At 39.1% G+C, this 288,358-nt stretch overlaps 1 protein-coding gene and 2 long non-coding RNA genes across 3 annotated transcripts; 2 read left to right on the top strand and 1 right to left on the bottom strand.

Annotated features, from left to right (window-relative positions):
* The first annotated feature begins 82,360 nt into the window (after positions 1 to 82,360).
* LOC135322157 (uncharacterized) lies at positions 82,361 to 153,619 on the top strand. The gene is made up of 3 exons (XR_010382523.1): positions 82,361 to 82,540; positions 93,733 to 93,920; positions 153,438 to 153,619. It is a non-coding gene; the product is annotated as an uncharacterized LOC135322157 (long non-coding RNA).
* Positions 153,620 to 156,811: 3,192 nt separating this feature from the next.
* Positions 156,812 to 189,075, top strand: LOC135322156 (uncharacterized). Its single transcript, XR_010382522.1, has 5 exons — positions 156,812 to 156,880; positions 165,624 to 165,755; positions 186,026 to 186,135; positions 188,133 to 188,367; positions 188,860 to 189,075. It is a non-coding gene; the product is annotated as an uncharacterized LOC135322156 (long non-coding RNA).
* Positions 189,076 to 225,156: 36,081 nt separating this feature from the next.
* On the bottom strand, positions 225,157 to 258,010 carry PLPPR4 (phospholipid phosphatase related 4). The gene is made up of 7 exons (XM_010975291.3): positions 257,519 to 258,010; positions 239,919 to 240,104; positions 234,152 to 234,281; positions 231,774 to 231,969; positions 230,110 to 230,167; positions 229,182 to 229,355; positions 225,157 to 227,214 (listed from the first exon to the last, which is right to left on the bottom strand). The coding sequence occupies exons 1-7, from the start codon at positions 257,594 to 257,596 to the stop codon at positions 225,889 to 225,891; spliced, it is 2,148 nt and encodes a 715-aa protein (XP_010973593.1). The 5' UTR covers positions 257,597 to 258,010; the 3' UTR covers positions 225,157 to 225,888.
* Between the last annotated feature and the right edge of the window lie 30,348 nt (positions 258,011 to 288,358).

Here is a 288,358-nt window from a genome sequence, read left to right as displayed (position 1 = left end):
GAATCAGATGATTACTGAAAGTCTTTTGAGATTTAAAACTCTGTTCACAGTGTGAACCTTTTCAATGCTGCACACCTTAGAGAGATGATCATTGTGGCATGGTTGAGTTCATGCACGCAGCCAGTATTTGCTGTACATTTACTACGACTTAGGTACTGTGCGCGAGGCTGTGCAGGATGGACACTGGCTCTGCTCTCCTGAGCCTTAGTTTTCAGTGGTGAGAACAGACGTGAGAAAAGGAAACACCACTGACAGTTAGACAGTATTAAGTGCTGCAGAGAAGACAAAGCAGGGCTCTCAGCAGAGTGACTGGCTGCGGCAGTGAGGGGGCGATGGTGTTTAGCCTGCTCAGGCTGAGTAGTCAAGGAAGGCCTCTCTTAGGAGATAATGTTTGAATTATCCCAAGTTGAAAACTCAGGGATCTTTTTGGCTTGGAATCTTCTTTTCATGGTTCTAGATTTGTGAAATTTAGCTAAATACTTATTTGAGTTTTACTTTCTCTTTCTGAATCAGTCAAACCTTTTTGCTGTTGTCATAGAAACATTTAATAAGCTTTCAAGTTGAGCACATGGAGAGTTTGTTTCCTTTTAAGAATTACAGTAAATATCTCACAACTAGGGAAAAACTGCCTGCAGGTAACAGGTGATACCTGTTAAAAAAAAAAAAAAAACAGCCTCATGACTTTAATAGCCAGACTGTAGCTATGAGCATAATTTCTTTGAGAGATAATAGATTTTCTTTTTTACACAATGAAAAGCCACTTTGCTTTTAGTAATTCTATATGTTTAAACCCATCTCAACATTGTTGGCATGAGAGGTGTGTCTTTTTTGATGCCTTCCCAATCAAAGAAGTTACCAAAGACATTATCTCAGTCCTTTCAGAATTTAGTTATGTGATAAGAGAAGTAATTTAGATAATTCCCAAACTATGGTAGACCCACCAGCCTCCTCAGAAAATATAACCTACCCAAATGTCCTTATTGTTAAGTCAACTTGTTTGACCTTCATTCTTAATGCATTTTAACCAGGTACATGGGTAATTGGATTCTGCGGTGAATGTTTCAAGAAGGGTAGTTCCCAGGAGATACTGAGATATTGATATACAGGTCAATGATGACCTCAGTGGAGGGTATCAGTCGATGGAGGGTACCAGTCAATTGCTGTCCTCAGGGCCCCTCCTGTGATGCTTCAGGAGACATCCATTAAGGAGAGGAGCTATGAGCTGATTTCCACTAGAGGCTTGCCCTGGAGGTCACCCAATCCTGGTCTTTCTCCCTTAAGGAATTAAATAAAAATATAGGTCCAAAACAGAAAAAAATGTAGAGACCTTTAAAAATGCTGACTGAAAGATAGTGTTTGAATGAGGCACTGAGGTGGTTAACTGTTTGGTTCATTTATGACACATTCATTCACAGATATTTATAGAGAGGGGGCGTGAGAAGGCAGAGAGCGACTTCAGACCGTGAGTCAGGTCTGCCACTTGTGAAAGGAGAGGGCAAGGGGGGGACTGTGTAGGAGGAGCTTCAGACCTCAGTGCGATTCTGAAAAAGCCTCAGATAGGCTGATGGGGAGTTCCTGGGTCAAGGCTGTTCATTAGAGGAGCCCCACATTGCAACAGCCTGGCTCCAGGTCTCCTGTGCGTTTAGTCATTCTGGAAACAGTCAGGAGGGAGCACTGCCTCAGAGCGCACAAGGAGGTGGAGCTGAAGAAGTGCCCTCTGAGGCAGCTTTTCTTTTTCCTTTCACATAGAGGCACCGGGGATTGAACCCAGGACCTCGTGCATGCTAAGCCTGCACTCTACCACCGAGCTATTACGCTCCCTTGAGATAGGTTTTCTTAAAGTGAGGTCTGAATGGTGTACCAGTGGCCACCACAGATGACACCCAGAATTTTGTCTTGAGGGACTCTTAGTGCAGGAGCATGAATGAGAGGGAAACAGGTGTGTTTTTGTTTGTATATAAATTAAGAGTGTGGTTTTGTAAGTTTTTTCTTCTTTTAAGTGGAGGTACTGGGGATTGAACCCAGCACCTGCATGCTACCACTGAGCTATATCCATCCCTCAAGAATGTGGTTTGAGACTTGGTAAATTTGAAACACCTACGACATCCACATAGAGGTAGATACACTAGGATATACTAGACAGGAGCCCAGAGAAGAGGTTTGGGCTGGAAAATCAGTTTTGAAGTCACCATCTTTTATAGACGGTGTTTAAAGCCATGGGAATAGATGACATCATTGTGGGTAGAGACTGCAGAGAAAGAAGAAGATGTCCAAGACTGAGATCCGTGGAAACCCAATACAGAGATGTCGGGAACCGGAGGAGAAACAAGCAGAGGAGACTGAGTAGGAACAGCCAGAGGAAAGGCAGGGAAGTGTGCAAGATGCGTGTTAAAAAGGGACGCCTTGAGACAACTACATCAAATGCTGCTTTTTGGATCAAATTATAAGAACAGAATTGGCTATCGGGACGTCTCTGGTGACTTTTTTTAGTGCTATAATAAGTTCAGAAGACGGTTTGGAAGAGGCTAAAGAGAGAATGGAAAATGAGTAAATATGTATTTAAAACTCAAGAAATTTGGTGATTTATGGAAGCAGGGAAGTAGGGCAGTGGCTGGAAGTGGGCGTGGAGAGAAGAAAAGTTCTTGTTTGTCGTGATGTAGATATTGGAAGGTGTCTGTAAGCCGATGGGAATGATCCTATGGAGGGTGAGCAGTTAATTTTGTAAGAGAAAGAGAGAATAGCTGAAGAAGAAGGTGGTTGGAGAGATGAGTCTGGGATCCCAAGTGCAGACAGAAGGACTGGCCTTTGCTGGGGAGGGAGGTGGACGGTCACTGGCGCTGGTGCCACGTTCCAGATATTGTTCTTCCCTTGGGGTCTGCAGTGTGTCTTCTGTCAAATTTCCATTCATCCGGAGCGGGCTGGAAGGTGGTGTTCGTTCTGTGTGGCCATGTGCTCAGCTACAGATTCTGTTACCAGGGAAGAAAGAAAAGTGGATATTGGAGGACAACTAGGAACAATCTTTATTAGATTTATTCCTAGGTACCATATATTTTTGTGACTATTGTAAATGATGTCTCTCTTCTTTAAAAGTTACATTCCACAGTTCTCCTTTAAAGCACAGATCTTATCATATCACTCCCCTGCCTCCCTTAACTACATAGTGAAGTCCAGACCTCTTAGCCTTACAGTCAAAGCCCTTTGCAACCTGTCCTCTCCTACCTGCTCTCCACATTTACCATTTTACTTACTATTGCCTGCATATGAAATCCACCATGAAGTTACTCAGTCCCTCTCCTCCCCAGCTCTAGAACTTCTTTGCACCCTTCCTAGGCCTGCTGAAAAGACACCTCCTCTCTGAAGACTTCCTGGACTGGTAGAACTAATTATTCACTCATGTGCCTCCACAGCCCCTCATACCTACTTTTTATTACACCACTCAATAAATTGTAATTTCAAATGTATTCAGAAATCTGTCTGCCTGCTAGAACATGAGATTTGCAAGTTCAGAAAGTGTTTTAGTCATCTGGCAGTAAATTCCTCTTTAATTCTTAATGCCAAACTCGTAAGATATATTTTTGGAGAATTTTTCTTACAGGCTCATGAAAGCCATATGATGACATTGGGCCTGTTTTTGTTTGTTTGTTCATTTTTTAATTTGTATTATTTTTAAAAACGTATTTAATTTTTTGAGGGGGGTGGTAGTTAGCTCTACTTATTTATTTTTAGAGGAGATACTGGGGACTGAACCCAGGACCTTGTGCCTGCTAATCGTGCGCTCTACCACTTGAGCTGTACCCTCCTCCCTGTCTGTTTGTTTGTTTGTTTGTTTTATACAAAAGGTGATGATAAAGTGACTCTTTTGCACTGGGCCTGAGTATTTGAGTGGAAATGTAGCTGCTCCTGCAACATTATCTTTCTTCTTGACAGCAAGGACAGAGTTCACCCAAAGACAAGACTATATGCCGAAGAAGAGGTACTGGTAGGCGGAAAACATACTTCTCTTGAACACACGTCTCTCTTTCCCAGTCTGCCTGGCCCGGACATGTGCGAATGGAACCCACGCCTTCACATCTGCGGGAATCTCTAGCCACCTCTCTTCACACTCCTTAGGTTTTATAATTATTAGGATTAAGCAGTCACCGTGTGCCAGCTACTTCAGTAAGTGCTATGCCTTCCCTATCTCACTGACTTCTTACGACACTACTAGAAGGAAGGTGCTTTTATTATTTGCATTGGAAATTGAGACCAAGAGCAACGAGGAGGCTTGCCCCAAGTCACATGCACACAACCTGCAGCACAGAGAGGAGTTCAGTCCTCTTCTGCTTGAGTTTAGAGACTGATCTCTAAACACTGTGCTCTGCAAACCCTCCCAGATTAGTCTGGTCAGTGCGTGTCTCTGCTGGGAAGTCCCAGGATGCTGGCAGAGCTGATTTAAGAGACCCTCGTGGCATCTGACAGGGCTCGAGGTCAAATCCAAAGAAGGATGGTGCTTCTTTGAATGTTTTCCAAATTCTTCTTCTCTGCAGTCTACTTTAATGCCATCCCCCAGATGTCTAAAAACCCACCCAAACACACAGAAACTTTCTGTTTTTCAAAAACAGCTTTATGGAGATATAATTCACAAACCAAGTAATTTACCCATTAAATCAGGTTTTTAGTATATTCTGAGTTTTGCATCCATTGCCACAATCAATTTTAGGATGTTTTTGTTACTTCAAAAAGAAGCCCATACCCCTTAGCCATCACCCCAATCTCCCTGTGCCGGAAAGCCCTAGGCAACCACTAATATACTTTCCATCTCTACAGACTTGCCTATTCTGGCCATTTCCTATAAAAAGGAAGCATGTAATATATGACCTTTTGCTTCTGACTTCTTTTATTTAGCATAGTGTTTTCGAGGTTCATCCATGTTGTAGCATGTATTGGGACTTCATCGCTTTTTATGGCCAAATATTATTCCATTGTTTGGGTATATCACATTTTATTTATCTCTTCATCAGTTGGTGGCTATTTCGGCTGTTTCCACTTTTTGGCTATTAAAAATAATGTTGATGTGAACATCGCTCAAAGTTTCTCATCCCATCTCTTTATTCTTCTACGCAGAACTTCTGCTTCTTCATCTCCAAGTCCAGAGGTAGGAGAGCATTAGCACCGTCTAGTTATCACAGTTCATACTGAGGGGTAGATGACGGAGGTACCAAGTGCATTTAAAGAAGAGCGTTGTGACTCAGGTGAACTTCGAATGGGTGAATAGTTGCAGGTAGTTCTTTCTGAGAAGTGAGGTCTTCCCAGGGTCCTTTTCTGACACTGGCTCCACCTGTCACTGTTTTCTCCACACCCACAAAATTCCCAAAGAAGCAGGTTAGCTGTCATTTCCTTTCAACAGTTTTGGGTTTAATTCTTTCTTGTTTTCTTCTGGTCACATTCTATTTTTATTCTTTATAGTAATTTTTTTTTCTGGGTCAATAAAAAGATTATTATTCTGAATTTTGTCCTTATCCATAATTGCAATATCTTCATAATCTCTTCCCGCTCAATGATCATTACTTCTTACCTCCTGGCTCCCTCCTTCCAGAACCCTGATTTCAATAATTTGATTCCACTTAGATCTCCAATCCATTGACCTCACTACCTTTTCACTGTCACCCTCCTGATGGCCTCTGTTCACTCTTGACCAAGCTTGAATTCCATTCACACACTATAGTCACTCCTGTGCGTGGAGCCTCAGTTCCCTTGCCTGTTTTGGCTTCAGTGTTCTTCCTCGCAAAAGCCTCATAAATCCATCTGTCTGTCTCCCACACACCTACACCAGTAAATCAGACCATGGCAAGCGAAAATAGAAACCTTGCCTCACTGTGTAATTTGCACAGGTTTGTCCCCCTGTAAACTGATGACCACCTACTTCAGGCGGGCCTCTGATGCTTTATACTTGATTCTTAATGCTGCCTAGAAATTGTTATCCTACACTATTGACTTTCCCACTTTTCTAGTTCATATTTTTCACCTCTCTCCTCAAACCTCAAATACCTCCTCCATCATCCTCAGTCACAGCTGAAAGAAAATTCTCCAGCCTCCAACCCCAACTTATACTCAGCGTCTGCCTCCACTAGCTCTGCCATCTGCAGTAGTCTCTACTGCTTCTCCTTGGAGAGAAAGCTCATCTTTCCATTTGCGTGCTGGATCCCATCCTTCTTCACCTACTAAAGAGCATCGCCCCAGCAAGTCTCCCTTTTTCTCCTGCTTTCTCAATTTTTCATTTTCTTGGAACATTAGTATCAATATGCAAATATACTGTTTATTGTATTTTCTATCTTAAAACAAATAATGAAAACCAAAGCTTTCCACTGACTCCACTGTCCTTGCCAGGTACCATCCCATGTCTCTGCTTTCCTTTGCAGCTAAACTTTTTTGAAGCGGTTGCCTCTATCTGCTGCCATCTTGAAATCTCCACTGAAAGAGCTGACCGACACCACAAAAATACATCCAGAGCGCAACGTCCGATCTTCGCCCCTGTGATACTTCGTCTCCCTTTGTCCCCATCTCAGGTGGTGGCAACACCACCCTTTTCCTGGCTCAGCACCAGGTTCCTAGAGGCACCCCGATCATCTCTTTCTCTCTCATCTCACATCCAACCAGTCAGAAAACCTCACCGCCCTCCTTTTGGACGGTCTGCTTCACGTGGCCAGTTCTTATCACCTCTACCATTAGCACCCGTAGAGCCCGCTGTTGTCCCTCACCCCCTAGTTGGTCTCCCAGCTCCCCTCCTTGCTCTTTACCATTTGTTCCAACGAGGATTGATCCTTGTAAAGCCTGAGTCAGATCATGCCACTCCTCTGCACGTGACCCCAGTGTAAAAGCCAAGATACGAGCAACGGCCCACACAGTCCTGCAGGAACTGGGGCCCTGTGCATCTCTGACCTCGTTTCCTACCACTCTTGCCCTCCTCCTCATACAAGCTGATAATGCTCTACCTTGGGGCCTTTGCACAGGCCTCTGCCTGGAATTGTCCTCCCTGGAAACCCACCTGACCAGCTCTTTCACTTGCTGGAAGCCCCTCAAGCATCCTCTTCTCAGTGAGGTGCACCTAGGCCACCCTGCCTAAACCCGTATAGCATCTGCGCCCGGATTGTCTCGCCCTCTCCCATTTCTGCAGCGTTTGCCATCCTCTAATATACCATATGATATCTCTATTTTTTAATGTTTATTTTTTATTTTCTGTCTCTTTCCATTAGAATGTAAGCTCCATGAAGTCTAGGACTTTTGTCTGTTTTAGTCACAAGCATTTAGTGCTGGCCCACGGTAGGTGCTCAGTTAATATTTGATCAATGCATTAATCTGAGAAATTGAGAAATGCATTCAGTACAGCCTATTCAACGTATTGATCAAATTGCTCTACTATGTGAAATATCAATTTTCTTTGAAGGTTTGGTACTGATGTAATGTATTAAATTTGAAGCTTATTTTAAAAAAAATATTTATGTAGATATATATACACACACATGTATTTGTCCCCTCATTGCCATCCTGGTCATAGGTTGTTATTTTAAGGGTTTGCTATAGGAAAATCTTTGTTTTAGACTACATTATATTTAAAAGCAGCATTCTTTTGACAACTAAAACCAGAAATCATGCATTTGTTTTAAAAAGAGAAGTTTGAAGCAGCAGGATTAGCTCTGCGTCCTGGAATTTGGCATTGAGGACTCCCTAGAATTCTCCAACTGCTGGAGACCTAGCTGAGAGCTAAGAATAGTGTGGAACGTAAACGTCTATAGAGGCAACTGTGAAAGAAATTTTTAGAAGCAGTGTGAGACTATAGCATTTTCAAAGAGTTTGGGAAATGGCACCTTTTGTCAAATAGTGCAGATTTTTAGGCATATATTTTACTATACTAAATTTGTAAGGAAGTTTGGGGGAAAGCTTGTAGATCTGTGCCTCCCAGTTTCATTAATTCTCTCCATTCATGTCTTGTTTAACATTATTATGAAGAAACATAGGGCAAAGGCCTGTATTTGGCAAAAGGCATGTACTTATTGCCACGTTTCACAGAGTGTCTTCAAGGTTCGCCAGAAATGCATGTGGCAGTTTTATTTGACATTTGGATTATGACTGGTTGAATGCATTTTAGACCTGGAATTCTCATTTTTGTTTGTAACCTTCCAGGACTCATGGAAAGTTAGTGGGATCTTGGAAGTGAAGTGACATTAGCTTTGGTCTCCTTGTATCTTTCCTTGCAGCATTCTGATCTCCCCTTTCAGCATCCTGTTCCTTAAGGCCGGTCCGGTCATGGGGAAGCCCACAGAGCTCTGCCCTCCTTGGGCAGTGCTATGTCCTGGCTCTACCTGGCTCCTTCCCCTTCAGTGGAACCCTGTTCTTAACTGGATGATTGTTGGGAAAAATGCTTAGTCTACATCTTTTTTTAAATAAAATAAGGAAATTTGTCTAGATAATATCCAAGATCCCTTTCTGCCTTAAATCTTGAACTTATTTTCTCTCTTTTCTGGGCAAAATGAAAACTACTGATTATAAACTTTCCTGAGGAAATTGCCGTTTTTACCATGTTTGTGGAATTGCCCTTTTTGTTTTGTTGATCTCTGTCTCTCTCAGGAATATTATTTGGACCTAAAATAATATCCTGATAACAGCACACTTCATAGAAGATAGGTCAGTCTCAGGCCAGGTTTCTAGGGGTTTGGATTTCAAGCACCTAACTGGGACTGGCAGGCAGTTTGGTGGAAGATGCTGGTGCATTTCCCACTCTTGGTAAAGGCATTGCTTTACAGCCTCTCTGCATGTGCTTCTCCGCTTTTGGACTCAGCATTGGACCACAGAGTCCTCAATAGAATTGTTCATCAAAAGGTGTAATTTTGCTGGCACTATTATGGTTTGCTAGGTGTGGTCCTGGCAGGCAGTCCACGTGAGAGCACACCTTGGACTAGAAAGAAGTAAATGAGAGTTATTGTCCATCCTGAAACGCACAGGCCTCTGCTGAGATTAATTGTTGGCAAACGTTCCCTAAGATCCTTGACTATAAGGCACTCTGGGGAATGCAAAAGATTACAGTCATTACCCCGATGAAAAGCCGAGCTAATTTTGCCTGGATCTGACCCTCTGGTTCCAGAGAGTCTAGCCATTCCAATCCCGTCGCTTAGATGACACACCATAATGACGACATGGAGAGTGTGATCAGCTGTGCTTCAGATGCTGGCCCCTGAGCATTTCCTTTCCAGCTCACAGATACTCCCCTGGAATTTAAAACGTCTCCGGAAACAGGGGGCCTTCCATCTCTTGTCAGTCATCCCTACTCTGTAGCTGGCCAGTCGCTGTCCGCAGAGGGTGGGAGGACAGCCAGCCTCAGACACATGAACCCACAGTGAGCCCCATGGAGCCGGGGCGGGGGAGGGAGGAACGACAGGTGCTGGCACCCAGGGCACAGGCGGGACCGTGCTCTCACAGCCAGGGATTAGGGAACGCGGGCGAACTACCTGCAGAGCGAACTCATTAAGTTTCATGTTCTTTTCCAGAGCTTTCTTCTTTGTTTCTGTATGACTGGTGGACACCCACGGTCACGCCTGATTATAGTATTGCCTACTTCGTTACCAAGGCAGCTTTATTACTGAAACTTGGTGAAATATTATAAAGAAGCTAGTCATGATGTATCATGAAACAGCCCCAATGAGGGAAAATAAATTCTTAATAAAAGACAAGTGAGGATTTAGACCAAGTTTTCTCGCCACTAAATACTGCTGCCTTTGTGATGCAGAACGAAGTTGGAAGGCAGAGGGGAAGGAATTTGGAATACAATTTTTAGTTCAACTACGGTTTCAGCACAAGGGTAAATGCAGGGTGTTGAAGTTAATTAGCGCTGAAATGACTTTGGCTGTAGCCACTTGAGTAATAGCTGTTATAGGGCCTGGCGCTTCCTGAGGAGGAGGAGAGGAGCTGCCAGTTCCTAAAATCCTCCCCGCCTCTGGGTGGTTAATCCTCAGGAAGCACCTTTGTTGAGTCATCACTGCTACGACTGAGATGGTAGGACTCAGTGCTGACTTAAAAGCCAGTGTGTACAGCACAGCACTGTGCCCTGCGTGCTCGCCCTCCGGGGTTTCTTTGGGGAAACCTGCCCCATCCTAGTCCCGTTCTTGATGGCAGATGCTTGGCATGATGTGATGCTCTATTTTAGGAGTTTAGGGTGTCACTGATGTACACTAACGTGCAGAACTTGAGTGAAGTTTGGAAGACAGGACAAGAAAAGGAATTTCTGTCTTGAAGTATCAGCACAGAAGATGCATATATTATATTCATTGTGCTTTATCGTTTATGAAGTGATCCCATCCCTCACTCTACAACACTAGAACTTCTTTTCTTTACACAATTATTTCTCTTTTTCATTTTCTAAAGTTGCCTTGTCCTGACTTGCTCACTTCATTAGAAAAGGCCTATTTATAACACATATAGCTTAGTGTGGATTGGAAACCCTGACTCATCCAGCCTCACTTTTAATAACTACCCAGACTGAATATTCGCCCCCTGACAGTGCTCAGTCTTTGCTATGGGAAAGGGACAGTGACCACATTTTAGTTCCAAGGCACTAGTAAGAGCTAGAAGTCATTTTGAAAATAATAAAACAATAAAATGTTTAGCCTGTATCTTGGAGACATTTTCCACCCCTTAAGATACATTCTCGAATGTCACATAATAGTGATGATAACATTTAGTGAGAACTTGCTTTACACCCAATGGTGTAAAGTCTTTTTGGGGGGGGGGGAGGTAATTAGAGTTATTCATTCATTCATTCATTCATTCATTTATTCATTTATAGCGGAGGTACCAGGGATTGAACCCAGGGCCACATGCATGCTGACCATGCACTCTACCACTGAGCGACACCCTTCTCCTGGTGTAAATCCTTGACGTATATTGACACACAATTTTCAGAACAACCTGGTGCGCTAAGTCCTATTAGCGATATCTCAAGGGAAGGGCTGAATGGCTAGTGATCTGGCCATTCATTTAATACACAGACCAAGAGTTAAAGGAGGGAGTTTGATTCTGAACATCATGTGGTGGCTGCCTTCTGGGATCTAGCTGCCCTGGCACAAGATTCTTTTCTGGGGACAATGGCTAAGCCTGTGAGAATTAAAGAAGTAAAAATCTGAGATGCAAGTCTGGGGAAGCACCATGGCCATGACTGTAATCTGGTCCAGTATGGGTGTCACCTTCGCAGTGGCTGGTTGTCTTTTAGACAGTGCAGGGACTCTGTGACAGTGAACCACGTTATGGAGCTAGCGGACTGATGGGCCGTGCCATTCTCTCCTTCTGTTGGTATTTGGAAGAACAAACGAATGCTGAACTGAATTGTGAAAGCTCTTAGAATTCTTGGACAAGTCAGGGTTAGGATGGGATGCCCTTTTTATGAGAGAGATGCCAGACTTTCTGCTCGGGCAGATACCGTTTCCAGCAATAAGTTGAAAGGTAAAGGAGATATGACCATATTTATGCCCGAAGCTGGAAGAGGGTCTTACCTCTATGAATTTACATTTCTGTGAGTCAGTGCCTTGTCCAGAATTCTCCAAAGACTGCCCATTACATATGGTATCAAGCCTAAATTCCTCACGCCAGCCTCCGATGTACCTCACTTCTAGCTGTTCTTTTGGGATCCGACGGGGATCTTCTGCTGAATCTAAGTAAAGATCTTCCCCGAGGTATGATGGGGTTATGTGCTGGTAAACCCATTGCAAACTGAAAGCACTGTAAGTTGAAAATGCATTCAATGCACCTAACCTACCAAACATCACAGCTTAACATAGCCTACCTTAAACGTACTCAAAACATTTGCATTAGTCTACCATTAGATAAAATCATCTAACTCAAAGCCTATTTTATAGTAAAGTCTTGAATATCTCATGCAATGTATTGAGTACTGTAGCAAAAGCGAAAAACAGAATGGTTGTATGGGTACAGAATGGTGGTGTGTGTATCTGCCCTTTACTCTCGTGATCACGGGGCTGACTGGGAGCCGCGGTTCAATGCCCCTGCCCAGTATCAGGAGAGAGTGTCTGTTGCATAAAGCTAGCCTGGGAAAAGATCAAAATTCACAGCTCGAAATATGGTTTCTACTGAATGCATATCGTTTTTGCACCACCATGAAGTTGAAAAATTGTTAAGTAGAACCATTGTAAGTCAGAGGCCGCCTGTAGACTCATTTCTGTTTCCAAAATATTCTGTACTTCCCGACTTGGAGTTTTGCTCATGATTTCCTCTGTAGCCTCCAAAAGGAATAATTCTTTCCCTCCCACTGTCTGAATTGTACTCCGCCTCCACTAAACCCCCTGCTCTTCATGAAGGTGTTCTTTACTGCATGCTAATCTCTTCCCTCGCTAAATTCCTGTTGCCTTTGCTTTTCACGCTGTTCCTTTGTTTCCATGACAATCAAGTGCTAGTTATCATTAATTACCTACTTTGTATATTTATATCTTTTCTTTTTAACAAAGCTTTAAATTCTGAGAGGACTGAACTACAGAACTTCTTTTGTGTTCTCCACACGGCAACTTTGATACAAAGGAAGGAAAGCTGTGCATTGAATCGAAAGACCTGAATTTCAGTCCTGGCTCTGCCGTTTCCTAGTTGTGACCTTAGGTGACCTTTTCAAGCCTCAGCTTCTTCATCTGTAAAATGGAACTAATGAGAACGATCTCACAGGTTTACTATGAAAATGAAACATGACAGGGTATGTGAAATAAGTGTGCACAGGCCAGACACATGTAAAGCATTAGGAATATTTGCTCATACAATCCTTTTTAAATGAATGACTGTTACACAACCATACTCTTCTAATCACAGGAATTCATGCCATTTCAGTACCTTTACTGGGAATGGCAGAATATCTCAGGTTACTTAGACTTCATTTTAAACTGTGTGAAAATCATGACCTTCCTTCTAAGCATCCTTTGTTTTCCTGTGCAGACTGGACCCTGCTGTTAGTCACAGCAGGGATGTGCTGTCTGTCATCTTCAAGTCCTTTTCCCTGCTGATCTCCTACGTTTCCAGTTTTGCTATATTTCTTACCTTTTGCTGCAAACGAATCACTTCAAAATTTAGTGGCTTGAAATAGTAATCATTGTTTATTATCTCTCATTGTTTCATGGGTCAGGAACTTAGGAGCATCTCCTGACATTGTCATCAGATGTCGGGCTTGTCTCCCATCACCTAAGGGTTTATCAGGGGCTGGAAGATCTACTTCCAAGAGGGTTTTCTCACAGAGCTGTTGCTCAGGGACCTCAGTTCCCCTCCACAGGGGGAGGAAAAATCTTCTTTCCTTCTAAGTTCTCAGCCATATCAGAAATGTGCTATCTACTGTCTTCTAGGTTCTAGGCTGGGGCCCCCATCACAACAGACAGATTAACAAGAGAAAAACAAAGAGACGTTTACTAACATGTATATTGTTGGGGAGAAAAATTTTCTTCCTTTACCTGCCCAGGTTCTGTGGCTGTTCTAATAATCAGATTGACATAAGACAGACTAATCAGAGAAAAACAAATTTAATGACATATATACAGGGGCCCCACAAAGACAATGAGACCTAAGGGCAAGTCTGGCAGTTGAGTCTTATCCATCCTCTTGAGCCAAGGAATGGGACAGGGGCCTGGGGCTTCAAAGGGGAGGAGGGTTATTACAGGACAATAAAAAGAGCAAATGTTTGGTAATTAGATGTTGTCCTGCCATCCAGATGGGTCATTCAGATAAAAAGTTGTCTCTGGTAATGGCTCTCTTTCTGGGCTAGGCCCCCTGTCTAAATTCTTTTAGGTTGTTAAGGGAGAGGTAAAAGTTTTCTTGAGTCGGCTGGATCTTGATTGCTTTCAGCTCAAAATAGTCCACATGCCACAGTGGCACATTTTGGGGAGGCTCATTCTGAACCCCTTCAAGATCTTATATATACGTGGGAGAAATTTAGGGGTGGGCAATTCAAGGAAGTGGCTAGAAATGGGGCATAAATACTACCTTCAGCTAAAGCAAAGAAAAAACCACGTGGGGGAGGCATGTTATGGGATGGTAACCAGGAAAAGCACACTAGTAAACAAGGGTACGTTTTGTTATGCAGATGTACCTTCTCCATTGGTAAGAGTGTTTCCTTTCACAGTTTAGAGTATCCTTCTCTTCCTGGTACAAATAGGGAGATAACTTGACAAATTGCTATATATTTTTTTTTAATAAATTTAAACATCCCTTACAAAAGGGTAACTTCTATTCTATTTTCAGAGCTCCTCCTGTGTCTGGTATTTCTCAAAATAATTCTTATGCAAAAGAGGCATATTTTGAGGAGGCATATTCTGGTCTCCTACGTTATGACAGCTGGCTTCCCCCAGAGCAAATGAACCAAGAGACCACCAGGGAAGCGGAAATGCTTCTTATGACCTAGTCTTAGGTGTCACACACTGTGACTTCTGACATATTGTACCGATCACACAAGGGCAGACCTTATTCATTATAAGTGGGGGGAGATGTTACGGCATGAATACGTGGAGACGAGCATCACTGGAGGCCATCTATGAGACTGGATACCACAGTCCCCCTTCTGGTCCCCAGTGGTTCATGTCCCTCCCACTTAAGAAATATACTGTTCCCCTTCCACAAGACCCCTAAATCTCATGCCATTACAATATCAGCTCAAAGACCAAAATTGCAACAACTAAGTCAGATCTGGGCACAGGTCCTTGAACATTGTTCTTGTAGACCTGAAAACTGGTGAGCAAGTTTCTGTCCTCCTAGATGCCCAGTATCCAGTAGTCATTAGAAAGGCATAGGGTAATAGCAATCACAACTCTTCAAAATGGGAGAAAAGGGGAATCACACAGAATCACTGGTCTATGGCAGCTTTGCACCCAGCCAGGAGCACAGTGCCAGTTCCTGGATGAGGGTTCGATGAGGGCTCACCTCTGCTGCCTGGGGAGGATTCTCCAAGACTCCAGTCTGTGCTCTCTGGGCTTGATTCTTCCTTCTGAGTCTTCCTTTTTTTTTTTTTTCTTCATAAAAAATGGCCAGTATTTGTACCTGAGTGGTTTTCTCAACCTGCTTCTTACCTATAGTGGTTTGGGGATCCAAAGTCCTCTCATTTTGTACTGCCTCAGTCCCTTAATTCATGAAGACATTTTTTTTTTTAACATTCTGTGGGTTCTTAATGAATAAATTTATAGTCCACTTTAGTAGACAAAAGCTACATGTACATATCTTTTCAAGATAAGACCCTCTTCACCTTGATCTTCCTATGAGGTCACTGAGAGACATGACTTTAAGGGTTTCAGAGAGATTTTTGTTTCAAGGAGTGAATTTGCGAGACGTTGTCTTAGACCTCAGAGGACCTTTTGTCTGACTGAACAGTTTTTCCTGTGAGAGCCTTAGATCTTTCTAAGGCCTTAAGAAAGGATCTCACAATTGTTCACTGTATTTGATCTCTGTTCTGAAGCCATTTCTTAGTTTGAGAAGCTTGGAAGGGCTGAGGGCGAGAGGGTTTCATTTTTGAACTCAGCAAGTCTTGGCTTCTTTATCCTTAAATGGTGATCTTCGGTGCATCTTTCCTTTCACATTTTACCGTGAGGAGCAAAGGCAGCCAGGTGGCACTTTCAGCACCGCGCCTGGAAGCCTCCTTCGCGAGATCATCCAGTTCATCAGGTACATTGTCTACTTTGCCCATCACTGCCGGCAGCAGACTGCTAAATTTCCTGCCACTACATAACAAGGACACTCTTTCCTGCAGCTTTCAGGGACATTTTCCACATTTTCTTTTTAAACGAGGCTTTGTTTTTTAAACAATTTTACCGTCACAGCAAAATCGTACAGAAAGTACAAAGAGTCCTCGTGTGCCCACTGTCCCCACGCAGGCACAGCTTCCGCATTATCGACACCCCCGCCACAGGGGTGCATTTGCTACAGCTGATGAACTGACACTGACGTGCCATCACCCAAAGCTCGCAGTGTACATGAGGATTCACTCTCAGTGTCATCAGTCTGTGGGTTTGGAGACATGTATAATAACATGTACCACCACTATAGCATCAGGAAGCGTGGTTGCACGGCCCCAAAGTCCTCTGTGCTCCATCTGTTCACTCCTCCCTTCCCCCAGCCCCTGGCAACCACTGAGCTTTTTACTGTCTCCATAGTTTTGCCTTTTCCAGAAGGTCATACACTTGCAGTCATACCATATGTAGGTTTTCCAGATTGGCTGCTTTCACTGGGTAATATGCATTTAAAGTTCCTCCACGTCTTTTCATGGCTTGATAGTTCATTTTTTTTTAAAGTGTAATAATATTCCATTGTCTGGATGTACCACAGTTTATCTATCCATTCACTCACTTTCTTTTAAACCCTCATTGAAAGCCTCCATGAAGCAAATGGGGTTTTCATTAGCAGTCTCTTCGAAGTCCTTTAGGCTCTCACTGGCATTCTTCTCAAGATCCTTCCAGTTTCTGCCTGTCACCCATCTCAAGTCACTCTCCCATATCGTACATTTTTGTTGTAGTAGTATGCCATTTCCAGGTACTTAAACCTGGGTCAGTTAGGGTTTGATCAGAGAACCATTATCTCCCCCTCTCTATCATCCATACAATCGATATTTGTCTCTATATCCTTTAGTATATAAAAATCAGTACACACATACTATAAAAGGATTTACTTCAGGGACTTGGTCTTGTGCATTTGTAGGAGCTGACTGCACAATTTATATGAAGCTTTTGTTTCTTTGTCTGGTAGTGGAACCCGAAGTTTGCAGGACAGGCAGCTGAGAAGGGACGATACCATGCAATGGTCCTAAAGTCAAACGGCACTGACATCCTGACTCTAAGCCTTTAACTCGGGTGATGGGCTTATCCTGCAAGAGAAGCTGGCACCTTTCGTCACAGGGATAAACATGCACCTGGCCCAGGATTTGGAAAAGCTGAAGCAGGAGATCTGGCAGGAGCTGGAGAAGTTGTGCTCTTGGCTGCTGCCAGGGGCCAACCAGGGGGCAGCACACAAGGACAGTGTCCAGGAGCCTCAGCAGTGCCTTGAGCCTGGCTCTGACCTTTGCAGCACAAATGGAAGATGGCTCCTCTTTCTCTTTCACCTTTCAAATGTTATACAAATGTCTTTTGTGCTCCAGACTCACCCGGTCCTGCTTAGGGAAGGAAATTGTTGGAAATTTACTTCAATTGACATAATACAAATTCACTACACTTGCCTACACTCTACCTTGTCTTCCCCCCACCCCATCTGTTCTTTATATCTTAACTCAGGGACCATAACATGAGATGCAAAATTTTTCACACTGGATTAACTAAATTCAATTGAATCTTTGTTATTACAGGACATTTTTTTTTCACTTGTTGAACTTTTATTTAATTCTCATTTAATTCCTTACAGCAGCTGTTTTAGACTTTTTCTAAACCCTTATTATTTTTCAAACCCTGACTATTGCCTCATGCTTCTCCTATTACCAATGACAACTAAGGTGAAGGGATATAGGATAGACTGGCAGTTCTCAAACCTTGATATGACTGAGACTCAGCTGAAGGCCTTATTATGACAGAAATTGCTGGGCCCCACCCCCCGTGTTTCTGAATCAGTAGGTCTAGGTAGAGCCTGAGAATGTACATCTAACAAGTTCCTATGTGATGCTAGACTCCAAAAGTCTTTAGTGATGAACGAGGGATGCGGGAGTGCTGAGCTAGGTGCTATGGTGAGAATGAGATTTGGGAGAAAGACCAATGTGTTTTAAACATTTGAACGGCTCCCTTGGCCCTCGTGTCACACACCCTGCTACAGCCAGGGTTACCTCTGTGAGTTTCTAAGAAGATCTCAAGACTCTTTCATGTGTATTTTGGTTTTGGCAAAACAAAACAAAACAAAACAAGACGTACTTGAACAATTGCGTATCCAGACCCTCGACAAAATGGTGAAGACACGAGGCAAAGAAGTTCAAATCTTGCCAACTTGGTGTAGCCGTCTGGAAATTACTTTGCTGTGCAATATTTTATATTTGTGGCAGCTGACATCAGCCCCCTGGTCCTGCAATCTGTTGACGTTTAGACATGTGATGTCTTACAAATGCTGCAAATCCCTGGGGGAAATTTTTATACTTTAAAAGTATTATTTTCCTAATCTTTACCCAAATGTGGGGAGAATGTTTATTCTCACTGTATCTGAGATTGTCATCTACATTGGAGCCTCTTGCTTCTCTGATGTATTGAGTGGATTCTGAGGCAAGCGAGCCAGAGGCAGTTTCAGCAAAGGGCACAGACAGGTGGAATAAGCTTTAGAGCGGCCTCGGTTCCTAACGAAGGGAACGCGAGTCCTGGGAGCCAGGAGACAAACTCTAGCTCCAAGCCTGCAATTAACATGCTGCAAGATTTGATCGAATCACTTGAATCATCAGGTCTCGGTTTTCTGAACTGTAAAATAAAGGGTATGGATGAGATAGTTAAAAAGGTTCTAAGTCTAAAACTCAATGATAATTTTAATGGAAAACAGGTTCATTAAGTAACAGGATTGATGTCTTTACTCTGGGAAGTAATATTGGTAATACTAGTCATAGTCATATCATATGAACAAATTTACAAAATAGATTGAAATAACCTATTGTAGCTTGAGAACTTTGATCAGAGTCTTACAGGACAAGCTAATCTTCTAACTGGTTTTAAGCGAATTGAACTTTTTAAGGTAGGTTGAGAGAGCCGGCTCTAAGGCTGTGCACCCTGGCACACCAGTCTCTTATTTAATACAGTTTCCTCTCAAGGGCCAATGTCAACAATCAAGTGCACACAATGAAAGCCATTGAGTCAAAGTTTCAATGCACCAGTGACTGTGGCAGGGTAAATTTTGATGGTGGAATTTGATAAATCATCAAGATTGTTTACTTATGACCTTCATCAACTGAAACTTAATTATAAATAGCTCTGAACAAATCTGAATGTCCTCTGTGAAGGCATCCTTTTGGAATTTAATTACATCATTTGGTGATAATAATAGCATGAAACAATTTTTAATCTAATTTCTTCAGTATAAAGACATTAAAAATTTAGATTTTTTTCAGTTTATTATATTTTTATATATATTTTTATTTTTATACCATTTTAAAGGTTACTTTCCATTTACAGTTATTACTATAAATATTACCTATATTCCCAGTGTTGAACAACATCTTTGAGCTTATCTTACACCCAATAGTTTGTGCCTCCCACTCCCCCACTCCTCTGTTGCCCCTCCCCTGTGATGGTAATCCCTAGTTTGTTCTTTATAGAAAATTTAGATTTTTTTAAATGGAGTAAACCATGTTATTTAGTAGTCCCAGGAATGATGATTAATTCAAATACAATTTTTTTCCCAAGGAGAAGTAAAGATTTATAAGCAAAATTTAGATTAAAAAAACTGTCTTCTTATTTCTACCGTCTTAAATAGTGAGCAGAAGGAGAAACCCGCGGCAGTCCACCCAGGAGGGAGAGGCGCAGATTTCCAGGCTGCGGCGAGGCAGCGAGAGCGGTTCTGGAAAAAACTGTGAGTAAAGGTTGTTTCTGATGCACTTCCACTATCTCTTTTTATTCATTTTTCAAACAATTTAGTAAGGATCTGCCAAGTGTAAAGAACCTGCATGCTGGAACCTAGTCTCAATCCCTTTGTGTTTTTCAGCTAGGCTAGAAATACATGTGATGAATCTTGATGGCAACATGACAAAGCAGAAGAGAGCCCTGAAGTGAAAATGGTCCAAGAAGAGAGGACTTAAGGAGTCTTTAAAGTCTTAGTCACCCCAGGGTGTGTGTATTTATACACAGAACAGTTCCACAATAATACTGAGTATGTATCATGTTCTAGGTTTTTTTTTTTTCTGACTTTAAAAAAACTCGCAGGGAGGTATTATTATCGCCACTATTTGAATTAAAAAAATAACTAACCTTTAGTGTTTAAATTATCCTGGTGAGTAGTGAATATGAGACTCACACCCAAATCTCCTATTGCCAAATCTCATCCATAACACCTTGTTCTCTCTGATTTCACGTCTGGGAACAGATTACTAGATGTAGCGCCTTAAATCAGAAGCCTCTTCATTAATCTGGACCATTAGAAAGGTCCAATCTAAATATAAACACTGCAAAGAAGCTTTTAGGCTATAACACCCCTCCCCACTCTTCCCCTCTCCTCCCCACTCTGCCCCTCCCCTCCCCTCCCTTCATCCCTGACAAATAAGGAGAGAGGAATTTACAGAACTGTAGTCTTTGCAGAACCAAGCTGGCTGATTCAGGAGGCTATAACCCTAAAAATAGATTCTGTTAGGAGAAAAAAATATGTACAGTTGTACAGTGTCCTTGCAGGGTCTCGATTAGTTATTAAAATTTGATTTTGACAGGACTGGCTACATAATTTTCAGGGTTCAGTGCAAAATGAAAATGAGAGGGCTCTCAATTCAAAAGTTACTAAGAATTCGAAGACAGAGACAGCAGAGCACTGAATGAAACGTGAGGGCTCTTTAAGTGTGGAGACTGTGACCACACACAGTTTGCACACCTGTGAAACTGGTCCTGGGTCCAAACTCAAGGAAGCAATTATCTCTCCCAGTTCTTTTTGTTGATCTACATTGACGCTAACTTGATATAAAGATCGAAAGGTTACTCACAGTAATAAGGTTGTAGAGTGACAAGCAGGGTTCTCATTAAAATTGAAAAAACTTTAATCTGCGTAAAATTTATTGGCACAGACAAGTTCTAGAATGGTTAAGTCTACAATTTTGTCATTTTCTTGGTGGGGGAAGACAAGAGTGGGAGAAATGTATTTTAATAAATACATTTAGAATTACAGTCCATACTTAACTGTTTGGAAACTGTATGACTTCGTGGACAGAGGAGGTAATAGGAACATGAAAATACATTTTATTTGTATTGATAATCTACTATTTTTTTTCATCTTCTCTCTTTGAGGGAGAGGACAAAAGGTCATCTGCACATAAGTTACACAGCTAAGTAGTTGAAAATCCCTGCTTAATTGTCTTCAGACTTTCTGGAGCTGTAGGAGAGAGTAAATAAGTGAAAGAAATAGCCTTGCCTTTCAAAGAAATGACAACTTAGCTGAAATTTCAGCAAACAGATTTAGAAAAATACTTAAAGTGTGTGTGGATGAACTTGAAGAAGATTGAGGATGATTTAAGAATAACTTCCAAATATTTTAGGAATCATTTACCTCAATCAGAAGGTCAATGGAAAAGTGCCATGTAAGATGTATGATCTACAAAAGAAGGGCTTACTGATAATTCTGAAAGACTATCATTCAGTTTTTCTTAAAATTAACAGTCTAGTGAGCTTATATTTGAGAGGCATGATGCTTCGAAGTAGGACAAACAAGCTGCTCATTAATATTTATAGAATTTCAATATCCTTTCTAGAGAATTGCTACATTCTTCATCTGAAATTAGTTTGTCTTTATGAATTAGCTACATTGGCTACAAATAGCCTCAAGGCAAAGGCTATTTAACCTGGTAATTTTGTATATAGGAAATACAACACTATTTACAGATGGTGTTAGCTGTACATAATTGGCCTGAGATCCTCCAGTCACCAATAGTTATAGTTGTAGACATTTTTTTAAACTAGAATGGTTTTTAAAATTATGATAATAAACTCTTTTTTCTTCCAGTTTTATTGAGCTATAATGGTGTATAGCACTGTATAAGTTTAAGGTGTACAGCATAATAATTTGATTTATATACATCATGAAATGATTATCACAGTAAGTTTAGTGAACATCTATCATCTCATATAGATATGAAATAAAAGAAAAAATATTTTTCCTTCTGATGAGAACCGTTAGGATTTACTCTCTTAACAACTTTCATACATAACATACAGCAGTGGTAATTATATTTATCACATTGTACCTTATATCCCTAGTACTTATTTATGTCATAACTAGAAGGTTGTACCTTTTGACCACCTTTATCCAATTCCCCCTTCCTCACCCTCTACCTCTGATAACCACAAATCTGATCTTTTTTTTGAAGAGTTTGTTTATTTGTTTTTGAAATATAATTGACCTTTAATACTGTATTAGTTCCTGGTGCACAACTTAGTGATTCAGTGTTTCTATGTATTACAAAATGATCACCATGATAAGTCTGGTTACCATCTGTCACCACACAGAGATATTACATAGTTATTGACTATATTCCCCACATTGCACATTTTATACCCATGACTCGTTTATTTTCTAACTGAGGGTTTTTGCCTCTTAATCTCCTTCACCTGTTTCTTTCTTCACCCTATTTCCCTCCCCTCTGGCAACCACTTGTTTGTTTTTTATATCTATTACTCTGTTTCTGTTTTCTTATATTTGTTCATTTGTTTATTTTTTAGATCTCACATATTAGTGAAATCATACCGTTTTCATCTTTTGCAGTCTGACTTATTTCATTTAGCCTAATACCCTCCACATGTTGTCACAAATGGCAAGATTTCATTCTTTTTGACGGCTGTGTAATATTCCACAGTATATATACACCATCTCTCTCTGTTGTGTGAGGCTGGGGCCAGGGGGGCCCTAGGGCTGCTTCCTCCCACTGGTGGTGAGGCCAGATTCAGGGTTAGGGCTGGCTCTCTGCTGGGCAGGGCTGAGTCCTGGGGTGCCTGGGATTAAATGGGCGCCTACAGCTACTGCTGGCCTGCTGGTGGGCGGGGCTTTTTCCCCAGGTGGCTGGCTGTTTGGCTTTGTTGCAGGGGTGGAGGTCCCAGGACTATTGCTGATTGGCTGGTGGGTGGGGCCCGGTCCCAGTGCTAGTCAGTGAGAGGGAGGACTCCAAAATGGTGTCTGCCAACACCAGTGTCCTCACGGTAGCATGAGCTCCCCCAAATGGTGACCACTGTCATCTGTATCTTCAGGGGGAATCCCAGTTGCTTCCTGCCTCTCTGGGAGGCTCTTTAAGATTAGCAAGTGGATCTGAGCCAGACTGTTTTCAAACTGCTGTTTCTGTCCTGGGTCTTGGAGGGTGTGAGATTTTGTGTGCACTGTGTAAGAGTGGAGTTTCTGTTTCCTATGGCCCTCTGGGTCTCCTGAAAGCAAGCCCAGCTGGCCTTCAAAGCCAGATGACATTCTGGGCCTCATCTCCCGGTGCAAGACTCCTGGGCTGAGCAGCCTGATGTGGGGCTTGGACTCCTCGCTCCATGGGGAGGACCTCTGTGATGGTGCTATTTCTCCCCTTTGTGGGTCACCTACCTGGGGGTGTGGGTCTTGATTATACCGTGTCTATGTCCTTCCTACCCATCTCATTGTGGTTTCTTCTTTATATTTTCAGTTTTAAAAGACCTTTCCTGTTAGTCTTCAGGTTGTTCTCATTGATTGTTGCTCTGTAAATAGCTGTAATTTTGGTGCGCCCATGGGAGGAAGTGAGCCCAGGGTTGTCCTACTCTGCCATCTTGGTCACTATCCCAATAATAAACTATTAATGCTACAATCTAATTTTATAGCTGAACTAGTTTAAAAATTATTTTTATTCTGCAGTCTGTATTATAATATTTTAAAAGGTCCCTGTAAGACAGTTTGGCAGTTTCTCATAAGGTTAAACATAGATTTACAGTATGATCCCATAATCATACTCCTAGGTCTTTCCAAACTGAATTGAAACCTCTAGTCAAATACAAATCTGTAAATAAATGTTTATAGAAGCTTCATCCATATTCACTAAAAATTGGATTTAACCAAGATGTCTTTTCTTTTGTGGATTTGTGATTTCTCACTGCAGAGAAATCCATCTCAGTTTGAAAGATCTTGTGGAGTAAAAAGTCAAGCCTTACTTGGGAATGCTGGATGACAGATATTCCGTGTCTCTTTTGCTGAGAGATAACCTCACAAAGGATTTATAGTCTGAGGCTGTACACGAAGGCATCTTCTCTAGGGGGCCCAGATTTGTGTGGACTTCAAGTGGAAAGGCTGGAGGGGTGAATATGAAACCTTATGCCCAATCCTGACATCTGCTCCTATAGCTACAGACAGAGAAGTTTCAGAACCAGAGGCTGGAATCTAAAGTGAGAATAAGATGTCACAAGGCAGGGGTTTCCAAGAGTGCACCGGGGAGGAAGAGGGCGGGCCAGGGGCCAGGTTTCCTCTAAAGAAGAAAAGACAATAGAAAAGGAATTTCTAATGGGGTAGGGGTGACAAAAAACAACCACAAAAAGACCGAAACCAAAACAAACGAAACTGCTTTTAGTGGAAGCAAATCTGTCATATAACACTCTCTAAAATTACCCCTTTGCTAAATTATTTCATTAGTCTTCTGTTTTACCTTCCTATCACTAATTTCTCCCTCCTTGAGTTTATTCTGCACACACTTTTCTGAATGATTTTCCTAAGACATCTTAGAGACGGTGTAACCTTCATGGTCAAAAACTTTCAACGACTCATCATTGTCCCAGGAAGAAAAGCTAAACATTTGAATTTTGGTTTTCAAGGCTTTAGATCATTAGCCAAATCACAAAACTTTTCTGAGTTTGTTTTCTTCATTTGTAAAGTGACACTGACTGATAGGAGTTTATAGATTATCTCGGTAGCCTAGGGCAATATATATCTAAATACTATTTTTAAAAAATGGTTCAAAGGTAGTTTTTGCTATCTGTCTAATCATCAATCTTCTAATAGCAGTAGTAGTTTGTACTTAGGGTGAATATAAATATGGCATATGAATTATTCCAGTTTCCAATGGTACATCGATTTACCTCTATAAGTGGTTTTGATTTTGGTTACTTTGATTGACACATGCTAACTAAATATAACATACCAAAGAAAAAATAATCACATTTTTATTAGGACTTAGACCGATCCCGGCAATATTAAAAAATGAGAACTTTTTTGGTGCCTGTTATATATTTTCAGGAGGTTTAGTAAATAATTGGTTTGATTTAATCTCTTAATCTTCAAAAATCTCTTGAGCAAACCCCTGACCACATCTGCGTTCAGTAAGGTTAATTATAAAACAGTTAAGTTCTAATGAGGTTTTAGCTTCCTTATGCTGTTTACCAGCACAATTTCAACATCCTTCTATTGATATGAAATGTGTGGAAACGCAATTTTTTTTTTTTCTTTTCTGTTTAATCTTGATGCTGGAGGTCCTGGTAGAACAGTTAAGGAGATTTCTGAATAGTGAACAGGGGAAGTCTTTTTTTCTCTTTTGGTTTTGATGGTACACAAATGAACTCGTTTCCTCTACTGAGCTGGAAATTTAGAATAAAGGAACGTATTAGAAATATGAATATTCCTCTTCCTGATTCTTAAGTTTCACTAGAAACTTCTTATGTTACATAACTTTTACTGAAAGGAGAATGGACGCAGGGTTAACCAAGAATATTTGTTAATGTAGAACTGAGAAACAACATAGAATCACTAATCACTTATCCAACAAATAACATAAACACCATTGCTTACAGAGACAGTGTGATTCGGAGGTAGAGGTTTAAGTTTATCTCAGGTTGCCATTGAGAAGGGTATAGTACTTACCAGGCACCTACTGGGTGTCAGCCACCATGTAAGGCATTTTCCCCCATATTTCATCTCGTTTAATTCCTACTGCAGTCCTGTGGCTGGGTAGTTTTCCCATTCAGATTAGTAGAGATAAGGAAATTGAGACTTAGGGAGTTTTAACTGCATGTTCAGGGTCACACATCTACTAAATTGCAGGCTTAGATTTGAAACCACTTTTGTTTGATGCAAAACTGATACAATTTCCACTCTACAGCACACTTCTTCATTGAGGTTTTTATACCCTTCAGAGTCCAGTTTCCTGCCGTGTGAGACTCGCCTTGTAATCTTGATCTGTTTTGCAAGAATGAATGGGCTAGTGAATTAGTACTTGTAAAGAACTCTGGTACTTGTGGAGAACTTGTGTTATTGAAAAAACCCAAGACATTTTATAGTTACTTTCTCAGATTTGTTTTGGTTCAAACAAACCCTATATAAAGCTCTCCCTACTCCCTGTTTAATGGCATGAATTAATGGAAAGCAAACAGGAATTTCCTAACAGTTAACTCATCCTTTCCTGCTGCTAACTTCTCTCAGGTGTTTAGATTCATGGGGACACAAAGGCCAGACTGCTGTCTTATTAAATTCTTCTTTAGGTAAGAGTATGTGAGATGCAAGCGAGAAAAGTGCTAAAGACCATCTCTGGGTTTTATAGCTCTGCTTTAGAAGGATGTATCTATAGGCTATAAAGTGGAGACAAAAGAGCATGCCCAGCTGTATACGTAATAGAGCTACAATGTTTTAATGCATAAAACAAAAAACATATCTGAAATAAATGGGCCCAAATGTGTGGGCCACTGGTCACCTGTCAGTGAAGAGCTCATAGGGACATTTCATTTCATTTAAAAAATATTTTTCTGCATTTCTTTGTGTTTTCAAAAAAGAAAAATAGATTCTATAATTAGAAGAATGCAATGAATTTTCATCCACACTTTTAAAAGACACGTTCTTTTGAAAGCAGCTCTGTTGGAGTGTGAGGGTGAGAATATTCTCAAATGGAAACAATTTTGTTTGTCAGGGAATTCAGCTTTAAAATGGAAGCAAGGCATTTGTCTCTCTGATGCCATGGCAACCAGAAGAAAACTGCAAAGTCCAACAATGGTATAAAAATGTGCCTCAAGGGTGGGTAAGAAGGAGGCAACCTTGGACCTCCTTTTTTTTCCATTTCCCCTCGAACAGAAGGCCGCATTGTGTTTTTCTAGCTGACTCTATCGCTTCCCAGCTAGGCTGCTGCGATAGGAGAGAGCAAACAATAATAACAACCTTTTCCTCATGAAGTTTTGGGCCTCTCCAAAAAATGTGTGCTTTCTCTGTGGAGAAAAGCTTTGTTTCTTTTGAATAAGTTTCTCTGCTTCCCCTCCCTTCAACATCCTCAAATTCAGCCATTTTTATGGTAAAGTTTCTCAATCCCCCATACAACTCCGTCTCAGAACTCCCCTTGATTTGCTGCCCTCTTTGAAGTTGCAGGGCTGGACTGATCTTTTCTCTGTGGTCACTGCTTTCTTCACACCCAAGAGTGCTTTCTATGAATACTTCTGTATGAAGTATAGTTGTTTTACAGTGTCGTGTTAATTTCTGGTGTACAGCATAGTGATTCAGTTTTATATGTGTGTGTGTGTGTGTATACACATGCATACACATATTTTTTTCTTATTCTTCTTCAATTATAGGCTATCACAAGATATTGAGCATAGTTCCCTGTGCTGTACAGTAGCACCTTGTTGTTTATCTAGTTTATATATAGTAGGTAGTATCTGCAAATCCCGAACTCCCAAATTATCCCTCCACTCCCTTTTCCCTGGTAACCATGTTTGTTTTCTATGTCTGCAGGTATGTCTTTGTTTTGTAAGTAAGCTCATTTGTGTCATTTTTCTTAGGTTCCACATTAAGTGATAACATATGGTATTTTTCTTTCTTTTTGGCTTACTTCACTTAGTATGACACTCTCTAGGTCCATCCATGTTACTGCAAATGGCATTCCTTTATTCTATTTTATGGCTGAGTAGTATCCCATTGTGTATAAATACATCCCATCTGCTTTATTTATTCATCTGTTGATGGACATTTAGGTTGCTTCCATGTCTTGGCTGTTGCAAATAGTGATGTTATGAACATTGGGGTGCATCCATCCTTTCAAATTAGATATTTCTCTGGATATATATTCAGGAGTAGGATTGCTGGATCATAGAGTAAGTCTATTTTTGGTTTTTTAAGGACTCTCCAAACTGTTAAAAACTTTTTTTTTTAAACCTAGTCTTCAGGTAAATTGAATTTCTCCAAGCCACTAAAGATTGCTAAAGGTCCTCATTTTGGTAATACTAATTCAAATACTGCACTACAGAGATTTCCAAGGGGTATTATTCCCATTACACAGGTGGGCAGTGATATTACAGTTTTCTCTTGTGGTCTGTGTCCTATTGCCTGCTACAGTGATAGTAGGACCAGTATGTTGAGAATTGTTGACTTCTGTGCTGGAATTTGCTTTAAGATTCTACATTTTTGGGTTCAGAACTTTAGTCAGCTTAGAAGCTCCCAGGAGCCTGAGCAAGTGACCATCCAATTTTATCCCTCATATCAGTGCTTCTCAACCAATCCAAAGAAAAGGTATTGAGAAGAGAACTTCAGAAAAGTAACTTTAGAGAATTGCTGGTCCTCGAGGTGGCAGCTAGAGATACAGTCTTGGGAGTGAAGGAACCTTAGTAGCAAAGCCAGTCCTTGCCCCAGTGTCACCCTCTGGCATTAGAAACCACAGGAGAGCTATGCAGCTCCTGGGCCTCCAGTGGGCCCAGCCAGCTGGTCATTCCCGAAAACTGAAAGTGATGGTGTCACTCCTAGGAGCGTCGTCCAGCCAGAACTATTTTGTAGCTCTGAGAAAGCTAACTGTGGCACATGGAGGGTTCGTGCTATGCATCTTTTGAATCTGATGGCAGTGCTAGTGGACTTTCCCAGGTCAGATAAATTTAGATTAACCCAAGGTTTTATCAGAATACTACCAGACAATACACAGTGAAGGGAACAATTTAACACGCCATGTTCTTTTGCTTTGATAAGAGAGAAACAATAGAGTGTGAAGCTATGAGAAAGAATACTAGGAGTGGTCAGAAGCTGAAATAACTTCATTTGATAAAATGATCTGGGGATGGGCATGCCTTTCTGTAATATGTGTATTGCTTAAGACCATGCTGGTACTTACTAGGTTCTCAGTAAATGTTAGTAAGATGTAATAATAATAAAAAATAACAAATTATGCATGGCCCTGTTTTGTTTTTGTTTTCTCTTTTCTTTTATTAAGCTTGAGTTCTATATTGCTTTCGGCTGCCAGGTTATTCTGTCTACTTACTTGGTTCTTGATATACTAGGTACTCAATACAATTTTTTGAGTGGGTAAATGAAGGAAAGAAGTCTTGCAGTGGCTCTGTGTATTTCTTTCTGAGGAAGGAGCTCAAAAAATTCACATTTATTACAACTTATCACAATTTTATTAGCATCAGAATTTCCATTATAAACTTAGTGGTGTTAGTCATTTTAATATTAGAATAACCAGTATGGCTTTTCTTTTTCTTCTCCTTTTCTTTTTTTACCCTTCTTCATAGATTTTTCTTTCAAAGTCCTTTAAAAAAGGGGGATAATTTTACCTCTTAAGTTAGCAGTTTTGAAAGTCATTGTATTTTAATATTTAAGTATAGTCAAAGACAAAGCTGGATGCTAATTAAAGTGGTAAAGACAGATTTTAATCAATGATAGAAGATTGCAGTAGGGAAAATAATCCAGCAGAACTGAACTCAACTCAACTTTGATTTTATAAAGAGGTCACTGGGCATTTTAAAGAGAGGATGAGGGACTAAGTAGAGGGATGGGAGGCTGCCCAGCAGAGTCAGGGAGAACAGTTATAGGAAAGGGAGGGTTAATCCGTGTGAATCCCATCTGGGTTTGCTAATTGGCACTTATCAGATCATGCTCTGTGATGGTTAACTTCATGTGTCAAATTGGGCCACAGGATGGCCAGTATCTGATTAAATATTATTTCTGGAAGTGTCTGTGAGGGTGTTTCCAGAAGAGATTAGCATTTGAATTGGTGAACTCTGTAAAGCTGATGGCCTTCCCCAATGTGGGTGGGCCTCATCCAATCTGTTGAGGTTTTGAATAGAACAAAAAGGCAGAGGAAGGTTCAGTTCACTCTCTGTTTGCTTGTTTAACCTGGGCTGTTGATCTCCTGTCCTCTGTGCTTCTGGTTCTCAGGCCTTTAGACTCAAACTGGAATCTCCAGCATTGGTTCTCTACTTCTTAGGCTCTCAGGCCTTCAAACTACACTGTGGGCTTTCCTGCATCCCCAGCTTGCAGATGGCAGACCGTGGGACTTCTCGGCCTCCATTTTCATGTGAGCCTTACGCCTTATAATAAATTAGAATAATAGATGTAAAATATTAAGCACATAGCACATAGAAAAGATTCAATAAATGTTGGTTACTGTAACAGATGTCATATGTTGGCTAGCTCAACATCTCTTCCAATCTCTATTATGCCTCTCCATAAAGCTAAAAGAACTGCATTTCCTAGACTCCCTTGCAGCTTGGGGGCCATAAATGATTTAGAGTCTTTCTATCCAATGCATCTGTTTGAGTCTTGACTTGGAACTGAAGAAGCAAGGCATCCATTTCATGGCAGAGTGTAGTGGATTTGTACTCTGTTAACGTAGCAAAAATTGAACTACATTTCTCAGAATTCCCTTCCCTGCATAATTATGGGTTGGTGACTGTGTGATCTTGCATGAACTTTGGAAGGTGGAAGTAAAGCAGTAGCCATGTTCTGGTCATCTTCAGGACCAGGCACGGCTGCAGTTTGTGCATGTTGTGGTTATCTGCCGGTTCACCTTGTTGGTGAGGGGCAGTAACTGAGCCCACATCAACTCTAGATTCCCCTCCTCTAGCTTCTCCAATTCCTAGGTCAAGTTTGTGTATAAAAGGATGCCAGCTTCTCCTGCAAGACACCCCATTATTGAAGTTGGAGGCTTATAGAAGCGATGAGACCAATGTGGGTTTCAGGTTTTGTTTGTGGGCTCCAGCGCGCATTCTTACTGGTTCCAGATTATCTTTGTTCTCTTCTGCTTCACATCTGTATTGCCTTCCTAATTGTCTGCCCTGCTGACCTGGAGCAGTCAGGCTCCAACACCAGGTACAGGAGCAACAGTCAAACAGAAATCATTGAACAATTCACACCATTGTGTAAGGTCAGATCCCTGCAAGAACTCCTGTCGTCTAGATTTATCATCTCTCGTAGCTCTGTTTCTCTGAGACATGGAGGCAGTGTGGTCCTGTGGTCAGTGGCCTCCTGCATTAGTAGCTTCTTGCAGAGGAAAAATGATTCTGAGGTTCTAGATGTTTCCTAAAAGCCTAGAATCTATTGACTTTCAATAATTTTATGAGTTCCTGATACCTCTTTGCTCTTTTACCAGCCAGAGCGCTTTCTGCTGTCTGTTATAGAACTTTACTGCCTAAGGCATTATTATTATTGCGAGTTTAGCAATGGATTTTGTCTTCATGGGGCTTATGGTCTAGCAAGAGAGAAGATATTACAAGTGTGATGTGTTCCCTTTCCTTCCATTGAAAATATTTCCTTTGATTTTTATTGACCCTTTTCCCAGTTCCTAAGAGGGAAGTCATCTTTTTCCCCTTGCTACATCAAAAGGAAGCAGAGGACATCTTGCTAAATTTTTCACGTAGGTTTGGTGTGAGAGCCAGTGGCTCATTACATGCTAGCTCCAAGATTTGGGGAAGTGTTGATTCAGAGTGGCAACTGCTTAGACACTGGGTTGGGAGAAGGGCTGGAAAGTATTTTCGTGCTAAACATGATAGTGAAAGAAAATATCTGATTTGGAATCTTTCAAAAGATAAGAAAGAAAAAACAAAGCAACAAACAAATAAAAAAAGCGATCAGAAGGCCTGGCACCCCTTATATCTAAGCAGACATAGTTTTCATATCATTTAAAGTTAAAACCAAACTTACATTTGTTGTTAAAGTTTGCCTTTCCAAATGTCACTGAATGCTATTGTCATAGGACTACTATGCTGAAGATTATAAATTGAAATACTCAGACTAAAGTATAAGGCAATGTTTTGAATTTAAAGTATTGCCATTTGAAAGTTCTAAAAGCTATAATAACATTTACATTTTATATCTCTTCATCCAGCAGGATTTTAGGGTTTTAGTGCATTCTGTAAATCACAGTAGGGTCAGACTTCTTTTTTTTGAAGATATTCTTTCAGTCATGAAAGTTATTTCTCCCAGTGTACTCATCTACTGGTAATAGTCAACACTGATGAAAACGGAGTGTAAGGAAAACACACGTCTTTCCCTCCAGAATCCCAGGGCTCTGGAGCTCTGATTTTAGTCTCTATGTTTCCCTAGTGCACCTGTGAAATTCCCTGAATCCCTTGCCTCAGCAGGCATTCACACCTAATGCAGACACTTTATTCCTGAATCTAAGCTGCCGATTTCCCAGTATGGAAATAGTGAAGTGGTCTGGAAGCTGATGTCACCAACTCAGGAAAGGGTGGTGCCGGCTTCCTGGATAAGGCGTCTGCCTATAAGGGGAGGAACAGTCTTTAGCTGGTGTGGAGGTTCCCAGCATACTGTTTCAGGAAGAGAGATTTAAATCCAACAGGGATTGAGTATTTATTACGTATCAGGCCTGTGCTACACACATATCATCTTCACAACAATCTTGGGAGACTAGCATTACGGTGCATCATTATCGCTGCTTTACAGAGAAGGAAATTGACAGTCATGTTTGAAACATGGGCTTTCTTTGGATTAATATCTTCATGGTATTTCTTTTCTAGTCCTTTATTTCCAAACTTTCAGTTTGCTTTTATTTTAATGTGTTTCTTGTAAACTGTGTAGTTTTTCTTGATCGTCACTTAACAGGTGGTTTACTCTTTTTATGTTTATTATGGTTATTGGTACCTTTGGACCTGCTTCTACTATTTCGTTTGCGGTTTTGGCTGTCATCCCTTTCCCCTGCCCCTCCCTTTCTTCCTCCCTCCTTCCTTCTCTTTATCCCTCCTCTTTCTTTCTTTTGTCAGAGTTTTATGCATAATCCCTCCTTTTGTTCCTCTCCTGATTTAGAAGCTAAAATTATATAAATATATACACACACATACATGCAATATACATGTGTTGTATACAACTAGAGGTGATTATACACCATTTTATATTTATATTACACACATAAACACCTTTGCCTCTCTAAATACAGAGATCTTTGTTTATGTAGAGTTTATAGGTATTCTTATTATGTCTGAAATTATTTTTATTTTTCTCCTACTCTTGAAAGATAGTTTGGCTGAGTATAGAATTTTAGGTGAAGCATTATTCTCCCTAAGCTTTTAGAAGATATCACTCCATTATTTTCTATATATCAATTATGGTTGGAACACGAGCTTAAGGAGGATGAAGGAGGCTCGAAGTGTGAATTTAGAAGTGTTACACTATATTTAAAATTCATGGTTGCTGAAAAGAATGTAAGTTGATTTTTGGTAGTTCTGGTCCAGGATTGTCCCATCTAAGACCTATTAACATTTTGGGCCAGATGATTATTTGTTATTTGGGGAGGGGAAAGTCTTGTGTATTGTGCAATGTTTACCAGCATCCTTGGCCTCTGTCGACTAGATGCTAGTGGCAGTAGCCCCCCTCCCTCCCAGTTGTGATGACCAAAAATGTCTTCAGATCTTGTCAAAATACCCTGGGGGTCAAAATTACCCCCAGTTGAGAACTACTGCTCTCATTTATGAATTTCTCTTCCTCTTCTGTCTGTCTCATCCCTGGTCATGTAAAATCAGTACTTGATGCTTTACATACATAAAGAAAATTTAAACTAATAATTAACTTATCTTTTTGAGTAAGTATTGCCTCAGCACTGGACTTCTAAGGAACTCAGTTCATAAGGTTTCAAGATAACATTGTCCAATTTTGATGTTAGTTGCATTAGATCACATGCGATTTGCAAGAATGTTCTGGAGGGCGGCAGAAAGGCATAAACAGTAGTGGGCTTGAACGATTGTGATTTGTCCTTGACCTTCTCTCGTTCTAATTCCTCTTGCAGGACTGCCTCTATGATACACTATTATTTTCATGAATAGTTTCATTTAGTAAATGCCACCTGTACTCAGCCCGTTGTTGGCAGGATGATGCTGTCAAGCTTTGGCTTTGAGGGAAAGACATGGAGGCTGAGGTTGTCGTGTGTAAGGGTTTTCACTTCTCCTGAAAGCTCTGGCTGGGCTAGAAGAACGACTTGATTATCTGCACTAAGGGTTCACTAATCTAGCCCCTTCCTGAGTGCTCTGCTCATTCTTTCAGGAGGTCTAAGACTGAGACTTGGTTTTGACATGACATTTTGTAACGAAGAAGAGCAGTTCTACTCCTACAGGTGAAGGGCTAAGATGCAAACTTCTCTGGTCCTGGACTGAGGTCTGAATGAGTGGTAGACACTTGCTATGTTACCATAAGGAGGGGCGATGATACAGAGTGCTCAGGTGGGTGTCTGGAAGGTGGTAGCTTGGCTGACGCATGCTGGCAGGGATCAGAGAGGTGCAGCCTGAGGAAGAGGAGCCAAACTGGGAAGGTGGGAAAACTAAGGGAACACTGACCTTGGAACAGAAGCCCTTCTGTTTCTGTCCTCTCGATGTTACAGAGGAAGCTCTTTCTAACAGACGCTCACTGTTGTCCTTGTTTTGTTAGGCAGGTTGCTCCCCCGAGGTCTGGAGTGTGTTGTTATACTCAGGTATTAGATGACCGTGTGAACTAAGGTGTGGCTTTTGTGACCTTCAGGACTCACAGCTGATGAGTAGCAATGTTGTTGTAGATTAGTCCGTTGCCAAGACATACTTCCTGCCTTTATGATTGTATGTATTTCCTAGCTTTATGGGGCCTCAAGTCCCGGAATGCAGGCATGATTAACAGGAAAAAAACCAAACCAAACCAAACCAAAAGAGGACTACTTCTCTTTACCTGTGGCCGTCTCACAGCTCGAAGTGAAGCACCTTAGCGGCATTCTCCAGAGGGCTGTGTACTAGGTTTAATGTCACCTCAACTACTTGGCTTGGGCCCTTCTATGATAGGAAAAAGCCCATTCTGTGCCCCAGTGTTCACATCCTCTGAACAGAAAGGATGTGGATTTGCCATTGTCACCGACTCGATGCTCCCATGAATTCTCCATATGAACTCTTGTTAGTCAGAGTCCAGCTAGAGAAGCAGAGCCACTGTGGGTGTTATCAAAGTAGGGATTTAGTATAGGAATTAGACTTTTAAAAGCCATAGGAGGAGCTGAGGGAGTGAACTTCAAAAAGGGGAAGTTGGAGAATAAGACAAGTGACTAACTTTTCCTCTCAAAGCGCTTGTCCAGGTGGAAAAGCTGGAGTTGTAGGGAAAATCTGAGAATCAAGCATGTCCAGCCATTGAAGTGGGAGTGAGGACAGGAACTTGTGTAATGCCTATAGAAAGCTGCTGATCTATACAGCTGCTGCCTCTGTGGGTCCACAGCCAAGCGTCTGGTGGTGGGCACGAGGCAGAGGAAGAAGGGCTGGGTGCGTGGTGGAGGAGAGCCAAGGCAAGGGGACCTGCCCGGTGACTCTGTCCCTCGCTACATCTCACATCAATGGCTTTCAGAGAGTAGTGCCCACTGCTTCACTTCTGCCTACCAGATCTCACACAAGCTTCTCTTTCGGCCAACTCCAGTCTGGAACCATATGGGGAAGAGGATTTTGAGAGCCTTTCCTTCTGGCTTAATGATGTTGATAATAAGATTGTCCAGAAAATAACACTATTCTGCAGCACGTGGAAAGGCGTGTTAATATAGTCTGCTACGGGAAAACACCCAACATCCTTAGAGTTTAGGGAGAGTGCAAAAACATCTTAGTTACCATATGCATTGTATCCTCTAGTTGTCCATTCAGATTTACCTCTAGGTGGTATGGTAGATTGTGTTTTATAAAGATGGCCATATAAATAGGTTTATTCAATTCCATGTGCTGTTTTTATGGTGTGACTTACACCACCTAGAGATGGGTCTGCCAACTGGTGGATCCTAGGTCCTCATCCTGTGAATTGAGGTTCTGGTCAAGAATGGTAGGAGTGATGCTCTGACTTCAGAAGCTAGGTCATAACAAGGACACAGCTTCTGCCTTTCTTTTTCCTCTCTCCTCTGTCTCTCTCTCAGGATACTTGCCTATGGAACTCAGCCACCATGTTGTAAGGAAGTCAAGGCCACGTGGAAAAGCCGCACAATGGTGTTCTATCCCCCTGGCCTTCGAGTCTCCCAGATGAGGCTCAGACACCATGAGCAGAGACAGGTCATTTCCCCACTGTGCCCTGTGCATTACTTGTCCACAAAAACCCTGAGAAACAATACATAATTATTATTAAGTCCCAAAGTTTTGGGGATAACTTTTTATGTAGCAATACATAACTAAAACAAGTGGACCTTGGAAATCGCCTCCTCCGTCTGTTTCCCTGATCCCCCACCTTTGTTTTACATCCCTCAGCCAGTATCCTGCCTCCATTCTGCTCCCATCAAGATATATTCAAAGCCAGTGGGATCCATTTTTGGTTCTGTCCTGGAGAAACTAAGATACTTAAGATTGGCTCCGAAGCACAAGAGTAGTGGTGCTGGCAATTCGAACATGACAAAGGGGAGCCGTAAAGTGTTTCTTTTAAGTGAAAGGTGAAAGTTCTTGACTTAACAAGGGAAGAAGGAAAAATTGTACTCTGAATTACACGGTAAGGGCCAATCTTCTATCCATGAAATTGTGGAGAAGGAAAAAGAAATTTGTGCTAGTTTTGCTGTTGTACCTCAGATTGCGAAAGTTATGGCCACAGTGCATGGTAAGTGCTTAGTTAAGATGGAACAGGCTTTATATTTGTACAGTAAGATATTTTGAGAGAGAGATCATATTTACACAACTCTTATAACAGTATATTGTTATAATTGTTCTATTTTATTATTAGCTACTGTTGTTAATCTCAGTGTTTAATTTATAAATGAAACTTTATCATAGGTGTATATGTATAGAAAAAAACATGGCGTATTTAGGGTTTGGTTCTACCTGCTGTTTCATGCGTGCGTCCACCGGGGGTCTTGGCATGCACCCCTGGGGTCATGGGGAGGCTACTATAAGCGTTGTCCATGTACAATTACATCAGGCTAGTTTGTGAGTTCTGGGACTAATTCTTTTTGGTTGCCAGTTACATAAGGCTAGGTTGTAAATTCTGGGACTACTTTGGACTATAATGAGCAGCACTATAGCCCTGTAGGCCCCAGCATCCACGTTCTTCACCAATAGGACACTGTCGTCTGCTTATTGTGAAAGGACATGGCCAAACGGTCTGGTCATCTCATGAGGCAGACTGCTAGTGTGGTTCTCTAAAGTAATGCTACTCAGAGAGGGAGGTTTTAGGAAACCTTGAGCAATGTGGGCTCCAAGTGGGAATTTCGTGATTTTGTGACCAACCAGTGTTCAAGCATTGTCCTTTTATGGTTGATAGTACAGCATGAGGTACAGCATGAAGCTGGTCAAGGTCTTGGTTCTGGAGTCCAGTGGCACTGTGTTTGAATCTTAGCACTGCTGCCTATTGTGCTGTTGAGCAAACTACTTAGACACCTTAAACTTCAGTTTCATTATTTTTTAAATGAGGCTAATAATAGTATCTGAGTTTACTGTGTAGATTAAATGCCATTATACATTATGTCATACATTATACTATGTACCTTACACAGAGTAAGCATCCATTAAATGGTAACTCTTACTGTTATTAAAATGTATTCTTTGGCAAAAGACACTTCCTATTCAATTGTCCCTTGAAAACATCAAAGCTTTTCCTTACGATGCACTCAGTTTTCCTACTTCCTGACTTTCTCTCCAAAGCGAAATACTATCAGTTCATCTCTTAAGTCACTCTCCTTCATGAAGTACTTCCCAGCACTTCCAGTTCACTCATATCTTTTCTTCTTGAGATTCCCATCTCCCATATCACTAAGACCAAACCATACTATTTAATTAACCACTACTTGTTTTTTTTTTCACATGGCTCAGGTATGATCATCCCTCTTAATAGAATTTTGAGTACCTTGAAGACAGGGATCCTGCCTTCTGCCATATTTGTACCATCTCCAGTATTCTAGATGATGCTGGGCAAGGAGCTGGTGCTCAGCAAACAATGGGGGATTTCACTTTCTATTTGGAAGGTGATTAAAATAATGTTCTTTCTTGGGAATGGATCAAAAGGACAGCTCATGAAATGTCACTGATCGCTCTTAGCTGGGTCTAGCGAGATGATTCTTGGGCTTCATGAAGACCCAAAGGATTCTGGCTACACATCACATGCCCACAGGATATGTGAGGAGACCAGCAAACATTCAGTAAAGGAATATGGCTTAAACAAACCAAATTGCCACATCCCCACTGCTCTGCCCCTGCCCATGGCTGGTTCAGAGCCTTTGGTGTGCTGCTGGAGAGGTGGGGAAGGGTCAGATGCCTGGCTGTATGTCACACACCTTTAACAGAGTTCTCTCTATTCCAACAACTCCAGATTTCTCAGTAGGCCTAGGACACGTCTAGAATAGAGCGTTGATAGACAACAGATCACCGTGCTTAAGTAGGACTGAGAGAATGGAAAAATTGATTCACAGGAGGTCCACACTGCCAACTCAGCGGCAGTTGGAGGAAGTGCTTTCAAAACATACTGCGTGGAGGCTGGCAGATCAACACAAGGAGACATGCCAAAGCTTGCAAGCTCCCTATCTGAGACAGGGTGGATTCCACGTGGCTAAATCCAGCTTTTCCAAAAGGTCTGGTATCTCCCAACTGTCTTCTCTATCCCTGCTAATCTTTCAGTATGATCTGGACTGGCACTGTTAGGTAAAGACTAAAGAGAGAAAAACAGCTCAGGTTCACAGGGAGTGGTGGACTGGCTTAGAGCTTACTCTTCAAAAAATAATCATAGATATTCTATTTTATGCTAATTTTCCTATCCTTGAACGGTGAACTTCATGAATGCAGCTAGATTGTAGTAAGTGAGCACTGAATTTCACGGACGTAGTACTTGCTTACGTCATTGAACAGGTGAGTAGAATGGGCAACATTTCTCGTGCTTTCTGGTTCAGTTTCATAGGTCACATACTGAGAAACAGACTTCAACATGACTGCAGCTACAGAGCTGCTATCTTAGGGAAGGGGCTGGCCTGGTTTTTCTTGATTGGGAAGAAATAAACATGTTTAACCAGATGACTTCATCCTTATTCCAGTGAAGAAAGAAAAAATACAACAAAAGAAGAAAAAATACAACAAAGGCTAACTTACGGAAGAATGATGCGCATTTCCCTGGAGAAGCTGGTGGGGAAGGGGGTGAGGGTGGTACTGTTGAAGGGACTGGTTATGACCTGCTTGGAAGAGGTGGAATAAAACTGTGATTAACCCTCAAAGAGCAATTTTTAACCTTAGGCTTAAAGTAGCTGGTTCAAAAGAAAACAAATGCATTGATGTGAAACGCTGTGATTATTGGCTTCAGATGAAAGAAAAAATGGAGCCATTGTGATTTGGAAACAGCAAACACATTGAGTTTATTCTGCCTGATTCATGGAGATCTATTTTATATAATAGGTTGTTAACCATTTCATGAAAAAAGATGGAAGAGGCCTTCTACTTTATCCTGTAGAAACAGAAACATGCCTTTTCTCACCTCAGTTCCATCAAGCACACACAGACTCCAGACTCAAAGCTATTGTTGAATGATGAGGAAACCTTTATAGATAAACATGAAGAAGAAAAGGAGACCAATTTTTGATAATACAGTGGGACAGATTCTTTTTCTTTACCGTTGGCTTCAGGTTTCCCTGTCTTTCTAATGTCAAGTCTGTGATCAGAGGATACCCGAAAAGTCTTTGTAAGGAAATGCTACCCTCTGACTCCTCACATGTATAGAGCAAGTGAAGAAACAGTGGCCTGAAAGAAAATTCAATCCTTCTCTGTGGGCAGGCGACTTTGATAAACTCTCAAGGCTGCTAGAAGTGTAACCTTTTACTTAACTCACTTCTTAAATGAGCAGAGATCCTTAGCACCCCAGTGGGGTGGCAGGAAAGCTGATGCTTTCGGAGGTCTTGTGTGGTTTTGAAGTGATTTTTCAGAATTTCAGAAATTTATATGAATGTCCTGAAATATGATCGCATGACTGTTTGTACTTTCTGAATTCAAATGGCCCAAATTGGCAAGCAATTTAGGAGTAGAGAGAAAACGGAATTAGAATGCAGAATTAATAATCCTGAGGTGCTGGTGAATAGCACTTGGGAAAGACATGGAGCCAGGAAAAAAAAAAAAAAAACTTATTCTACTCAGTTTGGGGAAAACCAGAACAAACCAAAAAGTCTAGCTATTTAATGTCAAATTAAATTCCAAATAGATTATAGTAAATATTTTAAAAAGAATAATGACAGAGGAAGAACATATAAGATTTTCATAATCTAAGGACAGGGAAGGACGTTTTCCCTAAAACTAACATCTAAAGCCCGAATCCAAAGAAAAATTCATGGATGAGTTACGTGAAAATATCACCATGGTAGAAAGCAAAGTTGAAAGACAAAAAGTACACGGCTTTATTACATTAGAGGTTTTATAAAAGAGGTTTGTAAAATCAACTAGTAAGTCACGGATAAGTGCAAATGAAAAGAGTGCTTACCATCTTATCAGCGGAAAATATTTTTAAAAATTGGTAATAACCAATGTTCAGCAAGATTGTGAGGAAATGGGCCCTCTCATTCACTGTGGGAGAGCATATACAATGGTGCAAATTGTATGAAGAGTAATCTTGCAACCATTGTCTCAAAATGTAAAAAATGCACATTTTGACCCTGTATGTCTGCTTTTAGGGATTATATAAGGAAATAATCACATACAGTAAAGATGTGTATGTAAAATGCTTACTGCTGCTTTATTTAACATAACAAATGGAAGCTACCTAAATATCTGTAATTGAAGATTAGTTTTAAAAAGGTAAAGCAAAGCCTTACAACGGACGACTTTTGCAAATAATACTGTACACATACATTTATTGATATGAAGAAGTACTCATGATATACTTGGTGAAAAAAGGTCACGAAACAACACTCATAATGTGACAATTTGACTGGCAATGCTCAGGTTATGCACATGATAAGTTTGCATAGTTTATTTCTCAACATTTTATTATAAATTTTTAAACATACAGAACAGGTGAAAGGGTAATAAGAATTCTTATATTTTCCATCTAGATTAAATAATTGCTAACATTTTGCCATATTTATTTCTCTCTTTCTCTGAACACACACACAAACACATACACACACATACTTGATTTCACTGAGCTGTCTGATTCATGAATCTTCTCTAATCATTTATTAGGGCCCAGATTCTGCCTGAAGAAGCGGTGAAGACCTCTGTATCATGAAAGACAATCTGTTTTCGATTGTGTTTTCTAATGAGGTTTTCGCCTAATCTGCATTAAAATTGAATTTTTTGGTGGGAGGTTATTGACACTATAGTTTGGCTGTCATTTTTTTCCTTAGGTAAGAAAGTGTGCTGAAACAAAAATTTAATCATTTGAGATAAAGTGGGAATATCTCAATTCTAGCTTTTATGTTACAAAAAGTAGCAATATTAGTAAGTCTTTGGCAGGTTTGCTTAAAAGCAAAGTCAGAGTGAGGCTTTAGAAAGAGTGCTGTCTATTAATCTCTCTCTCTTGATCTAAACTGGAGGAGGGGAGGGGGATAGCGCCCATTCAGACATCTTCACCTGCAAACAGCTTTCCCTCCTACAGTCTTGTGGAGCCGCCACCATGCTCTGGGACGATTCTAGCCTGTCAGGGAGGCCGAGGCTGGATAAGAAGATGCTGACAGCATTCTGGTGCCGATCCAAGCTCCCCTTCTGAGTTCATCTCCTTCATCCTGATCTCTTCATCTCCACCAACCCACCCCACCTCACTGGGTGGGGCGAGAACTCTTTTCTTGCCACTCTTCTGTGCTTAGCCTAGCATCTCAGAGTGGTTGATTGTAATCCACTCTCTTTCGTAATCTAACCTTCTCAGAGTGTGGTGTGTGTTTGTGTGCATGTGTGAGAAAGTCAGGATGAGAAGCTGCTTTCTGCAAGTTGGGAGATGGGATTCCCTGCCCTCCTGTTTCCTACAAAGTTCTCAGACTTGACCTCATTCGCTTCCTTTTCCTATTAGTTTCTTACTCCCCCGTTCCACTTTCTGCTTCCCTTTCCGTGCTACACTCTTCTACTGCGATGTTCCCTTGCTATTTCTCCTCTGTTTAGGCTGTCACTCGTCTCAGTTTGCCTGGGTTTGTTCAACTGTGAAATCTGATTTCCTTCTTTAGAGTTGTCCGTTAGGTTCTCTCACTTAGGTTCTTCCCAGTTCTGGCTTATCTCAAAATTTCCAGTGGGATGGAAGTTTCCTAAGTGTGTCTCGGCAGTGGTGCTTGGATTCAAGGTTAATGAACATTAGAAATCTGGGCAGGGGTTTGGGCACCAGGTTGAATGCCGGATTTCCTGTTCATAATTACAAGTCCACCATGTTTGTTTTAGGATTGGCCTCCAGAGATTAGGCTTTGAGTTAACATAAAGGTCAAGTTCCACAGACTGATTATAGTAAGAGTTTACAATGGACACAGATAAGCTTTCACCTTTATTCAAAGTGTACGCTTTTTTTTTTTTTTAATTGAAGTACCGTCAGTTACAATGTGTCAGTTTCTGGTGTACAGCACAATGTCCCAGTCATGCATATACATACATAACACTCGTCTTCATATCCTTTTTCATTACAAAGTTTACTATAGTCTTACTTTGTTAAAGATTGATACACTTAAGAAACTGGAAAATTGCATCATCAGTTAACTTGCCATGGTTTCCTTGCACTGTTGTGGCCTATATCCCTCTCCTCTGCCTTCCCAAGAAAGTCAGAATTCATGGTGAGGACCAGAGTGCTTGTCAACCTCATCATATATTTGCTTTATAAGATCTTTCAAGGTTAGAACTATGTACATGCTGAACATCAGTCGAATTTCTATATTAAAATATCAAAATGAAGAATATAAAAGTCATTGGGTCATTGAAAAGGAAATGGACTAATAAAATCGGAGGCTGTCTGTCAGCTCTGCCAGAGCAGCAAAGGAAACAATGCCAGGGAGACTGAGGGCTTTAGGGAGATTTACACTGAAGGGCTACCTGGCAACTATAGGAGGTGAATACGCACAAAGCATTTCAATTGACGTAGTATATTAGCGTTATTAATGAATGGCATGTATAATATAATAAACAGGTAAAACTAAATTTAGACCTTACAGCATTACAAATGGTTAAAAGATCATTTAATCTTTTAATGAGGTAGAACGATGCTTTGACAATCTCTCAAGGCCTGTTCCGGTATATTTTATTTCTATAGCTCTTGCATATTATGTATTATTTTTATTGGTGGCTGTCTCAGCACCAGTTACATATCTATATCAGTTTCAGTAGAGATGTCTATATGTGAGCTAAACAAAATCTGGTCCGATTCGACTTTCCACATTCGCAGAATATTTTAGAGAAAGTATTTCATGTTTGTTGAAGATGATAGCCCTGGTTAAAATGCAAAAGGCCAGGACCAGGTAAGTCAGAAGCTCTGCGCGGGGCACCCACTGCTTGTACGGCAGCGCGTTACACGTGGTGGAGACTACAAAGGTGGATGGTCAGCCTTTGTTTCTAGAAATGTGCAGTCTATTCTTGGCATCCAAGTTGCATTCATGTAAAATACAGATAATGAGTTGTGAAAAATAAATAATAACACAAGATAATATGTAGTAAGTGGCAGGTGAAAGATGATGCTGCCGCGTGGAGCACCAGGCGCAGGAGATGGGGTTTTGTTCTGTCATGAAGATAATAAAACATTTTCCAGAGGATGAGACTTTGAAAAAAATTGGAGTGTTTTTACTGATAATGGGTATGCTGCTATACTACAGATCTGCTCTGAAAGTAAGGAAAAGAGGGAAAATATTTAAAAATTGAATTGAAATCTTTATATTTACTTATAGTACTCGATCACTTAAATGAAGGTCAACCCAAAGCAGGTGACATGAATTTTGTCCCAGTCAAGACCTTGGCCACCTTGCCTTTTACCTGCAGGATGTTGCTGTAGTCTGCTGTAACCAGATCGTATGTCACACATTTCTTTAGGATTTTGAAATCGTCTAGTTTTATTTACACACAGCTGGTGTGTTTTCTCTCGATGGTATTGATTCAACGATTTATATTCTTGTATACACATTTCATTTTTTTTTCACAGATATTTAACTAAGCTGATTTCACTTGTTAAGCATTTCTTTGTAGAATTCTTGAGCAAAGCTGTACACACAAACTGAAATTCAGGAGAGTTTAAAGGGAAAGTTAAGTACTCAGAATTCCAGGCATGTTCTATACAAATATTTGACCTTTACCTAATATGTCTGATTGGTATTTATCAATTAATGGTAACAATAGTTTTTTATTTCATTGCAACTTATCAAGCTGTTATAAATTTTAAGACTCACCATTTTTCCAATCAGTTGTGTTAAAATCGTCTTATATCAAGGAACTTTTACAACTAACTGAAGAAGGGAACAATTAAGCCTGCCAACCAGAAGCAAGATTTTTTTGAGATTGCAGATATAAATCTTTCAGCCTAATTTCTTACCTCAATAGTAGCTGTAATTTGGCTAAATATTCTCAAGTAATTTCATCCAAGTGAATTGTCTACAGGAGAGACAGAGTACATTTACAGGCTAGGACTTTTACAGAGATTCTAGAGCTGTGCACCTCTGAGAAATAAAAAGAAAACATACAAGGGAGACAAAATGATGGAGGCATCTATTTGGAGACAAAAACAAGAAGTGTTCCTCCATTGTGGTGAATACAGGAATGTCTGTGAAAAGGTGTCTTGGGAATGCTGAGCAAAAAGGCAGGGCCCTGCCTGGTGTGGAGAGAATTCTCTTTCTGGCTCATGGAGGGCTTTGGCTTTAGGGGAAGGGATAGGACCTGGAGTTTGAGCGGCCTGGGCTCAAACCCGGTCTCTGTGCCCTAAGAGCTGCATGACATGGGTGTATTACTTTGTCTCTTGGTGCCTCTGTGTTTCCACATGTAAAACGAAGGCAGTACTACGCATTCTCCAAGAAAGTTGTGAGGGTTTCCCATCTGTGTAAAGAACTCCGTCTGATGCTCTGTAACTGTCAGTGCCCCCATTTCTCCCTTCCCCACATCGAGCAGATGCTCAGTGTGAGAGCTGCATGCCCAGCCACTGTCTGTACACTGTGAGAAGGCGCCTTCTAATAGTAGGGCAGAGAGCAGCCTTAGCTGGCTTCAGAATCAAATAAACCTAGAGGAAAGGGTTTTCACACAACTGCACAGATAGAAAAAAAGCAGTCAGGTGGGAAATGGCTTTTATTTCAAAAAAGACAGCTTGGATGGAAATGAAAGGGAATCGAAGTGGTACGAAATAACAGTGGGTTGATTGTTAGAGTAATTAGTGGCAGAACTGAAATGTCAGGTTGTTTTTGGATCCTAAAATTCCCACAATAAACCTATGGGATGCTTCTCTCCGTGAGTGGCAGCTGGCCAGGTCTGAGTACGGGTGTTTGAGTTTCCTAGAGACGGGGAAGGATGTTGTCTGGGCTACTTAGGACCCAGGGCTCCAGGGGGTTTGGTAGGTCGACACTGCTCATCAAGGGCCAGCCTGTGTGTGAGCAAGAAGGACCTGGACTTGACTTGACTTTTCTTTTCTTTTCTTTTCTTTTCTTTTCTTTTCTTTTCTTTTCTTTTCTTTTCTTTCCTTTCCTTTCCTTTCCTTTCCTTTCCTTTCCTTTCCTTTCCTTTCCTTTCCTTTCCTTTTTTTTTTTTTTTGAGGAGGCTGCCTCTGTGACCCTGTTAAGAGTGTGATTTGATAGAAAATCTCTAAAAATATATCCTCACCTGTTGTCCCCTGGTTAGAAGTTTTGCTCTAAGGCATTTGTTTCTTTGGGTTAAGATAACCATTTCCAAGTGTTCTCTTTTGATATGGAAGACTCCACAAGAGGGTCTGATACAACTGGTTTTTGTCTCATTCCTTCACTTGGTTTTAATTCCCCTAATGGGGAATCAGCCAGAGCCTGGGCTCCGCTCCTTCCAGGGCTGCGGAGCTGTGAACGCGTCGGGTGTGGCGCTGGGGCAGCTCACAGAACTGCCTGTGCAGGCTGGGTGGAAACTTCGTTCTAAAAGGAAAAAGAGCCAGACCCTAAGCTTGGTTGAGCTATAAAGCCTTAGATAGTCAAGAGGGAAAACGAGTCTGATGTAGAAGTGGGGTGTTTATCTTTTGACGGGGAAAGAAAACAAGTGAAAATAGAAAAATCTATTTCACTAAAATATAAACAGTGAAGTTTGAGAAACACCTCTGGGGATCCCCGCCCTTGGAGGTTAACCCAGGCAGAGGAGAGGCCTTATCCCGTGAGCCTGCAGGGGTCGCCTCGGAAGCCCTGGCGACCTGTGGGTCAGCGGGCTTGGGTGGGCTAGAAGTTGTTTTTTTCTTTTTATCTTTTTCATTTTTTATTTTTTTGTTTGAGGGGGAGGTAATTAAATTTCTTTATTTATTTACTAATTTTTTAATGGAGGTACTGGGGATTGAACCCAAGACCTCATAGCATGCTAGGCATGCACTCTTCCACTGAGCTATACCCTACCCCCATTTTTTTTTTTAATTTTTTTTGTTTTTTGGAAGTTCTAGGTTAAGAGGTGGGGATCCTGTGGAATTAGCTCAGGTTGCCATTAGAAAATGTGTTTATATGATCGGGCTGGATATTGAAGATATAAAGAAAGAGAAAACAAAGGCATAGGTTTTAAAATGCAATTATATTTCTGTTCCCGGGTGGTGGAGAGGTGAAGGTTCAGTAAAATAGGGAGTCACTGTGAAACTGTGATTAAAGGTTAAAACCAGCTGCAGAAAGAGCACTCTAATCCTGTGCAGGCCAATTTTGGTCAGAGAGTCAATTATTAATGGAAAAAAAATATCTAGCTCATTAAAGGTGTGGGGAAAAAAATCTGACAAAAAGTCTATTTAGAAATATTTGCCAAATTCTTGCCAGAAAGTTTTACCAAACAGAAAATAAGCAAATGAAAGTGTTTGGTAGACTCACCATACCTGGAGACTGGTATTTCTGCTCTAAGAATTATTTGGTTCAGTTATATAATGAATATAAATTTAGTGCTTTTTAAGTAGATGTTTTTAATTTTTGAAACGAAGTCAGGTTTATACAAAGTTGGGCTCAGTGTTCTGTAAAGCTTATATTCTCATCATTGGCACTGTCTGTCTGGTGGCAGTAATTTGAAGGATGAGGTAAAATTCCTGGCTGGGATTTGTGAAGTCAAACCAGGAATTACCTCAAAAATATCAAATGCTCCAATGGTGTGACTGGGACATACGCAGAGGCAAAACCGAGTTGTGTTGGTCATCTAGGTGTTAGTATCATTTAAAATAGTTGAGAATAGGATCCTAGGATTTGGAATTTTTGATGAGAAGAAGGAAGTTTGCTAAAAGAGATGGAAAGGACACAGTGGGAACGTGGGTGTGTGTGTTTGGGAGCTTTGCACAGCTCGGGCTGCTCCTGGTGGGGGGGGGGGCGGGCAGAGAATGAGGGAGACCGGGGGTCTGAGTGGTGGCACCTCCTTTAACTCCCAGCTCAGATGCACTCCTTAGAGACACACACTCAGGGTTTCCTAGGAGAATCATGTGGCAACTTTTTATGACATCTTGAAAGTAAACATCCTACTTAGAAACTGAAGTGCTTTACCAAATATTGCACATGGCACTCAGTAATAATGATTTCACCCTGAAGAAACCACTGTGGGTTTCAGGAGTTCTGAAAACTGGCAACTGTAGCACGTCTCTCTCTCTCGTCCTCAGTCCAGTTTAACAAACGTTTATGAGCACTGTTCTGTGCCCAGCACTGTGCTGGCCCCTGGGCCGATAAAGATAAGTAATAAACGAATGGTGAGAAATGGTTTTGGTGATGGATGGCATTTGGATAGATGGGTGGGTAGGGTTTGGGTAGAAATAGATGATGGCATGGAAGCTTTTCCAGAGAGAAAATACTTGTCAGATAAGGAAGGGAGAAAAAACATTTCAGATAGAACCAATTCTTCTTCAGGAAATAGTGAGCAATTTGGTGGGATCTGAATCCAGGATGTGGAAAAGAATCTAGTGAGAAAGACTAAATATAATTATCACTGTTATTTACCAAGCACTTTTTTTGTACATGAAACTTGATTAAAGTCAGATTGTTAAGCCTTAACTGTTATGCTAAAAGATTTACTTCTTATTTTATTCTTAGAACAAAAGAGAATAGTTCCCAGTAATAGAATTGTGAACAAATTCACAATTCTCTAGTAATGTAATCATGGCTATAATTATTGAGTATTTATTTTGTGTAAGGCATTGGGCTAAGTATGTTAAACATTATCTCATTCATTAGGTCAGAGTTTATTATATTAGTATAACAAGACATGATAAGGGCCTTGATTAGATTTATAGAGGTATAAAAACTATTTTATTTATTTATTTAAATTTAATAGACTTTATTCTTTTAGAGCAGTTTCAGGTTCACAACAGAACTGAGCAGTAGATACAGAGTTCGCACATAGCTCTCCTCAGCCACACATATATACTCTGCTGCCCTCAACATCCCTCATCAGTGTGGCATACTTGGTACAATCGATGAACCAAGACGGGCTCATTATTATCAACCAAAGTCCATCGTTTACATTCGGGTTCACTCTTGATGTTATACATTCTGTGGGCTTGGACAAATGCATAATGACATATAGCCACCACTATAGTATCATACGGAATAATTTCATTGCCCTAAAAATCCCTTGTGATAGAGCAACAATTTAAACAGTTGTGGGGAAAATATTTCATTAATCATGAATCGTTGATTCATTCATTCTCTTAGTCATTCATTCATTCAAAAATATTTATTAAGGTACTTACTCTTTCCCAGGCTCTGGGCCAAGTACCGGAAGCCAGGTGTGTGCAGTGAGAGCTTACTGAGTGCCAGAAACTGTTCCAAGTGCTTCGCAGGTAGGTGCCTTATTATTGTCATTATTACAGGTGAGGAAATAAAGACACAGAGAAATCAAATAACTCAGCTAAGTCCAGCCAGCTACCACGTAGGATCTGACCCACATGGTCTGGCTGCAGAACAGTCAACCTTTAACCCTCTATACCACATCTCACAGGTGGGTAAGACCTCAGACCTCGAACATGTCATTTTTCAACTGGGGAGAAGGACGTGGAACAAATAACTAAAATGCTCCAAGTGTATAATTCCAGTACACAAAGGGCCATGTGTTATTTCTAGTTTTGGGCTATTATGAACAAAACTGCTACAAATATTCATGCACATGTTTAACGTGAATGTGAGTCTTCATTTTTCTGAGATAAATGCCTAAGAGGGCAATTTTTCTCTGATCGCCTAATAGTTGCATTTAGTTTTTGAAGAAACTGGTCAAGTGTTTTCTAGAGCAGTTGTGCCATTTTGCATTTCCATTAGCAAAGTGTCAGTGATCCAGTTTCTCTGTATCCTGGCAGAGTTTGGGGTTGTCCCAATCTTTTATTTTAGTCATTCTGAGAGGTGTGTAGTTACATGACTTTGTGGTTCTAGTTTGCACTTCTCTACTGGCTAATAATGTCAAACGTCTTTATTTGCCATGTGTCTGTCCTCGTTGATGAAATGTCTAAAGTCTTTTACCTATTTATTAACTAGGTATTTTTTCCTGTTAAGTTTTGAGAATTCTTTATATATTTCAGTCATTAGACTTCAGTCCTTTGTTGGTTATTTGGTTTGCAAACATTTTCTTCTAGTCTGTAGCTTGTCATTAAGAAGATCTTTAGCATAGTGAAAGCTTTAATTTTGATAAAGTCTAATTTATCAATTTTTCATTTGATACCAAGGCTAAGAACTCTGCCCAATCTTAAGCTCTGAAAATTTTCTCGTATCTGCTCTTCTAAAAGTTTTATGTTTTTCAATTTTTAAGTCCAATTTTTGCATTAATATTTGTAAAAGGTAAAGTTTAGGTCAACTTTCTTTCTTCCCTTCTCCTTTTCCTCCTCCCCTCCCCCACCTCCTATTTTCTTCTTCTTCTTCTTCTTCTTCTTCTTCTTCTTCTTCTTCTTCTTCTTCTTCTTCTTCTTCTTCTTCTTCTTCTTCTTCTTCTTCTTCTTCTTCTTCTTCTTCTTCTTCTTCTTCTTCTTCTTCTTCTTCTTCTTCTTCTTCTTCTTCTCCTCCTCCTCCTCCTCCTCCTCCTCCTCCTCCTCCTCCTCCTCCTCCTCCTCCTCCTCCTCCTCCTCCTCCTCCTCCTCCTCCTCCTCCTCCTCCTCCTCCTCCTCCTCCCCCCCCTCCCCCTCCCCCTTCCCCTTCTTCTCCTTCTTCTTCTTCTTCTCCTTCTCTTTTTGCTTATGGCTGTCCAATTGCTTCAGCATGAGTTGTTAAAAAAGGCAATATTTCCTCCACTGAATTGTTTTTGTGCTCTTGTCAACAATCAGTTGGCGTATTTGTGGGTTTTCTATTCTGTTCCATTGACCTATGCGCTTATCCTTCCAACAATAGCACACAGCCTTGATTACTAGAGCCTTGAATTACTATAAGCTGAATTCAGTTAGACTGATTCTTCCTGCTAGTTTTTAAAAAATTGTTTTACCTGTTCTAGTTCCTTTGTCTTTCCATGTAAGTTTTAGAACAGTTTTGTCTATGTCTACAAGAAATCTTCCTGAATTTTGATAAGAATTGTGTTAAACCTTGTATATCAATTTGGGGAGAACTAATGCCATTTTATGCTTAGTCTTCTTCCAATCTGTGAATAAAACGTGTCTCTCCCTTGATTAGATCTTCAAGTTCTCTCATAAGTGTTATGCAACTTTCAGCATATAAGTTCTGTACTTGTTTTTGTAGATTTACATCTAAGTATTTCATTTTGGGGAACAATTGTAAATGGTATTGCATTTTTAATTTCAGTGTGTGTTCACGTAGAAATATAATTGATGTCTGTATGTTTATTTTATATCTTGTGACCCTGATGAACACATTTATTAGCACTAGAAGGTACTAGAAGTTCTTTTGGAGATTCTTTAAAATTTTATACATAGACAATCATGTCTTCTGAAAATATGAGCAGTTTTATTTTTTCCTTTCTAATCTCTATGCCTTATTTTTCCCCATTCCTTATTGTATTAACTAGAACTATGTATTCTGGAACTATGTTGAATAGTGGTGAGAGTGACATTACTGCCTTCTTCCTGATCTCGGTGGTGACTGTGGTGGCGTTGTATGTGCAGACATAATGCTATTTAATATCCTTGAACGTGATTGCCATAGCTTTTCTGTTCAACAAAAGGAAGCCAAATTAGAATAAGCGGAATCTTTAAAAGTGGAACTAGAAAAAATACATTTACATTCCCTTTTAAATTTTATTAATTAATTAATTAATTAATTTATTTATTTATTTATTTATTTACTATTTTTTATTCGCATTCACTTGTATGTGCACAAAATCTCTGAAAGAATAAACAGGAAATTATAATGATGGTTCTTTGTTGCAGGGCAGGGTACAGTGGTGCTGCTGGTGTGGTTGCAGGGCTGGACAGGTGGGTTGGAGGGGACCTTTTTATTAGGATTTCATAATTTAAAAAATTTGATGTCTATGAATGTACTACTTATTAAACATTTTTTTTTAAAGGGAAAAAGGTAGAATTGGCAATCTTAAGAATTTATCTGTTCCCTTCCCTGGAAGTGTCGGGGGTTGAGTGTGTGTGTCCATTAATCAAGGAAATTGCAAAGAGACATTCCTTCTGTGGATGAGAGGTGGAATCTGATGGCCTCTAATGTCCCTGTGTTGTGTTTACCTGAATGTGAATGGGTTCTCTCCTCTCTCAGCCTTTATTCAAGAAATACATGTTAACTATATGCTGCAGTCTGTTAACTTAGTCAAATCCAGCAGGTACTGCTCCTAATTGCATGCTTTGTCTACTTTTTGTGTCGACTATATTACTTTGTCAACTAAAATGGCTTTGCATTAAAGGAGAGATTGTACTACACCTAACGTCACTCAACTAAACTAACATTGAAAACGTTGTCCTGCCGGTGTCTGAGTGCTAGACAGGGCCCCTTGATTGATGGGAGCAGAGTGACCTAATGACCCACATTGACAAAGTCCAAAGGCCAAGGCTATTAGTCAGTCCCATTTCATAAAGAAGACAGATTGCCCAGTGCCCTTATTCATCTAATAGTTTCATGCTTCTGTGTGGCAATAATCTGAACAGGGTAGGGAACCTTTGTCAGCTTGACTTCTGTGCTGACTGGTGAACTCTGTTTTGGATCCTAGTCTCAGTGTTGTTGACCCTTGTCTGCTGGTCCTGATGTGAACTATGCTCCGTGGTGAGGTTTGAGATTTGCTTTTTAGTTTGTTCAGAATTTGAGTTTCTTTCCGCTTTGATCTGACAGTCTTTCAAGAATATTTCAACTTCCCCCAGAGAATAATTTTCCAAATCACTATTATCATGGAGTTGCCTCTATGATTATTCAGCATTAAATTTCATTCCCTGTACAGCAATGGCATTACCACTTGAGGTAAAAGGGCCACCTGTTATTGTCATCAGGTCACTGTTGTGGAATCCTGTGACTTTCTACAATGTGTTGGAATTATGAAGACATTTTATTTGTGTATTTTTTGAGCATAATTCATGAAGTTTGATAAAATAAAGCACAATTATCCAGAAGCACTATATACCAAACAAAATTTCCTTCCTCTCAGTTAGTCGGGGAATGAATATTACTAAGGGAGTATGGGAAAAAGCTTTACCAATATTGACCTCATCTGACTAGTGAGTGGGTAGTAAGTGAGTCATCTCTTAGAGGTAAATGAATCCTTTCAGGTAACTTTGGCACTAAGCAGTTTGCTGGAGACGGGCATTGTTAAATGAGTTAAGACATGTGTTGGTAAATTGTTAAATAATTTATGATCGGATTTCCCTCACTTTTAAAAGCACGTGCTGCTCGATACCAGTCCAGTCAAGCTCATTTTATGCAATATCAAATAGAATCCCCGTAAGCCTTAGGTTAATTGGTTTCCACACGAAACATCTTTCTATAGAGCCTGGGAATTGCAACATTTTCTCATCACCTTTTGAGAAAGAATCTCTGTGAAAGTTGAGCATATTTTACAACTCAAAATTTCCCCAGGGACTGACTCTCTTTCTAATTGATTACTCAGTGCCACATCACTGGGCAAAAATTCCCCAGAGTTCAGTTACCTCTTGGCCACATTTGGTTTGATAAGAATATTTAACTGAGGAGTATACCAAATATTTGCTGTGTCTTCTTCCTTGAAACTTAAGCTATTTTTGAAAGCTTACCTAAAGCAATTGTAGGATACAATTTTGTAGACTAATAAGTCTTTTATGTACACGGTCTAAAGCAAAAAATACAAAACACATTAAAACCATTTTTATCACTAAAAAAGTAAAACATTAATATAACTATCATACTCTTCTGTACTCATTGCTTTTAGTTAATAGTTTACTAAGGAAAATAACTTTCTTAGTTTGCTTTTGAATTTAGGCAAATGGCAGTTAGGCTGGTTATAACATTCTTGGGCTATGACTGAGAATTTTATCATTTTCTTTTCTTCTAGCGTTGATTATTGCAGAAAATATTGCTAAAGCTAGCTGATTTTAACTGGTTTAAAGAGACTGGCTCCGCAACTTCAGAATTTCTTCTTTCTGCCCCATTCATTTTTGGTTCTTCTTCTGGGACTTCAGTTGCAAGTAGTGAGACTTTCTCACTGTATCTCCTGTATCTCTTACTCTCTCTTCTGTATTTTCTCTGTTTTATCTCTCCATGCTTCGTGTTGAGAATTTTATTCCAATTTTGCTTCTTCTTCACTTATTCTGTCTTTCGCTGTATATAATATAATTTTAGACTAACCCATTGAATTTTTTAAAATTGAAGTATAGTCAGTTACAATGTGTCAATTTCTGGTGTACAGCATAATGTCCCAATCATGTATGTGTGTATATATATATATGTGTGTGTATACACACACACATACTTGTTTTCTTATTCTTTTCATTAGAGGCTATTACAAGATACTGAATATAGTTCCCTGTGCTATACAGAAAAACTTTGTTTTTTAAATTTATTTTTATATATAGTGGTTTACATTTGTAAATCTCAGACTCCCAAATTTATCTCTTCCCACCACCTTTCCCCTGATAATCATAAAATTTTTTACTATGTCTGTGAGTCTGTTTCTGTTTTGTAGATGAGTTCATTAGTGTCCTCTTTTTTTCTTTTTTTTTAGATTCCACATATGAGTGATATCATATGGTATTTTTCTTTCGCCATTGAAGTTTTAATGTCAGTTATTGTATTTTTCATGTCCAGAATTTTTGTTTGGTTTTATTTTAGAGTTTCTATTTCTTTGTCAAAGTTCTTAATATTGTACTTTGTCTTTTTGGACATATTAATAAAATCTTAAAGTCTTTATGTAAAACCTTCATCATTTAGATCTCCTGCAGCTCTAAATCTGTTTTCTCTTATTTCTCTTAGATTTTACTTACATTTACTGTTACTTTTGATTGTGTTAAACAGTGGATGATGAAAAACTATTCAATAGTTTGAAGCATGTGATAGTGTTATCCCAGAACTTATTAATTGTATGTTTTCTTTTGGCAAGAGCCTAGGAACACGAGCAATCCCAGATCATCGCGTTCTAATTATAGACATTAATATGATATGAAGCTGTGTTTCAGTCTCTGAGAAGGTTGAACTATTTCTGGTTTATCCTTAGTCCCAGAGCTCAGCCCTTTGGAGTCATAACACAAAATATGGGATATTTCACCAGGGAAAAAGTTTATTCCTCTAGCCTTAGGCTTTTAAAATGTCCACTCAGCATCTCAGCTTCTTTCCTGAAAGCGTCTCCAGAAAAAAGTGGCCCTGAATGCAGGGCTTAATTCTCTGGGTTTCTTTCTTTTCATGGTCAGTTTGTATTTATAGACAATATTGATGAACTAAAAATAAAGTCTTGTCTTCCTAAGCCTTTAATCATATCATTCCACCCCCATCCTGCCCACCTCCTCAAGAGCCTGCTTTTCAGAAACTTATTGATGGAACTTCAAAAATCTCCAAGAAGGATCTGGGTCTTTCTTGGGCCACAGAATTACATTGACTTGACAGATGTGCAGGTGCTGTATAATCTTTCCCAGGCCTCTTTCTTAATATTATCGACATTTGTCAGAATACAGATTTAAAGGAAGATTCTACTAAGGATTTAGGAGGATTTCAAAAAATTTGTGAGAGAAGAATGTTTAGTTTCATGATTTTTATTTATTCAATCTAAACAATTGGTAGAATTAATAGTTCGGTAGTAAGTTTACTTTGTTTTGGATAAACTAATGTAGTTCCCAGGAGTGGACACATTTGCCTTGAAAAGAGTTTGTTAGGAAATATCTGTTCAAAGCTTTCCTCCAGTGTATTTTTCACAAAGGGTTTACTTGTAGTTTTGAAGAATGACCAGAGCTGTTTGGCCTTTTTGGAGGCCACAAATACAAAATTGTCCCTTGCCAAAAAGTAATTAGGGCCTGAAATAAACTTTGTAGTGAAGCCCAAATTAAAATTTAGCTACAACTTTCATGAAATCCATTGGCTGATCTAGCAATAGCCACTTCACGGCCTTGCTGGGGCCAGCATGATGTGAGGATGTGATCGCATAATGAGGCTTAATTCTGGTTCTGTTTTTTTGTTTTTTTGGTTTTTTTTTTGCTACCCAATGGTTCTCTAAATAAAGATAATATAAGTGAGCCTCATTTTATGTAATTGGAAAAGTACTTGGGAATATATTTTAAAATATATTAAATACATTTTAAATGTGCTTTGAAAAATATTTGTTTACAAACTGTTCATCTTTTGTGAATTAAAGGAATATTTACAAAGCATCCCTCGTGATTACTATGTAAATTTCAAATTTTTTCTGTTTCTTAAACTTTCTTGAGTTTGGACATATCTGTTTAATTCTGTGAGTGTAAACAGGAAGTAAATGTCAGGGAGAAGGAAGGTGAGGAGGTAGCTAATAAGGGAAGGAGGCAACATCATACCTGGAGACAGAGCTCTTCATCGCAGGCCTTTGGTGAAAAGGAAGAACATAGCTCACAATGCAGCTGACAAAGGTGAGCAATCTTTAAGGTATGGTGTAGAAAGAGAGCCAACAGTGCTATTAAGATAAACATTTTTTTCCTTTGTGTACTGGTGAGAGTGAGATTATGAACTATGTCTATCTGGTGAGTTAGGTTTGCTGGTCACTAATCTCGTAGGTGAAAGCAAAACGAGCTTGCTTCTAATACACAATTAGCACCTGACCTCCAGCAGTGCAGTCCCTGCTGATAGCACCTCAGAGTAGCGGTGTTTATCTTCACAGAGCTCAAAGCGCTTCATGGACGCTTTCTGTTTCTTAGATCCTTTATTCTCCCACATGCGTCTGTACCTACTCAGCCCAGAGTGGGAGTTCAGCCAGAGTTGTTGACTAATAGATTCAGTGTGTGAAGCTGCCCAGCCCTGCGAAATGCTGGATTTGCCACTTAGCAAGAGATGCTTTTGAGGGTTCTGGGGGTGTCTTACTAATCATTTCTCCATAGCTTCACTGAATTTGCTCATGCCATCTGCTGATATCTGTGCGAAACCACACACTTGGAAAAGCTGAAGTCACTTCTACTTCTTTTCATAACCAGCTACCACACGCCTTCCCATCCTCACTGGCTCCCTTCCTGCTCTCACTACCTTCTCTAGAAGGTGAAGGGAATGTTCATTTCATAGGAGGAAATCTGAAAGCCCACAGAGTATTTGCTGCATCTCCTGGTCACTCAGTAACTATAAAAGAAGAATCAGGGTTCCCTCTGTCCTCCTCTTGTGTCCTAACTGTTGGATCACACTACTTCCTTATAGATGACCAACTTTCAATACAGAGCAGAAAGGAATTTCTTTGAAGAGGCTGAGAAAGGAAAAGATACTGAAATAAGCCAGGAGTTTGGGTTCAGAAGTCTAGCAGTTGAGCTGTAGCCCAGCACTTACTAGTTGGCTGGCCTTGAGCTTTAGTTTCCTAATCTATAAATTGGGAATAATAGAGCCCAGCTCATGGCGGACGGGGAGGATTGCAAGAGTGCTGAACAGTGGAAGTGTTCCATAGACCACAAGATTTACAAAATTGTTAATTATTATTTGGATGTTTGATTTTGTGGATGCGTGTTCTTGTAAAAATCCAGAAAATTTAGAATTTTCTGGTAATATTAGATGGCTGAAAAGTTGAGCACTTTTTACCTTTTGACTTTGGAGCAGGGAAAGGCAGAAGGAAATTGAAAAAAAAATTTCTGCTTCACCCTTCTGTGTCTTCCAGGTGACTGCAGTTGGCGCTACCAAAAGTTTAGCCTCCAGGAAAATACTAGTTTACCCAGCAGCTCTTATTGGTCTTGCTGCATTTTATTCTTGCATGGATCTGAGGAATTTAAAAGCCATGATAACATTAAAGGTTAGAAGAATTATTGCTCTAGTGTCCAAGTCAAATTTCCAATAGAATTTTCCAAAAACGTATAAAGGATCATTCTTACAGGACCTGTCTCAATGAATTGTTCTTTATGTGCCAGGCAGAACTTTGTAAATATTTAACTTTCTTTAGAGTTTGGAATGTACAAGTGTGATTTATTATTTCTAATGATTGAAGAGGCTTGGTATCTGCAAACAAAGGTATGAATTGAAAGAGAATGGATGATACAATACGTGCCTTTGTAAGCAATAAGTAGGGCAACATTAAAAAGAGGGAGTGATTCCCAACATGACTTATCTCTCAGAAATGCCCAAGAAGTGGTGTTTTGAGTAATAACAGCTTTTACTCACTGAGCACTTACTACGTGCAAGGCTCTGTTTGGACTAAGTGCTTTACGTGTGTGTTCTCCCTGGCTAATAGAGGATGCAAACTGGGTTGTGTTGAGAATGTTATTCACCTATCTTGGTATGTTACAATATCAGTTCTTTTCAAGTACTTTAAGTGATAAAGATTCTTGAGAAAGAGAAAGAGAGGGACAGACAGATAGCCACACAAGTGGTAGGGAGAGAAGGAAAGAGGGAGAGAGGCAGAGAAAGAGAGAAGACAGAGAAAGATTGAGACATTAGTTTTGAGATTCAGGCCTTTGTGGAAAAACATGACTCACGGCATGTGATGAAAACACAACTTTATTATCACCTCCGTCAGCCTTATTCCAGACATTCAGTGAGAGTAATTATCTCTTGCTGCTGAATCAGAACTTGGGTAGGTTCCATTCTATTTTGCTCACATGTGAGTATTAGTATATCCTACCATCTCTTATAAGAAACAAGTCTAGTCTCACTGAATGAATCAGAGCTGTCAAGTCTAAGATGTTAATACAAACTGAACTTGATTCAGCATTGGATGTTTCCCCTTTTCCAACTCAGGCCTTCTTCCGGCTGATAGACATGGTGGGCTCGGCAGGCTTGGCTTCTGTCTTTCTAAGCCTTGTGCGTTCCTCCTCCTTAACAATCTTTTCATCCCAGTTTTGAACTTGTTCCTGACCCTACTGAGGTTAGAAAGTGTAGGATTAAGGGGATAGAAAAAGTTATAAATTGGCCCTTCTGGGTTGGGTACATTTCTAAGGCAGTTCTCTCTCTGGTGGGCATTTTGTGGGTTCTTCTCTCCTCCCTGAAGACCTCTCACTTTTAGGTTTGTTGAGCTGTCAAATCTATCTCTAAAATGCAGGGTCACTGTGACTCTCTCCCACAGTCCCCAGGAATTAAGGTCTTCTAGCTTCTTGTTCCTGGGATTCCTTTGCTCCTCCAGGCGCCTGTACCTCACAGGACCTGCTTTGATGCCATGCCAGCTCTTTCTACTAAGAGACTTGCATCTCATCCAACAAAGACATCCATGCAACGTTTGTCCCATCAAAAATTTGGGAGGGTAGGGCAATCCCAACAGGGCCAACCCATTAAGGAGGCTGCCACGGGTTACTCTGTCTAGCTCACACTTGAGTCAGGCTTCAGTCTTCTGTGCCCATTAGATGCAAGGGAAAACCTAGTTCTTCAAATGGGGTCATGAAAGTCCATTTACTCAGCTGGAGAGAAACGAGAAGATAACAGAACCCTCCTCTGCCCTGGGTAAGTGGGAGGAAACTCAAAGTGTAGCTCCCTCCAAAGAAATCTCTTCTCAAATCCTTTTCCATCTTCACTCTCTCTCCTTTTCCCTTTTTTATATTTTCTTTTTTTAATTTTTAAATTATTTTTTAAATTTTTAGTTTTTTATTGAAGTATAGTTGATTTACAATGTTAGTTTCAGGTGTACAGCAAAGTGATTCAGTTATACATACACATACATATAAACATACATACATATATTCAGATTCTTTTCCATTATATGTTATTATAAGAAATTGAATATTGTCCCCTGTGCTATATAGTAGGTCCTTGTTGTTCATCTATTTTATATATAGTAATGTGCATATGTTAATACCAAACTCCTAATTTATCCTTCCCCTATCCCTTTCCCCTTTAGTAACCATGGTTTGCTTTCTATGTCCATGAGTCTATTTTTGGTTTGTAAGTAAAATTTGTATTTTTTTTTAGATTACACATTTAAGTGATAGCATATGATATTTGTCTTTCTCTGTCAGACTTACATCACTTAATATGATAATCTCTAGGTCCATCCATGTTGCTGCAGATGGCATTATTTCATTCTTTTTTATGGCTGAGCACTATTCCAATGTATGTGTATACCACATCTTCTTTATCCAGTCATCTGTCAGTGGACATTTAGGTTGTTTCCATGTCCTAGCTATTGTACATAGTGCTGTTAAGAACACTGAGGTATGTACGTCTTTTCCAATTATAGTTTTCTCTGGATATATGCCCAGGAATGGAATTGCTGGATCATATGGTAAGTCTATACGTAGTTTTTTAAGGAACCTCCATACTGTTTTCCATAGTGGCTGCACCAATTTACACTCCCATCAACTGTGTAGGAGGGTGCTTTTTTCTCCACACCCTGTCCAACATTTATCAATTGTGGACTTTTCAATGATGGCCGTTCTGACTGGTGTGAAGTGATACCTCGTTGTAGTTTTGATTTGCATCTTTCTAATAATTAGTGATATTGTGTATCTTTTCATGTGCCTGTTTGCCATCTGGATGCCTTCTTTGGAGAAATGTCTATTTAGGTCTTCTGCCCATTTTTTTTTTTTTGGACTGTTTGTTTTTTTGATATTAAGCTGTTTATATATTTTGAAAATTAGTCCCTTGCTGGTCGTGTCATTTGCAAATATTTTCTCCCATTCTGTAGATTGTCTTTTTGTTTTGTTTATGGTTTCCTTTGCTGGGCAAAAGTTTTTAAGTTTAATTAGATCTCATTTGTTTATTTTAGCTTTTATTTCCATTACTCTAGGAGCTGGTTTGAAAAAATATTGCTGCAATTTGTGTCAAATAGTGTTCTGCCTATTTTTTTTTAAAGAGTTTTATAGTATCTGATTGTCCATTTAAGTCTTTAGTACTTTTTGAGTTTATTTTTGTATATGGCATTAGAGAATGCTCTAATTTCATTCTTTTACATTAGCTGTCCAGTTTTCCCAGCACCACTTATTGAAGAGACTATCTTTTTGCCATTGTATATTCTTGCCTCCTTTGTTGTAGATTAATTGACCATAAATGCGTGAGTTTATTTCTGGGCTTTCTCTCCTGTTTCATTGATCTATGTGTCTGTTTTTGTGTCAGTGCCATACTGTTTTGATGTCTGTAGCTTTGTAGTACAGTCTGAAGTCAGGGCTTGTTATTTCTCCAGCTCCATTTTTCTTTCTCAAAATTGTTTTGGCTATTTGGGGTCTTTTGTGTTTCCATATAAATTTAAATTTTTTTTGTTTGAGGTCTGTGAAAAATGCCATTGGTAATTTGATAGGGGTTGCACTGAATCTGTAGATTGCATTGGGTAGTAGTCATTTTAACAACACTGAATTTTCCAGTCCAAGAACATGGCATATCTTTTCATCTGTTTGTGTCATTTTCAATTTCTTTCATCAGTATCTTACAGTTTTCGGAGTACAGGTCTTTTGCCTCCTTAGGTTAGTTTATTCCTAGATGTTTTATTCTTTTTGATGTGATAGTAAATGGGATTATTTCCTTAATTTCTTTTTCTGGTAGTTCATTATTAGTGTATGGAAATGCAGCAGGTTTCTGTATATTAATTTTGTATCCTGCAACTTTACCAAATTCATTGATGACCTCTAGTAGTTTTTTGGTAGCATCTTTAGGATTTTCTGCGTATAGTATCATGTCATCTGCAAAGTGACAGTTTTACTTCTTTTCCAATTTGGACACATTTTATTTCTTTTTCTTCTCTGGTTGCTGTGGCTGGTACTTCCAAAACTATGTTGAATAAAAGTGGCAAGAGTGGGCATCTTTGTCTTGTCCCTGATCTTAGAGGAAATGCTTTCAGCTTTTCACCATTGAGTATGTTGTTAGCTGTGGGTTTGTCATTTATGGCTTTTATTATGTTGAGGTATATTTCCTTTATGCCCACTTTCTGGGGAGTTTTTATCATAAATGGATGCTGAATTTTATCAAAATCTTTTTCTGTATCTGTTGAGATGACATATGGTTTTTATTTTTCAACTTGTTAACATGGTGTATTATAGTGATTGAGTTCTAGATATTGAAAATCCTTACATTCCTGGGATAAATCCCACTTGATCATGGTATATGATCCTTTTAATGTATTATTGGGTTAGTTTTGCTTGTATTTTGCTGAGGTTTTTGTATCTATGTTCATCAGTGATATTGGCTTTTAATTTTCTCTTTTTTTGTGATATCTTTGTCTGGTTTTGGTATCAGGGTGATGGTGGCCTCACAGAATGAGTTTGAAAGTATTCCTTCCTCTGCAATTTTTTGGAATAGTTTCAGAAGGATAGATGTTAACTCTTCTCCAAATGTTTGGTAGAATTCACCTGTGAAGCCATCTGGTCCTGTACTTTTGTTTGTTGGGAGTTTTTTTCTTTTGTTTTGTTTTTTTTAACTACTGATTGAATTTCAGTACTTGTAATTTGTCTGTTCATATTCTCTGTTTCTTCCTATTCAGTCTTGGTAGGTTGTACCTTTAAAGAATTTGTCAATTTCTTCTAAGTTGTCCTTTTTATTGGTTTATAGTTGCTCATAGTAGTCTCTTATGGTCCTTTGTATTTCTGTGGTGTTAGTTGTAACTTCTCCTTTTTTATTTCTGATTTTAATAATTTGAGCCCTCTCCCTTTTTAAATTGGTGACTCTTGCTAAAGATTTATCAATTTCGTTTATCTTCTCAAAGAACTAACTTTTAGTTTCATTGATCTCTTCTTCTTCTTCTTCTTTTATTTAGCTTCTATTTCATCTATTTCTGCTCTGATCTTTGTGATTTTTTTCCTTCTACTAACTTTGGGTTTTGTTTGTTCTTCTTTCTCTAGTTGCCTTAGGTGCAAGTTTAGGTTGTTTATTTGAGATTTTCTTGTTTCTTGAGGTAAACTTCCCTCTTAGAACTGCTTTTGCTGGGTCCCATAGGTTTTTGATTGTTGTGTTTTCATTTTGATTTGTCTGTAGGTATTTTTGGATTTTTCTTAGATTTCTTTAGTGATCCATTGGTTGTTTAGTAGCATATTGTTTAGCACCTACATGTTTGTGTTTTTTGCAGTTTTCTTCTTGTAGTCGATTTCTAATCTCATAGTGTTGTGGTTGGAAAAGACACTTAATATGATTTCAGTTTTCTTAAATTTGCTGAGGCTTGCTTTGTGGCCTAGCCTGTGATCTATCCAGGAGAATGTTCCTCGTGCACTTGAAAAGAATGTGTATTCTGCTGCTTTCAGATGGAATGCTGTATAAATATCGATTAAGTCCATCTGGTCTGTTGTCATTTAAGGCCTGTATTTTCTTGTTGATTTTCTGACTGAATGATCTGTCCATTGATGTAAGTGGGGTGTTAAAGTCCCTCACTATTATTGTGTTACTGTCAATTTCTCCTTTTATGTTTGTTAACATCTGCCTTATATATTGAAGTGCTCCTTTGTTTGGTGCATATATTATATATTTACAATTGTTATGTCTTCTTCTTGGATTGATTCCTTGATCATTATGTAGTGTCCTTCTTTGTCTTTTGTAATAGTTTTTATTTTAAAGTCTGTTTTGCCTGAAATAAGTATTGCTACTCCATCTTTCTTTTTGATTTCCATTTTCATGGAATACCTTTTTCCATCCCTTCGTTTTCAGCCTGTGTGTGTCTCTAGCTTTAATGTGGGTCTTTTGTAGACAACATGTATACAGGTCTTGTTTTTATATCCATTCAGCTGGTCTTTGTCTTTTGATTGGAGCATTTAGTCTGTTTACACTTAAGGTAATTATTGATATGTATATTCTTATTGTCATTGTGTTAATCATTTTGGATTTGTTTTTGTAGGTCTTTTTTTCTTTTTCTTCTTTTGTTCTCTTTCTTGTGATTTGATGAGTATCTTTAGTGCTATGCTTAGATTCCTTTTTCTTTTTTGTATTATCTTTAGTATAGATTTTTGGTTTGCAGTTACCATGAGTTTTTGGTACAGCAGTCTCTCTCTCTCTCTCTAATTACATTTCTTGACCTTAGAGAAGTGGCCCTCTCTAGGAGATGTCCTGTACATCCCAGCAGTGCACTCCCCACTCATCATGCAAGGGCTAGGGGCCAGTTGGTTCCATGGTAGGGTCTAGCCTGTGTTTGTGGATTCATTCCATCAGCTATGATATCATAGTTTTCTTGCTTCTGGTGTCTGCCCTCTGGTGGGAGAGGCTGATCTATCAGCTTGTGCAGGCTTCCTGGTGAGAGGGATCGGTGCCTGCTCACTGGTGAGTGGAGTTGGGTCTTGGCCCTATGGTGGGAGGACTATGTTTAGAGGTAGCTGTGGGCTCAGGGAGCCTTTAGGCAGCCTGTCTGCTGATGAGAGAGGATATGTCCCTACCCAGTTAGCTGTTTGGCCTGAGGTGTCCTTGTACTGGTGGCTATGGGCTGTTGGATGGGGCCAGGTCTTGGTGCTAATTACCCAAGCAAGATTTCAGCCTCCAAATGAGTTCATGCAGATGAATACTCCCTGATATGTCTTCCACCAGTGTCTATGCCCTCAGGGTAAGCCACAGCCACCCCCACCTCCCTAGGAGACCCTCCAGGAGCAACAGGTAGGTCTGGTCCAGGCTGCTATGAAATTACTGCTTTTGCCATTGGTCCCAGTGTGCATGAGATTTTGTGTGTGTTCTTTAAGAGTGAAGTTTCTATTTCCCCCAGTCCTGTGGAGCTCTGCTGGCCAATTAAGCCCTTGGCTTTTGAAGCTAAGTACTCTGGAGGTTCCTCTTCTTGTGCTGAATCCCCAGGCTGGGGAGCCTGACATGGGGCTCAGAACATATGCATACAATAATTAATCAGATGCACAGTAATCTGTGGCATTAAAATTGTGTGTGAGACATTAAAAAATTCTAAAAGGGATCCTTAATGGGATGACAATGAAAAAAAATTTGAAAAACACTGCTATAAATGGATTTTGGCAAAGTGACAAATTTTATGGAGCCCTCTGAAGAAAGTAACTTGCCTTACTTAAGTTCTAGTTCTGATCCATTTCATAGAGTACTGAGGTACATCTAAGTAATTTGAGTAAAAATAATCCACAAATTCAAATTGTTAACATAATTTTGGAAATTGTATGTGAAGTAAATTCTACAAAAGTTGTTTTTTTTTCCTGACTCATGGAAAGAATGACTTCCAAAGCAATTTTTTCCTTCCCCTTGATTTTGGTGGCTTGGTATTATAAAGCACGTGGATTGCAGGATGCTCTTAAAAATCCATTACAGTCATTAAATAATGAACACTCTCTTTACCAATCTTACCAATTCCATTAGGTGTGACATCATCACTTTTTAAACCCAAAGACATAGACCTGCTTTTTTAAAAATTGCGGAACAGTTTAACAGTAGAGCTAGGATTGAAGCATAGGAGATGCTCTCAGTTTATTTTAGTCATTTTATTAACAAATATTTATGGAAACACCAAAGGTATAATTATTGTAAGCGCCAGCCCCATGGGGCAAAAGATTTAGAAGATTGAAGATACCTTTACTAGTGTAATAGGGAGTTGGAGAAACAGTAAATAAAATCATGAGAATTTATGTTAGAATGAATTCATGTAGTAATCTGATATCTTTGACAAACAAAAACAAAACAAAAAAACCATTAGTGTTTTTGAGAATGTGTTCCTCTTTGGGACAGTAATACTGTATTCCAGACTTGACAAAACTAGTTACATAGAAATAAGCAGGAAGCATGATAAAGACAATTTTGTTTACCCTTGGAAAATAGAATCTATTGAAACTCAGTAGAAAAAAATAGGATCAATAATGGTTGCAATAGGAATGTGTCACAGATTACTGTTGATCAATATCCATATCCTCACCCTCCTGAAGACTGTTTCGGACACGTGACTTCCTTTAGCCAATGAAGGTGAGTGGAAGTAATGTGTGTCACAGCCAGGCAGAAGTGTTGAGAGCAGGTTCATGCTTTGCCACAATCTATTTCTCTGCTATGATGCCAGTGATGTTCCAGATGGAGGTTGCTCCTTCAGGCCAAGTCCCAGGATGAGAAGCAGTGCAGAGCTGCAGTGACTCTGCCATGCTGTGAGCCATGAGTGGGAAGTGACTTCTGCTCTTGCAAGCTAATGCAATCTTGTTTGTTACTAAGCGTAGCCTTGCCTAGTCTGACTGCTGCTGAAAGCTAGGCTGGCAAGACATCAGTGAATAAATGCAATTCTGGTGGGGCTGATAAATGAGAACTGTGGACAATCCATTCAGAGAAAACCAGCTGGCTAGAACTCAATAGGAGAGGTGATGATTATAATCCAACAATCCTTCAGTAGATAAGACAGTGTACTCACCACGGGTTATATTTTTGTGCATTTATCTATTTCAGTTAGCAGAGAGAGAAACAAATTAATCATCTGAAGAGGAAAATAAGTAATGAATAATTGTTGCCTATTACTTACTATTTTTCAACCATGCAATGCAATTTGTATTAATTTGCCTCCCTCAGAAAGTGGATAGTTTCAGAGAAAAAAGAATCTAACACGATTTGTTCGCCTGTGACTTCAAGGTAGGGCTTTTCTATCATTCACTCATATATCTCCCAGTTTTATAACTTACTACTCCCATTCCTGCACATACATTATATTGCTTTTTGCCTTTTACCTTTTTTTTTCATTCGAGTGTGACTGCTGTCACTACATTGGCACTTCTTTGATGCTATTGATTTATGTAAGAGGAAGGATGACCCAAGTGAAATGATGATGGTTAATCACTAACCTTTTTAAGGCATTTGTGGTTATCAGACAGTCTTGTAAGAGTTTCCCCTGGATTATATCATTTAAATCCTCACAACAACCCTATGACATAGGGACATTATTAGCTCAGTTTATCAGTATAGGAAACTGAAGTATGGAGAAGTTAAAGTTGTACAGTCTTACAGTGAGTGGAAGAATGTGGATTTAAGAACCTAGAAAGTTGGAATTGGGATCCATGAAGTCATTTTCCATCCTTCTGTCTGCCACTAATGCCTGGTACAATTTGAGCAATTTCATATTTCTGGGCTACAGTATTTCATGTTTCCATAAGAAGGGTTGACTAAGGAAGTCTCCCAGCTGTGAAGCGCTATAAATTTATGGACTGTTAATGACTATATTTAAATCACCCAATGTATTATGAGAAAGAGCTGTGACCTACTAGAAAGGCTACTAGTTTTGCTATGACCAAACCTATGTGATTTCTGACAAGTCTCTTAACTTTACTGAACCTGTTTTTTCACGTTAATCGTCAGTAATGTCTATCTCAAAAATTTGTTGTCAAGTCTAAATGAGCTAATATATGTTGGGGTCTTTTGCTAGTATTAAGGAACAATGTAAATAAGTTACCACTGTGTAAAGTGATTCTTTCATTAACCCATGCATTCATCCACCCATCCATTCATCCCTTAAATACTAAGTGCCATTTGCAAAGATGAAAAGTAGGGTTTTCTTCCCATAAGGAGCTCGTAGTCCAAGTGGGAGACAGAAGCACGAGGGAATTATCACACAATGTGATGAATGCTCAAGGGAGGCAGGCTGGAACACAATGAGTTTACATGAAACACTTAAGGTGGCCTGAAGCACTCAGGGAAGCTTCACAGAGGAGGCAGTATTTAAAATAAGACCCAAACGTATAAGTCATTTAAGTGTATGTTGATGTGGATGAGGGTAGGTGAGGGATATTCCAGGAGAGGAAACAGAATATGCAAAGACATGGACCCGTGAGAAAGCAAGGCTGATTTCAAGGATTTACAAGTAGTTCGTTTAGTCTGGAATGCAAATTGAAGGTGGTGAGGGCAGGAAAGGGCAAACAGGTATGTGAACCTAGATCATCGAGTGTCTTGTGCACTGAATTAGGGAGGTTACATTTTATCCCATAGAGGGTAGGAATCTACAGAAGGATTTTAAGGGGAGGGGTGTGACTGGTTTCACACATTAAAAATACCCATCAAGAGTACAGTGGAGAATGGAGTGGAAAGGACAGGACGAGAGGCAAAATTGATGGCAGTGGAGTAGCCTCTTCCAGTCACTCTGTGAGGCCTCCAGCAGTGACTTGGCCACAGATAGTTCTGAAATTGCAACCACAACAATCCTGGAGTCTGAGTGGAGAATCAAAGTGAAAGAGAAAGGGACGGTAGGGACAAGACTCCATCAGTTATGCTGGCAAGGCTCACTCGGAGACAGCTAAAGTCGTGTTGTTACTGGGAATCCACCCATACACGCTCTAGACCATCCAGTGTTCTGCTCTAAGCTGGTCCTGGGGAAGCACTGGTGACGACAGGAATATTTATTATAGGTGGGTGTATAAACTTGATCTAGACTTTGATCATTACATTGTTTGATTTCCCTTTTAAATCATCTCCAGCAGAACTGACATCAAACTATAAAAAATTGTCATGTTTGTGTTTTTCCTTTGTTCTATTCTTTGTTTTCTGATAGAAACATTGGGAAAGCCAGAAGCCTAGATGATCCAGGAATTCTTTAATTAATTCCTAATTCTCCCCTTCCATTGACTATAATAAATAAAACAGATATCCAAGGAAATAATATTTATATATCTTCCCATATGTGTAAACACATATGTAGACATCTTTCTACATGTATAAGTTAAAATGAATACTTATTCTCAACATTTGTATCAATAAATACAGAATATTATAGAATATCATAGCAGTGCCACCTCTGGAACCAGGCTGTTTGGTGTCAAATCCTGGTTCGTCTTCTTGCTGGCTGTGTGACCTTGGACAAGTTAGTTAAATTCTATCTCCCTCAGTTTCTTCAAGAAAATGATAGTTCCTACCACTTCAAAGTGGTTTCCATGGACATAAAGGGCTTAGAACAAGGTCTGGACCACAGTCAGAGCCTTATCAATGTTAAAATTACTATTTTATTAACTGTGATTAATATCCACACTGCTGAGGAGGCAAGTTTGCCTACTCAGGGATATTTCTAAGGGCAGAAGTGTAGAATTTAAATGTATGGCAAGAAAGAAGCTTGCCCTTCCTCAGTACAGAGTCAAGTAGAGTCAGAGGACAGGGAAACAAGAGAAGCTCAGAACTGAGAGGTAAATTGAACTTCTTTTAGAGTCACCTTTTAAATTATAGCCTCGGCATCTCACACATGAGCAAGCCATTCTTCCCTAGCAGAACGCACGCTGGCGTTGTGCTGTCTCCTGTTCCTGTCTTCTCTCTGATGTCGGTAGCCCTGAGCCTGACCCCCTCTGACTTACAGTACAGACCTTCTTCTTTCCAAGTGCCACAGTTTCTGGGCGTTCACCACCGGCTACGTGCTACAGCACAGGAGGTATCCAAATGGCCTATAAATAGAGCTGTGTCTGGGTTGGTGCCAACTCCTCCTGCTTCAGAAATACTTAAAAGTCTCCTGCTAATAATTTCAAACTGGTTTCCTAGCAAAACAGCCATAGTCAGTATCGTCACACTAGATTGCTACGTCTTTGAATATAAGGGACTTGCTTTTATTAAATGAGTGAATTGATATATAGACGCAGTAGGGATTCCCCCTACTTAGTTCACAAAGTATAAAAAAGGAAAACAATGGAAGAACCTGGTTGGTAAATTTGGTTTAAAAAACTTAAAAACTCACAATGTAAAAAATCATAAGCAATATTAAAATGTAGACCAAGTTGGAAAATTTCATGAGTTGGGACAACTGAGAAATTGATTTTCTCAAAGTATAAATAATGCTTACCTACCAATAAAGAAAATATTGAAAATGGGGCAAGGATGAGAAGAGATAATTCATGGCAGAAATAATTAAAATTGATAAACATGACAAATTTACAAATTTCATTAGTCATCATGAAACAAAATAAAGAGTTGTTCTTTTTTTGCCTATGATATTGGTAATAATTAAAATAGGTGATGATGACAAGGCTACTACAAAATTGATTTTTTTTTTACATTATCTAAATAGTACCATAGTTTAGGACCAGACTCTGACAATAAGTTAAGGTAAGCCTTAGAAAAGTCCATACCCTTTGATCCAGTGATTTCAGTTCTAGAAATATCCTCTGTGGCATTAGAGATTCATAGAAAGATTTTTGCACAGAATATTTACCAAAATCTTATTTATAATAGCAAATAAACCCAGTAACATCAACAACAAAAAACAACAAAACAAAATGAAAATCAAACAAATAAAAACTGGAAACAAGTATTCCTAATGAGTTAAAAATAGGGAATGAGGAAGTAAACTATCGTTTACTCATATAGCGGAATTATTAACCACCCCATGTTTTCAAATGCAGCCATTATTAACCATGTTTGGAAATAATTTTTAATAACATGAAAGTGCACATATGTATATACTATAATTTATTATATGTCATATATGACCTGTTATATTAAGTTGTTATTAACCCTGTTTTGGAAGAACTTTTATTAACCTAGGGGTACATATATACATATATTATAATAGATGCATGTATCATGATACATAACTGTATCATAATAAAATGCCTGTATTTTTAAACGTATATGCATATGTACACACAAATACATATACACATATTCTAGGAAAAGACTGGAAGAAAACACACAAAATCTTAACAGTTATTACTGCTGGCCGACAGGGGAGAAAGGGCTGCAAGAAGCTGTGCAATTAGCATGAGCAATTCTGCCACAGAAATGTGACTTACACAGCATTTTTGCATCTTTTTCAAGCTGAGTCTCACTACAGTACTGTGGGTAAGTGCCGGCAGGTGTTATTTCCCCCCCTTTTTAAATAGACAGTGGTGCTGAGGCTGAAGAGAGATGCTTGCATGTAGTCAGGATCACAAGGCAGCTAACGTAAGGCAGAGCTGAAATGTGAACACGGCTCACTTGATGCCATGTCTGGAGCTACTTGCACTAAATTTGGTTGCCTGTAAGATCACGTGGCTAGAATATCTACAGCTATAGGGAGGCCAGGAGACGGTGGGAACTTACAGTTAGAATTCTGGAAAGTTTCATAGGCATTCATATGAAATAGGAAAAGGCAACTGAAATTCTGGGTAGTAGTTCTATGCAGATGAAAGGTTCTGCAGGCTGAGAGAAAATTATTTATTATTCAAAACATCTGAGCACACTGGCTAAGTTGAAGAGCGTTTTCATGAGTCATCCCTGAGAACTTTGAAGGAAAGTTAGTGGGTATTATCTCAGTGTATACAAAGGGAAACAAACTTGTAAGTAAGGAAGAATACCCTTTGGGCTCATGCACACCAAAACAGCGGGCGAGAGTGAGGTCCACCTCCTGCTCCTGACGCCTGCGTCCTGTGCTGGCCTCGTGTTCCTAACATCCCAAATGGTGTGTTACTGCGGAAGTGCTCGGGCTTGTTTCCAACTGAGTAAGCATGCGCACTGCTCACTGAGATGCCTGCCTCTCTACTTTATTTCTTTTTATGTTCTACTTTGTGTTTCCAAATAATAATTCTTAGCCAAGAGTTTTGGAATTAGAAAAAAATGAGCTTTGGAGTAATTTCATCAGGAAACTACAGCAGGCTTTTTTTTTTTTTTCCCCACTCCTCATTCATTTGAAAAACCTATACTATAATTGGTGCAGGAAGGCCCCGTGGGGCCAGTATCTCATGGGTGCCAATTATTTTTATCTCGGTATCAGGTTTTATTTCATTTCATCAATAAAGTACTCATTTATGTAATTTGGTCTTTCCTCTTAAGACATTATCTACTTCATTCAAGCTGTAAAATGTTTCCTTCCATTTTCTAAGTTTGGCTAGAGTGCTTTTCCTTCTGAATTTTCTAAACATTTTTCTTAATCCATCAAATCACTTTGCATAGACAGACCTACTGTTTATTATTCTTGAAATGTAAAATACATTGTTAGTTTATTTTATGCTTGATTCTACTTTTGTGCTGTGGCATGTTGAGAAAAATTCTGTACAAAGAAGACAACAGTAGCTATTCAGAGCTGATTGGCAAATAGTAAGACTCATGCATATTTAGAATACTATCTAACATCAATATTTTTCAGCAAACATTATATACATTGCAAGAAAGGAATGCTTTGTTAAACTCTGATGGCTTTTATCAACTTTAAAATCATAATCTAATGCCCCAGAAGTAGGTGTGTTCATTTCTGACTACAAGTTTGTGACCCTCTCAAACTCAGGTCTGGTCATTTAATCTCCTGCATTTGGACTCTTCAAATGGGAATAATTTATTGGCCGGGTTACACTACTGTACATAAAAATATGCTTGGTGATAAATGGGTAACAAGAGCATATACGCTAGGAAGTAAGATGAGTCTTTTTGTGTGTGTCTATAGCATATAGGTGCATTAGTTTAGGCATTTTGAATAGTTCTGTGGCTTTAATAGGCTTATCATATACTAGGGAAGGAAATTAAACATACTCATCTAAAATTAAATAGCAACAATATAAAACAAACAGTAAGCGAGACAATATAAAGCGTGCCCAACGTGTTCTGGAGAAGAGCTTGGTTTAGATCGGGAGAAATTGCTATCATATGGCGTCATCAAGAAAGTTTCCATGGAAAGTTGGTCAGAATGACAGGGCAACACAGCGAGTAGCAGCATCAGCTTTAGATCAAGACAGGCCTGGGTTTGAATTCTCGCCTTGCGGTGCTGAGCGAGTTATGGTACCTCTCTGAGCTTTGGTTGTCTTCTGTTAAACCGGCCTAACAAAACTTACGTTGCAGATGTGTTGGCAACACAACACAATGAAATAATGCATGTAAAGCATTCAGCTTTGATCCTGGTACATAGGAAATGGTGAACGTTACACTGGAGCTTGAATGTACCAGGTGGTTATTTCCGTGGTGGGAGCTGGCATTGATGGAACAGAAGAGAAAGGGTGGAAAAATAAAAGCAGAATAGTAAAGGCAGAAGATCTTGCTGGTGGAGCAAAAGCATGAATAAGGGGGGGAAGGCCTAAATATGCAGAACTGTGTAAGGAGGATGTAAGTGGATCACACTGAAGATTTTTAGGGGCTGAAGGTGTTATGCTGTTTGTCTCGAACAAAGGCAATTTGCTTTAGATTACAAACCACTTGACCTTAGCAGGTGGCTTGGCGTCTTCCTTTAGGATGCTGAGATGCTGCCTTTTGGCAAGGTAAACATCCTATATTTATCTAGTTTCTTGCTACACAGCACCTTGGGGTGTCTTACACATGACATAGTTCTTATATAACACACCTGTGAGGCAGGAAGAGCTGTGGATAAAAGTGCCTGACGTGGACCGAGTGGCTCACAGCACATGAGTGTGGGCCTGGCTCCAGGTTGTCTTCTTCCCAGAGCCTCTCTGCAAAAGCCCATGTGGCCAATCGTGGCGTTTCTCATCGCACACCTGCTCTGGGGGAGAGAGAAAGGATGAGAACTGAGCACTGTCAGAACTTAAACAAGAGGCCTCGAAGTCTTCTGCAAATGACTCATACAAATAGTTCGCTTTACATACATGGACTATGGATCTGTAGCTACGAAAACATTTGTACATCGTTTTCTCAATAGCAGGTGTCAAGAGGCAGGTGTTTCCTCGCGTCGGCAGAAAGAGCTCACCTGACTTCTACAATGTTTATTTTTATAAAATCTTTCATGTCAGACTTGTGCTTTTCTTTGGATATATAACAGCTGTTTCTCCTTTTCCTCTGATGAATGGCTAGGTGAGCAGAGATGGCAAACATCCTATGAAACAATATAAGCTTTGGAGAAAACTTGCATCCGCTGAAGTCACAAAGCTAAAGCCAAAAATCATCTCACTGGATTTTCCTCCTTGTTTTGTGAGCGGTGAAAGAAGACTGACTAAAGGAAATTTTTTTCATGGAAGATTACAGAGTTGAAGACCTTGGACTGGAAGGATGCTCAGAGATCATCTAATTGATGTTTTTACAGAAGAGAGTTGAAGCCAAGAGAATTTAACTCTGTGATCCCCAACCTTGGCTGCTGTTGGAATCACCTGTAGAGATCTAGGAACCACTGCTTTCCAGGGCCCTATTTCTGCATTCTCTCATGTAATTGGTTTGGGATGTTGTTAGGACACTTAGAGATTTAAAATCTCTCCAGGCAGCTCTGTGTAGCCCCAAATTGAAAACCACTGTGTTGTGAGAGATACCACTTACACGGATATGCTCTTAATAAGCTATGTCAATATGAACACCCAGATTTGTCCGTAGGAGCTCAGACTGCTCAATCTGAAGCAATTTCCTCAAGCCTCCAAACTGCTTTCAGCATATTCCTTCATTCATCTTCCTCTTTGCATTCGTTTCACTGCCCATGGCATTTGCTTGGGCAGTGAAAGGAATTCACTGTCTCTAAACTAGCAAAACAAGTTACTAGAAAATGCACCAGTAAAGGCATCATCCCGAGTGTCGCCGACTAAAATCTGTAATACCTCTTCTAGATGCAGCTGCATTTTAACCAAAAAACAAAGTCCTGATGGAAAAAGCCTTCACACTAACCATGAAATAATAACCCATTGGAGAGGCAATCAGATTTTCTGTGTCAGGCGGACTAGGTGGATCGCTTAGGAGAACTTCAAGTTCTCTAGCTGTTAACATTTGGGTGTGCAAGCTTCCCGGGCAGTTGGCATCTGAGGACAAAAAGCCCATCACTTCAACTATGAAGGCCAGGTTTCTACTCAGCTTGGGTAATTCTTCCCTACTCTCAACCCTTCTGTAATTATGAGAGGACCTGAGATCAGTGTCCTCTTCCTGGAACAAAACTGAAGGATGTTGGGCTGTGCCTGGCCAGAGCATGCCTCTTCATGGGATATGAAAACCTGGTAAAGTATATGAGTTCTGCTAGCCTCATGCTTGTAACTTAACCTAAGAAATCTGCTTTGTGCCTCCACTATGTGTCTGTACTCTGTCTTTACTCCTTGCCTGGTTCTGTCTTTCTGTAAGGTTGCATTTAAGTAATTAGGCAATTATCATAGCTGTATAGAATACATGTTTCTTCCACAGAGCATCACGGGAGAAAGAAGTGTAGATATCAACTTGTTCATTGACTGGAATTCCTACGGTCTCTCTGTTACAGATTTTCTTCTCTAGGATGATGGCATGTTGATTCTTCCTATAGCAGGATTATAGTTATTGGTGGAATTATCTACTGGAAATATGCTTTTATTATGATATAGTTGGTGAAGTGTGGAAAGAGAGGAGAGAAGGGAATATGGAATAGCAAAGAAATGAATCAAGAGGACTTAAGGCTTTGTTGAAGAACTTTATGCATGACTTTAAAATTTGGCCATGATTAGCTTGTGTCAGACTTCTCCTTCTACCAACATGTATATAAATATGGAAAAGTATATAAAAATTATTTTTAGGACGTGCGCAGCAGCCAGCGCAAGGCTGAGATCTCTGAGCTAAGGGAAGCACATGAGCTACATCCTACACTCACCCTGATTTCTCCCTGGGTGCAGTTTCCAGACCATTGAATGGGGGAGTAGCCCAGGAAGAAAATAGAAGTTTTGCTGTCAGAGGAAGCAGAGCCTGGTGTTTGGAGTTACTATAGTGATTGGAATTTGAGGGATAAGGTGTCAGACAGGAGAGAGCTTCAAAGAAGAAGCCCCCAAAATCTTCATACAAATTCACATTGGGTCTTTGGCTGACACATAAAGCTATGTATTTGCAGAATATTTCAAGCGATGGAGCAGAGAAAAAAATGCAGGGAGCCTAAAATATAATCAGGAATTTCAGAGATTTCACAGCTTTGGGGACATTAAAATTTGGGTTCAGATAGTGAATACTTTGGGCTTGTTTTAAATGTCATTGAACTATCACATCCTAGAAGTTGGAAGAAAGCTAGGCGTCTGCAAGAAGTAAGGGCAGACTCTAGGAGAAAGGGCAAAAGTGAGATAGACGCACCATAACAAAGACTAAAATCAAGCTGTGCAGGATCAGAGTGATCTGCTAGTCATTTAATTGCTTGCCAGATAAAAACTTAACACTTCCTCAGAGAAGATAACCTGCTCCACAGCATCTACGATGTATCATTTATGACTTCCAGCATATAATAAAAAAGTATTAGATATGCATATGAACTGGAAAGGTGACTAATAATCAAGAGATAAAATAGAAACTAAGTAATGACCTAGAGATGATATAAATGTGGAATACAGTAAGGAGTTCAAAACAATTCTAATTAATATCCTAAAAATAAAGTAAAAAATGACCAAAAGGAGTAAAAATATGGATTATTTTAATGGAAAGTTGGAATCTGTTAAAAGATTCTAATAGAGATATGGGTCTGCAAAGTACAATATCTAAAATTAGGTCTTTATGTCTGACAAGTGACTAATTAGTATAGAATCTCATGGTAATTGTATTTATCTGCCACATAGGATAAAATCTGTGATGTGTAGTAAACAGAGAAACCGATCAATGTAGGCTGATGACTGGCAATGAACTATAAGAGATTGAAGTTGTGTATACAAAAGAGAAAATTTTTTTTTATGGACTGTACTGGACTTCGACCAAACAGATGAGACAACTATAAAATGTGACAGTCAATACATCAGAAATAACATAGCATATTAATTTGCTAGGGCTGCTGTAACAAAGTAACACACACTGGTTGGCTTAAGCAACAGGAATCACAGGGGGTTCTCCCTGTAGGTGTGTCTGTGTCCAAAATTCTTGCCCAAATTAATTGGAATTAAGTTGCTGTTGCCTTCAACCCAAAGACCTAATAATTAAAATAATTGGAACAAGACATAAGCCTTTGAAACTTCAGCATATTTATAAATAATCAGAATGGTGTAGAACTTGTAGTTCCAGATGGACAAACCACCCAGTTCCTTAGAGGTCAAAAGAATGAACACCAAGTAATTTGGAATGGCTGGAAGAAAATATGGTAGAATTAAAAGGAAGACTGGTTTGGGGAACAGCTGTGTAGGAGAGGCCTGATTTCAGAGTCTAGTTGTTGGACAGGATCCCAAAGTAAGGAAACCCTAAAATCTGCCTTCATGTTTAGATTGTCTAATTTGATCACATGACATAATTGAACACTGGTCTCTATTATATCTTGATGCTAATCTATGCTTACACTTGTAAGTAGTTCCTTGACTGCCTTCTAAATCAGCTCTGTTTCCTTTTAAAGTCATATTTTCATGAAGTAACAACAAGGCTGGAAGGTGATGTTCACATTTACACCTTGGCCCTAAAGCTGCAACTGGGCCTCTAGATCTCCTACGCCAGAAAATATATCAGAATGCAAGTGAAAGTAGTGTTCTTGAAAAAACCTTGGGTTTTTTCCTTTAACCATTATTGCAGTGAAGAATTAAACCTTGCCTGAGAGAGTTCTGCCCTCTACCCTCAGCTTCTGGGAGGTAAGCTCTAAGCCCTTGCAATGTTGTGCCTGATAGGGGGTGTGTCTGTGTGACAGGGGGCTTTGGGCCATGCCAAATAGTCTAACAATGTTATTGATGGTAGAAGCTTTGAGTCATACGGTGTCAGCTTAAACTCAAGTGTCTGGAAATGAAGCGCAGCCATGTGGGTGGTCAGCCACGGAGCTCAAATAAAGGTTCTGGACGCTAGGGCTGGAGTGAACGCCCCAGGTTGGCAGTGCTTGCTGTGTACCATCACACCCTGAGTAATGTTGTCCATGGAGAGAGAGCAACTTGAAGCTCCTGAATCGTCCCTAGACTCTGCCTCATGTGCCTCTTCTCTTGGATGATTTTTAATCTGTATCTTTTAACCTAACCTCGTCTGTATCCTAAATCATAATCACGAATATAAGAGCTTCCAGTGAGCTCTGTGTCTTTCTAGTGAATTACTGAACCTAAGTGTGGTCCTGGGACCCCTGAACTTGCAGTTGGTGTCAGAAGTGAGAGTAAGCTGGCGGACTGCCCCCTAACTTCACACTCTTTTAAAAAATAATTTATAAACTGTTTCTGCAATTACTAACAGTGACAAGTTACCTGTGAAGAACTGCTGAACAACTGGCATGAGAATAATGCTGATGGCTGTTCATTGTAAGGAAGAGGATTTAGAATTTAAAATACCTGGCAGGTCCCTTACATACTGAGGTGTTCATTCATTTAGCAAATGTTTGCCGAGCACCTTACTACATGCTTTATAGTGTATCTTAAAGTGTCGCTTATATTGGGATTAATTCCTAGCTTTGAAACAAAAATGATTGTAACAACTAACAGAGAAATCTGATTCAATTCAAACAAGAATTAGTTTGCTAACAGAGACAGATACACCAAAGCTATCAGGTCTATCTTATTCTAACAGTTTAAATTGTGATATTTGGAGCGAAGTAAACCTACGCTGACTGCCTAAAGTGATTTTTAGTACACATACTGTGATCTTCATTGCAATCTTTAGTGCTTTCTCAGTTTCCTCATCTGTAAAATGGGCAGAATATCTACATCATAGACTTGTTGTGAGGATTAAATGGGATGATGTATTAAAAAGCCAGTCATATAATCAATACATGTTATTGATGATGATGATGATGATGATGATGATGATGATGATTATTATTAATATTCACTGGTGCATCTTTTACTGAATAATTTTGTTAAAAAAACTGAGTGGAAGGGCGTGTTGCTTCCCAGCACACCTATATTAATTTTAGTGGCCACTTAGTCCCTTGGTCCAGGAGCACAGTTTTGAACTGTATATTGTAGCAGAAAAGAGCAAAATAACAGGTTTGGGATTTATTTGGTAGCAGTGACTTCAATTACATCTGCTTTTGCTGCCTTTTGTTTTGTCAGTAAAATACCAAAGAGATTTGGCTGTTGTATATACAGGGGCACAAAGCCCCAGAGAAGGTGAAATTGGATTTTGTGATCTCACGGCTTTTAGGCTGGAGAAGGATTATGAAGCAGCTGGTGAGAGTAAAATATTCATTAGTTTAGTCTGTAGCAACATTCAAATGTTTAGATGGTTTCTCATCTGGGGTAGCTCAGGCTCTGCCCCTAGACATTTCAATTGTGCAGAATCTACCAAACAGGCAGAACTACACGGATCTTTGGTAAATTGCTTATTTCTGAGATGTTCTTCATCCTCACAAAAGTACATGTGAGATATTAGTCTACTCAAATTTATGAGATAAAGGGAAGAGCCAACATAACATGAAAAGCCCAGCTAACATTTTATAACATTTTATAACATTTTATAGAATGCTCTCCCCTGAGTACATTAAAAAAAAAAAGCCATGTTATCCACCGTGTACCTTCTACACACCCCCGCCTTCAAGCAGTTTAGCTGCTGCGGCTCAGTGCGCTAGTCTCTTCCAGGTAATTATACTTCGCACTGACATGGCACCTTGGACTCTTTCCTGTTCTCAAAATTAATAAATCATTTGGCTAGCAGGGTAGACCACATGACACCCATTTTAAGTAAATTGCTCCAGGTCACAAGGATAGACAGTGGCAAAACTAATTCAGTGCTGGTTCCCTCTTCAATGGACTCAGAGTCTCCAGGCTCTCACTTGCAACAGAGTCACATGGGAAGCTTGTAGAGAATGCATGTGCCTGGGCGAGGCACACAGAGGTGCCGATTCACATCGTCTGGCGCAGGGACCAGAAATCTGCATTTTTAGCAACCACACTTGGTAATTCTGAGACAGGTGATTGTAGGACAATACCATAGAGATTACATAGGAAGGCTTCCCCTAGCAAAGGCTGTGGGTTATATCTCCATCCTTTAAACATCCGTGCTATTTAGGGTTAATGCCATTCCCTGTGACATAGAAGGAAATAGAGCTGGTTTCTCCAAAAGAGAAATGATGTTTTATGTTTCTCTGCCTTCCTGATGACACTGCTGGAAGAGGGGTGTGTGTAATTTAGGTTGACACTAAGCTTTACCCTTGGGAACCCCAGAGATGCTTCTATTTGTGATGTTCATTCTGCATTTAGGAAGTGAACATAAATATAATAGAAGCAAATCAAAGCTTCACACATGGAACGTCCCTCTTTCTGGACAATCCACTGATACCCTCTATAGCCACGGATTAAATGCCATGGCCCCACCCTATTCCTGCCTGTGTCTGGTCTGGTGGACTCCTACCAACCTTTGCAAGTAGTTACCAGGAAACAAATAACATGTTTCTTTCTCAGGACTCACTGCTTCTTCCCGGAAATATCTAAGCAAGCCGTCTCATGAGAATTAAAAATTGTCTCTGGGATCACTCTGGTCATCAGTCTCCAGAGGATAGTAGTGTCTTCAGCAATCTGACGCTCTTACTTTGTGCTGAAGTTGGAAGTTGCCACCTTTTCTTTACATTAAGTAAAGTTCAGGTTTTGGCATGAGCTTGTGTTATCTTTCTTAGCCTCAGATTTTTCTGGTCCTAATGGGAACTACTTTCCTTCCCACAGTGCAAGTGCTAGATATATAGTGTCAGAATAAAATCCCACGTTCTGTGGGACCCCCAGGAATCATCATTGTGTCATAGAGACAACAAAGCAGGCTAATGAAGCAGGTTTTATTTCTGTCAGTGAACAGTCTGCACACACATAAGTTTCCTGTAACTAATAAAGATAACACATTGGGAAATTTCTTAGCAATGCTTGGTATTATATGACTGTATTTAATTTTCTCATCAGGAGAATGAAGGTGGTGAGAATAGATGAGGGACTGGCAAACATTTTTTGTAAAATGTTTTAGGCTTTGCAGACCATCCAGTCTATTTCACGATCACTCGGTGCTGCTGTGGAAACACGGAAGCAGCCACAGACAACACATCACTGAGTGAACAGGTCATTTGCAAGAACCTAGTGGGCTATGCTTGTCCTGTGGGCTATAGGTTGCTGACTCCTGGACTCTGGTCTTTTTTAGATTCCAAGTTTTGTAATTCCATCTAAGCAAATTAAAATCCAGCTGTCACTTGGTTGCTTTCCGATTATGACCTCTAGTGTTGATTCATGTTTAATTTTATCTGTCAAGGACCATTGAAGTTAGAACAAATAATAATAATACTATTTATGGAAAAATTCGTGTGCCAGGAGTTTGAGAAATATTTTTCAAACACTATTTAACAGAATCTTCTCAAACTTAAAAGAATGGTACTATTATTATGATTTGCACTTACAGATGTGGAAAACGGAGGGTCAGAGAAATAATTATGAAACGATTGTGTGTGCTCAGAGTAGATGGTACAGTTGGCAATCAGAAAGGGTCTGACGACTGTCAGGCCCTAGTGATTGGGTCCAGAAGCCAGAATACAGGAGGAATGATAAAGGAAAGTAAATGAAGGCTTGTCATTTTAGAAAATTGGCAATACAGTGGAGAGAAGTGGGGTGGTTACTTCCAACTCTTCCAGTTTTCTCATTTTCTCTACATGGAGTAGTTGAAAATGAAAACAGAAACAAGAAACAGCTGAGGCACAGGTATCCTTTCATAAATTGATCCGTAGGTTGCTTGGCAAGGTTGCCATGAGTGAGCTAAACCTCAGGAATTACCCCTGTTCAGAAGCAAATGCTTCTCTGTGTGGCAGACATGCATTAGCCCTGAGCTCAGTCCGGTGAGTGACCGAGTGGGCACTAAGGTTTTCTTTCTGGTGGTTGAGGGTTTTGCTTCAGCATCACTGAGGTCATTGTTCTCTTACTTTCAGAACAAGATGAAATTAAGAGGTCAGTCTGCTGGGAAGTCAGTTCACTGTGTCACGTGTTGGAGCAACTGCTGTTCCTGAAAACATACCGGGTCTGGAGTAACAAGCAGAATTCTTTTGATTTTGCTTTTCTAGTAAAGTAGGAGAAATGGATCAAGGCTGGTAGGGTTCGAAGCACTCTTTCTGTCACTGCAGAGAAATATCTCCAAGGGCCAGGAAAGTAGGAAGACAGTGTGTTTATGTCAATCCCTAAGTTAGAAAATCTCACTGGCTAAAGTTCCAAACTATGTATTTCTGTCTACAGCAACTAAGTGAGAGCTGGGGACCTGGTGCTGACTTTGAGGAGAGTTGGAATCTTTGCCTCTTTTGCAAAAATCTTTTAAGTTGAGCAATTGTTTTCAAAACAGATTGCCTATATTGATTCATTCTGCAGCACTTTAAAAAACTCTTTCAGAGACAAATACCGTATGATTTCACTCATACGTGAAATCTAAAAAAAAATAATAAACAAACAAAACAAAACAGAAACAAACTCATAGATACAGAGAACAGGTTGGTGGTTACCAGAGGTGAAGGGGGTGGGGGAGTGAGCAAAATGGGTGAAAGGGGTCAATTGTATAGTGATGAATGGTAACCAGACTTTTGGGGGTGATCACTTTGTAGTGTAGACAGATGTCAAATTATAACGATGTATACCTGAAACTTACATAATATCATGTACCAATTTTACTTCAATCAAAAAAACTCCATATTTTAGAGTCATTATCTTGTGGGACACTTTAAGATTAAATACATAAATGTCTTGGGCAATCCAATATGGAAACTTGAGTGGAGGTCAAAGTAGTCTAAGACAATTATAGATATTTTAAAAATAGAGGAAAGTATAAATTATCTATATTAACCTTAGTAATGTCATGAGCAATGGGCATCCACCAATAATCTGTCTCAAATCTTAAAGCCATTATACAAGGCTCAGTGCTCAGTAAAAGCAAATATTTTTTCAGTGTGGCTAATAAATTGCAAACTGATATTCCACACATTAAAACTTTATTTTCTATTTTGATAATGGTGATTTGTGACCGGCTCTAAGAATTGTTATTAGACGCAAGGAGGTGGGGCAAAAGATCTGAATAGTTCATTCACTAAGTTGTATAACTGAGGCTTGGCAAAAAAAAAAAAATGTAATGTAATTCAATGATTTAGTGAACACATGGGTGATGGTGGGCACCTTCTAGTATTTTAAGAGATCTGATACTTTTCATTTACCTTTAACTGTAATTTTTCTTGTACTTAATTCTCTGGTTTAAAATTTTTAAATTTTTATTGAAGTGTAGTCAGTTTACAATGTTAGTTTCAGGTGTTCAGCAAAGCGCTCTTAATTCTGTATGATCTATAAAAAGGAATTAAAAAACCTTTTTATGATATTGTAGTAGGTCATAATTTGTTCATTATGGAAGAATAGGAGTATAATTATTAATTCATCTTTCTGATCCTTTCATTTATCTGTATGACATTTATTCAGCTCTGAATTCAGAAGGTCTTTACCTAGTTCTACAGTTGACTCTAAGCACCAGTAATTAATTTCTCTTATAGATGCCAACCCAGTTATTTATCATAGTGGATTCAAATGTTGCCTAATTAGACCCTTCTGGTTTTCCCCCTAGGTCATTCTTAGACTGATGACTGAAGACCTTTTGTTTTAGAAAACATTGGCTTAGTGTGCAGTGCCTGACACAGAGCCCACCACACACATGGTAGGTATCTGGAAAATGATTTGGCGTTTATGTTCTCTTAAATAGACATTTTATTTTGCCCTTAACTCCTTTTTTAAGTTAAATCTAATTTGATATAATTTTATAGACAACCAAGATTCCTATGCTATCAATTAGATGCACTTAAGTAGTCACCTACTTTTCTTGGTGATGTTGAAGTTGACTTTAGAAGTGAGCCTATCACCTAATAGTTTATTCAGGTGCTTATGGTTTTTTTATGGTTTCATGTAAAGAAATGAAATCAAACAAACTCTAAAACCCACAGCCAGGCCTGTGTCTATCGTTAGAGTAAGAAAGTACTTCTGTTATTATAGTTCAAATCTTAGGGTAAAATTTACTTTTTGAGGACCCGTTTCCTCTTCTTCTTTGTGTTAGTCATGAAAACTTAAAATGTAAGTATAGTAGACTTGTAATTACTGCTTACTAGCAGTTTCTCTTATATTGAGACAGTTTCATTTGTACTAAAGGTATGAAATTGATAATTGTATGTATGGATATTTAATTAATTAAAAAACTGATTACTGGGGCTTTCATATTTATTTTGAAAAACAGAAATATATTCCAAATATTTAATATGTTGAAACATGAATCTCACACTCTTCCTAGGATGTTCCAGACAATAATACTTACTTGCTTGAAAAATCTTGTTCTTGCCATGGGAGCAATCAAACACATATTTACCAGAAGAAAAAAAAAATATCTGAAATCATCTTGCACTGAAACAAATTTTCCTATAATCCCAACTAACTAATATTAAATTCTAAGTTGCTGAGTTTTAGTATGTTTTCTGTTGCAAAGTTTAAACTCTAGATTTTAAATTATGATAAGAATTATCATAGAAGGAAGCAGAACTTTATTTCTGGAAAAATCAGATATTGTCTGTTTTTTTGGTGAGGCAGCACAGGAAATATTCTCAAAATTAATATTTAATTTCTCAGTAAAAATTAATTTCTCATAATCAATATTTAAGAATTTCTGTATCTTATTTTGTCCACATATTAAAATAGTTTGCCTTCCACTTTGTTAGAGATGGAGATAAAAGGTAAAAGGGCAGTTTTAAACACGATTAATGTAGTAGCAATATTCATTTGACAATTTATGTTAACATCACTAAGAAGCACCCAGCTCTGCACATAATTAATTTCTGAACTGTTAGAATGTTCTCTTTTTAGTACTTGTTGGAGACTGAATTACGTCTCTCCCCAGTCCACTCCACCCCTCCCAAATTCATATGTGAAGCTTTAAGCCCCAGTACCTCAGAATGTGAGCATATTTAGAGATAGGGTCTTTTAAAGATAATTAAATTAAAATGGGGTCTTCAGGGTGAGTCCCAATCCAATATGACTGGTGTCCTTATGAGAAGACACACAGTAAATGTTGGATAAGTGTTAAATATTATTATATTCACTTTTGCATTTGACTGACAAGTGGCTTCAAGTGGAACAAAAGTTTAGTCCCAGTGATCGGTGAGAAAAGAAATATACAGTGTAAGTGAAAATATTTATTTTGTTAAAAAAGAGAAGAATGCACACCTTTCTTGATTTCATTCATTCATTTCTACATTTAAATGAATCTTGATTTGAATCCTGGCTCCTTAAGCTACCAGCTTGCATGATTTTGGGCTGCTTATCTTATCTCTGAGCTCATAAACTTTAATTTCCTCAACTGTAAAATGAGAATAATGATCTCTACTTCATAGGGTTATTGTGAGGATTAAGAAGATGAAGTAATGGGTTTGAAGATTCTTACATGGTGCCTGGAAAGTGGGAGGCACTAAACATCTTTTGCTTCCCCTTCCATCCTCAATATGCCCATAATCTCAGTAGGGTACCAGGGTTACCCGCTCAAAGAAGGGAATCAAAGTGTGAGAACTGGGAAGGCACTTAGAAATCAACCAGCTGGTCTGCTCATGAATAGCTCGACGACTCTGAGGCCAGATGAGGGGGAGGATTGTTGCACTTTCTGCGTCAGCCTGCTCTCATTTTAATATACACCCCTCTGTTCCTCTCCCCTCCCTCCCACATGAGGCAGAATCGAATTCAGTGCTGTGGTTTATAGAAGGTAGAGACTGGCAGAGGAAACCAGATAATGGTAAGGATTTAGCAAAGCTTTTGTTGTTTTTCCCCTTCTTACAAACGTGAACATGTTTTATTTTTCATAGGATTACGACTATCAGCCTTTTAGAAGTCCATGACTTAAGTGCTAAATCTCTGCGTGTTCCTTCTCTGCCCTCTGAGCCTTTTTCATGGCCCTATTGATTTTCTGATATTTGCCTACCTTCCTGTCTTAATTCAGGGCTCCCACAGTCAAGCAATGGGAAAATGCATCAAAGTCACTTTGCTCTCTGAGTTGAGAACTGACACAGCCCTCAGCAGCATTTGGCCCAGTGGCTGATTTGCTGTAAATTTCTTTGGTCAGTACAATTTATTAGCCAATTAATTTCCATTTTAATCTCTTTATGACCCTCACACAGTGTAGACAAGTAAAGGAGAATCTATTGATAAGATTCGAAATTCCTCAGTAATATAAATCCAGTCTACACATATTTTGGTTCTTTTTCAAGGGAATGCTAAACGCTGATAAGGCTGACAATGACTTGGGAAGAAAAGCTTGAAATTTTTACAAGAGGCCAGATGGTGGCAGCAGAGAATGTGAAAGAAAAACTTATGAACAATAATGGTTTAAAAACATGATACAAATGTGTTGCAAACAGTTGCAAAACTAATTATTGATGACAGTTAAAGTAAGGAAACTGGGTAAGGAAATGCTCTTCAGTATTAGGGATATCTGAATTTGACTCAGTGGCTACAAAGTCGTTTTGGGATTAAGAGAGAATGTAGGTAAAACGTTTAGCCTATGCCTAGACTAGGTAAGTACTAGCTCACGTAAGGACTTAACAGAGAGAGTGAGGGGGAGAGAGAATGAATTGTGTCAAATATGAGCATGGTGTCTCACAAGAAAGTTTCTGTAGGGGAGATGGGCGCAGGCAGAAGGGAGATGCGTTGTCTGTAGCTTGTTTAAATACAATAATAATACCAACTAAAATCAGCCTGCTTTTAAAAAAAATCACTCTGCACCAGCAACTCTATATCATGCCAGTGATAAAGAGCTCTTCCTCCTGGAAGCTCCTCTGTCCCTAACAAATTGAGGTTTTCATTATCAATTAAGCATTTTAAGACCCTTTACCCTCTGGCCTCTAACTTCTCTGCTCTCTGTACTTATCTCTCACTGACTCTCTCTTTCCAGTCCAATTGGACCAACCGTTTAATAGAGATATTCTGCACAGTCCTGCCTTCGCATTTTGATCATACAGTTTCCACCATCTGAAATGCCTTGATGTCTCCCTTTCATTTATCTAGATCTTTCTTCTCCTTCACCGGCTCAGGATGAGGGGTCTTTTCTGGTAAGCCTTCCTCCTCTGCTGGATTCCTGATCTCTCCCTTCTTGTGTTATGTAGCTATTAACCTAGATTGCCACTCCCTCCCACTGAAAAGGAGGAGCTCATTCATGGAGCTTGGTCCTCCCCGTCACCATAATCTGGACCAGCTTTAGGTTTCCCTGTCATCTCTACACTGGGCGCCCACAGTTGTGCTTGGAGTTCCTGCTGTTCTGTTTCACAGAGTAAACGCAACTGGTGGGTAGCTTTTATTTTGAACTGTCTCTGAGACATGTGTATATTACCTTAAATAGTGTATATAATGTATTATTGATCAACCTTGAACATTTCAGAAAGAAGAAATGTGACCATATTGTGGGTGTGGGGGCAAATGACTGTGGTCTGTGTTTCAGAACTGAGTTCAGTCTGAAAGGCCTATGTGTGAGCTCTGGACTCAGATCCCATAGGAGCTATTTTTCAGTCTTTTTCAGAGGGATCTGGAATCCTTTGATCTCTTCTTTGCTGGTGCAAAATGTAATGCAAGTTTTAGCACATGATGTCCACACCCATTGCTGACCGCAGGACAACACCGGGTCTTTGACCTCAAACCTTGACCTTGCCTCTGTGTTTTAACCAGTTTCTGCGAACACTGTACTGTCAGCATTCACTTTGGCATTCCACTAGAGAAATACATTTTTAGAAGGACATATCATCTAACAGACTACTTCTGTTACTTCTCCTTGTTACTTTTTTTTTTCTATTTTTACTTCTTAAATGAATTGAGAAGATCATTAGAGAAAATGTAACATGTCAGTGTGAAATATCTCCCTTCACATCTTCATAGTCAACAAGTTAGCTGTGTACTGTGAGGTCCTTTGTGAAAACCTCAGCCAGATCCTAGGATCAGAGGCTCACTCTCCAGAAGTACAGGGGTCCAGAGGTGCTGGTGCTCTAAGGGGTGCTCCAGACAGAAGGAAGCCTGTTTTGACTCATGTGGCTCCTGCTCAGAAGGAATTCTGGAAATAAGGTTTGGTTTTCATTCTTCTCAGACTCTAGTGAGGTTGGACCTGAGTGTTCAGTCTCTCACTGCTTGTGGGAGTTGGGGGAGTAGAGCTTTGCCTCATCTCATCACTGATGAGAATTACTATCTTAGTTGTCTCAGGAGCCTTGTTCTGGGAGCAAATCAAAGTTCATCATTACCAAAGGCACACCAACATTGTGGTAAAGGAGAACATGGCAGATGTCTTTAGCTATTTGAAACTTTGCCATATGAAAAAGGACTGAAACTTACTCCCTATAACCCCAAGGAATAAAATCAGGAACCTTGGTACTAGACTTCAGTCCAAAATAAATAGCAGAGCTTTCTACCAATCAATTGTCCTGATACAGAGTGGACTGTTAGTGTTGATACTGAGTTTTCCATGACGTGAGATACTCACACAAGTGGGAATTCTGCAAAGTGTTCAAATATCAGGGAATGATATGAATACATAAATTCTAGTTCTCCTTATCCATAGGCTATAATTTTGTGACTCTGCCTTTTCTTTTCCCAAATCTGTTGATTAGCCAGTCAGAATTTTTCAAACATGTCAAATTCAAATGAGCAAATATATGAAAAACAAGCTGTTTTTCTTCTCTCTCTTTCTTACTCTCATTTTATTGTAGACTCTGGTCTTGTCTTCTAACTTCTACCCGTTAGGGGCATAGAAGGAATAACCTCCAAGTAGAAAAGTATGTGGTATGAAAACAGTACACATATAAAAAAATCACACGGGATTTTGGAAAACTATGTGCAGAATTTCACTTTTTTTTTTTTTTTTTTAAAGCTTGGAAAGAAAGGCAGTCTTGTAATGAAGTCTTAGGTGGCATGTGAAATGAGGAATCAGGAATCTGGCTTTCCTGCTGTGTTTCCTATCAGTGGAAAGCTTTATTCACATATGAACAATTCTTTCTCTCAGCCTGGGTGGTCCCAAGAGAGGCACTGAATGAAGAGCTGGTGGGAAGCACAAGTGCTGTATCTATTCTGCCTTCTATTCAAGGGGTAAAAAGGAAATTACAAGCTTCTTTCGGTGTCTGACTCACATGTTACATGTAGGCAACTTCCTGTATCACAAGAAAAAGAAAATTGACTCTCTGTCCTTTGTTAGAGTGGGGTTGAGTTTAGGCTCTGCAGTGAAGTGGTTTGAAGATCCTTAGAGGGAGGGTAGTATTAAGCCTGATGTAGGATGTTCAAACCACTGGGTTGGAGGAAGAATGATGTGTAATTGTATCACTCTGTGACAGAAACCACATAGTAATTCGTTACCTGAACAGGGAAAGTTACATATAAAGAATTGTTGACTATAACAGGGGATTCAAGTAGTTAAAAATTAGATGGTATAAACTGAAGAGAACTCTAAAAAAATACAAGAATAGCATATGTAAGGAGCAGCCACTACCTGGAGGGCTGAGATACACACGCTTTGTTGGAGAAGACACAGTATGCGTCACTAGAAGGCAGAGAACTGACTGGGGTACTCACGGGTGGAATTTGCTGGAAATCTCAATCTAGGGTTCCAAGGAGAGCTGTTCATGAGGAAGTGTCTCCCCAGAGGTTGCTCTCCGACGAAACCACCCAAGGGAGGTGCCGGGGAAGCTGCTGGCTGTTGAATTCTGCTGACTGCTTTTGGTTTCATTTATTACTTTTCTTGTTGTCCTCAATTCCTTTGATTTCTGCTCTTTTTATTATGTCCTTCCTTATACTTGGTTTGTAATTATTTTACTCTTTCTGTTTCTAGTTGTCTTAGATTAGAAGCTTGGATCATTGGTTTGAAATTTTTCTTGTATAGTTATGAGTGTGTAGTGCTATGAATTTCCCTTAAGCACGGCTTTAGGTTCACCCCAGATTTTGATACCTTGTGTTTTCATTTCCATTCAATTTAAAATCTTTAATTTCCTTTGCGATTCCTTTTTTTTTTTTTTTTTTTTTTTTTTTTTTTTTTTTTTACAATCACCTCTTCTCTTTCTGTTTAAATCTGGCTGATTTCTATCGATCTCTTTTAAATTTCACTTCTTTTCTTAGTTGTGTTAAATCTCCCACTGAACCTGTTGAAGGAGTTCCTCAGATGTCACTGTATTTTTTACTTACAGCATTTCCTTTTGCTTTTTTCATATAGTTTCTGCTGAAATTCCTGTATGTTCTTACATGCTTTCCACCTTTCCCATTAGAGTCTTTTGCATTTAAACATAGTCGTTTTTAATCCCTGTCTAATACATAGACATCTGGGTCATATCTGAGTCTGGTTTTGGTGATTGCTTTGTCTCTTGACGTGTTTTTTAAATTGCTTCTTCATGTTTCTTCTAGGTTTTGTATGCGGGATATTAATCTTGTGTAGGAATGTGGAGAGGGAGGTAAATGGAATCTGGAAATAGGAGCTTGGAAATTGTTACCCCTCTTACCTTGCTAAACCTTTTGCATGGAGATTGAGTTAATCTAGTCAGAAATTGAGCTGGGTTTGTGTTTTGTTGTTATCATAGTTACTGTCTGTGCACATTCCTTGGTGCATTTGCGTGTTCCTGTTACAGGATCTTCCTACCAGCAGTTATCTTCCAGTGGCACCGTTGCTCATTCTATTGTGTCTAATAGTATTTAATAATATGTTATGTTTAATTGTATTAGGGCTGTACCTATGGTGGTCTACTCACTTAGTATACACTTGTGTATTTCTTTTCTAACTGATGGAAGTAAAACCAAGTTCTGGTGATCTATGCCTGAAATGCAGAAGCAGAGACTGGTTACATAGCCTCATCCTTCATCCCCACCCTTGCCTCTTCCTTGCTCCTGCACAACACACAGGCACTTCTATGACATGCACATTCTCTTTGGTGCACAGTCATACTGCTTTCTTCTTGGCTTCTTCAATTCAACCCATGTAGAAGAACGTCTTTGTTTCCCTCTTGTTTTATAGCCCGATTGTTCCTCCTTGAGAAGACATCTACTTTTCAGGACCTTATACACCACTTCTATTTACCAAAGACCAAAAATGCTCCCTTTTATTCAAGAATTTATTTATTCCATTTTCCTTTTAATGACAGCTGATGGTTGAATATTTTAAAATTTCATATATTTCTGAGAACAGAGGTATAAATGTCCTCTTCCCGTCTTGAGAGCTATGATGGCCAGGGACTCTGAAACACATCCTTCCCCATTTTTAGTGTCAGTGCCTAATGGAGTCAAATGTAGACAGTATCCTATTTCCTATTATGTTCTCAGGTTCACACAAAAATGCCAGAATTAACACTATTCCACCCACAGTGCTCACTACCAAAAGGGGAACATCTTTACTGTTGAATAAAAACAATCAAAGAAGGAAAAAATTAAAATACTGACTTTGGAAACTATCGAAAATTCTTGAATTGGTGTCAGAAAATCAAGATTCACGTGGTTCAGAATGTATTGCATGACAAACAGCTTTTCCTGGCTGAACCTCATCACTGATTTCCTTCTTTGATCATATTTCCTACCTTCTGTCTCTATCATCAAAGGTATTTCTATTAGTAAGAGTTATTATCTCATTCTTCTTAGGTTAGTCCAAGAGCATTCTCTAACATCCCCTGAATAAATTTCTTTCAAGACAGTTAAAGGTACAGGCAACTATCCTCTTGCTCAAATAAAATGCATGGTTTCACATTTGTTTGGGCACCTGAACTCCTTTAGTAAGGAAAAATGTAATGTTTCCATTCAGGGTACAAGGATATTCACAAAGCATTTGTTCTTATTTGGGGATGGGTGGTCAAGGACAGAGCTTACTTTAGTACAGATGTGTTTTTAATCATTGCTGTAAGAAATAAACATCTTAGATAAGACCAGAGACAAAGAGATTCTTTCGGACAATTATCCTCCATATGGATCTGTGTTGTCATCATTTCTCTTTCTAAAAAAATCTCTCAAACATTATTCCTGGGAATTCTGTCCCCTATTTTTACCTCACACCATTCAAAGCTATTAATTTCTGGAGCTGGGTGTATTACCCCATGTAACAGGGTCAGGACAGAAGCATTGACTTACAGTGACTTGAATAACGTAGATACTTGCTTCTCTCTTGCATTTGAGAAACGTGGAAGATACAGCGTAGGACTGAATGGCATTCCACAGGGTTAGGGAAAGATGTGGGTTTCCATCTCTTTGCTACCTTTCTTGTGCATTAGTCACCATTCTCAAGTTTGCTGATGGTCCAATAGGGCTACATTCCAGTCAGGAAGTAGAAAGGGCTAAATCAAGGTGAGCACCCTTTCTTCAAGAACACCTCCTGGAAGATGCTTTACATCACCTTCACATAGGCCAGCTCTCAGTCACATGGCCACACCTGGCTGCACAAAGAGAGGGGGAATGTCTACATGTTGAGCTGCCGTGTGCTCACCTAAATTTGGGGATTTCTGGCACTAAAAGGAAAAGGGAGGATGATTTTGGCAAACAGTCATTGATGTCTGCCCCATGCCACATTGATAAGCTGCACATTTTTAAGAAACATATCACAGAAGCCAGTCAAGTTCAGAACTGAGAATCCCATTTATTCTAAAAGATAATTCATAAATTCAGTTGCATGCCATTCGTATGTTAGAGCAGCCTGCACACCATAGCGATTTTGAATGCAATTCTAGTCTCACACCTCAATATATAGCTCAATAGAATTAAAATCTATTCACAGTCATTTTGATACAAGCCTAGAGTCATTTCCTCATAAAAGCTAACATGAAAAATATGGAAGTTACTGATTAATATGTCTCAATAAATTCTTTAACAGTTTTAGTGTATGTGTTCATACCATTAGGTGTATTAATATTTTATCTTCTGCTTGTTAGACCAGTTTTATGTTCTGTGGTGTTACATCCACAAGAGTTAAAAGAATCCAATGATCTGTAATAATCGGAAGAATCAATAAGAATTCTTTACACTCAAATTAAAATATTAAAGGAAATATTTAATTGAGGACTGCATCTGATTAGAGTTACATTGGCACTACTCTGCATCCTCAAATTGATTTGTATGAATCCACAAGTTTGTCTTCTTGTTAACAAAATATATGCCAATTTTAAACCTAGCCATTCAAAATGAATCAGATTAAAAATTAACTCTTAATTATCAAGGGAAATTTTAATTTCTATTTAAATTTAAAGCAATACCTTTCACCAAAAAGTTCATTCAGTTAATTCTTTAGATCACAAAAAATTTTGTCCTGACCCCATTCACTCTCAAATCATTGTTCCATTCCTCCACTTTCTTTTGGACAAAAACTCTTTGAAATATTATTCTATATTTTGTGTATTCAATTACCCTCCTCCCAATCTGTCCTGAATCAACTTCGGTTAGGTTTCCCCCTCGCCATTCCGCTCAACCTCTGTCAGTGACTTCTAGTTTTCTAAATCCGATGGTCACTTTTGAGTACTCATCTTATTAATGCATCTGCAGCCTTGGTACCATTGATCACTTCATCCTTTTTGAAGTTCTTTTCCCTCTTGGCCTCCAGGACACTACATGCTTCTTGTTTTTCTCTTATCTCAATGGCCTTTCATTTTCGGTTTCTTTGGCTGGTTCTTCCTTATCTTACCAAACTCTTAGTGTAGAAGTGCTATGGAGCTTACACTTGAACTTGGTTTTCTCTGTGTGCTCAAGGTCTTAACAAGTCTGGTGGTTTTAAAAACAGTCTCTACACTGATGATGAAACGGTTTACAACTATAACCTGGATATTTCCCCTAAACCCAGACTCATTGCAATTGCCTACATGACATTTCAACAGACATAGGAAACAAATTTATGGTGACCAAAAGGGAAAAGGGGGAAGGGATCAATTAGGACTTTGGGGTTGGCAGATACAAACTACTATATATAAAACAGATAAACAGCAAGTTCTTATTCTATAGCACAGGGAACTACATTCAATATCTTGTAATAACCTATATGAAAATGAATATATGTATGTGTGTGTATATATGTATGTGTGTGTATGTATGTGTGTGTGTATGAATCACTATGCCATACATTAGAAACTAACACAGCATTGTAAATCAACTAAACTTCAAAAAAATCTAATAATAATTTTCAACGTAATTCATCTAAAACTGAGCACCTGGACTGTGCTCCAAGACTTCCTCCACAGTCTTCTTGAACTTAGTGATGCCTCCATCATGCCAGTTGATCCAGCCCAGAGCCTTGGAGTCATTCTTGAAGCTGTTTTGTACACCATATGTAATCATTTAGCATTACCTCTTAGCATTGCCTTCAGAGAACATTCAGTCTCTGACCATTTCTCACCATCGCCACTGCTCTCATGATAAACCAAGCTACAGACAACTGTTGTCTGGGGATTATTGCAATAGTTTCCTAACTGTTCTTTCTTGTTCTCTTGCCCACTGTCAGTTTCTTCTTATTTGAGCAGTCATGTCATTTCTATGCTCAAAACATGCCAATAGCTTTCCATTTTCACTCTACGTAATAGCTGAAGTCTCTCTGAGATTCTTGTCTGCTGTTCTCCTAGAAACTTTCTGCCCTGCAAGTCACAGGGCTCTGCATTTAGCACTATAGATGGGGTGAGAGAGAAATGAACTCCTCTGGGAGCTTCCCAGACACAGTGGGGAAAGACGGGTGCTTACACAATCCTCTCCTGTTCCTTTGCGGGATAAATCATGGGCCGAGGAAGATCTTTCTTGGCCCTAAGCCGTACCACCTCAGGAGACAGTGACACAGCTGAAGTCAAACTGCTCCTCTTACCTACTCCACTGTGTCCTAACCTGTTCGTTTGTTTGTTTCTGCCCCAACAGTGCGCTGGAACTTCTCTTCTGGAAACCCGTACTTCCACAGATGCTCTCTAATCCACATCTGGTTGTCTAAGTCGGCATTCTCCAGGGGCTCCCAGACTGCAGACCAAGAGAGGCTGGAGCGGGTTCACAGGCCGCTGCAGGGTCCGCGGCTGAGACTGAGGTCTGTCTGCCTCTTACCCTCCGCACAGGTGGGTAGGTGTCCTCCCGGGCCCCACGGTGTATGGCGCTGGATCCCACAGCTCCCTCACCCTACCCTGCTGTGACGCTGGTGTCACTGCTCACTGTAACCTTGAATTTTAGCACCCCTGCTTCTTTGGCCTTCTTCTTGTCTCCAGAAGTTTTCTTTAAAACCAACTAGGGAGGAATATTTCTCATATCTCTGAATAAGAAACAGATAAGCCACTAAAACCATAATAAAGGAAAAAAAAAAAGGATTAGCCCCATCCAACTGAGTTAAAAATAAACAAAACACTGATTCACTAGAAATTATTGGTAAGAGGCTTGTGCTTTGAAATGCCTGCTTTAATGAATCAGAGGCAAATAAAAGCAACTGAATAAAGTATCTATTACAGAAAAATCATTTCACTTAACCCAATTTAGAGTGAATGACCTTAATTGCCTCTTTGAACATGGGAAGGACCCTTCCACCAGATAGTGGCTCCAGGGTGTAAGTGGGTAAACTTTCAATGAAGGAATTTTTTTTAGTTAAGAAAGGCTGTATCGCGAGAAAGTTCGAGGTCTAAGAAAGACTTTTTCCTACAAAGAAGTAGTGTGAGAAAACTTCGGGTAGAAGTAAATGGCATGTGTGAAAGTTGAAGGTGAGACCACAAAAGACATTACAGGAAGTGGAAGTTACTTTTATGTAACCACAATAGCATGGATGAGTGGAAAATATGTAATGCCAAAGGAATGTAGCTTTCTGAAGTTTTGTGACCCAACCAGCAGTTTTATTTTGATCCTGTAAGACTTTCTGAGAAGGAAAGTATGTAGTGATCCTGTGACCTGGTGGGTCTTTACTCCTGGCTGAATTTCCAGGTCATTCAGTTTCCTCATCCATAAAATGCAGGTTTAATTGCAGAAGTCCTTTTCAGCTTAAAAATAATTTGTAAATCAACAACAAGTAGAGTAAGAATTGCTCTAAAACCCAAGATGTAAGAATATCATGTAGCCTTTTTTTCTAGGTGAAATGAAATCTGGTGTATTTATTCAACAAATAATCATTTAATGACTATTATATGCCATGAGTGTGCTCAATTCTGGAGATATTTTTGGAAAAGAAGGCAGACAAATTCTTGCCCTCCTGGAATTTTTCCTAGCTTTCATTTTCCAAGGATGAAGTCTAATATCACTCATTTTTCACAGGTCCTGCCCTATGTCTTGGATTATTCCAAACCTGTGATTTACACAGCCCGGGAAAAATAAGAGAAATCCTTGGCTTTTTGTGTATGGCTCCCACAATTGCCATTGCCTCTGTCTGATCATAAGATACTGTTGAAAATGCCTGGCTCTGCAGGTGGCATCCCTTCTTAAGAACAAAGTGTTGTTCTAGGAACTTTTGCCAAGGCTCCTTTTACGTCTGTTTCCACAGGGACTCGTGTATCTGTCAATGTCTTAGATCCTGTTCTTTTTAAAAAAAATTTTTTATAATGCTATGAATAAGTTAGCCAGTGTATGCTACTCCGCAAAACCCCACCTTTGTCCATCTCTCTAGTCTCTGAGAATCAAGCTACCGTGAAACTTTGAACTACTACCCTGCTCAATTCTCAAGGCTACCGCTTCCACCGTGTCCTACTTTGGGCAATGTAGTCCTTATCTTCTTACGGCTGAAGGCTGCAACCAGTGGCCCAAGGATTGAGTCTAACTCACAGATGGGCTTGTCCTCCAGGTGCTACAGTCTCCATGACTCCCTTTTAGTTCCCCAAAATACACTGGAAAATCTGCGTCATCATTCTTTCACTGTTGCTTTTCTTATATTTGTGGATAAGAGCACAACTCCAAAAACTCAAGATTGTTCAAGTTTAAATCCAAGCTCTGTCACTCACTACCTATATGGCTCGGTCAACTTGTTTAGCCTGTTTATCTCTGTATTTCCGTTTCTCCATCTTTAGATTGCAGATGAATAAAAGACACCGGTCTCATAAGGACTGTAAGGTTGTAAGGATTAACTGAATTAGTGTATGTGTGGCACTGAGAACCATATGTAGCACATAGTAAGTGCTCTGTAGGTGTTTTTATTTTATATTATTACTGTTTATTATTTATCACTATTACTGACCTGGCTTTTTTAAACATTTGAATGAAGTCAGTGGACCAGATCTATCCACATAAAGGTCTTAGTGAGAGTTTTCTTCAAAGTAGTTCTACTCTCAGCCACACTTTACCAAGGTTTTTGGCCTTTAACAACAAAAATGTTTCACTAGATCCTTAGAATTTAAAGAAAAGGTCTAATGGAAAATTTTTTTGGAAGAAGGAGGTGTGTGAAGATTTATCTCTCATTCCTTTGATGTGACTTTTTTAAAAAATTACCCTATTTAACAGGCCAGAGGAAGTGTACCAAGTTTCTAACTCTGAAATCTGCATGGATTTCCTAACTCTGCCCCTTACTTAGGCATCACCAAGAAGATGTTTCTGCTACATTGAGAAATTGGCTAAATTTTTCTCCCCATCTGTTTCCTAAGACTAAATGGTGGCTTTTCATTCCACATCACTTATAACTCAAGGTAATTTGAATTGCTCCTTCAAGTCTCAGTCTTAACCTGTTAGCTGGCTTGTCAATAATCCGTTTTCTGTGATGAGTCAAAAATATTTTTCACTTGGTGAATAAAATATGTATATTTCATTTTATTGAACCATTTCAAGTTTCTAGAGTTGAATTGCTGATATCTTGAGATTCTTTGCACCTGCTTAATTTTGATACATGACCTCTACATCGCTTTGAAAGTCAAACGTCTCATGGGGGAGATTTTATTTTAATGTACACACTGGCAGGTTTCACAGGTTCATAAGCTCTTTCTTTCATGTACAGAGAATGAAAAGAAATGATCCTTTGCCAGCCTGTCAGCCAGAGTTTCATTACCTATGTCTGACCATGTCCCTTAGGTAGACACAGCGACCAGGAGCAGCTGGGTTTTATTTCTTGCTATGACATTTTGTAGACATTTATAAGGAACCATGGTTGTAGATCTAGAAATAAGGTACATGTAGAGACCAGGAGACCTAATTTCAGAAACGGCCTGAATGAGCCTATGATGAAATGGGCAGATCCTAATCCAGCTTCTTGTTGCCTTATCTTCTGAGTAATAAAGCCCTGCCACTACCTGGGGGAGGAAAGGCCTTTCTATAAGGCTGCACCTCAGACACTTTCTCCCTTCTGCATATGCTGGTCCTGCAGTGTGCTTTAGGAATGTGGACATCGGGGATGGGGAGGGCGAAGGTGGTGAGGGATTGAAGAAATCAGGGAACGGGGACATTTTTTAAAGTGTTTCAGAACGACAACTCCAGTGAGGCACGTCAGAGAACACGTTTGCTATGGTGGTGGCTGTAGTTGTAGTTGTGGTGGTGGCTGTAGTGGTGCAGGCCTAGAGACTAAGAAGGTCAAAAGAAAAGAAAAAAGAAACATATTAACTATGTTTCAAGAATTGCGTTCAATGCTCTACAAATGTTACTTCTTTTTACCCTACAATAATGCTATGAGATAAAAACTAATTTTTTTGTGTGCCTGTTGTAAAGGTGAGAACATTTGGGATCGAACAGGCAAAGTAACTTGTCCAGGGTAACCTGTCCAGTGAGGGCAGAACCAGAATGAAACCCAGTCTGTTTGTTTTAGATCACGCAGTGAGAGAAGCAAAGCCTACTTGCCCTCAGGACTTCCCTGAAGTATGGACAATTTTATTTATTGATCATTTATGGTAGACTTATAGACCATGTAAAGTTACTAAGCTCTTTTTAGGAGTATTTCTTTTTGTTGTTGCCATGGCTTTAAATGCAATTTTAGAAGTTCCCTCTCTTCATGTTTAAAAATTATGGTGACACTGATGACTATGTTGCTAGTTAGGCTCTGGTGAATTGTCTTCTTCAGGTAGCAGGGACTTACTTTGCGTGTTCATGGAGAAGTAAGGAGGCAGAGGAAACTGTTTTCCAAATGTCACAGTGAAATCCGATCTATGGAAAACTGGAACGTTTTTTGAGATTCGACAACTGGTCTGAGACCAAATAGCAGTTCTTGTGACCTGGCTGTTTTGTCATCCACTCGGAAATGGGAGTCTGTGAATTCTTGCTCTGGGCGCTCCAGGTCCCCCAGCTGAGGCCCGTACAGAAGGGTCACACACGGTGACAAAACATGACAACTTTAATAGAAGACATTGTCTCCAATTGTTTTCCTCACTGGGGATGAGGAGGACGTGATAGGTACTTAGACACCTCCTCAGTACAGCTCACATTTGCAATACACATTTACAGCTGTATTTACTGTAATTGCTGTAAAATAAAGAAATGACTTGTATTTACAAGTTTGCACTAAAATGATTACAATTTAAACTGTCAAGAAATAGGACACTTTTTAACTTCTAGTTGAAAATAGAGATTGAGGTTATTTGAAAACTTAGTGATTTTTCCACTTAGATTATTAATTAGACAACTTCATTAAGAATTGAGTAAACTTTCATTTCTAGCTTTAGCATTGGGCATCTTGTTTAATCATAGTTCTTGCCTGCAATGGACTGAATGTTTATGTCCCTTCAAAATCCGTATGTTGAAATCCTAGCCCCCTAAGATGGGAACTTTAGGAGGTGATTAGGTTCTGAGAGCAGAGACCAGATGCATGGGGTTAGTGCCTTTTATCAAAAAGACCTTGGAGAGGTCCCCCACCCCTCCTCCATGAGAGGTTATAGTTAGCAGGTGCTAGAGCCAGAAATTTGAACCAGAAATTGGGTTCACACTAGACACTGAATCTGCTGGTGCCTTGCTTTTAAACTTCCCAACCTCCAGAACTATGAGAAATAAATTTCTGTTGCTTATAAGCTACTCAGTTTATGGTATTTTGTTCAGCTGCCCCAAACAGACTAAGACATAGCCATAGAATTAATCTTTCCTGCAACACGATGTATTTACAGTAAGAAGAATAGTGGGCTTGGAATTATTTTGTATTAATAGCTTCATGATTTTAGGTAAGCTTACTTAAATTTTCTAAGCCTCAGATTTCTTATGGTATTTAAAATGGAGTTAATAATTCTACTTTGCTGTAAAACAATTATTAGTAAACTTTTGGAAAAAAAGCTTGAAAAATATATTGTGTTTGAATCATTCATCAAACAGTGTCTTGAACAGAGGAGTTAACTGAATTACGCTGGAATGAGTTTAATGTAATTTAATTTACAGTGACTGGAGAATCTTTGTTTTTGTTTTTTTTTAAGTCCTCAGATTTTGAGATCCTTAGCCAATCAGAGAATCCTGACACATACATTTTAATTGGATTTAGTTAGGCATGAGAGAGAACAGAATTATCAAAAAGAGTGACCTAAACTATCTCTCTTTCCTCACTTGACCTATAAAATCGTCTCTTGCGATTGAGACTGTGGCCTTCAGCAGATTCCTTGAGCTGCCCAGTGTCAGCTGATACTGGCAATTATGTGCAAGGAGACTTATCGGCAGTGACAATGACATTAATGCCTGTGGAGTCAAAGCAAGCCACAGGCATATGGAAGCGCATGCTATCTTTTCCCTTTAAGTAATTTCCTCTCTGAATGAGAAAAATATACCTATATACAGCTGCTTCTAGAAAAAAAAATTTTTTTCCAAAAACCAAAGGTTTCTCTACCCATGAGGGTAGACATTGGAACGGCACGCGGTCCCTGGGGGTGAGCACTGCCTCTCGTCTGTGCCTGTTATGGGCCTGAAGTGTGTTAAGGACCCCGGACGCTTTAGCTTGGGTCTGTCGGGGCTACATTAGTCACACAGGAGGAAATCACCAACCTGCTGGTAACTCGTTATTTGAAAATATGTATTCCACAATGCACCGGCAGAAATATAAAATCCAGCCTCACCATAGGAGTGTAGAGATTGGGCTTTTTTCACTCTCTCAATGATTTTATTCAGAGAAGGATTATCTTTCCTTTGTTTCAAGCTGCAGTGATTCGGCAAATGTGCAGGCTCCCTGAAGGAGGGGTTTGAAACAGAGAGAGAGGGAGCTGGGAGGGAGATGCACGTTGAGCTGGCACGTGGTGTCACTGAACAGACTTAAAGGTATTTTAATCATAGGCCTTTAGTGCTATTTTAGAACCTGTGTGTGGCTTCCCAGCATATCCCCTCCCTTCTGCTCCAGCTGCTGAGGCATACGCAAACGAACACAGTGCATTTAAGGATCCTGCATTTTTGATCCCAAGAGCTGAGAACGAGCAAGTTTGCAAAACCACGTGCCTAGAACAGTGCCCCTGTGATTACAGCTCCGCCTTCGCATTGACGGGGCTTCAAGAGCCCGTGACAAGCAGCTACCTGTGCAGGTTCAGGCTCATTGATTTGCTGCTGCCTTATTTCCCCTGAAATACGCCTCTCTGTTCATGCCACCCTGGTTTCTAGTCCACCCTGTAATTTGTGCAAAAGAAAAGCATCAGACGTGCCTGCTTAAACATACTGGCATTTTGCAGAAGAGAACAGATTGGCCCTGTTTTCTTTCTGCCGTCAGTTTGAAGTACTTGAACCTTCCTAACAGCTGTGAGACAATATTTATTCTCAATCAGCAACTGATTTCATGAATCTGACACTATGTCATGTATGTGACTGTTTATTAAGCCAAGCAGAGCTGCCCGTGTGATGAGGCAGAACTTCAGCAGGAGGAGATCAAGAGTGCGCCGAGAGGGAGCTTTGGGATCGTGGAATGAATGGGTCGGACTCTATTCTAGGAATCTCACAAAATGGTTCAGGAGGAGGCCAAGGATTTCTGTTTCCAGGAAGGCCAGTCAGACTCACTGGCAGAAGGAATGTTTGTAGAGTTTTACCTGGTGATGGTGGTGGTGGGGGTGTGTGTCTGGGGCTCAGAGTTAGTGCAACAGAAAACTCGTGGGAGGATGCTTAGGAAGTAGCCATTGGTGTGTGAATTTCACAGGATATCAAATAAATTTCACCAACTTCTGCTTGTTTTTATATTATTGCTAAGGAGCCACAGAGAAGGGTTTAGATAATGCACCTTTGGAGTGTGTGCATAGAATCACTTTGGGAGCTTATTAAAAATGCAGAATCCTGTTTGTGTTCTTTAGACTTTCTTGCTTAGATGGTCCAGGGTGGAGCTAAGGAATTTGCATTTGAAACAATCACCACAGGAAATTCTTTAAAAAATTTTTATTGAAGTATAGTTGATTCGCAATGTGTTAGTTTCTGGTGTACAGCAAAGTGATTCAGCTTTATACATACATACCACATCTTCTTTATCCAGTCATCTATCAATGCACATTTAGGTTGCTTCCATGTTTTGACTATTGTAAATAGTGCTACTATGAACACGGGGTGTATATATCTTTTTGACTTTGAGTTTTCTCCAGATATATGCCCAAAAGTGGGATTGTTGGATCATTTGATAACTCTGTTTTTATTTTTTTAAGGAACCTCCATACTGTCCTCCATAGCAGCTGCACCAATTTGCATTCCCATCAACAGTGTAGGAGGGTTCTTTTTTCTCCGCACCCTCTCCAGCATTTATTATTTGTAGACGTTTTAATGATGGCATTGTGACTGGTATGAGGTGATATTTCATTGTAGTTTTAGTTCACATTTCTCTAATAATTAACAATGTTGAGCATCTTTTCATGTCCCTGTTGATCATCTGTATGTTTTATTTGGAGAAATATCTATTTAGATCTTCTGCACATTTTTTGATTGGGTCTTTTTTTGTTTGTTTGTTTGTTTGTTATCGAGTTGTATGAGCTGCTTGTATATTTTGGAAATTAATCCCTTGTTGGTCACATCATTTGCAAGTATTTTCTCCCATTCTACACGTTATCTTTTTGTTTTGTTTATGGTTTCCTTTGCTGCACAAAAGATTATAAGTTTGATTAGGTCCCATTTGTTTATTTTTGCTTTTATTTCAATTGTCGTGGGAGACTGACATAAGAAAATACTGCTATGATACGTCAGAGAGTGTTTTGCCTGTGTTCTTTTCTAAGAGTTTTATGGTGTCATGCCTTATATCTAAGTCTTTAAGCCATTTTAAGTTAATTTTGTATATGGTGTGTAGGTGTGTTCTAACTTCATTGCTTTACATGCAGCTGTCCAGCTTTCCCACCACCACTTGCTGAAGAGATCATCTTTTCTCCATTGTATATTCTTCCCTCCTTTGTTGAAGATTAATTGATCAAAGGTGTGTCACCACAGGCAATTCTGGTGCATGTAATTTAAGCAAAACCATTTAAAATTTCAAAAGGAGCATAAGGAATCTAGTATTCTTGGTGCCCATGATTAAAACTCATCACCAATCCACAAATATTCAATAGTAGAATCAAGGAGCAAAATCAACTCTGTTATATTATTGTGTAATTTGATTGCAAGTGATGGGAAAGTAATTAACAATTTTTAGTTCTTAATATACATCAGATGATTGAAACAAAATAAGTTTTATTTAATCTCTAATAGAGCTCAGTAAGTCAGTTAATGTTACCTCATTTTGCAGGTGGTAAAGTAGGCCCAGAGCTGTTGAGTACCTTGTTCAAAATGACATATTTAGAAACTATCAGGGCCCTTTAGGCTCTTCACTCTCCCTGTTATGCTTAGAGAAGTTTATCTACCGTGGCTTCCATCACAAAGTCTACATCAACAAATACGAAATCTGTGCCTGCAGTCTGGATCTCTCTTGTGTTCTCCAGCCATCTTTCCAATGACCTGTTTGACATCCTTGCCTAGATGTTTTTCAATCACCACAAGTTCTACATATTCTTAATTTTACTTGCTTTTTTCCTCCTCATATCTATTTCTCCTCTACTATCCTGGAGCTCACCCAGTAGACCCTACCATCTACTTATTGATCCAAGTCCAGAATCACGGAGTTCTTTTGACTGAAACATCTAAATATCTCTTGATCCTATGTCTTGCCTATGCTCACTGTTAACATGATAATTCAGGCCAGCTTCCTCTCTTGCAGATGTATCAGTTAGTGTTTGCTGCGTAACATGAATTTCCCCATAACCTAGTGGCTTAAAATAGAGATCATCTTACTTAAATCATATTTATGTGGGTCAGCCACATAGTGCTTTTGGTCTGGACCAGTTTGGCTAATCTCTGTTGGGCTTTCTCTTGTGTCTGTGATCTACTGGTGAGTTGCCTGGTGGCTTAATGACCCACTGCGGCCCCACTCACACATCCAGTGGTGGGTGGGTTGTCAGCTGACAGCTGGATGGCTCTTGGCTAGGATGCCGAGGTTCTTCTCCCTGTGGCCGCTCATTCTCTAGCAGGCGAGCTTGGGCTCATCCAGGTGGCAGTGTCAGGATTCCAAGTGCAGTAAGAGAGAACAACTCCAGAAAACAAGAACTTTTCAAGTCTTGGTTTGCATTATATTTGTTAATGTCATCCAAAGTCACTGAGTCACTATGACAAGGCACTATCAAAAGCTGTGGATAGAGGGACAGGAATATTTTATATCCATTTTTGCAACCGATTACACTGTGACTTTATAATAGACTCTTAATAGTTTCATTACCCTCATTCTTCCCCTTCCACTCCCCTTTTCATACACCAGTCAGTGACAGTCTGTCAGGCCAATACTCTGCTTAAAACTTCACCGGCATGCCATGGCTCTGAATGTTCTAAAGTCCTAGCTCCTTAACGTGACTTACAAGGTGCAGGATTTTTATTCTACCTCTTCAGGCTTTGACTCTCTGCCTATTATATTCTTAACTTTTCCTGGTTACTCAGATAGCCAGATTTAGTCTCCCGTAGTCAAAGGGAACACGCTGCAGTATGCGCCTTCTCTCTCTCGACCTGAGAAGCTCTTCCTCATTTTCCTCTCTTCCTTCCCCTGTTTTGCCAAACTAATATATTAATCCATTCATCTGAGCCTAAATATCCCTTCTTCAGGCCTCCCTTTGCTCCTTTGAATAATAGCACTTACGCTTTATTGCAGTTATGTGCCCAAAGTGAGCTTCCCTCTGAGAATGTAAGCTTTGTGAAGTCAGGGACCATGTCTGCCCCCCCCAGCACTGAACCTCTGACATGTAGCACAGTGCCCGGTACGTAACAGGTGCTCCGTGTGGAAGAGCAGACACCCCCGACTGGCCTGCCTTCAGGACCCGTCTTCCTGTGGCTCACTGCAGCTGACACTCATTTGCTGATCTTTTCCTTTTGCTTATATATTTAATTTATTTTGTGTGCATGGACTAAAACTGATTTTAGTGATATAAGGGGAAGATAAATATATATATATATATATATATATACATATATATATTTACGTATACATATATACATATACATATAAAACAGTGTTATATATATTGCAGTTGACCTTGAACAGTGTGAGTCTGAACTGTGTGGGTCCACTTACACGTGGATTGTTTTCTGTGGTAAATACTGCAGTGATTTGTGGTTGGTTGATTCTGTGGATGCAGAACTGCAGATACGTAGGAACTGCGTACGTATGGAAGGCCAGCTGTTAAGTTATGCATATTTTGGACTGCACGGAGAGTCAGCGCCCCAACCCCTCTACTGTTCAAGGGTCAACTGTATATTTTTAGTAAATTTAGTAAATTCACATTGTTTCTTGTTCAGAGGTCAAGTGCAAATGACATTATATGTCAATGTATTTTTCTTGCATCCCAACCTCTTGAGAGAGAAAAATAACTGAGTGATTTAAGGTGAAAAGGTCTGGAGCCTTCCAAAGGGAGCTTAGACAGTTGCAGTGGTCTGAGAGCAGTCTCACCTATGTGGCCTGAGCTGTGTTCTGATGCTCCTGGACATTTTGCTGGTAGGCTGGCATCATGAAGATTGACCAAAGTCTGCTCTGTGGAGGCCAGTCAACTCTGGAGGCCATTCTAAAAGTCATGGAAAACCTACTTGGGAAATAAAGTTCCAAGGCCTGACTTCCATGACTTGTGTCATTTCAGAAGTGTAGCCTGTGACCCGTACCATTTGTGTCAGGTGAAACTGCCACAGTGAAGCTCATAGTAGCTCACCTCTGTTCCTATAAAGAAAGAACAGAAAGACATTTTCAGAAATCTTCTCCGGATACTAGGAAAAAAAATGTCAAATCAAATCATTCTTCTTAAATCAAAATTATCTTAACTGCCAAGGAAAATTGTCATGTATAATTAATATAAATCTATTTACTTGGAAACCTACAGAGTGTTTCACAGCCTCTCCCTATACCCTTTACCTTCCAGGTTTCTCAGCTTTCCAATCTATGAAATGGAGACAGTCATAATCTTATACTACATAAGATTGCTATAGAGCTAAGATGAGAGAGTATTTTTGAAACAACTTTGTGTAAGATAAAGTGCTAGTCATTCATCAAACATTTCTTGACTACATACATTTCAGACCTTGTGGTAGGCCCAAGGGAGGGATATACAAATAAGTGAGGGACCTTGTTCTGATTGAGCACACAGCTGAGGGATAATACAAGATCATAATACAAGATGAACAAAACAGCAGTGTCACAGATAGGGTGCAATTAATTCTGTCTGGAGTGTTCGCAGAAGAGGAGACATTTGATGTGGGCTTGGAAGGATGGGTAAGATTTCACCAGAGGGAGAAGATAGGAAGGGCATTCTAGTCTGGTGTCTACCTGTGATCTGTAACAGGACATCACTCTGTCTTTAAAACAGTGCTAAGTGGCAGGAAGATACCCAGAAGGCATATAAAAGGGGTATAACTGTGAGCCTTATTTATTTATTTTTGGATTAAGAGAAGACAAGCTAAGGTCATAAAACAAAACAGCATCAAGGACAACTGAAGCACAGCAGGAAGAAATAAAAGTTCAGCGGGGGAACGAGTAAGCTGTGACTTTCTCTGTTTGCCCTGAAAGTGCATGAGAGCTTTGAGGCCACCGCCCGCACCTGCGTGAATCGGGAGAGGATGCGCCTTCCTTCCTTAATGATCAGGCAAGTGAGCGTGTCAACCTAGAGAGTGAAAATCAAATCGAAAGTGACTAACAGTGTTTGGTCAAGGATACATTCGAATGCCGTTTACAAAACGACTTCAACAACAATTCTTGGGTGAAGCAGAAAGATAGGAGATTAGCTGAGTTCTAATTGGAATTATTATCAGCGCTTTGTGTCATAGGTATAAGGGCTCATTCCTCCTTTGTACTCTCTGAGCCCTTTTGCCAGGGGACTTCAGAGACCGAGAGTATTCTGATTTAGCTTTAAAGATAGAAATCTGGCAATACCAATTCAAGAAAAAACAGCGAATTTTTTTTACATTACTTAATTATTTTTTATTTTGGGGGGGAGGTAACTAGGTTTATTTATCTTTAGAGATACTGGAGATTGAACTCAGGACCTTGTGCATGCTAAGCATGTGCCCTACCACTTGAGCTATATACCCTCCCCAAAACAGCCAAATATTTTAAAGGTAAAGGATTCAAAATCTCAGGGGAAACATGTACACATACACAAAGCTCATTTCCCACTTTCGGACATATTAAGTTAAAGATTAGACATTTTATTTAAATGATCCAGAAGGATGCCACTGAAAGTGAAAGGGAGTGCGATTCATAATTGTCACCAGGACAACAGGTGCAAACCTGGATTGTCTTGGGCAAGCTGGATGTATGGTGACCTTAGTCATGGGAACCATACAGTTACCCTTTGTTAGACAGGATAAAGTAAATGCTTTTATTCCCTGCAAGGAGCTCTGGGGCTTCTGGTCTTGAAACACCAGAAGTTTGGTTTAGACAGAATTTATTATCTAGATGGGGATTGAGTGGGATAAGGACCAGTGTATAACATGAGGTTAAGAGCTTTGACTACTTTCAGATCCTGGCTAATTAACCGTGTGACCTTGGGCATGTTACTTAACCTCTCTGTGGCTCAGTTTCCTCATCAGTAAATTAAGGATAATAATTATGCGAATTAAATGAAGTAATATACAGAAATTGCTTTTACAACAGTGGTTCACAGGATCATAGAAATGTCTTTTATTTTTATGATATCCCCAATTTATTGATTGCAAAAAAAAATCAGAAAACAAAAGGAACAAATGAACAAATTATGTTCAGGGTTAACCTGATATTTAGGTTCACTTTAGTCAAAAAGTGATCCAGGATAGAGAGCTGGAAACTTGGATCTCTCCAGGAGGAAGTATTTCCCAGTGTTCTCTGGAAGTGAGTGGAGGGGAGAAGATGGTCTGACCAAGACCTTCTTTTATTGGTTTAAAGTCTCTGCGGTGTCCAGTGCTGGGTCTGATCTGTACCTGACTTGTCACTCGTAAAGTTGTGTTGTCAAGACAAATGAGGTTTGAAAAAAATACTAGAACAACCACAGCAAGTTCCCATATTTATATGCTTACATTTAAGTCTTGCCCATTAGGCTAAATCTTCTTCATTATTGTAAATAAAAATAATTGTAGCTACATTCTTGAGCATTTACTAGCTGCCAAGCCCTGCCTAAATGCTTCATATGAATTAACTCATGTAATACCTAAAATAAATATTTGAGTTAAGCACTATGACTATCACCATTTTGCAGATGAAGATACTGAGGAACAGAGGAATTAAGAATTTATTCATTTTGGTGTTTCATTATGCCAGATACATAACAGGCATCTAATAAGTATTGAATCAATTTCCTTCTAAGTTTATTAATATTTTCTAGTGGAACCCACTTACATCGTTGATTTTATTCAGTAGGAAGAAACTTGGCAATCTTTCGGAAGAAAAAACATTTACAACTGCCTTGTTATCCTTGCATATATTTGTCCTTGATATTTTGATCTCATCATTATGAACATTTCAAACAACCTTTCAAGTACCATCGTAGAAGGATAGAAGTGTTAAATGAGATTTTAAATTATGGAAATCAGCCCGACAAATGAATAAGGACAACTTTTAATAAATCATTTATATTTGGCTTTGGAAAGCATTATTGTGGACGTTTTTTCCTCTAAGGATTTGATTTCCTAATTATGTTTACCTCTGGACAATACTGTAACTGCTTGCTTGCATTTTCTGAGCAAACGCCAGCTGATAAAGGAAGGGGGCCCTGCTGAGCAGTTCTGTACGTGTCAGTAGGCCAGTCTGGGGTTAATGATGTGCTCTGAATTTTCCACATAGTGGAAAACCATACAGAAAAATTCCCCCAGTGGTTAGTACGCCTGTGGTAAAATGCAGAAAGGATGCCAAGCAGAGAGGGAGGCGGCAGGAAAGACAGCAGCAGAGAACGCAGGGGAGACAGCGCAGAGGAGCCATTAGCAGCAATTGATCAGGGAAACAAATAGAGGATGCTAGTAAATTTTTATTCTCCTCTGTGGGGTATTTTGCAAAGGTATTTTGTACCCTAAGTGGTTGGCTACAAAAGCAGACATCACAGGTTTAATGTTCTGGTCAGTTACAGAAAACAATAACAGGCGAGAAACAGTATTCCCAAGGATACGGTGATATCAATGTGTGTTTAGTTGCTGCATTTCAGATTTAAAGGGCCAGGCTCATGAAATGAATTATGGTTAGAGCAAATGCTTCCCCAAATGCCAAAGGGGTGCGATGGCTTACCCCTGCTTCACTCTTGTCATGCCTCAGATTGATAACTGAAATCTGAGAACTGCCATAATCTTATCAGACTTGCATCTTTAATAAAAGCTATTATCCTTAATGATCCATCCATTCAGTAAACACTCATTGAGTAGTAACCATGGGCAGGCAAACAGTCTGGAGAGGGAGAGAAACACTAAAACACTATTACAGCTCTCCCCCTAATTACAGCTATGTTAAATGCCATGAAGAAAAATTATATTATTTCTCAGAACATTGTGCAGAAGGACCTATCCTAGACTGGTGTGTATGCTGGGAGAGGAAGGCGGTTAAGAGAAAATGTCCCATAAGTTACACATAAAGAGACTTGAATAAATAGAAATTGGCCAGGTGAAGGTAGTGGTGGAAAGAGTCAGAGTATTCATGACTGATCTTACTCTATTCTTTATATTTAAAGGGTTTTGTAACTTCAAAAACTTAGCCAGTCGACTATTTCTGGCGTGGCTGATTGGAGAGAATGTAATGGAAATTGGAAAAAATCACAAAATAACAATAGGGCACTAGGCTGTTGTGTGTCTTTCTTCAAAACCGCTTCTCTCCACCCTGGAAAGCAGAGATATGTGGTAGAATTATAGAAGTGTCAGTGAATGGGTTGCCTTCTTTTTGGCCTTGAAGGTGTCAGCGGAGGGAGGAAGAGTCTGGGCTGGGCGGAGGTGGAAGGCGGTAACTGGGCGCCGGCAGATTGCTGTCCTCAGGGAAGCGCATCTTTATGGACTAAAGGGGTCACCCCCTGGACAGACAGGCGAAGGCATAAAATGCCTCCCAAGTTTGGCAGATATAAAAAAACTCAGAGGGCAGATATACAAAAATCCATCTCCAAAGACATTCTAAGGGGAATTCAGTGCAGTTCTAGAGCAAGGATTTTAAATCTAGACAACCTATTTATCACAATCATGTTGCTGATAATTTCAGGTGTTTATTTTTATCGACACAGGAGGGAGAGGAGACAACTCTTTCTATGTTTAATGATGATTTTGTAAATCGCCTCAGAATATGTCTGACATTAAAAGTAAAAATGAGTTAAAATCTCATGTTTTGAAAAAAAAAAAAAAGCTGTGTGGGAGGCAGTGCTGAGGCTGGGAGATGTGAGACGAATGCTCTCACGACGTTCACAGCCCCCGCCATCACACGGTGCAAGTTCTCGGGGAGGGAGGTCTTTGGCAGCAGCAGTGGCATCTTTAATCACATTTTCCTAAGAGCAGAAGATTTCATGTTCAAGTTTTTTATTCACATTAAGATTTGAAGAATTGCTCTTTAATTATGGAAATGTCAAAATATATTTCTGTAGTATCCTTTCAGAAAACAGATTCCCCGAGGAATAATTTAATGATAGGAAGGCGCGGGCTCATTATGCACTCAGCTAGGAACATGTGTGTGTTTCCGTGTGAACCCCAGATAGGAATATGCATTAGATTATTCTATTTTCAGGTGGATTAAATGAGCAAATCCCACAAGGGTAGTCCTCCTGTGAGAATTATGACTATACTGAGAGTTCATTCTCAAGTACAGATTTGAAATCGAAGGAGCCAAACATAATAGTTCCTCCGTCAGCTCTTGCTTATTAGGGTGAAAATTACTCTTTAATGCTAAACGGACTTCCTATGGCCAATAACATCACTTGATCAGGGAGTCCAGATTACTTGCGTTTTCTGCTATATGCCAGCTGGATGCTGAAGGAGATAGGAGAGTTTCCTAGTAATGGTAATAACGATAGTTCATATTTATTAAGCATTGCCTATGTGCCAGGTGATATTCTAAATGCTCTCCATGTTTTATCTCATTGACTCCTAAAAAATCCCCTGTGAAATACAAATTACTCTTATTTTCACTTCATAGATCAGAGAAAGGGAAATTGTAAAAACCGTCCCGTCCCACATCTGACAATTGTGATCAGGCTGGCAATCTAACTTCCCCACAAAATGTTACATCAGAAGTGAAACATATTTTACTGGCTCTTTTATTTTAAAAAACATACTCAGTTACAAATTTATCTTAATTCGTCCCTAGTCAAGTGTTTTCGTTTGCTTGTGACACAAAATTAAATGACAGTAGAAGCTAAACATTATTGATCAACACTTGTGGACCAGTCCTAGGATCTTATTCCTGCTTTCTCACTTTGGTATTGTCAATTTGTCAGAAATGCTACTTTTTTTTCCCCTTTTTCTCGTCTCTTAGTGCGAGAAAGTCATGAATAGATCTTTAAGAAACTTCCTTAATAGGTACAGAGTATGCAGCATGTATCAAATGTATTTAATCATGAACCCCTCATTCTGCACAATAAATGTTTCCCAAAACACCCTTTGGTAAGTGCGTATTTTACCTCCTTTTCTTTTCTCAAATGACTAAAGTCTGGATTATGTCTTCAAGACTTCTGTAATTTTAAATCCAAATGCTTCTTCTCAGATCACATCTTACAACTTCCTAGTAAGTGACTTTGAAGACCATTTCTGACCCTCTTGGAAATTCTCCTTTCTGGGTTTCCAGTTCACTGTTCCCTTCCAGTTTTCTTTCTTCTCCTCTGTCTTCTCTTCTGGGTGTCCTTTATTAACTTGTCTTCATCTAATTATTTAATATTAATGCTCCCTAAGGACCCATCCTTAACCGTCTTCTCTTCTATTCCAATGATGTATTTCCAGTTGCTTCACTTAGACTTCCACACTCACCCTTACTTTATTCATCTTCCCTTTCTTTTTTTGGTTAAAATATAATTGACTTCTAAGACTATGTTAGCTCTAGGTGCACAGCATAGTGATTCAATATTTCTATATATTGCAAAGTGACCACTGCCATAAGTCTAGTTACCATCTGTCACCATACAAAGATGTTATATTGTTACTGACCGTATTCCCCATGGTTTACGTGTCATCCCTGTGACCCATTCATTTTGCAGTTGAAAGCTTGTACTTCTTAATCTCCCTCACCTCCTTGTCCTCTCTCCTCCTCCTTCTTCCCTCTGGAAACCACTTGTTTGTTCTCTATAGTTATGATTCTGTTTCTGTTCTGTTTGTTTGTTTGTTTGTTTTTTCATTCCAGGTATAAGTGATATCATATGCTATTTGTCTTTCTCTGACTTACTTCACTTTGCATAATATTGTCTAGATGCATCAATGTTATCACAACTTTATCCATTCATCTGTTGTTTCCATATCTTGCCTCTTATATATAATGCTGCAATGAACATATAGTGTGTATGTCTTTTCAAAATAGTGTTTTTGTACTCTTTGAGGAAAAAGCCCAGAAGTGGAATTGCTGGATTATATGATCGTTTTATTTTTAATTTTTGAGGAACCTCCATACTGTTTTCCATAGTGGCTGCACCAGTTGACATTCCCACCAACAGTGCACAAGGGTTCCCTTTTCTCCACACCCTCTCCAACATTAGTTAGTTGTTGTCTTTTTGATAGTAGCTATTCCGACAGTTGTGAGGTGATATTTCATTGTGGTTTTTATTTGCATTTCCCTGATGATTAGTGATGTTGAGCATCTTTTCATGCATCTGTTGGCCATCTGTATTTCTTCTTCTGAAAAATACTTAAGGTCTTCTGCCCATTTTTCAATTAGGTTGTTTATTTTTTGATGTTGAGTTGTATGAGATTTTTGTATATTTTGAATATTAATCACTTATTGGCTATATCATTTGAAAATATCTTCTCCCATTTTTAGACTGCCTTTTTGTTTTGTTGATAGTTTCCTTCACTGTGAAAAAGCTTTTTAGTTTGATGTAGTCCCATTTGTTTATTTTTCCTTTGTTTCTCTTGCCTGAGGAGACATAACCAAAAAATATTGCTAAGATCAATGTCAAAGAGCATTCTTCTAAGAGTTTTATGGTTCTGGGTCTTATATTCAGGTCTTTAATTCGTTTTGCATTTATTTTTGTATACAGTGAGAGAAAGTGCTCCATTTGATTATTTTTGATGTAGCTGTCCGGTTTTACCAACTCTCAAATGTGAGCCTTCACCTTCCCATAACAAGGGCTTTCCATGACTTCCATGGCAGAAGAGAGAGATTAGAAATTGAGTAGGGGCTTCTGCTGCCTCATACTGGGCTGGCACAGGTTTTGGCCGTTCACATTTCATTGTCTGTAGGTAATCACAGGGTTCTGTCTGTCGAGAGTGGTGCTGGCAATGTTAGTCTTCCACGCACTCAGGAAAGAAGGGGCAACTTTGGTGAGCAGTTTAGCACTGGGATTGTATCACAGTCATCTTTAAATCTCCAGTCCTTGGCACAGAGTTTGATAATAAACATCCAATAAATGTTTCATAAATTGAATCTTAAACTAGTCAAAACTTGAGTCATTTTACAGATGGAAAAGCTGAAGCCCCCAAAGGAAAGTAACTTTCCCCAAATTACTCAAGTGGATATTTACAGAACTAGAACAAGAATATAAATCTATCGCTCTTTTTACTACCCATGCTGTTCATGCAGGAATTTGTTCTGGAAGAATTTTATGATTTTATGAGGTTGAGCATTATCTCCATTAAGATTGCGAGTTTGTTTCATTGCTTGTTTTGAATTTTTGCTTACACAGTGACCAGAGATAAGGCATGAACTAAATCAGCAAACTGATTCAAATACAATAGAAAAAACTTAGTATAGATTCTCAGCTGGTTTCCAGGAAACATCAATAACTATTTCTGGGTCCTAAATAGCCCACATATATTTGACTGGTATTGTCTCCTTTGCTACATGGTTTTTAATTGCATATCAAATACTTTTATTAATAGAAAGAAAAAAGGAGGTTGAAAAGAGAACCACATTCATACATTATCACCTACTCTAACTTCTTTAGTTCTTCGCTGTAGGTTCTGGAATAGTAATTCTATGTATTTGCTTAGCAATTTGGGACCTCTTTTCCCATTTTATCCTAACTAATTTTTAAATCAGTAGGTGGGGATTCTCCCAGTGCTATTTTATCTAAGAAAATATTAAGATTCTATGGCTACTCTGTCATCTCTTTGGGGCAATCTTACTTATTTCAACGCCTTGGTGGTCTTACTTACCTGACATCTCAGGGTTCTCCTCAAAACTCCATTGAGGTTCTCTCTTAAGATCTACTTCTACATGTGAAATCCCATTTGAATGTTTCTAAAATAAACTCAAGATCTTCCTCCCTGCTCTCAGTACTCCTCAAACAGATAAACGAACAGTGGCAGAGACTGCTGGCTGAGACACGTGGCTGATTTCTAGTCAATGGTACAGAAATACAAGTTATGGGTGTCCCTTCCAAGTCTGGCCCATACCATCTTCCTGGCCTACAGCAAACAAACTGGCAAACAAAGAAACAAAGCAACGATAACAACAACAGATTAAAAAAAAAAATCTTCTCCCTCAATTTCTACTTAGCTGGAGATGCCTGTGCCAAACTTGGAAGCCGTATGAGCTTCTATCAGCCTGAGTTCTTAAATGACTACAGGCAAAGACCCCCATCACCCTCCTGGACTGTTTAGAAACCTCAGTTTGCTCATCTATGAAATGAGAATAGCTACTTTATTTCAAGAACTAAATGAGATCATGTAAACAAAGCATTTATTTTAATGTATGTCTAAAGAAGACCAGTGATGAATTTTAGTTTCATTACCTCCATCCTCCCATGGATATGAGGAAAACAATCCTTTTTCTTGCTTCTTAAGCCTCTGATTCCATTACCGTATTTTCTTCTGTTCTCTACTTGGCAGAGCCAGTGGTGGTTGCGAGACTGAGACTTTGTTAATTTCCTACTGCCAAATCTGCAATAGACATGGGTCCAAATCCCATTCCTCTCCTTTCCTCCTGCCCAGTCATGCTCCCGCGATTGATTATTAGCCAGTATTTATTGATTAGCATGTGCCAGGCAATATGTGAAGCTCCGCATGGGCTATGTCCTTCGAGCTCACGAAGTAGGCACTATTTCGGAGACCTGTATTGCAGGTGAAAGAATTGAGAACAGAAAAATTAAGCAGTTTTTCAAAAAACAAGCCTGGTAGAGCCTTCGTATGTCCTTAACCTCTCTCACTCTGTTTTCACTTTCTGTCTGCATTTAAGCATGTTTCCATCCCTGAAACTACTGTGCCCTCCTGCATCCTCTTCATTTGCAGTCTCCGCTTCCTCCCCTCTCGCCCTTCGAGAAACCTGGCTTGTGTACTTATCACTCTAATGCTCTTCCTCTAATTCTCTAGTAACACATACAGGGGGAGACTGCCTACTTCTTACATCACTCCGCTTCTCTGAAATAGTTAGCTGCCTTGACTGCTTCTCTTTCCTGAGACATGCTCTCCTTTCTTGAGCCCCTCTCCCGCTCCACACTACCCTTCTAGCCACTCTTTCCTTGGTCTAACTTTGGGGATTATTTTTCCTCTGACTGTTCCTTAAATGTTGGTGCTCCTCAGGGTTCTTTACCCCTAATTTTTTTTTTTTACTCTAAATATTCTGCTATTAATATTATTCATTCCTATGGTGTCAGTTACAAAAATATGCCATGGAGTCCCATTTTTATCTAGTCCACCCATTGTTTTTGACTTCTATAACCATTGAATCAATTTCTGTTTGACGTTACCAATTTAGATGCTGCAAAAGCACCTCAAACTTAACATTTCTGAAACTGAATTGATAATCTCTCTCTCTCTCTTTCCTTCTTGCAGTTTCTCCCCCTAAACTTCCCTCCTTCAGCAGTTTGCACATTTGTCCCAGCTGGAAATTGCACATCATCTTTGGATCTGCTCCTACAGTCATCCCCTACACCCAGTCAGGTTCTCTAAGTCTTGTTAATTAACAAGTAATTCCATTTCCTAAATACAATTCAACTAGGCTTTTATTCATTCATCATTTCCTGCTATTTGCCATTACCCATGTCTCCTGAGCATTGAGTGCTGCAGCTACATTATTTGCCATTCTTGGAAAAATATTTATCAGAAAGTTTGCAGCTTTTTGAGGACCATCTCTCCTCCTAGATTGTGAGAGCTCTGAGGAAAGAAGGTTGTCTTTATTACAGTGAACTGGACACCTCCTAGACTGAAAATATATATGCAAGAAGTCCAGTTCACTGAAAGGCCATTTGCCAAATAGCTGGATTCACCAGATTTACCCAATTCATCAATTTATTCCAAATGGACTCAGTAGGTAAAGCTATCTGACTGTTGAAGTTTGGTGCCCGATAATGAAATACGGTTTTCTGCCTATTAACTTTTTAATATTGATATATCATCTGAGAATCTGATCCCAAATATCTATAAATGCTTAAGTTTAGAAAAACAGAATCAGTATTAATTTTAAAAAATTCTCAAAGGAAAAGCTGTTTTCCGACCTCCCCTCTTTTTGCCCTGTTTTATAGTAATGAGACCACTTGTCTACCTCTGAAATATTTTCAGTTGCCTTTGAATGTCATTTTCTATTTCAGTAACTTTAAGCATTCTCCTATTTCTCTTGCCATTTCCGCAAATGGCATACCAGCTTTCCTTTTATATCCCTAGCATTTAAAGTTTAAGATTAAATTAAACTTTAATTAAGATTAAATTTTAAATTTAAACTCACAGGCACTAAAATAAATCAGAATTTTAAATTAAATTAAATTTTAATTAAACAAAATGTTTAAGTTAAATTTAGAATTAAATTTGAATTTATCTAAAAGAATCAGAATTAGTTAAAAACATCACATTTCCATGAAACTAAAAATGCAACTTCTCTCAAGGAACAATTAGGGTATCTTGACTTGGTTGGTAGCAATTTGCAAAATAATTCTTAAAAGCACAAAAAAACAATGAAAAGAAATGACCACAGTGGACCAAATAAAAAAGATGTTAAAGAAAGATAAAAAAAAAATAAATTGCTTAAAAATACTATAAATGTTAACAGATGAATGCTAATAGGGTGGCTCAATACAAAATGACATTTTTAAAAGGAGAAGAAATCAGTATAAACTGAGAGTTCTCATGTGAAAACTAATTTTTTGCTTACTACATATGAGCTATTTCATCTTCAGTCATCAAATTAAATATTTTTCTTAAAACCTATAAGATTATCTTTTGTCAAGTCAATGTATTTATTTGGTTTGTTGTCAGTGAATCAGCCATTTGGTAAACTGATTTTTTAGTGACTTTGTCTGCTAGTTTGCCGCCAGCAAACTTGCCTATACTCTCGAACTTTCTCTAATTTTTATAGCTTTCTTGTGTTTATGGAAGTCTCTCTTCCTCCTGAGATTTCCTGGCATCCTTTTTAAGTGACATCTGCTAACATTTTTTACAACCAGGATACTTTCAACTTCTCTGGTCAGAGGTTTGTTTCTTTGTTTTCCTCTTTTTCAGGCTCTTCTTCTCCCGGACCAATATATTCATGTTGTCCTCAAGGCTTAATTCTATACTTCTGTTTTCTGTGTTCTTTCCTCAGGCAATTTCATCTTTGCCATAGCTTCAGGCACTATCTTTGAGCAAATAATTTACCAGTATGTGGCTCTTGATGTGGCCCAGATCTCTGTGGGCATACCTCCGTGCACTGGATGTCTCAGAAACTCTTCAAACTCAGTGTTTCCAAGACCAAATGGAGCTGTACGCTCTCCTTTCCCTGACAACCCCAGCTCTCCAAATCTGATCTTCCTTGGAGGTCCCTATCTTAGAATATAGTACCAACTTTCCTTTCGGTTGTATAAACCAGAAACCAAAGAGTCATTCATGTCACTCCCTTGTCTTCAATCTCCAAACCAACCCATCATTGATTCTGCCATATATTTTTCAAATGTATTTTCATCATTCCTCTCCATTGCCACCGTTTTAGCCCAAGCTTCCATCACCTTTGGTTGAAACTACTATCATAGCCTGTTACCTCCCTTATGGGATTGTTACAATTAAATTTTATACCTTAAATCTTAGAACAGAGGCTGGTACCTAGTAAGCACTCACCAAATGTATGATAATTTAATAGAAGTAGAATATTATTTTGTTCCTTTATCTCCTCTTTTCTTAAGGTTTATTTTAAAAGATTTATAAATTTCTAAAATACAAATCATATTATATCACTGTCCTCTTTAGAACTTTTTAATGGCTTCCCATTACTCGTAAAGACCTAAATTCATAGCATGGCCCACATGATCGTGCGAGTTTGGGCCCCTGAATACCTCTTGGTGCTTCTCTCTCCTTCCTTGGGCTCCAGGCATTGACCTTTTCAGACCCTGGAACGGGCCACACCACGGCCCAGTGCAGAGCTTTTTTCGGTGTACTTTCCTATGCAGGCCTTTTTCCACCTACCCCAATGCCCTTTGCTGTGAAACTCCCCTTCCTCTTTTCTTTGTAGTAGACTTTATTTTTCAGAGCAGTTTTAGGGTCGTAGTAAAGTTGAGTGGAAAGTACAGAGAGTTCTCATATTCTCCTTCACCCTCCACATACACAGCCTTCCCTACTCCCTTCCTCTTTTTAGGCAACTGCCCCCCTACCCCATGCTAGATATACTTCATTATTGGCTCTCATAGAACCATATCCTCTTCTTCAGACACCACTTGGAATTTGTAATTTTTTAATGTGATTTTTTGTTGCTTGTCTTTTTTTCCTCACAAGGCATAAACTCCATGAGGGCAAAGATTGTGTTTTTAGTGCTTATAATTTCCTTCCCAAGATCTAATCCAGTGCCTGGCATATAGTAAGAACGTCTTCAGTAAACAGTCATCACTGTCACTCAGTGTCATCTATCATTTAATCCTGTATACTCTCTGGGTAAAACATAGCTCTATGTAATTACCATTATAGGACTTTGAAAACCTAAAATAAAAACAGTAATTTTGCTATTTGTTTCTGCTCGGACTAATTTAGATTCTGAATTTAAAACTATTTTTGTACAGTAGCTCTTAAAAATTAACCACAGATGTTACATTAAGTATATATATATATGTTGATGGATATAAAATTATTCTGTTATGTATTAAGTGTAACAATTCCTTCCTACTTTCATTTTTTCTTTTCTTGTCTATTTTCAAGCCTGAAGTTTGTTTCTCTCTAAAAATTTGCTTATCTGAACCTGAGAAGTGCATACCACCACAAGGGGGCAGGGATAGACAAATATTCAGTTCTTTTAACTCAGATTTCTGTGTCATGAGATTACTTGTTGACAGAGTTAATTTGGGCCATTATTTTTTGGCATGGGTTTCTTTTTTCATTTGCCATTTAGTTAAAAATATATAAGCACTGTTACCGTTTTCATATAGTTTACATCTTAAAGATGAACAGACCTCTACTATATGAATTGTAGGCATAAAATAACTCTCTCTTCACTACATTAAGCAATTTTACAGTTATAAGGATGATATGCCACACATTGGAATAAATTTTTTCATTGGTAATTTTATAGTTTTCATTCTTCTGTTTTGTCTTTAGCCTATACATACACACGCACACACATGTTGGTGGAGGGAAAAGATTTCATGGCTTTTTTTTTTTTAATACTCATTTTAGGGAGTACTTAGGTATTCATGGCATAGAAATGAGAAACCAAACATTTTGGGGGGAACAGGATTTCACGGTATAGTTTGCTTTGTTGTCCTACCCTTTGTGCAGTAAACACACATCTATCTTCTTGTTCACTTAGATTAAGAAAAACACATCCTGAGATGTATGTGGCTTTCTCAACAGAATTCTCCTAAACAGTTCAGATGAGACTTTATATTAGTGATCTAATTCCATGACTAACTTTGTATTGGTATTTCTGAAATTTAGTTCTCTGTAAATGAAAAGTCCATCAAATTTAGAGGCGAATTTTAAGAATGCCAAGTTTAATGGTAATGACAACAAGACGATTTTTAGGTGAACAAATGCCTTGGTTAGGAGAAAGTTTAGAAGATAAAGAGAGCTTTTTTTAGAGAAGCTAACAGCAGAAAGAGTAAGTCTCTGATTCAGATTGGGAGCCACCAGAGAGTACATGGGCGGTTCGGATCCGTCACCTGAGTTTGATGCTTTTCCAGGCTTCGATGCCTGTTTCACTTCAAATCATCAAAGAATCATATAATATAAAGACTTCGGAGCGAATGAAGATTTCCCATGAGTCAGTAATGGACACGACTAAATTGGACATAAAGTATTAGATACTGGAACTCCTCTGAGACACAATCTTTGAAAATATTTAGTTAAACTCAGATTTTTGAGGGGAAATATTTCAAAGTCTTTCAAGGATATTTAATGTGATTTCTGTTTCTAAAGATCGGGTAAACTCCAGGTTAATTCCTTTTACGCGCTGGTCTCCTCACCTAAGAAGAGAAGGCTCAGAGCTGAAAATCTTGTCATGCATGTGACCACTTATTTATAAGCATACACAGTTTTCAGGCTTCATAACTTGTGTCATAGAAGCAGATGGCCTCTGGGCCATCTGTTTTCGGGTTTTTTTGACACATTAAGGAAAAGGTTATGAAATGCTTCAGAGCTGAGTGATTAAATATATTAATAAGATTCTTAGGTGTTGTCTGTGTCGGTGCTGTCCCGGAGAACTTTTTGCCACAGTGGCAACGCTCTCGATTTGTGTTGTCCGATGCAGTAGCCAGTAGCTCTGTGTGGCCATTGGGCTCTTGAAATGTGGCTACTGCAACTGAGGAACTAAATATTTAATTTTCTTTAAAATAAATAATTAAAATCTATATTTAAATAGCCATAATTAAATATATGGTGCTGTATTTGGGTAGTGCAGGCCTGGAAGAGTAAGTGCCCAGTTAGAGTGCTCCAGGTTTTGAAACGAGATATTGAGATTTTCAACAAACAAGATCTCAGGCTAAAACTGGAGGAAAACTCCAGACTTATATTCTGGGAGCTTTAAAAAGCAACGAGTTAAGCACCTCCCATGCGCTAGACTCTTTGCTAGGCAGCTTCATATGCAGCATCTCAGGGAAGGCTCATTACAGCTCTGCAAGTACAGGGTTTATTTTCATTTTACAGGCAGGAAGTCAGATGTGAACCTTTCCCCGTGGAAACAGGATAGAACTTACGCCCATCTGGCGGCATAAGCCGTGCTTTTGTAAAATTTGAATAAGCAGAAGACAACCGCCAAGATGCAACTGTGAATGTGTTCCATGAGGCGAGGTCAGGGCTGGAATGAAGGTCACATCCCAGGATTGGTCTAGAACTTCCTAAATTCCTCGTTGCTAAGGCTGGGATTGGTGTCTGATGATGTAACAGGGCAGAGGCTCAAGGTGGGTTAGGTGGTCTGGCTTGTGTAGAATAAGGGCGGTGTGGCTGGGGACCAGGCAGGCACCGGCAGAGAGCACCTCCGGCTGAACATCAGTCTCGTAGAAACTGGCCCCCAGGTGCACGGGTGGCTGTTGCTGGCCTTGTTGCTTCCATTAGCGGTGCTGACTTACGGCAGCATCCTCAGCTGTAATTTTACGGTTGGGTACGTTGATGTTATTTTTCTCTCCAATAATGCTCTGTGACCTGATTTTATCCTCATTCATTAGACGGCTTATGCAACGTGACATTCATCCGGCAAGTGTGAGTCAGGGCATTTCCCTGTTATAACTGTGTAGGGAAGCAGCTTCTGTAACACCAGAAAGCGTGCTTCCTTACGGTGAGGAGGACAGAGACACGCCTCTGCTTGTTGACTGTGTCACTCTGGGTAGGTGCGTATATTTTACTAAGCACCTAAATCACCTTGTGGGAAATGTATCCTGTATCCTTAGAATTAAAAAGATGACAGCAACTTCCTGGCTGGCCTTTAGACTGGGTGACACAAAAGCTTGACTGGGCACTAGCCTGAGTATTAAATGAAAGAGTCTGCTTACTGCCTGAAGAAGGCTGAGTATCTTGATTGAAGAACGGGGCTTTCCCAATGACTGAAATGAACTAGATATGAGTGATGGGCAGTGTGTCTGTGTCAGGCTAGCCCTGTGCCTTGCTGTCAGATTCTTTTGAAATTAGACATCCAGTATTAGAATTCTTTGATTAAGATGCAAATTCTAAGACATGGTAATATGACCTAACCTGTTTAAAATAGGGGCTGGGGCTTGTGGAATGGGGCTATGGATGGTCACAGGTATCTTTGAGGTCCAGAGGGGAATCTGATCCAAAAGGGGAGACTCTTTATAAGATTACTAGTCCGTGGAGGTAGTGGGCTAGGAGGCAGCATGGGAGCCAGAAATGGGATATGAGAAGGAAACTGGAGGTCTGAAAGTGCAGAGGAAATGGTGCATCAGCCTTTGGGGCCCAAGCAGAAGGGGAGCTGCAGCAGGAACCCAGAAACAGAAACAGGCTTGTCACAAGGTGGTTAGGGAGCAAATTACTTGAATTGCAGCCCACTTAACATTCGAGCAAATGTGCTTCCTGGAGCTGGAAATTTGTTCTTAAAAGAACAAGTCCTGTAGGACAGAGGCCTTGCCAAAGTCCAGATTGGCTTCAGTGCTGCAGGAACAAACACATTTTACAAAATCCAAATATTCTTCACTGGGGGAAAGCTGAATTCCCAGGAAATGACTGTTCTTTATCTGCTCTTTCTAAGCATCAACCATTTATTAGATGATACGTCACCTTAGGGAGTTGAATGAAATTTCTGCCAGCATAGCCCAATTGCTGGATGTCTTCTGGAAAAATAAGAAGAAATCCAGCAGAAGAACTATGTCAGAATCAATTTCTCTCTCTCTCTCTCTCTCTCTCTCTGTCTCTCCCTCTCGCTCTCTGTATGGGTGACCTTTTATAAAGGAGGATAATAAATCTCCTTTTCCAAAACTTATCTCAGCTTTGGCAGAGGAAAGTGAAAATGTTTTGTCCATTAGAGAGGAAGGTTATCTAAGTACCCAACTGTGTAATTTGTTAGAGTCCACTTGACTTAAACTCCGACTGTCCCCAGCACACTCTGTTCTGCAGCACATGCGGTATAGGGTCTCCTACAGTTTGTTCCACCTCCCAGTCATTCATGCTCCCTGCCCACCTAGTAGGGGAAGACAGACTATCATCAGCCCATGAAAAACACATCCTGGCTTTCATGTGTTATAGGGAACTCTCTTATAACACATATTTATTTTTCTTTTATTTTACCGAGAGCACAGTTGGCCATGGAGTTGGATGCGGGGCTGTGATAGGTGGTACAGACAACCAGAAAGGCTGCCCGCCTTGCTGCCCATAAAAAGCAGCTCATGTTTCTCTCTCCACATACATAAGAGGTGGTCTGTCAACATGCTCACACACATTTTAGGATTGAGTTAGTCACTCAGTCATTCAAATCCATTCATTCTTTCAATAAACACATCTGTCGAGCACATTCTACGGGCAAGAATTGACCTCATGCATTGTCTCCAAACATTATTTTGTGTGTTCTTCCCTCCTGTATTTTATTCTCTTCTTTCTTATTTTAAGCAAATAACTCGTTTCTTGCTTCAGGTGTTCTTTTGCAAAGGGAAAGTAGAAACTTTTTGGAAGCAACCTTCATGTTGCTTTTCTAAAAGATTGTGCTCGCAAAGAGTGGGGAAATAGGGAGAGAGAAATACCTTCCCCACGAATGAAGGACGAAGATTTCTTAGACTAAGGAGGAGGAAGGGCTTGTAAATTATTAGTTTGAACAATGAACATTCCATCAAACTACCATGAAGCTAGCTCTGACCATACACCTTCATAGGAGTTGACTCCCCCAAGTGAATCACCTCCAGAAACCATGAGCCAAATGGATAAATGTGTGCTTGTTGGTCAGAAAGGTCTTCACACATTTGAATCGTGATTGTGATTGGTTGCTTAGCTTCTCTGCCCTCTACCTTCTAAGAGCTTTCGTCACAAAACTAGCCACGTGGCTTCTGGCACAAGTGTTGCCGTAAAGCTTGCCACAGATTGAAGAATCCAAGTAGTTTCCAGCCAGTCTCTTCTTTCTTTCATGCAGGGGCTCAGAGGAGAGACAGTGTGTTCACAGAATCATAGCTTTTCTTCAAAGGAAAGGGAAATGGAAATAGAACTGATACTTCAGGAAGCAAAGCAGGTGGATAACCAAGAAGAGACTGTTGGCAGGCTCTTAGGGTGTCCTGGCTTAAACTCCTTGTCAACTGGTTAATGAAAGACACTGGGAGAAGCCAGGCATGGGGATCTGGAGATTCTGTGAGGTCTGTGTTCTTGAAACACCTTGTACTTTCCTTAATGACATTGATATTACTCTACCTTGTAGTGTACTTAAATGGCAAGTTTTCTTCCGAGACGACCATATAAACTGCAAATAGCAGGCAGGAAAGAGTTAAAGGGTTTCTATGTGCCTGACTCAGCCAGCAGCATCTTGGCAGAATTTGATTACAAGGCTGGCTGCAACAGTTGGGGAACATTTGGCTGGGGGACATTTTGAAAAGGAAACAGGAAAAGACTATGGAGAAGGAAGCTTGTTGTTCTTCTCAGCAATATGGTCTTCCTCATGGCTTGTCTTCTGAAAATCCTTCCTTCCTGTGTAACATTCGTGGGGCAAGAGGCCTCAGATTGAGGGTGATGGGTAGTGAGGTGTGCGGTCCGAGAAGGCAGTGGGGGTCTGTCAGACTGCAAACCTGCAGCAGCCTGCACAAGCAAGGAAGTGACTGGCAGGCTGGACTACTCCCAGATTGCACGAGGAGTGTGTAGGAAGGAGGGAAGAACGGTGTGCTGGTCCTGTTGGACCCCAGAAGGCTGGGTTGCTTGGCTGGGCTGTATCTACTCAGTGGGTGGTTGTAAGGATGAAATGAGATGACACATCAAGGATGCTTGGTGCATCGTATATGCTCAGTCAGTGCTGGCTGTCATCATTACAAGTCAGGCTGGTCAACACAGTCAGACATGAAATATGACCTATGAGGTCGTTTAAACTATGGCCAGTGGGTGAGGGGGCGTGCTCACGTTTATTACGCTCAGGCACTTTGCGAGACACCTGACACAGGTCATTCCCTTTACTCCTATATCAAATGTACTCAGAGTATAAACATCTCCATGTTACAGAAGGAGAAGTTCAGACTCAGAGAAGTTAGAATAGTTTGTCCAAGGACACACAGTTTGTCAATGGTGGAGCCCGATGTAAAAGTCTCTGATTATGTGCTTCTTCCAAGGGCCTGTTTTTTAGAGTATGTACAAGGCGATGTGGGTTAGAGGGAGGGGAATGAGCAAGGTGAAGCTATGAAATTTGGAAGCTAAATAGAAACATAAAAATGTGAGCACACGGACCTCTGTTCAGGGCTCCCAGCACACCATGTGCTTGCGTGACGGCTTACTCCGGACCGCACTATAATTTGTGGCTTTATTTGAACGTTCTCTCCTACAGGGAGGCTGTACGTATTCCCTGAGTTGGTAGATGACTTTCTCTCTAACCTCAGTGCCATGTTCTGTGTGTAGAACACAGTAGATGCTCGGATATTTGTTGAATGAATTAATTGATTAAACCAAGCCCCAAATTGCATGTTACAACACACAGGTATTTGGAAACTGGTACAAAACACAAACAAAATCAATAACATCTGTAAGCAGAGATCTTTCTACAGCACAATAATGTGTCCTGTAATAATAGGTTTCGGTCAACCAGTTAAACAGAGTGTTACATACATTAACTTGAGGGCAGATTCCTTTGCACTCATCACTGTATCCCTCAGATTCTCAGACCAATGCGTTTCATGTAGAAGACATTCGATACATTTTTATTGATTCTGAAAAGAAGTTAATGGTTGAAAATCATGTATGATTTTCATATCATTCAGTAGGAATTAATATCTCCATGTTATCGGAATTTGATGCATTAATATATGTACATCTTAATACATGCAATGTATATGCAATTTGTAGTTTTAAGATTTGTCACGTCTAAATCAAACCAAACATCTGGGTAAAAGTGAAAAATGGAAAAAAAAATTCTAAGCCAAACGTTTGGAGGAATATTTTGTGCTATGTAGAAACAGCCTGAAGTGCGATACATTCATTTTAAACCCCAAGCCCAAACCTACTATCACCACTACAACTGTCTTTATAAATGGGCAAAACTAGCCATCCAGCATTCTTCTGATAACCTCAATTAGACTAGATTTGAGAGTACAAATTGAAACAAGAAAGGAAACGCTCCAGGTGCTGGGAAACGGTATTGACATTGCTGCAACTCTGCTGTTTTAATTGTGCTGATAAAAAAATTCTAATAGGTCAAAAATTGAAAGCTCAATGAGATGAAAACAACCAGGAGCTGGAAAGGGAAGACAGGGTTGGGGAAGGCTGAGAGGTTAATATCGACTTCTATCTAATTTAGGATTTGGATTAAGGAACAGAGAAGCTCAAACCTGCTCAAATCATGCTGCCATCTGTGACTCTGACGTGGCATTTGGAAGAGTAAAAGCACGTGCTGGAAGATTACCAAGACAAAGAACAATTCTGGAATCTCGGCATCGGATTTTCCTTCTGTGGCTAAAAGGCTGAGCTACTCTGGCAATATTTAGGTTCGTTTTCTGCTTCATCTGAGATGCAAAGCATCTTTTTAAAGCACAGAGGTTGCGTGCTCTGTAAGTAGGAACCTTCGGGGGTGAATCAGACATCACTTTCCAGACTTGTGCAGGAGTTGCATCATTAAGAAATATGTTTTGGTAGTTATTGACTATGTAACAAAAGGGAGAACAAGGGAAATTAAAAATCCTGTTGACGTGCCATTGTACTTGACGAGTTCTGAGATGTGCCCTTTAGCCACAGTCCCCATGGAAACCATTTAATGCCGAGAGGGAGTTCATTGTACCAGGGGAGACTGCATGCTTTTGGACCATCTAGTAAAAGGAGCAAACAAGAAGGGGCTGCATCTTTGAATAAAACATTTTGTATTACATGCACATCTGCGTTTTCTCTTCCCAGAAGCTGGCTGAGGACAGAAGACAGCATGGCTATTCTTTCCATTTTAAATTTTCATCCTATTTTGTATCCTTTACATACAAGTTTCTAAAATGGGTTGATAAGGACAGAAATACATTTTTTTCAGAGATCAAAGGGAAATTAGGTGATACAAAAACACCCTAATATAATAGTATTTTTGGTGAACTCCCTGGATTTTCAAGGGGCTTCCCTTTTATTCCGTGTGAGGGCATCTCCTTTACCTTTATGACCAGCATCCTGGTCCAGCAGGCATGGTTTAGTGTGTGACTGACATCAAGGACAGACAGTATGGCTGCCCTCTTCTCGCAGACGGCTTGCCACTCTTCCCCTTGCCACTCTTGCCACTCTTCCGCCAGCATTCAGTGCCGACTGCAGCCAGTGCTGCCCACGTTCAGTTGTCATCCTTCATTGGCAGGCATGCCGAGCCTCGTGGTGAGGGACATTAACACGAACTTCCGAGCCCAAAGCTCTGGGTCCCAGGGCTGCCTTGGTCTCTCATTAGTGACGAGGTTGTTGGCAAGTTACTGAACATCTCCATGCCTCAGTTTTCTCATCTAAAGGACAGGGACAGAATCAGCTAACAGTTGTAAAAATTGAATAAGATGCTCAGCAGCGCTAAGGCTGCCACCCTTTCCTGTCACTTAGCTAAACATACCATCCTTTGCCAAAAAATAGCCACTGTCATAGTATAAAAGGCCTCTTTTGATTTGGTGCCTACAGAGAGTTGACTCCTGTTTCCCCTGTGTCTCTCTCTCCTTTTTGAGTAACAGCGCTCTGCTGCTGTCACATTTTACTGTTCCAGTTCCTGTGCTTTCCCTTGAGGAAACAACCCCTGCCTACCGTTATAGCATGTGATGAGTCCAGGCCTAAGAATACCACATACATCGTTCCTCTGGCTACCGTGTTGGGCTCAGATGGCCTGATGTGGTCTTTCAGCCAAAGCTGCAGGCAGGCGGGATGGTGTCGGCCCAAAAGCATCTCTCCTCTCCGAGCAGCTTGACCAAGAGGAACACGGAGGGAAGCAGAGCCAAGGTCTGCTCTCAGTGACTTTATTTGCGCTCCTCCACCCAGCGTGCTCAAAGCTAAACCCAGCATGCCCTGGGTTTTTCATCAAATGAGCCAAGAAATTATGTTACGCTTTAGTAGGTATGAAATTGGCACTTTCAATGGAAAGGGTTTTGAGTAACACCTCCAAGGGTGGAGATCAATTGTAGGGGTGGGAAGCAAAATTTCAATTTGAGTAAGATCATTTTTCACTTGCAAACCTTCTCTAGATGGCTCATATACTGCATTCATTCTTTAATGCATTTAGGGCAACATAATCTAGGTTATTTAAAATTTTTCTTGTACGATGGTTACAATAAGAAGTGCAAAAGGGCGGTGAGTCACGAAGAAAGAAACAGTACAGAGAACATTTGAAGTGGGTGCAGAAGAATTATGCCCCTCCCCCAGAAGAGAGCGCTGCGGCGGCCAGAGGGTGCGAGTTACAGAGAGAAGTGCACATTTTGAAACCCAGGAGAACACCTTCCTTAAGAGACAGACAAAAGCAAGTCAGGATTAAAGCCGTCTGCAGAGGACAGATGGTTAACAAAAACGATCATTAGAGTGGTAAGCGCATGAGGACTGAGTAATGCCAACATGGACTTGTCGAAGGGTCCTGACATTGGTCCTGGAGGCGTCCCTCTCCACTGGGAAGGCAGCGGTAAGAGGGCACATGTCTGTGCAAAGTGGATGACAAACTAATGGAGTTTGTTATTTCAGGGGTCTTATCAGCCAAATTAATAATGTGGAGAGGCTTTGATAAATTTATTATTGTCAGCTAAATAGTCACTTTTTGAAGGATAGAGGACAACTTGGGAAACAGTCTCTAATATTTAATGTCCACAGGGTGCCGAGGCAGGCAGCGGAAAGACCCTCATGCCTCGTGGAGCTGTAAGTCTGGTTTAGCCTCTGTGAAACTGTGTGACCTTGAGCCCACTTGTCAATGTGGGGTCATAATACTGCTACCTGACATCATTGCAGGAGGCTCAGAATGCGTCATTATTTTAGTGCCCTTGAAAGACACTGAATTAAGTTGCCAAGTTCGAATACAAGTAAAAGACTGCTCTTATCATGGTTACTGGTAATGCTTTGGGCTAAACCCCATAATCATCTTATTTCTCAGTCTTTTTCTTGTTGGATGGACCAGAGTTATTTGGCAAGTTACTCTCTCCTTGAAACCCTTCATTTCATCACCAGCATACTCCTACTAATCTGTTTGCTGTCCCTTCTCTCTTCGATCCTTCAATGTTGGAGGTGCCCCAGAGTCCTCTTTTCTTTTCAATCTTCTTCCTGTGGACCATTTCATTCAAATTAATGGATACAAAATATTGCATGGAGACATGAAATTTTAGATAGGCCTCATTTCTGAGTAAAAACCTACTCTCAGTGAAGGAGCTTACCATATCTGGGGGAAGAGCATTCCAAGCAGCAGAAACAAAGTGCAAAGGTCCTGAGGCAGAAATATGCCTGTTATAGTAGAGGAAGAACAAGGAGGCCAGCGTGGCTGGAGTGAAGTGAACAATGCAGTGGATAGATGAGGACGGTACTTTCAGAGGTAAGTGGATCAGATCACCAAGTGTCAAAGACATATCAGTTGTTGTACTAAACTATTTCACTGTTTACCTTGAAGACACACAGTAATGTTACTGAGTCCAAACTCATCCGGCTCACAGCACGACAGGCCATTAAATCGGGAGATAAGGTGTTGGGGTAAAGAATAATGGCTTTATTCGGAAAGCTGGTGGACTGAGAAGATGGCAGACTGATATTCTTGAGAATCATCGTCCCAGGTAGAATTCAGGCTCCTTTTATACTAAAAAGGGAAGGGGGTGTGCTTGGCTGTTGCAAACTTCCTGGTGTCAGAATCCTTTGTTCTTGCAGCTATCCACATAGGTCAGGTCATGGGGTCCCTTTCAACCTCCAACAAAACAAATCTTATTTTCTATTCTGCAACTTTTTATCTTCATATGAGTGGAAAAGTGTTCTACCCTTAAAGGTCAGAGCCTTGAGAATAGGCTCTCCTGTATATTCCAGGCTCTAGGCAACATTCTTTTACAAAAGGTGCAGAACCAGTATGACCAAGCCTGGGAAACAGAGCCAAAGGAACAGATCTAATATGGAGTCAGATTTGTTCTTTTCTGTTACAGTACTTTAATCTTTGAACGATTTCTATCAATGTATAAGCATTTAGGCAACACTTTTTATTATTAATTATATGAATATATTTTAGTGATCAAATACATTGCCAATCATTATTTTATATTATACAGTTTTCTTATTAGGCAGGTCAAAGTAAGCTTGTACAAACAGAGGCAGTTGGGACTTTTTCTGTAAAAAGCCTTCACCATTTGAATGTGTCAAAAAAAAAAAAAAAGAGAAAAAACACAAGACAGAAAGTCCAAAGAAACAATTTTTTCCTTAAATTGTTCTGTCATAATAACACACACACTTTCCTTTTTCCGACACAGATTTTTTTCTTCTAACAGCCTTTGCTTGTTTTGATTTTTACCAGATCTGATGATTTTCATTTTCCTCAAGTCATTGTATGTGAGCCACATCCAAATGGGAAATAGTATCATAAAGCTGTCCTTATTTGTGTTTTTAAATAAGTCCTTTGGGTAGAAAAATATTTTGGAATCAATATTTTAAAATGAGGGTGCAAATAGGATGTTAAGGGGAAAAAATATACTCTAATGCTATTTCATATATTCTAAACAACATTTTAGTAAAAAATACAGACATTTTCAGCCATTCAGCTAGTTTTCAGAGCTACCCTCAGATCTGTATGTCCCTGAAACTTTGCCATTCTCAACAATCACCATTACTCTTTCTTTGAACATATGTTTTCAAATTAAAGGAAACTCTGCCCATAGCACCAGAACTGAGTGAGGGAGAGGGCGGGAGGGGAGGGCGGGGAGGCTTTGCGTAATCCAGTATTTAACTTCTGTTGAGAACGTCAGTCCTCAGTCTGTGGCTAGACCTTCCTCACAGCATCTGTTGTGGACTGCAGTGTGTCCCTCTAAAAGATAAGCTCAAGTCCTAACCCCTGGCGCCTGTGAAGGTGCCCTGCCTTGGAATTAGGGTCTTTGTAGGTGTGTGTAAGTGGGGGAGGGCGCTGGTGTTACTTCCCCCTCTGAGTCTGAGAGGCTGGGAGTCACACCAACGTCCCAGGGCAGGAGGAGAGGGATGTCTCATCTCAAGCCGAGAAGGTGAATTTGCCTTCCTCCACCCTATTGTTGTGCTCACTTCCTCGACAGATGGGAGGATGCCCACCCACGCCGGTGAGGGCAATCTTTACTCAGCTTACTGATTCAAATGCTAACCTGTTCCAGAGACAGCCTCACAGACACACCCAGAAATGGTATCTTTTTACCAGGTATCCAGGCCCTTAGCAAAGTCAAGTCGACACATAAAATTAACCATCCACAAGGCATGGGGGAGAGGACATGTTCTGTTGTTTATGGTTAAACCTCTGTCTTTTGGTGGACCCCAGTTCCTGGGCTATGACCTTAATAAGTCTTTCTTAGCCTTGTTACCCTCTTAGGGAGGACGGAAAAGCCAGAGGAGGCCGGAGCAGGAAAAATGTCTTGCTCCAGGACAAATCTATTTGTAAATAAGAAAATGAGTATTCTTTGAATGCATATTTAATTCATACTAAAACTGAATAAATTTCCTAATGAAAGGTGAAATATTTGAAGTTAATTGTCACTGGCACCTGTTTTTCAAGCTTCCGTCTATGGTTATAACAAAGGGCAGAAGAAAGGGGGAATTTCAACACTACTCTGGGTTTGTTTTGTTTGGTGTTGATGCCTGTTCCTTGGGTTGAGAAATGTCGATGCAATAAAAAAAAAAGTCGACAGAATGAAATGCTTTGTGTAGGGCTTAATATGTAGGTCTTAGATTTCGCCTGAGGATAAGCTATGTCAACTGATGTGCCCCAAACCCCACATCTAACATGTGCTACGGGAAAGCTCCCTTTCGGGTCTCTGAATTCCCACTAGATAGTCAGCCATCCCAGTTTGCATGGGACTCGAGGTTCTCTGGGGACGTGGGACTTTCAGTGCTCAAACCAAGAAGGCCTCAGGCAAACCAGGAAGTGTTGGTCACCATCGTGGAGAATTTCACTTATTTGAAACTTAAGTTTAAAAAAAGATAAAAAGATGAAAAAATTTCCCTTTTGCACTTATTATCTGTGTGCTGATTGCTTAGAGCATACCTGTGTATGTAGTGCGACAGATTACAGGAAGATCAATTTGCTGGCAAACAGTTTATAAATTACTTCATTACTCATATCAGCATCATCTGAGATTCCTATCTGTCTGACTAAACTAAACAATAAAACAGACAGAAGCTTCTCTTGTCATGGGAACTGCACAAGAGCTGAGCCTCTCTGCCTACTGGCAACCTACGCCTGGGTGGGAGTTTGACGGCAGCTCTGAGTGAATCTTTCTTTCCTTTAGATGTTACCGAATGAATCAGGAGTGGGAGGAAACAGGATGGGGCTGGAGGAAAAACATCTTGGCACAGCCAGACTTGGGAACAGCTCATCCTGTCTCTCCTGTCACCTCCACTGCAACCGGATTGCTCTTTCCTTAATGTAGTAATGGATCGTGGTCACCGACATCTTCAAGCACCAAATGGCCCGAGACCTGGGTGCTCCATTTTTACCACTGGGATTAGAGCTTCAATTCCAAAGCTCCAGTTACAGATTAGGGCTATCTTGTCTCTTATTTCCCTCCAACCTAGGACCGAGGCACAGTGTTCTTGTAGGCAGTTCCTTCTCCAAAAACATGAAAGTCTTGCCCGAGACCCCCATCTTAGGACTTAGGACAAAGACTGCACGAAGACTGACACTGCCTATCACTCGTGAATGGCAGCTTGGAAGTAAACATCTCTTGGAGCCCTGATGGTCACAGATAATTTGACTGAAATCAGGCTGGACATGGGTCTGTTGCTCCTGTACTGTATTGTATCTCACCTGCTGAAATTCTAGCATTTGTTTGAAACTCCCCTCTCATTCTCCTTGTCAGACGGAGGTCAGGTTTGTGTCAGACTAACCTCAGCAGGTGCCACGTGGCTGGGTGCACAGCTGTCAGAAGCCAGAGCACAGAAACAGGAAGCAGTGTCCTGGGAGTCGTCTGAAGGTCGGTGACTGGGGCGTGAGTCCACGGGGCTTAACGGAGGAGCAGACCCAATGTGTGGAGGCAGGATGGGATCAGGAAGTCATGGAGCAAGGTTGGAGGAACTGCTTAACTGGAGACAGCTGAGAGGAGCTTTGGAAGGTTGATGAGCAGACACACACTAGCTTTCATCCTGGGATGGCTCAGATGCATGAGGCTTGTTAAATTTAGTTAAGGAGGTTGCAATGAAATGACCATGGACTTGACCTAACAGTCAGGTCTGTGGCTGTCTCCTGCACATCCCTGACAAGTAATCCTGCTATAAGAAACTGGAAAGTCTCCCGAAGAACTGTAAAATTATTACAGATAACTCTGTAACCGGCCAGAGTGACTCCCTCTCATCCAGATCTAGTTCTGTTACTGGCCTTTATCTAGATTGATTTTGAGTCCTTTGGGAATATCTGTTTAGATGAGTTTTCTCACTAAGGGTAGATCTTGACTCATTATTTAATGATCATTCAACTAACAGAGAGAAATATTCTAAGATGGTAATTGCCATGTTAGAGAAAGAAAAAAATGAGACTGCCTTAGGCCAGAAAAGGCAATTATTTCAACTTTTTACTTTTTGATGTAACAAATGAAAAATTTTAGAAAATTTTGCTTGAGTAATTTCTGTCCTTGGAACAGGGGTTTCTGACTTGTTCTGAGATAAGGCAGTACTTTTGCCTTGTGGCCATGAGGGTTTGGAGGGTGTCTGTTGATGGGAAATTTCTTTTACTGAAATATCATGTCTCCAGCCATGACCTGTCCTTGGCTGCGCATAGCACAGGGCTATGTCTCTGAGGTGTACATTTGTCAGGAGACAAAATTCGGCTGGAGGCTTTCCCCAGGTGAGCAGCCATTTCAAGAAGCCCAATCTCTACCACTTTGGGGAGAATATTCTGCCTGTGCAGTCCCTGTTAGTTTGAAAAAATGCCTCCGGGCATCTCTACTGGACTAAATCATGGGCCCTCTGATATGACAGCTTAGTTTGTTTAGAACTTCACTGGAAACAAAAGCACAGCTTTTCAAGGCTCTCTCTTCCAGAAATTCATTTCATCCAAAGTAAAAATAAAATTCTGAGCTACCGTTAATGTGTGTTAACCCTTGTAGGACCAACGCAAATCTCAGAGTTCTATGTGAAGAGATTTCGGTCTTTAGAACTGACACGGGTGGAGAGTATGGCAGATGTGATGGTGTGTTGAAATGTTTCTTATTTGATGACTTGGAAGCGATGACCACTCCCAGCCACTACCGGGGACAGTTGTGATGGCTCAGTACCCTGCCTCTTCTCCCCTCATTTTCATCTATTTTTGTAAACAAATAAGATAGTTTTAAAGAAAAAGAACACTTTGAAATAATTCAAACTTCTCATCTTTAAATATATTATGTCAAAACTAAGAGTTAATAGAATGGATCCAATCAGTGAGTTTGAGAGCGAGTTGGCATGCGATCACACTAGTGGACACTTACGCATGTTTTTGTTGTGCTTGGTCTAAGCGCTTTGTATGTATTCACTCATCTGATTTTTATACCCATCGTGTGAAATAGGTACCCTTATTATTTGAATTTTACAGATGAGGGAATTGAGGCTTGGAGAGGTTAAGCAAGGTCCAAAGTTGCACGCACACAGCTGGAGCTGCGAGGCTAACCCAGGAAGTCTCGCTCTCTTGTTGAAATCATTGGGAATCATTAAACAAATGACATGAGGAAGATTATGTTTGTTAACTGGGCGTGCTTGGGGCATTAATAACTGGTTTTATTTGTTTCCCACCAATTTCTTAATCATTTGGACATGCTTTTGCCAACTATTTTTGCAATTATTTCCCTCAGTGACTCTGGTTACCTCTACTCTTTGTTAATTGCCTTCTCCAATTCACATGATCTTGCCAGAGTGTTGACAGTCGTAGGTGCAAGAACAGAATGCCCTGACTGCTCTTCTAAATTCTAGTTCTCCCAACGCGGGGTCTAGTTGAATATTCTCTTTTTCCTACTGACTGTTTTGTCTCTTCTCTAAAGGCCCTGATGTTTTTTCTTCACTGACAGACTCTCTGCAACCTGAAATCTATTTCTGGCCGTGTCAAGCCTTTCTAGCTTTCTCCTTCCAGCCTGACAATCTTTCTAATATCTGTCCTTTCTGCCTGTCCTCTGCGATGACTCATCCCATCTCTTCCAGTCACCTCCACCTCTTCTCTGGGTGAGCCTCGTTCCTCATCTCCAGCTATCTCTTTCTTTCCACCACACTCTGACCTTCTCTATGCATTATACTTAAGAACTGACCCTTCACTTACTCTTTGGTCAAATTAATGCTTAACCTTTTCATCAAAAAAGAGCTTATGAACATAAATGTTTATAACCCTCTTCTGGTCTCCTCCTCTCCTACTTCTCAAAATATCTAGCACATCACGTTGGAGGGCACTTCCAATTTAATAAAAATGATAGCTTACTGTCCTATGCCAGACATATTAACTCATAATCGTTGTTACAACACTCTGTGAGGTTATTATTATTCTCAGTTTACAGATGAGAAAGCTGGGGGTTAGAGAAGCAAAGAAACTTGTTCAAGGTCACACAGCTACTAATTGATGGAGCTAGCTTATAAATATGGATAAGGTCTGTGTTTTTAACACCTCTAGTCTACATTTAAAAGAAAGCAATATGGCTCCCTAGCCTCTGTGGTCCCATTGCAATAAATGTTATAGTTTCTATGTCAGTTAAAAAATAGGCTGATCAGTAATGCCAAGTGTGGAAATTGCTGCTTCCAAAACATTTAAAGGCCTTCTATGCGTTGAATTTCCTAGTGATAATTGACGTGCGATGTAATAACTTGGCTCATTTTGAAGACCTGCTGGCAAGTCTTAAGTCAGTGGACCCCAGAGAACTTCATGGGAGTAGCAGACCCCAAATACCCTGTACGGCTTATCTCCTTCCCTCTGGGCCATGTTTCGGTTGAGGCATATGGAGGACTTGCCATTTCTTTTTCATCAGATCTGATTAGCATGATGTCATCAATATAGGACATCATGTGATGTGCTGCAGATTGTTCAGATGGTCCAAGTCTCTGGAGATTATGTTGCAATAGAGGACAGTAGAGTCAACATAGCCCTGTAGCAAGACTGTTCACTTGTCCATGTCAGGTGAATGCAAGTAATTCTGATCTCCTTTTCTGGTGGATATTGAGTAGAACACATTCACCAAATACACAGGCATATATGACATACCTGGGGTTGTATTACTATCTCTAGTAAAGATACCAGATCTGGTACAACTGCTTAACTGGGCTAACACTGGTTATGTTTGTGCTGGTCCACTGTCATCCATCAAGATCCATCCATCCATTTTGCACAGGCCAGACTAATGGATTAAATGGGGACGTATGGGAATCAACACTCCTGCATCCTTTAAGTCTGACCATGGCGATAACCCATTCTCCCCAATAAAAGATCAGACTTATTGCGGGGGGAGTTTCGCTACCTCCACTAGATGTCAACCTCTGATGTCAAACATTCAGAGAGGCTGTATTTTAATGGAAAATCCTTAAATATTAAATTACAACTTAAAGGTTGAGCAAAAAATATCAAATTCATCCATTCATTAAACAAATTGTTGTATACCTATTAAAGCTCGGTAAAGTGTATGGATAATGCCTAGAATTGAGAAAACAATGAAATAACCTGAAAGTATATATAAGAAGATATAAATAGAGATTAAATAAATGAAAATATGGTGAAGATATGGTGAAGAGCTTTAGAAGTCAGCAGAAGAACTATAGGAAGCACCCAGGAGTTGCTGGAGGGTCTTCATAAGGAAAGATAATATTATGGAGTGTTTATTATAGCAATACTTAAAATTAATGAGCATTTATTATGGGTACTTTATTTACATTTTCTCAGTTAATCCTTCATATAATCCAAAGAGTTGAATGCTATTATTGCTGATGGCAAATAGGTTCTTTTCCCGTCACAGAAACTGGACAGATGGTACACTGTCAAGGGGAGAGCGGGCCGGCTCAGGTGAGCAGCTGCCCTGAGTTTCTTTGGCAGGTTGGTTACGTAGAATGTAAAAATGAACTAGTGGAATATTCATTGCGGAGGGAAGGGTTTGGGGTCTTATTCCCTGATTTTCATCCCAGCTTCACCTTCCTGAAGGTTCCTGAAAGGAAGAGGGATTTTTGTCCTTATTTAGTCTTGATCAAAGTGTCATGGCTTTTGTACATGATGGGTACCTAATCTGCAAGGCTAATAGTATTGAAATGAGGGCATAATGCGGACAAGGTTACTTTCCCGCACTGGAGAGATTCCTGCCTTATCCTACCTCTTTGTTGGCCTCCAGGCCACTTGTCACCCCAAATGTGTGACCGCTTATCAGCCTGGAGGTTCCTGCTTTTCTTTCTCTGCCCTGGGACTCCTGCTTACACAACGTAGGGTTTCTTGCATTTGGCCCGGGCCCCTCTTTTTTGCCCAATTCCTGCCGTTTTGCCCGTGTCCCCCTTTCTCTGCTCATATCTAGCTAACTGCCGGCTCCAACATTATGATTCCCATTTTATAACCAAGAACCCTTAAATTTGGAAAAGCTAAGTAATGTGTCTCAAATCTGATCCAAAGCTGGTAAGAGGTGGAACTGAGAGTCAAATGCTCTGAATCAGGGGCTGTAACCGCAGGCCCAGGGCATACCTGTCGGTGGTGATGTGTCCTGTGGGGTCTAAGCCTGCAGGGACTGGAGTGACAACGAAGACTCAAGTTGGGGAGGAAGGAAGCAGCAGAAATGCACAGTAATATGGTCCTGTGAAAGCCTGAATGCCTCCACCTGAAGATACTTAGTGAAAGGTGCATCATTTTGGTGCTAAATTTGCTGAAGAAGATGGAGACATGAGGCGGGTTTGGTTACTAGAATTTCCTTGTCTTACGAAGTGTTGTCAACATAACTAATACTCTGCAAACTGTAGAAATAAAAGAGACTTGTGAGGATGACCACCTGAGAAGGCAAGGGAGGCCCCTCTTTTCTGCCTCAGGTATATTATAATCCTCTTGCATCCCCCATGCTACACATTAACCCTCTGCCAGGATTTTAACTTGATTCTTACTTGTTCAACACTAACATACCACAGTCATTTTGAAATGCGGGTGACTGAGGTGGTCTTTAAATGTAAACTCACTGGTTAAAATGCAATTTCCACATAATATAGGCATATCCTATGCTACGGCTTTTCTTATTTTTTAAAGTAATCTGTAGAAGGCTATATTAAATAATAATAATGGAAATTAAATACATTACCTACAACCACCATAAAAAAGATTGCTTAATATTTTACTCCCTTACATTCTTATTAATATGCATGTATCATTTTACATAATTGTAATCAAAGAAAAGGTATTATTTTGTTTTCTTTTTCCCATTAACATATGAACATTTTCCCATGTAGCTATTTAGTTTTTAAAAGTAGCATTTTCCTGGCTGTATTTTGCTTCATAGAATTACTGTAGCAAAATGCACTTAACCATTTCTGTATCATTGAACATTTAGGTTGTTTTAAAATTTTACTGACATAAATAAAGAGCAATAAGCAAAATAGAATGTGGAGTCTGGGTGACCTACGTTTGAGCCCTGGTTTTGCTATTTACAAGGAATAACATATTCACAAGTATCTGTTGTGTTAGAAACCAGGCTTTGTGCTGGGCATGCAGTGGAACATGAGAGAGGTGTGGCCCGTTCCCTGCCCAAAGATGTAGTTAATGGGTCAGGACAGTCTAAAGTGATGATAACAGTGACATCCATCTCACACGATCGTCAGGAGTAAAAGAAATTACAGCTGTAAGGTACTGAGCCAGTGCCTGGCTCACAGCAAGTGTCCAGTGTTCTTCTTACCACTATGGGTGTTATTATTACCATGGCGATCTTACTGCTAGTATTGTTATTATTATTTAGGCTTAAAACTTGCTTCAGGGCTACTGATTTTCAAAGATGATGCACTCACTGATTGCTCTTAGTAAGTATGATGTAACATTTCCTAAAGCTGCCTTAAGGAAGCATTAGTTTACAAGTTCAGTGTGGTGCTTGGGTGACAGCTCTAGAGGGGACCGCTGTTCTCATGTGTTGCATATCCTCTGGGTGTCATCAGGCACTTGCCAGGCCCTGGACGTGGCTCAGTGGAGCCCCACGTCTGACCGCAGCCCAGTTGTTTCCTCGAGAAAATGATGATCTCTGTTGTTGATATGAAGCTGCAGGATCAATTTTCAATGTGCGTATTTCCAAGACTATGGGAACACCGACTTGGTGCAGGAAAAACCAGAAAATCTGCTGTGCTAGAATATTGCACTTCTAATAAAATAAATTCACTTTCTGAAGTTTTCTTGAGTCTACATGACTAAATTTTTACGGTCTTAATGATGACGGATCCCTTTAATTCCTCAGCATAGTTATAATGTTGGCTTTAACTCCTAAATTGTGAGTCACCGTTGCCATGAGTTAAAGCCCACAAAGAATTCAGCCTATTATTGTAGCCAAGTTGATATTAAATAGAAAAATTTTGTTACAATACAAATTTTGCTCATCAGCTTTGCTGGAATCTCCTCTTATGAGGCTATGTACAAGAAATTAGTTACTACGATCCCATTTAATTCATTTTTGCTTATGAATTTAATAACTTTTTAAAATTAAATCTGAACACGGCTATCTTTGTAGTTAAGTGGAGATGCCTAACTGTAAGCCACAGAAGTCACAGGAAGGGCTCAAATGTAACCTCATTCACAGTCCTCTTTGAAGGAGATCATTTCTCTCCACCATTACTTTCTTATCTCTCAGCCACTGTTGTTTTTGCACATAGTGAAAGTGTTACAACTTGATAACTTTTGATATGTCTACACCCATGACCATGATCAAAGTCAAGTCATTGAAGGTTTCCATCACTCTCAGTATTTCTTCATACCCTTTCATAATCCGTATTCCAGACCCTTCCCTGCCTCCACCCTCAACTTCAGGCCACCACTGATCAGCTCTTTGTCACCATAGATTAGTTTTCTGCTTCTAGAATTTTATGTATGTTGAATCATACAGTGTTCACTCATTGGCTTGGTATCTGTCACTCTGTGTAATTATTCTGAGGTGCACCCATAGTATGTGTGTATCTGTAGTCTGTTCTTTTGACTGCTTAGTATGTGTGGATATACTGAAATTTGTATATCCATTTACCTATTGATGAACATTTGAGTTGTTTCCAGTTTTTGGTTATTGCTTGGTTTTTGGTTATAAAGTTACTCTGAGAGTCATGTGTAAGACTTTGCATTTTCATTTTTATTAGGTAAATGCCTAGGAGAGGAATGGCCGGGTCATGTGGTAGGCGTATATTTAGTCCTTTAAAAATCTGCCGAAGTATTTTCTCAAGCGGTTGGATCATGTTACGTTCTCACCAGATGGGTGTGAGGGTTCCAGTTGCTCCACATCCTTACCAACACTTAGTACAGTTAGTCTTTTTAATTTTAGCTGCTCTAGACATGGTGGAGAAAGCGAAGTCAGCATCTGAGGCTCGTAGGCCAAATTCAGCCTACTCCCTATTTTTGCAAGTAAAGCTTTATTGGAACATGGTGACGTATGTTGGCTTATTTACTTCCTACGTCTGCTTTTGCTTCACTGTGGCAGAACTGAATAGCTGCCATAGAGACCATCTGGCCTATAAAGCCTAAAATGTTTATGATCCGGCTCTTTATAGCAAAAGTTTGCTGACCCCTAGGGCAGTGGTGTCTCACTGGGTTTTAATTTGCGTTTTCCTAATGACGGACACTCAAATATCACATATACGTATTTAAACTTTGGGCTGTTAAACGTAACAGCAGGTGGCAGAGTTACACTTTTCTCTGTTACTACAGTTGATTCCTAATACAACTGGAAAGAATCATAAAAAGCAAGAATTCCAGCTACTCTTCTAAAACGAGGCTCAGTTTTTTGTCTCTTGTGTTCTTCACTATGCCATACTTAACTGCTATAGTCACAGGTGATCTGATCTTTCTACAATCGTAAGAAATACTTTCTTGTACTATCTTTCTGCATAGTTCCAAGTACTTATCCCTGAAGTAGCAATGATTTCCCACAAGGGGACTCAAGGTTTGCTCTGCTGGCCCTTAGACCAGGGCTGGCTCAAAAGTGGCACTCTGTCTTTAACCCGGTACAGACTATAGGCTTACCCCATCTGACATATCTTCTGCTCTTTGTTTTGTTAGTTGTTCCTGAAATATTCTATATGTACACAAACATACGTGTATAAACACATATGTATGCGTATAAATGACAAAATAATTCATTTTAGAATGTCTTTAAAAATTAAGAAACAGCTAAAACATTCAGAAAGTATAATAAACCCTTATGTATTCATCATTTTTTCAAACCCTAATATTTTGCATATTTGCTTCAGATCTGTTTTTTAAAATAAAGCATATAGATTCAGCTGGAAACCCTGTGTGCCCCTCCTTGAACCTACTTTCCCCTTCTCTACTTTTGTCCTTCCTCCATAGAGATAATGCTCTGTTGAGTTGGGTGTATATATATTATTTCCATATATGATTTCCATATATTTCCATATAATTACATGTATAGAAAAAAGTAAATAGCATTGTTATGCAAGTGACACCACTTCAACAATTCCTTATTTTTCTTCATCTTATTCAACTGATCCTTAGCATTTGGGAGAAATGCCCATTTCGTCTTCTTAAGGAGGGTGACATTCCAGGGTTAGCCTTCCGTGGTTTTCCTTCTGGCTACTTTTCTCCTTTGCTACTTCTGTTGCTTTTTTTTTTTTTGCTTTGTTTTTTGTTTTCATTTTACCTTTAAGAGTGAGTTACCTCAGAGCTCAGTTCTTGAACCTCTATTTTTATTTTGTCCACACTCCTTCCCCAGATGATCTCATCCAATTTGAAGATATTAAACACCATCTATAAGCTGATGATTCAGAAATGTGTATCTCTAGCCAAGTCTTCTCTCCAAACCTCAAATTCATATATCCAGCTTCTTGTCATTGCCACTTGACATTGTAATATATCTAGCACCTAAGTCTTGATTCCCCCGAATTAATTTCCTATTGCTGCCAAAACAAATTGCTACAAGTTTAGTGGCTTAAAAACCACAACCTTAGCTGGCTTAGTGGCTTAAACATAAACTTATTATCTTGCTGTTCTGAAGATCAGAATTCTAAAATTCTAAAATTCATCAGGGCTGCATCCCTTCTGAAGACTCCATGGGAGAATCTGTCCCTTGCCTTTTCCATCTTCTAGGGACCACCTGAAATCCTTGGTCCTCTTCCACCTTCAAAGCCAGCATCTGTGTCATTCTGACCTCTGCTTCTGTTGTCACATCTCCTCCTCTGACCCTGACCTTCCTGCCTTCCTCATATAAGGACCTGGTGATTATACTGCATGACAATCTTCCCATCTCAACTTCCTTCTCTTAATTACAACTGCAAAGTCCCTTTTGGCATGCAAGGTAACATTTCACAGGTTCTGAAGATTAAGAGGTGCACACCTTTGGAGGCCCACTATTTGGCCTACCTCACCCCTAAATATGTATTTTCCACAGCCTGCCCCATCTTACAGGGTTCCCTTCTCCCACTAAGTCTGAACAAAACCTGTGGAATACCCCTTGCCTTCTTTCTTTCTCTCAAAATTTAAATCCAACCCATAAGCAAATTCCAGCGGCTCTATCTAGAATCCAGAATCCAGTGACTACCTCCACCTGCGGGGCCTCCAACCTGGTTCAGACCATCATCTTCTCTCCTTTGAACAATTGCCAAAACCTTCTAACAGGCCTCTTAGCTTCCATTCTTGATCCTTTACACACAATACTCAGAGTGATTCTTTGAAAACAAGTCATTGATGTAACTGCTCTTTTCAAAAATCCTCTAATGACTTTCTGTCTTATCCAGAACAAAAGCAAAATCCTTACTCCGCCCTCCCTATGTGCTCTTGTCTCTGGACGCATCGCGAACCACTCTTTCCTTTGCCACACTGGCCTCTTACCAGCCCTGGAACATACCAAGGCCCTAACCCAGGGCTGATGTTAGTTTTCTCCATGTGGAAAGCACTTTTGCTACTTTTTTCCCTATCTCCTTCAGGTCTCTGCTCAAAAAATATTTTATTGGAATATCTCTCCAAATGCCCTCTAAAAAAATAGTCCCTTCAGTCTCGATGCCCTCACTCCATTTTAATTTTCTTCACTCAGTTTTATCCCTTGATATAGAGTATGCTTATTTGCTTGCTTCTTACCTCTTCTGTCATGAGGACGTGAGCTCCTGAAGGTGACAGACTTTGTCTATTTTCTCCCCTGCTGCAATTTCTGCTACTTAGAACAATCTTGTGTATCTTCATGCATAGAAAATGATTAATACATACTTGTTGGAAAAAACTAAATGAATGAATACAGCAACCTGCTTTATCACTCAAGAATATATTGTTGTGATTTATGCATGTTTATTTGTGTTGGTTACTTTAACTGCTTTGTAGTATTTTAGTGTATGAATATATCTCAATTTATCATTCTTATGGATAGATATTTGGATTCTTTCCAGTTTTTCACTGATAGAAACAATGTTGAAATATGTATCTGAATGCTTCTCCTTGTGCACATGTTCTGGTTTCTCTGAGGTATGTAACTGAGTGGGCGTGCTGAACGGTAGGGTATGTTTAAATTCATTTTAATAGGCATGGCCAATTTTCTCTCCAAAGTGCTTGACTAATCTTCCCACCCATCAGTGGTCAGGACATGGTTAACTTATGTCAGTTTCCGTCCTCTGAGCACTAGTGTGGCTCTTTGTGTACTTGCTAGTCGTGAGCACCCTAAGGTTCAATCCTGAGTTGAATGTTCTCTGTAATAATATTTTCCTTTGTTGTGCTCTTTCTGTCTTCCATTTATTGTGAGACAGTGGATAGATTTGACCTGTAAAGCCTGGCAAAAAAAAAAGATATGTAAGTAAGAGTGCTGTATCTGCTGAAAAACTATTACGCTTTTTTTTTTTTTTTTTGGAGGCTGTAGTCCACTTCACAGAAATTTACAAAAAGTAAATATCACTAAGCAATTAGAGATCACACTCTGAAGGGCAACAAACAGAAACATCCCAGCATCTTGAAAGTACTGACAAAATGTGTATGAATAGCAGCTGAAAAGAGCTATTGTTGGAGACAGGCTATGACCTGAGAGGATTTGGAGAGAGTGGAAGAGAAATGTCCAGACTAGGATGCCCAGAGCACAGTTCCATAGGAGTCATGCTACAATATCACAACACATCACTTGATTCAATTCACTCTATCATTTCTTGGAAAGGATCCTTTACACAAGGTAGATGTGTGGTCAGAGATGGGGTTAAGCAGATAACAGATTCATCACTATTATTGTTTCCTAATGCACAGAGAGAAGTAAAAAGACTATAAGGTGCACACTCTATGCGTGGCCATGTGCTGCTTTCTTTTTTAATATTCATATTTGCCAGCATATCATGTCATTGCCTCATTGCCTAATTCCAGGAGTCTCCATATAAAGAAATCAGTGTGAATGGTGCCCTTCAGAAGCAACAGTATGGTTGGTCTATTTACCAGGCACCATCATAAGTTAACTTTTTATATGTTATCTCATTTTATTCTTGTAACCATCCTTCAGGATAAGTATTTTGGGATAGTACTTAGTTCATAAAACTTCTTGCCTAGAGTCATGCAGTTAAAAAATTTATTATTTCATAATGATGTAAGGGAGCATGATATGAAACATAAATGCAACTTTGTACTAGAATTGAAAAACATTTTTTCTTCATATCTCCATCACTGACAAAGGAGTTATCTCAAACGGATTGTTGACTAACTAAGTATGACTGAGTTCTCCTTCTAATGATCTCATTTGTTCCTGCTTTGCATATAGCTCTTTGGAGAGACCAGGGATTCAGGCAGACGTGTGAGCTGGCATCTCTCCCCAGGCCCTGCAGCATCTTTGCGGCAGAGTGAGACGCTGTTGCTGAGCTGGTGCAGATGGGCTGATTGACGAGACGATGGGGAAATGAGAGACAGCCGTCATATTCGGTGACACTATTAAGACAGGGAATATTTTTTGAAAGCGGGAAATAATGGCATCCCTCTTTCAATGAACTTCAGAGATGTCAGCAGAGGAATTATTCACTGGAACCCATGAGAGCACTACAAAACTCATTGGTCAGAACATTTTTGTCTTAATGTAGGGCATCTGATTTAGTAAATACCAATGTCTCAATGAGAAACTTAGACTCCCTCATGAAATCTCCCACCTGCCAAATACACATTAATCTTGTGAGACTAAAGCTTGGTGAAATAAAATTCAGGAACATTACTGCCCTCCCAACACAACATGACAAAGTTTTCCTTGCTATTTGGATATTTAGGTTTAATGTGAATTGACCTATATAAGGACATTTATAGAGGCTGTAACCATGCTTTCTTTCTTTCTTTCTTTCTTTTTTTAACTTATTGAAAGAGATGAAAAGAATGGATTTCCTCAAACTTCTTATGTTTGATGCTTCTACAAGGCATCCCCAAGGGATCCTCAACCTAGAGGAAGCACATCAAAGATGGCAGCCAGGGTTTTGATCAAGCGGGTATGCCACATATGATTATTCAATTTGCATTGGACATCTTAGCTTCTGAATTTTTTTTTAACTTAAAGACCAAAGAGTTTTCTTTCATATATAATACCCTTCTCACTCAACCAATAAGATACTTTCTTGATGGAATTTTATTAAAGTCATTGAATAAGTCATTGGACAAAGGGGGCCAAAGACAGTTGAATAACACAGAAAGCTCATGCAAGAGAGTGATTTTGTCCTATTCACCATACTTTTCCCCAGGGCCTAGAAGAGTGCTTCACATATAACAGGAGCCCAGAAACTAGTTATTGAATAAATATTCTAAATTTATGAAAGTCACTGTATCATATTCTCCTCTTCTGTTCTTAAAACAAAGATACATCTTTTTAAAACTGGGAACCTTTTATTTATATGTGTGGATGATTATTTTTTAATGTGAAAAATAGAACATGATTAATGTGTTGAAATGGAGAAATGTAACTATATTGTTTGAACTTGTTTCATCAACTCTGATTTCATTTTTGCACTGAGGGGGAGAAATCATGTGTTTCTCTTCCTCCATTAAAAACAAATCAACAGACAAGCAAAAAAAATCAACCAAGTTTCTTTTTCACCCCCCAAGCTTCTTTTTGAGTATTCTCTGACCATGTTGGGAACATCCACACAGAAACAATTCAGGGAAAAGCTTTAGTGATGGTTACCATTTCTAGAATAACTGTGCGATGAGGCCTTCAATGGAATTCTAAGCCTAAAGCACAATAAATTTGACTTGCTCTGTTTTTTTTTTTTAATAATCATTGAACTAAATAACATTTCTCTTTAGTTCCTTTTCTTCTCCAAGCTTTGAATAGACTACAGAGACAGTGAAGCCTGGCATTTGGTCATCCTAATGTATTCAGCACTTTCATATATGCTAAATATTACTGTAGATGCCAGAAAGAACATCTGCTTTTGAAAATTAGCAACTTTCCTAAGATTGCAGAACTTCAAAGTGTGGTAGAATTTCCACTCAACAGTGAGCCACCCACACAGTTTTTCAAACATATGCCTCAAAAAAAAAAAAAAAAGTTAAGAGTATAATTGTTCATGGAGAGCTTCTGAATAGATACTCTAAAAGCAAACAAATTGACATTACATATTTACATGTGGATTGCCATGTTTTGAGATTCTACAATATGAGTGTATAAATTAAATGCTTGTTCAAAATATTACTACCAGCTTGAATAAGAACAATGTTTCAACTGTCTCCCTTTTCCCAGCAAAAATTTCCATGTTAATCATGAGAGACTCCATAGTTCAGCCAAATTCTTTTACATTCTTCTATATTTTGAAAGAATGGTATAACCATACTTGTAGAAGTATCTAAATATGTGAGATAATAAAAGGAAAGATAATAAAAGGAAGATTTTCCTCTTTAGTCTCTGTGTTTTATATTTTTCAGAATGCTGAATGCATAAAGCCAAAAAGGAAACTGAAAAGGAGTATGATTTCTAAATATATGTCCTTTTTGAAGAGGCAGGATTTAAAAGAGGATAAAACAGATTTTCAGCTTGATAAATTAATAAACGAAATTTGTGATTAACCACCTTTAGTTAATGACTTGTAGAAATAATATGAGAAATAAATCCAATGTTTTTGTAGGAACCGATCTTGATCCTACAATAGGAAATGTATAGAAGTATTTCTGAAATGAGTCTTCAAATTTAGCCTATAGATTACCTTTTATTCCATGATGATTAAGTCACTTTAGATTCTAAAGTGTTCAAGGTTTCAGGGGGGAAAAATTACTCACCTAAAGACTGATAAATCCCTGGTGGCACTTGATTGTAACGTTTGTTCCATTTGACTCTGACCCAATGATAATTCTTCAGTTTCTAGTCCAACTGTGTTTCTGTGTTTTCCTTGACTATGAGGTCAAGTGCATAGAATTTTTTTGAATGTAAAATATTTGGAGCTTTCAGACACAACTAGAAAGAATGCCGGATTAAATTAAATAAGACCTCTCTTTTGACTTGATTAGATATCTATTTTTATTTATTTTTCTGCTTTTTTTAAAAATTAGTTACCTTACCATCTCCTTTCTCTTCTGGCAAAATCATTTCCATTTTTGTTTGGGATTCCTACCAGGTGAATTTGGTGAAGCTGTTGCCCTCCTTCTCTATTCCTCAAGCCACAGGTGTCTGCAGACTCAGGCACCCATCCCTCTCTCATGATGATTGTCCAAAGGGATATGCAAGGGGTTGTCTGGGTCAAACCCAGTCCCTCTCTGGGACTTTTCTAAAGCAGGAGGAGGAGAGCTTGCATTTCTATCTGCTTGCAGACATATCTGCATCATCAGCTCTTCCACCACGTAGAGGAAGATGTCCAAAGGAAAGGAGGATGAGAACAGCATATATAGATGTGTAGAGATGACAGTTGGAGGCAGGAACTGATGCAGCTACTTGAGTCCATGAAACCAGATGTTCCCAAGGCCAGCACCTACTTTATACTTAAGTGAGTCAAAAAGTCCCCCTTTTAAATTTTTTTTTCAGATGAATTTCTACACTTGCAGTGGAAAGATTCCTAATGAATACACTGATCATTTAACAACAATCATTTAGTGTCTAGTCCACTATAACTTTCCACTGAGTTAAATAATGGTGTATCAACTCTGAGAAGGCCTGGAGTTACACTTTAATGGGAAATTTGTGATTTAGTTTGCCATCTTGAAATAAGTGGCTGTTCATGAAAGTTTTTAGGTGGGTCTATCTTCTGTGACTGTTGACATATTCTGGTAAAAGTGGAGAATTTCGCTGGTTGAAAGAGACAGAAACAAAGGGGTATATGAGGAATCGCTCAGAGCCACTGAGATAGTCAACCTTCTTGTGGCTGTCAGCCAGGCATGCTCTTGTGGGGACCTGAAAGGCTGATTACAGAACTCACTGTGTGTTTAACAATGTCTTCTTAGAAACAACATCCAGATGTAGCAAGAACCTTAGCTGTAACTTGAAGACCAAATCCAGGTTGAGCCTAAGAAGACAGTTACTGAGCCCTACTGTAACACGGGGCTACAGGGCCAGCCTCGGTGAGGTCGGGATGACTTCAGTTTCGAGGACTATGTTTCTGCCACGTTGTCTGCCTTGATTCTCCTCTCCCCTTCACTGTCCTTCCTACTGCCACTTTGTCTTGCCTTCGAGTCCCCGAGTGTTTTCTAGCTCTCGGCAACTTCCCTTGGAGACTGTATGTGTGTCTGCAACTGTGCCGCCTGGAACCGCTGCCCAGGACACGGCACAACCAAAACAGGGCAATTCCTTATCAGTGTGAAGAAATAAATGTAGACTCACTTTGATGGAAAACTGGAGTAACAGTGGATTGAGTAAAACAGACCGAAGTTAAAATTGTATCTCTGCTACTGACTAGCACTGACTGTCATCTGTAAAATGGAAACAATAATGGTAATTGTTTTTGGTAATTGATGTGTCATAAAGGTTATATAAAATAATGCATGGTATTGTGCCTGCATAGATTATCAGTGAAATATATCAATATGTTTTTATAATACAATGGGCCCCAAAGGACTCCTTAACGAGGTCCATTTCACAACCAAAAGAAATGAGACCTGAGCAGTTTCTCCTAAGTCTAAGGCTCTTATGTTGTTGGTGCCCCTTTGTTGCCAGGTGCCTTCGACACATTCATGCCTCTAACCACAGTCAGAAGGCAAAGATACTGTATTATGTATAATAAAGACGTAAGACTTAGCACCATAGCAAGCACAGCATGAAATACTGTGGTTGACACAGTTCTTGAACCGTCTTTCCTTTCCTGAATGTAGAGCTCTGATTAGCTTCTCTGAGCTGGTCTATCCTCTTCCCACATAAAAGATGCAATCCAAGAGAAAAAAAATGCTGAGAAAACTCATGTGAGTCATTCTCAGGAAGCTAGAATTATTTTAAGGGAGAGACTAACGCAGCATTACAGAGTATGGAGATTTGGATCTGGACTTTGCCAATTTCTTGCTGTGTGACACTAGGCATATTACTTACTCTCTCCGTGCCTCGGTTTTCTTCACTGTAAAATGAGAAAATAATGTTGTTTGTGAAATGAAATGAATTAATGTGTGAAGCACTTGACATCTAGTGATGACTCAATGAATATTAACTGTTAGCTTCTGTGGAGGCCAGCATGAATAGTATGATTATTTTGGGAGACCTGGCTCTCCACTTTCATTTCCTGTTTCCTGTAAGTTTGGAAAACGTTAGGAAGTACATTAACTATCTTCAGAGGTAATGATCCATTTGAAAGTTCTCAGGGATGTCTAAGCAGATTAATATTATGTGGTATTTCATTTGAAGGAATTAAATTTCAAGGCTCAAGGGCAGTGTGTTCCTGTATTTAATGAGGAAAGTTGTCAAAAATGCTTTTGTGAACTGTTGAAAATCTATGGTTTAATTCTTTAGAAGGGAGAGTAGCCTTCATTAAGTTGAGCAGGTTTTGAAGGTACTTCAGGGATCATTTTGGTGCAGTCTTTGTGACATTTTGTTAAACAAGTGGCCAAAAAGTATTGAATGTAGCTTAATCATCATCACCAAATCTAACAAATTTTTGTTAGTTTGTTCATTTTAGGAATTTGTCAGCCAGAAGCAGCAGGCTTTGCCTTGCTAAGATGTTCTGACCTAGAGTAATAATTCCCCATTTCTGGAACCTGATGGGCCTGAAATGATGTTTTAGGGAATAGAAGCCCTTAAAACAAGAAGAAAACAGAACATAGTGTAACTCCATTTTTAGGTACTTCTGATAAGAAAATCTTAGGAGACACTGGCTTCAAAATGGCCACGCTGGGGTTAACTAGTTGGACACCAGCCATTCTTCTGGGGGAACTTGCTGAAAGGCTTTTATCCTACATTAAGCAAAAAGACCCAAAGGATGCCTGGGCCAAACAACAAAATGAAAAATTGGCCTACTGAATGGGAGAAGATATTTGTAAATGATATATAAGCCCCAATAAGGGATTAATATGAAATATGGATAAAGAACTCATACAACTCAACACCAAAAAAATAGTAACCTGACTAGACGTGTTTTCCAAAGAAGATGTACAGATGGCCAACAGACACATGAAAAGATGCTCAGCATCACTAACCATGAGGGAAATGCTGATGAAAACCACATGAGATACCACCTCACACCTGCCAGAAGGGCTATTATCAAAAAGGCAACAAATAGCAAGTGTTGGCAAGGATGTGGAGAAAAGGGAACCTTCATGCGCTGTTGATGGGAATGTAAATCAGTACAGCCATTATGGAAAACAGTATGGAGACGCCTCAAAAAGTTAAAACTAGAACTGCCATACTGTCCAGCAATTTCACTTCTGGGTATTTACCTGAAGAAAGCAAAACTCTAATTTGAAAATATCTATGCACCCCAATATTTATTGCAGCATTATTTATAATAGCCAAGATACGTAAGCATCCTGTTTCCATTAGTAGATGAACTGATAAAGATGTGTTATATGTGTGTGTGTATATATATATGTATATATACAGTATATGTACATACAATGTATATACAATGGCAATCACTCAACTATAAAAATAATTGGCTTTGTATCCTATGATTTTGCAAAATTCGTTTACTAATTACAATATTTTTTGGAGATTCCTTTGGATTTTCAATGTGCAAAATATCTGAAAGTAATTGCAATTTTTGTTCTTTCTTTCCAATTTTTATTTGTATATATATTTTTACTGCCTTAGTATTCTGGCTAGGACTTCTGGTACAATGTTGTACAGTAGTGGTCAAAGTAGACATCCTTCATTTCTTCTCTAACTCAATTGGAAAGCATTCATATTACTATAGTATGATGTTAAATATTTGGGGGGATATTCTTTATCAAATTTTAAAAGTTCCTTTCTATTCCTAATTTGCTGAGAGAACTCAGCATAGGTGGGGCTTGAGTTATCAAATATATTTTCTGCCTCTAAGAAGCATTAAGATGATCTTATTCTTTTTCTCTTTTATTCTGTTAATACAAACAATGATTAATCAAATCCTTTGCTTTTCAAATGTTAATCCAGTCCCTTGAATTCCTAGGATATGTCCCATTTGTCATGTTTTTTGTGTTGTTTAAATAATTTATTTTCTTAAAAATATTGAGTTTATTGATGGAATTTTTCCCTTACTATCCTCTTACTTGTCTTTAATGTCTATGGGATCTGTAGCAAAGGCCCTGTATCCATTTTTGCTCTCGGTTATTGTATTTTCTCTGATCAATCTTGATAGAGTTTATTAAGTTATTCAAGGAACTTACTTTTAGCTTTGCTATGGTTTCTTTTGTACATTAATTTTCTATTTTATTTAACTTGGCTCTTATCATATAATTATTTCTTTCTTTTTGCTTTATTTTCATTTAATTTACTATTCTTTTTTAGCTTCTTGCAAAGTCTCATTAATTTTAATACTTTTTAAAAGATGCATTAAGCCAATAAACATTTTTTTAAAATGTGATTTTAGCTACATTTCACAATAGCGTTTTAATTTTCACTTAGTTAAAAGCGTTTTCTAATTTTCATTTTAATGTATTCTTCAATCTTGAGTTATTTAGAAGTTTCTTGTTTAATATCCAAACATTTGAGAAATTTTCTTTTATCTTTTTGCTCTTGATTTCCTACTTCATTCTTAATCTTCAAAGAACATATTTATGATCTCATTTTTTTTGAAGTGTGTTGTTTGCTTTGTGGATATAAGCATGCACACATGGAACTGTTATACCTTCCTGTTGAATTGACCTTCTTGTCACTGTGAAATGTCCCTCTTTATCTTCAGCAATATTTATTGACTTATCGTCTGCTTTTTCAGATATTAGTTTGCTATACCACATTTCTGTTAGTTTTATTTGTGTGTATAATGTTCTTTTACTTTAATACTTTCTGTGCCCTCATTTTTAAAGCGTGCCTCATAACTATATCTATACATTTATATCTATGTCTATACATACACATCTATATCTATGCCTAAATCTATCTATATGTTGAGTTTAAAAAAAATCCTGCTTAGTAAATAAAGGGAACGGTTTCTCAGAGAAAGTTTCTTTACTGAGCTGTAAATATCTCGTGTGGCCTCCTAACACCTGCTCAATGCTTTGTAATCTCCACTACCATTATGACTCTTCCACTCTGGGAAGTATTTCAGAAAGGAAAAGAAGTGGAGTAGGAAAAGGACTTTGGGAAGAAAAAGGAATATGGGAAGTGAAGGGGAGATGGGTAGAAAAAAGTGCCATATTTTTTAAAGATTGTTCCTCCTCTACTCTCTCTCCTGTCCTTCCTTGACTCCACTTACACATCTGTTTGACCTTCTCATGAATCCTTTGTTTCTCAGCCCCTTCATTATTCCATCTTTCTGTCTCCTCATGCTTCTTCTGGATATGTTCTTCTTACATGTTTTCTAGTTCACTAATTTTCTCTTCTGTTATGTATAATGTACTATTAACTCTAGCCACTTACTTAGTTTATCACTGTATTTTCATGTTTTATAAAGCCATATCTTCTTGCAAAGTGCAGTTCTTCTTTTTCCAAATCCTCTCTTGATAGCAATTTCCATTTATTTTACCTGAGGAACATTTACAGCAATTGCCCAAACCTTGACTGATAATAACTAATATTTAACACAAAAATAATTTTGCATCTCAGTTCTCTAGGGGTTTCTTCCTCTAAGATGATGACTGTGCCTAGATAGTATCAAAATATCACAGCAATTTGTCCAACATGGTTAAATCTGATTAAGAAAAAAAAATGAAAAGACATAGAAAAAAAAGAAAGAGTATTTAAGCTCTTCTTAAATAAATACCAATATTTTCTTAGTCTGTAGACACCATGTTATTATCCCCTCTGGAGCAGATAGATAGCAATTACGTTGTCCCAATTTGCACCTTCTATCTTTTCCAGAAAATGCTTCTACTCTCTGTCTCTCCACAGTGTGGAGCCCTGGAAGTTCAAGCAGATCCTACTTCTCTGGTTTCAATTTGCTATTCAAAAGCGCATGCCTACCTGAAGCTGGGCCAGTCTGAGCTCTTCTCTGGGATTTTAAAATTTTGGATTGGAGAGACTAGATTCCAGATCCCCTTTAACCAAGATTGCATATGCAGTTCTGAGTAGGAATGGAAATGGACTTTAACCTGGGGAAAAGCTGGTTTATAGGCGATACAAAGAAAACCAATAAACAGAAACAGAGTCACCTAGAGGACTTCCTGTCCACCTGCTTGGTTACCTAGTCAATAAATCCTTATCTGCCCAAGTTGGTTTCTGCCAGTCACATCTGGAAGAACTCTGACTAAAGTATTCTCTTTTTGCTTTCCTGAAGACTGAAAGTTATGGAGTAGAATTTATAGTTTGAATCATTATGGCTTAATCCAAAGATCTTTCCTATTTCACAAGTCTTTCTAACTTTCACATTTATTTCTTCAATAGAAGCAGTTTAGTATATTGGAAAGCACAGCCGTGAAGACGTTTGACTGTCCAGAAAGTTAATTTTCCTCTCTGAGCCTCTGATTTCTCACCTACATAATGGAGTGAATAGTTGCTTATCACACAATGTGTGGCAAGGACTGGCTGAATGGATACAACTGAAAAAAAAAAATCCTAGAAAGCACAAGATCCTAAAAGGAAGACAAGGCAAGTATTATCACAGTTTTTCAAAGAGAAAACAGCTTTAGAGAATTCAATAACTCAAATGTAGAATGGTGCTATGAACACGGCCAGTGCCTTCCTCAGTTGCGCACTGTGGGCTTCTCTGTGCGTTTCCAAAGCCACAGTGGCCCCTCAGCTCCCGTGAATTGGAGCAGGTTGGAAATGAGAGAGGAGTTAATTTATCTGGTGGCAATTCTCAAGCAGTGAGGATGTGAGCAGGTATATAAATGCCCTGTCTCCTTGTCCTTCAGTGAGATAAATCCACTGCATGTTCTACATGGTTCCTCTGTGGGTCCCCAGGGGCATTGGAACCCCAGTTGTCCTTAGTGGTAACCAGCTAAATGAGACACTCTTTATTGCCGTTTCCTCCTTCCTAGATTACTCTCCCTGCTCCCTTACTTCTGCTTGTTCCAATCTTGTCCCAAATAAACTTCTTGCAACCTGGGTGACATCGTCTCAGATGCTGCTCAGGGGACTCAGGGATAAGATGGCACAGTGTATGTTTAATTGTCCAAATCAACCAAAAGGAGAAAAGGCACTGACAACACTAACACTTGTCAATACTAACATCTGAGGACTTATTGGATCCCCAAATATGACTATGAACCCCCAGAAAACAGGATTTTTGTTGGATAAACTCAACTATATTAAACCAGAGTAATCAAAAATTTCTATTTGTCTTAGCATGAAGATTGTCATACATAAATACACATGTAAACAAATCCATACATACACTTTCACACAGTCTGTGGACGTATTTGCAGATTATTCTTTTTTTTTTTTTTTACCAGATTATTCTTATTTGTGGTATTAGTCATCTGATCCTAGTGGGTGGCGGTAAGGAAGAAGTCTGCTCACTTCCGATCAATCTACAAATTAGCTAAATAGATGGACAGTTAAGAGATGGATTATTCTCATGTCTTTTTATAAATGAAATATTTTTAGTTTTTATTAAAGTAGCAGTAAATACACTTATACTAGAATTAAACAAGGAAGGAAATCCATCTCTCTCTTTCAAGAAGTCAGTTCCATTTTTCATTGAGCCCCATACTACCCACTGACTCCTCTTACTCTCCTGCTTTAGAATCAACTATCAAGCATTTCATGAAATGGAATCAATTTTGATGTACATTTAGGATGAGACTGCTGTAATATAACTGATTGTTCTAGCAAAGAAAATAATATATTTGCCAAGAGAAAAATACTTATGTGTAAACTAAACATGATTACCATGGTTTGTGTAGAAGGGCATTATTTTTTAATTACTAATGAATATTTTCCCCTTACTTTTCCTTTTCCTCTTTGACCTTTCCTCCTTTCAAGCAGCTATGCAGTTTCACAGGGAAAATGCAGAGCAACATATAGAAAGAAAGTCTCTTTTGCTCCTCAGAGGACTATGTTTATCAGTCTGTTTATAAATAAAGTGACCTTTCTAATTTTTATTAACTGATCTAGAAGGCAGTGAAATAGAATCAAACATATTTATACTTGAATGAAACATGGGAGGTTCAGATCTCACTTTAAATAATCATCTGTTTTTCCCCCTGAACCTTAAACTAAATGTATCACATCCACGTCCTCTCCTCAGAGGAACAGAAGTTGGTCATAATATTGCTGAAAGACGTAAGAGGAACTATGAGGAGGAAAAACCCTCCCACCCACACTGCACCCAGGAAGGGTCCCTGAGTGTGGAAGAGAGAGGAGAATCGAAGGGGAATTGATGAGTGCAGCCGGGTAAAGTCCAGGGTGACAGGGCCCTCAGCTCGCTTCCACGCCTGAGCCCCAGGGAGGCAGGAGAACAAAACCCAGCAGGCTTTGTGAAGCCCAAGGACGGGGGAAGACAGTGCCTCCTTTCCTAGCGAAACCTCTGGGAAAGGCAAGACCTCAGAAAACTGAGTTGACTGAGCAGCATATCCCAGAACACAGGGACCTTAAAACAGACTAACTAAGATTTCCACAGTCTGTGGAAAGAATTGTTAATTTACGGGCACCTAACAGGAACACGGAAGGAATGGTGTTACTGACTCTGATTGGGTCTTGTTGACAAGAACCAGGAGAAGCTCAGTGATACGGGGCCAGTGACAGAGACTCAGGTGGGATGATGGGCATCTCTGGAGTCCAGTGCCCACAGCAGACAAGGCCAGAGGCCTCCTCTCCCCTCACAACACCTTGGCCCTACGTAAGCTCCCTGGTGCTTCAGTGCAACTCAGAGGGAGAATGGAGGGGCCACTGAACTGGTTGAGGTTAAATTTTCACCTTTCTGGAAAAGTAAGGGCACAAACAGAAATCATGTTAAATTATAGAAAAAAGAGGATTTTTCAGTATTCTTCAATGTACACGAATATATGGTAGACATACTAATCACAATTGTGTTTTTCATAGAAATTTTGTTTGATTAAGCGACATATTTCTTCTTTCTTCTAGCTTAAAAAATAATAAAACAAGCTCTTTACAAAGAACATTAATGTGACTTTAAAAAACCATTGTCAAACCAGAAAAAAAAAAAACCAACCTGGAAAACCCAATCATGTTGAAGTTTTTAAAGAAACTGAGGGCTGCTTCTTTTCGACTTTTGCCTCCTTTATCTGGGAACATGCTGTAATCGTGACACTTCTGTTTCTGTACACTTAGGCCTAAAACTCACATATTGTCTTCATATTACTAAAAGCTTTTGGTCTGATTCATTAATGTCACACTACAGAAAGATGGCTGTATTTTTGCTTGACTCTTATGTACCATTTGACAGCTTCCCACTCAGAGAGAATTGGCAGGCTGGCTGGGTAGTTACTGTGCTCTACAAAGAGAATTGTTACAAGGAAACATTCGTTCAACAGGAAGGGGAGAATGAAACTCACAGATTTCAGCACAACATGAATTGATTTACTTCAGACAGTGAAAATCTCCCTGTGAAGGTTATGTAATTAAGAGCCTTCTCATTTAAATTCCTCTACATTTTCTTCAAAGAAGTAAAATTTCTTTCATGAAGAAAATTAGAATAATTTCTCACCCTCACTCCTCTGTCAGTATACCTATTACTTAAATTATGATAATTGTGCTTAAGAAATGTCAGTGCTGATTTATCCCCAGATGGGGCCCCCCCTCCCACTTCCATTTCTGCTCACACATTCACTTTGTAAATTGCTTTTTCAGGTACTCGAGTGTGAACTGGCCTTTCTGTATCCTTGGCCTTTGCAATGTGACCTTGCAGATTCTACCATCAAGATGTAAGTCTGTTTCCTTACTCTGTATGTCTGAGCCGGCCTGTGACTTGCTTTGGCCAATAGAGTGTGGTGGAAGTGGCACTGAACCACTTCTGAGCTCAAGCCTCAGGAGTCATACAAGCTTGTTTTTTTCTGTTGAAACCACACCATCATGCCACTGACGTGGGAATAAACCCACATTGAAGGTTAAGGCTTCAACTTATGAGTTTTGGATAAATAATTCAGTTTATAACAGTGTCTAGTGAGATCATATGGTTCAACTCCTAGGTAAGATGTATCTACATCTAAATCTTCCTAACAAAGAAGATCAAAACCCTATTTAAAATATTCCCGGAATCGATGATTCAACAACCTTTGTGGTAATAATTCATTTCTTTTAGAGTCAGTAGGTTATTGCTTAGGTATACTTAGAAATTTTTTCAATTTGTTGAAATTAATTCTTTCAATTTAATTCAACATTTGTACTCCCTTCTGTACAGTTAGGGAATGAATGATTGTTGTGTTATCGAAATCTTATTTCTTGAATACAGAAGGGACGTATTACTTCCTCTCCTCATTGTGTTTATTGACATTCAACTTCATGATTTCCAGGACGACATCTAAAACCACTGGTAATAATAGGGTCTCTAGACATTCTTCCTTGTAGGCAACATTTGAAATTTTCTTAAATTAAATAACTGGTTATATAAAGCATGCTGTTTCCATGGCATTCACAAGATAAAATTCAGAACTACATAAACCGCTTCTTCCACAGAAGGAAAACACACATACAAAAAATTTTTCTTTAGGATAAGAACCAAAAGTATGTTAATTTTAGTTGATACAGTCAAAGTTTATATTCGTAAAGGAGCTGATCTGTAGTGTATATATATATAGGATACGTAGATCTTTCTCTTATGTGTTATACTGCATGTACTGTTGTGGCAACAATGGCTGCAGGCTGGTGACGCAGGTTAGTAAAAGAATTTACCAGAGGCCAAGGAAAGTTTAAGAATGAGGAAAAGGTTAACAGTAAAGCTGCTGCAGACAACAGCGGGCCTCACCGGTGAGAGGCAGCTGCCTGAGTGCCAAGGGTGGGCGCGCAGGGTCTTTTATTGGGGGAGGAGGCTGTGCACACAAGGAGTAGAGGAGCTGCATGATCTATTCATGCACAGGTACCTGATTGGTTGTAAAATCTGTCAGGAGCTACTCTGCGTAATAGAATTTACTGACTCTGCTAAGGGCAGGAAATGAGACCTGTCTGCCTAGGGTATTGTGGGGCTATTTCTTGGGGCAGTTTAGCTTTTGTTAGGGTAAACATACATCCAGAAAAGATGTTTCTATCCTGCAGAAATGAAGCTATGCAAAGGGTCCTGCAGTGGGAAGTAGGGATTAAGGTGTCAGTGAGCTGCAGGCACACAGAGAGCCGAGGGGTGAGGGTTCTGTGACTCCAAAGAGCGCCAGCTCGCTCTACACAGTGTCTCTACACTATAAGCACACACTTGTTTGTGTATGTACTATGTATGCACGTATCTATATAGATATAGTGTAGTAATCTTTGTGCAATGGCTTTAGTCATTTTCTTAAGGGTACATTGTACTGATCTCTGCCCGTTTTCTTTAATAATATTCTTGAATTAATTTCATTGATTCATTTATTCTCCAAATTAATAATTAGTGAGATCCTATAATGTATTAGGTTCTAGTCTAAATTCCAAGAATATGGTGGTAACCAAATGAGACAAAGACCCAGCTCCTAGGAATCTTATAGTCTAGTGGGAAGAAGACAAGACAAAATGAATATAAAATACACTGTTTAGTACCTCTCTGTGTTATGAAGAAAAACAAATCAAGATAAGTGGAGACTGGAGAAGGGTCAGGAATATTCTCTCTGAAGACTTGTGATTTGAGCAGAGATCTAACTGGAGTAAGGGGACAAGTTATATATATTATCTGGTGGCAGGAAGATGCAGGCAGCAGACACAGCAAATGTCAAGGCTTGAAATAGTAACAATTTTACTTTAAAATTTTTAGCTCAAGTACTATTTCCTACTCCTTTATTGTTTTTTAAATAGATTATTGTTTTTTTAATGGGTTTTAGGGTTTTTTATTTTTATTTTTTATTCTATTTATTTATTTTTTTTAAGTGAGATTCAGAATGTAGCAAGGGATAACTTTATATAAAGAGACTGAAGAATGGCCTCCCTGGAAATTTCTAAAATCAGGGTGTGCTTAAGGATTTGAAAGAATTTGTCTGGCTTCTCCAGTCCCATCACATTGCCCCAGAGATGAATTAAGGTGGAGGTTTGTAGATCTCCTGGTCACTTTCTGCCCCTCTGCCTATCATCAACACATTAAAAGTGTTTATTGCCACCTAAGATATTTCAGGCACTGTGTTAGAAGCTGACGATACTAACTGACAAGTAAACCCTGCCACCACAATGTTGTTTATCCCTACGTGAGGTCACCTGTCATAGTGGTAAGAACATAGGTTCTGAAGTCAGACTGAAAGGATTTATATTCTGGAAATTTTCATGTCACAGAGTCCAGTTTGCAAAATGGGTTTTTAGTCATTCTGCAAACATTTATTAGGATATTTCTAGGTATTATAGTTGCTTAGGGATACAAGAGCTAACAAAACAGACAAAAATAAAATAATAATTAATGGAAATGTTTCAGGATTCTATAAGATGATGTAGACAGTGCCTGAGGCACAGTAACTAACTAGTAGATAAATGTTAGACATAGATTTCTTATATTGGTAAATATAAAGCCCTAATTAAAGGTACTTGAATTGACTTGAGTTATCCTATGGAGCAGGAAGAAACCTGGGTTACAGTCTGAAAATACAAAAGATGTTATTAAAGTTATGCATAATCAAAAGGGAAATAGTTAACAAAGAAAAATAGGAACAGCTAGATGTCTGAGTTCTCTTCCTAACTTCTGAGGCTAATGCTGAGTAGCAGCCATGCCCTTCCCCATTCTTCTCCCTGTCTGGGGCAAAGCTGCAAGATGTTTGCCCAGTATCCATCCCCCTGCTTTCCTCTTAGTTCCCAGTTTTGTTTAGGTTATCCTGCTTCATAAAAACAAAAGTACCACCACTTCCCAGCCTTCCTGGCAGCCAGGGGTGGCAATGAGATGAGATTAGAATTTACTGCGTGAGGCTTCTAAGAAGGGTCTTTAAAAGAAGGAGGGACTCAGCTTGCACGTGCCTTTTACCCTTCAGCGCCCCTTCTCCAGCACTGCATGCTGGGTATGAAGCAGCCGTCTTGTGATCATGAGGTAACCATCCAAACAGAAGCGAACACCTGAATGGCGAGGTGGAAGGCTAGAGTGAGCCTGGGTCCCCAGCGGCATTTTTGAGTTGTCAAATCTGCCCTGCATTTCCTGCTTAGAACCTCTGTTATGTGTACAAAATGTACCTAAACTTACTTAAGTCACTGTTACATTCTGGAGGTGGGGGTGGGTGAGGGATAGTTTCCACTCTGCAAAGCTGAGTGTAGCCCATAACCAATGTAAGGTTTCTGGATGCCATGTTCCACGAGACAGCCTGATGGACCATCATGGGGGTGATGTTGGTATTAGGTGTTTAGGCAGTTGCCCATTTACAAACCCTGCTTTACTGACAAATAAAATGTGTCTGTGTTTCTGCCCCAAAATTCAGTCTTGTCACCCCTTATAGACTTTTTCTTCCAGCAATTGTATGTGCCCTATTTGATATTAACTGGACCACAGGTGTGAGCCTAATTGTGCGAGGGGTGCCCAAAGCTCTCCTTATGAAGCGTGGAAAAGCCTTTTCTCCTTAAGGATGCCCCGCACAGTGACAGACACTCGGTGGGTGCTCCAGGAACACACATGGCTGAGGCTGCCAATGTCACTCACACTGGAAACAGCTTTCGGTCACTCTTTAGTGTCATCCGTGTCATCATTTAAATGTAGAATTGGTAGAATTGTGGCTTTCTCATATCTGTAAATTTCCCAGTTTTGAGAAGTCTTGGTTATCAAATCAGAAAATCAGCTGGGTTTTGCATAAATGAGTGAAAGTTCATTTTCCAGTTGTTAGAAGAGAAACTAAGTGAATTTTTATATTTGTACCTTAATGTTAGCTATTTTTAAAAATGGATCTTTATTTCTAGATACATGAAAAAATTCTTCTGGTTGGTTTTCTTCCGAGGTTCCCCGTCCTTCTTTCATTTCTAAAATGTACCTTGAGACGTGCACACGGGCAAAAATCTGTTTTTACATGCATTTGGTTGTAAATCAGATGCTGAGGGGAAAAGCCAGATATCAATTGCTTGGCCGTATTTTACATTTGAACTCAACCATAGCATCGTGGGTCAGGACTACACTGCTTCATTTAGATCAGCTTGTTGTCTATAGGTGTCATTCTTTTCTTAATTGAAGTATAGTTGATTTACAATGTGTTGGTTTCTGGTATACAGCTTAGTGATTCAGTTATACATACATATATATATATTTTCATATTCTTTTCATCTATAAGTTATTACAAGATATTGAATATAGTTCAACAGAGGTTTAGAGGTGCCATTCTTAATTATGCATCACTTCTGGAAGGGATTTGTCAGAAATTGTGAGGCTTCATCGTGTCCCCTAACTTTTTCCAGCTCCTGTGCCTCAGTGCACCAGCCTTTCTATTTTGACTTCTTTACTAGTGCAGCATCCTTTAGGTATTTCTTACCACTCACAGAGCGGAAGTCAGCACCTCCCTGGAGTGGGAAGCCTAGCATTCCTTCCAAGGAGTTGCAAGAAAAACTGAGAGTTATGCACAGAGAATCAGTGCATACTGCATTCCTCCAGCTCAGCTGAAAAATTGCCATTGAACTGTCATGTTTCCTTTTGGGCTAATCAGTGTGCTTTCTTTCAGAGCAGAATGATTTTGTGGACTGTGGATGTCTCTCTTAGCCTAGCCTAATTAATTATCCATAGATGTCTACTTACTTAAGAAGCGTGTTGTAGTGGAAATGGCATAGTCTTGGAGACAAAAACCCTGAGTCCTGCCAGTTCTTATTAATATGACTTCAGGCAAATAGCCCAAGTCCCTGGAATCCGTTCCTCATCAGTGGAATGGAGTTAACAAGACCTGCTCTACCTTATAAGATTGTTGTGAGGCTTGACAATGAGATAACATATGGGAGTGTTTCGCACACTGTAAAGCACTATAGACATGTAGTTATAAACTCTCATCACTGAACCAGAACTCACCACTTCTTTCTATATATATATGCCTCATAGAAGGGAAATACTGACGGTCCCCGACTTACAATAGTTCCACTTACAATTTTTCAACTGTATGATGGTTTGTAAGCAATGTGCATTCAGTAGAAATCGTACTTCAGATTTTGAGTTTTGATCTTTCCCTGGGCTAGGAATACGTGGTGCTGGGCATGGGGCAGAAGGCCTCAGCTCCCAGTCAGCCACACAGTCCTGAGTGTGGACAACTGATACCCTTAGCACCATCCTGCACCTGTACAAACATTCTGTTTCTCACTCTCAGTACAAGATTCAATAAATTACATGAGATATTCAACACTTTATGATAAAATTGGCTTTGTGTTAGAGAATTTTACACAACTGTAGGCTAGTATAAGTGTTCTGAGCACATCTGAGGTAGGCTAGGCTAAGCTATGATGTTTGGTAGGTTAGATGTAATTAAAGCCATGTTTGACTTACCATATTTTCAACCTTGGTTGAAAAATGGGTTTATTGGGACATAACCCCATCATAAGTTGAGGAAGATCTGTAATTTCACTTCTGTGCCAGGTTCTTATAAATACTACCCCTCCCTGCCAGGCCAGAGCAAAGCCCAGTCCTTCCCACCCTGCAGTCATGAGGTCTGGCATAGCGATAAAGAGCTGGCCGTCGGGGCTCAGATCCTGACTTCTTTGCTTACGAGCTGCGGGATCCTGGATTAGCTACTCAACATTTCCAAGCCTCAGTTCCTCGCCTTTTGCACTGCGATATGGATTGTATCCATACTTAAGCTTGATTAGAGATTATATGAGCTCTGTAAAGTGGTTAGTATTGTGTCTGGTATGCAGTGAAATGTGAATTTTAGCTGTTACTGATTTGCTATTACCATGGCCAAAAGTAGATCAGGTGATGCTGAGAAGATGGCTAACGTTGTACTTCTCTTCCCTGTAAATGACTAATAGTTTGCCACAGGCCAGGGGTTCTTTCTTTAAGAGCTCATGCCAGCATTGTCAGCTAGGTAGGTTGGGTTTTTTTTTTAACCTTTTTTTTGGTCATTTAACTTGAGGTCATTTTAATTTTAATTTGATCTCTTGGCCTCTACTGTCTCCTCATTTCCCATTCTGACTGAAATGAATAATAATCAGTATTTTCTAGATACTGTGATTTCATTTTCTCCCCAATGTCTGACATTTTACATTTCTATTTGTTCATTTATTTATATGAGTAATATGATAAAGGAGACATCATGAAATCATATTTAATTATACTCTTATTTAACTTTTAATTTTTAGGAAGAAGGTAAAAAGATGTGAAATATATTATGTCCTGGAAAATCTCATGTACATGGTCATAGTACTCATGGATTTAAGATTCAGATTAATGAAGCTAATCCCATTAAGCTTTCAGAAACTATAATTAAAACCACTTTATTTCCTACAATACAAACTAAGAAAATTGTTTTTAGATCATAAAGCTCAATGCCTAAAAAACTTAGGGTGGAAAATCAGGTAAGAGGACTGAAAGAGAAAGATTCATTTCAGAGCATCTATTTTCGTGGGAATTTCTGAGTGCACTTGTTGAAAACCAGTGTTCATTTTTTGCTAATATATTATTAAGGAAGTTGTTGAGGACCTGAGGTAGATGGGCACAATGGGAATTTCTGGACCAAAGAACTGGAGAGGATGAAAGCTAATGAAGAAATAAATGTATTTCACCCGCAGACTTCTTCATTCATGAGCTTAGAATGGGCTGACAAATAGGACAGGACTCACATCTACACATTTTTATTCTTACCATATTTGTAAGCACGTACCCTGCTGGGAGGTCTAGTCCGTCAACATGGTCACACACAGGACTGCCAAGGGATTCCATTCAACTGTCCTCTGTTGATCAGTTAAGAGCTAGGTTACTCTATAAGAATACAGCCATGTGTTGGCAGCTAGATCTCCTGTATCTTCGGATTTCTATTAATTTTCACTTTATTTTCTTAAACTTAATAAGTGTCCAAAGCATTTACATATGTATGGGAAAAGCCCTCTTCCTCTGTACTTTAGGGCATTATCTTAATTATTCTGGGGATCGCTATTTCCTTATATCCTACTCACTCATTAGCTGGTTTCTCCTCCTCTGTTATGCTTCTCCACATACACTAGGCTGCTCCCTCCAAGGTCTTTAGAGACTTCCAGCATGGCAGATCCCACGGACAACATTGAGATACCTCCATGCTTGACTCTTCTGTGGCATTGATACTAGTCCTTGAAGTTTGTCAGAGTTACATTTTTCTTGTAGGATCTTCTTCTTCCATCTACCTCTTAAATGTTGATATTCTCTATGGTTAAATCTTTAAATCTTTCTCCTTGCTTTATAAATATTCCCTTGGCATATAATAGGTACCCTCCTACATTCCAATGACATGTATATATATATCTATCTTTAATCAATGTCTCAGTCCTGGTTTCTAAGCCCATGTTTCTTATTATCTATTAGATTACTCTTTCTGCATATCCAACAGCTAACTTAAACATTCTAGGTTTAAAATATCAGTCGTTTCTCCCCAAATTTGCTGCTTCTCAGCAATATGTAACTTTAAATATATTGCTTAATAATAGTATTATTTATCAAGTAGCCCATTAAAAAATTCTGAATATTACTTTTGAATTTCCTTCTAGTCAACTGCTCCATTCCCACCCATGTCCAGTCCATATCTGTCTGTGCTGGAGATCTCCCAAATCACATCCACCTTCACTGATTTACTGGGAGGCCTTGCAGGACTAGGTGCGCAATGGTGCTCACAGCTAAGATTTATTACAATGCAAAATCAGCAAATGGAAAAGTTATATGAAGTTAAACCCAGAAGAAACCAAGTGCAGACTTCTGGGAGTCCTTTCCCTGTGGGAACTCCCAGAACACATTTAATTTCTTCAGCATCGTATTGTGACAATATATCTGAAACGTTGCCCACTGGGCAAGCTCACTAGAAGCTCTTGGCCTAAGGTTTTTGTTGGTGACTGGTCACACAGGTACCACCTGCCTAGCACACACCCCAATTCCAGATACCCAGAAGGGAAGAAGGGTTATGTTCAGCATAAACTGCCTTGTTTATATAAACAATTTAGGCACAATGAGCCTTTCTAATCAGCTAAGATTTATTGGGAACTGTCCTGAAATCCAAGCTTCCAGATACTGGCCAAAGGCCAACCTTGAAAGTGGGTCTTTCTGAGAATACTGGGCCAGCTGTGTAAACTCTCTTCTGCACATTTTTCTCTACACTGAATGTCTTTCTGAAACACCTCTCCGTTCTCTGATTAAACCTTTTTTTTGATCTCCACTAACTTCACTCTAAAGCCCAACTCCCATTTAATGATGTATCCCCAAAGGTCTACTATAGGGCCTCGTACGTGGCAGGCATTGTATGATTGATGGAAAAAATATGCAAAATTCCTCATAATTGTGTCATGTTCTACATTTTCCATTGTCATCTCTCATCCCTCTCCAAAGCATGCTTGTATTTTAGAGATTCCACACTCTGATCTGCCCATGCTTTCCCACATGTTCAGCTCTTTGCAGTGGAAATTTCTTCTTCCTGGAGTCCTCTTTCTGCCATCAGCCACCTGGCGAAGGCCAAGCCTCAGCTCACGAGTGAGTGCCTACTCTCCCATCCCCTGCGATGGTGATGTACGCACAGCCAGGTAAGCTCCCCATGCTTCTCTGACACAGCCCTCATTACTTTAGCAGATTTAAGAATGTGTACGATGAGAATGAAGGGGTGCTTTTATACAAAGGGCCAAATGATCATCTAGACAGATTGCCGCACGGTAGTACTTATTTCTTCGCGGGTGACCTGACCGCCATTCAGGCTCAGACTCTTAGCCTTCTGTGCTTAGGCACTAGCCTCAGCCACGTCTCAGTTAATAAGAATGATTGGACGTAAAGGCGCTAAATCACACTGAGAGACCTCACAGAGGCCATTTTGCCGGTTTAAAATGAGAAACATCTGTGAAGCCAACTTGACAGTCACATTTGTCTGATAAGTACGTTTGCTCTCTGTAGATAAACTACACTGGAAGCCAGATGATTGGGGAGATGCTTGATAAGCATGAACTCAGAACAAGGGGATTTACATACATTGTATAATTTCAATATTTCATGGCATTAGGCTCCCTTAACTGGACATAGTAACCTCAGAAACAGGGATATACCTTCAGGCAGATCAGATAAACCTGTAAGCCTGATAAAAACTCTCGTCCTGGACAGCATTTGGACAAGAACTGCAATATTTGCCTGCCCCTTTTTCTCTAGACATGACTCTCTTTTTCTCTCTATATTTGAGTGGCTGGCCTAGTCCTTGTTTAACTGGCACATTCTTTCCGATTTTATTGTAGATGATAGTCTAAATTTTACTGGCCAGTCTATTTCTTTAAGCAGAATTTGCAAATCTCTGCTTTGATAAAGTGTTGATTTCTGGGGGCAAAAACCAATCATTTTTCTTATTCCTATTTTATTTTTGAGGTGATGAGGAGAACTTTGCCTTGCGATTACTTGTTTATTTTACACACGTGACTTATCCAAAAATGAATAATCTCCCAGAGCTCAGGGACTATGACATTAAATCTGGTGTCCCAATACTTAGCCTAGAATTTGATCACAAAAAAAATGTCGCATAAATGAAAAATAATGAATCTCTTTGGTAGTAAAGTGATGTTCATATTATTTGATATTTTAAACTATCTTTAAGTAGAAGTGTTATTTGGGACTCTATAATCATTTTAACATGTTAGATGTTGTGTTTTTTTGTTGTTGTTGTCCTTTTTAGGAAGCTATGTTCAATTAATTAATAATGTATTGAGACAGAGACAAAGAAAAAGTCGTTAAAAGCAAGATTACTAGCTTGTAGTTGATTATATTAAAATTCTCGTAGACTGAAATTATGTAATATATTGTGATAAATATTTAGCTTATCAATAGTGTAGCATTATTTATTGAATTGCTTAAATTTGAAATAGGCAGATGTATATGATATCAATGGGCCCTTAACTCTGAATCATTTTGATTACCAAGTTTTCTGAAGACCAGAAACATTTTTTGAGAAAAGAGGTAGTTTGATTTTTCTAAAGAAAAGACATCACGTTTATAAAGTTTAACTGGCTTATATGTAACAACTCTATTCTGGAATGTTCAGGTACTTAGGTCTGTGTTTTGCAACCAGTTTACGTCATAGCTAACATCAAAATGTTAAGCTTGTCAGGTATACGTGAGGTTCCCCATGTGTTTTACTGAGATTTTGTTTTTGTAGTCACAGCAGCCATGTTACTGCAGGTGGAACACAATGGTGGGACTAAGAAATGTCATATACAATAGAGTTATTATCTGCCTTACCATCCACAAAGGAGTGGGTTAAGTGAACATGGAAATGGGCCATGAAAACATCTGTTTACTAAATTGGGGCATGATAGGAGAATGAACGGCTTGCGAGATTAAACGACTTGTATGTTAAAACTCAAAATATGTGAAAGTAAGGAGGAATCACCATTGGATAGACTGTTGAGACATTTTGGAGAAGATAAAGAAGAAGGGGCAGGAGGTGATACCAGAGCTTATGTAAATCTCTTTTTCACTTTTAATATTCTTCCTTCTTTCTGGCTGATCATACAGTCCTGATAACTGTACTGCATTTACAAGTTCCAGAGGAGGGATCAATTGCTGAACGAGACACTATGATAACCATTTCTAAATACAGCTGTTCAAATCTATAGAGGAATGGTGGGTTCAGTGTTTCCCTCTCACCTGTCTAAGCTGGGATAAAAGGTGTCTCCTTCTTTCCGCTCTAGTGGTTGAAAGAGTCCTAGAAATGTTACTTTTTCATCTGAATGAGTGGAAGTGGATGAAGGATTAAGCACTGGGCAGGTTTATAGCGCTGCCAGCGCCATGAGTCGTTCCTCTTGCTGAACCTGCTTTTCCTACTCCATGGCAGACGATCTGGGCTAAAATTAATGACAAGTGGAAAGAAAGGGAAATCATTGTTGATGAGGGAGTTGCAGGTGGATAAAGCTAAAAGAAAAGCTAACGTTACCTTGCTACTTTGTGAGAGGCTGAGAGCAAGAGAATGAAATTTTCTCTTAGCTGTGTTTACGCATGTACACAAGGCAGATGACGTCATTTGCAGAGCTGGGTACAAATTAAAGTGCAGAGCTCCTTGTTAAAAAGTAGTTAGGCATTTCAAGTCAGCCCAGCATTAAACCAAACGTGAGTCTCTTCTAAGCCAGGGCCCTGTGTCACTACACAGTTTGCAAGCCCAGGAAGCTGGCCTGGAACCTCTCAAGAATGAAGCTATTTGCCTGCCAAAATACGCTCCTTTATTTGAAGCTGAAGGTCCAGGATGGGTCCTAGTACATTTAAAAAGCATTTATGTGGCATCAGCTATGTGATGTGTGTCAATAATATTTGTTAAGGTTTTGTGGGTGGACACTTGAAATAATTCTTATGTTGCCTTGTTTTTAGTTTTCTATTTTACAGGTTATATATAGAAACATTGTAAGAGGCCTTGCTTCAGAAGGTAACATGTGCGAATCATTGCCTCCTGAATGCATGCAAAATACTTTGTTCCACAACAAAGCCATGGGTCACATGTAGCTGTTAACCTAATTGATAAGCTGTTGAAAAAGGTGCCTGAACCAATGAACATAAAACATGTTTTATCAGGTTCCCTTGTCTATAGACATGCATTTGTAAGTGGAGACCAATGATCAAGGTAAAGAAAACTTAATAAGCTGAAATCATTGTTAGTTTAAGTGTGACTTGGTATATAATAATCTCTAGATCCATCCATTTTGCTGCAAATAGCATTATTTCATTATTTTTTACAGCTGAGTAGTATCCTATTGTGTATACATACATCACATCTTCTTTGTTCATACATCTGTTGATGGACATTTAGGTTGCTTCCATCTTTTGGCTGTTGTGAATAGCGCTGCTATAAACATTGGGGTGAATATATCTTTTCGAATTGGATTTTTTTTCAGATACATGCCCAGGAGTGGGATTGCTGGATCATATGATAACTCTGTTTGTAGTTTTTTAAATAACCTCCATACTGTTCTCCAGAGTGGATTCAAAAACTTCAACTTTTTAAATTTAAATCTTTGCAAAATCTTTACATACTTCTTTATTTAATTAAACATCTGTATCAAAATTATTTAGCCTTTTCTTGATGACTGAGGATCATAAACATTTAAGTGTTGTTTTCTCTTTCTATAAATAATTCCAAGACTATTGTCAATTGTTACAACTCAAGACATATGCATCGAAAAGTGGCCCTATTTCCCATTCAAGCCTCTGCTTCTAGGAGTCAGTCAAAAATGTATTTAGTTGGTGTTTATCAAGCATTTATTTCAGCATTATATTAGGAAAACAGAGCAGACATTGATTTCATAGTACTTATAGCCTAGACACTAAACAAGAATCACATAAATAAAAATGTAAATTTAAGCTGAATAGTCACCAAGAATGGAAACTGCAGGGGTATTATGAGGGAGTAAAACAAGGCGGCTGATTTAGACCTGTGTGTCAGGAGAGAGATGACACATGAGCTGAGACAGGAATAGGTAAGTCTTAGCCAGATGGAGAATGAGGAGGAACATCCAGGTAGAAGAAACAGCATGTGCTAAAGCCCTGAGGGTACAAAAGGGCTCAGCACATTCAGGAACAGAAGGGAAGCCTGCAGGGGGCAGTAGTGAGCAGGGGGGGGTGCAGTGCTGAAGAGTCTGTGAGGCCAGATACAGGAAGTTCTATCCATGGACTCTGAGGACCGCAATGCATATGTCTAGGAAGCTGATGTATTTACCTGTTTTTCTGCAGCATAGGACAAGGGAGTTAATTACCGAACCACAATTACAGGTACATTGTACCAGGCCCTGTGTTAGCTTCTTTAGACATACGATTTCATTTGTTCTCAAAATGATACTGAAAAAGTCAACATCACCATAAAAATCCAGAGCAGTGCCAGAAATTTTATTCTAATTTTTTGAAAATATGCCAGCTGATGCCAGGTATAGAAAGGAGGGATCAGAAATTTCTGTATGTTCTATTACTGAACTCATCTCTGTCATTTTGTGCAAATGAGTGTCAGTTTGGGACTATATATACTCCACTTGACATCTCAGGTGGAGTTTTGCTAAAGTATAAGCTAGGCAGATGCAAATTAGAAACTTTGTGCAATCAACAGTCCATTTTACTTATTCTGTGAAAAACCAGTGACCTGCTGTGTTCTACTTCCACTGCTCTAATTATCCTCATTTGGGGTATATTTCAAATTTTCTCAGAAATAACTTCTCTGAAAATTATGTAAGCAAAATGAAGTTTCTTAGAATATCATATTGAGATGATTTAATATTTGACCAAACTAAAATATAGCAGATAGACAATTACTGTCTTAGAGAAAACAGTGAGCAATGATTTGGACTTTTAAAGACATTGCCATTTTTTCTTACAGTTTTATCTTTTCTCTGAGAACTGTTGGCTTCCCTTCCACAATTGAAAGTGACCAGTTTCCCACTTTTGTGCTTCCTTTCTGCCATATTTTGTTTGCCGATTTAAGATGCTACACTCTTTTTAGCTGCCTGACATGTATTTCTGGGTTCTCAGAGTGGCAGTAGAGATCAGTTATTATTAAGTATTGAAAGTGAACAAAATGAGCATAATCTTTACTCAGCAAATTCATGTCTAGGAAGAAAGTCAGTTTGAATGCAACCACTGTGTTCCGAAGAATTCTTAAGAATCAGAGTATGAGGGGGAGGGTATAGCTCAGTGGAAGAGTTCATGCTTAACGTGCAGGAGGTCCTGGATTTAACCCCCAGTGCCTCCACTTAAAAAATAAATAAATAAACCCAATTCCCACCCCCACCAAAAAGAGAATCATATTATAAAAGCAAGCAATTGTAGAGATGGAGGTTAAAACCTAGACAGTTTCAGAAAGATAATTACAAGATTATTTTTTCTCTAGAAATTTCAGTGATACAGATATCTTAAAACTACCAATGATTTGTATTTTTAATGTAAAAAGTAAATATTAATCAATAGAAAAAGAAAAAAATTAGAGAAAACATTCTGAGGAAGCCCTGTGCATTTTAGATGATAATTGACTTGTAGGTAACCATTACCTAAATAAATTTATAACCCATTGGAATGATAAAGACCAGACTGAAATGAGATGTTTTAAAAATACACTGTCAAAATTAATTATAACATTCATAACTGGCAATATTTTCAAATTATAAGTGAAGAAAAAAGGGCTAAGAGATGTGTGTCGCATGCTTACCATGTTTTAAAATCTCACCTGTGATCCTAATCACAAAATCAGAGTCATTATGAAAATTTCAGCGAAAATGAAGTACTGGTATTGCTTAAAAAAATCAGGACAAATATTGCATAGATTTATTTACAAAAACATTCATTGCAGCACTTTTTTAAATGATACAAAAAAATAGAAAATTACCTAAAATTTTAACAATAGGGAATTGGCTCAATACATTTCGGTAAATTCCTGTAATGTATATATGTACATGTACTGTATGTATTCATGGCATATTATTATGTGACAAAAGCCAGTTATAGAATAGCATGTATATGACATTTTCATTTTTGAAAATTTATATTTATATGTTTTCCATTGAAAGTATCTAAAAATATATATAACAAAATATTCAGACTAGTTGTCTAGAATCTAGAATTATGGATGTCTTTTCACTTTATTATCTTTACGTTATTTGCTATAATAAATATGGGTTATTTGGATATTGTCTACAGCAATTGTTATAACAAAGATTATAATTATTACTTAATTAATAGGTAACTGTAAAAGAAATCCTAGCCCCTAGAAGACTGCAGAAGTTGGGAAAGAGCTTTTGGAAAGTGAGGAAAAAACCCATGGCCACATGAAAAACTGTTTATGGGTGCATGCTATCTTGTCTTAATAACTGATTCAGCAAAATAATACTATGGAAAAATCTTTAAAGGACAGAATGCTGAGCACTAATAAGCATATAGTTTACAGAATGCATCTAAGTTTAACCACGTATATTCTATTTGTTCTTAGGGAAAATTAAAGAAATATGGTGCAGGTAGAAAACCATAACGTTAATGTTCTCCCTAACTGAATGGCCAAGCTATGAAAAAGGGGCAGTAAATGTGGTGGGTGTGGTAGATTTCCATGTAAGAATGAACTTTTTAAAAGCAGTTTGATACTCATTTACTGAGCTCTCACCGTGTTCTAGATTTGGTGCTGTGCCAGCAAGACGTACAGCATCTCACTATCTTGCAAGAGAGAAAGAAACATCGAGAACTGAATGATGTTTTAAGTGCAGAAGCAGCTGTTTAGACAGAGTGCTCTGAGAACACAGAGGCAGCAGTGGTGAATTCAGACTGATGTGGGGAGTTGCACTGAGAAGGCAAAATGTGACTTGCTCCTTAAAGAATAAGCAAGAGCTACCAGGCGAAGATTGATTAAAGAGCTTTCCAGACAGACAGGACAGTGACAGCAAGAGAACAGGGAAGTGTGAGGTGTGTCATGGGAGCACCAGTCACTCCGAGGTGTGGGTGTGTGTAGCTGTGGGAAGGTTGTGTCGTAGCGTGCACGTGAGGGGTGTGGAAGATGCTAAGTTAATCAGTGCAAGCAGTTAGTGATGCAGGTACAAAATGTAAAAGGTTAAAAAAGACATGAGATGTGAAAATTGCTATTCTGAAAATACAGATGGATTGCTTCTGTCATTTAAAATCTGTGGCAGGAAGAGAAGAGGTATCTGCGGGGTGAATATCATTTGCCTTTATATTTATGGTTGCATTTAATTCTTTCATCAAACTTAGGAGGTTAATTACTCTCAATTAAAATGCAGATGAGAAAATGGAAGCTACAGAAATTACCCGAATTCCTAGAAAGATGAACTGCAGCAGCAGGATTCGGTCAAGAGTCATCCAACCCCCCCCCCCCCCCCGCCACCATGGTATTCTTTCCATCACACCACCCAATCTTTGATCTGAAATACCTGATTCTCATATTTCAACAAACTGTGGGACACGTCCTCACAAAGACCACTATCACCACCACCACCAAACATCTCAGTACTTTTGGAGATAAAAACAAATGAAGAGAAACAGGGTATGCATGTGAAACCTTTATAAACTGCCCTGCCCTATTCAGCATGCTTTATGGCATTGTTACGGTGATTCACATAGAGATCTGCTGCTTTGCAAGCCTTGATTTTTCCCTATTGTGGCCCTCAGCTGTCTGGATATGGCAGGGTTGCTGGGGCTGGCAAAAAAAAAGCTCTTTTTTCTGCAGAATGTGAAAAATCCACACAAAGGTATTTATCCCAAACAGCTACTTCCTCTTTTTACAAAGGACTGATTTGGAATTCAGTTTGGTTGCGATGCCATAGGTGTTTCAGAGTTTGAGGGCAGCTTCCAAGTGGGGGTTGGTTAGATGAACTGTCTGTATTACCTGCTGGGGTGAGCGTTGGCCAGGCTGGGTAAACTCATTCACCCAGGAAATGGCCTTGCAGTTGAAAAGATGTGAAGCACAAATGCGTTGTCACTTGAATTTGCCCATTTTCCTTCTTTCTTCTATGCTCTTTGCCATGAGCCTCCACAATGTGGTACTTCATAAGGAGGGAGGAATGCCAGCATCTGCCAAGACAGTAAGATACAGATCCTGCTTCTTCAGTGGACCAGATTAACATATTAAACAGCCTGTTCGGCTAAGATGTTTCCAGCTAAAATTAGTGTTTCCTTTCTCATTATCCTACTTGTGATTTCATGAGGTCACTTTTCTCCTGGCCGTGCTTCCTCCGTCTTCCTCTGCCCCAGTCGTCTACACGCTGATGATAGACGGATCTCTTGTAAATGAGAATCTCAGTGTAACACCCCACTGCCTAAAACTGGTGCAAACTCAACTCGTCCTTCAATATTCAGGCAATGCTTCCCTCCCCAAGAGATGACCACTTTCTCGTCCACTGAACCCTGCAGGTGCCTCCCACGTGGTCTCTGCCCACCGTACGGCCAGTTCTTTGTTTACCACCTGTTACTTTTTGAGTTCAGGGGCTATGCCTTTTGCACTATTTCAGTATCAGAATTTCATGTATGGCTGTCTCACTGTATGTGCAAAGAAAACATTAGCTGAATATATTGAATTAATTAATTAAATATTCAATGAATCATTAATATTAAATGAATGATTGAGATGGTGAAACTTCTATAGAAGGTGAAATTGGAGGGGTCAGAGAGTCAGCATATCTACGTGCCATTTATGGCTCCGGATAGAGGACAAAGAAAATCGCTGGGATTTCCTTAAAATGACATGAAGCTAGCAGCTTTGAATACAGACTTTCCCTGCTTATAGACAGTTCTTGGTGTTTATTTGAGTTCATGACATATCTCAGGGGTCATCAGCCTGCAAGTGTGTGCAGAATGCTTTACGGTGATAAAGACAATGAGGACAGGATGCTACGTAGTCCCTGTTTACCCTGGAGCTTTATGAAAAGATCATCCTATTTTATGAGTAATGCTTAAGACTTTTTTAAAAATTCATTTTCCTTAAGATAGCGCAAATGCTTGAAACTGCCTTTCCTCTGAGGCTTTTAAGAAGTAGTAAAAACTCCAGATAAACCAAAATTATTCAATAATATTTTATAGACCTTTCTGAATTGCCTTTTCCTTTTTCTTCCTCTAGAGGAGTGTCTAGGAGAACATTTTTCATTCTTTTCTACACAAATTTTGCTTCATTTGAATAATAGAGAAAATGGTAGGGAGTAATCTGAAACTTTAATATAAATGGGAGGTAGAATTATCAAATTAATCACCTTAAAAGTTAATTTCAACTATTCAACTGTAACAAATGTATTATTCTATCAGTAGGATATATCACACCTGTACATTCATATAGAAAGATATGAAAAGAGATTGGAAGATTGCATAATAGCTATTCAAAAGGTAACTGATAAAAAAAAGTGTCTTATAGCCCAATTATTCTTAAATGATATAATTGTATCTGGGTAATATTTTATATTGGATAATAACTATGTGTTAGGCCTTAAATTACCCCAACATTCCTGAAATGACAGCGAGAAACATGATGTTTGATGATTACCTAAATGTGATGGTACCTAAATTTGAAAGTTTCCTTTAACCATAATTTGAATAATTCCTCTCTAATTTAGAGAAAATATTTCATGTCTTGTTAGTGCCCCTGCATCCTTCAGCCAACTTTTTAGAACAAAGCAATTCAAACTATTTATAACTAGAAATTGACTTGGACACTAAAGAGAAGTTTTGATCTTAAGGCAACGGAGGTGACTGAGCAGAAAGAGACATGGGATCTGAATGCATCCCCAAAGGGCCATCAATGAAGCCAACAGAATGAAACCAAAATAATAGAAGTCATTTTACATCAGATACTTGAAGACATGTTTCTTGTTTCTGAAAAACATGCAAAATCATCAATATGCTAGTTTTGCATCCCAAGAAATTTCCCAAAAAGTCATGGCTCATTATTTCTCTCTTTTTAGATAAAGACTCACACATACAGCTGCTCACTTGACCTCTCTTCTATGTCTGATTCTTAACACCAAAAACTAACAATTTAACTCCCAAAGTGGTTTTCTCAAAGTTCCTTCATCTTAGAAGGGACATCATCCACTCGACTTTTGGCCAAAAATCTATGAGTCAGCCTTGATACTTCCTGGTTTCTTACCTCTGCATTCAATCCAGCACCTAAAAACCTCCTGAACGTCTCTTAAATATTTTCTCCTTCTGCTGCCACCGCCACTTTAGGACCAGCTCCACGATCTGTTGCCCAGGAGAGGGTACTAATGAATACAATGGGCTTCTTAATGGTTGTCTGCTTTATCTTTGGACTCTCTCCAGCTCCTTGTGCATGCTGCAGCCAGAGCCCTCTTTCTGAAATGCAAGTCGGATTATGCCATTCTACTTCTTAAAAACCTCTAGTGTTTTTTAATTACCTTAAGGTTTAATCATAAATAGTTAAACATAGATTACAAGCTCCTGAGCGGTCTGGCCCATCTCCCTTTCTGACAGTCCCTCATCCCGCTCTCACTTCTGTAGTGTCATTGACTCTCTTTCAACCCCTCACACTTACCCAGTGCTCTCCCTCCCTCACTGCACCTTTACGCTCGGTCTCCACTTGTCTGAAAAACTCCTGTCTCCTTGTCATCTGATGAACGTTTATTCTTCCTTCAAATTTCAGCTTAGCTGCCTGTGACCATGACCTCTTACTTACTCTCGTTGCACCATGTGACTCTAACCATAATTATAATTTTAAATTTGTTTAATTGCTAAACAGTCGCCTTCATTGGCCTCTAAACTCTTTGAGGATGTAACACATCTGGGTTTGTTCACTCATGCGTCTCCAGAGCCTAGCCCAGTATTCAGCATTTCTGGTTGTCATTGTCTAATGAATGATAATGGTCATATGAGCCTGTATTGATACTGGAGGAAATCATTTTTTGAGTAATGACAAATATTCAAAGAAAGACAAGTAGATTTTAACATAAAGTGCACTAAATATAGCTGTCTTAAGAATGATTATGGGTCATCTATGCAGGCATGCATATATATGTACTTCTTGCATTCTTAAAAACCAATCAGCAGACCTTACGCACTTGGGACACTTGGCTTATGTCAAGACGTGTGAGGCTCGAAATATGTTTCCATCTACCACAAAGTGTTAGTTTCTCAGAATTGAATGATATTTCTCAGAATATTAGTTTCTGGTGGCAGTGGAGTCATTAAAGGGAGTCAGTCTCGCATGAGCTTGAGATTTAGAATCAGATCTGTTTGGTCTGAATCCTAGTTCTGCTGTTTATTACCTGTGTGAATTTGGGCAAATGACTTCATCTCTCTAAGCATGAGTTATGTCATCTGTAAAATGGGTTTTATGATACCTACCTCATGAAATTATTTTTGGGGTTATGAATTTAACATACATAATTAGAACTTTTCCTATTTAATATGTACTAAATAAAAGATCTTCATTATTCTTGCTACCTATACCTTCCTCCCAGGTACACCACATAGTTTGAAAGACATACCAGTTACATTCTCATCCCTTCTGCATGTTCCATTTGAATGGAGGACAGGCTTTAAAACTAAACTTTAACTGATGGGAGCTAGAGAAAAAGGACAGAAGGCGGACAAATATGCCAGCCAATCACCATGGGACACCCAGGTTAATGCCTGATAAATGAGCAGAAAGAAAAAGTTAGCATCATTCACCTTTGATGTATAGTTACTTGATTTCTGTTTGCTTTTAATTTGCTTAAGTTAGTTATAAAATGTGTTCTTTGTGAGTAATTAGTTGTGCTTATCTGCTTCTTAGAGGGTAGGTGTTGGAGGAGGTCATCAAAAGGATGTGACCGCTGGTCAGTCTGTGAGCTGGACCCGAACGATCAGGGTTTCCTCATCCCCTTCCCTGTCCTTGGAATGTATGTTCTGCCCCCCGCCCGATTCCCACAGTGGGAGCCAGACTTGAGGATGCAACCTTGAGAGAGCAATGTGTTGTTGAGATCATCTGAACTGAATAGTGACGGAACCTAGTTAAGGCTTCTACACACCCGTCTAAGATTCTGGAGGGCAGTGCAAGGTATTCTCATCTCGTGACCACCCAAGACAAGCCTCTTAAGTAAGTCTTCTGGCTTATTAGACCCGCCACCTACCAGTCTGGAGTGATCTACACCTTTCCTCTGTCTTTTCTTGCCCTCTGTGTATGAGGCTAGTTTCAGATTTCCTCTGGGAAGCTCCCAAGTTTTCAAAACAACAGAAGGATGTCTTCATGTTTTGTGCCATAATTCCCTTCAGTATGCTCTGTTAACCGTGCCTCGTTCAGAAGGAAAATTAAATGGGTAGTGCAAACATAGCAGTCAAGTTAACTCATACTTAGTTTAAAACCGTCGTATATGGCTATATGAGGCTGTTCTTAGGTGGTGAAGACTGAGATAGTCTTAAGGTTCCTAATTTTCTTAACAAATCATAAAGCTAAAAATAATGTAAGCAATCAATTGGCTGCCCTTACCTTTAGAGAAGGCTGTGCCTAACCCACCTCAGCAGAAGGTTGGTCTGGCTCATTGCTTCCAAAATATTGTTTGTCAAAGACAGTCCAGTGAGCTTCACCCTTCTTGTATTACTTTTCTTTAAGGAATAACCATTGTCTTTTGATGCCTGTTTTTAGCAAGTGACTATGAAATGTTATAGATGAATTTCTTGGTGGGAATATAAAACTAATTCACCACTCGAAAGTATTGTGAGAATTACATGCACTTCTGTCCTCAGAAAAGCGATAAAGATGAAGTGAGCAGATTATAAAGGCATTAGCCTTTCACCTCATGTCGCCCATCACACAGATTTATTATTGTGCATAAGGAGTAGGTATAATTTTCATATCCAGATGAGACACATACACACTTTAAAGATATGTCAGTGGGCTGTAAAAATCCCTCTTCACAGGCATTAATTTCTACAAGTTCATCCTTGATTAATATACAATAATAATAATTTATATGGTTAACAATGATTTAGTGCTTATTATGTGCCAGATAATATGATAATTACAAACATGCCAAATTCTCATAAAATTTTGTTCAGACAGGTTTTATCAGCTGTGTTTCCCAGATGAGGAAGGTGAAACTTGGAGAAGTTAGGTAACTTTCACAAGATTCCTGCAGCTTAGATGGTAACCAAGGTATGTTTTGAGTTCAGGCTGACTTGATTCTGAAGCCTTTGATGTTGGTAACTAGTCAGAAATCAGCAGAAGAAAGTTGACGTGGGGGCCAATATATGATTGTTTTTATGTAATACTATTCTTTTATGTGTTTCTGGGAGCGTTTGATTAACATAAGCAACATGGGTTTACTAAGCTATTTACCTCAGTGTCTTCTTTGCAAGCATGTGGATGTGACCCTCTCTGCGGGTGAGTGCCACCGGGAGTGAACAACAGCCTCGGAGATTATGTAAGCACTTAGTTGCCATGGAGCCAATAAGAAGGCCTAGACTAAGAGCAACTGGGATGTGTGAAAACGGATGCCGCTACAAAAATTAAATCAATCAGACACTCATTAATTCAACAAAGCAGTAAAAAACAAACAAACAACTATTATAGTCCAAATGATTTTAGGTTTAAAAAACATACCAAAAAAAAAAAAACAACAGCATAAATTCTCTGTTCTTTACAAGCTCACATTTTAGTGTGTATGGCAGGAGAGGAATTGATAGGTGTTGTAATTTAATAATTGCAATAATAAGGTGCAGTCCACAGTAGAGGCATGGAAGAAAGTATAGAAGGGAGTGTTTAACTGGTTAGAGTTTTAAAAATAATTTTAGAGAAAGTTATCATTAAGTGTGAGATGGAGTCCTTCAGGTGACATGGAGACGTGAGAAGATGGGCATTCCAGAAAGAAGAAACGGTGTGTGCAAAGGCATCGGGAGACTTTAAGTAGTTTGGCGCAGCTGAAATGTTAAGGGTCCCGAGAGCCACGCGGGCACATCTTGGACTGTTCTCGCCAAAACCATGCCATAATTTGCTTCTCTCTCACTCTCTTTCTCTCTGTCTCTGTTTCTCACTTTCTCTATCAATTCACTTTGTGGAATTGGCCCAAGTGACTGTGGGACTGTGGACACTGGCGAGTCTGAACTCTGTGAGGCAGGTCAGCAGCAGCCTAGAGATTCAGGTAAGAGCTGATGCTGCAGTATTGATCTGAAATCTGCAGCGGGAGCTCTGTGTTGTGCTCTTGATGCCGAACTGCTTCTTCCTTGGGAAACCTCAGTCCTTGCTCTGATGGCCTTCATCTGATGGAATGAGGCTCACCCACACCTTGGAGAGACGAATCTCTTTTACTCAAAGTCTATTGGTGACAAACCGTCACGTCTAAAACCTGTCTTCACAGCAACGTCTAGGGTGGTGTTTGACCAAACACTGGGCACCACAGCCTAACCAAGCTGATGCAACAAATTAACCATCATGCCCACTAGAGAAAACCAGCTTCCTCCTCCTTTTTTCATACTAATACTGAGCCCAGGTCATAGATCACTTCCTTGCAGCTCAGAAGGAAGGGACTCCAAGATATATAATCCTCGGCTTTCCAGTCTTCCAAGAACCAGGAAGGCAAACTATATGTGAGTTGGAATTAAGTGAGTCAACTAAGCATTGTTTTGGTTGCTCAGCAACCTCTCAAACTCTTCCCACACTTAAACTTTCAAACAAGAACAAGAACATAAAAGCAAGAACAATGCGCTTAATATAATTCAACTATCCTTTGTGCAAACAAAAGCTCACTTATTCTCTCCTTAAAGGGGAAGCCCCAAATCTCATCTGTTTCTGCGTCCATTTCTGAGAAATGTTCATTTCTACACCAGTGTAGTTACAGTTACGTCTTGATATTTTGTAAACCATAGACTAAATTACGGCATTACCAGAAAATAATTCATCCGATATAATTTCCTATATAAATTAGCAAGAGAAAGGTATATAGGAAAAATAAAATCAACTTCTCTCTTTCTGCCTCTGTCTCTGTCTCTGTCTCTGTCTCTCTCTCTCTCCTGGAAGAAAATTGGGTTGCCTACCTGTAGTCCTCATTTCTGCTACTTTTTATGAGGCTTTAGTTAATATTTGTAACTGGTCAAAATCTGTAGTTATTTTTTGTGACACCCTTCATCACTAGCCATTCTTAGTTTACATGAATTTCTGGCCTTTTTTTCCTAATATAATCATTTTAATCTATAAAGTCTTTTTCATACCACTTTTTTCAACCAAATGAATTTTGATATATAACATTTTCATTATTATTTATCCCAAAGTATTTTTTTAAATTCCTATGACCATGTTTTTTCACTAATGAGATGTTTTGAAGTGATTTTTAAAAATTCTTCAGGATCTTGGTAATGACTTTTTTGGATATGACACCTAAAGCACAAACAAAAATATTAAAAATAAGCCAGTGAGACTACATCAAATTAAAATGCTTCTACTAAGCAAAATAAACCATCAACCAAGTGAAAAGACAATCTATGGAATGGGAAATATATTTGCACATCGTATGTCTGATAAGGGGTTACTATTCAAAATATGTAAAGAATTCATAAAACTCAACAGCAAATAAATAAGTAAATAACCCAACTGAAGAAAGGGCAAAAGACCTAAATAGACATCTCTCCAAAGAAGATATATGAAAGCCATCAGGCACGTGAAAAGATGCTCAACATCACTAATCATTAGGGAAATGGAAATTAAAATCACAATGAGATGGCACCCCATGCCTATTAGAATGACTATCATGAAAACAACAGAAGATAACAAATACTGATGTGAATGTAGAGAAAAATGAACCCTTGTGCACTGTTGGTGAGATTGTAAATTGGTGCAGCCACTATGAAAAATTGTATAGAGAACCCTCACAAAATTAAAAATAGAGATACCATATGATCCTTTAATTCCACTTCTGTACATATATCCAGAGGAAGCAAAAACTCTTAACTTGGAAAGTTGTCTGCACTCCCAGGTTCATAGCAGCATTATTTTCAGGAGCCAAGACATGGAAACAACCTATGTGTCCATCGATGGATAAGCAGATAAGGAAGTTGTGGTATATATATAATGGAATACTATTCAGCCATAAAAAGAGGAAATTCTACCATTTGCAACAACATGTGGACCTTGGAGACATTATGCTAAGTGAAATAAGTCAGACAGAGAAGGTTAAATATTACATGATCTCACTTATATGCAGAATCTAAAAAACAAACTCATAGAGAAAGAGATTAGGCTTGTGGTTACTAGAAGCAGGGGGTGGGGAGGGGAGAATTGAGGACAGGTGATCCATCAGTGAGAAATTTTCAGTTACAAGATAATAAGTGTGGGGGCTATAATGTACAACATGATAACAATAGCTAACATAGCTGTATAATATGTAGAAAAGTTCTTAAGAAAGTAAATCCAAAGAGTTCTCATGGCAAGGAGAAATTGTTTTTCCTTTTTTTTCTTTCTTTTCTTTTTATTATATCTATGTGAGAAGATGGAATTTACCTGAACCTGTTGTGAAAATCATTTCACAATATGTGTAAATCAAACCATCATGCTGTGCGCCTTAAACTCACACAGTGATGTATGTCAATTATTTCTCAATAAAGCTGGAAAAAACTGCATATAATTAATGTATACAATTCGGTGAATTTGGACAAGTGTATATGCATGTGTTACCATTACCAAATTAAACTCAACCATCACCTCCCCCCAGAATTCTTCAGGTATATGGGGATTTTCATTGACCTTTTGAAACTGATCGATTGCATGTGGTTAAAGAATATGGTTGATGGTATATATCTGAATTTTTTATATTATATTATATCATATCATGCCGTATCATATCAGATCACATCATGTTATAGATTATATCTGGTAACTGAGAGAAACATGTTGAAAACGCTATGATGGTGGATTTGTCAGATTTCCCTATAGCTCACCCAACTTTTGATTGACATATTTTGGAGTTATCTATGTTTGAATTGTTCTATCTTCTTAGTAAGTTGAAACTTTCATCATTATGCAGTGCTCCTCTGTATTTATCTTGGTGGTCTTCTGATAGTCTGCCTTCCTAACACCATTTCTACATTCTTATGTAGAAAGAAGACTCTCTTTCTTGAGGGAACCCATTCTTTGGGATTGGAGGGGAAGCCTCTGCGTTCATCCTGTCCCACCATTCTCAGAACCGACTTGCACTTTCTTCCTAGATTCTTTTAAAAACTCTCTGGACTTTTCACTATTCAGATTTGCTTTAATGTGCTTCTTGCTGTTTGCAACGCAGTCATTTCTCTGTGAGTATCATTTTAGTCTTTAACTGGTTCTCTTAGTTCTACAGTCTAATTCCTTTGTACTTTCATCTTGTTTTTGAAGTCTCCTGTCACTGAATTTGTGTTGTTGTTGTCGTTTTATAAATATTCTTCTATTGTATAAGGCACTTGCAGAGAAAGTTCTTTTTCTTTGGCTATAATTGCTTCCACATAAGGCACTACATTCATCCTTTAAATAATATGTTTCTTTATTTCTACTTTTTCTTTTGTGTGTGTTGACATTTTTGGAATTGAGGCTTTGCCATTTCTCTTTTCTTCTATTTATAACAAATAGTCTTATTAAGATATTCCTTTAGGTTTGATATAAAGTGGATATTTGTCCCTCTTTCCACAGTCGTCTGTGCCAGTTTTGTTGGGCTAATATTCACTTCCTCTGTCTGGAAGCGTCAAGCTTCCTATCTTTTCTGATGCAAAGGGTAGCCCTGAACCTTAGCTTCTGCAGAGAGAGTCAGGACCAGGTCTATATTTTCACTCTTATTTCATCATCTCTCCCATAAATCTGTTTCACTCCCCTACAATTCAGAGAAGGGGAGACACTAAGTAAGTGACTTTCGTATGTTTGACTCCTAGAGTTACCGGGCCGAGGGGTGGAGCAGGGAGACACCTTCCTTGGAGATCTGTGCACACCAGTGTCCCACTCCTCGTAATCCGCTGCTCACCTCCCAGAATTTAACTTCCTGTTAAGATTTTCTCATACTTATTTCTTCTTTTGCATTGCTAATTGCCTTTTGTCTTGAGCTCTCTCTCATTTAATAAGGTCAGTATGGCAGCCCCTGACAGATTTTTTTGTGCCTTATTAAGGGAAGACTTAATAAAGTTATGTTAAAAAGAAGTATGAGAAAAGTTCTTGAGGGTTGCTTTGATCATTTGTCTGAGTTTCTCACATACCTTTTCAATTGTTTTTCTACAAATTGGTTGGTGGTGTGTTTTGAATGCATTTTTTTTAAGAGTATAGCCTACTTATATCTTCTTTATAATTTTGCCTCTGAGAGGAGGTAAGGCTAGGAGCCTGCTGAGTCGTATCGAACTTTTGGCTGTACTGAATTGGCACACCTTTCTTCAAACATTTGGAGCTATGTCAGCTTCCTCCTTGCAGGGTTTGTTGTTGCCGTGTCCCTAAGATTTAAGAGAAATGGAAACATTAATATTCAGCCTCACCTTTCTTCTTATCCATGGTTTTTAAACATGGGGTGGCTTTGATATTTATCCCAATTAAAAAAAACTAACAGTCTGGCACAGCAAGTGCCATTTATCTAAAGTAAGCAAGTCGCAACTCCATCCAGTAGCACAGGAAAGGAGATGAGCCTGAGGGTAATGACGTGTGGCTGTGCGTCCCCACAGCACTAGGATGCTGTTGGGAACAAACTGTATGTCTAAGGAAAAAGACAATTTATTAACATTCAACATTAACCTTTGCCTAAGGAGAAATGCACATAGATAGATCATGTCATTTCAGCGAGCAACTTAGGAACTAGAAGAAAAAATAGTTACCAGCATATCAGGAAAAAATGTAATTGGAGGATTCTGAACAACATCTAGCAAGCATGACTACAGAGAGATTCAAGCACTCCCGGGGAAAGTAAAGTTCTCATCAAATTATACACACTAAAACTCAGAGAACTAAAGCCTACATGAAATCTTGAGAGGGTTCCAAATAGAAAAGCTAGCATTGATTTTTTTCCAAGGTGTTAGACTCTTTGTCCATAAATTACTGTTCCACTTGTGAGTAATCTGTATCTTGTCTTTATTCATGTGTGCATTATATTTCTCTTTTCCAAACCAGTGGTATAGCTTTACAAGATTCCACTCACTCTATTTAAACTGAGAAATGAAAACAAGTGAAAAACACAAGTTGAAGGTCAAAAAATATGAAATAAATAGGTTTAAGGAATTCATTAAGGTCTCAGGTCTAAATGCAATCACTTTTTAATATTCCAAAAGAAAACAGTCTTTAAAAATAGGATAAATGTGGGAAAATTCATATAGATAACAATTTGCAGTAAAGGGAAGTGAGTTAAAATAACTAGGAAAGGGTTTCTCGTACTAAGTGAAGTAAGTCAGTAAGAGAAAGACAAATACTATATGCTGTCACTTTTATGTATTTTAGTGAACCCAAACCCAAACTGGTTCTGCTTGCCACACTACAGGCCGATAAATTGGGGTACAAGGTGCTGGGGCAAGGAATAACAACTTTATTTGGAAAGCCAGCGGACCGAGAAGGTGGCAGACTGACGTCCTGGAGAACCATCTTCCCCAAGTCAGAATTCAAGCTCCTTATCTAATACTAAAAATTAGAGGGTGTGTGATTGTTGCAAACTTCTTGGTGTCGGAATCCTTTGTGCTTGTAGCTGTCTATGTGGGTCAGGTCATGGTGTCCCTGTAAACCTCCAAAACAAATGTTATTTTCTAGTCTGTAACTTTTTATCTTTATATGAATCAAAAAATGTTATACGCTTAAAGGTCAGAGCCTTGAGAATGAGCTCTCCTGTATATTTCAGTCTATAGGCGACATTCTTTTTCAAAAGGTGCAGAACCATCACTACGAAGCCCAGGAAACAGAGCACAGGGTTAGAGCCAGAGGAGCAGATCTGATATGGAGTCAGATTTGTTCTTTTCTGTTACAATTCCCCACTGTCGATGTCCGTTCCACAATCTGGTGGGAAAAGGGGCGATGACTATTCTGGCTACTTCCTGCTGAACAGGAGCGATGAGGGGGTGATCATGGAATGGAACTGATCAGCCTTGGACAGGGAAGATTCCTTAGAATCTGAGTCAGTGGTACAGTCCTCTTTTCTTCTTTATCTACAACTACTCGAAGCTGATGAAACCTCTTGGTATTTTGTTGAATTTGGAATTTTGGGGTTCAGTTCCTAATACAGATCTATTAATTTTACTTTTGAGGCTATGCTATAATTACTCTGTGCTCTTTACTTGGAAAAGATTAAACAAATAGGTTGCCCTTTTTCCAGCTACTATGAAATTATAATCTCAATATTTACCTTCTTTTTAAAAGAGTAACCTTAAGTCTTCTAAGTGTTCACAAACCATTGTTCCCTAGGCCTCTCAGGAGTTGGGTCATTTTCTGATTCTGATGATGGTGGTGCTGCTTTAATCCTCATGTGATGAATCCATGGCTTTACCTCAGCTAACTTGACAGATGAATGTGTGGTAAGTCCATCTTGTCCATCTTGCAGTCAGCTAATGTTCAGACCCTTGGTCTCTCCAAGTTTTAATTCTTAGTTTTGGAGTTCCCTATGATTTGGATTTTTTTTTCTTCTTTCTATCTTCATTTCCTAGTTGATCACATCCAGACACCCATCTTTGAATACCATCCATCTGCCAACCCTTCCCATCTTTGTATCTCCAGATAGTCCTCTTCTCTGAATTCCTGACTCATCTATTTAACTACTCACTCCATATAACACACTTATTTCAAAAACAGAATCTTTGATTCTCTTCCCCAAATTGCTTAGTCTTTCCATCTTTGTAAATGTCACTTCTCTTCCCCCATTTGCTCAAGACTCTCCTACATTTCTTTCAATCCATCAGCAAGTCCTGTTGGCTCTACCTTCACACTATATCCCGAATCCTTCCACTTCTCACTACCAGGATGACTATCATACTTCAAGCCATTATCATTTCTTTCCTGGACTGACTGTGGGAATAGGTTCCCAACTTAATCCTCTGCTTCGACTTTGCTACCCTGATGCCTTCTCCGCTTGGGATCCAGGGTGATAGATCTAACATGGAAATCACACCTTATCACTGTGGAATCTTCAGCGCCTGCAGCACTTTCTGGTACATAGTTGGCACTCAATAAATATTTGTTGAATGACTGAAAAAGAAATGTTCTTTAGGGAAAGGGGTTAAATACAATAGTTATTTCTAGTATGTATGTATATGTTAGTTCCTTTAGTGGCCCAGTCTCATCTTCACTCATAAACTGCCCTCCTGAATTTGGGGGAAATTATTCACCGTCTGTCATTCTTCCTTACCAACCAACAGCTTAGTGCTCCCAAATGTGACATTGAGGGTGACCTTGTGGGCTTACCACAGTAGAGAGGTTGGGCGTTGATGTCCTCCCTCTTGGTCTCTACCATCCCAAAAGGGAATTCACTGACGTGAACCACTCCATTAATTTAAGAGGCTATAACCTTCACAATACTTAAAATTACTTTTCAGGAAATAACATACCTGTGCTGCAACTCAAGGTGTCAGAAATGTACAGAGTCTATAATGTAAATCTAACTATAATAGGTGGGATCAGAGAGGGTTGGTGGAGGGGATTGTGTAGACTGGTATGAGAACTTGCCCTCTTCCTCAAATCATACAGTATACTTAACCCACTAGTGTATAGCATCGCCCCTAACCTTACATTCATTATTCAAAAATGCACATATTTTAGGAGGTCAGCATTCAGACTGGGTTCGGTAGTTTGTCATTTTTCTAAAGTGCATATATGCATAAAGCACATATGACAAAAATGGGAAAAACCAGAAGTCGATATTTTCTCTTTTTCCTGGTGAAACTAAACTTCTTGTAATCAATCCACCGACTAGTTAATTAACAAGAGCTGAATTAAGCCCCCAGGCCATGGAGCATTTAATTTGCCTTGGAATCCTAATCCAGTTAAATGCCAAGTCTCTGGGGAGAGGCACTGTCTTGCTACATTTTACCCTTGATAAACTGTCTGGAATTAGAAGGAACAAGGGAAGCCCAGAAAGAATAAGTAGCTTTGGGCCCAAGTAGCACTTTGGCAAGACTGAGCTGTACGCCTGTGCCTGTCAATATCCATTCATTACTAAGAAAATGGAAGACGGAGGAAAAAGCAAATTGTCTCTGAAAGTCCTCTTACCTGTGACATAAGGCAACCCAAACTGGTAAACCCATGAAGTTTGGTCTTGATGTTTTCCCGTGACCTTGTTGGAACAAATAGGAAAAAAATAACAGAAAGCTGCTGCCTTTTTCACTAAATCTATTTTAAGATACGGAACTACTTCAAATGCAAGAGAAAAGCGTACCACGTTTCAGCATGAAGCAACAGGTGCCGAGATTTTATGGCTTCAGGGTCAGGTCCTGCAGAAAATTTAGTCACAACAAAACAGCAGGAAATTTAGTCTACAATTTGCACTCTAACTTCTATTTTTGGCTTTATCTGATGCCAGGAGGCCCATGGCTACCTATGCCAGGTTGGGATTCAGAAAGAAGCAGCGTCGCCAGGGTTCTGTGCAGAGCTAAGAGTTGCTTCCGTTAAAGAGCCTCGGGGCATTTCATTTGGAATGTCGACTTCAAGGGTGGCTGAACTTGGCACCAATCCAGTGACATTTGAAAGTCTGGCTTTGTTTCCATATCTCTCCCTTGCGCTGAGTCACAGATACAGATGGCACATTTGACGATCAGGTGGGTGTGCGTGGCAGTTCCGCTTAGTTAGGAATGTAAAGGTTTTCAAAATCTAACTTTTTTTTTTTTTTGCTTAAAGAGATTCATTTTCAATCCAGTGGCAGAAATCATGAATACAATCAATTATTGAAAAGAGCAAGTAGCATGTTGCCAAAAAAAATGAATAGACAAAAATTAAATCAGAGGAGTGCTGTGATGCGGTGAAGGACCGACTGCTCCCAGGGCCCGGACCCAGCACTGAAAGGGAGTATTATTAATGAGCATGAGATAAGGCCAAAGGCTCTTTGCTCAAGGTCCGGCAGAGATAGAAAAAGACTGGGGCCAGGGAAATAGGGCAGCAGATAACGGACTGGACCTAGTGATGGTGACAAGTAAATGTAAGTTAGGCCATATGCTTGTTTGTGCAGAAAGGAAAACACAGATAAAACTATAGAAGCAAAACCGAATATTTTGCCCCACACGGAAAGTTAATATTAGATTTATGCTTGCCAGGTGCGAGACAGCACAGGACAGCTCAAAAACGGACCGAAACATACAATTTGTTTAAAAGAAATGAACACAGGATCCTTTCTTTGAGCTCAGACCCTGCACGTGCCAAGGAAAATGATCTCCCCAGCCCCATGCCTCACATTGGAAAGGACTCAGAGGGCTGTGTTTGTTCACTGGCTTTGATTCTGCGAATGAAATTTTCTTTTAAGTAAAGAATAAACAAACCATTTCAAAGAGCATTTTGTTTGTTTCCCTGAAGTGTGTTAGAGATTCCAGGTATAAAAAGAATGGGGTATTTTTGTTTCCTACTTTAAGGGGTCAGAACAGCCTCATCAATCTTTGCACGTGGGCCTTTGAAGTAGGCACCAATCACGATATTCTTTCCATTCTCCACGTGGGAAATCTCTGGCAGTAAGAGTTAATGGGCCTCTGAACCTCAACAATAGTCTAACATTTACAGCATTACAAAGATCTACTGACATAAGTTTTAGATTAGAATCTTAAACCCAGGCATCTTGTTAGCTTAGCATGGGGTTCTTAAAATACATTTTAAACCATTTTTAAGATACAGATGATGAAAGCATTTGAGTCTTTTGTTGGGCATATGTCTTGAAAGGCTGAAATTGGAATTAATTTTAGTATTTGAAAGATGACTGAATTTTATCTGGGCTTTCCCCCAAAGAGCTTCTAATATAGACGTTATTAATGTGCACAGACGCCTCGGCATGAATTAAAGATCACCATCTCCTGTCCTATGGGAAAGGTAGAAACTTTTCTGGATACCACTATAAATAGCACTATGCTTAAGGATATAGTAATGTGTATTCTATATGCCTGTTCTACAGACTACACTGCAAAATGAATGCATTTACCATGAGGACATTAGGTTAGTGCTGAAGAGGATAAAACTATACTATATCCACAAGTTTGCTAAGAGTCTTAGTCAATTCTTGCTTTGGATACTTTTCTAGTTAATAATTTTGGCGACACTGAAACCAGATAGATGGTATCTTTCTTTTCTCCCCTTCAAACTGCAAATCCACCCCTTCCCATTGCTAAGTGTGCTGGTTTAGACAAGTCAAAGTGTCTTGGCATCCTTATTCATAAACAAGGATGGTACCACTTCACAGTGTTGTTTTGAGGGTTACATGAAAATGAACATATGCATGTAGCAGCGATGGAAGCTGAGACTCACATGGGATTAGATGTGCTCAGAGAGCATCACTTCATTACCTCATCTTAGATCTTCTTTGCATTCTATATAGTCAGTCTCCTTTAACAGTCTGAGAGTGCCCCAGATTTGGTTATAACCTATTTTTTGCATAGGACCACTCAGACGTCTGGGAAAGAACGTAAAACTTGTCCATTGTTACAGTTTGGCTTTGGGCATATGTAGGCATAATTGATTTATTCCTTAGGGGTGGAAGAAAGGGAGATAAAGGCAAGGCGCTTAGATAACAGATGGTAATAACATGGCCCTTTAGAGAAGGTTCCCTTGAATGAGGGAGAAATACAATGGGTAGGATCCCCAGATCTTGTGGGTTACCCTGCATGTGGACTGAGTAAGCTCTAGCTTGGTTCTAGAGAAAGCCCTAAGGCAGTGGCCAGAAAAATGTCAACACTTGATGTAGAAAGCTGTCAACATGCAGGGAGCTGTATGACTGCAGCTGCAGGTGGACTCAGAGGTGGGTCCAGGGGCTATGGGAAGAGGGTCCGTGATTCCAAGGGCACAGTGGATTTACCAGTAAGCAAGTGCCAACTTGTGGGCAGCCTCTGTCCTCTAGAGGATTCTGGCAGCGTACTTGGCTGCAGACAATGGTGTAGAAGGTTGAGAAGGATGGCAGTGAGTGCAGAGCCACAGGCAGTGCTCAACCTGCCCCCTTAGGGATTCCAAGAAGGAGATAAGAATAGGGAGTGGCAGCTGTAACATGTTGGTAAGTGGACCCAAGGTCAAATTATTTAAAATGATTGGAACTAGAATCCTACAGCAGGTCACCTTTGGACTACTTGTGTAAGGGCCCAGGGGAATTCCTGGTGATAACTGTGGGAAGAGCACTTGGAAAAAGTCTAGAGTTCCTTTAGCATCATGATTTGGTGTTTCCTTATCAATGGGATTACCTAAGGCAATCTCCAGATTCAGTGCAATCCCTATTAAAATTGCAATGGCACTTTTCACAGAACTCGAATAAATAACTTTAAAATTGCATAGAGACACAGAAGATCCCAAGTAGCCAAAACAATCTTGAGAAAGAACAAGGGAGGCAAGAATATACAATGGAGAAAAGACTGTCTCTTCAATAAGTGGTGCTGGGAAAACTGGGCAGCTACATGTAAAAGAAAGAAATGAGAACATTCTCTAACAACACATACAAAACTAAATTCAAATTGGATTAAAGGCCTAAATGTAAAAGACTAGATCTTAAAAAAACTCCTAGAGGAGAACACAGGCAGAACACTCTGACATAAATCAGAGCAATATTTTTTGGATCCATCTCCTAAAGTAAAGGAAATAAAAGCAAAAATAAATAAATGGGACCAAACAAATAGGAGTATTTGCACAGCAAAGGAAACCACTGACAAAATGAAAAGACAGCTTACTGAAGGGGAAAAAGTATTTGCAAGTGATATGACCGATAAGAGGTTAACATATATAAACTGCTTACATAACTCAACATCAAAAAAACAAACGACTCAATTAAAAAAATTGGCAGAAGACCTGAATAGACATTTTTCAAAAGAAGAAATGCAGATGGCCAACAGCCCCATGAAAAGATACTCAACATCACTAATTATCAGGGAAATGCAAATCAAAACCACAATGAACTATCACTTCATACCTATCAGGATGGTTATCATGAAAAAGAACACAAATAGCAAATGTTGGCGAGGATATGGAGAAAAAGAACCCTTGTACACTGTTGGTGGGAATGTAAATTGGTGGAAAACAGTATGGAGGTGTCTCAAAAAAGCTAAAAATAGAACTAGCATATGACTCAGCAATTCAACTCCTAAGTATACATCTGAAAAAAAACAAAAACACTAAGTCAGAAAGATACATGCACCTCGATGTTCACAGCAGCATTATTTACAATTGCCAAGATATGGAAGCAACCTAAGTGTCTATCCACGGATGAATGGCATATATACACAACGGAGTACCACTCAGCCATAAAAAGAATGAAATTGTGCCATTTGCAACAACATGGACGGACTTGGAGTGTATTATACGAAATGAAGTAAGTTAGACAGAGAAAGACAAATGCTGTATGACATCACTTATGTGTGGATCTAAAAAATAAACTAGTGAATATAACAAAAAGAAACACTGGGGCTGAGGGCAGCTAAGACAAGGAATAACTCTTTACCTGGTGATTAGAAGAGCAGCAGCATTAAATGCGTAGATCTTCCTTTGAGGAAGGCCAGGTATTTTTGAGAATCTTGGCATCACGCAGAAGCACAAGGACACACACCAGAAACAGTGGCACGACTCGGCAGTGGGGTGAGAGTTGGTTTTGCTTTTCATATAGAAGGTAATCTATGGTGAGAGTACAATTATCTTCTCTCTGAAGGACCTTGTCAGCTCTGGACAGTCTTCCTTTCAGAGGACTGATAGGTAATAGAGGAGACAGAGGGCAGGGAGAGAGAAGGATGTGGCTTTGGAGGGCAGTGGTACTGTTTTTGTAAGCATCTCTCCTCACTTTTATCAATGGAAATCAACATGCATTTTGGTTTCCACAAGGTTTAGATCAAACTGACTTTAGCCAAGGAGCAAGTTCTCCAGATACCTTTACAAAGTCCTCAATTCTATTTGGGCTCTGATTTGGGGAAAGCTATTCCCGTCGGCCTGGCTTTGCCTAACCTCACGTTGCCATGGCCTCCAAGTAAAGCCAACTGCTGGGAAGGTTGACTAAGGGCAATGAGACACCTTCTGCAGTTGGATATTTGGGATACTCCCCCCACCTGAGCTCACTGGCTCTTCATGCATAAGTGACCAGAGTTACCAGCTAACGCACCTCAGAGTGAAACTGAGCGTCTCTCCTGGCCTGAGCTGCAAAGACTGGACCATCTCTCTATTTCCATACACAGTGGCTCCTTCAGAATACAGAGGGAGTGGATGCATCTCCCCACCAAAGTGAATTCTGGGCCACTTCAAGTGAGCCTACACGCCCCATTAAAATAAGGTTGATTTAACAAATCATTGCCGAATGGCACATTTAAAGTATGTGACTTAACATTTTTGTAAGAAATTATCTGAAAGTAAAAGGAGAAAAGAGATTTTAAGAAACAAAAAACTCTGCAACTTGGCATATATAATTGTTATAAGATTATAGAACATAGTCTAATATATCATTAACATATTCTAACATATTTTCCTTCATGCTAGAAAATACTCCTAATACATTTTGTTTAAGAACTTTTTCTATTATTTTTGACTCAACTTTCCAGCTTCAAAAGGAGATTTCTAAAATCAATTGATTCTACTTTTGCTGTTTTGATGGTTTCGGTTCTAATACCTGTCTATGACACTTCACTGGAAATATTTTGAAAACTGCATTGTTGAAGTTTTTAATAGTAACAGGTGTGCATAATACGTGCATGCTCTTGCTTTGTAACTGACATGTTACTTCAAATCTTCAGCAGCTTCATTATTGTCAAATATACCATAGTAACTCTTGGAAACATCTAAACACTTCTTTGGCACTATGCTTTACCCTGAGTGAGCAGGAACTGTGGCCGTGAGTCTCACTGTGGCTGCTGTCAGACTCTACTCGGAGACACTGGTAAATGCAGAAAGTCTTCTTTGCTGTGAGGTTTCTCTGCTCTGTCCATCCACAGGACTGAATATTAAAAGAAGGAAAATCTATGAGTCCTTTAAATAACAGTTAATATTCTATATAGATATAGATTTATTGGGTAGTCATTGCAGTATCCATTTTTGTAAAAAGACAGTTTCAAAATGGAACATGTAAAATTCCATTTCAGATCAGCTTTAACAAAGGAACATTTGCAATCATGTGATGTCAGAGAACATTCGCTTAAATCCCAGTTAAGAAAATGGTATCCTTCCCTCTATAATTGCTTTCTTTTCATTAGTGCACACATATTCCAAGAAAATTGTCTCCAGTTGTTGTTATATTTTGAATTGTCAGTAAATTTTTGTGAAATTTTGTCATCTCTCATTATAAAAGTGCTTACAAAATCTCCTTGATTTTGCCTGTAGTCCTACAAAACCTTAACTATTTACAGTCTGATCCTTAATAGAAAAAAACGTGTGCTGACCTCTGCTTTAAGGAAAGGGTCCTGGTTGTAGGAGGGAGGATGGGTGGCAGGGTGGTGAGGGGTCGTGTGAGAGCGTTATCGCGGTAGCCCGGATGGGGAAGAGGGTGTTCAGGGCAGTGGTCCTCTGCTCTAATGGAGACTGTTGAACCTTCTCCATGTACCCTCGGCAGGAGTGCGGAGGGGTGGGACTCGTAATCCCCTGATCCCCAAAAGGGTTTTTGAAACAACCACTAATAGAAATCAGGGTTGATAACAGACAGTACATATTGTTTGGTACTTCTCATCAGGTGCTCATATTAGGGCCGCACATGTTTTACTTGATTCAGTCGTCATAAGCACCGCATGCATTAGGAGCTATCTGATCCCCATTTGATAGACTCGGTGTCTGACTTACAGAGAAGTTGTAAAACTTGCCCAGAGTCCCAGGCGCGGTGAACTGAGGCACTGGGGCTGGAGCTGAAGCGGGCTGGCACCAGGGCTCGTGTCTCCGCTACTACCACGCGGCCCCTTCCGCAAAGAGGGGGGCAGCTAGCTCAGGTCACGGACGCACATGGGCAGTACGTCTGTCGCTCTGCCCCCCGTACCTACAAGGTCGGGGGACAGGAGTAGGGCAGAGACGGCGAGAGAGAGAGGAGACGCGTGGGAGGGCCGGCATGCTCAGAGCCTGGTGGGGCCGGGAGCGGGCCGGGGGGCGGCTAGGCCGACCCTGCGGAGGGAGATCGGGCTGAGGACCCGCCGACGCAGAGCTCCAGAAAGTCAGAGACAGGAGAAAGAACCAGGGAGGTGGAGCTGCAGGGTATTTTCATCAGCTGACTGCTCACTGTGGAGGCAGATTCTACACGTTTTTCCTGAAGAAACTGCACACGTGCCCCTTGGTGGGGGCGGGGGGGGGGCGCACAGAGGACAGTGACGACCAAGAGGTGTTTAATAACAAGAGGTATTTTTTGAAAAGTGTCTCCTTTTCTCTAATATGTTTCCTACTCCAGCCCATTCCCAACACTGATAAGAGATGTAATGAGAGCAAAATTGTACGTGGAGTAGGGGCGAGTGGGGGGAGGTGGGCGAGTGGGGGGAGGTGGCCGACTGGTGGGGAGCAGGGACAGAATGAGGGCAAGAGCAGATGGGCTGGGTAAGACCAACCTATTTCTCACGTTAGTGCCTTCACACTATCCTGAGCCAGCTTAAGCTGAGAGAAAGTTCAAATTTCTCTCCTAAGAAGGCATCGTGTACTTAAAAGAACGTGGATCAATTTTACTATGGAATACTGCCAGTAAGTAGATCTGATTACACAGAGATGCTGCAAAAGCATTTCATAAAACAAGCCGGGGCAGAACATGTTTTGTGGGAGTATTGACTACACGTCATGTTATATAAATTCCCTTTGCAACTGAATGTACCATGATTTTAAAAACTCTCCAATGAAGACTGGTAGCTCTACTCACCATATACAGCGTAGTTTCCCGTTCCTGCCCGCAGTTTCTCTGATGAGCCCCAGGTGAGGCAGACAAAGGTTCAAGTGAAATAGAACAGCCTGGTTCATGATTAAGAGCTGCTCATCTTATGAGAGAACTGTCTGTCTGTGTAGGACTCGAAGACTTACTAGCATTATTATTATGCCATTTCATTTACTTGCCAAAGCAATTACATCATTAATAAAATTGGGAAAATAATCCTCTTAACATTCAAAGAGTCAAACTCTCTCATTCTCAAATTTCATCCTTTTAAGCAGCGTAAAGATATTGTGAAGACTATATTCATTTATTTATTTAACAATATTATATTTAAGTGCCTATTATGTACCAGGCCCTATTTTAGGCACCGATGATTGGATAGTGAAGAAAATAAACAAAATTCCTTTCTCTCATAAAGCTTATATTTAGTATTATGGGTGTGGGTGGATTGGGGGAGGGAGATAGAGAAGAGACAAATAATAAACAAAATATGTAAGTAAATTATATAATACAGTAGAAGGTGATAGGTGTTCTGGGGAAATAATAAAGCAGGGTTGGGAGATGAGGGTTATGTAGAGAAGTGGTTTGCAATCTTTAAAAAGGGTTCTTCCAGGTCGTATATGTATGTATGTAAGATCACTTTTTATATGTAAAACATCATACAGAGGTTAAGGGTTTTCTTATTGGGTGGGGGAATCACAATAAAGGCATCTGTTTTTCACAGTAGGAACACGTGATTTTGTAATGAAGAATGTACGAGGGGACAGAACAGCCTATTGAAGCATTGTGTGCTCGTCAAGCATCGCTGTACCCTAATCCCTAATGTCTTCCAGGGAAGCAATAAAACTGTTTCATTGGGAGTGAATGCTTTCCTGGTGCTTATAAAGGATTTAAGGAATGGTTTAGAATAGAAGACTGAGGTAAAATATATTTATCTCCATACTGTTTTTCAAAAGCGTCCAGATACCAAGTCATCCATTCATCCATTCATCCATCCATCCATCCATCCACCCACCCATTCATCCATCCCAAATTATTTATTAAGTAGGTATTATATCAGAGGAATTTTGAAAAACTGCTGGAAGAGTTAGAAAAGTTTTCATGTTCTAGGGTAAGAAAGTCACCAATAGGATTAATTAGGGATTATGCGCAAGAGATTTAATTTAGTGCTTACCATACTATTTAAGGAAAATGTCTAAAAATCTCATTTGACAGAACAAAAATCTGAGAACAAAATACAAATGATCCCTTGAAAAGTGGAGTAATATACCTGCTTATATATAAGATGCAAAAAATCTTTCGCTCAATGGTAAAGGTAATGAGCAAGGACAGACAGTTACAGAAAATTTCATAGTGTGAGAAGTATTGTAAAAATAAAAATTAAATGGAAAATAAGAACAGTTAGCTGTTGAAATAGCTTCTAAATAGTATTATTAGCAAAAAGAATTCTAATTATTGGCATAATAAAAGTTATATTTGAGTAGAAATTGTATTATTTAATTTAGTGGAATTTGCAAGATGGCCCTGACAGCTTCATATTAATATATCATTTTAAAATTCCTGTGTTTATAATCATTTTGATCTTTTGAAAATTACATGTTATAATCATAAAAATATTAAATAAATGCATTCTTATAAATGCTCAAAAATTCAGATAAAATAATAGTTTCATTTGCCATTATTAGTTTATTTTTCTATGTATTACACATATACATAAAGAATATATAGTTTTGAGTAACTAGTTTGTAAAATAAATGGTGCTATAATACGAGCATTGGTCTACAACTTGCATTTTTGTAGTACACCTTGGAGACCTTTCCACGTTTGTAAATGTTGATACATCTTATTCTTTTCAAGAACTACATTGCATGATTTTACATAATCATTCTTTTGTTGATGGGGGCTTAAGTTATTTTCAATTTTTAGGGTCACAGACAATGTCACAAAGAATGTCATTGTATTTGCCATCTATACACAGATAGTTATTTCTTTAGGGAAGATACTGAAGAGTACAATTGCTGAATGATAGCGTTGGACAGGCGAGAGTCTATTTTGACGTCTAATGGTACTTAAAATTTATTCCCGAAACGAACTGTGCCAATTTACACTCCTAGCAGTAGTGTATGACAATAGCAAATATCCCACAAACCCAACATATAATAGTATCAAACTTTCAAGTGTTTTTCTAATTTCCTAATATTTCCAAATTGATTTGTATGATCTCTGTATCAGTTGTGGGAAATAATCTTTTTCCCATTATAAACACTGAAAATATATTATACTTATCTTTATCTTATCTATTCTGGATATTAATCCCCTCTCTGTTGTATGGGTTGACAGTACATTTTCCCAACCTGTAGCTTTGTTTTCAAATTTTTAAAGTTTAAATTTTGATGTAGTTCAAATTACAAATGTTTTCTTTCTGGCTTCTGTGTTTTATGTATTATTTTTAAAATCCTCTTCCATCCAAAGTTATAAGCATAGTTTTTATAATGTTTCAATAATGTATAATTTTTCTTATGATACATTTGAGGGTTTGGCTTTTACCTTTTTATATCTTTACTCCAAGTGGAATTTATTTTTGCAAATGATATAAAATAGAGATTCCACTTAATAATTTTCTCTCAATTTGAGAAAAAATTCAGTACATGTCTATCATCTCCCCACTGAGTTGTTTTACTTCCATTATCAATTATTGCATATTTATCCATTTGTGGGTCCATTTCTGGGCTCTATTCTGTTACAAAAATCCATTTGTCTCTTCTTGCATCCATACCATGATGTTTTAATTCCTACTTCCTTCTGACTTTCCAGTGCCTGCCACGTGCATGTTAATGTTAGCAAACTAAATACCATGTTTCCCAGAAAGGATCCTGGCATAGAGTAGGAGTTAAATTGACATTTATTGAAATTTTTTCTTTAGACTTTGAGTTGGCTTTGGCAGACTAAAAAAGTAATGTATTTGCGGATAAGATAAATTGGCTTCTCTATTCTCTTTTCCAGCCTCCCATCTTAGAAATTTTGGATTCAAGTAAACCCATTTCATTAACCCCTCCTACGGGAGAAGCTGGCAGCCCACAGCTCTTGCATTTTGAAATAGTTGTGTTTATAGAAAGATGTAATGGGCTAGAACCTCCAGTAACCCTTATGGTCAAGGATTTAAAGAAACTGCATTCTTCCTTTTAATTGTTGTTATGTCTCTTTAAAGAAAAGAAGTCCTGAATATGGCAGAAAAGAAAACAAACCTAAGGAGGGTAGAGGCCGAAATAAAATAACCCTAGAGACCATTACCCTGTTTGGCAATTAAGTCATTTTTCATTGCTGGGTAGGAAATAATTTAATTTTTATTAAGTATAATCCCTTTTCAAAGTCATTTGGATTTAGGTCATAATAAAGAGCAATACATTTTTAAGTGTTTCTGAACAATACGTTAGAATAACGGCTGCTTAAATGCACTAATTGATACATAATAACATTTCCCTTCTTGCATTCTTATGAACCTTTCTTCGTATTATTCATCATGGAACTGTTTTGCATTTATGTCCTTTGTCCTTTCTGAATGTTTATGCTAAAGAAGTAAATTGAATATATTTGATGTTGTTGCCTTGAGAAACTATGGCTATAAATAAAGACATCATGGGTTGTTACAATTCATCAGACATTATAGACAGTAGGAGGCAGAATATAAATAGATACCTGTGTGTGGTTTACTAGACAGCAGAGGGAGGCTGGGGAACCTGTGAGCTGGGTTTGGGGGAAAAGGAAGAGTGTGTCTTGCTCTTCCTGCTGCTAAGATCTTTTGCTAAAGTCTTCAGTTATTGATTCTTAATCATGTGTCAGACCTTAATAATTCTAATCTGACAGCACTACTTTGAAAATATGCAAAGACAATAAAATATAACTATTAATCTGTCATGGGTGAAATATGTCTGGAAATTGCTTTAGAATGCTTTAGAAAAAAATGAGGAAAGAGGTGCAAAAAACTGGGCAAAATGCTGGAAATTAATGAAGCCCAGTGATGGTTATGAGTGCATAATATAATTAGATTTCTTTTATGTTGAAAATTTTCCATTAAAAAATATTTTAAGGAAAGGATTAAACTTGAAAACAAGTTCCCAGGCACTTTGCAGCGGTTGGGAATCTAAATACGAATCTATACAGCATTAATAAACCACATTTTTTTTTGGTCCTGCTTGGCTCTCACTCATATTCTGTAAGATGTCATCTAGCTATTGTTGGATATTTAAAAAATGCAGAGACATTTAATTGAAATTTAGTCCCTATGATAAAAATTACTTCTTGAAAGTCAAATTGTTTCAAAATATGTTCATACCTTAAATTGATCCTGTTTAGTATTTCAGGGTAGGCTGAAAATCTTATTTTTATTTGTATATGTTGATGTATGCTACTGCTGTTTAAATAATGTTAACCCCATAATGCTTAGCATTGCTATTAGATATTAAAGAAACTTTAAAATACTCACAATCAGATTTCCTAAAGTAAAGGAAATAAAAGCAAATAAACAAATGGGACCTAATTAAACTTTAAAACTCAGCACAGCAAAGAAAACCATCGACAAAACAAAAAGACAACCTACTGAATGGGAGAAAATATTTGCAAATGATATGACTGATAGGGGATTAACATCCAACATATATAAACAGTTCATGTCAAATATTAATTAAAGGTAGAATATGGCAAGGGTATACCTTCTTAGTCCTAGTTACAATTATTTTTTCTTATCTGAGTTTTTGTATAGATTTGAAAAATTAATGACTCATCAAAACCCTTCCAAGAAATTAAAGGTAAGAAAATATTTGTAGACTTGCAACCTTAAACTTACAAGAGAATCAAGCATATTATCAATTAATTGGAATTAGAGTCCAAAACAGGAAGAAATAGTGGATAAATAACCTCCTTCATCTTCCAGATAATAATCAGTCTGAGAAACCTCTTGATCTTCCTTATCTGGTAGCTCAGACGCATATTAAAACTTCAGCAATAGCCTAAATGACTTTCAAAACCGCTATAAAGAGAAATGTAGAAACTATGGGTAAATATCTTACAAGCCAGTACATTTATTATTGGGTATTCTTACCCAAGTGACCAATTTATTAGAAATTTTATCATCTTAGTACTTTGATGCCTTTAACCACTTAATAATACAGTCCCTTGGGAGATGTTTGTTCATTGTGCTTAATATAACCACATTCAAACGAATAAATAAATATGAAATGTGGTTGTTTATAAGTTAGTCTCAGTAGCTGCAGGTATAGGTTCAAAGCGTGGTGTAAAGACTTTCCTTCATAAACATGTTCACTCCGAAGTGTTCAAGTATTTTTGGTACTCATTTACTCACTGGAGAAATCCATATTTTTGAAGAAAAGAAACAATTTTCTGTGGGCATTCCAGAATAAGGGGTTAAAAGGGCTTACTTGGGTGACAAGCTTTGGCTGGCTGTGAACTAACTGGATACCTGAAGGAACAGCACTGGAGGTAGGTTCTTAAATATGAAAAACTGTTTGACTTTGAAAAATACCTCATAAATACAAACCTCTCGATTTCACCGAAGCACGTTGACCATTGCAATCTTGGGATAATTGAGTTGATTTAGATTCATTCCTGGAATCCATTCATCAGAAAGAATACTAAACCCAGCACACATACAGTAGAAGTCCTCTGTTGTAAGTTATGAATTGATCATTGTAGTTTATCAATTAGTCACTTGCGAAATTTGGTTTATGTTAGTTCCTGATCGACTTTAAATGAGCTGATTAGAGGTCAGGTTGTCTCACTGGCTGTCAAGAGAAGGAGGACAGTGGTAAAAGACCCAAACTGGTGCTTCCATGGACTATGGCGAAGTTCTGGTAAAGAGGAATGAAGGTCACTTAGCTTAGTGTGGGTTTCAGAGAGAGAGAAACCAGGACAGACAATATTTACATAGTTCCCACATTACTCTATACTGGAACAACAACAAAAAAAATGCTGAATTACTTAGGGGAGAAAGTGAAAGGCTATATTTTAAACCAGGCAAAGACAATCTATAATCAAATAATGAAGAGAGACCAAAGTGAGAGAGAGAATTGTTAGCAAATTAAGTGGACATTTTTAGTCAATTCTAAATATATTGTTTAACTTTGCTTTGGCACTATTGCTTAAATGACAAAAAACTATTTAGTCACAAGAAGAGAAGGATTCAAACTATAGACTCAACTAATTCCATTATTGTGACACCAAGAAAATTAATCTCGTGACTATATGACTTAAGAAACAGTTCAATAAATCATGAGTTCACAGGGCTGTAAACCTAACACAATGTCTTCTGTGTTTTCCTTCCAGTCCTTGGCAGAGTAGCCAAAAGCATGACTTTGAAGTTCGATCCCTGGATTTACTGCTTCTTTTACCTACTGCTTGGTACCAGAGTAGCTTTGGCCAAGACACCCGGCTCGTCTGAGCTCTGTTTTCTCTTGCTTAAAAGGTGGCAAATGTTTCCTTCCTCACAGACCTGTCGAGAGAACAGTCAAATAGGTTTGTGCCCCAAAGCACCCTGTAAACTAGGAAAGTATATGTTACACTTGTTAAGCAAATATGAGGCGTTAATTGTGCATAAGTGTCTATGAAGTCCATGTGGAAGTTCACTTAGTTCAAAACATCCCTTGATCGATATCAGTATTTTGCTTGCTTCTTAGGTGGGTCCTACCGAAGGTTTTCCTGCAATTATGTTATAGCTCGGCCATCTCTAGTTATAACTGTGAGGGCAGAGAAGGTTGTGTCCATTCTTCCTCAAACCATTTTCCAGTTCATTTTTCCCTTTTGGATCCTATAAGATGAACATTAAGACACAAGAAGTCCAAGTTAAAATTCTTGTAAGGATGTCATAAGAAATGAGAAACTTCTTTTATTTATTAATTTTTTATTTTTTTAAACTTTTCTATTTTGGCTTTTAAAATTAAAAAAAAAATTTTTTTCAATGATAGGTTGCTTGAAAAAATTTTTTTTGTGGGGGAAGTAATTAGGTTTATTGATTTATTTTTTTGATAGATGTAGTGGGGATTGAACCCAGAACCTTGTGCATGCTAAGCACACGCTCTACCACTGAGTCTCCCCTCCACGTTGTGAAACTCCCTTTAAAAAGTGGTTCAGATATGGAAAGAGATTTCATTATTCTTTATTTAAAATTATCTCATTTGTGTCAGTGAACATCTCTTGAACGCCAGTATTCAATAAGAGCTGCACAGTAATTTAGGATTGTCTCTCATCTCCTACCTGATGACGGCTGGAAGCCGATCTGACTTATTTTATTCACTTTTCTGTGAACCTCTTAGCCACTAGGCTTCCCATCTTTTCTTTGGATTGTAATTTGAATTGCTTGTAGACTCTCCCCTTACTTTTACAGATTATTATTATTCTTACTGGAGCTTTCTGATGTAGGGAGTTTCTGATTTTCCCTTATATGTAATTCATCTCAGTGTTTCCAGAGGCTTACACAGTATGCAGACTCAGATTAAACAGTAGCTTAAAATTAAGTAAAATAAAATATAACTTTAGATTAGACATTTATAGACAAAGCTTGCAGTAAATTCTACTTCTTTCACGCAATCTAAAAATAGTTTACCTTCAAACCCTTCTGGATACATGAATGGTTCCCCAGTCTCAAAGTTCAGCCCTCGAGTATATGATAGTCTTACTTAAAAAAGAAAAACATTCCTGGCTCTCACCTCTCCATTTCCTTCTCTGTTACGCTGATCCTTGAAACATGCATAAGCTGGACTTTAGAATGCCTTGAAGAAGACACAAGTTTTGAAAAGTCTTCTTCTTGGACTAGGGACCATGTCTTTGCATTAAGCACATTTTGGGTACATAGTTAAGTTGCTCAGTGAACCTTTCTTGATTTTAAGTAAATAGAAAGAATGGGGAAAGAGTGTGACAGTTGGAGGGGAGAGAGCATACCAGAAATAAAAGCAACGCTCAGGTTGGAAAATAAGTCTTAAAAACCAGAGGTATGTGAGCCATGTGAAGAGGTCCAAAATAGGACTTACAATGAGTCCACGTTCATACAATGTAACCAGGGCTGTAGTCCCTGGGGAAATTAGGATCTGAAAGATGTGTTGAGCAGAGCCAGCTGGGTTTACGTGTTGGCAGAAGCAGAATCCAGGGGTCCCAACCAGAGTTAGAAGACCTCTCTTTTAGAGAAGACTGGGGGCATCTTGAGAGAAGGGAGAGGTTAGAGGACCTGAACTACAAAGGTGGTGGGTGAGTGAGAAGGCAGCCTGAGTAACAGGAGTAAATGATGAAGAGCAGGAGGAAACAAGATGGCAAGTTGTACGTGCAGAAGGAAGGGTGAAGATGGAACTTGTCACCTCACTTCTGTACGTCCTGCTTGGACATTGATAAGTCAAAGGGCATCTGTAGTGTAGGATGGATTCTGATGGTCAAGACTCGAAATCTGTCCTGTAGGGAAGAATGACAGAGTAGGGTTGAAAGGACTGAGGCAGGGACTGGAATATAAATCTTGGAACTGAAGTTTGCCCTTAGGACAAACACAGATAGGATGAGGCATCTTAAAGCTATTGGAGAAAGATGTTGTAAGCTTCCTAAGACTTCTATGCCTTATAGGAGGCAATTTGCCTAACATTAGGTAAGCCCTCACAGGACACATATTTTTAAAAAGCGTTCCCATACTCAAGAATATAATTTTGTACCAGTGAGAATACTATTATTTCAATGAGAATTTAATATTTCTATATTTTAAAACCCTCATAGAAATAAAGGATTGGACCTTATACAAAGGAGAGTATGTCTAACTTTAAAAGAACTGCAAGCACAGAGAACTATATTCAATATCTTGTATTAAGCTTTAATGAAAAGGAATATATGTATGTATGTGTATGACTGAAACATTATGCTGTCTGTACACTAGAAACTGATACATCGTAACTGACTATATTTCAATTAAAAATATATAATAAATCTAAAAACTAAAAGAAGCACCAGCAATTCACAGTCACAGAAAGGCTACTCTTACTGGAACGTACACAGACCAGGTGTAGGGGGTAGTCAATCAGAAAGGGAACTGGAGACAAAGCAAACGGGAGGCTTTAGATCTACCTAGAACTTGACAACGTTGCAAATATGGCATCAGAGATAACATTTATGTAACCAGAGCACTCGGGAAATACTCTAATTTGCAGCAGTGACGTGCCTTCTGATTTCTAGCGTCTAGAACTAGCCATTTCCTCATAGATATTAAGGTCTGCTTTTTAGCACCACAGCCCATTTTGTAAATCACTGTTTTTCTGATGATTTATTCAAACAAAATACCGTTGGTGAAGATATGGATGGAATGAGTTCTGCTTTAGGTGCATACTGCTTGTTTGAACAGGTCAGGCAATGGAAGGCATTGCTGATGTTTGATTTTTGGTGCTATGTTTTTCCTCCCGTACTTATAACAACTATTTATTTTTGAAACGTTGTATGTTACAGACACACCAAATATAACTATGCAGAGACATGGCTGGGTTTCCTTAGCACTCCCAGAAATAAGTATTTAATCGTAAACTACTGAACCTCAGAAATAATAGCTTCATGGTGTAATTGAATCTCATTTTTGTTATGATAGAAGATATTTTGATTAGTGCAAGATACAATTACTTCACTTAATAGGCATCTGATAAGGTCAAATTAAGCTTTTAAATACGAAGATGCTTAAATGTCTAACAGACATTAAATTCCTGACATGCATTTCATTACATAGTCTTCCCTGAAATAAATGCAAAAACGCATCCATTAATGGAACATGGTACTCAATACAATAAAATTAGGGTGCTTTTTTTCAGCTTCTTCATGCTGTTACAATCATTCTGTGAAGAAACCTCAAGAGGAGTGATTAATGTGAATCTTAACTGTTAGGAGTAATTTATATTTGTCTATGCTAATGGTCATTCTTTATATTAAAAGCTCACAGGAAATACCACATGTTATTTGGGTCATGAATCTACCTAGAAAGTATAATGGTAATGATGATTACAATCAAAATTCAGAAGAAAAGGAAAACTTGATCAATATTCAAATGCTATTTTGTTTCAAATACTTTTTTCTAGAAAACTAGACATTTTTCAGGATAGTCATTTTTGGCCTTGTTCCCTTTTGTGTAAGACACCTACCTACAGGTGGCCCTCTGAGTCTGATTACAGTGAAAAAATCCTCTTCTTCAGTTGAATGCACAATTATCTGGTATGTAAAAAGCATTTAGGAATAAGACCAAATGTGATACAAAAAATACAGCTCTTTCAAAGCAGAGTGCAATTTCATAGGCTTCAATCACACTGTGGCTGTCTTTGCTCACCAACAGTAACTAGGGTTGTAAAGACTGATTGATGTATCCAGCAACACTGAATGAGTTCTCTGGATGGGCCTGTGGACACAAACATGATAAGGTAGATCCACAGAATTTGAGGAGTTCACAATCCAGTGGTGATTATATCACATGAAAGCTTATAATACACCGTAACTCTGGGAAAAAGTTGATGTTAATAATTTTTATAAGAAAAAGTGATAATATGTTACTTATTTTGTAGAATTAGTTTTCACCCTATCTCTAGATAGTCACATACTATTGGGACAGATACATACAGACTCATGAACATTTATGTATGTATGTACTTTTGCTTTTCTCCAAGATTCGAGTACTTTTGATTATTCTTAAAAACTTGAGAACTGTAAAAAATGATTTGTAAGATGTATAAGATATGTGGGTAGCAAAGGAAAGCATATCTTAATAAGCCTTTAAATATTTATATATAAAACCAAAAAGCCAACAGAATAAGACAGTACATTTAAGTGATGAAATACAAGAGAAACATGCTAGCATTATTGTATCTCATGTACAAGAGCACAAAAACTACACAATTCCCATCTGAACAGGGAATGAAATGTTACTGTACTATTGAATGTAAAACTGAGCAGAGGAAATGTAGACACGTCCCACGTCTCTGAATGGGAAGACTAAATGTTTATACAGATGTAAATTGTTCCAGAATTAAACAGTAGACTGAATGCAAACAGTAATGGGGATTTTATGGAACTTCAAACGGATACTAAAGAGCAAATAAACCGAATACCAACACATATGTGAAACATACTTATATTTAAACATATTATTTAAGGGGTATCAGTGTGGGAACAGAAAAACAAATGAAGGGACTATACTGCAGAGTCCCAAAATATATCCATGTATAATTGAATCTAATGCATGATAAATAGGGAACTTAAAATTATCAGGAAAGGGATAAGTGCTGAAATCCAATTGACTTTCTATATAAAAGATTCCTAAATTCCAGGTAGATTAAAAGCATAATCTACTTTAAAGGCTATTTAAGAAAAAAGAAATATAAGGGGATGTTTTTATAATCTTGCATTAGGAAAGACTTCCTAAGTGAGGCACAAATTCAGAAGCCACAAAAGAAAACTGACCCATTTTGACTACATAAATTAAGATAATTAAATGGCAAATAAAACCATACTACAAAGAAAGTTAAACATGAAGAATAGATTGTGAGATTTTACATACATACATATATATATATTCCAAAGGGTAAATTCATACAAAAGAGTTTTTAAAAAATCATGTTGAGGAGTAGTATTAAGATGCCAGTGAAAGAAATACTGCTTAGATACTTTATATGTGGCTGATAAATGTTATTGTAAAGGTATCATGAAATGTTCAGTGGGGGCTAAAGTTAGTAGTATATTCCAACTGTACATTTTCTTGTTAAATACTCACATATTCTCTTTTCACCATGTACTTGGCAGCCTGTATCTACATGAATTTTTAATTTTAGTCTTCTATTTTTACACCCTGAAAGGTATAAGATATCAGTTTCCCTAAACCTTGATTCATATGTTATTTTTCTAGCAATTCTTCTTATTGCAGAAGGGTATTCAAAAAATGAACTTTCATAAGCCTTCTATTATAAAATATCTATTTATAGGTAGGCAACTGGCAGAGTAACCATAGAAACTAAAACAGTAATCAATTCAGAAGCCATGAAAGTGTAAGTAAAGATGTAAGTATTATGAACAGAAAGCAATAAAACACAAAATCCCTCATAATTATTAGAAAAATGCAAAATAGAATTTTTTCCCCAAAGGATGATAACAGAAGGAAAAACAGTTTACAGCTATGGTTTATCCAACAGTAGAAATTTGTACAACTGTAATGAAGTTCAGCATGCTCTCATTTTAAGATGCTGTCATGAAATCAGTTATTTAAGAAACTGGATAAATATAAAACTCTACTGTGCTTTGAAAGACCTATATCTTAAGGTCAACAATTATTATTCCTCTCTCTTAATTTTCAATATTAGACTTATCTCAAGTGCAAGTTCCAAATGAATTTTCTTTTTTTTTTTTTTTTTGGAAATTGCCTTGGAGGATTTTTTTTAAATTGAAATATAGTTTACAATGTTGTGTCAGTTTCTAATGTATAGCATAATGGTTCAGTCATACATATACATACATATATTCATTCATATTCTTTTTCATTATAGGTTACTGCAAGATATAGAATATAGTTCCCTGTGCTGTACTGTATAAATTTGTTGCTTATCTATTTTATATATAGTAGTTAGTATCTGCAAATCTTGAACTCCCAATTTATCCCTTCCCACCCTCTTCCCCTACCTCCAATAACCATAAGTTTGTTTTCTATGTCTGTGAGTCTGTTTCTGTTTTGTAAATAAGTTCATTTGTCTTTTTTTTAGATTCCACATATAAGTGACATCATATGGTATTTTTCTTTCTCTTTCTGCCTTACTTCACTTCAAATGATGATCTCCAGGTCCATCCATGTTGCTGCAAATGGCCTTATTTTTATGGCTGAGTAGTATTCCATTGTATAAATATACCACAACTTCTTTATCCAGTTGTCTGTTGATAGACATTTAGGTTGTTTCCATGTCTTGGCTATTGTAAATAGTGCTGCTGTGAACATTGGGGTGCAGGTGTCTTTTTGAATTAAAGTTCCCTCTGGATATATGCCCAGGAGTGGGATTGCACTGTTACGGAAAACAGTATGGAGTTTCCTCCAAATGATTTTGATTTGGTGGAGAAGTATCTTGACCCAAACCCATACTGATAGCTACCATTTATGCAAACTTTGTGTTAAATTTACTGGGTGAAACTGAAGAAGAGACCAAGAATCATAATATACCACCATCAAAGGGATAAAATCCCTTGCCCATTAACTGCACAGATATTTTCAGCTGGCACATTGGTGCATTAAGTCATTCCTGAGCTTGTGATTGTGACTCACTGATAAGACTGCTGTGAGAATTATAGCCAGTTCTGGTGGGAATGGAATTTATTTCCCCTTTAAAAAATATATTTTAATTTATAAAAGGTAAAACAAAAGAAATCAAATATTCCATTGATAAATGGTTTAATGAATGGACTTTTCTCCCTTGTGGGTATTTGGTGCTTTAAAATGGAGTTGCATAAAGGGAATGTCAGAGAGTCTAGATTCTTTATTTAGTAAGTCAATATCAGTTACACCATAAATTCCAAGGCAATTTGTTATTGAATGTCACCTCACATAAATCAGTATGAATAACTGGATTTTTTTTCCTTAATAACAAAGAAAGTTTATAATTTTCTAAGGATCATAAGATAATTCAGATTTCTATGAATATACTTTTGTTTAATTAAAGGGTTCATGGAAGCTGACTTGGGAAAACCTGTGACTAGTGATTGCTTTCCCATATGTCTCCTAAGGAAAAGGAAAATGATTCGACTGCAAGAATAAATATTAAATTATATCAGGTATCTCCAAAGGCCATGAGTAGGATTGTGACTCAGTACAGACTTGTTCAGCTGCAGAAAGCCATGCGTTCCATTCCCAAAGGGAACTAGCTCATGTACCATCACACTTAGGGAGCTATAAACCACATTACCCTGATTCAAAAAGGATTACATAGAGGGGATTTCATAGTTAATTATTCACCTCAAAAATAATCCTCTTAATGAAATAGTAAACTTATTATTTGACTTTGAAAATGTTAAAGGTCTGCTGTTCATCTGAACACCCAATTAGTACGTAGTAAGTATAAGAACTAACAGACCATAGAGGCCATTTTAACTAAGTGTAATGAGAAAAAGACAGTGGCTGGTGATTCTTGGCATAAGAAATCCTGATAATGAAGATACTTTGGTGATTACTTTTATGAGTCAAATTAAAAACAAAGGAAAATATTTCTTCTGCTTTTATTTGAGCTTTTAATTGAAGTAGAACAGATAATTTTGTGAACAGATTCAGTGTATATAGCCCAAAGTGAACTTTCACCAAGTGAACCCTCAAACCTCAATAGCACACAAGTTAAGGATAGAACATTGCCAACATCCCAATGTTAGAGCAGACAGATAGCTAGATATGAGCTGAGAAATGTGGGCATGGTGTTAACATCTTGGGGGCCCTCGGGCAGACAGAGAGAAGCAGGAACCTCCGGACTGATAAGAAGTCATACCTTTGGGGTGGTAAGCGTTCTGGAGGCAAAGAAAGGTGGGAAAAGTCAGGAATCTCTGGCATCCAAACGTAACCTTTTGCTCCTTATGTCCTCTTTAGAGTACAGTTGGCCTTGCAGGTAAGCATGGCACGCACCACAGCCATGACACTTTGACCAAGACTCAATAAGGACAAAAATCCCTCCTCCCCTCGGCAAGGTGAAACTCGGGGAGCATGGCCCCAAACCCCTCCCTCTCCGATGAATATTCTGCCCTTTCACTTTTACACCCCATGTGACCAGCTTGCTAAGGAAACTCAGTGCAGCTACTCACCTGAGTCTGCTCACTCGCCACTTGGGCGCATCCTATCCCTTAATAAATCCTCACTTTGGTTTCTTGACCTCCATGTCTCATCTCTGAATTCTTCTGACTGTGATGAGACAAGAACCTACTCTCCAGTAACAGCAGAGCCAGCTTTATGCCCCTTACCCGTCACTACCCACCACTCCCAAGGCTAAGCATCACTCTGACTCCTACCTCCATGAAATAGTTTTGCCTGTTTTTGAAATACACGTAAATAGAACCATTCTGTCTATACTACTTTGCCTATGGGGTTTCTTTCGCTCAGTGTTACTTTTATGATATTCATCCAACTTTAGCATGTATTTGTATTTTTCCATATTCATTATTGTATAGTTTCTAATTGTGTGGCTTTGTCGCATTAAATCAAAGATATTCTACTGCTGACAGACATTTAGGTGGGTTTTGTTTTGGCTTTTACAAATAGTGCCACTCCTGATATGATTATACATACATGGTTTCTGGTCAACATATGTGAGCGTTTTTGCAGGTGTTCACTAGGGAAGTGAACTGCTGAGTCATGCACTGTGCATGTATCCAGCTGCAGCCATTACTGCCAAACAGCTCTTCAAAGTGCTTAAACCAGCTTAAACTCCCACCAACAGGAGGTGAGAGTTCTGGTCGTTTCATGTCCTTGCAACACTTGGCATTCCGTCTGTCCTTTTCATCTAGCTATTCTGGTGGGTGTGTAGTGAATGCTCATCGATTCTAATTAACACCCTCCTAACTTGTGATGAAATTGAAGACTTCTGCTGGTGTTTGTTACCAACATGGGGCTCCTCTCTGTGAAGGGCACACCACAACAACGATTGCTTTGTAAGAAAAATCTACAGTTCGGTCTACATATTAATGGTTCTACATTTTAATGAATACCCCTGGTGGCGATTGATTATTCATGCTAATATATTGCACAGGCTGTGTTCACATCAGGACAGGGACTGCAGTTAAGTCACCACTGTATTCTGGTCTCTAGCACAGTGCCCTGGTTTAGATAATTGGCTTTGCAGCTTTCTTCTTTTTATATATGAACATTTTAAACTGTACATTTCTTTCTAAATACTGCATCAGCACCACTTCAGTCACATCCTGTTAGTTTTGGTATGTTGTGTTTTTATTACCAATTAATAAGAAACATTTTCTGATTTCCCTTGTGATTTATTCTTTGTTCCATCAGTTGTTTAGAAGTAAGTGAATTAACTTCCAAATATTTGAAGATTTTCTAGGTATCTTTTTGATTTTTTAATTAAATGTAGTTGTGGTATGAAAACGTATGATTTCAGTGTCTTTAAACTTGTTGCGACTTGTTTTATGGCCCAGCATATGGTCTGTCTTAGCGTTTCATAGTACGCTTAAGAAATGTATATCCTGCAGTTCTCTGTAATGCATAAGAAACAGGTCAAGGTTTGATAGTGTTATTCAAATCTTCAGTGTTCTTATTGTTATTTTTTGCCTGTTCTATCAATTACAGAGACAAAGATAATTAAAATCATCACCTATGAATGTGGGTTTGTTCATTTCTTTCTTTAGTTCCGTTAACTTTTGCTGTTATGTCTTCTTGATTCATTGATCTCTGACCTGGTTCATCTGGCAGGGCTGATATCAGCACCTTTGGTTCTTTTCTCTTGTGCCAAATTCCTCAAAATGAATTTTTCAATATCTGACCTGGAGATTATTAGTCTACCTGAGGTCGTTCTGAGATCCCAGTGAGGGAAGGAGTTGGCTTTTCAAAATTCAGTATATGACTGATGGACTTTCACTTAACTTTGAGGGTTTTTTTTTTTTTAACTTTGAGCTTTTAATATGAATTCCTGCTCCCATCTGAGGTGTGTGCTTCCAAGGGACAGACTTCTTAACCTCTCAAATAGGCCTCTGTCTCATCATCTCAAGGACAAATTTTTAGTCTTCTGCAAAGGTGAGGAAGGGACAGTGAAAGAGTATTTGGTGGCTTTTGCTGATTCTTAAATAGCCTTTTGTTTTCAGCTTCACCTTGTCTCCTTTTTAAAGGTACCTGGTGCTGCAAACACAGCATTGTGAGAGAGGTGGTGAAGAACAAATTAGGTTGTTTCTAAGTTTCCAAAAGTTTATTGCAGAGAAGATACGCCATGAAGGAGCTAGTTGCCAAAAGTATGCAAATAAGAGACCATTGCGGTCTACAGCTGTGTTACTGCTGAAATTCTATCATAGATTTATTCTTCCTATGAATATTCATCTGTTTACTTACTTAAATAAAAAATTGCTTCTCCCATTTCCAGAGGATTTGAATTGACAAATTAATTGTTTTTTGGATTGTAAATCTCCCCTGTAAATGCAGATCACCCTGGGAAGTGTAACACACTGACCTCTCCATCGCTCATTTACATTATATTGCAAAACAATTTAATCGAGTCCTTCTGGCAAACAAGTGAGAAACCTGCCCATTAGGACGGGGAGTGCGGGCAAGTAAGTGCAAGAGGAAATTGCGGTTCTGCCTGGAGCACTGGAAGCTTGTAGGGTAGAAACTTACAGCCGTTGGGATAAAGAGTGAGGTCATGGGTTAAGGATGAGAATTGACAGAACCCAGAGTTTTTATGATGAGTTGGGAAGGGAGAGAGAGGAAAGAAGAATAATTCTGAGGTTTCCAGACTTAACTGTTGTCACAGTTTTCATACTTAAAACTCCTCTTCAAAAGCTCTAAGCAGAAATTTTAGAGTTTACATGAGAATTATAGATTTTTCTAAAACTGAATTTTTCCTCTAAGCCCTTAAAATACAGATCAACCTTGCTTTCTTATATTGATTATGAGAAGTTATTTGTAAGTTACCAATTTTTCTTTTAAATTGAATTCTTCCATATCAATTTAGCTTGTAAATTTAGAAAAATTTCACAAGTTATTACTTTATTGTTATTTTTTGATGCTGCAGCCTCTCTCACAAGTACCTAGTGTGTTTTACAGTTAGATGTACTACAAAGTTAACAGTTAAGAAAAAGTAACTGTTTTGTATCTCCAAGAATAGTTACACTTTAGCTGGCTCCCCCCACCACCCCATATTCAAATAGTGCCAACCCAAATTTTAAAATGTAGTTAATGTTTTGATTTAAAATGCTTGTACTTTCAAAGGCCAGATAGTTCATGTTTGTATGGCAGCCCATCACCTATGGAAGGTGTTTAGATACGACTTTTGAAAATGCAATTGCATTAGGTAAATGTGTCGTGTGCGGTGTGCGTTCAGTTTCCCTGCAGGCAATACTCCAGCTTTAATAGGGTTTTTCTATAGTTACATTCGTTCCTATGGAAACTGACCTCTCTTGTAGTCTTCTCTCTCTCTCTCTCTCTCTATCACTTTAGAAACAGGTTACAGAAGCAACAGCCAGGAGGAAACATGAAATATTCATGCAGCCACTGCTTGGAAGCTTCGACTAACATACTAACAGGTATATGTTTTCTCTTAAAGGCAACGCACAGACACACACAAACCCAAATGCCCAGTATTTATCTATGTCCAACAGTCTAGACCACAAGAACTGAATTTCTCTGACTTGGTAATGACACTACTCAGTGACGATGCTCCGGGGTCTTGGAAGGCATGTGTGAAACCGGAAGAGCAGGGATAACAGAGCTGAAAGGTGATGGTTACTCACTGGGAATATTTCGGTTCTGAGACACCATGAATGCGTAGGCTCCTGCCGTGCTCCTGGTGTCTGCAGATTAACGAAAAAGTTAGAAATTGTTTAAAAGCTCACTTTAGAGATAGGAATCCTGACCTGGATAGTCATGGATTTTGGAAGAGTCTCTTATTTTTTTTTCTCTCCCTACGACTACTACTTCCAAGGGATTCTAAATAAACTGTGGTGTTTTTTAAAAAAAACAAGAAAAAATAGTAAGTAATAAACTGAACTGATATTAGAACAAGGCCTCTGTTCAAAAGTCCATTATTGAAAGAATCAATACTTTTGTTTCTCCTATTGATAAGGAACTTTCCAAGCTAAATTTCCTTGATGAGATTTTGGTGGGTTAAATCCCTTGCCCCACCTCTCTCCGAATCTGGATGTCTTCTCCAGCCTGAATGGTTGTACGTTTTTGAGTCGGATATTCACCAAAAAGGAAGAAAAAAGTCAACATTTTTGTGGTGTACCTTCATGGACATAGCTGCAATCCCAGAACCTGGATTTAAAAATCTGGTTTGTCAGTTAGCTAGTTAGTGAGCTTGACCTCATCTTCTGACTTTACTTAGAGTTTTTGTCTCCCATTTGTCAAATTGAAATAATAACAGTTATTAAGTTGTAGGGAGAATTTAATAAATTCACATGAGTGATTTTGAGTTTCTCCAACACCAGGCACTGGAGTAGGCACTAGAAATCCAATGGAAACACACAGTCCTCCTGGTGAATAATTTCCAATACAATGGTTTCCAAATGCTAGTGTGAATCCTTATCAACTGAGGTACTTATTAAAATATATAATCATTAAGATGTAGACCACATTACAGTTTCCCCTTATGAAACAACAGCTGTTTTGTATGAAGTTATTTACAGTGCTTTCCCTCAGATGCATGGCTGGGTCTTGTATTTCTTAAAGTCCTGCTCTAAATGCCATTTTCTTTATGTTGTGAATTAATGAAAAAAAAATGGCTCCTTTCAAACAAAATTTTATCAGTAATATTATGTGTGTTTTGGACATGGACTAAAATTTTAAAACTGAAAGGTTCAAGGCATTTGATCAATGGAAACTGACTAAAAATGCAAAGAGAAGAAAAAGCCTGGTGGAGGAAGGATTCATTAGAGAGACAGGGGAATAAGGGTTTCCTTTAAAAATATGTTTGCTTCAGTAGCATGTATGGATTGGAAAGTGAATTGGGAAAGAACACTTTGACCTTAGGAGAGAGCTATGCAGCATGTATTTTTCTCAATAGTTTTCTCCCTTGATTTGAAATATGCATAGTCAAGGCTAAAAACAAAGATTGAAAACCTAGTCAGGAAGTAAAAATCTATCTCCTTATCAAATACACAAAATAACTCATTTAGAACTAACGAAGAAAAGGTCATTTAACAAGATTCTTTCATAAGTGAAGGAAAAATAAGAAATTCCTTGAGGGCAATGATCCACTCTTACTCACTTTTTTTTTTTTTCTGTACAGCCTAGTTTAGAAGAGACCCTATGTAACTTTTTTTTTTAATTTGAGAAACTAAAGCTAAAGACCTTCAAATGACTCTGAGGTCATAATATTTTCAGAATCCTATGTAAACTGAGTACAGTTCAATTTTTAGGACTTGAACTGGAGGCTGAAAATTTTCCATAATAGCATTATCTATCTTACTGTTTTTAGACAGAGTACCTTTTTAAAGTTAATAATAAACCAATAATAATAAAACTAATAGGGAATGCATTAGGTACAGCAGTCGGTTGCGGGGCGAGCTTTGCCCCTAAAGAGCCTGTGTTTGAGTCCTGATTCATGATCTTGGGCAAGTTCTCAATCTTACAGTTCATCAGTTTGCTCATCTGTAAAGTGGGAAGAATAACAGTGTCTACTTTGGGAGGTTATTCTGAGGACTGCAGCTGGTAGGCACCTACTGAGCTGGTACTGGATGGAGCTCTGCATGGGCACAGAGAATGTCTGATACCACATTTCTGGTTTGTCACAGCACTGAGCACAGCGCTGAGCACAGCTTACAACAGCAACCGCAACGACAATGCTTGTGACGCAGCCCGTGCAGCCCCCAGTCCCCTGGTTTGAAGGGAGGAGAGGAAGGAACCGCTCTAGTTCCACGTTAAGGTGGCAGCAGTGGCTTCAGGGTTACAGAAAGCAACTCCTTCCAAATGCAGATGGAACCTACACTATCTTCTCCCCCAGCGGTTGCTGTATATAGTGACTAAGGTTAGCTCAAATCAATATTGCTTTCTGGCTGGATCTTATATTTTTAAATGCCACTTTGTTATTATAGTAATGTACATATTTAATATTCGAGCAGCATATTTATTATTATTTTAATAAATATCAAGTAGCTTATTCATCATAATTTCAATTACTATATTGAGATATTTTAATACATAACACAAATGGCACTACTGTCTCCTGGTGGCAGTCAGCTGAATTACAGGTGGACACATTCAGGTCTGGAAAATGCCTGGTTAGTCCATAGATAATTCTTGAATCATTCACTGAAACCATTTACTTGATTATGTTACAGCTCATTGGGTTTATAGCATCAGCTGTTTATAATGAGGAAGTTAAAATGTAAGCTTCTTAACAAGCAAGCCCTAAGTTTTTGCTAATTTATATTCATGCTATTTATTAGAAATTGTATGCATATCATCCATCTGATTGTCAAAATCAATGTCCAGCTGTCAAGAAGAATTATCAGGCATATCAAAAGGCAGGGAAAAAAAGCACAATTTGAAGAGACAGACCAAGCATCAAAACCAGACATGGTAGGGATGTTCGAAGTATCAGAATGAAAAAACCAGCCATGAGCTGGGAGAATATGTTTTAAAAAGACTCATCTGCTAAAGGGCCCTTATCCAAATTGTACCAGAACCCCTTCAAACTTGGCAATAAGAAAACAAACAACCTGATTGGAAAATAGGCCGAAGATCTTAACAGGTACCTCATCAAAGAAAACATATGGGTGATAAACAAACATAAATATATGCCCACATCATGTCCTGTTACCTGTGAAATGCAAATTAAAACAGCAAAGAGACAGCACATACACCTCTTAGAATGACCAACATCCAGAGCACCAGCACCACCGAATGCTGCCTGTGATGTGGGGCAGCAGGAATTCCCATACATGATGGTGAGGGTGCAAATGGCACAGTCAGTTTGAAAGACAGTTTGGCGGCTCCTTACATCACTAAACATGCTCTTACCTTGTAATTCAGCAACCGCACGCCTTGGTGTTTATTCAAAGGACTTGAAAACTGTTGTCCTTCACATGGATGCTTATAGCAGCTTGTTCATAACTGCCCCAAACTCAGGAACAATCAAGATATCCCTCAGTGGGTGAACAGATAAATAAACTGTGACATATCCAGACAATAAAATATGATTCAGCGTTGAAAAAGCACGAAGAAACATGGAGGAAATTTAAATGCATTTTACTAAGTGAAAGAAGCCAACCTGAAAGGCTATATATGATATGATTCCAATTATATGACAGTCTGGAAAAGGTGAAATTATGGAGACAGTTAAAAGACCAGTGGGTGATCATTTCACAAAATATACAAATATCAAATCATTATAGTGTATACCTAAAATTAATATAATATTATATCTCAATAATGTTGCAATAAAAATATGAAATGAACAAAAAAATGAATGGTCTCCAGGAGTTGATAGGGGGAGGGCAGGATGACTAGATGGAACCCTCTTCTGTATGATGTTAGAATGGTGGATATCAGTCATTATACATTGTCTAAACCCATAGAACGTTCAACACTAAGAGTGAACCCTAGTGTAAATGATAGACTGAGAGATAATGATGTGCCATCAATGGTAACAAAGGTACTACTCTACTAGGGGACATGGATAATGGAGAGGCTACGCATGTGTTGGGGCAGGGAGTTTATGAGAAAATCTCTGTAACATCTCTAAATTATTTTCCCTATTACAGAAAGCAAAACAGACACACAGTAGGTAGAGCTGGAATTTGAATACTTGTCAGCCTGACCCCAAAGACCTTTTCACAAGTCCATAATCCTGAAAATAATTGTGAGGCAGATTGGGTGGGAATAAGAGACCAGTGGATCTGCTAGATAAAAATAAATTGTGATAGTCCATGGACCCTAATGTCTGATTTTGAATTTGAAAAATAACCTTGAACGCTAACAATAAAGAGTGCTTTCTGTTTTGTTTGTGGTTTTTTTTTTTTAAATAATAGAGTAAGTAAGTATTCTTTATTGGCACTCGCCTCTACAGAGAGTGCTGTGGAGGTGGGAACATTTGAACAAACAACTGTTGCAAAATCATATCTATTGTGAGGAGACAGCTTGTTCCAAGAAATCTGGCTTGCACCATGTCAACATTTTAAAAAGATACTTCAAATAAGAAAAAAGATAAAAATATAAATACATTTGGCTTCAAAGCCTTGGAGGCATTTCTGAGAACTGTGGGACTTCAGGGAACAATCAGATAGACAACCATTTCTCTTCCAAGTCTTCTCATGCTTTTTTCTTTAGATAATGAATTCTGTTATTTATTTATTTTCATATTTTTTTCACTCATAGTAGGTAGAATACACTGTACTCATTCAATTAGTCTTGCATTTATTGAGCACCTACTTTGTTAGGAACTGCTGATGAGAGGCTCACAATTTTGTATGTAGTAAACACTCAGTGCCTTGTTAATTAAGCTGATTGATTGTTCAAACTGTATAATTAAGTGAACAGATTGGCCATGGAGAGCACAGATCTATAAATATTCTCAAAAGGAAGAGAGTTTAGCCTTTTTGAAAAAGATACGAACTCTGGTGTCATAATATTTCATTCATTCATTCATTCCAAGTGTTTATGGAGTGTCTAACCTATGTGGTGGGCAATGTGCTGAACATTAGGGATTCCGGAGTGAACAGAAGGCAGTGATTTCCTGCCCTCAGTGCCCTTCTGACACTTATCAGTTGTGGGACTTCAAGTAAATCACTCCTCTTGTGTTTCCCTTTTTTTTCAATGTGTGAAATGTAGATAATTACAGTAATTATACCTTAAGTGATATCTTCTGGCTCTGAAGTTGTACACGGCAAGACTGAGATTTAGTCCTGAAGGACAAAGAGGGGCAAAGACTTTCCAACAAGAGAGTTAAAAATAAACTACACACACACACACACACACACACACACACACTCACACTCACACACACTCTCACACACAGAAATGAAGAAGTGAAGCCTGTTGCAGCAATAGGCTTGTATGGAGAAGTTGCGGACTATAAGGAGCTACAGGCGGTGTTGTAAAGAGTCTTGAAACTGGTAGGACAGAGACTGATCGTTCTCACCTAGGATCATTCTCATCCTTTTCCATCTGGCTAGAGAAGACACACAATTTTATCGGGTAATGGTGCCTCTCAGCTAGAGGCGACGTCCTCCAGCCTCTGTTGCAGCAAGGGGGTGCAGTTTGCTCCAGCTGGGTGGATGTGCATGACAGATGCAACTTTGATGTCATCTTCCCCAAGACGAAGCTGCTTGTTCTTGACTTCCTCCTTCCCACTCCTACTCCGGCTGTGAGTCATGACAACTAGAGCAACTTTGGAAGCCATGAGTTAAAGATAGTAAAGCCACTTCTCCGACTACGGGCTGCTCATATCTGCAGTTACGTGAGATGGAATCATACAGTGTGCAACCTTTTGGCTTTTTCATTCAGCATAATTCCCTGGAGATTCATTCAAGTGTGGGTAACAATAGTTCATTTCTTTTTATTGCTGAGTAGTAGTCCATGGTGTGGTTGTGTAATAGTTTGTTTAACCATTCACCCAAGGAAGGACATCTGGATTATTTCCAGTTTTTGTCTATTATTAATAGAACTGAGGATGAATATACAGGTACCATTTTTCATGTGGACATAAGTTTTTATTTCTGTGGGATAAATGCCCAAGAGTGCAATTCCTGGGTCATATAAGTGTATATTTAGGTGTTTTTTTTTTTTCAGATAAATTTCCAGGTGATTTCCCGAGTGGTTATACCATTTTACATTCCCATCAGCAATGTATAAGTAAGGCAGTTTCTCCACATTCTTGTTAGCATTTGGTATTATCATTATTTTTTATTTTAGACACTCTTATAGGTGTGTAGTAATATCTTGTTGTGGTCTTAATTTGTATTTCTCAGAAGGGTTGAACATCTATTCATACGCTTATTTGCTATCTGTGTATCCTTTTTGAAATGACTGCTCATATCTTTGTCCATTTTTTATTTTACTGTTTTTCTTTTTTAGTCTTTACTGTTTAATGTTATTCATTTTTTACTGTTGAGTTTTGAGGATTTTTTTTTTTTCAGTATCTGGCTTTGACTTTAAAAACATAGCCCATAAAGAGAAAAAATAAATTGGAACTCATCAAAATTTTAAAACGTTGCTCTTTGAAAGATCCTGTTAAGAAGATGAAAGGATATACACTACAGACTGGAAAAAAAAAATATTTGCAGACAATATATCCAACCAAGGACCAGCAGCTAGTTTTTGCTCTAGCCGAAAGATTTTCTCCTGTGTTTTTCACTAAAAAATTTCACATTTTATATTCAAGTCCTTGACTTGTTTTGAATTTGTTTTTAAGACTACCTCTTTTTTATACATCCAGAAATATCTGTGATTATTTAATTTAGATGCAGAATGATTAAGACTGGGCTTGGGGTAAAGTGAATTAGTTTTTTCTGATATTCAAAGATAATGTATCTTTTCTCAGAAGGACATCATAAGCTAGAAGTTACTAACACTACCACAGAGGGAAAACAGTTCCTAGCACAGGGAATAGCTAGCTTCCTTTTTACAAGGTAGTCACTGGGTAACAAAGTGTCCCAAGGTGATTAAGAGAAAAAGAGATTTTATATGAATGCAATTTTCATTTTTTTTCTTCTTCATTCTCATTCATCTACTTGTCAACTGTACTGTTTTTAAAAGCTAACATTAGGGTTTAGATGGATCTTTTTCTCATAGGCAATGACTGAGAATCTTAAGGCAGGGGGAGTAAAGGAGATAAAATGGACACTCAACAAGTTTGTTCAAAAGAATTGGTGGCAGAAATATAGCTTTTCTCACTGCCCCTTCTTTTCATTGACCGTAGTGCACAAACACACAGTTAAGGACTTTCATTGATTAATAATTGTGTGATTAGTGAAATAAAAGTCATTTCTGTATCAGAGAACTCATCTGGAATTTTTTTTTTTTTTTTTTTTTTACAATTAGAAAGCACATTCTGGGGATTTTGTGTGGTTGGTTCTTAACCTGTAATATCATGTACTATTACTGAAATCTATACTTTCTCTGAGCTGTAGTGTTTGATCCTAGAGCATTTTAGAAGCTCTACAGAATAAAGGCAAGAGACATTTAATAAGCAGAGGAAATAAAATATCCAGTCACAAAGAGGCCATTTATCCATTTTTTTCAGGCCCCATTTTCCTTTTAGATTAAACCATTTAAATTCTTTTTGATTTCCCTCAATTATTTTAATTAAATTACTCTCTGAATCACACATAAATTTCCGTATTTTGTTTGAACTTCAGTATGACCCATAGATACCAAGTAAAGACTTGAGCTGTAAAAGACAGAAATGATATGGCCTCTTAGGATAGTTTCTAATGTGTGTAACCCAGAATCCACTCACCTGATACCTCATGAGAAAGGTACTAGGATCAGGGGTACTTGTATACAAATCACTTACTTTGTTATGTAATAAAATGGTTGGTATAGATTTTTAGCAATTCCCTTGGCTTGCTTACATAAACTTTAATAAGTCAAAGATGAAAATACTTGTAAGTCATTTTAGACTAGCAAGTTATTTCCTATTTTCTTTGTCAGCATGTACATCCAGAAATATCTGTGATTATTTAATTTAGTAAAGACAAAAACCTGACTCCATACTGGATCTGTGCCTTTAGCTCTAACCCTGTGCTCTGTTTCCTATGCTTAGTCCTGCTGGTTCTGCGCCTTTTGTAACAGAATGTTGCCTAGAGCCTAAAATATACGGGATGGTCTATTCTCAAGGCTCTGACCTTTAAGGGTATAACACTTTTCTATTCATATAGAAATAAAAAGTTGCAGAACAGAGAATAACATTTGTCTCATTGGAGGTTTATAGGAACATCGTGACCTGACCTACGTGGAGCTGCAAGGACAAAGGATTCCAACTCCAAGAAGTCTGCAACAACCAACCACACCCCGCCCCCTTTTTACTATAAAAGGATCCTGAATTCTGACTTTGGGAAGATGGTTATTTAGGACATTAGTCCTCCATCTTCTCAGTCTGCTGGTTTTCTGAATAAAGTTGTTATTCCTGGCCCCAACACCTCGTCTCCCAGTTTACTGGCCTGTTGTGCAGTGAGCAGAATGAGTTTGGACTTGGTAACAAGTAGTTTCTGCTCTCTGGGTAAAATATACAAGACTAATCCATAGAAATTCAGAAGAGACGTTAGGGAAGCTTTAGAAAAGATAACATAGCTAAATTTCCCCATTTTAGAGATGAAAATCAAGACCCAGAGAGGTGTAATATTGTATTTCAACCATTATAAGATATATACTAATTTTTCATATGTTAGCATCTCTAAAACCAATATGTTTTCTACAATTAATAGCATCTCGCAGTTGCAGTTGGCTAGGTGACTGTCACAGTATAGTTGCGTGGTATGCATGAACTTGGTGGCATCACTGGACAACTGTCACTTCATGTTTCAGTGAACAAGCCACTTAAGGATAGTTTGATTAAAGCATAAGTCCTGGCTGTGGCCTAAAAACTTGTGTGTTAATACCTTCCAGGGAGATGTGCAAAGTGTCAGCCGTACAATTCATGTAACAGGTGTTAGTGGCTTGGAAAATAATCTTGGAGTTAATAGTAAAGCACTCCCTTTAAGAGAAGCTGGCTCAGAGGATAATTATTACACATCAGCTACTCTTAGTAAAAAATTAATTCAGAACAACTGACCCTGACTCTTGACTCTTTCATATTTTCTTTCTTAATACTCCGTAACACTGATGTGTGAAAAATCTATGTCTAAATAAATCTAAAAGAGCTCCTTTAATAAGCATAAAATAAAAATTCTAAATGATAAGGAAACATGTCATAGTTTGACAAGCTTTTCCTTCTTAGTGCAATACCCTTTCTTCTAAATCATTCTGAATACAGTTTCATTCATTCCTATCGCTTCAGCTGTTTTCCTATAAGCCGTGTTATTATCTATTCATACTCTGTCTGAAGGAAAGGACCAAAATGTTCCAATATTGATGAAGATATCTACTCTTTATTTCTAAGATGTTAGCACAATATACTCACACGATAGCTTTGATCTGTACTTAACAAAATACATTATAGCACTTTACAAACTTTATAAGTTTGGAAAACATTGCATAACATTTTATTAAACACAATACTTTATATATGTCATATATATTTTCATAATTTTATTTACTTTAAAAAGATAATTAACTCTCTTTATTCAATACTTGGTTTTATCAGTAAAGCACAGCCTAACGAAGGAAGAAGTGCTCTCATTAGCAAATAAGATCAATAGAACACTAAGAAGAGACACCACCTGTTAGTCTCATTTATTTTAAATTAAGGTACCAGTGGAATGTAAACAAATTTTTTTGTAATTTTTTACAAAAGATGTCTTATCAAATATACATGCAGAGGTCTGAGTTCTAACGACTATCATTATATTTCCTTAACAATGTGGTACAATTTGTTAAGTCATTAAAAACTGTAGCCTTTGGCACTTGGAGTAGAAAAAGAATATATCAATATTTATGTAAAGAAAAACAAAACTTCAATGACTAGAGAAGTACTTTAAAATCTTTTGTTAAGAAATAGGAAAGATTAGGAAATATCATACTGCACCTGAAATGCTGCAGTTTTTTTTGTTTTTTTTTTCTTCAGAGTACTAAAACCAGTCCACCTTTCTCTTTATAAACTGGCAAAAGCCATTAGGAGTGTCATGACAGTGGTGGAGGTGAGAAGTGGGGAAGGCAACATTTTATTCCCACTCCCCTCTCTGAGAAGGAAATTGCCAGAAGGGATATAGTTGAATCTGTGTTTTATTGCCAGAGTGTTCAATTCTGCTGGTTTCAGCTAAAACCCTAATGCTTTAGTAGGTTGATTACTTAGAAAGCTCTGCCTTTTTCCTGTAGGAGTTGATAAGGATGTGGTACTATCCATCTCTAAACAACTACTTCTATTTCCACTGAAAACTAAACTGAGATTGGATCAACCAGCTTTGTTGTTACCTTTTATCCCCTTGGCAATCATCAAGTGTATGTTAGAATTCTTAAGTAATGGTGTAAAAAGGTTTAATACTAAATTACAGGAACCAAATATTTCTTCATACTTAAAATAAAATTTTAAGTCGGAAAATGGCTCAAAATGTTTTTATTTTTTTATTGATAATACTGGTTTCCTTTGATTTAGGCTGAAGGCTTCATTCAGGATAGGTAGCAAAAACTGTTGTTTGCATGTTAAGCACAAAAATTGTGCCTATTTAGATATTTTGAAGAAATACCATCTTAATTTATACTGTGAGATACTTTCACTTACCAGTTTGCATTTTTTTTTTCAAATTCTTCCTGTTGGTGTCCAATTAACAAAAATATTTTAGAGAAGAAGGTAAAACACACCTACTGTGGCTCTAATTTACTGGTTATCAGGTTACCAAAAAAGTTAGTAATCTGGAAGAAAATGAAACTTTTGGATTACTTGTTAAGATAGCAACCTATGCCAGCTGGCTGGAAGCATCTAAGCATAGACTTGACCAACATTGCTAGCACTGGAACCCACGATGTCAAGTTTTGGCTCATATTTCTTATTCAAATATTCGCAGCAGTATATTTTGCTCAAGGAATATCAACTGTTATTTTTGCTTTTAAAAATAGAACATATCTATAACCTCAAAAAATCAATAAATAAAGGAGAAGCCATAAAATGCAAAATATGATCACAATGATTTCAAAAGACTCTAAAACAATGTATTTTTAATTATGCAAATTTACTTACTAAAAACAGATTCTTCATGAGCAGGAACCATAAATAAAAAGTAAGCAGCAAAAAGCTATGAAGAAAAGTACTGGTTATTCTCTTCCACTGAAAATACTTCTACAATTTTTTTCCTTCAAAAAGCATAATTTTGAAGAAATGCACAAAACCTTTTCATCTTTTGACTGTGACAGAGCCACTACAGAGAAGCTGCGGGTGTCCTATTCTAACACAAAGAAGCCAGCGTCTTCTTAATACAGGAGCATTTCTTTGACGAGGAATTGCACACCACTATTTCACAGCTAAGTAGACTTTGAAAGTTTACATGGTATATTTACTATACTAATCAGCACCACCCATATGGAGCTTTTGGTGCAGATTCTGCAAAATGAAATATATAATACTGCATGGCCTCTGCTGTAGGGAAAGACGTGTGTTCTGGATTCCCACAGCTAATTGTAAGAAAGACCCCTCAAGTTGGCACATTCAGGAAGTTAAGATAGTATACACTGAAGGAAACCGCTTTCTCTTGATCCTGCCCTCTGCACACCTTTTGAGTTTGAAGGTAGGTCTTAAGAAGAGTCCTCACAGGATCACGTTGGTTAAGTTCTTGCTTTGTGCTTTTCCCTCCCCTCGATGTGCAACCTACAAGCTTGAGTGTGGTAGTTCTCAAGAGTCGCTGAGTTCCGGGCCGATGGTGGATAGTCCCGTGTGATGGGAAGGCTTCCTGAAGCGCTGGGACAGAGCACTGGTAGAATCGACACGTGGTCCTCTGGGGGCTGCCCAGGTGACTGAGTGGCCATCACTCAGTCCTTGTAAGCCCGGGTCGGGGAGGTTCCTTTGTAGAAGATGTTTCTCGTGTTTTCGGGGCTGTTGCTCCTCTCGGGGATTAGGATGATGTTGCCCTTTCTCCGCAGGGTGGAGTCGCGGGAAGAAGAAACGGACAGGGTCTCTGACCCAATTTCGCTGCCCTCCACGGGGGTGACGCGGATGGTGGTGATCCCGTGGTGGTGGTGCTCGTTGTTATCGATGTTGCTTCTCTTGCGGTCTCCAGACCCAAAACTGTCTTTCAGGGACTCGCAGCTCTCTGAGTCCCTGTTGAGGTCGTTGAGCTCGTAAGTTTGGCGAAGGCTGCCCTTCTCAGGGGCCTTCCACTTCCAGGAGCCGCTGCCCTCGCCTTCGGTGGACGGGATCTGTATGATGGGCCTGTTGTTCTCCGGGTGAGCCTCGACCCTCACAATCCCGCTGGGCTCGTGGTCCGTCAGGGTTTTGTAGCGGATGGAGCCAGTGCAGGAGACCGTGCTGCCTTCGGTGTTCTTGGGGCTGCTCTGCAGGACGCCCTGCTGCTTGGACATGGCTATGACCTGCATGATCCGAGGCTGGCTGTTGCTCCTGTTGCAGGCCACCGTCTTCTCCGCCGCTTTCAGCCACTTGGCCCGGGCGGAGCTGCTTTTCGGGGAGGTGCTTATGTTTTCCTGCGTCTCCTCGGGGATGTGCACTAACTGTGAGGACCCGGGGCGGGGCTGAATGGACACCCTTGGCCCCCCAGGCATGCTGTTGTTGCAGCCAGGGACGGTGCCAGGCTGGATCTTGAGGTACTGATTGCCGGGACCGTGGTGGTCTCCGTTGACTCCCACCCTCGATGGCTCTGAGCTCGACCTCATTTCTATGGATCTGGGTGGTGACTGTCCGGGCTCAGTCTCTATAACCTGCAGGGACAACTTGCGGCTTTCATTCTTACTCTTCCACTGGGTGAGGAGCTGCTTGGACCGAGCGGAATCCATAGAGGCGTGGATGGTGGCGTTCCTTCTGACGGGGTCTTCCACGGACGGGGTGTTGGCTCTAGGCAAGGTGTTGCTGAAGGTGACCATGTTCTCCTTCCCCATGGGGCTCCGCGGCGTGATGATTTCCACGTCAGCGTTGGCCCTTTTGAGGTTTGTCAGCGAGCTAGCATCTCTGTGGTTTCGGTTGAGGATGCCTTCCGTGTGAGCAATTCCGTCACTGCTGCTACCGTTCTTAGCAGATAAAACCCGGCTGGGGTCTTGGTTGAGGTCTGTCAGAGACCTGAGGGCTTCTCTGTGCTGAAATGCACTCTCTTCACTAGGCAGAAAATTCCCCACAGCATACAGGCCCTAGTGTCAAAAGAAATAATAAATATCACGCACTAGAAGACATGGTTGCTAAGAGTTTGCCTTAGAGGATGTCCTGAAGCACATAAACAAGTCTGTTCTCTGGGTACCACTAACTAATACAGATAATCAAAAACTGAACGTACAATTGCTCAGGAAATAGTTTGTAAGTTACATCGTAAATCACAGAACTAATCACTCAGAAATATGGAGTCCATTATTTTTTATTATTCGCTGGATTTTCTCTCCTTTCTCCAGCCCATGGGATGTTTTTGATAATCTTATCCTCTGTGTGTTTTGAGAAGGAAAATCAGACAATGAGAGAAATTAGGGGTTCTTCCACTTTCAAAGCAGTTTATCTCTCTGGATTTATGGACCATTTCCTGAGTGACACCTTAGTTGGCTTAGCTGATTTATTTTACCTTCCCTTTTCAATCATACTTCATGATGGAAAGAAGAGATGTGGAAATACAGAACAATGAATCCTTCATAAAACACGATGTCAGGTTTTGTAGTGAGGCCAGGGGCACATACTGTTACAACTCACACGAGTGCTGCTCAGTGTGTTCAGAACGTTCAGGGAAGGGAGGGCAGAGGCTGTCCCTAGATTGGGGCACCCCTGTTCTTCCTCGATTTAAACCAGGTCCTAAATTTGGGGAGTAATATTTGATCTGCTCATCACTACTACACTAAATATGATCCAAATTTTATTTAGTTTTGTCTTTGTGCTCAAGTGATCAATTTTTTGTTTATTTTAGATTTGGGGCATAAAAATCTGAAAAAGGCTGAAGTTCAGATTCAGCACTTTTATTCTTTTTACTCATAGAAGAGCTAATCCCTGCTGGATTTTCATTTTTTGAGATGCTTAGTTTAGAGAAGAAAGCAAGCAGCAGATACTTATTCTGTGCTAATTTCAACAGAAGGTAGGCGCTGTCTTCTTTTCAAATCAACCTGAAGGAATTCCATGGATTTGACATTTACGGAGTGCCTAATGATGAACAACAGCAGTGGCTTAGAACTGATCAATTTAAAATTTCAAGGCTTAGAGTGTAAACAGGAATGGAATAAAGTCAAGCTCCTGCCTCTCCAAGTACTTCAATTCTTCTTCTAAATAATGCTGATCTACACTCTCCTTCCTCCTGTTCCCTCACCCTCCACTTCTACGTGTTCTTTTCGCATATCCCTCTTTTTGCAAATGCAGTTTCTTTAGCTCAGATGCCTTCTTTCTTTCGTTACCCTAAGAAACTCTCATTTAAAAAAAAAAAAAGTCACTTCTATGAAGGCTTTCTTAACTTCCTTAGGCAGTTGGCTATTCCCAAAGTACTTCGTTCATACCCTGTTAAATCATTCAACATATTGTAACTTTATATTTTTATTAATCTTTGCACTGTAAACTCCTTAAGGATATATCTTATTACTCCTGGCACGATCAGATTTTGAATAAATGTAAAATAAATGAATGAATGCATGAATGAATGAATGAAATGGCCAATCTCAGTTTCCTTACACTGATGATATTTCCTTGAAGGAAGATCAGGCTTGAAAATAGAGTCCTGCCGAAGAATTCAGTGTAAGTTGGATCACAGTTCTATTCAGGTGCTACATTTGTGTTGTTGGGCAAATGATACAATTTTCCATTAAACCTTCACTTTCACTAACCTCACATCTACTAACATTCATTTCCCTCATCTATAAATTTATACTTGTAATAGTAGCTCCTGACTTGTTCTGGGGAGGAGAGTGAGGATAAAATGCAATAATCTTTCCAAAATTACAGATTCTGGCCCACAGTAAGAGTTTAATAAATTATTTTGCTGAAAGTGAGTTACGTGTTTTGGCTTAGAATGGAGACGCAGCCAGAAATTTTCTCATAGATGCAAACTGTATTGCAAGTAAATTATTACAGTGTGAAATATTCTATGCATTTCCATTTTAAGCTAGACTTTATCAAATAATAATGCATTACTTACCAAGTACAGAGCAATTCCTCCTCCTATTAAAAAGCCACAGTAGACGTCAACGGGGTGGTTCTTGTACTGGGTTATCCGCGTCAGCCCGCAGATGATTCCACAGATGATAAAGGTGAAGACCAGGAGCGGTTTCAGAAGCTTAGAGGAATCCGTTAGTGTGGAGTTGAAGTACATCTTAAGAATGAAAGAACTAGGTTAGGTATGTTAGAAAGGTCATTTTACTATGAAATTATAATCAAATAAAAAGTTAAACTCAAAAGTCTAACTGATACGCTCAACATCAATTTTACTGTCCCATTCCCCCTGCTATGGCTACATTCTATACCTGAAAGAAAGGAAATATATGACTAAAGTCATCAAATAGATAACAGATCTCTCACATAATTGCATAGAAGTTTGAAAAAAATAGAAGCAGCAGAATTAGCCAGATATCTGGTTAGACTTCGTGTTACTTGTCACACAATTTGAATCCATTTTTTCTCACTTAAGATCTAATGCTCTATTAAATAATCAGATAGGATGGCAATTCATTGTGCAGCATTTATCAACTTTACACTGATTTAGAACTCACTGTTAACATAAATACTGAAACAAAACTGGGTGTGTGTATACTTAACACAGTTCTTTCAATTTTAGAACATATAACATTCATGTAGTTCATAATATCCTTCCAAGAAGTATACTATTCCGTTAAAGAGACATGAAGCTAAACAAATATCATGATTGTGTCAAAAATTATCATACTGTAGTATTGTTCATAGCAGCATCCAATTTCTACTCTCGATGCCATTGTATTGAGAGAGTGCTGTGTGAAAGTGTACTGTTGTGCTATTACATGGCTATATAACGTAATTAGCCATTAGAGACAACACTCATTTCTCTAATTTTCTCTAGGACACAGTTTGATGAAAAAGACCCGGTTACTTACCGAAACGTACACAGCTGCAAAGGCAGCAAGAGTTGCATGTTGAGAAGGGAATGATTTTCTGCCAAAGGAAGACAGTCAAATTATGCCTCCTATTTCTGATACACTGCTAACAATCATCTCAAGAACACTGGGTGGTTAAAATGTTCAACTTAAAAGCAGCAAGGTAATAAGCAATAAGTTTAATTTCTGTTTAGTTTTCTAGAGAAAGATCTAAGTGATAAAGTAAACACTGCTAATCACATTAGTCTTAAAGAAAAGCAGTGATGCACTTTCCAATATACACTATTAGCTTTGTAAGGATCACTTTGTTACACCAACTGGAATGATGGTTGAAAGTAAAATGGAATGGAAAGCATTAAAATTGTTCATCAGTGTTATAATTATATCAGCTTAAAATAAAAGTTTATGAAACCTAAAATTTTAAAGCTTTTAAACTTTTTCTATGCTCCTAAGTATATGGTTTCATTTACATAAAAATTTAAAAGACAAAATTATTTTCTCACAGTAGTGAGTCTAGATGTGTTTTTTACATTCTAGAAAGCATAGAAAAAGTTTAATTTTAACAAAATGTTTCTCTGTCTATCCCACATTAACATAATGATTATCTCAAGACTCACAGAACATCTTGTTCAGTTAAATAATTCAAGAGACAAGGTGGGAGAGGTGGAACACAGTAAAGGACAGACAGAAGGAGAAGAGAGATTTCTTTTAATGGATAAAAAAATTGAAAAAATAAAATTCAGTTTTATTAATGCCCTCTTAATTATTTGATACCCAACAAAAAGGACTACCATTCAACACAAAGTAATGTAAAAGAACTGAGAAAGAATAGAGAACATAGGTCTTAAATGTAGATTCAAAACAGTCCATAAGAACTTGAATATGTATAATTACACAATATCAGGTTCTGATTCTTCAAGTGTTTTGATTTTGACCCAAATCGATCTTTGGGACTCACTGAATGACAAACACAATTCCTATACCAATCATTTATTGCCCTTCATCCTTCTGTAATTTATTTCTTTTACACTTCTAAAATATTATCTCTTGCCATACAAATTTGTTTTTTACTTTACTGATTGAAAATTTAATAATTTAATACATTGGCAGTTTCTTAAGTTTTCCTGTCTTTGATTTTCTGAAACGCAAGGTCAGACACTTTACAGAGCTTCTGGATTTATTCAAAGAGGACATATGCGATTCTAGGTGGTACCCCTTTAAAAACTCTACCACAAGGGAAATTCATGATTTCTTTTTTAATAAAATATATAATGGAGCTGCAAATATCATAGATATTTAGTTTTCCCCTTAAGTTAATACATGACACCTGACTATAAGCCACAACTAACTGTAAATATCTGAAACAAACCAATTGTGATCACCTAAAACCGTAATGAGTATAGGGTAGATCACAGAACACGAGTGGGGTTTGATCACATGACAATCAGTGGCATGACTGTGAGGCTGAAATCTGGAGACAGAGACAAGGATTTGGAATGAGTCACCACTGGGTTTCTGTGGTATAATTGCTGAAGAGCTCACTGAATTGAAAAAATAAAATAAAATCATGACGACTGAGAAATGTGTGCCTACGATGATATCCCAAGCTATTCATGAGCCATGAAAACACGGACACGGAAATTTCCAAAATCCCCGTTTCTAACCTGCCACTGTTGATTACTGTAAGGTCAGACCCTGAGCAGATGTCCTCCACAATGTAGGAATTCTCTTTGCAAGACACGTTCAGAGAGGTGTAGTTCGGCTTGCACACCGTCAGAAAGTAGGGCGCCTGGTACCCCGTGGACAGCTGTATGATGTCGGTGATGAGCGCGGTGGAGCAGAGCCCAAAGACGTGGACGCCTGTGAGCGGAAGGAAACCGTTACCGAGCGAGCGCCTGCCGCTGGCGCCGTGACATCACCGACCGCGCTCACAGCGCGTTAACCTCGCAGCCGCCAAACCGCTGTGATCACCCTCTCCAAGTTTATTTCGAGAAGACGGTAAGGACAATTCCTAACCTTCGGAGCAGGTACTGAAGGCCAGAATGAGGGCAATGAGGCTCTCCAAAGCAGTAACTGGAGGTATTTTTGTTAGTTTGGTTAAATAGGGCCGACTCTTCATATTATTAACCAGAGGTCATGTGACAAACACCTGGAACGTGTTAAGGTGACCCACTGTGTGGCTGAGAAGGACTAGATATGGGAACGAAGCAAAATTCAAAACCGTCGTAAGTTGCTCAGCATTTTGAGCTTCAGGGCTCTCTCTCCCCAGCAGTCCCTGACTCCAGCCACGGAATCAGAATCAGTCTAACTCCTGGTAGTCACGCCGGGAGTGCTAATTAAGACAGAGAAGCGGGCAGGCCAGCCTTGTCGTGGGCACGGTAATCATACAAGCACAGGGCCGGGGGCGCTTCCGGCAAGCTTGGAATTCAGAGACGATATTCTTAAACCTCCCAGTTGAAACTCTGTCTCTCTTTTGTCTCCTGGGGCGAGTATTAAACCATAAACTCACAGACCCTGACGCAGGCTTGTACACTCCACCTCCCCCACTGCTTCAAGTCCCCGGCCTCATCCTTGGAAGTCTAGTTCTGCTCACATAAGCACGGTCTGAACCCGCCTGCTCCGTCTACACTGTCTGTACACCCTGGATCCACTCTGACATGACAGCCTGGATTCTGATTCGTGATCTGCTCATAGAAATCACTGTGAGAGGCACCTGGGTGGCTTGTCGGGGACCCATCTGGACCGAGATCGCTGGCCTGCACGTTACCCTCTTCTGCATTTTCCTTCTCTGCTTATTGTCACCTAGCAACCACTCTTCCAATTCCATCTCCCCCCAGGCACCTAGGGTTCATGGCTCTGGACCTTTCTTTCTTCATGCTAATTCCCAGCATCAAGCAAGCCCTTGGGGAGGAGTGCGGAGAAGTGAGGAACCCACTCCTTTCCACCTTCGGAGGATGAGAATCTCCAGGCCCCACAGATGAGCGTTGCTGACCCTGGGTCACTGCTCTCTAGGGCAGGACGGCCCATCCTCACAGTCGGGAGGCTTTTCAGAGGGGTTATGTGCCCCTTTGCCACAGCATTTTGTTTCACTAGGAAAAATTTCTCCGAGATCAGCTGTATGTCCTGAAGTTCTGCCTCCTTGTCTTAGATCGTGACCCTGGTAAGGGGATTGTTCTCACCATGCAGTCCTGATGGGCCTTTCTTAGCGGGCAGAGTCTAGGACATGACTGAGACCAGATTTTTTCCTCTAGTAGGAGAGATGGTTGTATTTAATTACCTACTCGGTATTACATGAAACCGCCTATTCTTTTGAGCTTCGAGGTTAAAGGTGAAAATCATTTTTTACTAATTTACTAGGAATAAATGTAAAACATTCACATTGGTGTGATGGCTGGACTTCTCAACTCAGGGGGAAAAAAAAGGCCTGTGACTCGAATAATATTAAGATAATCACATGCTAATCAGAAGAGATGCAGGCTTAGATGCTGGTTGGATTCCGATGCAGGCCTATGGATTTTTCTGTAAGTTTCATAAAAACAGGAGCTAAATTTAGATATAACCAAGGAAAAACAGCCTTGATGCAGTGCTCTGTGGTCACATTTCCATGGGCAGTATCTTCTGGAGGAAAACACTCCAAGACAATTGAAATGGAACCATGGATGTGGCTACAGTAATTTCTGAAGAGTTATCCATCCATCCTGGCCTGCTGACATTTATTCTCCACTTTAATAAATGAACACAGATCCAGTGAAACCATTTCAAAATAAATTCATGCTTCCACCAGAGCGAAGACAAAAATATACTGAAATGCATGGCATGTTAGCTCTCAAAACAAGGACTGTAACTGTAAATAACACATTTTAGATACAAAGCTCAAATCTGGGTGTTGGATCAGTTTTTTGTGTGTGTGTAATGTAAAACTCATCATGTACCTGAAATTATACATCTAAATTATAGCCTTAAGGACTTAATATCTGTAATTAAATATAACATTTCTATTTGAAAAACAACATTTCCTTTCTTTGTGGTTTCCCACACCCACCAACAAATCTGACGGCTCTCCTAAGGAAAGAGTTGAAGTTGCAGCCTCCGGCGTTAATGTTGGGCTCCAGTCCAACCCCATTCCTTCTCTTGGACAGGCAACAGTAGAGAATTCCTTCCCCTACCATAATCTGCAAAGACAAGAGGGTGTTCAAAACGGGCTTAACAGGCACAGATGAGTTATAAGTTACCTCTTAACATGCCAGCAGTTCAATGACATGAAGATGTATCTTTCTTAAGAGCTTTAGAGATGTGAGCAATTTCTCCTGATTATTTGAGGAAGCAATGAGAAGTGAGCAATGGGGGCCCTGTAACCAGCACTGGCTGGATCTTTTCTGCTCCTATAAACCAGTCAAGGGTGTGAGAGCATCCTGGCATTTTAATGTGCTTGGAGCACCCAGACTGTGGCCTTATGCCCAACCATACCCCGTGACACCTAACTGATTAATCACATGGTGACCGATTCTGCCGTAACTCGCAGAATCTTGGCGTTTTATCTTTAAAACCACAAAAACAAGATGCCTGGGGGGAGAATAAAATAAACCAAAGTTAGGATTCGAAACATTTTATCAGCAGATTATTTCAATAAACCAATCTGGGACTAAGCAGAAGGATCAGCTCATGAAAAGCATGCATGAGGGTGGAAAGGTTCTATCTAAAGCAGAGCTAGCCACTAAAGTTTTCTGCCATGATAGATAGATTTTCTGCATTGTCCAATATGGTAGCCGCTGCTGGGCACTTGAACTAGCGCGACTGGCTATTGAGCACTTGAAATTTAGCTACTGCCATTGATGAGCTGATTTTTTAATCTCATTTCATTGTATTTAATTAATTATTTAAAATGTCAATCCACCAGATTTAAAATGAAATAGCCACATGTGGCTAGTAACTCTCCTATTGGAGAATGCAGACTGTAAGAGTAACTTCTGGATGAAAACACTCCAGGACAATAGAAATGGAATCAATGTGGTAATTTCTGAAGAGTTATCCAATCACACTGGGTAGTATTTCTTAGGTGTGAGATATTCAGAAACTGTATTTACAGTGGACAGAGAACAACACTGTGGTACCAGAAGGACTGTCATTAGATAAAGACCAGTGCTCTTGCTTTAGGAGTCTAAGACATTGGACATGAGTGAAGAACCTCAATATATTCAGGCATCATTTTCTTTAGGAAGTTTTCCTGACATTGAATTACGTCACCTTCTCTGTGGCTCCCTTCGTATCTTTCCTTTCCTCTAGCGTAGCTTCATTAGTGTACGTCAGTTATTCATTTGACTAGCTCTCACTAGACCATGACCCTCTGAGGGAAGACCATTTCTTTCTTACCTTTGATCCTCACTGTCTAGCACAGTGCCTGACACTTTGGGATTTGCTTTCGTTACCTTCACTGTGGGGTTCTCATTGACTAATGAACTTGGGCTGGTAGTTATTCTGTATAAGGAAAGCAAGATTGGAAATTATGAGTTTTATTTAGGCAAAAAATTTCAAATATTTGGGGTTACTGGGCCTAAGAGATTATTGTGAAATTAGAATTGATATGTGCAAAAATGTGGAGCTGATAAAAAATAGGATTATATGAGATGTTGACAGCCCCTTAGATGTAAGTGATCATGTCACTTTAAAGATTATAACCATGATTATGCACTGAAACAGATTTTCCACGGGAAACTTTCCCGTTCTCAGTACCAACTTAGCATTTATTTTACTAAGTACTTAAAATTATGTTTTTTTAAACAAATCAAGTTAAGCCTATGATCTTCTGCTTTAACTGTTCGATCTGCTATATTTAGTTCTGCAGGTAATATAGTGTGTGTACAATTGTAAAGAACTTTAATTTATATAAAATAATTTTCTTAATGAAACTCTACCAATAACCACACATGTGTGAAAGTCTTGTGACATGCATGATAGATTTCTTTATGGTCAATCACAAAGAAATAATCAAAAGGAATTTGTTCAAATCATTGAATACTAAGTAAATTATTTATACTTCTTGAAAACATCATCATACATTATTGCTTCAAGTTAGACATAGAAACACAATTGTTTCTATATTCCGAGCAGATAGACATGATGTGACACACCACACACAAGAATGATATAGTGGTTATCTCAAATTCATCATTTCAAGAAAATTAATCTCTCTATGAAATGCATTCTGAAGTGCGTTAAAAGAGATTGATTTCATCTTCACTCCTTCAGTGATAATTCTGGGAATAATTTTGTTTCTTTCTTTTTAACTATATATGTAAATAGTGATTCAGTCTTGTCCATGAATGCTAAGTTATGTAAGAGCTGATTTGTTCAGTGCCATTAGGAAGCTGTTTCTTGTCATACAACACAACAGTCATTATCTCAAGTGACCTTGAGATTTCAGGAGTTTTATTTTAGTTGTTTAATATGCTCAAAACTCATGTCAAGAGAGTGCTTTCACACTCTTTGGCTTGATTATAGATAGAGGCTTCTTGTCAGTATTTTGACATCACCCAACTCTAAGGAGCACATCAATTCTCTCCTCACCTATTCATTTAACCTTGAACCTATATGTCATTGCATGAATGTTCAAAAATGATTTCATTTGTTTTAAAGACACAATTCTCCTCAGGGGAAGGGGAGACGCCTCCTGATGTATTTCCAAATGTGCCTGCTTGTTTCCTCGTTCTGAATGGCATGCTCTCGTGCTGCAATATGGTTTCAGGGATTAGGTGTTGACAACTAAAATTATTTGTTGCCATTGTCATTTGTAAATAGCAAACTGTATCTGCAAGTATGTTTTCACAATATTCTGTTTATGCCTGAAAAGAAACAGCATCTTTTTTTTTTTTTTTTTTTTTTTTTTGCATGTGAGATATCATGCACAGGTTTTTGGAAGAGATTCTGAAGTGACTCTGCTTCAGGGGAGATGCAGAGAGGAAATGTATTGCTTCATACATGGACACTGCCCTCGGAAAAGCCTTGGAAGGGCCTCCTGAAGGAGACCGCATAGTTTCCTAAAGCTAAGGTTACTATAATCAAATTTCGATACAATTTTTCTATAAAAGTAGATACACTTGTCCTTTAATAATATGTAATAAAATTTTACTTCCCGGGAAGAGAACATAACACATTTCTTTATTCACGTAGATTTTATGAAGATTTATGATAAGCCCAGATATTCTGTGTTGTTTTCCCTGGGAAATGGTCTCCAAAGGACTGAACAAAATGCCTTAACGTAAATGAAAATTTAATATTAAGGATGACATTTTGCAATTTAAAAACGGACAGTCTCTGGGAAATAAGAATATGCATTTCACAGACGTGAAAGGAAGTTTTACAGTTTCTTGAACAACATCACGATGGCAAGTTATTTTTAAAACATCCCTCAAAGAATAAAGAACATCTGAGAAGCAAACATTAAATGATTTATACGTGAATGCCCAGATGGAAAAAATCAGCTGATCTTCCTTTTGTTCATATAAAGGTCCTTATAAAGACTATTGCCCACATGAGGACTTTTGTTTGGCTTTGTCTTCACACGGATGGGTGAAAGCAGGAAATGCCTCTCACACAAATGGGCTCTGAAAGCCATCCGCAAAGGAAGGATTCAGCCTGCCTCTCTACCTGCCCCCAGCTCCATTCTGGCACAGGTGAATGCCACCATAAACGTCAAAAGAAGACGGCATCCTTGAAAGTCAGAGATTAGAGTCTGTTATTTGCACTTTCAGGAATGGGGGGCAAAGGAGTTGGAGCAGTAGCATACGTGGTAAGACTGGAGACAGACTCATGGTTCTAGAACATGATGACTCCAAACACTATAGCACCAATGTTTTGGGAAAAGGCCTTAAAAACAGAAGGAAAAATGAACTTAGAAAGAAATTTAGAAGATACATGATGCATGTTTGGAGAGAAAGGTTGTGAAAGACAGTATTTGACGTCGGCAAAGCCAGGATTTGTTTTACCATCAAGTTATTTACTCAAAACCCAGGAAATCAGTGGGGAAGAAAAGAGCCACTGACACCCTGGAATATCCTTAAGCTTTAAGTGATGTGGGCGACATCAGGGACCCTGTGATGTAAATATTTCTCTAGTTCGCCTCTGGTTCCATTAAGAGGCGTGCAGCTGCTACGAAGGCCCTGGAAAGCCCCAGGAATTCAGGTGATCTTTGAGGAATGAGTTGGCCCTGGGCTCTCCACATCAACTTTGTAGAAGGGAGTCACGGTAGATTTGTTCCTTCACGCCTCAGGGCTCAGGAAAGAAAGCATCGACCCAGAATCCCCCAGAAAGCATCCTTAATTTTATGCTGAGAATTTATTACTGGAAATGAAGGAGTCAGAGAAGCAGGAAGACAAGGAGGAGGCCAAGGTCATTGTCCTCAGGACCCATAACAGTGTCAGTAAAGGGGTCACCGTGAAATAAATGGTGCTGGCAGGGACTGCCACAATTAGACGTGCTTCCCAGCCCCTTGGTAGAACACCCTGGGGAAGGAAGACTTCTGGGCATATAAAAAGCAAATTAGTTAAATGATTAAGTATCACCACAGTCTTTTCAGCAGAGTCATGAACAACTGGACACTATTTTATTTTTTTTTACTTCAAATATATCAATTGTAATAAATTTCTACATTACACTCCAATTGGGAGAAATGCTCTTGGTCTAATAGATTTAAAGCAAATACTCTTTTTGCTCATGTCAAATGACTGGATGATATGGGTTTCAAAAATACGTCTTTAGTGAAATGACCAGAAAATAGTTATTCTGAGCAAGCAACACTGCGCTTTAAATATGTTTTGTTAGTCTGAGTCCCAGCTACTTCCAAGTAACTCATTAATAGTTCCAATCACCCTGGAGTTACTGGAGCTCAAAGAACTCATTTATTGACAAAGTATTTTGACAACTTTTAAGTACTATGGAAAATTAAGTTCCAGTTTTATCTTCTGAGAACATTTTATATAATTTATTTATAGGGTAAGTAGCATGTTATGATTATTTAGTATAGGGAAATTGAAAAAAAAAAAACCCACAAATCCACAGTTATATAAAAGTACAGGTCTATGAAGAGACTTTCCTAAAACTGCTGATGTACTGAGCCAGAACAGACCAATTCACTAGGGAATCTTATAAAAACTCCATTCAAAGACAGCTTTTTATTGAATAACCACTTCCTCTGACAATCATGAGCATGATAAAAGCAAATAAGAGTTCCTGCCATTAGAAATAAATATTATTAACCCTGAAACATGTTTCTTGTCCTTTGAGTAGATTCTGGGAGCATAAGATGGTATAAAGGTTTGGCCAGTATTATCTATTCATTGATTTATTAAAAAATGTGTTATTCACATTCTATGTGTGTGTGTGTATATATATATATATACACAACTACATTTTTAATCTAATTCCAGTAGGTTAGGGCATTTCTTTATCTTACACATTTTAAAATGCAAATGCTTGTTCTGAATCTATTTAATCCCACATGGAGAGCAGGGAGTCAGGAATGTGAGTTGTGCCTTCTTCACAGTTGATGCTTGGTGCTCAGAATCAATACAGAGTGCCCATCTACTCAAAAGTGAGAGCAACGTGCACTTTTGAGAAGAAAGTCTGTCCGCTGCAGATTTGTTTATTCCCCACAGTTTCCCAGACTTTCAGATACAACGTGAACACACCAAAAATACGTTAAGGAGGAAATGTATCAGAAAATTTTTTGTTTGCTTTTAACCCATTTATCACATAAATGTGGTCATTTCTTCGTTTTCTGGGACTGACCAACACAATTTGTGGGCAATTCTTACCGTAATTGCAGGTCCGGCAAAAGCCAGGCTAAGCAGCATGAGGAATGGGATTGCCTCCTGGGTGGGTTCGATGTACGGCATGCTAAGACTCCGGTCATAGCAGCTGAATCCAGAGTGCACAGGTTTGAAGACATCCGTGAGTTCAAGGAAATACAGGCTAACCACCGATGATGCCAATATCGGCAACTGAGAATGAAGGACACAGATCACCTTATTCTTGTACACAGGTCGTGCGCAGAATCAGTGCACGTCGAAGTGGGAAACAAGTGTATTTTTCTCCTTCTCTCACCCAGTCTCTCTGATCTCAGAGGTGAAACCATTCATACGTACTGTAGCGTCTGCCTTCAAAATAAATCTCCAGTTCATGTTCCTCTGTCACCAGCCTGCTCTGAACCCATGTGGTGTCTCACCTTTGCTCCTGGATTACCTCCTAAATGCGGTTCCACTTTCGCTCTTACCACCCCCACCTCACCCATCCATTTTCTACCCCAACATCCCCAATATTTTGAAAACATTTGAGGTCCTATCACTCCCTATCTTAACCACTCCAGTAATCTCCATCCTACTTGAGTAAAATCCAGATGTCACATCACAGAACGCAAGTTTCTACATGATCTGGCTCTTGCTTCTGTTTCTCACATCTTTTTATACCATGTTTATATCACTTCCCAGCCCCCTACCCACTACAATCCAATTGGCCTTCACTTTTTTTTTTAATTGAGAAATAACTGACATATATTGACATATAACATATTAGTTTCAGGTGTACAACATAATGATTCAATATTTTTATATATTGCAAAATGATCACCATAATAAGTTTAATCAACGTCCATCACTACACAGTTACAACTTTTTTTCTTGTGATAAGATCTTTCAAGATCTACTCTCTTAGCAACTTTCAGACATACAATACAGTATTATTACCTGTAGTTCTCATAGTATATTACATCCCCAGGGTTTATTTGACTAATAAATGAACATTTCTAACTTTGGACCCCCTCTACCCATTTTACGCTCTGCCCATTCCCCACCTCGGGTAGCCACCAGTCTGTTCTTTGCATCTATGAGTTCAGTTTTTGTCGTTGCTTTTGTTTCAGATTCCACACACAAGTGAGATCAAATGGCATTTGTCTTTCTCTGACTTATTTCACATAGCATAATATCCTCAAAGTCTATTCACATTGTCACAAAGGGCAACATTAACTTCTTTCGAAGGCTGAACAATATTCCATTGTGTGTATGCACCACATTTTCTCTACCTATTCATCCGTTGGTGGACTCTTAGTTTACACCCATGTCTTGGCTATTCTCAATAATGCCACAATGAATATGGGGGAACTTTTCCATTTGGTGCTTTAGTTTTCTTTGGACAAACACCCAGGAGTGGAACTACTGGGTCATATGGTAGTCCTATTTCTAATTTTTTATGACCTTCCATACTGCATTCCATAATGGCTGCATCAATTTACATTCCCAAAAGAGTGCACAATGGTTCCCCCTTTTCACCACATCCTCGTCAACTCTTATCATTTCTTGTCTTTTTGATAACAGCCATCCTAACACCTGTGAGGTGGTATCTCATTGCGGATTTACATTTCCTTTATGATTAGTGATGCTGAGTGTCTTTTCATATACCTGTGGGCCATTTGGAGGTCTTCTTTGGAAATTTAGCTATTCAGATCCTCTGCCCATTTTATAATTTTTTTATCTGTTAAGTTGTATGAATTCTTTATTTACTTTGGACATTAACTCCTTATTAGATATATGATTTGCAAATATCTTCCCCCATTTAGTAGCCTGCCTTTTCATTCTGTGCTGGCTTCCTCTGCTGGGCAGTAGCTTTCTAGGCTGACATGGTCTTACAGTCTTTACTCTTTTCTGGTAACAGTCAGATTCAGTCCTATCTAGCGTTTCCTGCACTTGCTGCTGCTGCTTCCTTTTGTGCTCTCCCTCAGCTCTCTGTCTGACTGGCTTCTCCTCATCATTTAGTGATGATCTCCTGTACTCTCTAAGGTAACCATTGATCCACCCTCCCCCCCGAACCCTCATCATCTAGCTTGATTTCTTCATGGCATTTATCATTAACTGAAATTACTTTGTCGATTTAATACTTCACTTACTTATTTTTCTTCTTCCTCCGTCTCCCACTGAAATATATGCTCCATGAAGTGCGAGCTTGCCAGGGTTATTTATTGTTGAGTCCCCAGGACACAGAATTGCCCCTGGCACATGGTAGGCATGCAGTACATCACTAAGTAATTTAATGAAGCAATAAACACTTGATGATAAAGGGCTAATTGAATAAACTAGTAAATATTAATTCATTACAATAGCTAGACTAGAGTTACTAGATTTAGCAAATGAAAATACAGGTCACTCAGTGAATTTCTCAGTGATGAGAATTTCTGGTAAGTAATAAATATTTTTTAGTGTAAGCATGCCCCGTGCAATATTTGGGAGCTACTTATACTAAAAATCATTTGTTGTTTATCTAAAATTCTAACTTCACTGGATGTCCGCTAGTTTGTCTGCTAAACCTCAACTAGACACAATTTACTTTCTAGATTTTGTGTTTTGGTTTCAATTATTCATTCATTCAAACAGCAGTGTGCTGGGTACTATGTGGATCCTAACTATGATAAGGCAAACAAGGCGTGGGCTTGGCCATCAAAGATCATACGTATAATGAATTAAATTATATGTTTGCTCCCAACATCTTGTCTTCAGAGATATCTCTGGTCTTTTGAATTGCTCAACAACAGAACTTTCTTTCGAACGTAAGAAATTTAACAGACGGTATGTGCTAGTTTTGGCATAGATTTAGAATCGACATATATATAATAAAAATCACACAGACATCTTTTGACTGCATTTAAAATGAGATTTAAATAGAGATTTTAATAGGTCTACATAGTCAAGCATTAGGACTTTTATTTTCTAGTTATGTTGTAGCCAAAAAAATAGTGTGAACCATGCTACTTTTATGCAGCAATACAGAGGAGGGAAATTATCTGAAGATTAGGGAAATGGTTTTCAAGAAGAAAAGATTGATTCTTATAATTACCATCTGCCAGGAAACTTGTGAGTAAAAATAATAGAGCAATTTTTAAAGAGAAGATTATGACAGTTTTAGAGGACAGGGCAAACAAAAGAAATGTGTTTCAAAAGATGACATTTGCTAGATAATATTGATTTTTCTGATGCCAATTTGAAAGAGACAAATCTACAGTATACATCAATTTTAGAGAAACATTGTATGGAATCTATCATGACATTTTATCTGGGTCAGAAAGCTTACTTGTTATTAGTATGTTAATAACAGGAACACACTTTATTTCTCATTGGGGTAGTTCGCTTTGCTCCCAGCCTACAGGGAGACACGTCAATTCCATTCTTTTCCTTTTTCATAGTCTTGATGAATTCAGAGTCCTCTGAGACACTCAAAAACTGGTGGGATCACGGTCACAAGGAGTCATGTACCATACGTGATATTCATGGCTTATTTATTTAATCATTCAACAACTATCTATTGAGAGCCTACTAGCACTGGGCGTTGTTCTAGGTCCGGGGAATACAGCTGTGATCAAATACAAAGTCCTTATTCTGATTAAGATTTCATTCTTGCTGAAGAAGGCAGATAAAAAAATTCAAATTATAATATTATAAAGAAGATAAAAGAGGGGGGGCTATGGTAACTGAGTGCCCGGTTTGCTGTTTTAGACCACGGAAGTCCTACCTAAGTAGGTGTCATTTAAACAGAGACTAGGATGGGCAAGAATGAACTAACCACATAAAAACCAGGTAAAAGGCGGAGTCAGAAGGGAGAAGTGATATACGATGAAGTCAGAGAGGTGGACTTGGGGCCAGACTTTGCACAGACTTACAGGCCATGGCAGGAGTTAGTATTTTCTCCAAAGTATGTTTGGAAATACTTTGGAAAGGTATAGTAAGCCTTGAAATATATTTTACTAAGAGATCACTCTGGCTTTGGGGTTGAGAATGATTGTGGTGGGTCAAAAGTAGAAGCAGCATGAAAATTTAGCAGGCTCTTCAAAACCCAGCAAATACTTATCAAGTGCCAGGTATGTGCTGGGCACTGCTCTAAGTGTGAGGAACGTAACAGTAAACAAAACAGAGGAAACACCCTGCGCTCCTGACGCTTAACTGCTAGAGGATGCTCGGCAACTGCAGTAATCCAGGCAAGAGACGATGACGGCTCTCTCTAGGGTGTGGTCCTGAGATACAGAGAAGCTGGAAGATTCTGGATATAACTTTGGAGACAGAAATGACAGCACTTGTTGACAGGTTGGCTATCGGAGAGAAAACAGTTAAGGTTGATTTCGAGGACTTGGGGCTTGTTGGTGTCATTTACTGGGGTGAGGAAGGCTGGGAAATCCTTGAGTAGGAGGAATCTAAGGTTCTGTTTTGGAAATATTAAAACTGAGGTGCCTCTTAGTTATCCAAATGTAGCTGTTAAGAAAAGAGTAAGACGCTAACCTGGGGCTTCTGAGGGAGTCCAAGGCTACAGGTAGAAAGCCGCAAGTCATTGATACAGGATGATTGCAACATCACCTCCACTTGCAGAGGAGCAACACTTGCTCAAGAAAGTTCAAAAGTTAAATTAACTTTTTGATTTGATATGAATAATGTCATAAGAACCAAAGGAGGTAACTGTGTCTCTTCGTATCATTCATGTACAAGAGAGAATCTCAGAGAAAAAGAACATTCGTTATATTAATAACAAATTTTAAATGGGAGACTGGGAACCAATCCTGATAAGTAATCCCACATCATATAAAATGTGACATTTAAAACATTAATATGTTTTATTGAAATGAAATTCAAACCGGAAGAAATATTAACAGATCAAAGTAATTTTATTAAAGCTTATGGCAAGAAGTAGGTTGCCATTGGTCAAGAAATAGGACAGAATTTTCCATTTCCTACAGCTCAGTCTTTAATGACATTCCTTAGTATTTTTTGCCTTCTAGCTGATATAGATAAATGCTCCCTTTAAATATTGACAATAGTAGTAATAATAACAGAGTTTAGAGCTTTATGGTTTATTAAACTGTCTTCACTCTAACTGTAGCATATTTGGATTAACTACAATCAACCTCAAAAATATAGTCTATAAAAAGCGCATTAACACTTGTAGTGTCACTGAGAGTAGGGCAGAATGAGTCTATAACATTATTCGAGGTTTAGAAATCTAAACTAGTTTTCACAAATAGGATGGAGGTGGCTGATGAGACACGCACAGATACACGTAAAAACGGGGCAGTGTGTTTGGGGGAAACCAACGCTGGCTTCAGAATCAGCAAAATCCATTCTCCCTTCATTTATTCCACTAGTTTCTGGGATTTGGAGCAAGTCACTTAACCTTCCTGGGCCTTATTTGTTATCAGTGGAAAGAGGGGCTTCTTACATTGCAGCTAGTTCTAAAATTCTCCAGGTGCTGTCACGGTGTAAGAAACATTCCTTTCATTTCTTTCACACTCTCACTACCATATATAATGTACTAGATTCTTTTTTTTAACCTCTATTTCCCCTCAAGTCATTTCATCCTCCACCATACTTCCAGGCTAATTTTTTTGGAATTCACATCTAATCATGCCTTTAATAGTGCCCCCCTAATTACAAAATAAAGTGCAAATTTCCTAAAATGACACTTTGACCTTTTATATTACAGCGTCGATCTTCCTGTCTTGTTTAATTTGGCTTTATAACTACCGTGCACTCTGTCAACCCACAAACAGCCTAAGTCCCCATTACACTTATGCCCCAAAAAGGCATGTTCTAGTCTTTGCTTTATATTACATTTTTACGTCTGTTTCCCACAAAAACTGTCCTTGTAGAAGTCGATATCACAGTTTTTTCTCCCACAAGCCTTCCCCATGGTCTCCATTCAGGACTGAAGATTCTGCCTCATGGGCACCATACGTATCTTTATTGTAGCTCCTGTTATTCTGCCTTAAACTGTAATTATTATTTGCATATTACTAGCCCTTCTCTTAAGCTCTGTTACTTCAAAGTGAGACCTTTGTAATTCACACAGTGTCTTGAATATTTTAGGTGTCCAGAAAATATTTATTGAATTAAATCAAAAGAAATCAGGGCATTGCCATCAAATAAACAAAAAATGGACAATTTCTTAACAATATGCAGAATGTGTTGAGGTTTTAGGTGCCAGACACTGTGCTAAGTTCGATAATAGTTCACTGCAATCTACACTTTATAAAGCATCTATTGGCACGCCCAATTTACAGATGAGAAAACTGAGACATAGACAGGTTACAGAGCAGGTGAGTGGAGCGCCCAGATTCCTACCCAGCTGCTCTAGTCCAGGAAATATGAGCTAAGCTGCTTTGCTCATGGATCTCCACCCACTCTCCCTCCCGACATTGCTACAATGGCTGCGGTTCCCAGACAGGAAGAGGATGCTGCAGAGGGTATGTGCTGTTTGAAAAAAGCCACCCTTGCTCTTAATTCTTAAATACTCTTAAACGGTTCCTCTGCCAGCATCTCCTTATGACTCAAACATGAAACTGCTTCTCCAGTCTAGTATCTCTCCTTTCTGGAGCTCATTTGACTTTCAGTTACCAAAAGAATTTATGGAGCTCCTACTCTTAGGTAAAAAGAAAAGAACGTTTATTGACTTTTTATTTAGACATTTCCCCATAAATCACCTAATTTAATACTCACAACCTCCCTGGGGATTTTTAGATAAATTTTAAGATGAAGCCCCTGCTCCAGTTAAGTTAAACAGCATGCCTGGAGTCTAAGTACAGGCCAGCCGTTGAAACCCGATCTGTTCCATTCCTGGAAGCACCAGCCCCACGGCACCTGCTGCCACTTTGGTACATGTCGCCATCTGGCACCAGTCTGGGGCTTCTCAGGAAAGGATGGCCCCAGGCTTCAGCGGAAAAGCCACTTTAAAGGACAGACGTGAGAGCGGGCCATGTGTACATGGGGTTTCATGACACTAAGAGCGAAGGGGTGGCAGGCACTTTCAAATCATACTCCTCATTGTATAGTAGCCCAAGGTCTCCGACGTTCTACCCTGGGAAGTTTTCTCCGATGTTATTTTAATTTGTTTTTTTGTTAATATCAGAAGACCCCTTCATTATATGTTGGATGTGGTCTGCTTTTATCTTCACTTCTGTTTCCCTTAGTGAATGACTTCGAATACAAATGTCAGGAATCGGGCACATCTAAAGCTCTCCTGTCGCGTTTTCGTTGGACGGCTTTCTCCAACTGCACGGAGGTGGCCCGCTGAATGCCTCTGTCACAGCAACTGCCATGGGTGGGCAGTTGCTCCTTTACTTTTCTCTCTTGCTCGATGGCAAGACCCTTGAGAGCAGGGGATTCTCTCATTCATGTCTCTGTCCACAGGAAGGACCCAACATACCGGGTATCTTCAGTGTAAAATAAATTAATGCCTGGGTGGATGATTTGAACAGAAATGTCAAATGTTTACACAATTCTTGTAGTGTAATTAGCATGACAAAAGAACAATCCCCAAGTAAAAAGATCCTTGTTTATTTCCACCATGGAAAACCCCTCTTCTGTGAATATCTAGAATTCTAATATTTTTTTAACATTAAAAACACAAGAAACTCAAATCAAGTCCTCGGAATAGCAATGGTAATTAATAGAGAAGAGCAAACAGACCTAATATAATGTTAAGTTTAATGGGAAAATTGTGTCCTATGTTTTCATGCCCAAGTATAAATTACGTCTTTACAGCTCTAAAAAGACTAATTACGGTCACTCAATGATCCAACAGTAAAGTTTAAAATAATGGTACGTGACTGCTTCATCACCTGAATATTGATCTAGCATTAGGCTTGGGGTAGTAAGCTTTGTAGTCACCAGCTCTAACCTCAGGTCCTGATTTGCTCCTTTTATATAATTAGACACTGAAGCATGTGTATTGTCTTGGAAAGCATTTTGTTCTTTGAATCTAATTAGAGACTAAGACCTAAGGCTGGGGACTTGCATTTCAATTCTTAAAAGTACTTGCCTTGAAATTTTTTCTTACGGCTGTAATTTCTTTACCCTTAGAACATATACTTGTGTTTTAAAAATATGGTACAAATCAAAATTCAATGCTACTAATATTTGGCAGGTACCATTTAAAGTATATACTTGACTTTTCTGAACTCATCCAATCTTCACTACACCCTTTTGATGGAGGTACTATTATTATCCCCATTTTACAGATGAGGTAACTGAAACAGAAAATTATATGATTTGTGCAGGATTATACAGTTTATCCACTAGATTATAAACTCAAGAGATCTAGCACCTGAGTTCATGTTTGCAGTCATTATACCTACTGCCTCCTGCTCACATTTTTTACCACCGAGCTTACCTTCCCAAAGACACTGAAAAATAGCAAAAAATAAATTAATATAAACTACATTTTTTTCTTTGTATACCATGACTGTCAGTCTACAATTTCTGCTGTGAGGGGTATTGTGCATATATTTTTTGATGTCTCCTAAAAAGTAAGATTTTAAAATACTCAGATTAAATAGTATTTTCACTATTAGTGAGATTATTTTGCTCACACAGAAAAAAACATCTATATTTTTGTCTGACCAGTCTTATAAAAGAATATAGTACCTTTGGGATCTGACACGTATTTATTAATATCAAAAGATAGGAATGAAAGGGGGAAATATTGCAGTAATGTCAGAGAAATGAAATTAACTAAAAATTCTGTATTTCAGATGTGGAATAAGAGAAATAAATTTCTGATTTTGATATTTAATGTGACAGTCTTATTTATATACATACAAATTATTGAATTAGAGACATCAGTATTTTTAAATTACTTTTTTGAGTTGTTTACTAAATTCAGGTTATCAAAATTACCCTTAAACCATTTCATTTAAGCACTATAGAAGTTTATATTTTCTATTATGTAATAATTTATTTATTTAACAAACATTTATTGGGTATATACTATGTACCTGATATATTTCATGTGTGCTGTAAATTACCCAGAGAAGGGATTTCCAATCTACTTTTGGAGATGAGCATTTAACAATGTCTCGTGAATCACTCTCTCCTTCCCAGCCTGACTCCTACACGCTTAGATCATACTTAAATGCACATTATGAGTCCACCTTTAAGATGAAAGATTTTGCAAGGCTGCTGAAGACTTTATTTATTTGAATGTATCTGTGCAAGGGGTTGATGAATAAAGTGATATGGAAGGAGGGCTGTTAATGTGGGACATTAATAACTTTTATTTTCCAACATCCTAAAAGTATTTTTAAATTAAACATGATTGTTTTATGTGTTTCATTATGAGATGCATCCAAAACTCATGAACAAATATACAAAACAAATACAGTGTAACATGGAATACAAGTACATATGACAAAGAAGCACATTTTGTTACTAAAAAATTAGTATCTAATAGCTTGCCCTACCATACCCACAAAAAATGGTCTTTGCTGTCATATGTTCCTTGTGTAACTAAAATAATTTTCTGTGAAAATTAAAACTCTAAGTTCTTTGTTTAAATGATGTCTGTCTTTGAAGTCTCAAATCTCACATAATGCATATGCTCTAGATGATAAAATGAGCGTAAGTATAATTAAGAAATTGTAGAATAGATAAAAAAGATTATACTGTATAGCACAGGGAAATATATACAAGATCTTATGGTAGCCCACGGAGAAAAAAAATGTGACAATGAATATATATATGTTCATGTATAACTGAAAAATTGGCTCTACACTGGAATTTGATACAACATTGTAAAATGATTATAAATCAATAAAAAATGTTAAAAAAAAAAAAGGCATAAGGACTCATAGGCCTTGGAGATTGACTTAATCTTAGCCTTTATCACCGCTTATTTTACAAGTACTTACTGGTTTGGAACCTGAGGTTGAGGAAACATAACCTGCAGACTCATTTACCGTCTTTTGGCTCCTAGGGGCCTCACTTCATCTCTTATAAACCCAGTGTTTTATTCAGTCTTTGACTTGGTTTATTCTGGTCAAAACCACTTTGTGACATCCATAAGGTTGTAGGGTGAGACTGTTTACTTTTCCTACCTGTCTCAGGAACACTTAAAACTTGATTTCAATCCTTTATCGTTTCAGATGACAGAGTAGTGCCCTCGGGTTTTTCAAAATAAAGTTGTTGTAGAAATTTAAAAAAAAAATACAAATGTCTCCTCTGGCTGGGAAAAGAAAGTTAAGGAAAAATATATGTTCATCACTACGAGTCCTGCTTTACTCCATCCATCCAGCGAATCTTTACTGAAATTCTACTAGAGATGAGGACGTACACCAGTAATGAGTCCATATTATTTCCATTAATTTAACCAAAAGGCACGTAGTAAGCAATCAATAAATATTTATTCAATAAATTCAATAAATTGCCATGACAGAACAAACAGAATACATCCTGGCTTTTATCTTGGCACCCCCTTTTAGAGTGTATTTAGTGTAAGACTGGTCTCTTTTAGACTATCCATGAAGGCCCCGTTTCTGAAGCATAATTAGAACTGTATTAAGTAGCAGTTTTACCTCCAAGGCACTCCTACAGCACGAGCTCTTGGTGAGAACATTAAGTTGTAAACAACATATCCACACAGACTTCCAGGGTCTCACTCCCAATCAACAGTCCGCTAGATGGACTGACACCTTGTCTACCTTTTCCTGAAAATGCATTGACTTTAATTACTCGTATTTACCCTTGTCTTTAATTTATACCTAAATGGTCTAATGCCAGTTTTAGAAGAATGTACAGAAGCCAACTTATTATAGCAAATAAGAAAGCAATTATTCTCCTTTATGCTGATTAACATAAATGTTTTGTGATTAAAAAACAACCAAACAGTGATGGACCTAAGAGGCAATTGATTCAGTGTCTAATTACGGCCAGGACAAAAACACCTCAACATTAATTATGTCAAAATTAGCATTTCTGTCCCTGGCTTTCACATTCCAAAATCCACTTGACTGAGGAGAGTACTCCATTCTATAGTTATCTGGAAGCCCATTTCTCAGCTGATTAATTCTAGAAGACCATCTAGAGATGTTCATAATTAGACATTTCATAGCTTAAATACAAATGTTTCTCTCACTGTAGCACAGGGGAGGCCAGCACCACCTGGATTTCAGGCAAGTTCTCGGACCTCCATGAGTCTCAGTTAATTTGTAAAATAGACTTAATAGCTACTCCTCAGTTGTATTTAAAGGATCAAATGAGATAATGTGTATGAAAAAATTATATTAAACCATAATAGAAAGTTCAAAGTGATTTTGTTACTAATGGTGTGACTTACATCCTCACTCCTCCCAAAGTTTCCTCTTTCTATACTGTCTGTCAGGGACCCCATGTCCAGAGAAGTCATTGTGAAATTATAGGTGGACAATTAGGCAATGAGAAAGAGAAACATCACTCCCCATTGTGTGCTCTTTAACTGTAACCATGCTTTTCAAAGAGCCTAACAATTTGGAAAAGCAGAAAATCCATTCATAACGTGTTGTTTAACGCCATGTGGTGCTATGCCATGTGGACCCTAGGTATTTAGATGGAACTTTCAAACAGCAGGCACAATTTGTATGCATGTAGAATTAGAATGATCTGTATTTTAAGTGTTATAATCCAGGGGGAACTCTCTAATATAAGGAATTATAGAAATGGTATAATTGCGAACAAGGCTGAGAACAGCAGTCGGGAGACTTGAGTTCTATTTCTGATATGACATGAACCATAGTGTTTTTAGGTAACACAGCTGACTTTTGCAAGCCACCATTTTCTCACTTGTGACGGAAGAATCGAACAAGATGTTCCTGGACTACATGATTTGATTAGACGTCATTCTGTAATAATACATTGCCTCACTTTTTGTTGTTGTTGAGAGGTTGCACGAGAATTAGCCTGTTGTGTGTGTGTGTGTGTGTGTGTGTGTGTGTATGTATGCTGGGAGGAAATCCCTTTGCGTAGTATCTGTAACACATTCCCAAAGCAAACAGTAACAATTGTGCCATAAATGCTTTCTATTTAACAAGCCAACTTAGACAGTTCAAATGCCTAAAGGAATCTAATCTCCATGGCTCGCTCACAGATGAGATACCCAGTACCCTCACATGTACTTCACTCCTACCTTCCGTTTTTCTCAGGCTTTTTCTCCTAATCCTCTTTGGCCCAGGCTTTCTGTCTGTCTGTTCTTTTCTCCAAACGCCATCATTCTCATAGACCCACACAGCCTACTCTTCTCAATTGTATTCCAGTTCCAGCTCCACCCACAGCTCTGCACTGAGTCTCCCTCCACGAGAATCTCAGGGGTACCATTCGTGCTTTCCCAAGGGAAGCATCTTTTTAGGTAGATAGTCATTGTGCCAGCTGCACCTCTGTGTCAGAATAAAGTCAGTTCCTTGAAGCAGGAGATGGCACTAACAAAGCCACGTTCAGTAGCTGAATGAAGAGAAAAACTCTACGACTCAGACAGAACCCCGTCATGACATCTTCCAAGTACTTGCCTGCAGATACCGCAGAGCTAAGCTCGCCAAGTCACGGCAGAGGCAGGTCTCCTGACCCCCCTCCTTCGTTAGGTTCAGTGTTATCATGAGAATCACGTGTGAGGTGGAGCCATGGAACCACAACGCAAGAGCGAGCTGGAGATGGACCCGCACCCAAATCATGGCTCCTTCCTTTAGTCGCTGTGTCCTCAGAAAGATACTTGGTTCTTTGAGTTACAGTTTGCTGATTTAAAAAATCATGACAGTCTTCTTGATTTTACCTTCTTGACACTACCTTAATACAATTAATACTACCTTCTGAGGTAGTTCTCAGGATTAAATATAATGTACGCACAGGGTCTGTCATATAAAGGGGGCTGGAAATTGACCATTCCTTGTTGTTACTAGAATTATTATTATTATCCCTTTGAGTTTGGTAGAAGTCACCTTTTTTTTTTTTTTCTATTACAGAAAAGTCAGACCAGGACTACTTGACTGTGGAGACACAGCAAGATCCTGATGGAACCTAGGAACAGTCAGAATTCCCTAACAGCAGGTTCCATGTTCAGCACTTGGTCGTGGTATTTGTGGAAATGTCCTTCCTCATGTAGTCTTCCTAAAACTTAGGGCTCTTTTATCGTCTCTCTTTCCTTTTTGTTTTTCACCAAAGAGCTTTGCACATTGTGACTGTAAAAGAGGAGGAAAGATTTGTCAGCTCATCTCTGTTGGCAGGGTTTGGACTACCTCTTTGAGCAGACTATCTATGCCATCCAGCAAAGGGAAAAACCTGCAGTTGCTATTTTGGTACGTGTGATGCAGAATGTTGTGATTTTGTACTTCCTACTGACGTTAAGTTTATGTAAAAATCAGCTAGCTAGATTTCCCAGCAAGAAGATCAAACGAGTTATATAATTTTCACATAGATCTTGAGCTGGAACAGAAATCTTGTGAATTCATGTTTGCTACAATTAAGATATTGTGATACTTTCCAGTGGGAAAAAGTAAAAATCATATTAAGGTTCTGTCAAGACACACTAATGTCTAGGTATGATGTTCAGACTGACCTAACTAGGGTTTTTCTGCTTAAACAGAGACTCTTTGAACTTCTTTGGGCAGGATGGTAACAGAGAAACAATGGCTTTTACTCCTCCACACCGTCTAGTTACTGACCCTAAACTGTAGTAATCAACCTGCAGTAACAAAATCCTGAAACACACCCATTGTTAAGTGCAACATTTGAATTAGTGAAAACTTTCTGCATAATTTCAGGCCTGCTGTAATGCTTCAGATACAGTGATTTTTGCATTTAATGGGGAGAGGATGCCCCTACTCCGTCTGTGTTTATGTGTGTGTGTATGAAAAACAAGAATTTTCAAACCATCTGCATCTCTAGCCCTATAAAAATATCTCTGCATATAGGTCAAACATAGTTCTTTTACCCCCAGAAAGTAAACATTAGATTAGTAATAAACAATGTATGCCACAAAGCAGAATGTTTAAATGAAAAGAATTTTTTCCCCATTTACTTATTAAGAACTTACATCTTTTCGGTTTAAAGGGTAATTTACAATTTGTTTATCTTACATACCAAATCAATGTGAACTCATATCTTGGAACAGGATGACTCATGAGCACAGAATTGTGAGTCTGAATACAGGTGGGACCATTGTAACGCTCTGCGTAAAGGAAATGCATTAGGCACACAGACAGCCAGCTTTTCTGTTCACCTTATTTGAGAGTTCCGTTCATAACTTGACCTTTCTTCTCCCAAGTTGAACAATGCAAAACAGAACTGTCAAACTTGTTCATAAAGCGAGGTACTGTGCTGGAAATCATCTAGTGTTTTCCAAATTACCATGTGATACTGATATATTTAATTACTGTCAACCATAAACCCCTTTATCAGCATAAACAGTTGGTAGCATAAAACCAAAGAGGTAAGAAAAGCTTAATTCTATCCATTACCTTAACGTTTGCTTAACATGGAGTCTGGTGGTGAACCGGGCCAAGAAGACTTGGTTTTAGCGACCAAACACGTCAGCCCAGCCCACACTGTCCATACCTGACACTGCAGAAGAGACTGGTGCATCCTGAGTGCCGACTCTGGCTCAGAAATGATGTCTGGTGTATTACATACTTTCACCTCATAAGATACTGTAAGATGTGAGTATTATCATTTCTGTTACCCATCAATATATATTTGATATCGCATCACATAGTTTTTTATTATATATGCAGACACTGAGAATGAGAGAAGTACCTTGGCCAGAATTATCCAAGCAGTATGTGGCGTAGGTAGTACATGAACCAGGTCCACCTGTCTGTAAGGCCCAGGCTTTTCCCAGAAGACCATGGTGCCGTTTTTCCTGCCATCATTCAGTGTAACCTGACTTCAGCCCCCTCTGGTCTGAATGAAAGTTGCCCCTCAGTTTCTAGTTAACTTCTTCACATTTCATACCTACCATGATGAGCAGCAATTTAAAACAGCTCGAACTTCTGGAAGAAAGGCCAAGTTTAACTTGTCCATGGTGTCACTGACTTGAGACCCAGAGATGGTTTTCTCCTCAAATTCTGGTCATTTTTACCTCTTTTTGCTACTTATTGTCTGAAGTAACAGAAAAGGCTTGAAATGTGTGCTTTGGGTTGATATGTGATGAAAGATTAACTCACGTTTCACTTTTGCATTTTAATTACTAAGGTCTAGGAGAATATGTTGCGAAGCAAAGTGCCATTACTCTCCAGCATTTTTACTGACACGTTAATTCTTGCTATATTTCTTCAGCCTCCAAAGGAGATACAAAGCTCATTCTCACTGGCTTCAGAATGAGTCATTCCAAAGGAGTTCAGTAGTGCATTCTGTCAACCCCTTAAGTAATTGGTGTACTAATGTCTTCTCCCATTTTCTAGAGGCTCTTCAGTGGTTCATCAAGCATTTAAGTTTCAGAGAGACAATTTGCAGTCCAATTTTGTATCTTTCCCTTTGAAATCTGTTACCCCTAAGACATCACGCCATAAATGCTCATTCCAACTCCATGACTGATAGTCTAGGAACCGTTCTGTACTTTGCCCTGCTCAGGAATTTGTAGAAGGCATCTGAATGGGTCAAAGTGAATGTAATGATTTGGGGCTATTTCCACACTCATGGAAAAGAACTCACATCTGTGAGATGTTTGTTCCTAGAGACCCATTTAAAATGCATTAAGAGGCATCTTTTTTCTTTTAAAATTTTAGTTTAAAAGGTAATGTACTCCTGTTAAAGGTATCTGAAAAGTCCACACATAGATTCTTTAAAGGCATATCCTTAATTCTCTGGCTGGCATCCTCTTTCATGAAAGTATATTCCTTGAAGCCATATAGCTACTATCCATATGTGGTCAGCTTCTAGCTGACCTCAGATGTGCTGTGTCCTGGAGGTGGAAGCCAGCAATTAACCGATTTCTCCTAAACAGATGTAACAGGTCTAGACGTGCATGAAAGTGTCTTCAGACAAAACCACAGCAGACTAGCCATACAAGTGGCCTGACAGGGTTGAACTTACAGGCAGGGAGCCTGTCTCTCTACCCCTTTACCTTTTTTATCATGGAATCTTCTGCTGCCACATTTGTTTTTTCTTGAGAAAATTGTTCATTTGCTTTCAACGAAATTATCTAAACCATGGCCTCAAAATCCCTTGTGAAAACAGGAGGAGCAAAAATTAGCAAATCAATTAACTAAATAAACAGGTCAATTTTTTATCCTTCTTTTCTATGGGTCATGGATGAAGGAGTCACCCATCATTTCTCTGAGACTTATGCAAATCACATACATGTTTCTTAACACTGAAACCATTTGTAAAATTGTGAGACCCAAGAGAAACTTGCAAATACACTGTTATCTATAAAAACAATCTGACAATGTCTCTTGTCCCAAGTTTCAAGGCAACGACTATCCCTCAACACAGAAAAGCCTTGCAGTCATCAAATACAGAACCTACTATCTGTACTTAGAAGTACAAAACCTCCATATTCAGCTGAAAAGACGGCCAAGGAAGGATATTTACAATTCAGCAACAGTCTTAAAATTCTCTATGCAATCCAGACTCTACTTACACAGAATATAGTTTTATACTTAAAACCGTATGATTTCAGTAAACCTATCAATCTTTTCACATCTTTTTTCTACCTATGATTTAATAAACCTCTTGCTTAAAAATGTCTTCCTAATGCAATGGACCACAGTGCATGGAATCACTGTACCTGTCAATCTTCATAGCCCTCCCATAAATTGTTCTTCCCTTAAATGCTGCATTTTGGTAAGTTAGAGGTTCATTATGAATACACCAGCATTTTAACTGCTTATGTATAATATTGCTCAGCAGAGAATAAATACACATGTACAAATCTTGCAAAATCAGATGATGTCACTTAGTTTTAAACTATTATGCATACATATACATATATACATATACATGTGTATATGTATATAATTTTTGTTAACCATGGCAAAGGGCCAATAGATGGATGCCTAGAGATATGGACCCAATTTTAGAAGCAGATGTGAGCACCACAGTAATTATAAAAGCGGAAGGGCTTTCCGGTTTTGTTTTTGTTTGTAATGAAACAATCAATACTCCTAATGCTGTATAAACATCTCCGGCCCTCATGCACCCCCCCCCCACACACACACACCCGGGGCATGGCCGTGTGTATTTCAATTCCTACAGAAAGCTCACAGAGTTCTAGATAACGTACTAGCAGATTGAGGACACAGATCTCGAAATATCAGCGTCACGGCCCCTCTGGGCCACGGACCAGGCTGTGCACATAGGCAGTGCCGGAGGGCCAGGGCACTAGCCCCACACTCACTCCCACAGGTATCTCCTGCCTGCAGGCCACCGAGCAGCGGCATCGCTCGTGGTAATCACCCCTGGCCGGCAGGCACTCGCAGGCACACTCGGGGAAGCTCCCGAGAAAGCTGGGGGGAAGGGGGAGAGGCGGGCATTTGGGGGCAGCAGCGCGCACCCTGGCGCGGTCTGCGCGCCTCCAACACGGTCCGGGACCCGAACTGGCTCCGGAGCCGCTCGGAGGATCTGCATTATGCCAAGGCGCTGGGCCAACTCACCTCCACGAAATAAAAGCAGGGCAGGAGGGTCACGCTGTCCTTGGTCACTTTGCCCTTTGGCCTCTCCTTCGCCGACATCCCTGCCGCCTGCCCGGGTCTGCGTCCTCCCCGGGGCTAGGTGTGCACAGCGCAGCCGAGGCGAGATGCCTCCTGCAGCCACAAGCGCCCGGCGCTGCTGATGTCACATTCCCCGCGGGCACCGCTGGAGCCAGCGCGGTGCAGGCGGCGCCCCCGCCTCTCCCCGCCCCTCTTTGCAGCAACCCAGCGGCTCCCGGAGCGGGCAGGTCCTCTGCCTCCCCTCCTCGGGCTCCCGCCCCCTGTGATTCTCGGCGGAGATGTCCAGCTCCCTCCTCCAAGCTGTTGCTGCAATGGCTTCTCCTCGCTGCCACCCTTCCTCCGCGCTCCACCGCCCTTGCCGGGCTTCGCGGCGGTCGGAGCTTGACGTCAAGAATCGGGAAAGGGGGATGCACCCCCTGGATTCTGCAACAGCGGGGCTGGAGGCGACCAGGCACCCACGCCCCCCGCTGCCCCGCGCCCCCGGAAGCCTCCTGGATCCCTCCAGGAACTCAAATTTCAGTTTTGCTGGCGAGCAGAAGCCCGCTCCTGCGCACTGACCCACAGCGTGAAAGCCGACCTCTACCTGCGCGAAATTAAAACTTGGATCCCATATTGAAAAGCAGGCCGTGGTGGGAACTCGCTGAGAGCTGGCCTCTATCCGGGAATGACCTCCCAGTCTGATGGTTCTCTGCCTAGAAGTCTCCCTGACTCCCTACAGCACTAACTCCCCTGCTGATGAACGCTCACTGTGGCCTGTCTGGGAGTGGGGCGGCACCAGTGGAAGCCGACGTGTGGGCATCCTCGCTGAGCCCAAAGCCCAGGTACGCCCTTAGGTCTCAGTCACACCCCGGCACCGCGGCAGTGTTACGGGCATAACCGCAAAACGGGCACTTCCCGGACATTAACCATCTAAATGAAGTCCTTCACTTTCATGATGGTGTTCTTGGCTTGTCTCAGTTTTGTGATTATTTTGGCAACGCAGAAGTGTCAAGTGACAGGAGAAAAACACGCAGCAAACACAAAACACCACGTTATACTAATCGAGATCACCCACTTCCGTGACCACATGCCCTTGGCCGTTTCCAGTATCTCTGAAGTCTCCGTTTCAAGCATCTGAAGGCCAGTTCCCATTCCACTTTTCAACTCACTTCTTTAGTGGCTAGTCTGTCTTAGTCAGCTTGGGCTTCTATCAAAACAGAACAAAACAACCACAGAATAGGGAGCATAAACAACAGACATTTGTTTCTCACTGTCTGGAAGCTGGAATTCCCCGATCAGGGTACCAGCATGGTCAGGTTGCAGTAAGGACGCTCTTCTTGGCTGTATGCTCACACGGAAGAAAAAGAGAGCTAATCCTATCATGAGGGCACCACCCTCATGACCTCACTGAAGCCTAATTACCTCTCAAAGGCCCTCCCTCCGAATACCATCACATTGGTGGTTAGGATTTCAACGTATGAATTTGAGGGGACACAAATACTCAGTCTATCACATACTCCACCAGATCTTTGGCATCCTGGGGACTATCTGATCTACCAATGCTCACATTTTGCTGCCATTACCATGTCCTGCCCTCACTTTCTACTACCAGACTTTGGTTCTAGAGTCCGGCAGTATAATCGCTCATTTCCTGCTCTCTATTCACTACACTTACCTGGCAAAATCCCAGCCCCAGTTAAACCCAATTCCTTGACTTTGCCAGACTAACTGAGGTGGGTAGAGAAAAACACACGGCCACATGGTCTTGTCTCACATTAGACTCATGACCACCAACTTCAAGTGGCCCCCACTCCCTCACATCCTAGTATTTTCCAATAGTCTGTTCACGTTCTCCCTCTCTGAGGATCAACTCATACCTTCTCCAGTTCTTCAAATCCTGGCATTTTCAGATAATGACTTCAACTTTTATTTCATTCAGAGAATGAAAGTAATCAGAAGAGAACTCTGCTGTCTTCCAAAGCTGACTACTTGCCTCCAACCTCCACCGTCCATAGCTACCACTGTCTACTTTCTGAACTGGCACAATGGCCTCCTAACTGTTCTTCTAGCTTCCACCCTTGCTACCCCTATAACCTATGAACCACTCCCTATACAAGAGCCAGAATGATCAAATGATCTTTTGAAGAGGAAATCCAATTGTGTCATTCTGCCCAAACCCTCCAAGAGCTTTCCATCACATTCAGGGGAAAATCCAGACTCCCCACCTCTCCCTCAAAGCCCTACCCAAGGACCCTGCCTGAGGATTCATGCACCTCATTCATGTTGCTTTGTGCCTTATTAGTGTGGAAATCTCACTCTCGCTTGCTACTGCCTCAGGGACTTTGCACTTACTGTTCCTTTGTGTAGGGATGCTGTTCTGCCAGCATTACTGAGATTAACCTCTCACTCCATTCATACTTCTGTTCAAATTTAAACTCTTCAGGGAAGGTTTCTTTGACCACTCGCTCCATCTGAGTGGTCACTCCAGGCCTCCATTACTCTTTATTCTTATGAATTATTTTCTTTTTCATCATAGAACTTATCACTGTCTGATAGTTTATCAAGTATTCATCGGCCAATTTTTTTTTATTGCCTTCCTCTCTCACTAGAATGTAAACTCCATAATGCCAAGATGTTCTTTATCGTTATGTGTCTGCCTAGTTATTGAGATTGCTCCTGGCAAATAATAGACATTCAGTAAATATTTGTTAAGGAAATGAATGAATCAATTATATTCAATGATGCATATGGAGTCATGTAACAGAGTTTCTTCCACATACTAAACGTTCAGTAATTGTTAGTTGATTCCGTTTATTATCATGCTATTAATCAATAACTCTACTCTTCACTACTACCAAAGTTACTTCGTGTCTATGACTTTTCTTTTTTAAATTTCTTAGTGTCTCAACAGAATTTACAATTCTTGGTGAAGGTACAAAATAAGTTAAAACTTTTGAATTTATCATCCAGGAAACTCAGCATTTATATATAAAGGGTAGGCAAAAGCTAAGGCTAAAACTATAGCTCCCTAATTTCAATAGCAAGGAGCTGAAAATATGTAATAAAATATTGGAGATTCACACTGGCCACACCGCAATAATTCAAGAAATTATTGAAACATCAGAAAGATACTGTCCTTCCCTCTCCAGGTAGTGTGATCAGCTTGACCCTGACCACATGAAACATTGGGAAATGCTTCAAAATTCACATCCAGTTCCTACTGCAAATCTTTTATCCCTCCCTTGCCCACATTCTCTTTCTTTCTCTCCCTCTTCTTTTAAAATATTCTCTTTCCCATTTAAAATCATTTCACAAAACAATCAAGCTACTTTATGCAATCCCCTAAACATAAAACATGGTCATAATGGCTTCCGTTGGGGTAACAGTTTGATGTGTTTCACCTCTTTGAACTTTTGATGCTCAAAACAATGCAATAAACGGGGCAAATTATTTCTCCATTTTATATAGAAATCTTGTAGACAAGATTCAGAGATGGAAACAAACAATCAGATGGCTGAACAAGAGGAGACTGAGATTTGAAGACCTGAGTCCAAGCTCAGGATTTGCTGTATTGGAAATCTGCCCTTGAGCAAGTGACTTAATAGCCCTCAGGTTCACTTTCCTAACATATAAAATGAGAAAAATATTGGTACCATCTGACAGCAACGTTCTGTAGCTCAAATGTGACAATATGTATGAAAGCACTTGGTAAACTGCCAACTGGTCCACCCATTCATACATTCCTCCATTCAGCCTACAAATATTGATTGATTCCCCCACTGCATTAGAGGTCCTTTTCTTTCTGGGTACCCACTGGAGAGAAGAGTAGATATGGTTCCTGTCCTCACAGAGCTCACAGTCTAAAGCACGTGGAGAGGGGAGAGACACAGACAATAAAAACCTCAGTCAGAGCAGCAGAGAACACGTACACGATGCTCACTGTGGACAAGGCTCTGTTAAAAATGCTTCGTACGTGGTACCTCATTTGATTCCCACAGCATCCTTAAGAATTAGGGACCACTGTGTCACATTTTTTCAGTTAAGGAAACCGAGAGTCAGAGAGCTTAGTTACGGCACACAAATGCAACAAGTGTAATTACTATAATTAGTGGAGCTGGGATTCTGAACTTAGTGGGTTGCTGCAAGCTCTGTGATCCTAAGGGCTACAAACACATACTGCCTCCCCGAACAAACATATAATTACATCTTGTGAGATACACTACTAAAGAAAGCATTGGGATGCAGTTGTAATTGCTATGAGAAGCGTGTTAAGTGTGGTGGCCAAGGGAGGCCTTGGGGGGAGTTGACATCCAAGCCCCTTATAGCACTGAGGCTACTCGGGGACATTCCTGAACTAAAAATTACTCCCCATGCCACCTTCACCAGGTAAGTCCACATTTAGGCCGAGGACAGAGCTTGTGTGTTGAACGTTGCTTCAGGTTGCCAGCTGCAGCTCCTCAGAGCAACAGTGCCACTAAAAGCAATCCAATATGCCTCACAGAACTTGAATGTTTTCCATGAAAATCCTGTTCCAGGGCATTCAAATGAGACACGGCACCCACTGAAAAAGTGGCCCTCTGACAGTGTACGAGGCAGAGTACCACACGGCACAAACAACCCGGGAAAGCACGCCTGAAAATGCATTGACATCATCGAGAAACCTGTCAGACGCCTGCGATAAGAAGGAAGCAGATTTCCTTTGTGTTGGTTTTGGTCCCACAGTCGAAGACAAACTCTTTTTCAGCTTCCTGGCAACTATTCATCCTCAAGATATTTGTCTGACATTTATCTTTAAGGTCATAAAAAGGTGTATTTAACTTAGTCATGTGCTTCCCAGAAATCAGTCCACTTCACAGCCTTTTGAGGAGACAATATAAGATTTTACTTCGTTTATCTAAGGGAGAGAGATGTGTAAAAGAACCGAATGTGCAGATGTGTGAAGGAGGAAAAGTACCGAAACGAGGAATGTTCTGGAAGATGGTAAAGTGATGTTCTAGGCCTGACCTCACCGTTGACTGTGGCTATGGAGGGGAACATTTTACCTCAGGGACTCAGTTTCCTCATCTAGAAATGGGATGAGAATGGCAAAGTGGACATCTGTTGTTTCTGTGTGTCCAGGATCCATTGTTCCTTCCTGAGCTGGTTTCTCGAATTTTCCCGATGGACTGTCTCACTCCCCACAGTCAGAGCTGGAGTGAGGGGAATGATGAGCCAAAGCAGACAACTGGACTCCACTCCCAGGAACAGTAATACCGACAGAGAACATTCTTGGTGGTAACTCACGGTGGAAGCAGAGAGAGCAGCGATCAGTGTTGGTCCTTCAGCTCTTAGAACTGCCTTTGCGCCCTTCTGCTTGGTTTGTTGGTTGGCACATCCTGTATCCTTCCAAATAATAAGTTCTTCTCCCTCTTTTTCTCTCCTCTTCTCTCATTCTTTGATTAATTTAGCCAGAGTCCACTTCTGTGACCCAAAATTCCTACCTAATACAAAGGGATCACAAGACACTCATTTGCTAAAGGATTAACTTAAGACCTTAAAAAAACGAAACAAAACGAACAAACAAAAAAAAAACTAACACCAAACAGTATTCTCTGGCAGAAGATACAGGAGATATTTGAGATACTTTTTACTCAAATTTTATATTTTCCTACAGTCAGTAACTTTTGCCCACCATCGTCCTCTGTGATCCCCTGCCAGGGCATGGTAGAAGCTGATCTGCACAATTCTAGTGAATGCCATTCCACAGAATATGTCTTTGCTTGGGCAGTGGTGACTATCCCAAGATGTCTCATAGCAGAGACACAGGGAACAAAGCAAAAAATTGCATTACAGAGCTTTGCTGTGGGTGTGCCTTTGTGCATTGGCATATTAATGAGTCGGAAATGGATTACAACTTTCCGACGAAATATTTATCTCTTCAGGGACCCGGTGTGGTCTGTGCAAGAACTTCAGTGCAGGTTGCCTCTGGTTCCGAGCATCCAGGTTGCTGTGGAGCATCCTCTGACAGCATGGCCAGAGGGCTGCAGGCGAGAAAACGAGAAGAGTAGCATCAGAACTTGCTGCTCCACCCCAGGGTCCCGAACAGAGCCAAGAAGGAGCCCCGCCACCCGGACACCCGCTGAGCAGAACATGAAACCTACTGGACAAACCCCTGGACAGTCAGCTGCAGATTGTGTCACTGGCACAGCCCCAGGTGTGGCATACTGGGGGTGATGAGAGCGCGGCGAGAACCAGCGGTCTCCTCATGGGCACAGCTAAAGCTGGTGGCTAGGACTCCTGTCTTAACTTTGTCCATGGGCTGCTAATGTGTCTTTTAGGGGTGCCTCAGGCAGCCACACAGCAACTTTCCTCAAATACATGCCCATTCTGCAAATAAGAGCATCATTTTCAGGTTGACACGTTTGATGTAAAATTCCTAATTGGATTTCAAAACATCCAAGCTATCACGAAAAAATTTAAAGGTTACTTTTGTCAATGAAAACAGAGCTGTTGGGTTTTTTTCCCATGTAATTTCAGAGGTTGCTATTCTTTCAGTGAGTGTGAAGCAAGGATTTTAGATTTTTCTTAGCTACCATGCAGACAGTTTCTCTTCAATGATGACTATCAAGAAGTTAAAGAGATCAAAATTTTTAATTTCGATCAGAAAATGTATGTAGCCCTTCCTTGTACAAAATCATATTCATGGAAAGTAAGCTCAAGTGTCTCATTAAAAAATTAGACAGATTTTATTTGGAAGTTTTATATTTGAAGTATTTCCTTAAACCTTCGTGTTTATATGCTATAAAAATGGACTTCATTTTTCCCACTAAGTTTTATATAGTTTACTTACCTCAAGGTCCTTCCAGTTTAACCCTCTGTATTAATGCACAATTTCACGTGTGAAAAGGTTGAGAAATACATGAACGTGAACTGTTTGTTTCCTTTCTTTTGGTGCCACATGGTGCAAATGGTTCTCCACTGTCTTACTGGTAAGACACTGAAGCAACTAATTCAAGTGTACGACAGAGCCAACTGTAGAGTCTAAAAATCTTACCATCTTGGATTTATTCACGCCTCTTAGCCCTGATCGTCTCCAAGTCCTTTCGAACTTCCAGTGAAATTTTGCTCTTTCTTATTAGCCTCTTCCCTGTTTCCACCGGCATCAGTTAAGAGCTGGTTTCCTGCAAAAGTCGCCTGTGACCTCCATGCTCTTCTGCTTTACCAACCCCCTCCTCGTCTCAGCTAAACAGCCTTGCTTCCCCCTCTGCACACGGTGTCCTGGCCTCCGATGAGCTTGTGTAAGCCGTACTTGGACCACGTTCATTCAGTCCCTGCGTCTTCTCACCTGCTGTTCCCTCCCCCTGAAATGCATTAACATCTCACGTTTCTGAATTTCATCCGTGCTGCTCCAACTTTCAGTGACCTCTCTCTGAACACCAGTGGTCCTTATTTTGCACTGCACACTCCAGCACTTGATTATGAACTGCTTTGTTTTATTTGATCTACTCTAAGAAATCTTGTACTCCCAGCTGTAGGAGCAAATTAGGGGAGAGATACTTACCATTTCTCCTCTATCCGTCTCCCTCTCTCTCACCTCTGCTTCCACCATTTTGTTCAATTTTTCATTATCTCTATGACATTGGAATAGCCTCCAGGCCAATTTCCCTGGATTCATCTCTTCATTTTCTGACCAGTTATTTAATTTTGCACCAGGATGCTTCTCCTAAAGTACACCTTTGATCATGCCACTCATTTTCTCAAAAACGCTCCACGGTTTTCCAGGCTCTAGCCTGGCATTTAAGGGCTTCCTTGGCGTGGGCTCCACCAATCTTACCATCTCACCTCCCATCCGCCCTGTACACTTAAGTTGCCCCAGCCTACATGGTACTGCATAAACCATACTCTTCTGCACTGAAGCCTTGTATGCGTACACTTCCTTTTCCCACTCGCAAAATTTGCAGCCAAAAAGCAACTTCCTAATGAAGCTTCCTAGATCTTTTCCATGTCTATGATCCTTTAGGATTCTCCTTGGATGTTGTTTGTAGATCATCTTATATTCTGCATTGATCGTCTTACTTTCCTCAAAGGTACTCTGCTTCTTTAAAGTATGGACTATGTCTAACTCATCCTTCTTTTCTTTTTTTTTTTCTTGACCTCTCAGCATAGTATTTTGTACATATCAAAAGTTCAGTGAGTATTATTGAATGAGTAAATTCTATAATTTCTACTCCCCTCTCCAGTGGCTAACACAGTATCAGAACAATGTAGATATTCTGAGTACCTCCCGATTAATTTAGGGTTCTGTGTAGGAATAAACAGTCTCCCCCACTCCCTTGCCTTCCTTCTCTCTATCAGCCCTTTGAGAGCACTGACAACTTTCCCAAGATGTGTGAAAAGAGTCTGACACATACAAATGAGAACTTACTGTAATCAGTCCAGAGTGACTCCTGTTCTCTCAACCCTTTCAAAATTATTCATTGATTGCCAGAGTTTGTGTAATAATTAGTCCAACAAGAGGATGCTGAGTGTCTGTCTGGAGCTACTGAGAAGTGGGCCCAGTCAAGCAGGCCTTCACCCTCCTCCCTCCTCTTCCCAGCGTCTAGCCAACCATGATCGCTCTGCAAAACTGCAGCTCAAATTCTCGGAAGTGATACTGAAGACTCACTTCTCTTATGAAATCTCCTAGGCTTGTCTTCAGATTCTAACAGCGCTAGAGGTCTTCCATAATCCATGTGCTAGCTGTCCTCTTCTTTCTCTGAGCCCCTGAGCACTTCCGCGGTCCTTGCATACATCCTCTCGACTGTCCTGGTCTCCTTAGCTGTGCAGCTCCTCTGCGGGCTGGGGCTTCTGTTTCATTTGTCGTACTAAACTGGCTTCTCTATGTGCTCTCTGAATTTGACCAATATGATGATGACCATCGTATTTTCTTTTTATTGAGGTCTAATTAACATATAACATTATATTGGTATCAGGTGTACAAAATAAATGATTCAATATTTGTATATGTTGTGAAATGATCACCTCAATAAGTGTAGTTAATGTCTGCCTCCATACATAGTTACAAAATTTTTTTCTCATGATGAGAGCTTTTATGATCCACTCTCTTCGCAACTTTCAAAGATACAGTATTTCAAACGCTCAATACAGTATTATTAACTGTAGTCACCATGCTTATGTTTTATAACCAATTATAAGAAAAATTAGGGCAAGAGTCCAAATGGTTTTAGAAGGAATTATTGAAAAGAAGCACCTTCCCAGACATGGAAAGCAGCATAAAATAATGTAAAGAAGTGGTTCTTAACCTTTGCCTTCACTCACACCGCTTTTGTTCTTCCAGTATGTTCTAGAAGCACTTATGAAAAGAGCTAAAGCATGATAGTTCTTACAATTAAGATACCTTATAGCTTTAAAAGAAAACAGATAGAATTACTGTTTGATTTCATAGTAATAGATAAACTACACAAAAATTACACATTTAAAACAATTTTTTACTCCTATAGCTATACCTTTGATAAAGATTTGTTCACTGATATTTGAAAAATAGCCATATTCATGCTGGACTTTATTCTGATGTACAAAATTAATGCAAATTTGATTTCACACAGGTGTGGAGTCACAAAAGGCAGAGGATATCTTTCTGTCTTTGCAAATGTGGAGGAGATGCCCATTTCAACTCTTGAATTCTCAGATTCACTGACTCACTTTATACATGGAATTATATGTTGTTGATTTGTAGTCTAGTGAAATATTATCTCATCAATTTTTTTATCTTTTATAGATTCCAGGCAAAACATGTGCTGCTTTGGTTTAAGCCCACTTTTTTTTCCGAGATAAGACATCTTGTCCAAATACAAAGCAATTCGTGGTTCCAAGGCAGGTGGGCATTTAGTGTCACCAAATTTACCATATTGGTCATGGAGCAAACACAACAACTTAAGTGAGGCCTGTCATATATGGTACCCTTTCCCATGGCCATGAGATTTGTCCAGAGATGGTCATAAAACCAGCAGGAGCTTGTCAGAGTACCCTCCCTGCAGTTTTCTAACTAGAATTAGGAAGGAAGAGTACCCTTCTCTTTTTGGTAGCAAGATTGAACACGTGTGAAGTCCCAAGCTACTTGTGATCATGTTTCCTCTACCAAATGAGGAAAGGCTTACAGTAGTAGAAGAGAATAGAGCTGAATTAAGAGAAAAGAAGAGATAAAAGATACAGAGAGATTCTTGAGAATTTTGTTTTGAGTCTTTGAATTCCATTAACCACAAGACCAGCTGCAAAACAATCTTCTGAGAGATTCAGCTACATGGGTCAGTGATACCTCCTTCCCCAACCCACCTCTGCCTGAGTATTTTTTTTTTTTTGACATCTTGTCACCTATGACCAAAAATCTGTGTGTAATACACACTCTTTAAGAACGATCCTAATGATGTTGTAAGAGTTTTCCTCTGGGAACAAAGTATGAGGTGTTAACAGTCAGCATCAAACTGATTTCAAGCTACAATCCTACTATGCCATCATCCTGAAACATGCCATGATAGACAAAGTAGGACTCAACACAAGTGTAACTCACCACTACAAAATTGGCGTCCGCCCACAACCTGCAGGAAGGGGTGATAAGGATGTCCATGAACCACTCTTCTGTAGGGATTCTGGGCTTCTCTACTTGTGGGCACCCATATACCCAAGTACATGACTCACTGGGGTTAACTGAAGTTGGCAAATTTTGATTGGTGAATTGTGCAAGTTGTGTGATGGGCCAGCACTTGTGAGGTGATGTCAGAATAAAGATGAGTGGAGTACTGGCAATTTAAAAGAATTAAAATGTGCTGTGTTCTTTTAATTTGTATTTTGGATAATTTAGCTTTTCTTCTATTTAGAAAATCTAGTCCTTCCAGAAAGAGCTTCTTGCATCCCAAGAAAATGAGCTTACACCTGAAGAAGAGCTTCTTTTAAACAGGGATAAATTTTCTTTTTATGACGACAAACTGCAAGTTCATTCTACAGGCAAAGAAAGAAGTCACCTTGGAGCAGATCTTTGCTTTGCAAAGGGTCGACATAGGCAAATGTACATTGAATAGGACCCAACATCCTTAAAGAAGGACATCACACAATTTTTGTGGCCAGAAAAGCTGCTTTTCTGTTTTCTTTAGTGTGTTGAGACATGAACCAGTTCTATAAAAAGCTAGGATCTTTATAGAAGAAAGAGACCCAGACTCTGACCCTTATTTTATTGGATAAAAGTTAAGGGAGACAATCCAGGTGACCTAGGGTAAGCGTAAACAAGAGGTCTCCTGGCAGAAGAAGACATAAAGACTCACAGGAGGAATACACTGGAAGGAAAGAGTTTCTGATTTGATGACCCAAGTCCAAAATAATGGAGTCCAAGAGTTGTCAAGGTTAGGGATAGTTCTGGAGGGATATGTAACTAACATGGTTAGCCCTCTGGACTTGACCCTGACATAGCCTGGTGCTTTGAGGAACAATGGATGAGCATGAGATTGCAAAATCAGAGAACTCTAACCTGCTAGTCCCAAAGTGGGGCGCTTCTGCAGCCTGTGTGGGGTTGCAAACCGTTGAATCGCAGCAGCCTTAGGCTAGCCTGCACTGGGCCGTGAGTGGCCAGGGTGTGGCAGCAAATGGGGACAAAATGCCACTGAAAAAGTAAGGCTCTTTCTTTTTTCAATTGAAGTATAGTCGATTTACAACGTCGTGTTGTCTCTGGTGTACAGCACAGCGATTTAGTTACACACACAAATATACGTATGTGTATTCTTCATGTTCTTTTCCTTTATAAGTTACTACAAGATATTGAATATAGTTCCCTGTGCTAAATGGAATAACTAAGCAACAAGGCTTTTGATTCTCTCTCATCTGGCACTGGAAGCAGACTGAGCAACAAATCAGCCCCTGGGGTCCTTGGTCTCAGGACAAAATCCAGATCCAGCCCCCTTCTCTAGTGTCACTGAGTCACAACCACACCCCTTCCTTTCTGTGTTGTCTGGGGCTGCTTTGACACTACGAGGCAGAGTCGAATAGTGGGGACATGATTATATTGCTCATAAAACCCAAGATGTTTACGCTTAGGTCCTTTACAGAAAATGCTGGTGACCCCTGATATTCAATAGCTGTCACCAATATTCCTTCACTCCGTCTAGTCTCATTCTCACTAATTCCCAAGTCTAGTCTCTGAGTGTACTCTGAACCCACGGGGCTGCTCTCACTGTCTCCAGAATGGACCATGACTTCATATACCATTTCTCATCCATCTCTCTCAGAGCTGAATTCTTAAACAACACTCAACCCCACTGCAATATCTAGTGCCTTAACGTCACATTCTAAGGACATGAATTCACTGAGCACAGTGAATTTCTAATGTGACTTTAGACACACAGAAATAATAGGAACACAAAATAGAATCTAAAGTGTATCTTTAAGGATTTGACAGAAATTTAAAATATTTCCTAATATGCCACAAAATACAGTAGAGTAATAGCTTTAATATTACATTTAAATTTCAGGCATCCATTTGCCTTTGCAAATATTATTCAGAGAAAATTTGAAGCCCTAAAGTATTGTAAAATGGCAAAGGCCATGTTAAAGGAATATCTTTAATTTGTTCAGTGTGCTGAGTTCTTTCAGTTATTTAAAATAGCATGCAAATTAGAGTAAATGAACCAATTTTTCAGGAAAAGCAGATGGAATCTTGGTCTTAGTGTCATTTGAACACTGAAAGCAGCAGTTGTATTGATTAGAAAAGAATATGACTAGATTCAGGGAAAAAATGTTATATTCCACTGACCAGTGACTCATTCCCGTCTTACACAATTCAATTTTTTAAAGTGTATATATTGGATATATACCTAGTAAATATATATGTATGAGGAATGTAGCTACATTCTGGCATGTATTTGCCTCTGGCATATATTTGGCATATATTTGCATATATTCATATAAATAATAAAATAAACATTTAATAATTCAACAGATATTCATTGCAGGACTGCTCTGTTCAAGACACTGCACTGAGTACTAAATGTACAGAGATGGATAAGCACATTTCCGTTCTCAGCGAGTTCACTCTAGGCTAAGGGAACTTATGCAAAATCAAATGCTTAGAAAACAGATACCAAGTCCTCAAATTTTTTTCTCATCTACTCCTTAAAATAATACGAAAAAGTCCTTTCCTTGCCCATTTTATGTTAGTATCTTAAATTTCAACATATTTTTAGATTATTGTAAACAATGTAATTTTTGCATGTGGTAAACATTGGCAATATTAGATAAACCTGTTAGCTCACTTTAGAACATGCATCCAATGGAATCTAAATACTATTATGATCTGATACTTACCTTCATTCAGTAACAATGTAAATGAAAAAGAACTGCTTCCAGTAAAGGTGATTTAGGTGTACACTAACACTCTTGCTAAGCAGAGATAAACAAAGTCAGACATAATACAGAAAATATCCTCTCAACAACATCAAACACACAGTAAGTCAGCGAGGAATAACCAGTTCTAGACGAGTGAGAGTGAACGCCACAAGGAGGTGGACTGGAGTTGCTGACCTCAGGGGCATTTGTCCATGGAGAGAAGGTAACTCATGCTTAAGTAAGGGGACTGGGGAAACTGAGAGGGAAATCCCAGCAAACAGCTCTGGGGCTGACTCTCCGAGATGCGGGAAAGTGGCCCTGAGCTCTATAACTGCCAAAGGCAGAAACCTAGCATAGCTCAGCCCTGCGATGGGCAAACACCGCAGGGAAACAACACAGGTCGCTCAGAGAACCCTCAAAGCTTGATCCTGTCCTGCAAGTATCCACGGGTGACTGGGAGCAGGAAATAAAATCTTTTCCTGAAGAAGGTAATAGTGCACTGAGTGACAAACTTCTTCTGAAGATTTTTTTTTCAAATAAAACTGGCCAGCAAATAATGTAAAATTACAAGGAATATAATAAGATAAATTTATGAGTCAGAATCAGCAGAAGCAATAGAAAGAAAGAGATCCAAACGAACTTCAGACATTGGATTTATCAGACATATGTGAGGCTAAACAAACACTTTTGCTTCTCATGGAGATAAAAGTCAAACTTAAAATTGTCAAGGAACTTAGTTTTGCAGATTGGAAAGGAATTACTAAAAATCATATAATTGAAAAATTATGTAGATAGGTTTGACAGCAGATTAGAGTCATGTAAGTATAAGGATGGAAAAATAAACATGATGAATATAGCATGTAAGTCAAGAAAGGGTCAAATCTACAGTGTTCTAAGGTTCTTCATTGCATTAAAGGAGCAAAAAAGAAGGAAAGAAATATTAGCTGAAGAAAAAATTTTCAGATGGAACAAAAATGCACATAGGAAAATGAAAGATATAAGCGTGCAATTCATATTGCATAATGTATATAATCCACAATTATAAAAATAATTGCATGACCTAAAATTGACTAAGTTATTTAGTTAAAATACGAGAACTAGCATATCAGGTTTGAAAATTAATTATATCCTATTTCCAGAAGACTTTGAAAATTTGAAAGTGCAGAGAAAGGAAATACACCAAATGAAAACTTAGCCAGAAGAAACTGATGTAGCTGTATTAATTTATAATGGAATAAAAAGCTATCGAGTTCCTACAGGAACTAATCTAAGACTTTTCAAGTCTTCTACAGTGAAAGCTAAAAAAAAAAAATTAATGGGAGAAATTAAAGGCCTAAATAAATGGCAAGTTATACTCTGTTTAAGACTGCGACACTCAATAATACAAAATTGTCAATTCTCTCTATAGCCACCTATAAATTCAAGGCAGTCCCAAAGAAAATTCTAAAATATTCCTTAGAGGAACTTGACAATCTGATTAGAAAATTTATGTGAAAGAATTTTGCCTGTCTTGAAAAATGCTTTGTTAATTAGACATTATTGTCATATGTTTTCTCAATTTTTTAGAAGTGTATCAAACTATATTACCAAGACATAGCAAATGACTCTACACCATAACTTATTTATTGATTTAGAAGCACTCTGTTTATCAAGTGAAATTTATTTAAGAGTAAAAAAAAAAAACCTATAAAATTAGAAGTTGTTTATTTTTGGAGTTTGAACATTAACTTCAAGTAAAAACTTACATGTTTGTGCTAAATCTATTTCAAATGTCACTCAAACTACTTAATATATGAAACAAACAGAGAAATAAACACAAGAATTATTATGCATAAATTGATCAATCTTTTTATGGTTAATAGTTATTACATTTACAATTAAGAATTTGACCAGCATATCTCCAACTGAGGAGGCTAAGTCAATCCTAATTAATTGAATTCAGTTGCCAAAATTCAGCATATTAAATCCTAGATTGCATTTTTAGGACCTGGTACACTACAACAAGAGTCAAGGTGGGTGAGAATTACATCTGCCTTTTGTAAAAGCAAAAGAATGTCATGTTCTCATTCTCTTGGAACCTTGGGTAGTAGCGATATAGATGAGCTTGAGTTAGTCTGCTAGCGGATGAGAATCAAAGAGCCCTATTGTGTCCTTGGATGACCAGCCCCCTCCACCAGAAGCAGAGCCACCTAGCTCATTGGCAGCTGATGATAGACCCATGAGAGAGCTGAGTCCAAATTGCCAAATCACAAAACTGTAAGCTAAACAAACAGTTGCCACTAAATTTTTTAATGACTCATTACACAGCAAAAGCTATTTCAACTAGAATGATTTTGCCTGGGATTCTGGCTGCAAAATCTTTCTTTCTTTCTTCTTCCCCAAGCCTAGTTTTCAGCTTATCTGGTTATGCTGAGATTCTTTTGTAAATAAGTTTCTTTTCTGCTTAAATCAGCTAGAAATGGTTTCTCTTGTTTGCAACTGAGAACTCCGACTGGTATACTTGGAATGAGAGAGAATTTTTATATTCTAACGCAATTTTTATTGCCAATATTTTCTATCAACTCATGATATTTTCTTCTGTTCAAAACAGCTCCTATATTATAGCCTACCTTGTCTGGAGAGCAGGTGAAATATGTGGCAGTGAGCCAAAAACACAGCTCTTGGTATAGAAAAGAAATTTATAATAAGAAAGAAAAAGTGGATCGTTTTCCCTGTGTTCTCTACCACCCTTGGCACCCCCCAACCTTAGAAAAAGATTCCATGGTCTTGGAAGAAGAGACAAAATTAGAAGGGGAGCAAAGGGAGCTTAAAAAAGGTGAGTTTAAAAGTAATAGAGATCTAGGCGATAGAGCTTAGATACAGACAAAGAGATAGATGCAGACGTAAGACACACATACACAAAGGAGGCTTAAGCAAATCAAGAGTTTACTGTTTTTCAAAAGGCAGTGCCGAAAGTTGATAGTCCAGGGTTGGTACGGAAATTCTGTGAATCTATCAGAGACCTACGTTTCTTTTCTTGTTTTACCCACACACTTACGCTTATTTTGTCACAGATTGGCTTCTCCACCTAAGAGCAGGGCAAAAACTGCACAGGAGTCTGTGCAATTAGTTTTCAAGGTAGGCACATTGTCTTCCTCAACAAAATCATTCGGGAAAGCGAGTAACAGTTTCTGCCAAGTGTTTCTTGTAGGTAATTTGTGAACTCTAACGCAAGAAATAAATGTAAGGCAATAGGTTTATATTTGTAAGGCATCTTTTCTTTGAATCAATTTCAAATTTGTTAACTGTCAACAGGAAATGAAAGGTGGAAGAAAATTTAAATTTTATCTAATGCAATCTAAGAATTTTTTTCTTTAACGTCACTAACAGGTGTTTAGTAGGCTCTGCTTGGTCGCTTCTGACTTCTGGGGTAAAAAAAAATCATATGGTTAATGAATTACAACAAAAAGCATGTTTTCCAGAAATACGTGAGAAAATTAAAATAAATGATGGAATAATGAAAACATACAACATTGAAAATATTAACAGTCTATTACCAAACCAAACTCAGGTCTGCTTCCCCACGGACGGTCAAGCCAAATCTACTGACGTGGGTTGTGCAGAAGGGAAGTGCAGCGTTTACTGAAGGCCGCCTACAAGGAGTCCGGGACAGCTAGTGCTGAAAAAGCCCCAACTTTCCAGTGGGTTTCAGGAAAGCATTTCTAAGGGCCAGGTGAGGGAGTGGGTCCCAGGGTATGCGATCACCTTGGGGACAATTCTCTGATGGGTTGATGGTGAGGCAGCAGGCAGTGTCTCAGGGATTAACATTATCAGTCCTGAGGCTCCAGTAGGTCTGGGGCTCTGTGCTCATGGTCATCAGGTAGTCAGTGTCTTCCATTTGGTGGGAGTTCTCACATCTGTAAAACAACTCAGGAAATGTGCATCAGAAACTGTTACCTGGGTCCTTCCGAGGGGAGCTACAGCAGAGGGTATAGGGGATGGGTCTGCCCTGGAAAGGCCCCCAGGGCCCTGCTCAGTAACAAATCTTTCATTAGAACCAGGGTGGAATTTTCATTAATTGAGAAATGTAACCAATACCTTATACTTTGTTATAGGAAATCAAGTAAATTCTCTCCTTAAAGAAGACAGAAGGAAATTAATTCCTCTTCAGTTAAACAGCTCTTGGCCCAAGCAATAGTGTTTTACAAGCCAGGAAACTGAGTGGCTATTACTTTTCTTTGAAATTGCTGCTTTTTGTACAACTATCCCCATTTTCCTAACTTCATCTAGAGACTACAACTCCCAAAAAGCAACAGGCAGAGACTTGTAGTGTTGCACTGCATCCTGGGAAATTAATTCCCCAAAGTAAGCAGAAGCAGGGGACAGCTAAAAAGCCTAGATAAGGGGGCATGCCAAGCGCTGCGGTTTTTCCTGGATTCCATTATTTCATTATGGAAGAAAGTCAGATAGCAGGAGTTCAAAAAGTCCCACTTCAGCACAGCAGAAGTGCACAAACTGCATGCCTCATACACAATGAAAACACAGTACGATGGCCATGCACTTATACTGGCTTTCCATTCATTCATTCAGCAAACATTTACTGAACATCAATTACATGCAAGAACAGTCCAGGCATGAGGAATAGAGCAGAAAACAAAAAAGACGGAGTCCCTGCCTTTCGAGGAGCTACATTCTAATGGAGGGAAGCAGACAAATAAAAAACTAAATGTGCATCAGGTGGTAAAGATGATGGAGCGAAAAATAAAAAATAAAGAAAGACAAGGAGGATAGAGTGAGGCGTGGTCACTGTTATATGTATGAAGGCCAGGGAAAACTATTTCATAAAGTGTATTTGGGAAGGTCGTTTACAAGAAGGAAACCAGTCTCCCACGTCAGCTTGTGTGCCCAGAGGAAGCCTGATCGCGCGACACCTGGCACGCTCTTTCCTAAGTTACCTGCATGGTTTCTCCCTCACCTTCTTCAGATGTCAGGAAGGAGGAGCAGATGATCCATGCACAAAGAAGAAGCAGAGCACTGATAATAGACTTCTCAAAAAGAAAGAGAGAATGTCTCATTTCAGTTTTTATTATTTGAGATAATGATGTCTTTATTTCATAAATCACAACCTGAAGCTTTGCAACCAAAAGCACTACTGACTGTTAGGGCTAGGAAGTGGTGGATGCTAAGCCACCATTTGGAGGTCTTTGTAAACCCCCTAAGGCCGGGATGGTTTCCTCATCTAGTGCTGCCATGATGCAAACTGCAGGAGACACTATTCATCGAGTATTTTAGATCCTGATTCGAATTGTACAGTAAGACTACTCTGCCCACTACATTATTATCCAATTGCACAAATAAAGAAAGAAAAAGCCATGGACAATTTGTCCATCGTTTACAGTTTGTCACTCTCTGCCTCTCTTCCCACAGCATTTGGTGTCTATTTTCATAGCTTATTCCATCACCTGTTTCATTGTTGCACAATTGTTTACATGCATATTGGTACTTCCCGCTAGGCTGTAGGTTACTTGAGGACATACATAGAGTATGAGTCATCTTTGCTTCGTCAGTCTTATATAAATAATTGCTAAATAAGTGATTCGATAAATTTAAAAAAATAGAAATCGTGTTAAGCTTGCATTCTCTTTTTTTGTCTGTGTGTTCTTTTTCTCACATATTTCTGAGTCTAAAGCATGCAACAGAATATAATTTAATTTCAGTTGCCATAAACAGCTTCAGAACAGTTGTGTCCACTTATTTAGGGCATGCTTGTGAACGGCCTTTCATCTGGGTTGAGTAGTCCTTCTTTTAAGAGAAGATGGCATTGTAATCATAACCATACATCTGGCCAGACACAGACAGTCCATTGTTTTACTAAAGCCAAGTAAAGAGCTTTTCAAGCTGTTTGTCAGAACCATTGGAGGCCGAATGTTTTAATTCAGTTTTAGCAACAGGAGGTATGTGATAAAGAAAATGCACCAAAAATGTTAACAATTCCTTTTCTAGGCATTTTATATTCTTTATTTTAAAAAGTGTTAAATTAATAAATATTTGATACATAAAAATTGCAAATCCAGGAAAGCACACATAAAATCAACTACCCTGTGGTAATTATTAACATTAGCATATGTACTTTGTATATTTTGTTGGACATTTGAGTTGGTATCAAGTTTGTTTTCTCATAAAAAAATTATAATTCTGATTATTTCTTTCTTAGAATTAACCCCTAGGTAAAGAGAAGAATTTGATTATTTAGTACATTGAAAACTCAACGCTTAGTTTTGGAAAGTCTGATGTGGCCACAAGATTTGGTGAACAAATACTACATGAAGACATCCAGCCTTCTGAAGTCACTCTGGTGACCGGACTCATAAGCAAGCCACTGTTTTTAACAAGCCAAGGCCCTGTGGATCTTAGTAAGCACAGTGCATTCATGCTGCTACAGCAATAATCACTCAACGTGCACAGCAGGCCATAGCTCCTGTGGAGAGTCCAGCTGAGACAGGAGTTAGGATATCAGAAAATGAAGCATATCATTTAAAATTTCCCTTCTTGGTACTGGTGGATGGAACCTGTTTTGCTCTCTTTATTTTGATTCTTATCTAGAACTTCAGGCCGAAACTTTATGCTGCAAACACAAATAAAATTTACATGGCCCCCAGAGCCCTAGTGCATGAGATTCTAACTTAAATGTGGAGGGCCAGACACAAGGAGTTGGCACTTTGGTTGTGAGTCCAAATTCTGTTCTACATTATCCAGGGTCAAGAAGGGACATTGGAAAGGCTGACTTCTTAAATTCTTGTCCAGAGGCTCTTAAATTCATCACTAGTGGGCTCATGTTGAGCTAGGTTTTTAATTTTATAAGCTCTATTTATGTTTTGTATGTTAGAGACCCAGAGTTTTGTATATTAGTCAGCTTGGGCTGCCATAACAAAAGACCACAAACTGGCTGACTTGAACAGCAGAAATTAATTTTCTCACAGGCTACAAGTTCAAGATCAAGGTCCTCCCCCGAGCTTACAGACAGGTCACCTTATTTCTGTGTCTTCACATGGTGGAGAGAGAGAGAGCACTTTCTAGTATCTCTTCTTATGAGAATACCAGTCCTATAGGGTCAGGGCCCTACCCTTATGACCTCATTTAACCTTAGTTACTTCCTTATTCTAAATACAGTTGCATTGGTGGTTATGGCTTTACCATAAAAATTTTAGAGAGACACAATTCAGTCTGAAGCATTTGGCTTCTACCACAAAGGGACTTACCAACATCAAAAAGAGAAGGCTTAGAGACATATCATCTTTTGGACTCAGGGACAGAATTAAGTCAGTGCCATTATTATAATTACTGCCAGACTGATACAGACCTTAAGGAGGCTATAGTTTGGATCGTGTTTGTAGAAATCAAGTTGGCTTAGATTTTCCAAGAGAAACTTGATTGCTTTGGGGAAAAAGTAAATTTTGAAATGATAGCAAGAACTGAAGTGGGAGAATAAAAGATAAAGTAGCTTTCTTCCTAAAAGGTTAAACTTGTAGTGACAAGGTTAAGAGTTTGGGAGTGACCAGGCTACACAACAATGAAAAGAAAAGAAGATGGACACAAATCAAGTAGTTCTCAAAAATGACACCTCAAAAAAGAGCAGATTTTGGTCATTAATAATCAGAAAGGATGGCTAGAGCCAAGTATGGTCTAACCTAAGAGAAAAAAGGCAACATTTTAGAGAGTAAATGACTCTCAGGAGGAACCAGATATAGGAAATAACTGGGCGGCTGAACCTTAAAGCTACAGGTGGAGAATCAATGATAAGAATGATGGAGGAATTGCCTCTATATTGGAAAACATAGCTGAGCAAAATTTTATGTGGGAAAAGAACAGTGAATGAATTTTCAGTACAACTGTAGCATGCCTTTGAAGTTAATTTTATTATTTTTTTGCCCAAATATAATTTATGAAATATGTTTAGTCTTCTCAGAAAGACACAGAATTGTTGCATTTAGGGAGTGGGTTTATGAAGATGGAAGCTGATCTGTGCCAATAAATTCCTGATGTGTTTCTCCAGAAGGGCACAGACACTCTCTTTATCAAAATAGATAGATAGATAGATAGATAGATAGATAGATAGATAGATAGATAGATAGATAGATAGATACATAGATACATAGATAGATAGATACATAGATACATAGATACATAGATACATAGATAGATACATAGATAGATACATAGATAGATAGATAGACAGACAGACAGACAGACAGACAGAGCACTTTCATGTTTATTTCCCAAAGAATAGCTCCAGTTCTGATACATTTCTCTACTCCTCTGAGTGAGAGCAAACTGACATCTCTGATGAGACAAACAAGAAAACAGTGAGCATGTATTTTTCTCTGTCTCTTTCAGATTTTGTAAGCTCCCTGGGATATGCCTGTAAGCTGTATCCCTGGTTATGCAGCTTTCCTGTCTGTGAATGACTGTGTGGGAGAGAGGGGTGGGAAAATGGAGAAACAGGAAACCCAGTATGTCTACACATCTATGTTCTCTGATTCCAGTTTTATCAGCAATAAAGCTAATATTTTTACCTTGAGTTTACTTCTCAATTGATTCAAATCTGAAAGGGGAGCCAGATAGAGTGAACCAACATACTCAAAGCCCCCAGAGTTTGGAAGCATTCGGAATGAAAAGCAGCAATTCTCCCCACTTCAACTGTTGTTTTAGTCCTTCTGGAGATTCCTGGCATAACCTGTGCATCTATTTCTTGATTCATCAACTTTAGATAATATTACTGACCCTTGTTCTCTTCTCGTTTTATTATTACATCTACATTTCTCATTCACCTAGTAGTTTTATTTATAAGCTAAATGGCACACTTAAACCTCCATTTCTTGAACCATCAACCTTAGATAGTATGAAATTTCCATATATTCTGACTTCATCTTCCATCTTCTGTACCTCTCTTCCCCCTCCACATTCCGTCAGTTCCATCATTATTATCCCACCTGGGCCTCCAAAACTGTAGGGACAGAAAAGTGTTCCCTTCTTTCCTTCTAAGTTTTTTGACTGATCTAATAATTGTTTATATAAGTTAGATTAATAGGAGAAAAACCAACAAAACTTTAATAATATGTATTTTTCCAGTATACATAGGAGACACTCAGGAAAACTGAGAAACTCCCCAAAATGGCCAAAGCCCTCACCAAGAATACCATCTTCAGCTAAAGACAAAAGATGTCGGGGGTTGAAGTTGTTTGAGAGGTTACCAGGAAAAGCACAGTCAACAGGAGTATGGTTGTTATGCAGATTTAAGTTATAGCCTTCTCCACTGATAACAGTTTCTAGAGATTTATCTATCCTTCTCTTCCTGGTACAGCAAGGAAGACACTCTTACAAATGGAGATTTCCCCAATAAATGTGTTTTGTTTTTTTTTTACAAAAGGTAACTTCTACTCAGTTTTCACAGCTTTTCCAATGTCTGCTGTTTCTTAAAAATAATGAACCTAGAATAATCAATATGCCAAAGAGGCATATTTGGGGATGGCATATTTTGCTCCATTTCAGCAGAAGCCCACGTTTACAATGTATTTAAAAGTTTGTGGATATTGATATATTATCTTCTAAATTAGCTATTCATAAAAATATTACACAACTTGAAGATTTCTTCCTTTAAATACACATTTATGGAGCACCTTCGTTGTTTCAAGTACTAAGATAGATATGAGAGACTCAGAATTAAAAGAAAATACAGTTTGATAAATGTTATAAATGAGATGTTGATTCAACATATATTAATTTAATATATACTCTGTACCTAGAGCTGTATTAAAGATCTTAAAAATATCATCTCATTTAACCTTCAACTCACCTATGAGGTAGGTTTTATTATTATATCTTTTTTATAGATGCAGAAACTAAGCTTATACACCTGACTCTAAAACTCTGTCTCTCAATCACAAAATCCTAAGAGATGAGGTGAAATTTCGACAGCTCTGTGGATAACGAATGGCATTTGTAACATGTGTTGAAAGTACTAACTTCATTCCTGGCTTAAATTTCCTCACATTGTCTCAATTCTCTTTTCTTATTCTTGTCAACTAAAAAAAAAAACAAAAAAAAAAAAAAAAAAAAAACCAAACACACACACACACAACATGAGAGTTGTGAGTTAAGTTTTATTTGGGGCAAAATGAGGACTATAGCCCGGGAGGCAGCATTTCAGATAGGTCTGAGGAACTGCTCTGAAGAAGAAAGGGGAAGGTCAGTGTATATGTGATTTTGGTGAAGGGGGTGCGTGCAGTCAAGCACACATTTTTGCAGAAGGTTGCTGTTAGTCTTGTGAAGGTTGCTGCTAGTCACGAGGAGCAGATGTCTCCATTAATGATTTTAGTGCTTTTCTAGACACAAAGAGATGAAAGAATTTTGGGTCATAAAATCTTCTCCTGAAAATATCTAACTATCTGAAGGCCTGTTCTGCCAGTTTTTCCCGGAGTACAGCGTGCCTCCTTCCTGATCTCCACCCTGAACTCCTTTTGGGTTATGTTGAAGGTCAGCGGCTACAGTGGCCCGGGATTTAACCCTTGTAGGGGCAAATGTCAAGTGCCAATTCTTAGTTGGTGTTATAAATAATGTTTTCATGTTTTAGTATGGGTATCATTACAAGCCACATCAAATTTCTTTTTGGAACAAGAGTGAACATAAATGACCATAGTGTCTGATAACAATTGTCTCAATATTTTCAAGCCACGGCCAAGAAAAGAGACTTGCTGGAGGCAAATGATTTCCTTAGGTGACAAATTCATTTCCTTGGTTCTCATTATTTAATCAACTCTGTCCACATAACTCTATTATTATTCGTTTTTATTCTTTGCCATCATTATATCACAAAAGACCATCCAATACTTTGCTGACATCTAAAAAAATTGATTTCTGCAGCTTGCCCTTCATCAACAGCTTTAGATACTCTCTTAAAGAAGAAAAGGTAGTCGTGTTGGATTGCTTGTAATGATTTCACAAAGAAAACAAGCTATTCCTCTTCGTGTTTCTAAGATACACAAACCATCTGCTTGTGTTTTAGAGTTTCTTTCAGAAGCACTCATTTGGAAGATGATATTTTTATTTTCAAAATACATGGTGTTTTGTGCTGCTTTGAACACAATAAACTAGATTATTCTTGCTGGTGAACTTCCCTCGAGGACAGAAAGGGGCACTTTGGGAAGCTCCACTGACTCCCAAGGCACCGCTCCGGAAATTGCTTCTCAGATGCTTGGAAACTTGTAAGCAGGGTGGAACTTACCTACCAGCTCCCTGTGTAGGAGCCAAGCTCCCTGATTTCTAGACCGGACTCTGCCGTTAATTATCTGTTTGCTGTGGCAAATTGTTAACCTTGCTAGTTCTCAATTTCTGCATCTGAAAATAAGAGGGTTGGATTGCGTTATTCCCAGGAGTCCCTTCCTGCTTCAAAAAGCATGATTCAGGAAAAAAGTCTCAGCCTTACTATGTAGCAAAATTAAAGGGTCACATGGCAATGCTGTGAGAATGTCTATGCATATGTGTATATATGTATATACACAATATACATATATATATATTCTCCCCCTAAGGATCTATTTTTACTTTATATATATACCCATAGAGGGAGATTATAAAAAAGAAACATCTTTCAGAGGGTTTGTCTCAAATAATAACCCACAAATTATGACAATTTACTCTGCTATTCGTATATGACGTTATAACATAATATGTATATATAACATACATAAAAACAATATATTATAATATATGTATAATAGACTTATGTATAAATATATAGAGCACAAATATTATAGAATACAGAATATGTATTTGTGGGTTATTATTTGAGACAGATCCTCTGAAAGAAGCTCCTTTTTCACAATGTCCCTCCATGGATCTGTTCTCTACTTCTTGCTTCTCCAAAGTCCTTTTTATTAATATCTCTCTTTTTGGCTGCAGTGGTAAAACAACAATCATGTAAGAAAGCACTTACAAAAACCTTTGAAGAAGAAAGTGTTCTTTTTTCATCATGAGTTAGTTTATTCTATTGGTTTTTGTTGATCAAAGACTTGGGAGTGGCAAGTCAGAACAGATTCGAGACCCATGCGATGGGAATAATGTATGTAGAAAAGTGCCACACAGTCAATAAATAATGCTTTAATCTTAACCTACAAAGTAACTTGAGGCTCCTAGGTTCTGAGGACCTGAAGCTGAAGTTCTGAAAAGATTGTCTGCACTAAATTTCGCTGACATCACGGTTTGTCCTGAAACTCTCATCCGGGAAGTTGCTTGCGATGGAGCTTAAGTCGCTTTGCACGTCTGCACTCAGGGGATTCCGTCACTGGCCTCTCGTGCCACGTGTGCTTTGCGTTGGTTTGTCCACCTGCTGTAATACAACCGTCCTTCCCTGGGTGGCTTCCCAGTAATACCAGCTCTGCCTACAAATGTTCTAGGAAGCACTAATATACTGCTCTGTTCTACGGGTTGGCAGAGGTACTTTGCAGAAAAGCTAGACTTGGTTGTTTTTTTTTTTTCCCTATTCTTTCTATCAGTGGGCTAGGACTTCTGAGAATGCCCCAACCAAAGGCGGCTACAAAACTCCTCTTCCCCAAGGGAATACCAAAGGTTGAGTCAGTCAAGTCAAGTCAAGAGATTGGCCAATTGGGAAGCTATTTTCCTGATGTCTCACAGATCAACTCATACTGCATATAAAGGCCCCATGGATTACAAGATGTGGGAAAACATGAAGAGGATAACTCCAGGTGTGACAAAGTGTCTCCTATGCCTAAAAGCTTTATAAAGACAATCAGCAATCACTCAGGCAGATATTTATAATAGAAACATAATAATGATTCTACACTTTAAATTATTACCTGCATTTACTGCTGCTGTTTTTAATATTGAAACAAAAGGTGCTGAAAGTAATTTGCATCAACCATAGCTGAGAATTAACACAGAGGTTAAAATTATATCCTTCTCTAGGAAAAGCTAATATATGCTAGATTTCTTTCAAACCTGGTTTCAAAGAACAATGTATTCTTTACAAATAAATTAAATAAGACGAAATTCTTATTCTGTCATTTATGATTTTGCATTAAAAATATAAGAAAAGGTACCATACAAGCAGAATAGAATTTTAACAACATCCAAGAATTTTGCAGAAAGATACAACTTAGAATAAAATCTATGGTGCTGTGTGGGCATTTATTCCAACAGCATAAACTAGTAAGATTCAACAAATGCACGTGCAGCAGGAATTCCATTAACCTCTCCTGGTTTTCATATGAAACTTAAGTTTGTCAAAGGAATGACAATTTATTTCATTGGGTTCTTAATAATAGAAAATACAGGATGGGTCCAAATTGACTCCAATTAGCATTCTGAGAATCCTGATTCAGTATCAGTAGCTTAGTTTCCATTGTAATGAAAGTTACCAAGCATTATATTTGCTGGCAGTGGGTTAATACCGTAATGACACTGGCTATGATGCAGTTTAAGGGAAATTATGGAGTAGAATCTGTCAGAACAAATCTTGAGTAGGAGGAATAAATGTTTCATAGCACACTGTGTGCTTCCACATCCAACTGGTGTTCTGAAACAAGAAAAGCCAGGGAGGTCTACAAAATGTGCTCGATGGCGCAGTTGAGACAGAAAACCCAAAGATAATGCATGTTCATATTTTTGTCTTATTACAGTGCCTGTTAGCAAAGGACACCAGGCTGAAGAGGCCATAACTTTATTTTGCCTAAAACAGATTTTAGAGATGCTTTCCTTTTCACTTGATGGAGGCAAACATTGTTTCCAGATTCATTTTACATTTTAATTGACAAAAGATTCCAATCTCAAATGAAATTATAGCTCTAAAGATGTCAGGTGACCATTTTTTCATAACCTTTACCATAATGCAGATATATGCTTCTCCTGTGCATGATTCCAATCTTGAATTATTTAATACTATCAAATTATTCATCTATATAGCATTTTGATATTAAAATCCCCGATGAAACAACAAAAACCACTTGAAAACACAGAAAATCACAAAGGAAACATACCTTTTATTCCTATTACCAAAAGATGATCACTTAAAACATTTTGATGGGTCCTTTCAGTATCACATGTATTTACATATTCAAATCATATGTACAATTTCCAAAACAATATTGTTTAGATTTTACTTTGTAGGTGCTCTATTCATTTAGTAATATAGCATGACCATAAATATTTAGCTATAGCTTTTATATCAAGTATGTTTAGAAATTAGCTTTGTAACTAGATGATATAAACTTGATGCTCATACAGTTGTTTTTAAAAAATCATTTGCTTCTGTGTTTTATGCAACCCTACTGTTTCATCACTGGATTGAAATAAAGAGATATAACTTCATGAGGTCTCCCTCAGGGACGTCTGACACATGGCACCTGATGAAAACTCACAGGGTGTCCTTCCCCACTGTGGCCACTGGCTAACTGATGGGCAGCATGTGGGTAGAGCCCCTGTCAGGTGCTATGCCTTGGGACAGGCTCCTGGATGGTTGCAATGTACCCAGAATCAGAGTGGGACTTTTCACGAGTGACAGGATTAGTGGCTTAGAGCTCTGCTCCTGTCAGGGCTATTAGGAATCAAGCAACAGCAGTCAGGAGTAGATGGCAAAGGACAAGCCCATCTGATACAGCAGGAGTCTGTGTGGAAATTAGAGCAAGTTTTAATTTCCCGAATGCTTCACTACTAGGAACAGCTTTCCCTCATAAAAGACTCTTTTTGAACAAGTTAGAAGCACCTACACTTTTCAACACTTGCCCCCTGATTTTAGTGTCTATTCCTTCCTTCAAGCCTAAATTCCAAATGTGGTTTAGCATCCCCAGAATCTCTGGCCACTAGGCACAAGCTATTTGATGTTTCCATGCCTACAAAAGTTAATGTAGAAAAGTATACATTGTCTTGCCCAAACACTTTTTAAGACTCAGCTTAAATCACCGTCCTTACCAAATCTTTCCAGTTTCTACTTCATTCCTCAGTCCTGGAAATTCTTTTACTTCTGGTGTCAACTGCAGTACCTGGCTCACAGTGGGATATCAATAAATGTTTGTGGAACTGTGATTAAATGAAGGAAAGAATGACATTTCCAAAAATGAATTACCAGCGTTGCAGCAGCAGGCTTTCTGGTACAAGCTTCTTTCCAAAATCTTTCAAGTCCAACATGGAGTTGTGCTTTTTTTGAAAAATCAGACATAAGTGGGAAGCAGGTTTTGCAATATCGCCAAGTTGGCAAAAGACCTCAAGTTGAATTGTTGGAGGTACGTTATTACTGCTGAAGGCTTAAGAAAATCAACTTCATTTTGATTTTTTTTAAATGTAAGAATTAAAATCTAAGGCCATTTTACTACTGTCTGTCCCATTTCATCTAAAAGCAGGTGTCAGTGAAAATTAATCAGTTGATCTAACGAAGAAATGGAAAATTTTATTCAAGCCAGATTTGAGGATTATAACCCAGGAAGAGCATTTCAGAAAGCTTCAAGAATGGTTCCATCCTACAGAAGTCAAAGCACAACTGTATAAATTTTTGAGACAGAGGGCTGTACAGTAAATGGCGTCAAATGTAAATATGACAGTTTACAAAATCCAGATCTGAGTGTCATTGTGACCCCCTACAAGATCAAGAAGGAGTGTTACCTTTTAAGGAGTTGTTGATCCTGAGACAACTTTGTTCTTTATGGTTGAGTAGGTATTTCTGCTGACGGGGGAGGTTTGGTCAATGGATAATGCAGAGGGACAGTGCACAGCAGGGGAGAGGGAGGAGGCCAAAAGGCAGAGAGATATTTTTATATTTAAATTTTTCTTGTCTTGCCATGAAATGTGAATTTTATTTCACACAGAATAAAATCTGAAGCTCTTGTTTCCTCTACCAGACAGGTGTCCTCAAGGCTAAAGAATATAGAAATACTCCCAGGTTTTCAATTTACATAAAGCAGTGTGAGGGAGCGCTAGAGACAACAGTGATGCCTGCCACTTTCTCTGAGGAATGCTTTCTCCAGATCCTGCTTCCCGCGACTTTCAGAACTGTACGTTTTCCTTTGTGACTTTTAGAACTATACGTTTTCCTTGATGGGTGTGGAGGTTCTCAAAGCAGTCCACATCCTTTTTCATTTACCACCCATTGATTACATGTCCATTTTGGACGGTGTCTTAAACTTTCTACTGTAGGGGACCAAACTTTGCCACCCCAAAATGTCTCCCTCATGCAGATTATCTCAAGCTGAAAACAAACAAGGCCCAAAAGACTCAGGAAGGAACTTTAACCTTCCTCTAACTGCCTAAAAAAGCTTTAAATAGATGATCTGTTCCTGGAACAGAGCTATCACCAGAGAATGGAAAGAATAGGGACTAGGTGTGGTGGAGGAACTCTTAGAGATCAGAGTCCACTCTGTCCCATTGTCTCTGCATGGCTCAGAAAGCATTTATTTACCAAACATTTGCTTTTCTATCTCCATATCAAGTGCTCCCTCCTTTTTGAGGTCCGAGATACCTATCCCCAGCCTCCTCTTTTGTCTTTAGTTAGTGATGGTATTTAAGGTGAGGGTTTTGGCCATTTTGGCAAGTTACTCAGTTTTCCTGGATCTCTCCCATGTATACATTTTATTAAATTTTTCTTTGATTTTCTCCTGTTAATCTATGTCATGTCAATTTTATTCTTAGACCAGCCAGAAGAAAGGTACGGGAATATTTCTTCCTCCCCTACGCTACTAATGCCAAACTACATGGCCAGGCCTATTTAGTATGATTATGCTTGAAGTACTATTATATATGTAATAGCATTATGTCCTATTTAGTATTATTTCATCTGCTCCTAGAAAAGTACCTAGAATATAAGTTAAATAATTTATTTTGTTTAAATGCTTTGAAGCCTATCTGTTGCCTCCTACATAAAAGATATCAACTCTAGGGCACTTCTACTGAAAAAAAAATTGCTTTTCCTTCTGTTAAATTATTTCTCAGTTAAAAAAAATTCCTGAAGTTACAGTATTGCTATCCTTTTTTAAGAGTTAGTCTGCTTCAAGGAAATAAACATCATGGCATAGTTTAATAAAAATAACCTTTCCATAGTCTTTGCAAAAATGACACCACTTGTGAGTATAGATCAACCTAATCTCCTTACCAAGAATATTTAGTTACTCTTTATCTCTCTCCCCTTTTCTTCCACCCTGGAAAAGTTTTATAGGCTGTAACTTGTAATTTTTGGATTTTTAAAACATGAGTGAATAATTATTGGATAGAAACTTCAAGATACAACATAACAAGAGCCCTAGAGAGGATCTTCAAGATCTTAGCCTAATGTATTTCTAGCAAGGTCTCTTTTGAAGACAAAAGCCAGAGAGATTAAGTGGCTGGGCAAGGTCACAGGGAAGGTCAATGATGGCTACACAGCTAAGGCAGCAGAATGTATTTTGTAAAATTTGGAAAAGTGTCATAGGTAGAAAATTG

This window comes from Camelus dromedarius, chromosome 9 (assembly GCF_036321535.1).
Source record: "Camelus dromedarius isolate mCamDro1 chromosome 9, mCamDro1.pat, whole genome shotgun sequence".
Lineage (NCBI taxonomy): Eukaryota > Metazoa > Chordata > Mammalia > Artiodactyla > Camelidae > Camelus > Camelus dromedarius.
This window is presented reverse-complemented; position numbering and strand designations above follow the sequence as displayed.

Bases quoted from the DNA above. Each gene is read 5' to 3' on its own strand.
- PLPPR4 (XM_010975291.3), bottom strand. From the start codon at position 257,596: ATGTCGGCGAAGGAGAGGCCAAAGGGCAAAGTGACCAAGGACAGCGTG. The intron at 234,282-239,918 runs GTAAGAATTGCC...TTGTCTTTGCAG, and splicing joins TTGCCGGACCTGCAATTACG to ATTATGGTAGGGGAAGGAAT. The intron at 229,356-230,109 runs GTAAGTAACCGG...TTCATTCTTAAG, and splicing joins TTGCAGCTGTGTACGTTTCG to ATGTACTTCAACTCCACACT.